General features: G+C 39.2%; 3 protein-coding genes and 2 pseudogenes across 12 annotated transcripts; 4 read left to right on the top strand and 1 right to left on the bottom strand.

The window, feature by feature from the left end:
• The first annotated feature begins 135,890 nt into the window (after positions 1–135,890).
• On the top strand, positions 135,891–141,746 carry PFN2 (profilin 2). 2 transcript variants are annotated; one of them, XM_081026559.1, is made up of 3 exons: positions 135,891–136,135; positions 138,096–138,288; positions 140,388–141,746. In XM_081026559.1, the coding sequence occupies exons 1-3, from the start codon at positions 136,004–136,006 to the stop codon at positions 140,483–140,485; spliced, it is 423 nt and encodes a 140-aa protein (XP_080882685.1). In that variant the 5' UTR covers positions 135,891–136,003; the 3' UTR covers positions 140,486–141,746. The 2 variants fall into 2 exon arrangements, with proteins under 2 accessions (XP_080882685.1, XP_080882684.1); XM_081026558.1 differs by having other exon boundaries at positions 135,901–136,135; positions 140,068–141,746.
• Positions 141,747–143,484: 1,738 nt separating this feature from the next.
• Positions 143,485–268,009, bottom strand: RNF13 (ring finger protein 13). Of its 7 annotated transcripts, none has more exons than XM_081026497.1 (10): positions 267,888–268,009; positions 227,519–227,643; positions 221,960–222,040; positions 204,793–204,918; positions 187,127–187,214; positions 180,482–180,572; positions 170,239–170,344; positions 161,438–161,531; positions 146,209–146,289; positions 143,485–145,934 (listed from the first exon to the last, which is right to left on the bottom strand). In XM_081026497.1, the coding sequence occupies exons 2-10, from the start codon at positions 227,630–227,632 to the stop codon at positions 145,564–145,566; spliced, it is 1,152 nt and encodes a 383-aa protein (XP_080882623.1). In that variant the 5' UTR covers positions 227,633–227,643; positions 267,888–268,009; the 3' UTR covers positions 143,485–145,563. The 7 variants fall into 7 exon arrangements, with proteins under 7 accessions (XP_080882623.1, XP_080882625.1, XP_080882624.1 ...); XM_081026499.1 differs by having other exon boundaries at positions 227,519–227,616; XM_081026498.1 differs by having other exon boundaries at positions 227,519–227,686; positions 267,888–268,008.
• On the top strand, positions 256,781–257,177 carry LOC308508501 (large ribosomal subunit protein uL1-like; annotated as a pseudogene). The gene has a single exon. The product of its transcript is annotated as a large ribosomal subunit protein uL1-like (transcript).
• Positions 268,010–278,159: 10,150 nt separating the features above from the next.
• Positions 278,160–278,518, top strand: LOC308506220 (guanine nucleotide-binding protein G(I)/G(S)/G(O) subunit gamma-5; the record flags this gene model as incomplete). The annotated part of the gene is made up of 1 exon (XM_081069389.1): positions 278,160–278,518. The coding sequence occupies one exon, from the start codon at positions 278,160–278,162 to the stop codon at positions 278,364–278,366; it is 207 nt and encodes a 68-aa protein (XP_080925515.1). The 3' UTR covers positions 278,367–278,518.
• An 8,668-nt stretch (positions 278,519–287,186) lies between these two features.
• Positions 287,187–287,637, top strand: LOC308508310 (large ribosomal subunit protein eL32-like; annotated as a pseudogene). The gene has a single exon. The product of its transcript is annotated as a large ribosomal subunit protein eL32-like (transcript).
• Positions 287,638–288,358: the final 721 nt, after the last annotated feature.

The following is a 288,358-nucleotide window of genomic DNA, read 5'->3' as shown; positions in this document are numbered from 1 at the left end:
TTCAGTCTAACACCCACACCACCTCCCAATTAGATGTCTTCAGCTTAGTCCTCTCTCCTGAACTCCAGCCCCGTGTCCCCAATATATCCCAGCCTGCTCAGCATCTCTACCTTCATGTCCCACAGCACCTTAAACAAACTGGTGCTTTCCCACCCCCTGTATTTCCTTATTTTCCACTGTTCTCTGCCTCAGCAAGTGGTAACCTTCTGCCTGGTGGCTTATACTGGATATAATCTCGGCAAAAGAAACAAAGAAATTAACGGCTGTCTTAGGGTGGTGGTGCTATTATTTAAAAAACATTAATTTAATATTTTTATGATGTTTTGATTATATACATAAGTCAAACAATAATGAAAGAGGAGGGATAAAACCTGATCTCCAGAAAGGATCCAGTATCAGTAATTTGTACTTTAGTGTAGCTGAGAATAAGCAATGATGCTGCTGTGGGGTATTGATGAACCAAAGTAGCAGAGTCAGTGCCAGAGAAACCTAATATCAGTCCCAATTATGTCTAACCTGTAAGGAGCATAGAAATAAATGGATCTAGGCAGTAGAAGGTCTGACAATTACGTTGGTGAACTTGTGGCAACAATCTTGCTAACCAGTTTTCATATCAGAGGGATTATCCATTATGAATTTGTACCAACTGGACAAACAGTTAACCAAGTTTACTATTGGAAGTGCTGAAAAGGCTGCGTGAAAAAGTTAGATGATATGAACTTTTTGCCAACAATTCGTGGCTCTTGCATCACGACAATGCACCAGCTCACACGGCACTGTCTGGGAGGGAGGTTTTAGCCAGTAAACAAATAACTGTATTGGAACACCCTCCCTACTCACCTGATCTGGCCCCCAATGACTTCTTTCTTTATCCAAAGACAAAGGAAATATTGAAAGGAAGACATTTTGATGACATTTTGATCAAGGGTAATACAATGACAGCTCCGATGGCCATTCCAGAAAAAGTTCCAAAATTGCTTTGAAGGGTGGACTAGGCACTGGCATTGGTGCATAGCTTCCCAAAGGAGGTCCTTCAAAGGTGACCATAGTGATATTCAGCAATGAGGTATGTACCACTTTTTCTAGGATGAGTTCACAAACTTAATTGTCAGACCTTACATATATTGTATTCGCCCAGCATATGCCAATTGGGACTAGTCATATTTCAAGTGCTTAATATGGCCAGTGGCTACTGTGTTGGACAGCACAGCTCTGAAATCTTGCATTACCAAAGGGTGGAGACTGGAAGCTGTAAGCTTCAGGTCACATATTGGTCTACCTAAATCACTCAAATGCAAAGCGGGTTGGTTTGCCAATTTGCCAACGAGAATGTCTCCTTTCAGCTGAGAAAACTTTGGGGCTGCTGGACAGAGGCTTTGGGGGCTATTGAATGGAAAGAGACTTTCTGCCAGAAAGACCAACTCCCATTAGCTGTGAGACCTAGGCATTTTCCTTTCCCTAGGTTTCTGGGGTTTTTCCTCACTTCACAAATTAAGACTTTAATTTTCCTGTTTTCCAATGTGTGCTATGCGGCAACTAAGATGTATTTATGAGCCTCAGGAATTTCTGGAATTCAGATGGAATTACATCCATGGTGCGATGATGAGCAAAGCAGAACAGGCTCCATCTGCTCTCTGGGGTAGATGGACCTGAACCCGGTTGCAGCTGATTTCTGCATTCATTGAACAAACATGGATTCAAATAATATATTCCTTTGATCCACAAAACATTAGGCTTCCTGGGATCCCAAATGCATAATCAAGAAGACCTAATTTGTTCTCAGTCTACAGACTGGCTGTTCTGGTTGGTAGTTACCCAATTTTATCTGAGTCTGCTTCATTCCATGAGCCAGAGCTCGTTGCTCCTAAGAGAGACATGGCTGGAGGCAGGAGGGTGAGGCTTGTTCCCACTCTAGACCAGCTGGCTCTTCCTGTTCCAAGTTCTAAGACAATATTAGCATCTTGTGTTGAGCCATTTTCCCTGCTATTCACACATAGGACTGCGAGACATTCACAGAGACTGAAATGCACACAGAAACCCTGGGTGACTTTCAGAAGGTCAGCAAAGCCTTTTTTTTTTTTTTTTTTTTGTCTGCATGAAGGATGGTACCTTGAAATTTTCCAGAACGGGCCAACTCTGAGACAAATGACCTGCTTCTTGTCAAATCGCCAGCTCAGGCCCAGGCTGCCACTGCACCTGGTCCGCCTGACGCCCAGCATTCCTCTCCAACAAGCTGCTCACACTTCTAAAAAGGTGACATTTTAGCAGTCTGTTTATAAAACTGCCAAAGGAACATTTATCATGAGGTGCAAACAAGAGAGGCACTGGAGAGGAATGATTTTCACCATGTTTGTCAGAACCCTGAAACTGGCCTCCCAGGCCTGGTTAATACACCCTGCTACCCTGTGGAGCCCCACAAATATCAGAAGAGCATGTTTGGGCAGATTAGGGGCCCTGGAAGGCAGACACACGCTGAGTGAAAGTGTACGATGGTGAGGCATGTCAGACTCTGCCACAACTGTGTCCAAGGGATTATTTAAAGAATATGCTGAGGGGAAATTTTTCCGATTACAGCAGGAGACAAGAGTCCAAGAGACCAAGGAACTGAGTTAAAATACCCCTGACTGGTTGTAGTTGCCCCTAGCATTATATGAAATTTTACCGGCTGCCCATGCCTGGAAAACAAATAGACACGCTCTGCAACAAGATGGTGATAAATCAATTGTTCTCTAGGAGCAGCTGCCACTGAAGCAGAGACTTGGGAGTAGCATGCAGTTTTCTCTAGTGACTGACCCAGCTTGCTGTCGGCCAGCCTGTTTTTCTGAACGGTTTTGGGGAAATACCAGAATCAGAAGTTAATGTCCTGAATAGAAGCTACTATCAGACATTACTCATTAACTGAGAAAGCCTGAAAATAATCAGAAAGATCTGCCTGCAGCCATGGGTGCCAGACAAATATAGAGTCTAGTGTCTCACGTCTCCAGAGGTCACGGGCCAGGTTGTTCATGACAAGCTTAGGAAACCAGGAAAATAAACTCTGGTAGACCACCTAATCATGTGTTGTACAGTTCAAGCTTAGAAAGGTAGTTACAAGGGGTTCTGAGCACCACAGGATGGCCCAACACTAATCTGAGTCACATGTTAATGGCCAGGTGTGGACTTACCCACCTTACAGCCCTCTGAGCCCCACTGGACTAGACACCATTCAGTTTCTCTCCATCCTTCCTCCATTTCCTCCCTCCTTCCCTCTCTCTCTCTTTTCTATTCTCCCTTTCTGTCTCGTAAAGGGACATGCAGATTTAAGAAGTGGGGACAGAAATGAGAGCCTGACAAATTTCACGGTGTCCTACTAGGAAAGGAGAGAGAAAAACAACTCAGCCCCTAACAATGAAAAGCTACTTGGAGGAGCCCCTTTGTGGCAGGGCAGGAAGTGGGTAAGGGACTGAAGGTAAGTCCCACACTGACGTTATCTTTTTATATGAGTGTTTCTTTCTGAGATTGTGGGCATCTTGAAGACAAAAACTATGCCTTAAAGTACTCTTTTAAAACAATATGTGTTTTTTTCTGATTGTGAAAGAAATACATGCACACCATAGAAAAATTGGTAAACAAGAAGATTTTTTATATAGCTTTTAGAATCATATTTGGAACATAACAGGCACTCAATAAAATTGTGTTGAGAGGGAAGAAGGGAGGAAAAAAGAAGTCAAGCATACGGATAGCTGTGATATCATTCTCCTCATTAAAATGTACATAATTCAGCAGTGGCCACGTGGGGCCCTGAGTCAGGAGGAGATGAAGCCACAGAGCTGTTCCCGAGGGGCTCAGGCTCACAGGTTGCCTGAGGCTCTAGCTGCCTTTGGTCTCAGGAGTTTATCGGGAGGTGTAAAGTAAACTCACCCAATAGAGAGGAACTGAAACTCACCCAATAGAGAGGAACTGATCCTGGAGAAGGGAAGCCTTGGAAACAACTTAAAAATTAGTATGGCAATATTATTTCTATTATAAACAATAGTATATGTATGAGGTCTGACAATTAAGTTCACGAACTTCTTGCACCAATGTTGCTAACATTTTTTGATATCAGAGGGATTATTCATTATGAATTTGAACCAACTGGACAAACAGTTAACCAAGTTTACTATTTGGAAGTGCTGAAAAGGCTGCGTGAAAAAGTTAGACGACCTGAACTTTTCACCAACAATTCATGGCTCTTGTATCACGACAATGCACCAGCTCACACAGCACTGTCTGTGAGGGAGTTTTTAGCCAGGAAACACATCACTATATTGGAACACCCTCCCTACTCACCTGATCTGGCCCCCAGTGACTTCTTTCTTTACCTGAAGCTAAAGGAAATAATGAAAGGAAGACATTTTGATGACATTCAGGACATCAATGGTAATTTAATGACAGCTGTGATGGCCATTCCAGAAAAAGTTCCAAAATTGCTTTGAAGGGTGGACTAGGCACAGGCATCAGTGCATAGCTTCCCAAGGGGAGTACTTCGAAGGTGACATAGTGATATTCAGCAATGAGGTATGTAGCACCTATTCTAGGATGAGTTCATGAGCTTAATTGTCCTACCTCGTATACTAGAGACAAATTGGAAAACAAATGAATCTTCGAAAGTTCCAGCTCTGTTGAATATTTTGGCATGTTCCCCTCAAGCACATTTTCTACATACGGTTTTGTGATTTGTTCTTTTCCATCACTGGGATATAACCCATGTAGTGAATCTAACTAGCTGTGAAAAAGACCTAATGGAAGAGGATATAAAATTCTCAAATGCATTGCACACAGTGTAGGCAAGCATTGTTCTATGCAACCTTTGTGTCAGTAGTAAAATTATGTCTGGGTGTCTCGGGTCGAGATGCAAACTGAACTGTTCACAGTGCATTGTGGTCAAAAGGTTTCAAAAATACTGTAAAATATTTCTTTTCTGCTTGTTCCACTGACCAATTTAATAGAAAAATGGTTATATGCTATTGCATATTAGTGGAAATGTCACTGTTAATTAGTAATGTAACAGGTCATCAAGTGAATGTACTATAATTTACCTAACTCTTCTCCTACTCTTGGGCATTTAGGTGACTTTATTATAAATAATACAGAAATTTAAAAAAAAATGCATAGTTTTTTTTTTTTTACTTTTAAGATTAGATTCCCAAAAGTGAAATGATTATATTAAAGGATATAAACATTTTCATAAGTAGCAGAGATGAAATTTAATAGACTCCAAAACTCAGAAATGTAGTTTGTAAATTACTTTCTGAAACTCAACTAGCCCCCACTTCCCTGTTTCTCCTCGTAAGTTGAAAACTTAATTACACCATTTCAAGGTAAGTTAGTCCCTCTAGTTTAAAATTCCATTTAAACCACATCAATTTAGGATTCTTGTTCCTCCCTGTGGTTCTCCCTGAGTGGCATCTGAGTGCAGGTGAGGTCCCTGGGGAGGTACAATTTGGTCCTCAGATACCCGCTGGCTTTGCTGCCATCCCCTGGGGCATAATTGCTGTCAGCAGCTCTTGGGCATTATTCTGTCCCTGCTGCATTCACTGCCCAACCAGGGTCCACGTGCTCTGTCTCCTCCTTGTCCAACCAGGAAGTCTCTCCCAGTTTCCCCTCTTTATCTGCTCTTCTGTCGCCCTCCCAGGAGCTCAGAAACGTCCCGTGGTTTGCCCTGACCCAGGCAGGACGTGCGGGATGCTATGAAGCTGCCCACAGTTTCATCTGCCTCAACACCTCACAGCCATCACTGTTCTAATGTCCATGCCATAGGCACAGCCTCTGCTGAGAAGTCAATCCATGGTACCTTCTGCACTGGGATCCTTCTAAGTTTGTCTGGGGGGATTTCCATTATCCCAGCTGTCCAGCCACAGAGTGTGCAGCTTGGATCCCCCTTGCCACTCAGATGCAAGAATGCCATCAGCTGGCAGGTCCCACTCTTTGCCTCTTGGGGCTCTTTCTCAGCTTTTGAGCTGAGGCTACACTCTTCCTTCCTAACAGGGCCCAGCCAACAACAGAGCATAGTGGGACTCCTTGCCATTTCTGCCCACCACGGGACTCTTCTAAGGGGCAATCTTTGCTCAAGAGATCCCGTTGGGCTGGCAGAGACTTTGTCCCCTGCTGCCTCATCCTCATCCCAGCCTGTGTGCCTGGTCCTTCCCTTCCGTGTTTTACAGGCACTGCCGGTCCCCAGTCCCCTCCCCCCATGCACTCCTAACTCCATCCTAAGGACCAAACTGACACAAAGCCCCTCCTCCCCAGAATTTTTGGTCCTGGGTCCCTTCCCCTTTCTCAGAAATCAGCAGCAGCTAAACCCTAGTCACTTCCTTCCAATTCTCCCTTCCTTATCACTTGGCATCATCTTCCCTTTCTAGGGGATAGGGTCCCTGTTTGTCCTCCTCCAGGGCCCTCACTTCATGGAGCATCACTTCGTGCTGGTCACGTGCTAGGTACAAAACGTCCTCTCACATGGAATCTGCAGGACCACCATGCCTGTTTTATAGATGCAAAGAGTTAAACTCTAGGTCACTAAAGTACTACATGGATCATTCCTGAAGAGCAAGTGCAAAATGAAGTACAGACAGTTCCCAGCTAGAAGGAAGGGGCTATGATTTTTTCTTTTTGCCTGCATTCACTTACCCACTAGGGGCCATGGGTTTGTAACTTACATGACTGTTGACTGTTATATTAAGAAAAAATTGATTTCTAAAACTTTGCAGAGGCAGGAAAGATCTTGATTGAATATTCCTTCAGGACAGCTTAGAATTTGAAAGGCTTCAGGGAATTGCCAATCATCATCATGACTGTGACAAAAAAGAATCTGGATGATGGGGTTTACAAATGACCTAAAGGAGTTTTGTCTGTGTCTGAGTTAATGAATGAATGAATTATAAGATATAGGGGATTTAATCACAAAGAAAAACACCCTCACGGTGTTCATCTGGCTCAGTATCTACGATTTCTACAACTCTAATGCGAGAATGCTGGAGATGGACTGAGATATGCTAGTATTAAGTGAAATCCCAAGGAATTGATGAAAACTGGCTCTTTTGTGGAGATGACCTATCAGTTTCCTCCGGAGACCAGAGGAAAACAAAGCAGACAGTCATAGGCTGGAAGTTGGAGCTGGCACGCCACAGATGGAGACAGACCTTTAGGAGTCCAAGCTCTGCACACATCAGCTGTTTATGGTCTAAGCAGCACGAAGCTGGTAATGTGCATCTAGGACAGTGCTTCTCAAAGTTCAATGTGCACATACATCAAAGGGCATCTTGTTAAAATGCAGATTCTGATTCAGTAGTTTTGGATTGGACCTGAGACTACGCAAGCTCCTCAGTGACATCATGGAGGCTGCTGGGTTATGGACCACACTTTGGGTCTCAATGACTTAGGAAATGCTCAGAGAGCTCCATGCTTCCTGCCAGAGTCACAGACACCATTTCTGTCATTTATTCTCCCCCATGCTCAGCCCTTTCAAAGATTCTTGTGGGAATTCAATTGCAGCTGGCAATATGCACTTTAGATTTTCTTATTGAGAAAAGTTATCAAGAAGTAAACATAAGCTAATCATTGCCTTCTGTAGCTTTGTTTCTGTTAAGCCACCATTTCTCCCAACCTAAGAAAAATATTTCCTAAGTGAGGGTTGTGTGCCACTAAGATGAATTCGTCTGATGGATAGAAATGGCATTAAATGACCTTGAATCAATAAGGATATTACTCCCTGATTACATCAAGGAGAAAGTCTCTGTTGGGTGCTAGTATGTCTTTGAACACTTGCTTCTTTCCCTTTATTAGGATGTGATTGGTGGCTAACAACAGAAAGCCGACTCACAGTGTTCTCAGTAACTCAAATAGCCTAGAGGGTGGGAGGGAGGACCCCCGGCTGGTCTGTTCAGCTGGCTCTGAGGCCTCTAGTATGCTGGCCTCACTCTTGGGCTGGCAGCTGCTCTTCTGATGGCTGGGCCGGCTCCAGGCCTTGCATTTGTACCCAATCTTGGCCCCAGCCAACATTCAGAGGAAGAGATGTATTCTCTTTCAGGGGCTCCCAAAAGAGAGAAAATCCTTTTTTTCCCCAGAAGCCTCCAGGAAATTTCCCTTTCATATTTCATCAGCACAAATCAGCTCACATGACCTTTTCTGAGCAATCCCGATGGCCAAGAGTAGCTCTAAGCCTTAGGCCCCGGTCCCTACAAGGAGGTTGTGTGCTGGAAGACTCTCCATTCCTTTGTGAAAAAGAGAGAAGTCTTCTGGCTGGATGCCTTTGGTCAAATAACAATGTCTGGCCTGATTTGAATAATATGAGGGGTGTTTGTTTTTGCTTTTTTTTTTTTTCCCTAGTTGCCTTCTTTTGATGCAAATAGTACTGGTTTCCTATTCACCAAACAACAAATTTTGTTTTTAATTATCTACATTTCAATACTAAGATGTAATTTAACTTAGAGGAAAAAATTAAAGAGTAGAATACACTATACATAAAAGAGGCAGAAATTATGCAGGTGATAAGAACATGAGAATTTTGAGAAATATCATTAAGCTATTACTTCCTGGCCAACAAATATTTGGGCCTTCTGGATAAAGAAGATTAGATTTAAGAGACATCATCAGTTGTTCAGTTCCTGTGGTTGTAACCTGATGGGTTCTCAACCCAAGATGTCTTAGTCTGGTTGGGTTTCTGTAACAAAATACCACAGACTGGGTGGCTTATGAACAACAGAAATTTATTTCTCATAGTTCTGGGGGCTGGAAGTCCAAGGTCAGCGTGCCAGCATGGCTGGTCCGCTCTCTCTACCAGGCAGACTCTTGGTGGAAGAGACAAGGGACATCTGTAGAGCCCATTTTATAAAGACATTCATCCCATTCACGGGCGTTCTGCCCTCATGACCCAATCACCTCCCAGAGTCCCTCACCTCCTACTACCATCACACTGGGCACTAGGACTTCAACATATGAATTTGGGGGCGGAGGGACACAAACATTCAGACCACAGCACTGGATTAGAATCACGTGGGAGTTTGGATAAAGCAAGTGCCAAGGCCTCATCTTCTAAAGATTACAAATGGTCTCCCGGGAGGTCTGGGTATCCATTTTTTTAAAAAACATCTCAGGCTACTCTAACGTACAAAAGTGAGAACAAATGCTGAGAACTTCAGACAATCCTTTGAAACTGGAAGTTTAGAGGCACATGGGTTTGGCTCAGCCCCACTGCGAGGCTGTCTCCATCCCAGAATTGTCGTATGTTTGAATCCACTATCAATCCAGTCAAGAAGAACTTAAAGATGTGCGCTGTTCGCCAGGGAGACAAGAGGGCAAGAGCTTTACAGGAGGTGAACACAACACCTTTTGGAAACACTGCTTCTGCAGTAGTGTTCTCTAAATAAACTTTCAGGGATAGTTATAAGTGCAAGAAGCTATTCCTTCAAAATATCAGAATTGTGATGTCTCTAATGTGTGGTTTTGGGGGAAAATGTCTATTAGGGCCTGGAGTATTTGAAAACTATTTTAAAAAATCAATGTCCCTTTTGTAATTATATGCATATTCTTGGTAATATAAAATATCCACCTAAGCGTGTTCGGCTTCAAACAGCAGTGCATCTGTTCCAGATTTTAGCTAAGAGTTTGAAGACGAGCATAGTCACTGAGAGACCAGAGTTATTACGGCTTCAACGTGTAATCATAGTCAAATTCATTTGAAAGGTAATACATGGGTGCTTTTCTGCTGCTATGGCATTTACAAAATTAGGTCCTTCACTCCTCACAGGTCGATAGTGAACTCGATGTAGTTTCTACTCCCACATTCCCTCCCCATGAAATTATACCTGTACCTTTTGTCTCCCTTCTGTGTCATGAGAGTGTTGACAATTTTAATCCAACTACTTTGTAGCATAAATGAATGTTAACAAAGGTGTGTTGTGTTCCTATGTAAGATCTGTTTAAAAATGACTAAAGAAGGCAATGTAGGTGATACAAACTTTAACACTTCATGAAACAGACAAGTCTCCTTTGTAGAACCGCTAAATGGGGAGGAAGGTAGGAAGCTTTATAGATAAAGTATAAAGAACAAGAAAGAGAAAATTAGAAAATATCTGATTGGCTGTGGCCAGCTAGTCAGCCTTGTTTGGAATGACAAGGCCCAGAGCTGGCTTGGGGATTGGCTGACTGCATTTCTGGTCAAGCAGAGCATTTATAGGGACATGAAAGTTACCTACTGTGTTTCCCCGAAAATAAGACCTAGACGGAAAATAAGCCCCAGCATGATTTTTCAGGATGACGTTCCCTGAACATAAGCCCTAATGCGTCTTTTGGAGCAAGAATTAATATAAGACCCAGTCTTATTTTCGGGGAAACACGGTGAGTTTGGGGTTGCTGATGTTGGCAACCCCAGCAGAAGCAGCTCCATCGTGGGCTGAGAAAATTATTTCAACAGAACTAAATGTAAAATGCCAACGAAGGTCCACAACCTGGAAGAAATCCAGGCAAAGGGTTGAATGAAACTTCTGCATCTCTGAAAGAGGTTCCCGTAATGGCCCTGGTGCTGGACCACAAATGAATGATTTGTTGAAGATGGACCATCAGGTGGAAGAGAATGTGTCACCAGTATTTGCTCCACTTTCCATTCCACTCACATTTCTCCTTCAACATTCATTTATTCAATAAATATTTATCAAGCACCCATATGTGCCAAGCTCAAGCACTGAGGTAACAGATGTGGATGCAGAGATTCCCCCTGAGAGGCCCGTCAGGCCAGAAAGCAAGACCTTTATCTCCAACTAGAGAGCCCTTAGGAGAATGAGGCTGCCGTTTGCTTCCAGAAGGACTAAACTTCTATTGGAGACCATAGCAGGCAAGTAAACCTTCAGTTGGCCACTCAGCTCCCAGGTGGCCAGATGGCTCCGTTGGTTGGAGCACAGGCTCTCAACCACAAAGTTGCTAGTTCGACTCCCGCAAGGGATGGTGAGCAGCGCCCTGTGCAACTAGCAATGGCTACTGGACCTAGAGCTGAGCTGCGCCCTCCACAACTAAGATTGAAAGGACAACAACTTGACTTGGAAAAGTCCCGGAAATACACACTGTTCCCCAGTAAATTCCTGTTTCCCTTCCCCAATAAAATCTTTTAAAAAGCAAAAAACAAAAACACCTTCAGCTGGAAGGATCAAAGTCCTGCCGAGGGTGTCAGAGTAATTTCACTCCTGGAGTGCTCTCATGTATCTGGACTGCCTCTGACAGGCAAGATGGTCTCACATTTTGTTTCTTCTCCTTGCCCTCCTGACCACCACCACCCCTCACGCCCTCCCCTGGCCCAGCGTTTGCCTAGCCTCACTGAATCACTGCCTGCACCTGACTGTCGCCCTACCTGGATCTCTATTCCAGGAACCCACATCCTTGGTGTGGTCCTCAAAATTTGTATCTTTATTATAAGCCATTAACATTGAAACTTTATTTAGAGTCCAGAGTGCTAACCATTACACGATGGAACCGAAACTTTAATATTCCCGAATCATATTCGAATGTCACTTTTTCACTTTTACATTCTGCACTGAAATTGAAAGTGTCATTTAAAATTTTTTATTTTAAGAATTAAAAATAATAGGAAAATAACTCACAACTTAGATCAATTGTACTCCTTGAAGCCGTAAGTCCGTGTATGGTCTTATACCATGATACACAACAACACTAGGACAATGAAACTAACAATATGATAGTTGAGCATCAACTATATACCAGAAGGATATATTTATATGTATGAACATGATTTCAAGCTGTAAAGCAAGTCTCTGAGCCTGGCATTATTTGAAGTGCGAAAGCACATAAACAGGATACTTAATTTCAGGAAAAAAATGTGCATTGGCACCTGCTAATGAGACAAGTTGCATTGTGTGTATGTTTTTAATAGACTGTTACTTTATTCCAGTTTTGTTTTTTGACCAGTGTCCATTTAAATGCATGTCTTAACTAACTGTTATTTTATAAAATATGTATTTGCTCCTCACCAAAGACAATGTCCCTTGAAACCCCGCACAGAAAGTGACAGTACTGGTGATTTTATGGTTAGGTTTGTGTGCAGAGAAAATAAAAGGAGAAGGTCGGGCAAAACAAACTATTACCTGTTAAATTATTTTTCCTTTTCTTTTTAATTTAACATTAGAGATTATAGCCCCAAGAAAATGGATTTTGTTTTCCTTCCAACTTAAAAGCACTCTCTCCTAATTGATGTTTCATAGTTACAATGACCACAAGGGACATGCTTTGTTTGCATCCATGTAAACCGCCTTCATTGAAAGGGTTCAATGTCATAGCCCTGGAGGGCAATTCATTTATGTAGTTGCCTTTGGTCAGAATGGTTCCCGGGCACTTTAGAGGAATATTGATCATTCAGCCCACGAAACCATTTGCAGAAAGGCAGATGAAACCACTTGTGTCTTTCATAAAAATCCTTTCAATTATAGTTGAAAGAGTTTTATTTACACCTGCCAGTGCTGCCTTTTATGTCTGTCTTACCTTCTGCACAGTGTGTTTTCACTCCATCGTATCTTTAAATAATGTAGGTCACAATGATTATGGTAAAACTCCTGAGGAAATGCGGACTCCCATGGGAGACCGTTTCAGTGCTTTTTTGAGACAGTCATTCGAGCTGTTCCCAAATACAGCAGGTCCTCGAATAATGTAATTTTGTTGTAACAGGGATGGCATGCTGTAGAAAGTTACTTCTTGTTTATATCAGTTAGCCTACAGTAAAATTGGTTTTGTTATGTGTCATTTCGCTTCAAGTCGCAGACCATACTGACAACTTACGTGACGACTTACTATGTTCCATCTCTCTTTCCTTCCAGACAAGGTAGCATTGTATCCCTGCCCAGTAGAGGTTAGGAGTGGTCATGAGACTGGCTCTGGTGTCGAGATGGATGCGGCAGTCGTGGTGTCACTTCTACACAGAAGGTTTAACAGCCAGTGGGTGTTTTACCACATGCTCTTTTTCTGCTGCCATCGTGACAAGCCATGAGCCACGGAATGGCTTTTCCTTTAGCCTAGGTCACAGACAGAGACAGACAAAAGTGACACAAAGCTCCTACTAATATTTGGTAGATGCCCAGCATAATTATAAACCTTAGCTGTTTTAAACTATCAAGATTTGGGGCTGTTTGTTATAGGAGCATAACCTACACTCTCCTTTTACACCTTTTTTTTTAAGACTCAAGGAGAAACTATCTTATAAGTGTCAATTAAAAGGGACACTTTTTAGGAGTCCTAATAACCAAATGAAAGTATTATCTCTTATCTAAGTGGAGCAAATTGATTAAATTCCTGTATTGCTATAATGATTGACCCAGTTGCTTCTTTCTCTTAGTCATATGTTCATTATTAAGTAGAAGGAGAAATCGTGGGAGCTTTGGGGCCACAAACTGTCATTGCTACTTTCATTTTGAGGTTGTTTTTTTTTTGTAATTCCTCTTTTATTACTAAAGAACATGTGGCCCTGAGTAAGTCATTTCACTTTTCCTTACTATGGAGAACAAAGAAATTAAAGCAGGAAGAAGTTAAAGCAATACCATTCTGTGCTTAACGCATAGTTCACAGAAATCGATAGGGAAAATTAAGGGGAACCCAGCCCTTCTTCTATTATAGTTCCTGAAAAGTGTTATTACAGCTTAAAGAAATTTTGTTACAAGAATATATCTTCTTATGAGAGAGAGGCCTAAAGTGAAAGAAAGAGGATTTTCAAAAAAATTAAAGTATTGAAAATTTGGAGGTTTATTTGTTTGTATTTTTTGTTCTTTTCTTTTTTAAGTGAATGTTTGATTGACGTATAATCTGCATATGAAAAATGCACACGTCCTCAGTGAAGAACTTGGTGAATTTTCTTTCCCAAAGTGAACACCCTTGTAACCTGTACCCAGAAACTCTCCCTGTCACAACCACTGGCACAGGGTTACCACGATCCCTTCCTCCGCTAGGCTGACTTCTAACAGCAGAGATTCATTTTTCTGCTTTTTAACTTCATTTAAGAGTATCGGATATCTGTGCCTTCCCTCTTTAGTTTACAAGTAGGTTCATCCGTGTCTTTGCACCAAGTGGCAGTTTGTTCATTCCCCTTGCTCTGTGGTATTCTACGGTATGAATCATCCGTTCCACTGTGAGGGATGTTTCTAGGTTTGGGCTATTATTAATAGTGGGCATTTTCATTCATGTCTTTTGGCTGATATTATTTCCTTACATTTTCAGGTTTAAGTGTCAGGAGGTAGATATCCTTAGACCTAAGCAAGAGAATTTAGCTCTGTGAAAAAAGGTTGCATTTTGCAGCATCTCTCTAGGGGTGGAAGGGAGCAAGCAGCTCTACAGTCGCAGGCAGGGAGAGAAAGAGAGAGGGAGGGGGAGGAGGGGGAAGGAAGGAAGGGTCAGAGGCTCTGAGGAGCTGCAGGAGTGCTGCTGAGCTCTACCACTGCCAGCAGGAATGCCCTTGTTGTTCAGTTTAATCATTGAACCTCCAGGCAATGACATCTTGTGGAATTCCCTAAGAAATGTTTTCTGGAGCAGCATTGTTGTGTCAAAGTGGGAAGTCAGCACAAAGAATGGTAGATGCTTAGCAGGAAAGTATTTTGTCTAGACTTGCTATTCTAAACTGAAGGAGTCTTGTTGACAAACACAATATGTCAAACACTAAATGAAAATGCATTAAAATTCATAAGGGAGAAGAAGAGTGTGAGCGATTGCCAGTTCACCTGATTCCACTGTTGATAGATATCGAAAGTGACAGCCCTCCTCCCACCAAATCCAATATTGGGTGTGGAATCATTTTAGAAAATTGTAGCTGATACTTAAGCAAGGCTTTTTCTTTCTTCTTTCCTTCCTAAAACCATGTAATTATGAGAGAATAAATAAGAGGCAGCATGCCCATAAGCTTGTCAGGTCAAATATCATATTTGTTCTTACCCTGAAGTTTGGGGGTCTGTTTTGTCCTCCCAGAATGCGGAAGCTTTCTGCTGTCAATCTATCCCATTTCATCCTGAATCTCCATCTCCTGTCTTTCATCGTGTTTTTCTTTATGCATGCTTTGGTGAGCTAACTCACTTGTTACTGGACAAAGGAAAGAAGTTGTCTGGGTGAGTTAATGCAACTCATTGAGCATTTTATGTACATTCTCTCCAATCCTCGCTGCAGTTTTGAGCATTATTATTCGTGTTTTGCAGGAATAATAGGTTAAGACCTGTGGCTTAAAAGATACAAGGCCACTATTGAGACATAAGCTTACTCTTGCCTTCCATCTTTCCACCTGGAGATGTCTCTATGCTGAAACTTATACTCTCAAGAGATTGAACAAATGGTGACTGGTGTCTGAGAGCACTGGTTCATATTGGAAGGCTATTTTGCCCTTTAGAGGATGTTTGACAATGTCTGGAGACAACTAGAGGGAGGGAGACACTACTAAAATCTAGTGGGTAGAGGTCAGGGATGCTGCTAAACACCTTCCAATGCACAGGACAACCCCACAACAATTATCTGGCCCAACATGTCAATAGTGCTGAGATTGAGAAACCTGCCTTATCGAGTGTTTGCATATTATAATGGTGTTTATTAAGCCTAGAAGAGTGATAGATTGCATTGGAAGGGGGCAAGAAGAGATAGTTGAAAATGTATCGAGCCCAAAGATCTGTGTTCTAGTCCCAAGTTTTCTGTTAACTAGCCTCATGACGTTATGGAAATAGATGCTCTAAACCTCAGTTACCCTCTGACTAATACGTCAAACACTAAATGATAATAGTGTCTGTCTTATCTATTTATTTACTAATTCATCACATTTTTATTTATTACCTACTATGTGCCAGGCACTGTGTTAGACACTAATTATGCAACAGGGAACAAAGTAGGCATTGTCCCTGCCTTCAAGTAACTTAGTGGGAAACAGAAATAAGACAAATAGAGTTAAGAGATGCTCTGATAATCCAGAGAAGGGACACATATTCTTTTCCTGAGCAGTTAGAGAAGCAACATTGAAACTGACAATTAAGAAGTTAGGCAGGCAAAGGAGAAGTGAAGAAAGTGGAGGGTACAGTGTCTGCAAACGCCCAGAAGTGAGAAAGAGCATGGGACAATCAAGGGACTGAAAAATGTGCAGTATGATTAGAGTGTAGAATGCAAAGTGAAGACTAAGAGGTGTCCCTTAGAGGGAAACTGAGGTCAGCTCTTGGAGGGGTTGTGGACTCCGCTACAGAATAGAAACTTCTGCCTGGAGCACATCGGAAAAAGGGAAAGGTTTTACAAGCAATGGGTGACCTGATCAGATCTGAGTTTTAGAAAGATCATTCAAGCTGCAGGGTAAAAGAATGGATTCTAATCACCCTAGGAACTGGGAGACTCAGTTCACTGCTGTTGTTCCAGCAAGAGGTCATGGTGTCCTCAACTGGGGTGGAGGCAATGGGGTAGACAGACGTAAATGCACTTAAGAGAAGATCAATCAGATCCTGTTACTAAGGAGTTGACAAGAAATTTGTCTTAGAGCAGCAACGTTTCCAGAATGAGGCAGGACAACCTGTGTTATGTCTAGAAGCTGGAAGTATCTGCAGACACCTCACCAGATTGGGTTCTACTCATACGCAGCGCTTGTGTTTTTGTCTCATTAGTATGAAGACTTTGTGGTATCTGACTGGCAGGGCGTACATCACATGTCTACACTCAAATTGCTAGGGATGTTGGGAAAGTATCTGTGTTCTTCCTGGGAAGAACACCTTCAATGTAGCAATGATGTTTAAGAAAGACAGATAAATACAAGTATGTCCTACAGTACCAATGGAAAGTGATTTGTTCAAGCCTAGAAAGCAAACCTGAAAATACCTTTCAAATTAAAAACTCTTCCTCAATAATCCCACTTCTCAGAGTCTGTTCCACAGAAGTAAAATTACCCACACATAAGAGCACATATGCATAGAGACATTATAGTAGCATTATTCTTTGTGGCAAATATTTGGTAACAAAATGCATGTCTTTTACTTCTCAGTGACTGTCTGAGAGTTACTAAATTTGTGCCCTTAAATATACAGTCAATAAGAAGAACTGAGTTAGACTCAAGTCAGTTGGGACTGGGACTCTCTGAAAGGCTGAGAGGGACATGCTGGGACACCTCAAATAACTCTCTTCATATTTAACACAGATCTTGATTTGTACCATCTCCTAGGGGAAGCAGGGGGAGGGGTTTTACCATTGGCTTGCTCCTCCTTCTTATTCCAGATCGAAATTCCTGCATATTTCTTTCTTAACTGCTGCTTCACTCAGGAATGACATTACCATTGATCATTAGAAAGGTATCAAACTTTAGTGCACCCAGCTTCCTACAGAATTCTCACTCCTGGTCTTTACCCCACCCTACATTACCCTGGGGCCGAGCAGGATCTGTGACTCAACCCTGTCCTGCAGGAAGCCTGGTCCATTCAGAGAAGCACCTGAAACAAATTCCTGGTATGAACAGAAACTCTTCTGACTCTCTGGAAAGTGATCTCTCAGTCTTCTTGGGCTGCTGCTGTGTTTCCCGGAAAATAAGACCTAACCAGAAAATAAGTCCGCATGCTTTTTCAGAATGACATTCCCTGAAAATATGCCCTAATGAGTCTTTTGGAGCAAAACTTAATATAAGACCCGGTCTTATTTTTGGGGAAACACGGTATTAAAAAATACCAAAGTCTGGCTGGATTAAACAACAGACATTTGTTTCTCACAGTTCTGGAGGCTGGAAGTCCAAGACCAAGGTGCTACCTAGTTTCTACCTAGTTCCTGGTGAGGGCTCTCTTCCTGGCCTGCAGACAGCTACCTTCTCACTGTATCATCCTCACATTGTAGAGAGAGGAAACTGATATCTTCCTCTTCTTATAAGGGTAAAAATTCCATCATGGGGTTCCACGCTCATTACCACATATAAACCTAATTACCTCTCAATGGTCCCATCTTCAATTATCATCACATTGGGAATTAGGGCTTCAACATATGAACTTGGGGAAGACACAAACATTCAGGCCATGGCACGATCTCTGAGGCAGTACAGTGCAGGTGTCAAGAACACAGGCTCTGAGATCAGACTCAATCTTGGTTCTGCCACTTACAAGCCATGTGACCTTGGGCAAATTACTTAGCCTTCCTGTGCCCCAGTCCCTCCATGTATAAAATGGCTTAGGAACAATATTTATTTAATAAGGTTATTATGAGAATAAATTAGTTAATACATGTAATGGCTATAGATCAGTGCCTTAGCCATACAAAGAGCTCAATAAATGTGATTATCATCTTAAATTAATCTCTTCTCAAAATATTCAACCTGGTTGAAGTTTCCCAGAAACTTTCTTTCTATCCCAGCCTTTGGTGGAAACTCTGGGTTGAAAAACACAACAAAGCTGTATTTATTACACAAATAATATTATAGCAATGGGGATTCATGAAGGACATGGTTGAAATTCTCTGAGGTGGGTGAGGGAGAGAGGAATTCCAGAAGCTCTCCACAGCCATCCCAGTCGGGGGACGGTAGGGAGGGTGCTGTACCCTGGTACTGTTCTGTACTTGCAGTGTTCCTGAAAATAGAAATTTTCAGAAGCTCTATTTAGCCATTGTAATTTGTGACTTTCTTCAAAGCTAAGTATAGAGCAAAACATAATAATGCAAACTAGCTCACACTGAGCTGAAATGAGTAGTGTTCTCTACCAAATTCTCTTGTGAGCTTTAATAACTTATTTAATTTCTCTGTTATTTTCCAGTACTGTACACCTGTTCCACAAGTACCCATTTTTGTCTTTCCTGAACTGGCTTTTCCTATGCTGGGAAAATGACCAAATTATTTTGTTCCCGTCCTCCTGCCACACCTTTGTGTTTTTTGGGTTTTCAGCTCCCATTCTGGGTTTATAACCAAAGTAGCAGTTGTTGATCACAGCAAGAGGCTATAAATGAGTCAGTACTGAAGATGGAAAGACTTGTCAGAATATTTCATTAAAGGGAAAGCATTTTCAGGACACGGGGAGAAGGAATGAGCAGGACCATACATACTCATTGTACTTGCATAGAAACTAATAGAGCAGACTCCAAAGTAGGGTTAGGTTGGGTCATTTTCTTTGACTCCATGACACACTACTCCCTTTTTGAAAAGTTTAATATTAGCCTCTAACAGAAGGCAGAAAATTTCCCTACATAGGTTGAGGCGTGGACGCTGTATTTAGACTGTAAACACTCAGAAAAAGCAAAATATGAACGCTTAGCATGTCATGAGAACTCAGAAAACATGAATTGAAATCTATAGGCAGAAAGAAAGAGCCATGCTTAGAAAAGACAATGTGTTTTCAGTGGCTACCATAGGGCTACTTTCACAGATTATGTGTAACCATGTCTGTTTCTATATTTGGATCTTTCTACCAAAAAAAATAAAATGTGGACATTTAAAAGTACCAATATAAGAAGCGTGAGGAGCTAAAGTTTAGGCCGACCTGCCTCCTGGCTGGTGTGAGAGGCTCTGGGATACTTTGCGCGAATGTCTGAGAAGCTCTTCGACCCACATTCCCTCCAGACTCGATTGCCTACAGCTCCTTGAGACTCTGTTCTTCAACATCTCTGTACCTTTGTTTTCTCTGCCTGAAGCATCTCTTCCTACAGGTGCACTCTCTGCCCTCAGCCAGGCCCCAGTCAAACAATGCTAAGTCTTCTCCCCACTAGAATTAATCCCTTCCCCCTTTGCATTCCCATGCCTCTCTTACTTATCACACTCCTGCCCATACTTCCTCTAAAATCAGACCCAGAGTAGGGGATTTTGATTGTTTGGAAAGAGATCCCAAGAAGCACTTGAGGGAGTAGGAAGTGAGACCAAGAAAGAAAAAAAGCCAATAATGGTATTTTAATGAGCACGTCACTGCTGTGAGTAACTGGAGTTCAACTCCATTGGAGACTCCCCGAGCTCTAAGTGGCACATGCTCAGTGTCCTGCCGAAGGGCCAAACACTGCCACTCTCATTGGATGTGAGTTGTTGTGGAGATGTTAATTCTCTGACATTTCTGGTCTGCCTTCAACTGCTCAGCTGCTCCAAGGCTAAAGAATGCCTTGCTGTGGACAGACGCTGGGAGCCATCGTCTCTATGGGAACTATCCAGAGTGGCAGGAGCGGGAGGTTGAGGGGATAAGCACTTGACAAGGATTGCTTGCTACAATGACAGTAACGTATGCTCTTCGAAGGTGAGGAATGAACTTCACTCATCTTTATATACCCCAAGTACCCAACACGCAGCCTTGTACCTAGTAGGTGCTTAATCACTATTAAACAAATGAGGTTGATTAATATTTAATATATCTGATGAATCAAAGATATACTAAACAAATATGTATATTAAAATACTATGTGCTAGAGAGTAATCAGACAGGTCTTGTCTCTGACCTGGGGGAGCCTATAGTCTCGCAGAAAAGACTGGCAATGAACAAATAATTACAGTGAGCGTGATGAGCCTGGGGACTTACATCATCAATGTACTTATCACGCATTGGCACCCTCTATCACCCACCGGTACAAAACCCATCATTTGATTTTCAGCAGATTAGATTTTTATCTTCTAAGAAAGAGGGTGGGGGTTATTTTTCCTATAGAGTGTATGGACAAAGAATTACTTTGATGATTTTCTTTTTAATGGGGGTCGGTGTCATTTCATATTCTGGGTTGATGGACTTGGATTTGAAATAGACCTAAAAGGAAATGATAAATGGAAATGTAGAAGCACAACTTGCTGATTCCTTCCCATTTTTTCCTTGAAAAATGATTTGTGAAAAGAGCTAAGTAGATTCTTGATTCATGAAACCAGAGGGAAAAGTATGTTTTCTTGCCTTCCCTGGTAAATAATATTCAGTGAATACTAACAAGAAGCTCAGGAAAAAAAAAAAAAAAAAAAAACACCTCTCTAAAAGTGGGCCTGTCTGTGCTGATTTCAATTTGAGATGAAGAGGCTAAGCAATATAACCAAGAAAACAGTTGACCACAGTACCTTAATTTAGTTTTCTAGAAGTTCAAAAAATAGTGCCTTTGAGGACTTCCAGTTTCCAGAGTGGCTACAAGGAGGTGGTATTTACCCAAACGAACTGAAAACTTGTGTCCACACAAAAACCTGCACACAGATGTTTGTAGTGGCTTTATTCATAATTTCCCAAACTTGGAAGCCACCCCGATGTCCTTCAGTAGGTGATGGATATAAAACTGTGGTACATCCAGACAATGGAATATCGTTCAGTGCTACAATGAAATGAGCTATCAAATCATGAAACAACATGGAGGAACCTTAAACAGCAAGCATGTTGATAGCGGGGAAGGCTGTGCGTGTGTGAGGACAGGGAGTATGTGCACCTTCTGCTCAGTTTTACTGTGAACCTAACATTGCTCTAAAAATAAATTTTATCAATTAAGTAATGATTGAATTGTTAGAAACAGAAACCTGTATTTTGCCAAATTAAAAAGAAATTTGTTTTGAATCGTGGTAAAACTAATTAACTTTAGGTTGACATAATTTGACATGAGAATTCATGGTGCCTTTTTACATTTATATTTAAACTAAATGTAATTCAATAAAGTACTTATTACGGATTCTACTGCCACTCACTTTGACAAGTACTATTGAGAAATATTAATCTTAAAATACATAGTTCAGAGATGCTAGATCATCTTTATTCATGAAATTATGTTCCCAGAAACAGTCTAGATTTCATTTACACAGTTGTGCTTCCCTGCATTTCATTCCCACATTTGTATTCTCTGCCTCCTTCCTGAGCATGGTAAGGGCTCCACATAATGGTACATGATTTGCAATATACATATTGAGCACGGTCCTAAATTGCTTTGGAGTTGAAGTTCAGAGTATCTATTGGTGTGTAATCGTTAAACTATTTATATATTATCCTAAATACAGATAATAACTGTTTTAGCAGTCTTATCTATCAACAAGAGAATTTTATCCACAGGAAGATTAGGCAACTGAATGACCACCTTGTGTCAGACTCCTTGTGCCAGACTCTGAAAGAAGAAGAGAATGCAGCAAATTTGGAGGCCAGCTCTCACCTAATTTCTCCTTAGACTCAGAGAACATTTCAGAGGTAACTACTGATGCCTTCTCCTGCAACTCACCCGAAAGAACACACTTTTTTTAAAGTGCAATCAGCAAGACCTTTGTTCTTGTTTATCTTTTTTTTCTTCCTACGTCTTTCTTTTTTTTCTTTTTTGAAATTTTATTGGGTAACAGTGTGTTTTTCCCAGGACCCATCAGCTCCAAGTCAAGTCGTTGTCCTTCAATCTAGTTGTGGAGGGCGCAGCTCAGCCCCAAGTCCAGTCGCCATTTCCAATCTAGTTTCAAGGGGTGCAGCCCACCATCCCATGTGAAAATTGAACCAGCAACCCTGTTAAGAGCATGAGCTCTAACCAACTGAGCCATATGGCTGCTCACCAGCAGCTCAGTGGCAGCTCAGCTCAAGTTGTCTTCAATCTAGTTATGGAGGGCGCAGCTCACTGGCCCACATGGGAATCAAACCAGCAACCTTGTTAAGAGCACGCGCTCTAACCAATTGAACCAATCTTTGTTTTTAATAAGCATGCATTATGGATGCAATGAAAACTTTTGGGGGCAGGATGTTTGTTTGTTTGTTTGAAAAGCTCTGAATGAGAGAGTTCACTCAGGAATGCTTAACTACTTTTGCTCTATGATCCCCTTTGACAGTCTGGGGAAGCCTATATATGAAGTAGATCTGGAAAAAGACATGCTTGCTATTTGAATAGACTTGTAAGCCTGGGTAACACCCTGCACTGGGTGAGAGCAATGAATGAATGAATGAATGAGCAGACAAAAGAAACTGGTAAAAGAAGCTCATGAAAAGCTTCTGATGGAATACCTGCTGCTTTGTTACAACAAATACCGTTTTAGGTAGTTCTAAATCTTTCTTTTTCATCATATGAGCATTGCAATTGGGACATTTTAAATAGTAAACGTCTCCATTTTCCATACAGCTTGCAGACATACCCAGAAGAGAGGTTAGACTTCACACTGACATTGCTCCCAGTGTGTCCCTCCCCTCTGAGGGCTGTGCAGGACTCCAAGCTGAGCATCATCAAAGGCTAGCCAGGGGCTGAAGGCTTCTGAACATCACAATGACCTGGACCTGGCGTTTGGCAGGGCCCAGGGCAGCTGGGGGCAAGATAGGAATTCACAATGAGGAGTTACTTGTGGCCTGTGTGGGAGATCCTTTCAATTAAGGCTTTTAACATTTTCCACAAGCAACCCCCAGGGATTCAGTCATTGTCATCACCAGCTTTGATGGATGGCAGGCTCACACTCCACTCGCTACAGACACTCAAAACTCAGACACTCTTCCTTCTACAGACAGCGCCCTACGCTCCTGACAGGGACCCAGTCAAGAAGCTTTAAGAAATGTTGGTTTTACTCAGAGAAATGCATAGATGTTGGTTTTACTTAAATACATGCATAAACGCAAACTCCAGCAGAAATTATTCCTGTTGCTTGTTTTTGTCTTGGAGTCGATAAGATGACAAGAACAACGTCCTGTGGTCTCTTCACAGACTGGGCAACAACCCTGTATCAGGAGCAGAGCAGCCCTGATTAAATCTAGTCAAATCGCTTCTCTTCTCTAAGCCCCCTTTCCCTCATCTCTGCAATGGGGGTAAAATACCCATCTGTTAGTTTTCATTCTGATTCAAAGGAGGGACCTAAGGTGTAGTCACTATTATTCCTGGGTCTATTATTCCTGGGTCTATTATTCCTGGGTCTATTATTCCTGGGCCTAAGGTAGGTCTAACTACCTTAGTTATCTGAAGCAGGAGTGAGAGAGGTTATATGATTCAGGCTAGGAACAATCTTTAGTCTAGGATTCAGAAACTGATTAGAAGAGGAAAGCCAGGGGCTAAGGAGCTAAGAAACTAGGGAAAAGCAGACTTACAATTTCTATACTGAGGTGGATCTCCCTTATCAACCCCATACCAGAGGTCTTGTGATAAGAACTCTTCAGAAAGACAAGAGCAAACTCCAGCTGAAGTAGACTGGTGTGGGAATTATTTTTCAACGAGGAATCTCCTTTGTCTCTCAGCTGGTTGGGTAGTTACACTTGGAAGAGAGGGATTCGGAGGAGATGAGTCAATTCTTTAAATTAAAAATTATTTCTGGCCTAACCCTGTTTAATAAGGCCCTCTCCTCTGCCTTTCTCCATGGTTGGCTGGCTGAGCAGATGGTGTTGCTGGAGGTGGGGAGGAAGCAAGATTCAGCTATCATAGAGCTTTCCATCAGGGCAACCCCGGCCTTAGGGAGAGCGTCGCTAACTCACTGCCTTCTTGCTTTGGTTGTCACTATGACTGGAGGGTACCACTTGCATGCATTCAGGGGGTCAGGCCAGGGTGATAGATTGCCTGCAATATGCAGGAAACTCCCCCACACTGAAGGATTTGCCATATCCCCCACAGGTTTTGAGTGGCCCATCAGTTATTCATATCGGTGAAAACTTATTTATAATTATCTGAGCCTAGAACCCAACTCCGTTGTACATAAAAATGCAACGCGTTCTCAAATTGTTTTAATAGGCACTGAACTTTCTAGGCCTCCAGGCACTGTGTAAACTGAGGGAAGAGTGTACTTTCTTTGTTTGGAAATATACCAAGAGTTGGTCTCCATTTTAGAAACTACCTGAAGGCATTCAGTGTATGTGGGGTGATAATTCAACCGACTGAGTCAGTCTGCCTGTGTAAATGCTTCATTTAGGGGGTTTCATCGATGGTGCAAATGTCTGATTACTTCATTGAGGATAATGTAAGGAAAGATTTGTACATTCATGGAAACCTCTACACTACTGATAGCGCACCCCTCTGGGTTACCTGATTCTGATCCAATGGGAGCTGTTCTACAACTCTGTAGCTAACTGATAACAATGCAAAATAATTTTTGTCTGCAGACATCCAAATTCTTTGTGTCTGGAGCAGTTCAATTGATCTCTCTTCCCTCCTGTTGAAGAAACTAGTTTTGTCTACATTTTCATCGTTTCATTATTCCTGATCTGTAAATGTGTCCATTCTTTGGTTTCTCTCTTGAACAGGTTATAACATTTGCTTAGTTCCTCAGTTCTAAGTTAATTAAAAGATATACATGTGTTCATTTTTATATCTGGATGAGAGTCATGATTTTTACCTGTCTGTTTTATCATGTGTTTTTTTCTTATTATCTTTTAACAGTGGCCTTGTCAGGGTATTTGCAAATTGAGATGCGTATCTTACTGAAAACTCCTTTTAGTTCTCACTTTATAACAGGATCTTATATTTATTTTTTTACGTGGAATATATAAATTTCATTTCAGGATAGTAAAAAAGGTATTAAAATATTTGTTATAAAAGGGAGCATGGGGTCTAAAAGTGTTGCAATCACAGATTTTATCAGAAATTCTCTGAACAAGCCCACATATGTAACTGATCAACTAGGTCATTATTTTCCCAGTCAGACACAAAGTTTTAGAGCTCCAAGCTGTTTAAAGCATCCACTAAGCTGTGAACAGTTTTGGGAACCACTTTCCTTCCCTCCAACTCCAACTTGGTTTAAATGGGACAAAGTAGCCATTTATCAGTACCACTGACCCAAATTTCCCCCCAGATCATCAAAAGCCAAGAGTATTTCAGACAGACTGCATTGTCTGGCTATCTTAGGTAATGTCAAAAAAGATAAAATGAAGGCACTTTCCCTAATTCCCCTTTCCTCGATTCATATTTTTCATCCTAAAATGAGACACCCCCCCCCGGGGTATGCATTCCCCACATCACTTCCAATAAATAATGATCCTGATTTTGGAGCCCTGCAGTAAGTCTTAGGCCCAACTATTGTAATACATTCACCTGAGGTCACATTTTAGAATCCAGAAAGGGTGGGGTTTCAGTCTGAAATTTCTTTAAGCTCAGGATGAAACAGTGAAGTGGCTCACCCATCTTGATACCACAAATTTCACCCCTAGCCGCTGGCTGGGAATATCTTTAGCTGACAATGACGAATAAAAGAGAAAAAAGATCCACTCCTGGTTGTTTACTACTCAAATATCTTTATTTCAAGATATTGCTTTTCTTTTTATTAAACATTTATCCCCCAAAAAAGTACAGAAGAGCATGGCAAATAAAAATAAACTTTAGAAAATTTATGAGCCTTGCTTATATATTGCTTTATTTAATGGATAATTCTCACATATATTTTTCCACCTATCAAAAGGAATATGCATAATGAATGAAACTACACGTGGCAGGAAATCGATCAATAAGCTGAAGTTAAAGTGTAGGCAGGATCGCAAATCTCCATGTGGATATCAAGGGGTTTGTTCTTGTTTCAAAACTGATTGACTTCCAGAAACTGAATATGCCTCTCTAAAGAACCAGATAGAAGGAAATCCCAGCAATTTAAACATACACATCTGCATTCTGAGGTCTTCTGGGAATTCATTTTTTTAGGATCATTTACAACGTAGGAGCAAAGCTGAAGCTGGATATGGGGCTGTGCTGGTAAGCAGGAGCTCAAGACCAGGACAGCCTAGATTCAAAATCTGCCACCATCACTCACAAACTCTGATTTCGGGTGAGATACAAAAATTCCCATAGACTCAGTTTCCTCATCTGTAAAATAATAACAGCATACAGTGCTTGCTGTACAATGTTACATATTGTATACATGGTAGAAATGTCTATACATTAGATAATCCATAAAAATTTCTTAGCATTGTGCCTGGGATTATTATAATTATGAAATATTTAAGACTATTTTATTTTATTTTATATTTTATTTTATTTTATTTTATTTTATTTTATTTTTAAGGAGGGCTCAGCTCACAGTAGCCCACGCAGGGCTCAAACTGGCAACGTTGATGCTTCCAGCACCACACTCTAATCGACTGAGCTAACCGGCTACCCAAGACTTGATTTTTTTAATACCATAAATTGGTAAGGGGGGGGGCTGTGTGTGTGAAGAAATATGGGAGGGTATCATTTAGAGATTAATGATTTTAAAAGAAGAGTTACTCCAAAAAAAAAAGATAAGAAAATAAGATAAGTCCTCAGAAAATAATAGAAATGTTTGGTTTTCAACATGAACAAACTTGGTTCTCCCCAGGGCTTTACTATTTTCTTGGCCTAAGTCCCCCATTAAAGACTGTATTGGGGAGGGCTCTGTGCCACATTGGAGAAAAGACAGCTTTCCTGTTGGTTCCATTGGGATTAAGTGCGTGCATAAAATATGACAAACAGAATCTTAGGGCATGAAGATTTTAAATGTCTTCAGTAGTAAGATACTTTCTAATTCCTCAATTTCCTAAGTCATAAAATGAAGAGTGTTAAAGCCAGTGTAATAAGGCAAGAAAAAGAAATAAAAGGCACCTAAATTAAGGAAGAAATAAAATTATCTCTTCACAGATGACATGCTTTTATCTGTATAAAACACTAAAGATTCTCTTTCAAAATGTTAGAACTAATAAGCAAATTTGTCAGAGTTGCAGGATATAAAATCATCATACAAAAATTATTTGTGTTTCTGTATACTCACAACAAACAACTGAAAAAGGAAATAAGGAAACAATTCCATTTACAATAGCACAAAATAATAAAAGACTTAAGAATAAACCTAACCAAGGAAGTGAAAGACTTGTATACTGAAAACTACAAAATACTTCTGAAAAAAAATTAAAGACACAAACAAATGGAAAGGCATATGATGTTTATGAATTGAAAGACTTAATGTTAAGATGTCCATAGTACCCAAAGCAACCTACAGATTCAACCCAATGCCTAGCAAAACCCCAATGGCCTATTTTGCAGAAATTGACAAATTCATCTTAAAATCATATGGAATCTCAAGAAACCCCAAATAGCCAAAACAATTTTGAAAAAGAACAAATTTGAGGGACTCACACTTCCTGATTTTAAAACATATTATGAAGCTGCATTAATCAAAACAGTCTTGTACTGGCATAAAAACAAATAGACTAATGGAATAGAATAGAGAGCTCAGAAATAAACATTTGCATATATGGTCAAATAACATTTGACAAGGGTGCCAAGAGGTGTCGTTTTCTCAATGGAGAAGGATAGTCTCTTCAATAAATAGTGCTGGGAAAACTGAATATCCACATGTAAAAGAATAAAGTTACATCCTTGTACCACATACAAAAATGAACTAAAAATAGATTAAAGGCCAAAATATGAGAAGGCCAAAATATAAAACTCTGAGAAGAAAACATAGGGGAAAATCATCATGACATTGGGTTAGCAATGATTTCTTGGCTATGACATGAAAAGCACAGGAAACAAAAGCAAAAACAGACAAATGGGACTGTGTCAAATTAAAAAAAAAAAAAACTTTTGTGTATCAGAGGACACAATCAACATAGCCAAAAGACAACCTGCAGAATGGGAGGAAATATTTGCAAGTCATATGTCTGATAAGGAGTTAATATCCAGACTATGTAAAGAACTCCTACAGCTCAACAACAAAATATTAGATAACCTGATTTTAAAATATGCAAAAAACTTGAGTAGACATTTCTTCAAAGGTAACATAGGTCAACAAGCATACAGGAAGATGCTCAGCATCATCAATTATCAGAGAAATTGAAATCAAAACCACAATGAGCACCTCACGCCCATTAGGACAGCTGCTATAAAAAAGAAAGAAAGAGAGAAAGTAAGTATTGACGAGGACGTAGAGAAATTGGAACCCTTGTGCACTGTTGGTAAGATTGTAAAATGGTGCAACCACTAGGGAAAACTGTATGGAGGTTTCCAAAAAATTAAATAGAACTATCATGTGAACTAGCAATCCTATTTCTGGGTACATATCCAAAAGAACTGAAAGCGGAGTCTTGAAAAGATATTTGCACACCCATGTTTATGGCAGCATTATTCACAATAGCCAAGAGGTGGAAGCAACCCAAAGATCCATTGACAGATAAATACACACAAAAATGTGGTATATACATACACTGGAATATTATTCCACCTTAAATAGGAAGTAAATCCTGTCACATGCTACAAAATGGATAAACTTTGAGGATATTATGCTAAGTGAAATAAGCCAGTCACAAAAAACACAAATATTACATAATTCCATTTGTATGAAATACCTAAAGCAGTCAAATTCATAGAAATAAAGTAAAATGGTGGTCACTGGAAAGAGTGGGAAAAGAGGAGCTGTTATTTAATGGGTAATAAATTTGCAAGGTGAAAAAGTTCTTGGAGATCGTTTCACAACAATGGGAATATATTTAACACAACTGAACTGTACACTTAAAAAGTTTAAGACGGTATAGCTCATGACTTCTTTTTAACACAATGAAAAAATGAAAAGGCTTAAATGAGATACCTGTGAAGAATTGGGAGGGTGCTTGACATGTAGCAAATGGACAGTAAGTACCTAGCCATTGGTTGGGTTATCAAATGCTAGTTTTTCCCCTACCACCCCCTCCTCAGCCTTTTTCCCACAAACACAGTACATTCTGCCTCCATCTGCACTTGTCTTCTGTCCTGTTCCACACCTATGCTCACACCTTTATACTTTGCATTAAAGGCGGTAAGAGAAATCACAGTTCATGTTTTTATAGTAACTATTTCCTGAAATAAACAGAAAGAAAATCAAATGCTAACTGCCTGAAAATTAAGAATTTAATAGTCAAGTAAATTTAGGAACTGTTTTTCTTGGGAATATTTCAGGGTAGGGTGAGGCACCTGGTTGCCAAGAGCTTGATAGGAAAGTGGTAATAAAAGAGCAATTATAACTACAATAATACAAATATAGCTCTTTATTTAATATTGTTTTGGTTGCAGTCAGAAGAACCCAGCTCTGGCAACTAAGGCAAAAAGATGAATTAATTGATGTCAAAGTATAATTTTTAAAAAGTTAAACATGGCTCCCCTACCCAATGGTATAGTGTATATGTATCAAAGATTTATTTAACTAATTAATGAGGGAAGCAGCGGGATGGTAAAGCTAGTTCAAAGGAGGAGGCATGAGACTGATATACACGTAGTCAGCAAAAGACAGGATGCTGGAATCAAATTCCTAAATTAGATGCAAAACACCAAGGTGGTAACTGATAGCCTCCATGAATATCCATTCCACTGGACAAAAATGATTTGTATTTCTATTAAACAAATATCATATGCAACTTAATTAAGTAGCATCAAACTTTTAGGAACCTGGCCCCTAATCAATAGTCCACTGGGGGCCAAAGTTCCTTCTCTACAGGGTCACATGACCGGTAGAGGCCTATTGGACCATTGTCCAATATGACATTGGAAGGCACGCAGTCATCCATCCTCTTGCCTTATTTCCGAAGGTTTGATCATTTTTCTAAACTGGGAGCCTCAAGTCACTGAATAATTACTACTGACAAGTATTGAACGTGTACCATGGGTCAGGCCTGTGCTAAACGCTTTACAAGCCAAGTCTCACTTAACTCTCACAACAACCCTACAAGGAGGTATTATCATGCCTGCATTTTATGGGTGAGCAATCCGAGGTGTAGAAAGTTACACAATTTCCCCAGGGTTACATCGCTGATCAAGTGGCGAAGCCCACACAGGGCTCTGATTTGTTGGACCAGTCCTAATTCCCAACAGGAGGCTCCAAATGGGCTGCAGACACTCCAGGAGGTGACCCCATCCCAGTAGTTGGAGTGCAGGGGGAAAGAGCAGAACTTTCATCAAGGATGACTTAAAACTCTCATCCTTTATCTTCCCCTTCGTATGTATGTTTTATAATGTATACAAATATATTAGTAGAGTAGTACATAACGACATTTCTGAATGGATATTCTCGTATATATGTGGTAAGGGGACACAATCAAAAAAGTTTGGAACCTTCTGCCATAAAGCCTTTCAGTTCCTCGGAACCATGCTTGACTTGCATTTTCACATTTGCTGCTGGGCATTTCTGATTCACTTCTCTAGCCTCACTCATCTTGTTTTTCAAAACACTTAAGATTCTGGGGTCTTGCTTGGTGGAGGGAGAGCCTCACAGCCCCTTGCAAGTGTGAGGAGTGCAGCATTTCCACATCCAGAGAGAGAGGCAGATGCTTGGAGGCATGCCTCCTTTGCACGTGCTGGGAAGTCCTGGGGAAGGTGAAATCCACTCTGGGTTCCCTTTGTCCCTGGCTCTGGCTTTGTGAGAGTGAAGGGAAGGGAGGTTTGCTGTGAGGTGGAGAGTGGTTCACACATAATTCTCAAGGCTTTTAGAAATCAGGCTGGTGGGCGATGCAGTGATCTGAAGACAAAGGTGAGTAAACTAACAGGTCTTAACCTGAGAGAAGCAAAGGGCAATGAAGGCTGAGCACAGAGCCCACAGGAATTCGGGAAATTGGCTTCTGGAGCAGAGTTACAGCGTTGTCCCCAAAGCCAAACGGAGCTTTTAGAGCAAAGCACTCCAAGTGTGCTACAGTATCAGCATTAGTGGGCATTTTCTGAAATTACTAGTTATACTCAGTTGAATAAATACTCCTAAATGCAATTAAGAATGTATTATACATTAACTTCATGAGTGAACGCAGAAAAATACTCATTATCTTGTCTCTCTCGGAGGTACTCCACACACTTCGAGGCTTTGTGTTCTTGCCACAGTTGTTCCGCCATGCCGCCCAGCTGGGGCTGCCTTTTCAGCTCCCCCACATCCACACACAAATCTCGTCACCCCAACTCCATTCTCCAACTTGGAAGCCTTCACTGAGAAAGCTGGGTAGTGAGGCTGGGAAATGACGCTTCCTGCCTGGTCCCAAACGCACCGCCAAAAGCAGATGTCCTTCAGGGACCTCTGGGTGATGGCTCCACGAGACAGTGTGGCCCCAGAAAAAAGGCAGCAGCCTCAGAAATGGTGTGGTTGGGACTCCTGGCCTCCCAGTGGAGCCCCTCAAACCAATCCTGACCCGTTTCCTTCACAACTGTAAGGTGCTTCCAGAAGGGATCGTGGGTACCAGGCTTCAGAGAAGTTTTGCCATTGGGTTGACAATTAGTTGTGCCAGGTACCGGACTGCTTAGAAGTCCTCTCCCTCTAGGACAGCTGTGAAGAGGGGCTTTTACAGCCTCCTCACTCAGACTGAGGTCCCACATCCGCAGTGAAGCGTCACCTGGAGGCTTGTCGGATATGCAGAACCAGCGCCTGCTGAAGCAGGTTCTGCATCTTACCTGCCCCCACCCCCAGGTGATTTGGCTTTGTCAGTTTGGGCGGCACTGATCTAAAGTCAATTAGCCTGAGATAAAAGCCCAGCTCTACCATTTAAAACAAGTCGCCTCACTTCTCTGAGCCTGAGTTTCTGCATGGAAATGGAATAAAAATGGAATAAAAATGGAATAAAAATGGAAATAAAAATAGGTCCCACCTCACAGTCTGTTGCAAGGAGGAAGTGAGCACCTGTGTGTAAACCATAGCACACAGTAAGTGCTCAGTAAGGGTAATGTGCCATACGCCCCTGCCCCCCAGAAATCCTGCATTGCTACATCTGTTATTAAAGGGCGTCTTTTCTCAGCCTATATGTACAGAAGGCTGATTACTAATACCTGGCCTGGGAGTGACAGGGATAGGCAGCTTTGATACGTCAGTCATGCAGGGCATCATGTGGGGTCTCAGCTCCCGCTCTCCACATAAGAATGCAGGACATGGTGAGGCCAAAAAGGAACACCCACGGAGCCATAGGTAGGGGAGTCATACCACTATAGTCTCGCCGGCGGCTGGGTTGGAGACACAGGAAGCAGGAGCCACACTATCCACAACCTGCCGTCCACTTGTCTCTTCCAACCAACCTCACTTGCTAGTTGCAATCCTCCATGCCAACTGCAATCCGCTCTTGCTAGCTCAGCCACCATCTTCTTGCTAGCCCCCATTCTCTGCTGGCGTAGCCGTGGCAGTTGTATTAGTGCCCAATGGCTCACTGGTTACAGCTGACGGCCAACCAGCCATAGCTGATGGCCATCTGATCACAGTTGATGGCCATTTACTACCCGAGTGAGCACCTTTCCATGTGAGGGCAAGAGCCTGGAAACCGCACTCCTGGCTCTGTCCCCACAACGTCTTAAAGACCACCAGTGGGATTCACTGACTGTTCTTTTGCTAGAAGTGAAGAAAACAAAATTCAGTCTACAGCAAGTCCTACGCTGTGGTACCCAGCCTCCAAGATGGCCCCAATTATCCAAACCTCTTAGACTTCATATACCTGTGTAGGCCCCTCGCACTTGCAAAGGGCTGGCCTGTGTAATGAATAAGACATTGCAGAAATGACAAAATGTGACTTCCAAAGGTAGGTCATAAAAGACATTGCAGATTCTGCTTTGCTTTCTCTTGGATGGCTCACTTTCGGGAAGCCAGCTGCCATATCTTGGGGACACACAAGCAGTCCTAAGGACGGGTCCACATGGCAAGGAATTTGGACTCCTACCTGCAACTATGCAGTGAGTTATCTTGGAAGTGGGTCTGCCTTGCTCAAGCCCCAAATGGCCACAGGCCTGCTGCCACAGGTAGCATTTTAACTACGAAGTTCTGACAATTAAGTTCGTGAACTTATTGCAACAATGTTACTAACTTTTTTTGATATCAGAGGGATTATTCATTATGAATTTGTACCAACTGGACAAACAGTTAACCAAGTTTACTATTTGGAAGTGCTGAAAAGGCTGCATGAAAAAGTTAGACAACCTGAACTTTTTGCCAACAATTCCTGGCTCTTGCATCACGACAATGCACCAGCTCACACAGCACTGTCTGTGGGGGAGGTTTTAGCAAGTAAACAAATAACTGTATTGGAACACCCTCCCTACTTACCTGATCTGGGCCCTAATGACTTCTTTCTTTACCTGAATATAAAGGAAACATTGAGAGGAAGACATTTTGATGACATTCAGGGCATCGAGGTTAATACAATGACAGCTCTGATGGCCATTTCAGAAAAAGGGTTCCAAAATTGCTTTGAAGGGTGGACTAGGCGCTGGCATCGGTGCATAGCTTCCCAAGGGGAGTACTTCAAAGGTGACCATAGTGATATTCAGTAATGAGGTATGTAGCACTTTTTCAGGGATGAGTTTGTGAACTTAATTGTCTGACCTCATACAACCTCATGAGAAGTCCTGAGCCAGAACCACCCAGCTAAGCCATTCATGACCTGCAGAAATTATGTGAGATAGAAAATAGGTATCGTTGTTTTAAGTCACTGCATTTGGGGTAATTTGTTATGCAATAATGGGTAACTAAGAGATACACTATCGTAGCCCAATGTGTGTGTGTGTTTGTATAGATTTTCCCAATAAAATTCTGCTATCTAAGATCAACAGAAAGAAATAAAGAGAAAAGAATAAAATCCCTCACTTTCATTTGATAAAGCATTCCAACAATTCCAGACAAGTATGCAGATCCAAGATAAGAAATGTCAGCAAAGGGCGCACTTCCTCCCAGCCTCCTCTTAGGTCTCTGTAGATGGAATGGATTAACCACTCTATTTCCCAGGAGAAAAAAAAAGAGCCTGAGCATTTCCCTTCCAGAGCTTCTTTATGGCTGCTCACACTCACTTCACTGGGGCAGCAGACTTACCTGAAAGGTGCGTTTGGGAGAAGGAACTGCACGTCCTAGCTACTGGGCCGGAGGAGAGGCTGACTCTGCAACTCCATACTGAGCTTAGAGAAGCAGGTCACTGCAGTGGTGCTGGCCTTCCAAGCTGTGCAATCTTAAATTAGGGGGGTGTTAAGATCCGTGTGCCACATGCTTCAGCTACCGTGTTTCCCTGAAAATAAGACCTAACTGGAAAATAAGCCCTAGCATGATTTTTCAGGATGACATCCCCTGAATATAAGCCCTAATGCGTCTTTTGGGGCAAAACTTAATATGAGATCTGGTCCTATTTTCAGGGAAACACGGTATGTCGTCTAAGCCAGCTTAATCAGCAGCAAAGTATCATTCTGATTTCCATCTGTGTGACTTTGCGTCTACCTCTCAATTGGTTCCAAATTTGGAAGAAGGAGGAAGGGGTATTATTACCCACCCACCCCCCGAATCTCAGTAAGAAGTGTACATTCAACCTAGATACAAGTTATTCTAAATTAATTCTTTATGATCACTCATCCTCAGCCTTTTACCAGTTATCAATTCCCCATGCTGCTACAAATTTGAGAAACCTCTGATACATTGTAATTCCAGTGTCACTCTCTCAATATAATTTCTTGTCTTCAAGATCCAAGTAGTGCATAATAGAGGGAGAACCTAGGTGGTTGAAGAAGCCAGACCATCTCATTCATCATAGTAACAATAATGATACCCACTATGCGCTACTATACTATTTACATAGTTTCTCCTTTGATCTTCCTAATAATTCTATGATATAATTGTCACTTATTCCCATTTTACTGAGGAGGAAACTGAGGCTCAAAGGGATGGCTCATATAGAAGTAGCAGAACATCCTAGGATTTGAACACTTGTCTGGCTGTCTCTGAAGTTTCTGACATACAATATTATATTTTGAACCCTACTTTGGAGCCCAGTCCTTAGTTTAAGACACATTATTTTAGATCTGACCTAAGGGGTTAATTCAATAAGTAGAGTTTCAGAGAAGCATGGAATTTCTGTACAGGTCCTGCCCTCATCCTCCTCCATTTACAGATGAGGAAACTCTCAGAGAGATTAGATCACTTCCCAATAATTCAATGGTAATTTGTAAAAATGGTGGGTAGTCCAAACTGCTTATATGATTACTGAGTTAATTGTGCACAGATTTTATTCCCAGAGGTCTTGATATTTGCCTATCCAATTGTTGAAATATGCCCTGGCCAACCAACTCAAATGTATGGCTTGGGCCCAGGAGAGCCACACAAGTGAATACATAACCAAAAGAAATGGTATCAACTCCATCTCCTGCTCCCTGAAATTGCCTCTGATGGCAGTTTTAAGGGGGAAAGATATTATTCTTTCAAAGACCAACAAAAACACCGGGTTTGTCTCCATCAGGCTTTGGGTTTTCAACTTTTATAGTTTTTTACGGAATGGTATTAACAAGTGAAAAATTTGGTCTCTAGACCGGAAGAGAATTGAGTCACAATAATGTGACAGTTACAGATGTGCAAGAGAGCCAGTTTGCCTCAGATACAAACTCTGACATTTTGAAAGCATTTTGGATTTGATTCACATTGGAAGCTGTTAATTACTGCCACAAAACCAATCTTTCTTAGCCAGAAATAGACTGAGACATTCCATTTCTGACACTTTCGGGAATTTCCTTGCTATTTTACCCGGAACTGTCACTTATTTGGAAAGAAAAACAACTCCCATGTCTTTCTGCTATAAGTGACCCGTTGTCGCTAAGGAAGCATAATCATACACTGTCCCATCCTGCTGGGTCCTGCCCGCACGATGGAGGCCAGTGAGCTCCTCACAAGCCCATCCTCAGCCCACTGGGAGATGAATCAGAAATCATGCAGGGCGCTCTGGATGTTACCTCATTGTTCTGGCACTGTTGCTGTGCTTGTCCCAGTGATCAAACTTCAGCTGGTTCCAGGAGCCTTCCCATCTCCTTCCCCTGGGAGTGATGACCTCCTCTGATGCTCTTCTTCCGAGATCTTTTGGGATGTGGTCTGAAGCAGTGAAAAGAGCACTGACTTCAAAGTCAAATGGCCGTAGATGAGGTTACCAGTTAGCTATGGTTTGTGACCTTGGAGATGTTTCTCTGCCCTCTGACCCTTGACTTCCCCACCAATGAAATGGAGATAAAATATCTAATAGGTAGAGCTGTTCTGAGGACTAAAGCAAATGTTATGTGTCTAACACAACACTTGGCATGTACAGGTGCCCATAAATCAGAGTTCTCACTCCTGCTTACACCTTAGAATTACTGAGGGCAGTTTTTAAAAATACCCATGCTCAGGACCCAGGACCCAGGGATTTGAAACTAACTGTCAATTTTTAAAAGTGCCCCATGTGAACCTAACATACAGCCATGGTCATACACCAATGTCATCAGTGTTTCTCCCTCTCTTCCCTGCCTTTACAGTTCCTACTAGAGATGAAAATTCAATCTTGAATAATCTAGAACCGTTCTGTTCCTAAACTGACTCCATGCCTGACATCTGACTCAGGAAATGCCACCCCAGGTCCAAAAACATTGTAATACATTCCAATTATCCCCTGATACATGTTTACTGTAGCTGTCCATATTCCTTTTGTTATACCAGGCCTTTTAAGAGATTTGTTAAAATATTTAAATCTCAATCTTAATTTATCCCTTTGAGATAAATTATATTATTGTCCCCTTTATACAGAGTAAGAAACTGAGACTCATAAATGTACATTCATTTTTTTCAATAAACATGTATTGCATACCATAACTTTTTCGTGCCAGCCACTGATCTGGGTGATATATCAAAGTGACACCTCTAGGTGAATAAGCTGCTCGAGTCACAAAATTTTAAGTAAGAAAGGGAGCCTGGGCTCAGCTTCAGGCTGTGATTCCACGTGCACTTATTGCCACTCAGCAGAATTGCTCAGCCCAGTATCAGGCACCAGGAGAAGGGGCTCACGTTTAATCACTTCTTCAGCCCTCACCCTCCAGGGGGTGCTACTCGTTCTGCCTGAATGGTGCTCCCGGGAGCTGTGCATACCAGTGGCCCTGCCATTTCTATCACAGCCATTTTACAGATGGGAGAGCCCAAGGCATATAGAGGATCTTAGAGTCGCAAAGCCAATAAGTGCCTCGCGAGACTCAGGCTGTCTTAAAGGCTTCCAAAGGACAAGGAGTCTAGCTTCTGTTAGGCCATGGGCTTATGGCCACATGAAACAACCCCTGAGCAATGTCTGGTGGGGCCCTCCTGAGGGAGTCTGAGCTCTAAGGGCCTAGGGCGGGTAATGAATCTCATAGTTGTGGGTTCCAAGCAGATGACAACCCTCAGCATGTGGTGGCGGTGCGTCTTCATGATTATATTTAGCTTGTATTGCGTCACGTACTCAACCAAACATATTAAAACACAGTGTCTGCATCCAAAGAACTAAATATACAAAAAGACAGAGAGAAAGGGAGATTTGTCAGGAGGAAGAGAGTGAGCCTCTCCTTTCCATGCCGTTTCGGGGTTCTGGTTTGCACTGAGAGCTGATATCAGATACCGAATTAATACTTAGTGATTTTTGTTTTTCTTACGAGTAGGTACAGTAGAAAGACATGCTGTGAGAAACTGAAAATGTGGTTCTCTGTCCACCAATTCCTCGGTCCTTTGGCATACAAGGAGCCAGCAGCCTTGAGCAGGTGGAGACCCAGCCTCATTCAGAAAGTTTGGAATGCTGGTGCATCAGAATGATTCAGAGAGCTTGATGAGACACACGTTGCTGGGCCTTCTTCCCAGAGCTTCTAACTTATTTGCATAACTAACAAGTTCCCAGTGACGCTGTTGTTGGCTGCCTGGGGACCACACATTTAGAACTTGTAGTCTCCAACAATAAGGTAGTTCCACGGATGTTAGAAGGGCCCCAAGTCTAAAATATACTGTTTAGTGACTGAAAAGCAAAGGTGGGGGAAGCAGAGGAAGAGTTCACTACCATTTATGTAGAAAATGAGTTGACATATGCACTTGTAGCTTGTATATGCATAGACTATTTCTGGATGGTTATAAAGAGAATGCGAACAGTTTTTATGGCAGGGGGCTAAGGGCCAGGGGTGCTATGTTGATGTTGATGGTTTTCTGGGTGTCTTCTCAACCCCAACACCACCCCAGATTATTTTTCTTTCTCTGCTCCCTAGAGAGAGTCTGTCCTCCACAGCCTCCATCACCCCATTTCCCTTAATGGTTGACTTCCTCTTGGGTTTGGCCAATGGGAGGCACCTGCAGGAGATCTGAGGAAGGGAAAGGAGAAAGACCAAGAGAGCTCTTCCCCGCTCTTTCCCCACTTTGGTACAGTGTGGGGAACCGCTGCGTCTGTCCACAGCTAGCCTCAGCTCTCAGTGGGCTCCACTCACACCCTTTCCTTCTTCAGCTCTGCGAGTCTCTGGGACGTCCACATCCCTTGACTTCTTTTGGCCCTGCCCGCACCTCTGTAAGGGGCCCCTTCATCAACGTCTCTGAAGTTGAACCTTCTGGAGGTAAATTTTCTTTTCTGCCAGGATCTCGACTAAGGAAGGTGGAAAACTTACTATTTACTGTATATCCTTTTGTATCATGTAAATATTTTGCTATGTACCTGTAATACCTGTTCAAAAATGCATATGTTAAAAAATCAATCCCAGAAATGACAATTCAATGTTGAATAATCTAGATCAGTAAGTTCCAAAGAGAATCACTGGAGAATTGGTCTACTTCAGCACCTAATGTCCCCTCATCTTGTTTGGCTTTAATCCAATGCCAACAAGAAATTATTACTTATCTTCTTATATTCCAGCCCTGCCAGTACAGCTACAGCGAAGCCTCCTGGAGAACAAGAACTATAGCTGATGGTTGCAGTGCACACAACGTCTGGGGAGCCAGGGTATAATGGGGTGGAAAGGAATTTTCAGCTTTGGAGTCACACACACTACATTCAAATCACATCTGTGCCACTTGCTTGCTTGGATTCCATGAGCTTTCTGTCCCTCCTGGGTCCCTTATGGGGACTCATCACATCACGTGAAGGCTTTGTACTATTGGGACCTTGCCTCTTAGGTGCCATGAAGACAAACACTTTTACATTCTTTTTTTTTTTTTTTAAGTGTAAAATGCAGCTTTATTGAAGTGTAATTCACAAACAATAAACTTGCACATGTATAAAGGATAAAAGTTGATAAATTGTGGTATTCATACACCTGTGACCCTATCGCTACAATTAAGGTAATGAACTTGTCTGTCACTCCCAAAAGTTTCCTGATCTTCATTGTGACTGATCCCTACTGCCCGCCGCACAGTTCTCAGCAACTTTTGATCTGCTTTCTGTCACTACAGTTTGTACTTTCTAGAATTTTCTAAAAGTTGAATCATATAGTATATATTCTTTTTTGTCTAGCTTCTTTCGCTTAGCATAATTACTTGGAGATCCATCCATGTGGTGGTCATTGATTTGAGACCTTCTTTCAAATACAGGCATTTAGTGCTATAAATTTCCCTCTAGCAGCATCTCACAGTATTTTTTTGTATTTTATGTTTTGTTCATTTCAAAATACTTTCTAATTTTCCTTTTGATTTTTTCCTTTGGCCCCTGGGTAATTACTGAGGGTATGTTATTAAACTTAAAAATATTTTTGGATTTTCCAGAAATCTTTCTGGTTTTGATTTCTAATTTAATTGTGTGGTGGTCAGAAAAAATATTTTGTATGAATTAAATCCTTTTAAATTTGTTGAGGCTTATTTTGTCACTTGGAAAATATTGTAGTAAATATTGGAACTTTCACATTCTTTCATGAGCCCAAGAAGAAGACCATAAAACTCTTAGCTGTTTTCCTTCCAATATACGTGCACAATACCCTTATCCTATGCCCGAGCCACACCCCTATGGCTGGGGTAGGGATGGCCCTGGGTTCAAGCAGGAGGAAGGGCTTAGACGTAAGGCACTAAGACTTAGAGGACACAAAAATTGTAAATAATGACTCTGAAAGCTGAACATCTACTTAGGAAGAGTGATGGTTTAAAGTGGGAAACTGCCAGATGGTGTGCACTAAGAATGCCCATCTGTGAGCCATATCATGAATTCTAAAATTGATTTGGAGAACATCTCCTGCTGTTTGCCACGGGTGCTAAAATGCCTCCTTATAGCTCTGGGGGTCAGGTATGGGGTAAGACAGGCTGAGGTGCATGTTGCTTAAAAATGATACTATATATTGCCATAATAATATTTATTGCTAACTTTTGCATGTTAATTTTTTTTCTAGATTACAAAATATCTGTGGCACCCAGACGGCCATTTCAGAACTTCCTGCTTCACACACAAGCCTGCCCAGCTGTAGGCAGGGCCATTATCTCCAATGCTGCATCGGGTCCATGCTGATCTTCCCTTGTCCTGGGGGCCCTGACATCTTAGCCTCTTCACCTTCACCTGGGTTCCTGACTAGGGCCTCACGTTCTCTCGCATTCAAGGCCACGTGGCTCCTGCTTCTTCACCTAGACCCTGCAAACCCTCCCTGTCTGATGTCAGGTAACAGGTGTTCTCACATTCCTGAGAGCCGGGCCCTCTGTCTTTGCACCTTCTCCCATGGTGTGTCCGACCCAGAGTTGGGAAGACAGAGGGAGCTTAATAATTTCTGTTCACTGTGCTATTATCAGTGGTCCTCAACCATTACAGTGCATCAGAATCACCTGAGGAACTTTAAAATACACAGATTCTCAGGCCCTACTCCCAGAGACTCTGTTTCCAGTGGTCTGGAATGCAGCCCACCTCTGGGTATTTGTTTAAAAGCTCCCCGGTGATTCTAATATGCAGTTAAGAGCAACAGCCACTGTATTATATGAACCAAGATGACTATCTTAATTCCCTAAGCCACTTCAATTTGTCTTCTGGCTGCCCTTTGTCCATTTTAAGACTTTATATTATATCTTACAAGTTAAATTGCAACCCTCAGCTCCTTTCTGATATAACATACAAGGAATTGTCTTTAAGCAAGTGAAAATTTTCTGCCATTACCTCATTGGGCAGAGAGTCAAGCTGTAAAAAACCAGTTGAGTAATTCCTTTCAAAATGAGAATGTCATTAATCAATGAGCCGTCCTCCACGCACCTGCATGAAGCCCAGTCACCATTCGTGACATTCTACTTTCTTCCCCCAAATAAATCAGACAAAGAGCTAGCAAAGACCACAGGTACTTTTACGTATTGGAGTCACCAATAAGTAATGATAAGAGAATAGGAAAAGGGAGGGAAATAAGGATGACGAATTAATGAGGCAATCATGACAAAATGGTTTAATAGCAAGTATGTGAAAGCGAATTAATGAGGCTTTGATGATATTTACAAGTTGCATTTCCCTTGAGTATCTCAGTGAATTCAATATCTCCTGGAAACTTTTAAGAATATTCTATTTTGAAGACTTTCTGCTAACAAGACAGGAAAAAGAGCCTTAAGGAATATTTTTCTCATTCACCTCTTTTTGGTTTATTGCAGTTTTAATTACTGGTGAAATGAAAGCATGCGGTAAAAAGGAATAAAACCCAACAAGCCATAGAACTCTTAAGCAGACGTGGTGCTTTTAAATGTAAATTTTTGTAAAATGGTTAAAACAAAGAAGAAAAGTTAACTACAAGGAAGTGTACACTACCGTGTTTCTCTGAAAATAAGACCTAACTGGAAATAAGCCTGAGCATGATTTTTCAGGATGAAATCCCCTGAACATAAGCCTTAATGCATCTTTTGGAGCAAAAATTACCATAAGACCCGGTCTTATTTTTGGGAAACACGGTATATTAATGGAATTGTCTCTAAAGCATGTTTTTCAAAAATTTCTGTCAGGCATCAATACGTTTTTAAATATTTTGTCAGATTCATTTTCTTAACAATTGCTTTAAAAAGAGCTCTGTATACCTGTTGAGAACCAAGAGAGTTATTGTATGTTGTTATAAATTGTGGGGCTGCTTTACTAAGGATCTGTTATTTCAACTATTTCTCTGCAGTGCACAGTTAAACTAGATTCTAGAGTACAATAATTGACTTCTGCATCTACCCAATCATTCTTTTCATGAACAAAATTTTCATTATTCATGAATCTTTGGTATTGAATGGCTCGCTATTTTGGAAATCATTTCAGGAAATTGTTTTGATTAAAATTTGCCACTTTTCTTCTACAGAGAAGCCCACTATGTGACACACACTACTCACACGCCATGAGTTTCACACATTTTAATTGCTCCCTCTAAAATAGGAACAGAGACCAAGGATCACCAACATTGAGAAAATGCTACAATATGAAAGAAAGTGACCCAAAAACAAGTACAGATTTCCCCCACTATCCGAAAATAGACAATGACTATGAAACATTTCCTAAGCCAAAATGGCATAAAGTAAAGAAGCAATTACCATTAATTTATATGGAAAATGTTTGAGCTTTCTAAGACCCCCAAAATAACCTAAAAATAGTACCAAATAATACATAAAACCTAAAATAACAGCAACATATAGTAAAAACAGGAATGATGAGATAAATACACAGCCTATATAAAGTAGAAATAATGTATGTACAGAGTAGTTTCATTGACCAACGTGCACTGCCTCTATGACAGCTCACTGCAAAACAGACGTTGCCTTTTTTTTTTAATTGGGGAACAGTGTGTTTTTCCAGGACCCATCAGCTCCAAGTCAAGCCATTGTTTCCACTCTAGTTGTGGAGGGGCAGCTCACTGGCCCATGTGGGAATGGAACAGGGGACCTTAGTGTTACGAGCACTGCGCTCTAACTAGCTGAGCCAACTGGCTGCCCCACTTTTTGCCTTTTTTTGTAAAAGTTAAAATCCTCTTATGATTTCTTTCAGTTAGCGAAAACAGGTGCAGTTGACCCTTGAACAATGTGGGGATTATGGGCGCCAACACCGCATGCAGTCGAAAATCCACATATACTCTTATTAACTTTTGACTGTACAGTTGGCCCTTCACATCGGTGGATTCAACCAACCTCAGATTGAAACAGTATTTTTGATCCACAGTTGGGAATCACCAGTTGGGAATCCGCAATTGGAAATTCAAAACTACTGTTTTTGATCTGCCATTGGTTGAATCCACAGACACAAAACCGACGAATAACAAGCGCCCACCATATTTATTGAAAAAACTCCAAATATAAGAGGACCCGCACATTTCAAACCCATGTTGTTCAAGGGTCAACTGTACTAATGTAATTCTTTCATAAAAGCAAAGTGGTATAAAGCAAACTTTCAAAAAGCAGGGAATACCTGTATACAGACTGAAAGAATGTAAATCATTGAGAGATAATGAAGAAGACAGAAGAAAACACTGAAACATTCATATATTCCGGGAGAAAAGAAAAGCTATTGTATCCATTAAAAAGAAAAAAAAAAAAACCTGGGGAAAAGAATCCAATCAAATAACAAGGAAGAGCTCATAGAAATTAAAAATATAATAGCCAAAATAAAAATTTCAGTAAGGGTGGGATGATAAAGTCAAGGAAATCTACTATAAATGGAAAAAAATGCACACAAATGAGAAATTAAAGAAAAGAAAAGATAAGAAATAAGCCAGGAAGTTCAACAGCCACCAGTAATCCAGAAAAGAAAAACAAAGGGTGCATGGTGGAAGAAGCAGGAAATATACAGAAATTTTCCAGAACCGAAGGGTGTGAGTTTTAGATGGAAAGAGATTGGCCCCAGAAAGTCAATCATAGAGAGGACAGGGGTGGGTGGGGGTGGAGGGAATCCAAATAAAGCAAATCATTTAAACATTCTGGAACACCAGGGATAAGAAGCTTCTGATAATTATTCCTTTGAAGAGCACATTCAGTAGGAGAATAATCAAGATGCCGCCAGCTTTATCTACAATAATGGTGATACTAGAAGACAATGTAGAAATGCCATCAAAATTCTAATAGGCCTCAAAAATTTAACTCTTATCCACCCTTTCTTAGGAAAGTATTGAAGAATATATATACCAGCAAAAATAAGAAATTAACTAAGTAATTTAATCAGTCATTGAATCAAAGAAACAAAGGATCCATCATCAGAGAACAGAGGGAAGTTCTAGATAGAAGACAAAAGGAAGTCCACAGTCAGCATCTGTGGCCAGACTGGAAAAAGTCAGAGATCTCTGTAAGTTTTCCAGAAAAAAAAATTTTTTAAAAAAGGAATTTCCAAAATGATGGTTCCAATTTACATTACCTTTAGTAATGTTTGAGAGTTCCAGCTTCTCCGTATCTTTGTCAATAGTTAATATTATTTTTTTGTTTTTAATTTTGGCCACCGGGTAAGGGTGTACTAGTATCTCATTATGATATTTATTTGCATTTCTTTGGTAACCAGTGATGTTGGGCACCTTTCCATTTGTTTATTGACCATTTGGATATCTTCTTTTTGCCTTCTCGAACTTCTGTCCATTTTTTAAGTGGTGGTTTCTTTTTTAATGGGAATTCTTTTATATATTCTAGATTGAGTTCTCTGTCAGGTCTGCCTTTATACTCTGTTAAAGGTATCTTTTGATGAATAGAAGCTATTTGTCAAGTCCAATTTATAAATATTTTCTTTTATGGTTAGTACTTTTAAATATCTTGTTAATGTTGCTTTCATTCCCAAATTGGGATTATTCCATATATTCTTTTGATAACATTTAAAAATGTTTTTATTTAAATATAGTTGCTATACAATATTATGTTTGTTATGTTAGTTTCAGGTATATAATATAGTGATTCGACATTTTTATACCTTACAATGTGATCACCCCACTAATTCCAGTAATCATCTGTCACCGTGCAAACTTATCACAATATTACTGACTATATTCCCCTTCACCTTTTCCACCCATGCCCCACTCCTTTCCCCTCTGGCAACTATTCCTTTGGTCTCTGTTTCTATGAGTGTATTTTTGGGGTTTTTGTTGTTGTTGTTGTTGCATCATTTGTTTTGTTTGTTTAGATTTCACATAGAGGTGAAACCATATAGTATTTGTCCTTTTCTGTCTGACTTATTTCACTTAGCATAATACCCTCTAGCTTCATCCATGATTTTGCAACTTACCAATATATTGCAAAGCATTTGATATCATAATATTTCTTCAAGAACACTATTTAAAATGGCTCCATTGTGTATATATATATCATTCCTTACGTAACTTGACACTTCACTCTTGTACATTCAGATTGTTTTAGAACATTATTTAAATAAAATTATAAAGTTAATAATTGTATTACAAATTTGAAACCCAAAATTTTTAAATCGAAGTTTGATTAATTCCAAATTTCATTCTCCAGTGAGTATATACGGAGCATCTAATGTTTCTTCAGCATTGCGCTGAATATTCTAGAGGATACAAAGAGAAAACATAAGGTGAGGCCTGTCCCTAAGGAGCTGACATTATGTTTGGCGGCCCAAACTTCACCTGTTAACAATTAAGGAATAATTGATAGCTTAACTGTTAATAACTATACGTGGAATAAGAAGAAGGTCATGGGAAAACAACAGGGAGTGGGCCAGAATAGTTGGCTTCAAGGAAGAAATGGATCTTGAAGCGTCTTCACAAGATGGGGGTGAGCATTCCCCAGTGTGGGGACTACATAGTCAAAGGTAAGGATTCAGGAATAAGCAGCTGTGTCTGAACGACAGAGGAGTCACTCTAGATTGAAAAATGTTGATGGGCTGTGGAAAGTAAGAGTGAGTAAGTAAGATGAAGGTACACTGATGAGTGTTTTGACATGAGGATTCTGGAGTTGATTCCATAGCCAGTAGGTGCACTGAGGCTGGGGGTGAGGACACGGGGTGGATGTGAGGTTGGCAGCTGGAACATCAAACTGCAGTTTCAATAAGCTCCCTCAGGTTAATGGTGAGGTGGGGAGAGTGGAGTCAGACAGACCAATTAAAGTTTATAGGAATAATCCAGGGGCCAGCTGATGTTATCTTAAAACAAAAATTTAAGTCTAATACAATTTTCGAAACAAACAGAAGACTGGATGTTGGTCTCTATAGTCTCTTATTTGATTCTAACCAATACCCTGAGTTACTTTTATAATGACATTTCAAAAAGAAAGAAAGCATCTTCACAATAATTAATGAGAGATCACTGGCAAGTGTTGTCTCTAAAAAACTTCTGTTTTTTATTTTAATCTTCTGTGTTAATGAGCCACCTTTTTAGGCAATACTTATTAAGTCTATGCCTCAACGATAGTTGATTTTTTTCTAAAAAGAAAAACAAAAAACTTCTTATACACAGGAATAGTTATAATTCTGTCACTGCTTAGGAAAAAAAGAATAATAAGATTTATTTAACAGTGCCTTAATGCTTTACTTACATAAAAAAGCATAAGAATATAATGATCTGGGTTCAAATTCTAGCTATGCTGTATTAGAGAAGTCATTCAATTTCTTTAAACCTCAGTTCCTTCCTATGAAATGGGGATAGGAACAATTAGAAAAATACCTATCACATAATATATGTTCACTATTATTATCCTGTGAGATAGGTGTTATTGTTTTTATAGATTCATTAATTAAAATAGTGGTTGCGTAAATATATTGGAAAGAAGACTGTCATTTACTGTAGATGATTATACATAAGGAGTTAAAAGATGTAAGCAGTAAGTAACGAATAACGGGAAGTTTGATCAAAGGCACCCTCTCAGGCAAAGCACCATTGGCTTTGCATCTATTATAACTATAGCGTTATTAATAGTAATAAAGTGCTTGGTTTCTAGAGCGCTTAGAACTTGGAAACAAAGCCAAGTGACATACGTATATATTTATTTAATGGTGGGAGACCTGGCACATTTGGCGACAGGCACGGGGTTCCACTCAGTGGGATGAAATGCATGCTTCGTGCCAGCTTTTTTAGAGGGACTGTTATTCATCACAGCTGTAATGTTCCCTTCAGAGAGCTCCCACCGGAATGGAAAAAGGCGCACTGGCAATTTATATACAAAAGCCAACCCACGTTTGGCTTTGAAAATTCACTGGGAAAACTGTATGCAGTCTGCTAGTTATTCATGGACATGCTCCGGTTTCTGATGGAAGCGCTGTGGTTTCGTCTGTTGTCATCACGGTAAAATTAGAAAGCAGCAAAGAAAAATTAAAGGCCTGGCATGTGGACATCTTCTAGCCGACAAATCATTATGTGTGTAAGTTGTCATGGTTCAGTTGCCATGTAAAAATAGTCATAATTCACACAGCCCTGTGTTTGGAGTGTGCAAACTGGCCTTTTGCGCCCACTGTCACAGCCCTGCCCCCTTCCTTTGGTGAAACTCCATAGTCATTCTCCGCCCTAGGAAGACTCAACCGGCCCTGCAGAGATACTATGGCTCTGGCATGCACTAACACCCTGCATCCCAAAGCAGCCCCATTTCTGTAAACTATACTACAACATCTCCTAACAGCTAATGAAATGGCGTAACTGAAAATATAAATGGGCAAAATGCTTTACAGTTGAATCTGGATTCAAAAGGAATATTGTCTCCAGTTAAACTTGCAGCCAGGATAGTTTTCCACCTCTTAGTTGAATAAGTGCATAATCTAGATAAAAAGATTTCTCCCCAAGGAACCTATTATCTCACCTCTGCAGAGGGGTGACGTGCTATTCTAAAAGCACATTCACATATACCATCGTGTCTGATCTTCACAGTGACAGAGGGAGACAAGGCGAGCATCACAATGCCCATTTTACAGATGTGGACACCAAAAGTCCAGGAAGATGAACTAATTTGCCCCAAATAGCACAACTAGGAGAGGCAGAAGTGGAGCTCAATCCCAGTGCCCAGTAAAACGCACTGCCCAACACTGCATGCCACTTTTCTGAAATATGTTTTGCAAGGGTAATAAGGCTTTGTCTCCTATCATGATGAGTTAAATCTTTAAATAATAAAGAATAAAAATAAGTCATTTCTTTTAGTCCCAGCTAGAAAAGCAAGCCTGATAGGATTGCTTAAGTATAAAATATATAAGAAATGTAATGCTGTCATTTTGTTGGTTGGTTTTTCCCCGTGGGATCAGTCCTGTACTCATCTTAGTTCAATTAACGTTGAACTGAGCAACAACTGTGACAAGCAATGTGCTCGACACTGAAGACAAGCAGGGACAAGTTCCAGCCCTGTCCCGACTATCCTTTGTGGAGACAGACAAGCGAACAGATGATACCTCACCATATTTCAAATGCTGTCATAGGCAGGTCTGCACAGCTGTTTGAAAAGGCCAGAGACGGAGCTGGACGTGTCATTTTCAAGTTGGGTGTGTCCATCTAAATGGTTCAAAGGAAACATCTGAGATTAGTTTTGAAGGATGAATAGAAGTTCTCCAAGCAAAGAAAAAGGGAAAGAAATTCTAGTAATTTTCAGATAAATGGAGATATAAGACAATAAGAAGCAATATCTTTTCTGCTGAGGGATGCAGGAAAGGGGGAGGGGATCATTTTAAGGGGGAATGGCATGTAACCATAATGACAGCTACACTTCACATAGTGCTTGCCATGTGCCAGGCTCTGTTCTAAGCACCTGACATCTACAAACACACTTAATCCTCACAGCCTCCCTGGGAGGTAAGTGTAATTATCGTCCCCAGTTTTGCAAACAGATAACTGAAGCACAAAAATATTAAGCAACTTGGCCAGTATTCCATGGCCTGTGGAATTTCCAGTAGCTTTCAACACTTCCCTGTACTGCCTTTCAAAAGTGTGGGTGCGGGGGAGAGAGAGGAAGGAGAGAGGAGAGGGGGACAGATAGAGAACACAGAGGTTACCAAAGAGAGAAACAAAGATGAGAAAAGTTTTGGAAAACATGTAAATTTTAGAAAAACAATTAGACTAATTGAAGGGCTTTCTTTTGTAAAAGAGGGCTGAGAAGGTGGTATGAAGAAAATGAACCTCCATATTATTAAGGAGCCTGTAAATTAAACTCAAGTAAGACTTTTCTACTGATTAGAAGTAAACCATGTTAGACCCACATCACCCAAGGGGCTTGTCAACCATCCTTAGTGCAGGCTGTGCTCCTCATAAATGTTTTAACCAGTCAGAATCCTGTCGGGTTATTAGGGCCGCGCATGAGAAAGGCCTGTGAGTCTGCTGGAATGTGTAAGCCCTTGGAGTGCAGATGGTCAATAAATATTGATTGACAGCACATCATATTTAGTGCTACGATTAAGATTAGTAAAATTAATTGGAAACACATTTAATAGTTGCTATGATTCATGGCTAATAGGTGAAAATTCAATAAGTAAAGTTTTACACTTTTTCTCTTTTCTTTTTAAGGATTTTAGCGTAGATGAGCTGTCACTAGCTATTAAGAAGTTCAAAGTTAAATTTGCAGTCCATTTCTGGCAACATAGCAAGAACGTTGTAATATGTATTTTAATCACTAATCTTGCCCTCATTTTATCTTATTTTTTTCAGTGCTTATTTCCTCTTCGTATCCACTATTTCTTTTTTAAAAATTTTATTACACTATATGTAGCTTTGAAAATGACCGCAAATTCTTTTGCAGTGAGGTAAGGTAATTAAACACATACATCAACCAGATGCTACTTGAAGACCCCTTGGAGATTTCGTTAAAATTAGTTTACCCCCAATCCAAAGACCTCAAAGAATCCCCATGATATCCACACTCATGTGGGCCACGTCGGTTCAGGCTCATTTATTTATTTTTTTACTCAAGCTTTCAACAAGTATTTATCGACCACCTACTCTATCCTATATTTGTTATATATTTATTATAGGCAATAGCAACACAATGGTGAAAACCTCACGCAGGTCCCTGTCCTGGGTAAACTTATATCCTGTTAGGTGGGAAATAGGCAAACAAACAAACAAGATACTGTGTATGAGAAGATAGCTTCAGATAGTGAAAAGTTTGATGGAGAAAATGAAGCAGCATAGTGTGAGGTCCTGCAATGTAGAAAAGGGACAGCAAATTTCCTCTGGGACGTCAAGAAGTCCTCCCTGAAAGGTTACGTCTGCCTGGGACCTGAATGGCCAGCTTGGTGGCCTGTAGATCTGAGGGAATGGGTCTGAGTGAAGGAAATCACCAGGGTCAAGGCTCCGAGGCTAGGCTGAGCTGGACAAGGTGAAGAAAACGCAGAGAGGGTTAGTGTGGCTGGGGTTAGTTACACTCGAAGAGAAGGGATGGTGATGAGGAATGAGCAGCTGTCAGGGGCCAGGTCACAAAGGGCTTTGTCAAAACCAAAAGAAAGAGATGGCAGTTTTTTCTTTGTGGGGGTCTGAAGTTTTAAAGACCACTGTTTCTGTTTTGTGGAGAGAACACTGGGCAGAAGCAGGAGACTCTGGGAGGGTCTTGCGGTTTTCTAGGGGACAGAGAGTGGCTGCTGGAACAACAACGAGGTGCTAGACACACAGATAGAAATAGGTGGTGGAGGGTTCAGTTTTAGAGATGCTGAGAGACAGGCAACTTCCATCCTCAATCCTCCACCTATTTCCCTCACAAGAAATTCAATTGTACCAGGATTGTAATTATTGGAATTTTACTTAAGATTTGTGGCGTCAGAGGGAGGGGCTTACTTGGGGAACATGTGGGCATCTTCGATAAGGCCCCCTTTGTCTCACTCTGCCCCTCTTCAGGACCCATGGTGCCTCCTGTGACCTCCTCTATATGAAACCTATGATCACCTGTGTATGCAAATCTTCCAACACGTGCCATCCTGTCCCCATTGGCAGTTTCATTGGAGAAGGCAGGTCCCTTTGCTTCAGTGCCAGCTTAAGATCATTGCAAATGTATTAAATCATATGGAAACCGTCCACATTCCATATTAAATACTATTTACATGTGAGTTGACTTGTGGCTGACTAGGTGATACGTTGTTATGGTTTGCAGGCATTTAATTAGACATTTATTTTGTAATTTACTTTTCTGTTGCCTAATCAATTTTTTTCAGGCCTCAACATGGCGTAGGCCATTGCAAAGCTTACGTCCTCTGTGCCCGTGGACCTTCATAATTCAAATGGCTGTGACCGGGTCTGTCTGTGTGGCCCAGGATCACTGGCTTTCTGGTGAATGACACTGTCTCCATGTCACCGCACGTGCACACAGAAGTAATGTCAGTACGGCAGCGTCAGCAGGTTTCCACCACACGGCCCACAGTGTGACTATGTACACATTTCTCGACACTCCCCTCCTGACAAGGCCCCGAGAGTACAGACGGAGCTTCCTGTGCCCTGCCTTCCTCTTACTTGCAGGCTGCCCTCCACTCCATGGACCTCAGACCTCAGATCTTGAGGTCGCAGGAATTCTGGGCCCTGGGTTTTCCACAGCTAACACTGGGGCGATGGCATGGTTTCCGCTGAGGAGCCCGAGGCTAGACACGGGAATGGAGAATGGAGAACAGAACAGTCCAGAGAAAGAGGAGGGAGTCAGGACTCCCACATGTAGGAATCTTGGGGCCAAAATATGGGGACAGAATTCGGAACAGGGGGATAAAGTGGAGGGAGCAGGAGCATAGTGAAGGGCCAAGGTGGGGGAGCTGCTGGGAAACAGGCCCGTACCTGGCAGTCTAGACAAATCATCCACCTCTGCTCCAACAGGTTCTGCAGGTGGTGTCTCAGCAGCCACGCAGGTCACACGGCCCATTCTTCCTGGCAGCATTCCCAGGCTTGTCCTCCCCACCTTCTTTTCCCTTCTCTCGGAGACACAAGGAGCCCTCTGCACATGTGGAGGCTTTTGAAACTGAGACAGCAGGACACGTTAGCTCTGGAGCCAGACTGCTTGGACTCAACTCCTAGCTCTGTGCTGAGTCACCTTTGGATCCTGGGCATAATTCTTAACACGCCAGTGCCTCAGTTTCCTCAGTTTTAAACTGAGATGATAGTTCCTACTTCACTAGGCTGTTGTGAAGTTTCCTGCAAAGTATCTAGCATATGATAAAGACTTCTAAATGCTTAGCTATTATTATTTTAAAGAACTATCAAAGCAAGATCATAAAATTAGGGCATATTTTAATATTTATATTAACAAATTGTAATTTTAATTCAAAAAACACAATAGCGTGTAACTGTGCTGTTCACAGGTAATTACTACAAGAGTTTGTTTTCCTTTAATTAATTCCTGGCAGCCAAGTGGTAATATGGTTCAATCGGGGGACATAAGTTTAGAGTTGAATGAGAAGCATCTGTGTTGTCTATGACTTTATTTATAACCTCATTTGGAAACAATGTCAAAAGTCTAATTTGAGTTCCTTTGTGAATGTTTGTCTCCAGGCCAAATGCTTTTCCTGATCCCTTTCTGACCCCCACTCCCACCCCCATTCATAATTTAAAATGACTAGAGCAAATAAATGTGGGGAGTCGGAATAGCCTCCACATCCTGTCTCTCTGATTTCAAAATTAGATTAACAGGGCTCTAGGCCTTTAATTCTATAATAAGGTGATTTATGTATGCTTACATATACATATATCTCTTGAGATGCAAATGTAGAGGGAGAATAACGCAAGACTAAAACTCATTTGTCCTCTTAACAACTGGAGTCAGACCAGTCTTCGAGGAGATGAAGGCCAGCAGGTCCTGGCAAAGAGAGAACCGCAGGGAGAAAAAGCAAGCTTCCTCTACTTCGGTTTTGTTTCAGCTCATCTTGTGTGTGTGCCCCGTAGAAGCTGTGTGTAAGACCAGCAAGGAATGGATGGTTTTCGACCAAATGGTACTTCCCAGCTACAAACCTGACCCTAAGTTACAGCAGCCGACACTGTCGGAGCCTGAGAGGGATGCAATGACAACACTCTCCGTGGTTTTCCCCTGGAAACACACTAGTGCTGCTCATGAAGGGATTGCGGTTGCTTCCCAGGGAACACTGCTTGCAGAACTTTAAAAGCACGATCCCTGGCAGCTCTCCGGGGAGCTGAGATGAAAGCTTACCTTGAGCAGAGCAGATTGGCTGACCTTTCAAAGGCCCTTTTATCCTTGAGAGTCTATGTTTTTGATGTAGTGTTGAGTATTTTTCAACTTACTATCAAGAGAGTCAGTGAGTATATGAAAAATAAGTTCTGGTTCTTTACTAATTCCCTCATGCGTTTTTTTAAATTTTTTTAAAAAATGGATTAACATTGTAGTTGCTCAATAAATAACAATTCCAACAAGATGAGAAATAAAAATTTTCGACTTTGCAACTCTAGGAGTTCAAAATTCCTATAAGAAACACTGGAGGAAAAAATGCCATTGAAAAAAAGACGGTTATCAGAGGGTAAGGGGGTAGAGGGGTGGAAGATGAGGGTAAAGGAGATCAAATATATGGTGATGGAAGGAGAACTGACTCTGGGTGGTGAACACACAATGGGATTTATAGATGATGTAATACAGAATTGTACACCTGAAATCTATGTAACTTTACTAACAATTGTCACCCCAATAAACTTTAATTTTTTAAAAAAGGGGGCGGGAGATAAATCATTGTTGTTCTGCCCATAGGAACACCGCACATTTTTGTTCAGTGAAGGAGTTATTGAGCAACACAGCTTTCCATGTCTAAATGTTAATTATTTTGGAAAAAATTAAAATCAATGGATAACGATAATAACTTTTAAAAATAGCTGGCATTTATTGAGTGCATTTTATCTCAGTTATCTATCGCTGTGTAACAAACCTCTACCTAATGTAGTGACTTGAAACAATATTTTGTTATCTCTTAGGATTTTATGGGTTGATTGGGCTCACCTGGGTGGCTCTTCTGCTCCACATGCCATCTGCTGGGGCTGGCATGTCCAAGATGGCTGTCTAGAGCCTCAGCTGGGATGGCTGGAACAGCTAGAGTGTGACCAGGTACTTCTGTCTCTGTTCAGGAGGTCTCTCCAATCGGACAGCGTAACGTTTTTATATGATGGCTCAAGGCTCCAAGAACAAGTATCCCAGGAGGATAAACCCCTCTATGCAAACACTTATTAAGACTCGGCTTCCTTAACACTTGCTAGAATACCACTGGCCAAAGCAGTTTATCCAGTCAAGTCCAGAGTCAGTGCGGGAGGGCACCACGTGAAGACGTCAGTCCAGGGAGACGTGGTTCATGTGGAACCACCAGTGGCACAGTCAGCCACACAGCTCTGTGCTGTGCCTGTGTTGGACATTTTACATCGATTTACCGTTTTTAAAAACCAAAACAACCCTATAAGTGGATACTACTTAGAGTCTTCATTCTGAAATGAGAAAACCTAAGCACAAAGAAGTTTATTGCCCAAAGTCACACTGGTAAAAAGTGACAGAGCTGGGATTGAATTCAAGCCAGCTAACCCTAGAGCCTGAACTCACAAGTCTGAAGGCCTGAGCACAAGAATAGGAAATTATCCACTTCTAAAACTAAATAATATCTCAGAAATATTTTGGTAATATTTGATGTAAAGGTTTACACATTCCATAGCATTTATGAGAATTTTGTTCTTCTTTTTTCTAATAGAGATCATACATATGTTGCCTCCTGAAAGAATTGTGAATCAAGAGAGGTTAGAATTTTTCTTCTTTTTATTTATTGAGTCACTCAAAGACTTTATTTCCTCAACTATAAAATGGGAATGATAATAATATCTAACTTGCAGGGCTGTGGTAAGGATTAAAGGAGAGATAAAATATAGTGAGCATAAAGTATCTAGAAAGTTCTTGATACCCATGTATAAATATGCATGCTGGACAGAGCTAACTGTGGTAGGACGTGGGGAGGAGATTTTAGGGGATTCATGAACTCCTACATGAGCTCACTGGAGCATGATTAGAGCAGTGAATTTCCACTGTATGGCTGCCCACATCTGGGAAGCAGGGACCAGAACAAGGTGGGAGAAATTACTGGCCTGGAACATCACCCTAGAACAACAGAAAAACAGACCATGGTCCCTGGCAGACTCAAGACGGGTGTCTGCACAGAACTAGTCTCCTAACCCAACCCACTTGACCAGGTTCTATTATCTGCAAATTGAATCAAACTCTAAGAGTCTTTTAGGACATCCCACAGATTTGGTGAGTCATTTCCTACTCCAGTTAGGATCAATAATCTAGTTCTGGTCACTTTCCAATACAGAAAACTATTTTGACTCTGGTGAAGATATGGAAAAAGAGAGAAAAGAAAAACAATTCATCACGGGTAACTTTCCAAACCTTAGTTTCCATTGTCTGGTTATGCCAGCAGCTGTCTGCCGATTTTGAGGCAATTTACAGCTGGAAGAAACAAGGCTCCACATTTCTTCCTTTGGGGTTTGAATGATGGCCTTTTCCATGATATAATGGTCACAGTTCTGTACATGAGTTACAGCAGCTTTAAATTACAGCCACAGTATTCTGGAAAAAGGGGTAAATCCCTCACTGCCTTCTTTTATCTCCAAAGCAGTTGGGAAGTGGGGAGGAGGCCACTTACCAAAAGGAACAAAATAATGATTGGGGATGTGTTTGTGTCAGAAAAGGCAGCTGGTGGAAGGCTTTGCTGAAATGCCCTCAAATACTAACACATTATTATACAAATTTCTCTTCTGCAGATGCTGGAGGAAGGACAAAGTGAAAGAGAGTGATAGAGGAGGCTGAGAACAGGGCAAACCTTTCTAAAATCTGCTCATGCCACCCGTAGTATTGCTCTCCAATACTCCTCCCAAAGCATAGCTTTCGGTTTATTTAAGGTAATTTTCCATAATTCATTAAATGTGTTCCTCACCATCTCACAGGCCTGAGCAATCCCTGAGTGCAGTGCTTCAATACTGTGCTATGGTTTCTACCTTACTAGCCGTGTGAATACATGGAAGTTATTTCACCTTATGAAGCTCAGTTTTGTCATCTGTGAAATGGACACAATAACACCTACATCGCAGTGTTTTGGGGGTAGCTAAATGAAGTTGTTTGCATCTTCCTTTCTCTTACTTTTCATCCAGTCTCTATCAATTCTGCATCCCATGTGTCTCTGAGATGGATTCTCTTCGCTCCATCATCCTCTGATGCATTGTCTCTCACTTGAATCATGGCAGGAACTTCCAAAAGGTTTCCCTAGTACTTTAGACAGTAGAGAGACCTACTGACCCTCCCCACCTGAGCCCTTTGCTCATTCCCACTGGCTCCAGGGTAATGTTCAAACTCTGCGGCAGAGCACCAAGACGCTGTGACTTGGCCCTGAGCACCTCACCACTCCATGTCCTCTCCCACCTCAATTTTCCATGCACAGGTTCCAACTTAGTGAGATGGTCAGCAGGTGGTGTGGCCTTTGAGAGGGGAACAAAAGCTATTTGTCAGATGGCAGAATTAAGAATCCAAAAGATTCTTGTAACTGTGGTCAAATGAACAGTGGCCAAAGCTGAAGTTATTGATTCAAGTTTTTGTGTAGAATTTGTGTTTGAGCCACATGTCTGTCCTTGGAAGACCATTACCAGCCAAGATTTATTTATTTATTTTTTTTGAACAAATGCATTCCCTTGTATTCTTTCTCCTGCTTAAGAATTTGTCTGTTAATTATAATTTTAAAAAGAAAAGGCAAGCAGTACTCTCGTGCTTTGATTAGAAAATTCCAAGGAATTCTAGTTCTTGGGAAGAGACAGAGGTACTTTGGAGGCGAGAGGAGCCAGCTCTGATGTAGCAGTGTGACTCGGCGATGACACTTCTGGAGTCAATACCCTCTCTCGTCATGTGTTCTTTCAATGATGTTACCAGGGCTTCAATCTTGGTGAGTTTAGGGAAGAAAGAAAATTATTTGAATGGAGGTTTTATATTCTATGCAGAAAAGAATCAGAAGCTAAAGGACAACTTTGAAAACCACACAAGAACAGGAGATTTCTACACTGCAACAAAAAGGAACAAATTACTGATATATGCAAAACTGTGGATGACTCTCAGAAGCATTACACTAAGTGGAAAAAGCCAGACACAAAAGGTTATGTACCACATGACTCCATTTATATGACATTCTGGAAGCGCAAAACTTCAGAGACAGACAGATCAGTGGCTGCAGGGAATGGGGGAGGGGGAATTGACTACAAAGGAGCATGAGGGAATTGGGGGGGGTGGAGCTATTCTGTGTTTTGATTGTGGTTATATAACAAAGCTGTGTCAACACTCTTCTACCTGTATACCTAAAAAGGGTGAATTTTACTGTATACAAATTATACCTTGATAAGCCTCACTTACATACATTCACACACACTCAGGTCCTACTGAACTGGCTGGAGTCAGACGAGATGTCGCTGGGATGTTGGTGGGGTTATTTATTAAGATTCTGTGGTAGATTTTGATTGTAAGAAGAGTTCTACTGCTAAAAACATTTGGAAACCACCGGATGAGATTAATGTGAGTGGGGGTGCAGCTGAGGTTTCTTAAGAGAGCAACACTCTTTGTTGTGTTTGCAGATGTATCTTACTACAAGACAAAAAAAACAGCAGAGGGAAAAAAAGACTATATATATTTATTTTTCCTGAGTAACCCGCGAAGTGTGTTCTCTCCCTAGGATTTAGTTGTAATGAGAACTCTGTGCTCTCAATATTTAAGAGCAAAGGTTTGGAAGCCACCTCTCTTTTCCAGCCTGAACGGGCCAGCTGAAGGGTGCCCCTTGTTTGAGCAGGTGCAAGGCAGCGGGGACTTCAGTCAGCTCAAACTACACCTGATGGCTTTCCTGGCCCCCAGTCAGCCATAGGCGCACAGCAATAAAAGGACTTGGGAAAGTTTTGCAAGCCTGGGAAGCTGACCGAATAAATCATCTGTGACGCTGTGCTTTGATTGCAGATACCAGCCAACCCTCCTGAATTCAGGTTGTGTAACACTTCAAAGGAATGTCCTCTCACAGGCTGGCGTCCCCCTATTACCAGTCCCCACTGTCTGTTACCGTCTTCCCCCCTGAACCTCTCAGTTTCCTGACTGAATCCTGAAGGTGTTACATTTATGAAAACTGTTAGTTTGCTGGCAAATATCGGCACTGAGGGTAGTCCTTGGAAGATGGAATTCCTTCTTCCCAGCCTCTTTACTTCGTATGAGATGTGCAGGTGACTCAGTGCTCTGTTGCCCCTGGAAGCCCAGACCTCCTGTGCCATCCATCCTCTCACGCATGGCTTGGAACGCGCCCTAATCCGACTCCATCTCCACCCTTATTTGGTTCCCTAACCCTGCCCATTCCTCTGTTTATAGTCCTTTCATTCCATTCCCCTCAGTTAACCCCTTTCGTGGTTTAATCTGATTTCTGTTAGGATAGTGACCCTTGCAAATTCCCTGCCACAAATTCTATAAGGACTTCTCAGTGCCCTGAGGATAAAGTCTAAACTCCTTTATGCCTCATTTCCCTGACCTCATCTCTTCCTACCCTCCTCTTGTCCACTAGGTTCCATCCTGTTTAAACTCTTTCCCATGTGGGGCCCTTTGCATTTACTGTTCCCCATCTAGAACGTTCTTTCCCATATGTTTGTGCAGCCGCCTCTTTCTCATCATGGTGTTATGCCAGATGTCACCTCTTCAGAATGGCCTTTCTAGGCTACTTTAAGTAAGTAGCTCTTCTCCCCTAGATCCTCTCCATCCTCTTACCCTACGTTACGTTTTTTAGCCCTTATCACTATCTAAAATTTTATAAATCATATTTGCGATTATGTTTGTTGTCTGTCTCTCCACGCTAATGTAATCTCTGACTTATTTACCCTTATGTAGGTTAAGTGATGCCTGAGGTGAGTGTGGAATGGGAGCAGAGTGATTGGCGTGAGAAGGGGGAGGGTCCAGTCAGAAGCAAAGACCCCACGGAAAGAGAGCTCACGGTGCGTGGCAGACGCCAGGGCACGAACCCTGAACTCTCCTCGCCCCCAACACTCACCAGGACGCCAAGCTCTGCACATTCTACTTCGCCATCTCTTCAACCTGCCCACTTCTCTCCATCTCCCCCACCCTCGTAATGTCTCGCTTCAGTTCCTACCCCAGCTTTGCCATCCTTCTCATATCCCTGCTAACAACGCTTTACTGTCTCCTCACACCCTCAGGACAAATACAGACTCCTGGGCAAGGAGAACATTGAATGAAGCGCCAGTCCCACCATTTACTAACCGTATGACTTCAGTTTTAATTTTGTGCCTGTGTTCCTTGGTTACTTTTTATGTAGAATGAGAAATAATAGTACCAATTAACACGGGGATGGTGAGATCATTACATGAGAATAATACACATAAGCAGACAGCTTGAACTTATATAGTGAACTATAAGATATCAAGCTCTTATAGTGCAAAAATAAAAAGTCCTGGCCAATCCCAGAAGGAGAATTTTCCTCTAGAATGGCATTTCTCTGCCCTCAGCTTTCAAAACATAGATGGGCACCTTATCCAACAGACACAGTGTGTATGAAAAGGCCTTAACTTATTTTAAAATCAGAAGAAAATGAAATAAAATAATCTTTATTATAAAATATGATTATAAATCTTTTTTTTAAGTGGAGGAAAGGCATCATGAATACAAAAACACGTAGGGCCCATGAATGGCATGTGTCTCTGTTTCTCTTATTGTTCTACTATTATTATTCCAATGGATAATTTGACTCAAATTACTATAAGCCAGACACTGTTATACAGAGTGAAATCTGAAGAAGACTGAGGGGGCTCCCTGAACTCGGGTGCTCACCAGGCATAGTACCGGATAATGAATGGGGCAGTGAAGGAAAACACAAAGACATGGAATAATCCAGAGAGAAGTACTGTTTCCTCAAAAAACTAACGATGTGAGTAGATGGGAAGTTCCTAATATATGATCCCAGTATGGTGAACTCTGTGTGTCTGGAGGATGGTGACACAGTATTGTGGCATCGTATAATTTTCCCAGTCAGGAGCCCGAAGCTTAAAAAAAAAAAAATGTTTTTTGTAAATATATAGATGATAAGACATAGAACAGTAGAAGTATGATTTTCCTTCTTGGTGTTTGTATTGTATCATGTCAAAATTAATCTTGATTTTGCTGAAATACCTCATATCTAAGAAAGAAGAATGTTAATGTGTAAAATGTGAAGACATCAATGGGTTTTACAACATGAATATACAGATAAAATTGTGATCACTTGGGCAAACAGGAAAATAGAAGATCATCAGAACATTGTAATAAGTGTTCTATCAACTTCAAGATGGAGCAATAGTTTATCTCTAGGGGATGGAATTGTGAGTGATTTTATCATCTTTCTGCTTATATTTCTATTTGCTTCTGTTTTTACAATGCACATGCAAATTTTCTCTCTAAAAATTAATACAATTTTCCAAACCCACCTATACAAATTACAATGTCACACACTGAGAAATTTCTTTCAAGAAAATAATTAAAGGTACATGATGGGTTTGTGTTTTTTTTTTGAAACTGAAAAATGGAAACAAGCTAAATATTAGTCAATACAAAATTGATTAAATACATTTTAGTCTACCCTTAAATAATTATTAAAAATTATTATTTAGATCTATACTTATTGATGTGGAAACATTCACAATACATTGTTGAATATAATGTACAAAAATGTAGAAAAGAATATATATGACATAATTCCTTTTCAAAAAATTTTAAATGCCCTTTTTAAGTCCAGGATGGATACACCTTAAAATATCAGCAATAATTCTTTTTTTAGTGTTGGAAGTATAGGTACTTAGGTAATCATTACTTCTCTATATCTTTGTTTCTAGCCTTACTTTTTTCAGCTTTATCCTTTCATTATTTTTTTTCTAACTAGAAGAAAACAATCACACTATTTCTACTTTTTAAATTAGAGTTGAAGACGATTGTCAGATGCTCATCAGACAAAAAGTCTTAAGAAACATTTCCCCTGAACAACATGTCTTTCACTGACATCCAATGTGATTTTGAAAGAAGAAACAAACAAATGCTATTGCCACAAGTTTGATATCTCCAAGATTTGCCACATCATTTCCGCCATCAAACCTGCTTCACTTTTTATGACAATTCTTGAGCTCAGAAACTCAGGCACTTGTTTCCCAAACCAATGGGCTGCAATAGCTATAACAGACTCATGGCAAAATGAGGTGATATTTAGGATAGGCTGAGGGAAAAGGTGCACCAGGCAGGAGGAATGTCCTGGACAAAAGCTACTATTTCAGAAAATGCACATTGTCTTTGGAAAACAGGGATGAGCTCTTTAGTGGATGAGTGAAAAATTTGTGAGGGGAATGGTGGAAAATACCATTGGGCCAGATTAGAGGGTCTTAAATATCAGACTGAGGGGTCCTCAGTTTCTCTAGGAGGTGATGGAAACATTGGGTGTTTTGAGCAGCAAAAAGATGAGAGGTAACTGAAATTTTAGATAGAATCATCTGAGGGTTAAAAGCAAAAGATCAGTTTTACTGCTGTTGTTTATAACTGGGATGAGAAGAGTCTGGATTAAGACAGAAGCAGCAAGAGAGGAAAAATGACAAATAAGAGTCCTTCTGTATTTAGTCACGGTTCTCCAGAGAACTGGAATCAATAGAATACACACACACACACATACACGTGTGTGTGTGAGAGAGATTTATTATAAGGAATTGGCTCACACAGTTATGGAAGGTGACAGGTCCCAGGGTCGGCAAACTGTAGACCCAGGAGAGCCAGTGGTGTAAGTTCCAGTCTGAAGGTGAGCAGGATCAAGACCCAGGAAGAGCCAATATTTCAGTTCAAGTCCAAAGGCAGGAAAAGACTGAGGTCCCCAGGTGAAGACAATCAGGCAGGCGGAGTTCCTTCTTATTCCTGGGAGAGTCAGCCTTTCTGTTCTATTCAGGCCTTCAACTGATTGGATGGGGCCCACCACAGTGGGGGGGGGTGCAATCTGCTTTCATTAGCCTACTGATTCAAATGTTAATCTCATCCAGAAGCACCCTGACGGACACACCTAGAATAATGTTTGACCAAATGTCTGGTCACCCTGTGGCCAACTCAAGTTGACACTTAATGATTAACCATCACACTCTCCAAAAGAAACACGTTTTTACTATTTGCATTCAGCATCTCCACAAGCAAGGAATATGCTCGCAAGTTTTTCCCAGCTCCAGGAAGACACACCCCTGACCTCGCAAACACAATCCTGACGCTCTTCCATCCCATAAGGGCAACGGCTGTGAAGTTGACCACTGAGCCATCAGGAAGGTATCAGTGGTGGTCATCACCCAGAGCTACAGGAACGTCTAACCAGACACACCTCAGAACATCCCAGTGACCAGCTGTTATTGTGTTCTCCTCCTAAGGTGAGGAAAACGGAGGCCAGGAACACTTAAATAACTTGCTAAAAGTCTCACAGCTATTAAGCAGCAAAGTCAGGACCAGGGAGGAAAACAAACTCCTGGGCACCCACTATGGATTAGACAATGGGCCAGGTACTCACTATACTTTACTGTGGTGAACTTCCCAGTAACACTAGATGCTATTATTACCCCGATTTTACAGAAGAAGAAACTGACACTTAAAGAGTTGGAAATGTCACCCAAAGTAAGCAAGGAGATTCAGATTGGAACTCATGTCTGTTTGGTGCTGAAGCTCTAAGATGCAGTTCACTGGTTAGGACAAGTTACATGAGAACAAAGGAAAAAGTTAAAGATGACCAAGGGCAATGAGCTAACCCTGCCCAAACGTCAGGAGTGAATGAGCTAAGAAGCTCTGATTCACTCTTTGCTATCTATAAGCATTAGTCCATTCTCCCACTGCTCAGCCCTGCAGTTTAGCCCAAACCTGTCTCCTAACGGTGTCTTCTGCCATCCCACACATAAGCCTGTGTTTAAATGCTCACTGCTGCTAGGAACCACAGAAGGGCTCGACTCATTTGATCACGACAGAGAGGAGCTCAGTGTTAGCAAACTGAAAGCAGAAATCCCAACTGTCAGAGATACACTTTGTACGATGCCTATTCCCTCAAAAGCCAAGCAGCCCCAACTCGCTGGCTGTCTGACTAATGAGGGGATGTTTTTGTGCAGCAGAACTCGGGAGCGTCCAACAATAACAGTAAGGCCATCTCTTTGGAACCACTTTTTTCCTCCCTTACAGGACAAAAGTCTGAATGGAATGTTTTCTGGACAGATTTCACCAGGATCTTAAAATATAATTTCTTCAATGTGGAGTGATCAATGGATGAAGAAAAACAAAAGAAGTGCAAGCTCCCTTGGGAGTTCTGTTCATCCTTTCTGCTGGTTTCATTCTTGTGTCACCTTGCAGGGGAGGGACGAGAAACTAAAAATGAATAGGATTTGTTGGGACCATATCATTCAGGTTGACACTGATATGAGATTTTTTGTTCCATCCCTTACCTACATTTACCTAGTGTCCTGGAGATTCCTTTTATGATCCTAGGGTCTAGCTACCCCCCAAAATTTAAAAATTCCAAAAAACCCACATTTAACACTTATGTGACATAAAAATGAGTCTCATCAACCTCACTGAAAGGTATCCTGTCCCGACGTATAAAGGTTTCCTATTCCCTACACACCAGCCAGATACACATTTGTCTATACTTGCATATAAACGCAACAGAAGTCTCTCTACGACCACCAAGAAAAAATACTTTATTTTCTCCCATTGATTGGGAGCGTCTGTGCTTAGACTAGAGAACACAATGGCATGCTTTTAAGAGAGTGTTGTTATATGTTCACATGCCTCTCTCTCCAGCTGATTTGCCTAGACCCTGAGGGTAACGACCACACCCTGTGCATCTGAGAGCCCTCACGTAGCGTCTCCTCGGTGGTGGGCAGCCAGAGCATAGGTTAGAAATTAGAGCAGGTCCGGGAGAGAGCTAGGATAGAGGCAAGAGAAAGAAGCCAAACGCGGGGGAACCTAAAACCCGAGCCCGGCTGCTTCTGCAGTCCCCGTGACGACGCTGTCTTGGATCTGATTTTACCACCGAGTTCCAGTGGTGCAGGAACAAAGCCCAAAGCAGTGTCAGGTGGCAGGCAAGGCTGCAGCCCTTTGGCAGTTAGTGAACTGGCCAGAGAGAAAGGAGAGAAGGTTCAAAGAAAACAATGAGTCATGCCTGCCGCGCCCTGATAGGCCTTGGAAACAATCTGTGACGTTGCAACAATTTCCAAAAGTCCTCGGCCCTTTGGTTCTGGTGGCACTGATCTGTGACACAGTCTGAGCCCTGGCAGGCTTTGAGAGAGCAGAAAAGACATTTGCCTTCGCATGGTGAATTCCATATTTAAGATGGTTGTCTCAGCTGCTATTTTGGAAACTGTCACAACTGAACTATGAGTGCTTTTTTCTATGATGTTGCTACTTGATAGTTGACACTCTATGTTGTAAGACACTTTTTTTGTTCTTTGTTTCAGGAGGTGATTCATCCAGATATTACTCCGCGTGTGTGGTAATGATTATAAAGCAGAAAAATTGTTTAATTTATATTTAAGCAAAAAGCCAGGGTCACTGATCTTCATTTTGAAGAGTAGCATGCTTGTTGCAAAAACCATGCATTTTATAGAATGCTTAATGGTGAGGGCGGCCCCCAAATTTCAACACCGAAGGGGCTCAGGGTGCTGATTTGTTTGAAAATAGAAGGCTGGAGGCTGCGTTTGCATGGCAACGTTCATAATTATAAGCAGATATCACTTGTCCCTCCCAGAAAGTAAGAGGAGACCGAAGTCCTTCTAACTGCAACCCCCACCTCCCTACCCCTGAACCCTCACTGCTTAGCTTATCATGATCTGTATTCTTTCCCCATTCTTCCCAAGGAAAGTTTTGTTTGCTGTTAGCATTTTATCCTCAAATCAATTTCTCAACTGGTTGTCAATATGTTTATTTCAACCTACAATTTCAATAGCAATGTTATCCTTGAGTTATCCTTGACTCCTCTCTTTGGAATGCACCCTCTCTTCTCCATCCCCCACAGTCACATCCTAAAAGCAGGCCCCATCATCTCTCTCCTAGACTATTGAACAGAAAACTCCCACCTCATTGCGTGAAGGGTCTCTCTTAATGAGTATTTAAGCAAATCACTCCTTCTTCAGCAGAGCTCAGCAGCATCCTATCTGACTTCCTTATGACCCCTTTCTACCATTTTCAGGAAAACAAAAGAGGTTCTTTCTGTTGTTACGCAGGTTAACAATGTAATGGAGGCCTTGCTAAGAAACTGATTAGGGCTAGCTGAAGCATTTTGCAGCTGCCGCAGAGGACTCCTGCTTCCAGGGAGCAATCTCTGCCCAGAAATAAGGACAGTCATTTGGTTCTGTCCAAAACTGAACTTTCTTAGGCTCTTCCCAAGGACAGTTCTACGAGGGAGTGTGGCTTTAGATCAGGGCAGGTCACATATGGCATTCCTTTCCCAGGTAAATAACTTTTCCTTGGCAGCAAAGGCTTGTGAATACTTTTTAGCATTATGAAAGCCTTGAGGAACTAAAATAGAAATAGCCTATCCAATTACCAGCACTATTCAGAAGTTCTTGACTCAAGGACAAGCCTATTAAACAACAAAAGAAAGAAATCCACATGGGCCTAATTGAGCCCAGAACTGCCAGGGTGACGGTTTGTCCTAAAAGGTTACAGTGCACTTAGCTTTGTACTTGGCAGCTGAGGCCTGTGAGGGATGCCTTCTCTTTGGGCCTTGAGATCCATATTGATTGCTCATTAAAGGTGAACAGAGGTGTCGGCAGGTGACGGCAGGTGACATCTTCTGCTGAGGAAGAGACCCATGTTGACCTCAGAACCAGCTAAGCGGCAAAAGGCCCCCCACTCGGGGTCCTTCTGGGACAGGTCAACAGAATGATATGGGGACAAGGTCGACACTGTGAAGTCATGAGACCTAGCTTTTCATCCCTTTCGATAGATATACAGCCTAGTGTGGGAGTTGTCAAACTCTATAGAACCCCCCAGCCAAATCCAGCCCCCAATTGATTTGGTAAAGAGCGTTTTATTGGAAACTGCAGCCGTGCTCATTCATTGATGAGTTGTCTGCGGCTGCGTTTGTACTCAGCAGCAGAGTGGAGTAGCCACCCGGAGACCGTAGTGGCTCAGAGATTAAAACTTTTACTATCAGAGCCTTTAGGGACAGACTTTGTAGACCCTGGGCCTACGGCAAGTGATTTAACCTCAATTTCTTTATCTGCAGAAGGCGGACAATAACACTATTCCGAAAGGCTTTACGGTAATGCTAACAGATGTTGAACAAAAGCAAATAAGTACATTTGGAAAACTCTAGGTTAAATAAAGTTTAACCTTCAGTGTTTCTTTCTTTTTTAAAGATTTGTATTAAAATATAGTTAGCATACAATATTGTATTAGTTTCAGGGGTACACCATAGTTGTTCAACGTTTATATACCTAAAGAAGTGATCACCCAAAATCCAGCAACTGTCTGACACCGTACCATGCTCTCACAATATCACTGACTATATTCCCCGTGCTGTACATTACATCCCCATGACTTATTTGTTTTATACCTGGAAATTTAGATCTCTTATTCTACTTCATCTTTTCCACCCCCTTTTTTAATTTTTCAGTTACAGTTGACATTCAGAATTATTTTATATTAATTTCAGGTGTACAGCATAGTGGTTAGACATTTATATAATTTAAGAAGTGATCCCCCTGACTAGTCTACTACCCACCTGGCACTATATAGTTATTACCATATTATTGACTGTATTCCCTATGTTTATTTTACATCCCCATGACTATTTTTTAACTATTTTTTAACTACCAATTTGTACTTATGAATCCCTTCTCCTTTTTCACCCTGTCCCCTAATCCCTCTCCCATCTATCACCCTGATAAATCTAGTACGCATCTGACACCACACATAGTTATTATAATATTATTGACCATATTTCTTATGCTATACTCTACGTCCCCATATTTCTTTGCTATAGTCTACATGTTACTTTGTGACAATCAATTTATACTTCTTAATCCCTTCCCTTTTTTTGATTGGAACATTTAATCTATTTATACTTAAAGTTATTGTTGATACATATGTAGTTATTGTTATTTTTTATATTAATATTTTTTATCTTCTTCTCTTCTTCTTAAGAAAGCCCTTTTAACATCTATTGTAATACTGGCTTGATGGTAATGAATTCCTTTAGCTTTTTCTTGTCTGGGAAGGTCTTTTTCTCTCCTTCAATTTTCAGTGATAGTCTTGGTGGTAGTCCCTTGTTTTTCGTCACTTTGAATATTTCCTGCCACTCCCTTCTGACCTGCAAAGTTTCTGTTGAGAAATCAGCCAAAAGTCTTATGGGAGCTCCCTTATAAGTTACTAGCTATCTTTTGTTTGCTGCTTTTAGGATTCTCTCTTTGTCTTTAACCTTTGCCATTCTAATGTGTCTTGGTATGGGCCTGTTTGGGCTCATCTTGTTTGGGACTCTCTGTACTCCTTGGGCTTGTACGTCTTTTTCCTTCACCAGGTTAGGGAAATTTTCAGTCGTTGTTTCTTCAAATAAGTTCTTGATCCCTTGCTTCCTCTCTTCTCCTTCTGGTACTCCTCTGATGCGAATGTTGTTACGCTTAATGTTGTCCCAAAGATCCCTTAAACTATTTTTGTTTTGTTTTTTCTTTTTGTTATTTCAATTGAGTTTTTTCTGCTACCTTGTCTTCTAAATTGTTGATTCAGTCCTCTGCTTTATCTAATCTGCTATTGATTCCTTCTAGTATATGCATTTCAGTTATTGTGTTCTTTATTTCTGACTCATTCTTTTTTATGGTTTCTATGTCTTTCTTTATGCTTGTCTCTCTTTGGTGAAATTGTCACTAAGTTCCTTAAGCATTCTTATAACCAGAGTTTTAAACTCTGTCTCTGGTTGGTTTCATTTAGCTCTCTTCCTGGAAGTTTCTCCTGGTCTTTTATTTGAGACATGTTTATTTGTTTCCTTATTCTGGCTGCCTCTCTGTGTTCGCCTCTATGTATTAGGTAGATCTCCTATGTCTCTCAGTCTTTGCTGGGTGGCGTTATGTAGTATGTGTCCTGTGTGGTCCAGTGGCACAGTCTCCTCAATTATTTGTGCATGTGTTCCTGGAGTGTCCCTTGTGTGTATTCTCCTGTTGTGGTTGAGCCTTGATTGCTTTTGGCACTTCAGAAGGTGGAATTGATTCCCAGGTTAACTGACTGTGAGGATTGGCAATGCCCACAATGTATGAGCTGCTGTGTGGGGTATGACCCCTCAAAGGAGACTTTGGCCCTGTGGGCTCTTGTGCCTGTTGAGTCCACCTTTGGGGTGTGCTGCTTGTGGGACTAGCCAGGTGGTCCTCCAATGTGTTCTGAGGCCAGCCTCTGGGTGTGTTGTTTCTGGTGTCTCTTGAGAAGGGCTCCCATGTAGGCTAATTTCAGCCTTGCCTGTGACTGGCCTAGGACTACCTGGTAAAAACCACAAAGCTCTATGTGGTTGGTTGCTGCCTGTGCCAGACCTGGAGGCATGTGGAGGTGGCCATACTGTGAACCAAGGCTGGATGCCACCAGTATTGGGCCTGGGGTAGCTTAGAAAATGCCCTGGGTCCCCTAGGCCTGTTGCCACCTGCCAGGTGGCATGGCTACCTATAAGACTCAGCCACTGAAAGAGCCTCCTTATGTACAGAGGCCAGGCTGGTTGACCCAGTGTTGAGAGTGCCTCTGGCGATGCAACACTAGCTGGGTGAAGTGGGGTCCCAAGGAGTCCAGAGCCATGGCCAGTGGCTTTTACAAGGTTAATGCGTATTCAGTTCTTGTGCCATTGCCTGGCCTGTGACCACTTCGCAAAATGCCCTGAGAATACCATAGCCAACTACTGCTTGCCTCAGGCCCAGAGATCCCCGAGAGCCATGCACGAAAAGTTGCAGCTCAAGTTGTGCCTCACTGCCCACCAACAAAAGCTCCCCAGATAGTCGTGGGCCATCCACTGCTCTAAAAGTTTTCCACAGCTTGTGGGATGGGGCCAGTGCCCAGGAGCCGGGAGTACCCCCAGCGATGTAGTACTATTAGTGCAGGGCAGGGACCTAGCACATCACCACGGAGGTGTGCACATGTGGATTTTACCAAACCAATGTGGTCTCAAATTTCTCCCTTTAGGGGAAGGTTCAACATAGAAAAGATGGCGTCCTCCTGTGGGCTACACATGAAGCAGGCTCCACACAAGGACAATGGCTTCCTCCAGCCCTCGTCCCACAGCCACACAACTCAGTATTTCCTTGCATGTCTCTGGTGCCTCTCAAGTTGCCGCACCTCCACTGTGAGTGTTTGTGAGTGAGTCTGTGTTTAGGCCCTTTAAGAAGGTGTCTGGGTTTCCAGCCACCTTCCCTCTCACTGGGACAGACTCCTCGCTGAATTTCACTGCCAGATGTTGTGGGAACTCCTTTTCCCAGCACAGGACCCCTGGGCTGGGGAGTGTTGGGCTGGGACCCCTCTCTCTTTCAGGGGACCTCTGTCTCTGAGGTGTCCTTTCTGGTGTTCAACCACTATCTGTGGGTTTGGGATCAGCCCATTCCACGTCTCTGCCATTCCTACCAGTCTCGATGTGACCCCTTCTTTATATCCTTAGTTATAGGAGTTCTGTTCAGCTAGTCTTCACATGATTGTTGAGGTTGATTGTTCCATAATTTATTTGTAATTTTGGTGTGATCCTGGGAGGCAGTAGGCATAGCGTTTACTTATATGCCATCTTGGACCTTCTATCCAAGACAAAACAGACCTTAAAACAAAGGCTATAACAAGAGACAAAGAAGGACCCAGTAATCCCACTTCTGGGTATTTATTCAAAGGAACCCAAAACGTTACTTTGAGGGGCATATGTTCATTGCAGCACTGTTTACAATGGCCAAGACATGGAGGCAGCCTGGGTGTCTGTCGATGGAAGAACGGATAAAGAGGAGGTGTAACATATATACAATGGAATATTGCTCAGCCACGGAAGGGAATGGGTTCTTGCCATCTGCAGCAGCATGGATGGACCTGGAGGGTATTGTGCTGAGTGGAGTATATCAGACACAGACAGATGCAATGTGATTTCACTTATATGTGGAAGCTAAAGAATAAAATAAACAAAATAGAAAACTCATAGATACAGAGAACATTTTGATGATTCCCAGATGTGAAGGGGTTTGGAGGTGAAAAGGTGAAGGGATTAAGAAATACAAATGGGGGGTGGCCAGTTAGCTCAGTTGCTTAGGGCATGGTGCTGATAACACTAAGGTTGCCAGTTCAATCCCAACTTGGGCCACTGTGAGCTGTGTCCTCCTTAAAAAAGAAAAAAAGAAAAAATTAAAAAAAGAAAAAAAGAAAAAGAAATGCAAATGGGTTGCTACAAAGTAATCATGGGGATGTAGGTTATAGCATAAGGAATATAGTCAATATTATTGTAGTAACTATGTACGGTGTCAGATGGGTATTAGAATTGTTTGAGTGATAGATGGGAGGGGTCAGGGGCCGGGTGAAGAAGGAGAAGGGATTCAGAAGTACAAATTGGTGCTACAAAATAGTCACAGGGATATAAAGTACAGCATAGAGGATACAGTCAGTAATGTTGTAACAACTATGTGTAGAGCCAGGTGGGTACTAGAATAGTCAGGGGGGTCAGTTCTGAACTTATATAAATATCTCACTACTATACTGTATACCTGAAATTAATATAAAATAATATTGAATGCCAACTGTATTGAAAAATTTTAAAAGGGGGCAGAAAAGTTGAAATGGAATAAGAGGTCCAAATTTCCAGGTATAAAACAAATAAGTCACGGGGATGTACTGTACAGCATGGGGAATATCGTCAATAATGTTGTGATAGTATGGTACGGTGTCCGATGCCTGCTGGACTTATCATGGTGACCACTTCCTTTGGTATATAAATGTTGAATAACTATGGTGTACACCTGAAACTAATATAATATTGTATGTTAGCTATATTTTAATAAAAATCTTTTTTTTAAAAAAGAAAGAATCGAGGCAGAAAGTTATACTTGCCTTGAAAAGAGTGAAAAAAAAAAGTCTCCAGCCCAAAGTGATGTTCAATTATCTCCCAACCTGTTTGTCAATCAACATTTACACAGGTCTCTACATTTACAGGTTGGAGAGCCGAGGGCAGTGAGTAATTAGCAGTCGGAGCAGCAAACAAGACTAAGCTAAGCTATGGGTCCTGTTTTCCATTCTTCTTTAAGTCCTGATTCACCGCCTGAATGAATGAGCCCCATTTCCTTCAGGTCGTGGCCTCCTGCACCCTTGCAGGGCTGAACCCCAAACTTTGCCTCAGGTCCTCCTGGCCCATGAAGACAGTCAACAGCTCTCTGCTCATAGACACTCCATTTCTCCTTTCCTCTCACGAGCCCTCGCAGACACAACAAACAAATCCAAACCTAAACAAATGAGGATTCCAAAGCTCACTTGAACATTCAAAGATCATTGCAATTATAAGTATCTTTGTACTTTCGACTGACTGCTTCATTATTAATGTAAAATTAAAACCTGTTCTGAGCTCTCACAGTCTGGTAAGTGTTCTGTAATTGTATTTACTGATATCACCCTGATATTGAACACTTGGGAACAGATATAATAAATAAAGGATAGTGCAAGTCCTGGATACGATGATTTTTAAGTCAGACAATCCTGGGTTTGAGTGGGGCTTTGCCTCTTGTTTGAGCCACTTAAATTCTCAGAGCCTCAGCTTTTGCATCACTGAAATAAGGATATTTATACCTACCACCCAGGGTAGTTGTGAAGATTAAATGAAGCTATTTGAAAAGGGTCTAACATAACATTTGAAAATACAGCGCGTCCTTAATACATAGTAGCTATTATTATCATGCTACATTAAAGTTGCCACATAACGTAATCATAAGTTCCAGATTCACAGAGCGACTCTTAAAAAGCTTTTGCTTCCTAGTGCAGTCAACGATATTCACGGAGCACCTACACTGTACCCGACACCATTCTAGAAGCAGGACATACAGCAAGGAGCAAGACAGGTGAGGCCCCAGCTCTCCTGCAGTTCACCTGTGAATGGCAGGCAGCCAGCAACAGAAAAGGAAATAGTTAAAGAAAACAACTTCACATATTTATGTGTTGGGAAGAAAATTAAACAGGGTGACACAATAGACCATAACTGGTGAGTTATTAAGGATTATTATGATCTAAAAAGATCATAATTGAGGTGACACCTGACAGAAGAAGGAGCTACAAGAATACATGGGGAGGAAGAGAAAACAGCAGGTCCCAAGTCCTGAAGTGGGACCAAGCCCGGGCTGTCAGGAGAACAGAATGAAGACAACTGTTCGTGCAGTGTGGTGAGGGAGAGGGAGAGAGGAGTGAGATGCCCATGGAGGGCTGGGCAGTCGTTCTGAGTTCTTAGCTCTGCCACCAGCAAGCTATTTCTCTTTGGATAAAGCTCGTAAATTATTTGAGCCTCAGTTTTGCCATCTGGAAAATGGGGAAGTGGATTGACCTAGATATTGTTTAGGTCCTTTCAACTCCATGACTTGAGTAGAATATAGATTGAATGCTGTATTACTCTCTCTGTGATGACAATACTGGAGTCAAATACAACTCTTACAGATTGTCTGTTTTTGTTTGTTTGTAAGTATATTGATCTTTAGGAAAGAGTTACCTATAAAACCAACCAGGCTCCAAGATGTGGAACACTTTATGTCCCTTATCTCAAAGCATCCTTTGAATTAGTTGTGGTCAAAAGATTAGCTGACCACAGATTGTTTTTGGTTCCTGTTAACAAGCCACTAGCAGCTCACAGAACCTAGTTTAAAATTTTTATTTTAATTGTTCTATACTGTGTCTTCTTAACATTTGTTCAAACAACTGAGAAGCATGTATCAAATCACACAACTAGGGTTAGGCAAACATTAAGGCACCTTCTATTTTGTTCAAAAGCATTAAATCAACATGAAGAATCATCCCAAATAGTCTAAATGAATAGCAAATGCTCCTTGTAAATCATTATCTAGAACATTAAAAAAACTTTGACTCTACCAGTCTCTTCTCTAGGGGTTTCATATGCAAATGATCTACCCCCAAGACAAACGTGCATTTAGGAAATAACAAACCATCCACCATTGTCACCAGTGACATTGCTAATTTAAAGTCAGAAGACAATGTGACAACTAAATGATTCCAATTTATCCAGATCAAGAAGTCTGGCACTCATCTTGAGACAGCTCTAGTTTAAACAGATTTTCACCAAAACTATCCTGGTCACATGAGATAGTAATGTTGCTTTCAAAGGCATCTGTTTTTCAATCCCAAGTAACTTCTTTGGTATACTATTTCAGAACTTAAACAACTATCCAAGTTCTTCGTTATTCCTAACCTAAGTCCCTTATATTGCTTTCCAGGTTATTCCTTACAATTCTGCCTGTGTGGTGAAGAGTAAATAAATAACACAAACAAGCAGAACACATAGTACTTACTAATCTAATATCTTGACAGATTATTCATTTAATTCTCACAACACTCCCATGAGATAAGGACTGCTATAACCCCCATTCCACGAGTAGGGACATTAGGTGTATGTTCTATAGAAACTAAACTGAGACAGAGCTGGAACTTGAACCCATGCCACCTGACTCCAGGGTCCACGCTTTCAGCCACTTCACCATTTTACTTCTCTCATAATTAAAATCTCTACCTTTTTTTGCTATTCACAAATTTACCTCTTGTTTGGTTTAAGTGATTAATGAAGAGAAATCAGAAACAGTTTTTCTCTTTCATTATTTAATAAATCAATGTAATCATCTCCTTCTTCCTGAAAATGGAAACCCAAGATCAGTGCTTTATTCCAAAACTTTCAGAAAAGGCCTTTGATTTATTTATGCTGCATCATTAATGGGAAAAAAAAACTTGCGGGGCCAAACGAAGCCGATGTGTCTCCTACTCACCATCTAATTGCTTCAGAAAGTGAGATCAGCCCTGGAATTACAGCCGGAATTCTGCCCATCCACTGTGAGAGCATAAGAGGCCACAGGATTAACTGCTGTAGCTAAGGGTGGCCAAGTGCACTGAAGAACCCAGGAGGTGTAGGAGATGTATTATTCAGGTTTGCATGGAAGCTGGCTGCACTGCATCATTAAATAACTGCTCTGGGCAGAGAAGTGGTAGCTCAAAATCCATCTTTCTATCCACATATATATGCTACCCATACACATGCACACAAACACACACACACACACACACACACACAATTCGTTTTTATTTCCCTTAATGAAAACCACTACAGTAAGTTTCTGTTTAATTTTTTCTTTATCCTCTGGAGTCTCTATCATAAATAGAAAAGAAAAGCCCATTCTTCTAATTGTCTACTTCTCCAGCAAATTCCCAAACCAGAAACATAAAATAAAGAATGTACATCATTTAAATAATAAAATATTATACTTGATATCTATCTATCATCTATCTATCTATCTATCTATCTATCTATCTATCTATCTATCTATCTATCTATCAATCATGGCTATGTGTTTCAGACCACAAACTTAGTGGTATAAAATATATAACTTTATACAGTCTCCTAATAACCAAAGCTAGTGTGTCTTATGTGGAAACAATCTCAGTCAAGGTGGGTTTCTCCCTTCCAACTTGCTGGGGGGAAACCATGTACCCAGGCCTGGAGTTGGAGAGGGTATCTGTTGTGGGTCATTATCCATCCAATGAATGAGACATCTTCATTCCTGTCTGGTCTCCCACTGTCCATGGAGTTCTGCTCTCTGAGGCAATTCGCGGGCTCACAGGCTGCCCAGGGCACAGACGTCTGTGGGGCTACTTGGCCCTGAACCCAGCGCTCCAGCATAGATGAGGGGATTCCAGGGTGCTCTGGTTCTGGTGTCTCCCAGTCGTAGAGCAGTTTGGAGGGGAAGAGGGGGTAAAGATCTCACCACTCTCAGATCCTGGGATTGAGGTTTAAATATGGGGTTATTCAGGAATAAGACACTTTAGAACACTAATCAGACAATGAAGAATTTCTAGTTCCTGTACTAAATGCCATGATTCAGGATGTTTTTCTTGGTATGAAATTGCCTTCAAGCTAGATTCAGACACACTTGGAAAAAAGGCAGGTCTCATGAGATCTTTTTATACAAGCTGTATGTAAAAGGAATTTGGTGTGGGGGGGAAGCAAATCTTAGATTGGATTGGTCACATTTTAAACTTACTGCTACCACTCTAAGGCAAGAATTTATTTCTCTCTAAACATGCAAAGGGAGATATTCCTCCCATAGGTAAAGAGATGGGATATGGCAGTTTTTGATTACCTGTGTGGAAGGTAATCAAACATATTGCCACTATCAAACTCTAAGTAATAAGATTCAGGAAAGCAGTTTAAAAGCAGGAGGGATTACCTGAGAAAGACAATAGGCAGAATCCTGGGGGAAGTGGCCTGGGATAAGAGTTGCCAAATTTAGCAAGTAAAAATGCAGGATGCCCCGTTAAATTTAATTTTCAGATGACTACTAGAAGTAAGTTTCAAATCTTGCATGGGACAACACTACCGAGGTGGAATCATGTGAAGACAAAATATGGCCACTGCATGAGTGCTCAATGGGTATATGGGCTCACCAACCGAAAGAGTAACCAAATGGGCCACTGGGTCCACTTGAGTCTGGGCATTCTAGCCTCAAAAAGTAGCTGAGAACCAAATTCCACCAACAGTAGAACAGGTCCTGGAGGGAACCTAAAAATGCAACTGGCAAATTGAAACAGTGGTACTTACATGAGTGTATGTACCTTGGGATTCATCTCAGCAGCTTGGCACAAAATCCAAGTGAGAGCAAGGTGGGACACAAAAAGGGAAAAGGAGACTGTGTACCCAGATTGCTGAGTCTGCCAGGCCAGTCTGTGGCTTGTCTTTAACTCATTTGCTGCGATGTTCGGATAGATCCGAAGGAATATTTCCATCCACTGACTGCGGCATTCGAGTTTACCCCCTGAGCTCAAAAAACCTTTCCCTCTACTGCAGAGTTCGAGTATATATGCATAAAATAATCAACATATCAACTTTTTATTTTTTGTGGATTTTTTTTTTAAAGTGTGTGTTTTTCTTAGACATTTATTTATTTATTTGTTTATTTAATTAGGGAAGGGGAACAGGACTTTATTGGGGAACAGTGTGTACTTCCAAGGCTTTTTTCCAAGTCAAGTTGTTGTCCTTTCAGTCTTAATTGTGGAGGGTGCAGCTCAGCTCCAGTTGCTGTTTCTAATTGCAGGCAGCACAGCCCACCATCCCTTGCAGGAGTCGAACCGTCAGCCTTGTGGTTGAGAGCCAGCACTCCAACCAGCTGAGCCATCCAGGAGCTCAGCGGCAGCTCAGCTCAAGGTGCCGTGTTCAATCTTAGTTGCAGAGGGTGGAGCCCACCATCCCTGGCGGGACTGGAGGAGTTGAACTGGCAACCTTGTGGTTGAGAGCCCACTGGCCCATGTGGGAATCGAACCGGCAGCCTTCGGAGTTAGGAGCATGGAGCTCTAACTGCCTGAGCCACCGGACCGGCCCCTTTTTTGTGGATTTTTGACACGTTTTGAAAAAAACTGGAAATCAATTAATGCAGTGAAAGGGTTAAGTTATCTTAGGGCATAAAATCTGTGCCTGAGGAGCTCATGTGTTTCTGGGTTTTTTATTTCTTTTCGTCTACTTGGGCTTTCCTCTTATCTCGAACTCAAGTTTATTTTGGAAAATCCTAGCTTTCGTCTCCAAATAATTAATATCTAAGTCTTTAGTCTTGCTCTTCCTCATCAATCCATCCTCTTTGTGACAATCGGGGGCTCTCTCTCTTTTCTTAAAATCAATTTTACTTAGGTATATTTTATGTATAATAAACTTCACCAATTTTGTGTGTACAGTTGCATGCATTTTGAAAATGTATATAGTTACATAACCACTTCCTCTATCAGATTATAGAACATTTTTATCACACCAAAAATTTTCCTTGTGCTCTTTTGCGAGCAATCTCCTCCTCCCATACCTGGACCCTGGCAATCACTAATCTGTTTCCTGTTACTACAGTTTGGCTTTTTCTAAAATTGTATCTAAATTAAATTATATTGTACGTAGCCTTTGGTGTCCAGCTTTTTTCACTTAGCATAATGCTTTTGAGACTGGTCTATGTTGTTAGGTATATCAGTTATTAATTCTTTTATTCAGATATTCCATATATTTTTGTTTGCTTTATACTGTTTCGTGATTTTCTTTACCAATGCAAATGTTATTTTTTATTTCAATTTCTAATTATTTATTGATGGCATATATACAAATAGAACTTATTTTTTCATATTGACATTGAATCTTGCAAAGTTGCTAACTTTTTAGTTGAGTAGACTTTGGAGATACTTTGACATTTTTTATGTAGACAATCATGACATCTATAAATAGAGACAGTTTTATGTTTTCTTTCTAATCTGTATGCATGTTTGTTTTTTTCTTGCCTTGTTATACCAGCTGCAACCTCTACTACAACACTGAATAGAAGTAGTAAGAGGGATTTTCTTGCCCTGTTACTGATCTTAAGAAGAAAGCATTCAGTCTTTCACCATTAAATATGATGGTAGCTGTAGATATGTAGTAGTTATAGTGAATGCTACATGTGTACTTGACAAGAATGTGTATTCTGATGTAAGGTGGAATGTTCTAGAAATGTCAGTTAAGTTAAAAGGACAAAGATTCCTTTCATCAAGGACTTTTCCTTCTATTTTTAGTTTGCTGAGAGTTTGCATTATGACTCTATGCTGATTTTCCAAATGCTTTTGCTACATCTGTTGAAATGATCATGTGCTTTTTCTTTTGTCTTTTAATACGGTGAATTATATTGATCGATTTTCATATGTTGAACCGGCCTTGCATTTTTATGATAAACCCCACTTAGTCACAATGTATTATCTTTTTATATTACTGGATACCATTTGCTAGCATTTTGTTGAAGATATTTGCATCTAGGAATATTCATCTGTAGTTTTCTTGTAATATTTTTGTCTGGTTTTAGTATCAGAATAATATTGGCCTTATAAAATGAGTTTGGAATTATCCCTCACTTTTCTATTTTCTGGAACACATTGTGTAGAATGTCTTATTTCCTCCGTTAAGTTTTGGTAGAATTCAAACGTCTGGGCTTGAAGTAATCTTTATTGAATGGCTTGTAACCATGAATTCAATATCTTTAATAGTTATAGAGCTATTCAAATGATCTATGCCATATTGAATGAGTTCTGGTAGTTTGAGTTTTTCAAGGATGGGGCCCATTTTATGTAAGTTGTCAAATTTATGCATGTGGAATTGTTCATAGCATTTCCTTATTTTCCTTTTTATGTCTGTGGTTTGTAGTGATAACTTCTGTTTTATTATTGATAAGACTTGTCTCTTGTCTCTTTTTCTTCTTTCTCAATCTTGCTGGAGGTTTGTCAGTTTTATTGAGCTTTTTCAAATAACCATTTTTTTTGTTTGTTTTGGTTTCATTGATTTGCTCTTATTTTTCCATTTTAAATTTCATTGATTTCTGCTCTTCTCATAAATATTTTCTTCTTTATGCTTGTTTTGGATTTAATTTGTTCTTATTTTTCTAGTTTCTTAAGGTGAAAACTTAGAGACATTTCTTCTTTCTTAATATGTCTTTAATCCTATAAATATTCCTATAATAGCAATTTTAGTTGATGCATTGTTTTCATTTGCATTCAGTTACAAAAAGTTCTAATTTATCTTGTGATTTCCAATTTGACTCGTGGGTTATTTAGCACTGTGCTGTTTAATTTTCAAATATTTGGGATTTTTTAGATCTATCTTTTTGTTATTCTGTTATTGAGTTTTAGACTAATTAAATTATGTGTTATTCAATTCAATTATAAACAAAGAACTTATTTTGTATGATATTAATATTTTTAAATTTGTTAAGGTTTGTTTCATGGCCCAGAATATTGTCTATATTAGTGAATGTTCCATGTCTAATTGACAAAAATGTGTATTTTGCTGTTGTGTGGAATGGTATATAAATATCAATTAGGTCAAATTTGTTGATATTGTTGTTCAGGCCTTTCATATTATTTATTTTAAAATCTTTATTTCATTTCTTAATTAAAATATAACTTAATACCATAAAATTTACCCTTCCAATGTGTACAATTCAGTGGTTATTAGTATATTCAACAATCATCACTATCTAATCCAGTACATTTTAATCTACCCCAAAAGAAACCCCTTACCTGTAGCAGTATCACTCCCCGTTTGCCCAACCCTCAGCCCCTGGCAACCACTAATGTATTTTCTAGGACTCTGCCTCTAGGACTTTGCCTACTCTGGACATTTCACATAAATGAAATCATACAATACGTGGCCTTTTGTGTTACAACTTCTTTTATTTAGCATAATGTTTTCAAAGTTCATTCATGTTGTAGCAAGTATCAGAACTTTGTTCTTTTTTATGGCCAAATAGTATTCCATTACATGATATATAGTCAATCCTCATTAGTCACTGATTCTGTACTTGCTAAATTTATTTGTTATCCCAAAACCAATACTCACAGAGTTTTTGTGGTCATTTGCAGATATGCACAGACTCAAAAAAAGTTGGTCACCCAATGCACATGTCAAACGAGGCGATGCTCAGCCTTTTTGTTTCAGCTCTCATACTATATACAAGTGTCCTTTTTGCAGTCTCTTTACTGCCTTGTTTAGGGGAGTTTTTTGCATTTTTTTGTGCTTTTTGTTGATGATTTTGCTGTTCAAAGTGGCCTCCCAAGAATAGTGCTGACGTGTTGTCTAATGTTCCTAGTGCTTCTGGCCATGATTCAATGTTAGTGAAGTAAGTGTCTTTAAATAAAGAAGACGACTTTAAACATAACCAAACATCAAACAAGATTATGTATTAACAAAAAAATGTTGTGACTAGAGGCTTACAGGAGCCTAACTTTGCATTTCCTCTAGACATAATTGTTCAATATTAGCTATCTCAGTGTTCATGGTGACTTTATCAACTGTATTACATTTGTTTACCCATTCATCGGTTGGTGGACATTTAAGTTTTTCCACTTTTGGCACCATGAACAATGTCACTATGAATATATATATATATGTATATATATATATATATATATATATATATATATTTTTTTTTAATTGGGGAATTAAATTTTTTTTTAATTGGGGAACAGTGTGTTTTTCCAGGACCCATGAGCTTCATGTCAAGTTGTTATTTTCAATCTACAGCAGCTCACTGGCCCATGTAGGAATCGAACTGGTGACCTTGGTGTTGTGAGCACTGTGCTCTAACCACTTAGCCAACCAGCCGCCACCCCCATGAATATTTATGTGCATGTTTTTGTGTCTCTGTATTCTTTCTGATTTTCTGTCTATGTATTCTGTTGATTACTAAGAGAAATGTTGAAGATTTCAACTGTAATTGTGATTTGTCTATATCTCATTTCAGTTCTATCAGTTTTACTTCATGTATTTTGAAGCTCTGTGTTAGATGCATACACATTTAGGATTGTTATAGCTTCTTGGTAAATTAACCTTTTTATTATAGTAATATGTAATGTCCCTCTTTACTCCTGATAATATTCCTTGTTGTAACTGGATGCCAGACATTGTGAAGTTTACATGCCGGATTTTGTTATATTCCATTAAATAGTGTTGTGTTTTATTCTGGTGCACACATAAGTTACTTGGAATCATTTGAACCCTCTTGAGATTGCTTTCTGTGTATAATCTTTTTGACTTCCACTTTGAGTTTTTGAGGAGACCTGAGGCTGCTGTGGGTAACTAGGAGGACACTGGCTAAGGCAGGAAAGATACAGCACTGACATTTTTTGAGGGTAACAATGTAAGGTGCTATGCCATACCTTAAAGATCTCATTTTATATAATCTTAACAACAACTGTCATTTTGCAGATGAGGAAGCTAAGGCTTGGGGCTCTGTGCCATACAATGGAAGAGGTTCCATTTTGTGGTGAGAACTCAGACCAATTAGAAGCCTGACCCCTATAAGGCAATCACATAGATGTGTGACATGTACTTGTAAATGTCATAGTAAATTACAAACAGGATGATTTTCTTTGAAGAGGTTAACATACTGTCATAGAATAAGTTTTAAAAAGTTAAAAACCTAGCACTTGGATAAATATAAGATGAAAACATGTCAAAGATTTTATTCAAATCATCAGTGAGGAAACTAGTAAAGCTGATGCAAAGAGCATTGGAGGAACTGGGTATTTACAGGCTATAAAAAAATAGAAGAGATTGAGACATTAGATACAAAACTGGTCATAAAACCATTATCTTTGAGGTTATTTTTTGTACCAGACAGAAATCATTTGCATCTCTACCAGACAAGAAAAACCCTACAAGTTAACATGTAATTTCACAAAGTCTGGGACCATTAAGCATTAGTAAAAAAGGAGTCAAATGAAAACATATTCCCATAGACGATTAAATACTCATTGGTGGGTTTGTTAAGCAATGCCCTAATATGATATCAAAAGGCTGTGTGTACTCTCTTAGTCTCATTTCCAACTTTTAATTGATTATTGTTCTTAATAACACACTAGGAAACCTATTGTAAGAGTGTCAAGGCCTTTGAGAAGGGTGGGTCAAAATTTTATGGGTACTGTAGTTTATGTACCATTGGGGTCTCTCTTTTTTAAAAAATGCAAAAATATTTTACTTTTGCAAATCTTACAAAAATGTATGAACATGAGAATACGTGATTTCTATTCCTCCAGGGCCTAATAAGGGCTACGCACAAAAGCGTCCCTGAGATTTAAACTGAATGAAGCTTCATGGGAAATTGACTCCGCCTTTGATCATAGCTTTATTTTAGCATAAAAATAATAAATCAACGTGAGGAAAATAATTTTCTTTTTACTTTAAATCTCAAGTATTCTGTAATCAAGCACCTTCAACTCTGGGCTAAATAATGTAACACCAACCTAAATATGACTTTTTGGGTTACCTATTATTGTGTATCGTGTTAGGCTCATTCAGTTCCTTGATCCAAGTTATTAACATGGGCAATTCAGTTGAAGGACTTCTCAACACCTTGCAAATTTTCTTTAAAATTTCATACCAGGAAACATATGCAGGTATTGAATTTTCCCTGGTTAAGAGACATTAAGCGCTTGTGTGGATAAAATGATTCATTTGTGTTTAGTCCACGAGTGACGGACTTGACGCTTTTGAATGAATGTGAGTTCGTGCCAGATGTTCTTCTATCCCCATTCACTTAAGAGGCTTCTACCATCGCTAGTTCAGTTACTTCCCAGCCCCCACTTCTGCCTTTATCAGACTAGCTCTTCCACCTTTTGGTGGAGACTTGGGGTGGGAAAGGGAGGGTCAGGAAGAGAGAAGGGAGACCAGGGAGAGTATGAGAATGCGAGAGTGGATGTACTGAGCACTCACCACGTGCCAGACACGTTCTAAGGGTTCTGCGTGTATTAACCAACCTGAGGCCGGTGCTACTGCTATTCGTATATTACAAAAGAGGAAACAAAAAGATTAAATAACTTTCCCAGGTAAAGCCAAAACCTACATATTTCCATCCTAGAGCAAAGTCACATTCAAAGAAACACAAAAGATGTTATGTTTTTCCTTGGTAGAACCTTTGAAAAACTTAAGAGTCCTTGAAAAACACAGAGTTTGTATCTACTCTTACTAAAATCCATTGGCCTCTCCTACTCTTTAATTCCCTGTGCATTTGGTTTCATATGGCAAAAATCCAACTGAAACTTTCTCAAGCCAAAGAGATTTTGTTGAGGCTCTTGTAACCAGTAGTGTTTTCCCTTCAGGTATGACTGGATCTGTACCCTTAGTGCTGGTATCAAAGCTGAGTGTATGTAACTCTCTCCACCTCTTGGCTCTGCGTTCCTCTGTGTGGTGGCTTTGTTCTACAAGCAGCTTCTCTCATACTCCTGGGGAAAATTGCCTCTGGCAGAACCAGTCTCCCACACTCTCTACAATAAGAAATCCCAGAGTAGACACCTTCTCTTTTCTAGTATGCATACATCATGTAACAGCGAAGGCCACTGCCCTGAAGAACGGAGACCTCTGATGGGTCATATAGGGCCCTAGAGAGGCGGGAAAGGTCATGGGGGAACTCCATCCTTCCATGACCACATGGAGTATGAGAAGCATAGTGCCCCAAAGGAAGAGGAGAATGCCATTATCTGACAAAAAAGAAAGAAGACCAATCAGAGGAAATCAACAGATGCCGATGACATCCTGAAATGCTCTGCTCTCCCTCCCTCTGCTGACGCAGAACTCCTTCTCGGTCATGCTATTCAGAAACTACCATCTCACAACCGAACAGACCTGCATCAGTCTACCCAGAGCTCTCAAGAGATTACACTTGTGCTTTGCTACTCCCCTATTCCACGGCTTCCTTCTGACTTAGAAGTACACGTCAGTTGTTGATACTTTAATGTGATTGTTTTTGGCTAATGCACTGCCTCCCAGTAATATTTGGATTTAAAGTCTAAGCAAACTATTAAAGCCTTTAGTCCCAGCTTAAATTAATGTTAACATAGACAAACAGAGAGGAAACACTTCTCTGCAACACATGAAAGTCCATGCAAGCCATCGTCACACAGAGCCACACGTGTCAAACCCCTCCACTGATCACACAGCAGATCATCAAGGTAGAAAAATCAGAATCTGACCATAGCCTTTACACAGAATTCCTTCCACGAACAGTCACCAGGTTTCTTTTAGCTCTGAGGCACACGGGCAGCCACTTGTCCTCAGCGGGTTTACTAAGACTCAGAATGATTGTAGCTTCTCTGGTTACACAAACCAAATAGTTGGCCCAACCAGATTTCTTCCGATGCCATCATATCTGAGCAGCCCTCTTAAATATTCTTGCACAATTTCTTTTTCTTTATACCGCCTTTCCCCGTAGTAGCAAAAATATTTTATAACCCCTCACCTTAGATTTTTGACCACTTAATGCCTTTCCATTTATCTGCAAAGTAAATCTTTTGGATGATGGATTTGTCTGCAATAAAGGAGGGAGAATTTATATTGGCAGGTGATGGAGCGGCACCCCTAGGTGCTGCAAACAGCCAGAGTAAATGGAACACGACATTTCTTCCTCGGCACTGGGTGGAGGTGGCTATTATTAAATTGACTAAGACCTCATGCCTGAAGCAGCAAGCAGCTATGAGATCCCACCGTGGGCTGAACTTTGGTTTTTAAATACATTCTGCCCACAGGTGGTCCAATGTTTTCTCCACATTATTTCTTGTCAATAAATGAGACCACCCCTCACCCTCCACTTTTCACCCCCCAATGTTGCAAGTGCCACCTCTACCCTGCAAGCAAAACAAAAGTGTATTTTTAGAGGAAGAAAATCCATTACATGTTCCTTTATTTCTTCTACATTCTTCTAGTTAGATTGGCATTGATTCATGTAGCAAACTTATTCCCCAAGGAAAAGGCTTTGCTAATATAAGAATGCTAAACAATACACACAACACCAGAGTTTATTTTCTTCATTCTGTTGGTGATGTTTGTCCCTGTGGGCTCATAATCAATAAGAGTTTGCTATTTCCTTGCTGGAAAACACTTTGCTATAAAATATTGCCTCCTCTTCCTGTATTCCTTAGAGCAATGTTTCTCTGTCAACCAGTCCCATTGTAGCTGGGGTTCCAGGGACAGCTTAGGCTGTTTCCAGGGAAATTCAGGCAGGTCCAGTTACTGGTGGAACACAGTGGACCAATAAGAGGAGCCCATTTGCAGATCCCTTTGCATGAAGGTCCAACAAGCTAATGAGAGAAGACTGCTTTAAAAAGGAGAATTGGTGTGTGTGTGCGTGCGTGCGTGTGTGTGTGCAAGTGTGAGTGGAGGGTGTGATTCTGAGTACAATGCAGAGTGCGGGGCTCACAGTATTCTCTGATTGGCCTTCCTGTTTCTCCTCCACCCTTAGTTTTCCCCTGTACTCCCTCTCCCCCATGTCTCTGGCTAGACTTGGGGATGTTGAAACACAAAATAAAGGAGGGGTGTTTCAGTAAAACCTCTGGAAGGCACTGAGAGCAGAAAGACATGCTACCTTGTGGCCTGTGTTACCGTGTAACACAAATGGACAGCAGTGTATTTCTCCATTTCACGGGGCAGCCTGGGAGCCCGACATGCCGTCCAGAGCAGCAGAGCCACAGCCCAGCGCTGTCTGGATGGAGAGCTCGAGGGCCATCACAGGGCACGTGTGCACAGCCATGGGGATATGTGATGCTCACACATCCCTCCAGCTGCCATCATCCTGCACCATCTGCGCATAACTTGGTAATGGGAAGGATGTGTAGCTACAACAGCAGTAATTCTGTGAGTAGAGGCTGAGTCAAGAAAAACTAACATTATTATTATTATTTCTGTGACTCTGTTTCCCCCGCTTTTGATGTAGGGAAATGTGAGATTCATAGTTACGATAAAAATGCATTTGTTCAATCGTCTGTGCTTACCCTCACCCCCCCAAAAATTATATATATATATATATATATATATATATATATAATTTTGACTCTGAGTTATTCCATTTTCTAGTTCCTAAATGAGCTGACATTTGGGGTCCGTTCAGTTTTTCACTGGTCCTGTAACATACATTTCCAAGAGGACCTTGGAGGTGTCTAGAGTCAAAGTAGGTCCAGAGATTACAAAATTTGGTTTCAAATAATAAATACACAGTGGGAAAAAGAGAACAGGCTAAATCTTTAGCCAAGCTTCTACTGAATGTCCCCTTTTTAAAACTGCAATTTCAATGCCTGCAATTATATTTGCATTTTTGTTACTAATTACTCCTGCCATTGGTGCAACCAACCGCTTTTGGGTGCAATTACCCCCTCATGGGAGCAATTACATGTGAAAACAGTTCTACACGTGCAGTTGAGGGTGACAAATCAAAATGAGGCTGGGAGGACAATTTGGCTCATCAAGTTATAATTCCAACTTCGAACACGTGCCAGCTATGAGGTGGCAGAACAGCACGGCAGGGTACTAACACCTCGTCTGGGCGCTATGGGCTGCAGCATTCCTTCCACTCTTTACTAATGTATATTTAGAGAACTAGGATCTGGATTTTTTAATTAGAAAAAGAACAACTCTTCTTGGCTACTCATTGGCGTTTTGCTAAAATAGTTTCCAGATACCAAAAGAGCCTTCTAATTAGATAAAGGCAGAGTCTAATGAAATTCTGCATTTTTTTCATGAAGAAAACTGACACATCCACCCCACTGAATTAAAATGTACACACAGACCTCACTCTCCAGCTACTAGACATGCCAGTATAACTGCTTCAGCCTTAGGATTGGGAATGATGGCTCAATGGGCTGACACACGAGGTCTGATTACCAGGAACAGTGGCCACAGTTGGGCCACATATATTTACATAGCATTCTATACAAACCATCTCAGCGATTCCAGGCAGCCCACATAACAGACAATTGTCATATTATACCTTGTTGCCTGATTCAGATTTTAGATTAGAAATGAAAAATAAGAGCGTATCTAGGTCCACCATCAGCCTGTGTTTCTATTTCAGTCAAATTCATACATACACATACACACACACACACACACACACACACACACACACACATACACGTACCCTACTATACCCATAGCTATTTTGTTCATGGAAAACAGTACCACACAGGCAGATTGCCTCAATTTCCTCCTCTGTAAAACAAGGACAGTAATAGACCTGCCTCCTAGCATTGTCATACATGAAACACTCAGAACAGTGCCCAGCACTCCATCCATGTTAACTATTTCTATCGTTACCTATGATATTTTATTGCAGTTATTTATTTTTAGATCTGTCTCCTCTCTGAATTAAGAAAAAGTATCCAAAAACAACATAATCGTAGCCTTTCAAGTCATATTCAAGCATAATCTAACATGCAGGTCTAAGAGGAAAGTAACTTTAACTTATTATTTTCTATTGAGTAGAGGCCAGATTCTGGACAGTTAGATGTTAATTGGTAGAAGATTAATAAACTGCAAATGATTTTTACCCAGTAAAGAGGAAAATGCCAATCAAAAAAATAAAGAAAAAAAGTAAGGTATTTAGGTTCCTGTAAAACATTAACCCACTTTATACTGAAATTTACCATCTTATTCTAGCCTTTCCTTTTTCCACTGACTAAATTTAGCCGTTTTTCCTGTCCTCTTTTGAACCAGTTTTGCCATTTTGTTGATCCCCTCATTAATGAATTAAATACATCATTGACACACACTCCCTATGTATTTTTCTGAGATCACGTTTTTACCTTTTTAAAAAAGTATTCTTTGCACACATACACAAGAGGTATTCTTTACCAGAAGCCCGGCGCCCCTTGTAGACAGTCATCTTTGTGTCTGAATTCCATGTTTCTCAAACTTTAATGTACATACAAACCAGCTGAGGATCCAGTAGGTCCAGGGAGGAGCCTGAAAATTTGGAATTTCTGGCAGATGCTGCTGGTCTTGGTCCTGAGAACAATGCCCAGATTTGGAAAATGCAGGTGCTTAGAAAATGTTGGTATAAACATCCACCTGTGTGAGCAAATGACGTGTCTTACTTCTTATGCTACCTCCCTCCAATACCTCTCCTTTATTTTCACAACTTACCTGCAGTAATACAGAAGTTCTAATTTGGGTGGGGACACAGTTAGGAAACCTTGCTTATCACAACGACTGGTTAAATAAGAAGTTAATGAGAGGGTGAAGGGAGATGGGAAAGGGCTCACCAATAACAGGAAAATACAGTCAGTTAGGATTTCAGCTGTGATTGCTTGTGTCTTGCTCTGACCTCACAAGGCACCACTGTGATGGAGTTGCAGAGTATCCTATATAAGGTCCCGGCTGGGCTGAGGTTTTGTCCGTTGATAGCCCAGGGAGCTGATTCGTGGTGACCTGTTGGACTTGGACCAGTGAGCTCGTGTGTATAGTTAGCGTTGTTACTGCAGTTAGTACAGTTAGCGTTGTTTATTTTTACTTCTTAGCATCGTCAGGAATCCTAGTTAGCACGGTTAGCGTTAGTGTCAGTGTAGTATAGTTTGCATGGTTTGTTAGTGTTGGTTAGTATCAGCATAGTAGAGTTAGCATCATTTATTGGCCTCGTGCTAAGCATAGTGAGCGTTGTTCACGTACTTAGCGCCGTTAGTGCTGGTTGTCAGCATACTCAGCATCGACCCTTAGTATTATCCATCAGTGTAGTCAGGGGGTCGCCATGGCGAATGGCCTTACAGCCACCTCTACCCGTAAGGAGCCCAATATTGACCACTACGAGCTCCTGGACACCATCGGCCAGGGAAGCTTTGGCAAAGTGACGTTGGCCCGGCACATTTGCACCGGGTCAGAGGTGGCTGTGAAAGCCATTGGCTCTCGGGGCTCGTGCGGACAGAGGGAAGTCAATTGTCTGAAGTTATTGAACCATCCTAACATCATAAAACTGTTTGAAGTCATCGAGACGCAGCAGAGACTCCTCGTCGTGATGGAGTACGTGCGCGGAGAGGACCTGCATCACTACCTGAAGGCCCACCACCGCCTGAGTGAGAAGAAGGCCCGCCACATGTTCCGGCAGATGGTCTCTGCCATGCAATACTGCCATCAACGGTACGTGGTACACGGGGACCTGAAACCTACGAATGTTCTGCTAGACGCAGAACTGAATGTGAAAATCACAGGCTTCGGCCACAACAAGAAACGCAGTGGCCTTAAGCCGAGTATGCTCTGGGGCAACTTCTCCTACGTGGCCCCAGAGCGCTTCCTGGGGAAAAACTGTGAGGGCCCCGGAAGCGACGTGTGGAGCCTGGGGGTCATTCTCTACCAAATGACCACAGGGACGCTGCCATTCCCCGGACGATGCTTCTGCCTGCTCGGGCGGGTTCTCAGAGGGCACTTCCATGTGCCCTCTTTCATATCGTACGAGTGCCTGGTGATCTTGCGGCGGTTAATGACCCTCAAGCCCAGCGAGAGACCCACGCTGTGCAACGTGATGGAAGAGCCGTGGCTCAACTGGAAGCAAGAGGAGCAGCTAAGACCATACAGCCAGCCGCCCTGTGAGAACATGGACCCCTGCGTCATGCAGAGGATGATGGAGATGGGGTTTCAGCGAGAGAAGGTAGAGGAGTCACTGAGAAGAAGGACTTATGACAAACTAATGGGCACCTACCTGATCCTCTGCACAAAGAAACCCCAGCCCCAGGTGCGCACCATTAAAGTTAGGCCCTTCCCTGGCTCGGACGTGAGCAGCCCCAGGCCTCCCCAAACCCGCCAGGTTGAGCCGTCCGACCAGGAGGCCCAGCAGCCTCCTGTTAATTCTCCGGCCAGTCTGCAGTCGGGGGACAGCACTGCCACACACAGCCCGGAATCCGGCACCAGCCTTGCCCAAGCCAGCCAGGACTCGAGGCCCAGCTCTCGCCTACCCAGCCTTCCGTCGGTGACCAGGTTTGGCTTATTCATCAAAGAGTCGAGGACCAGCTCAGTGATTAGAGACTTACTCCATGCGGGGCATTGTGATAGTGTGACCCCCAGCAGCACGTCCTCGGTCCAGAGCAAAGACTGTTGGCGGGTGGCTAGGAGGGCCTTCACCCGTGTGTTTAGCCACCTCTGCTGTTGGCCGTCCACCAAGTGGAACCAAGTTAAACCAATTTAATCATTAATGGTGGACGGCCAACGCCGGGGCTCTGTCCCCACACCGGGCCACAGTCAAATACTGTCGAAAGATCAAGCCACTCTCCCTGCATTGATATGCTGCACTCAAAAATGCTGAGTGCCAGGCACACCAGCCACATGGTACGGGACATCGGCCAGAGGCTGGACACACAGAGCTGCGGCTGGGAGCAGTGGGAAAAGTACACGCCGTGTGTGAAGGACTGGGTCCGGCGGACGGTGGAGGAGTGCCAAGTGCCCCAGTGTCATCTGCACCGGATTCAAATCAAGACGGTACCCGGCCTGTCTGTCTGTGGCCTTAGGGAAGCATTGTCCCCAAAATACCTGGGGACCTTGGAGGTCGGCCTGGAGCCCCCTGGGGGACAAGAGGAGAAGCCGCCCTCACGGCAGGTCTGTCTACCCCTCGCCCCCACCTGGGTGAAACTTCACAGACTGGACTGTTGTTCCCGGGGCCCTTCTCCCCACCCTTGCTCTTTTCTTCCATGTGTGAGCGGTGTGGGTGGTTCTTATTAAAGTACCGGGTTCTTCCAGATCTTGTAATAAACTAGTGCTGCAGGAAGAGGTCTCAGACACACTGTTTGGCGCCTCCCTGCACAGAATTGGGGCTGTGCGTCCTCCAGGCTGGGAAGCGGGTAGTGATGGAGGGCTTGCACTTAGTCAGAGCAACTAAAGGAAAATGACTGAAGACAATAATCACGGCAACTCCCAATAGCAACGAGTGTGGTTCCAGAGGAAACAGGCTGTGAGCTGTACCGCACGCAAGGCGGAAAGGCAGAAATTGTGTGTCACCTTCCTACACTACACTCAACCTGACCTAACGTTTTCAGAAGGACCGAGGGGGTCTGTTGGTCCTGTGGCCTGTGGTATTTGGGAGGAAGGGGTCCACAACGGTAAGCAAAGTCCCATGAACCAGCCTGTGAGGGGTGTCAGAGAAGTGGCAGGGGTGTGGGTCCCAAAGCAGCTTAAGGGTCACTGAGGTCACTGAGTGTGCAGCCGAGTCTCCCAACTCTAAGGCAGGAGTCGGGCCTTCCCGAGTCCCCAAAAGGCAGCTTTGACCCGTGAAACAGAGAGGAGCCAGGAGGGCAGGAGGAAGTGGGGTGCTACGTGCATACAGGACAGAGGTGCAGGGTGAAGCTGGGCAAGGGGGGACTTGGCCAGCAGCCTTTTCTTTTAGGACCACCCCAACTGGTGCATTTTGCTGTGCGTCTCCAAACTTAAACATCCCCCAGCTCAGGGCCTGGACGGCAGTCAGCTCCGATGACAGGGCTCTGCTCAGGAGCCTTTCTCCTTCTGAGGGCTCTGGCCCTGGCTGGCCGGCCAAGGGGCTGCCTCTGAGCTCCCTCCTTACCCCCAGCTCAGTGCCACAGCAAGGGCTCTGGGTCTTGGTCAGAAGAGCAGGGGACCCCGAGCAGGGTGGGACACGATCAGCTGCTAGGAGACAAGAGGCCTCTGGCTGTTTGTTCACAGTGGGCTCGCTGTGGGAGGGAGGGAGGGAGAAAGGGAGAGAGAGAGAGAGAGAGAGAGAGAGAGAGAGAGAGAGAGAGAGAGCCTCCCCTCCATGTCAGTAAGGGCGTCCATCAGTGACATGCCAGCAAATCTACTGAAAAATCACACACCAGCCCGTGGTTTCCTGCTGGTTCCTGAATTAAGAATTCCTTAATGCAATTTTCCCTGCTCACTCTTTCATAAAGCATGAACTCAGGATAGGTGTAACAGGCAGTAGGAGGGGACACTCAAAGGTGTGTGGCAGACACCCCCAGGAGGCCGCCAATAACCTTGCCCGCTTCTCTCTCAGAACAACCCCTCACCTGACTTCGAGCTGGGCACGTGGCCGCCCAGCACTACAGAATTCCCAGCCTCTTCCGCCACGAGGCTGGGAGGGGGACCAGGCTCTCCCTGCACCCACGTGGACGTCTACAGTTGAAAGATCGCTATAGTATGGACCTCTGTGTTCCCCAGCTTAGTCAGTACCTGGGACATTTCCAGTAGCCCAGAGCCACCGGTGTCCCTCCTGACAGCGAGCTCTCTCCCCAGGCTGACCGCATACACCGACTCTCGTGACATGTGTATCCTGCCAGCCCTCATAGATTAACTCCCAGGTGGGCACCTCTCAGCTGAGGCATTGAGTTTGCCTGTGTTCCTGCATCCGGATGGATTACGATGCAGGCCCTGTTTGGGGACTGGCTGCCTGGGGGACTCACCCTGCTCCTGGGAGCGGCCGGGGCTCCTGCATTCCCATGGCTGTGTAGTGCTGTGTGCATGGGACACGTCCATCCGTTGTCCTGTCAGACACGCCAGGCCTGTTCTAGCTCGGGCACCGGGAGCACAGGGCCCTGGGCTGTGTCACACGTCGCCTGGCCACTGGTGTTTTACCGAGGAGAGGAACTTCTGAGTCAAAGGGAGCCCTGACCTTTTTATGCTACCTCCCTCCAATACCTCTCCTTTATTTTCACAACTTACCTGCAGTAATACAGAGGTTCTAATTTGGGTAGGGACACAGTTAGGAAACCTTGCTTATCACAACGACTGGTTAAATAAGAAGTTAATGAGAGGGTGAAGGGAGATGGGAAAGGGCTCACCAATAACAGGAAAATACAGTCAGTTAGGATTTCACACTAAGCCACCTATGATGGTCGTGGTGCTCCAATCCCCCCATCTCAGGACTCTCGGCAATAGGGTAACACCAGCCTCATTACCTGACCTCATACCCCAAAAGCCAAGTGGACCCTCTCTTAGGCAATCTTAGGCTTCAGAGAAAAGAATCAAAGCTGGTCTCGCCAACACTATGGGGGCTTCCAGCCTAGGGAGGGGACGAAGTGTTCAGCTCCTACTGTCTTAGGGCGTCCCATCTTCATGTGTCATGTTGTATGTCACAGTTTTAAGAGAGTAGGGCCACTCTCTTAAAAATGTAGAGCTCAAGTCCTTATTCTCACTTAAAACCCAAGGGCATTATGCAAAACACATTTCAGTTTTAGAAGATCAGGTCAGAACCGTCAGAAACTGGCAAACAGTGACTAATGAGTGCACCTAAGTCATGTTACTTCAGTAGGTCATGGAGGAGCCCTGCGCAGAGCCTTCTGGGACCGGGTGTGAGTAAGCTGAGGGCACAGCACCCCCACCACCTGTCCCAGGAGGACAAGGTGGGGGCTTCACCCATTGGGAGCTCCTGGCTTAACAAGACAGTCCCATCATCACAGCAGTACATAAAACCACTGCTGCTGATTAGAAGAAATACTCTTTCTGGCTTTCATTGATTATGCTCTGCATGTTGAGTTCATGTTTCAGAGCAGCCTCCACACATTGTCTCCATTTTCTGGAATATTCGACTCAATAAAATAATCAGGTGCCTCTTCTATGGATTTGGGAAGAATTATGAATGTCACCCCCAGTGGTTCTCAACCCTGGCAGCACATGAGAATTGGGAGCGTGAATAAAAACATGCCTGCGACTGTCAGGGCCTCATCTCCAGAGAGTCTGTTGTAATGAGTCTGGGGTGGGACCTGAACAAAGTGTTTTTAATGTTACACTATATTATTAGGGGAAAAAGCCACGTTTGCTGCACTGCCTTTGAGGTAACTGGGCAGTTGGTGGCTATCAACTCCTTCAACCATTCCAGCAACACTGTGTCTCTAGTCGTTTTAGGAGCATTGCAAATCTTCAAGGACAGTAGTTTTAATTCTCTGTATTTTACAATGTGAATGCATTAAAACTGTTTTTGATGCTGCAAAAGGTCTGCTGTAGATGACCTGTGAAGCCTGTCCTTGAGGTGAGACTTCTCCAAGTATCTGGAAATAAGAGGAATAATATTTCACCTGAGGCTGAAACTAATAAAATCCACACAAAATGGATATAATCACAACCAAGAAATTGTAAACATGTGATGATGAAGTTTTATTTTTTACAAAATACTTTTATTATTGGAATTGTCAAACACTTCTAAAAATAAATTACTTTGAAAAAAGTCACATGCGATAAGAACATAAAGTGTTCCGTTTCTACACCGTCTTTCACTCCCCATCACAGCTTCTCATCCTTTACCAGGAATTGTAGCTTAGAAAGGCTTGGAAAGGAACGAAGGAGAATTCAACCTGAAAGCCGATCAGCATCAGCACCTGTTAACGAAGACACCTTTGTACAACACTCATCCTTATCCAGAAAGTTTCTTCTAGAGACCAGAACAATCGAGAAGGCACAGATGAGCTGAAGGGATGTTCTGAGGAATAAGATTTAACACTATCGACAATGTTATTAAATACCAACAACAATAATCTCAAATCATGCACCAAGCGTGTCCCCCCGCAAATAAGACCTAACCGGAAAATAAGCCCTAGCATAATTTTTCAGGATGACATCCCCTGAACGTAAGCTCTATTGCGTCTTTTGGAGCAAAACTTAATATAAGACCCAGTCTTATTTTCAGGGAAACACGGTATTAGGAAAGGCTGGGGGAAGGAAGAGGAAAGAGCAGAAAAGCTAAACCACAGAAAACAAATGTAAACAAGCAATGACAGATGAGTAGTGGCTGCCGTGTGTTGGTACTGTGCCAGGTACTTTATTTGTGCTATTTTACACAATCCTCAAAAGAGCCCAGGGACATGGGGTCACGATCTACCTCTCTCAGAGAAAGGTCTGTGTTCTGCAGTGGCGGCTGAATCAGGATCTTGCCCCACTCATCCAATTTTAGATCGTTTCCAATGTTGATGTCAGCGAGGGGAGGGCATACCAGGTGCCTGAGGCTGAATGCTACAGGGGAGAGGGAGGGGACCCTGAATACCTCTAAAAGAGTAGTGCCCCAAGAAGGAGACTGAGCTCCCTAAAGGAGTCCAGGGAAAACTGACAGACCAGGAAGACCCACATTGGACTGTGAGTGAGCAAAAAGCAAACTTTCACCCATTCAGTCATTTATTCAACAACCACATATAAGTTTACCGTACTTTGCCGTGTATAATGCGTACCATGTTTTTGGCCCAAACTTTCAGGGGGAAAAATCTTTCATTTCAATTTTTTTAATTCAAATTTTTATTTGTTTACATTTAGGTACTTGGTTTTTGTATTATAAAGGAATTTTAGTATTTATTTTTTAACATATTATGGTACAAGAAATTTTATGTCCCAGTAACAAATTTACGATATTTACACATCATAGGCCAAGAACTCGTCATCATTGCAAGTTCGTGGTAAGTTCAAGAAAACCGATTATCGTATTCCAGGGTATTATTTTGAATACGGATATTGTTATTGATTTCTAGAGTTATACTTTTAACTCATAAGCATAAATAAAAGAATTAAAAACATTTATATAGATATGGAATTAGTATTACCCATGTATAATGCACATCCTTATTTTTCCCTCACAAATTAGGGCAAAAGAGTGCGCATTATACACAGCAAAATACGGTACTATGTATGCTAGGCACTGGTCTAAGGCCTTCTAAATATAACTCATTTAATACACAAAGCAACATTATAAGGCATGTACTAATATTATCCCCATTTTACAGATGAGGAAACTGACACACAAAGACATTAAATAACTTCCCAACAGCACAAATATTGTTATAAACCACAGATTAGAAGTTTTATTTATTACAGCAATGAGGTTACCCTAAGTAATACAGGGTCACTATGTTGATATTTTCTATTCAGACTTATAGGACTAATTTTGTCAAGAAGTTTACAAAGTACATGATAGTGACTTCAAAGACATTGGAAATAAGGTTCAAAAGACGTCTCATACTTTGGTGTGGCTTAGTTCAAAACATTTATGACAAGGATGAGTTTAGCAGAGGGGAATAATAGATTGACCAGTAATGATCTTTTTGAAGGAATCGATACAATTTTATCTACAAAATCTCTTGGAAAATTCACTGTCTTTCAAATAAAATGATTACGTTCATCACTCAGATCCTGGTGCCTGTGTGTTCTCATATGTTAAGCAAAAGATGGGGACTAAAGAGGTTGGCAGTATATTCCAGCATCAACAGAAAGCATCAGCATTGAACTTCTCCATGTTGAAGCCATCTCAACATGCAGAAATTTAACTTAAACTAAGAGTAATTGTTTTTCATGAACAGTTCACAGACTCAAGACCAAATCTACGCCCCCGACCCCAGTCTGAACTCTGAGCCTGGAGCAGAAGGCATGAAGAGTCTGTGTGAGAATGAGGGCATATTTATAGTTACTGGCTAATATAAAAGGATGGTAACTACACTTTAATTTTGCTATCATTTTTTTAAAAATCATACACACTGTATGATTCTACAATAAATAAAGCAATACATGAAATATTTTCCTTGGATGCAAGGATGCAGGACTGCTACGTCCTATTTCTAAGAGAAAACATATCAGATCAACAGAGACAATTTGACTTCCTGTCCCTTCCATAATTTTCTGCCGCCTTTTATTCTCTGTTTTTAGTTCCTCCTCAGTAGAGCCTCTGGCTCTCTAATTTTGTAGTTTCATCATTTGACATTGAAGTCACCTTTCCTTTTGACAGGCCCTACTGCTTTATATTTTCCCTTTTCTGACTCTGCAGAGATAAAAATCTCACTTCTAAATGAAAATTGAGACTCAGATACAAAGTATATCTGGGAATTAGCCTAATTGTCAAGGAAAAAAGGAAATGTTTGAATAAGCCAGATAAATTACTCCAGTTCAAACGCAACTTTAAATCTGGCACAATTATTATCTTTTTTCAAACTCATAACTGAATCCAAATCACTACTTTTTGAAGGTTTTGTGAAATTTAATCAAGCATTGCAGTTGGGTATGTGAATGGTGATATTTACGAGAATCGATTGAAATGACCGCCTCTGTCACTGGTTTCAACCTAAACCAAACTGGAAGAACTTTGGGTGTAACTAGAAACTAAAACCCAAGCAGGAAATTTCACAGTTCTGCTTCAGGTCGGGCTAAAGCAATTAATAGCCCCAACTGCTATTAATTTTGTCAAACAGAGTTAGTAGTCTCTAAAACTAAACATTTGAGAATTTGATTTTATCCTTCAGGTAAGTAGGTTCTTATTTATGCCACAAACTAGTTAGATACCAAATCTTCTAATCTCTCTCTTTCTCTCTCCCTCTCTCTCTTCCTCCCTTCCTCTTTTCCTCTCTCCTCCCAGGTCCTCTCCTCTTCCCTCTTCTCTTCCCTCTTCTCTTCTGTGTGTATTTTTTTAATTGGGGAAGGACACCCTCCAAGCCTCAGCTTTCTTACAATTTCTCCCTTAAGGGATCCAATCCATTCTCATGAATTCAACTCCCTGTCTCGGTCTATGATTTCTACTTCCTGTCTAGTTCTTTCCTCTCATCTAAATTCACGATTTACAGGACACATTCATATGGATGTTGTATCTTTTCTCTGAAAGAGCTATATCAATTATTTTTCCCATTGAGAGGTGGAGCCTATTCCTTCACCCCTGTCGTGCGGGGTGTCCGGCGGGGCGGCCTGCGGGGTCTCTGCTCCCGCTCCCCACATAAGAACGCAGGACATGGCTAGGCCAAAAAGGAATACCCACGGAGCCATAGATAGGGGAGTCAAACCAATATATTCTCGCTGGCGGCTGGGCTGGAGACACAGGAAGCAGGATCTACATAATCTGCCTAATAGCAGTCCGCGCTTGCCAGCCACCATCTTCTTGCTAGCCCCCATTTTTTCTGCTAGCGTAGCCACAACCGTTCGTTATATTAGTGGCCAATGGCTTACGGGTTACAGCTGACGGCCAACTAGCCACAGCTGCTGGCCACAGCTGTGGCCACAGTTGATGGCCATTTACTACCCGAGCCAGCACCTTTCTATTGTGAGGCCGAGAGCCTAGAAACTGTTTTTTGGGGCTTTGTCCCCACAACCCCCTTGAATCTGGGGCGGTGGGGGGACTGTGACTTCTTTGACTAACGGAATATAGTGGATGTGACACAGTGATATTTCTAAGACTGGATTATAAGAAGCCATGCAACTTCCACCAGTGTCTCTTGAAACGCTCGTTCTGGAGGAAACCAGTCTCCGTGAATGAGTACAACTACCCCAAGACTACCATGATTTAAGGAAACCCCAGCTAGCAACAGGGAAAAGCCAAAGGGAGAGAGAGATGCCCAGCCAGTCTCCTAAGGGCCCACATATCACAGTCCAAGCACCAGACACACAAAAAAACTGTAACATAACTACAGCTGCAGCTGCCATCCCCATGAGAAATCCCAAGTGAGAATCACTCAGTTGTGTTTATCAAGACTGCAGAATGGTAAGAGATACTAATAAATGGTTGCTTACACTATAAAGTTCAGGGTGGTTTGTTATGCAGTCATAAAATAACTGGAAGAGATATCGAATGTTCATTCAATCACTGGCTCTTTCATTCATTTAACGACCGTTTACAGGACACCTATTATACGTGCAGCAACTTGTAAGGCACTAGGAATAAGAAATGAACATGGCAGGCCGCAATTCTTGCTTCCATAGAGATTTGGGGAAGAGGAACAGGACTTTATTGGGGAACAGTGTGTACTTCCGAGATTTTTCCAAGTCAAGTTGTTGTCCTTTCAATCCTAGTTGTGGAGGACGCAGCTCAGCTCCAGGTCCAGTTGTCATTGTTAGTTGCGGGGGGTGGAACCCATCCCTTGCAGGAGTCGAACCAGCAACCTTGTAGTTGAGAGCCCGCGCTCCAACCAACCAAGACATCTGGCCACCCGGGAGCTGAGCAGCAGCCCATTGACTTCATTCTAGTTGTGGAGAGCGCAGCTCGCTGGCCCATATGGGAATCGAACCATCAGCCTTGTTGCCCAGAGCTCGTGCTGTAACCAACTGAGCCACCTGTCCACCCCATGACAATCTTTAGAAAGAAAGACATTGAACAAAAAAGGATCAACCATTTCAGACTTCAAATACTACCTCCCCTACTCTCATGCTCAGCTGGTGTCTGTTCTCATTTTTCATCACGATATCAGAAATAATCACGGGGAGCTCCTTCCCGGACCTAACATGTGAACTCCTAACCTACCAGCATCTATGTGGAATTCGCCACCTTCTCTCTTGTTTCTTTGGATAAGTGTCCCTGGACGTCACCCCACCCACTTGAGATCCATCTCTGTCACAATGACTTCTCCATCACTTCATCAGAAAGCAAACAAGCTGCAGATGATCTCAACAGGCTCTTGGCTTAAAAATCCCATCTTTAGGCTGCTGGCCCAGGAATCCGTATCTCCAGCCTTGATCCCGTCCCAGAACCACAGACCATTACATATCGAGCTACCTGCTTGGGCCCTCAGGTTAGTATGTTAATAGACATCTGAAATTTAACATGATCCAACAGAACTCTAGATGTTTGGCTGCTGCCTATCCCCTCCCACATCCTTCCCTGTCTCAGTAAATGACTTCCTCACCATCCCATTACTAGAATCAACAAGTTATCCTTGATTCCTCTTTCTCTCACTCCCACATCCAATCCAGCAGGCAGCCCTATTGACTCCACCTCCAAAACCGATCCACTCCTTTTAGCTTCAGTATTTCCATCCTGCTGCAAGCCACCATCCTCTCTCACCAGATTGCTGAAATTTCAAGCCTCCTCATTTCTACTCTTGTCCCTCCTCCATCCATTTTCCTTAGAGCACCCACAGTATCTCTCAGATATATGAATTGTATCATGTGACTCCTCCATCTAATAGCTTACTCATGGCTGCCATTGCACTTAGAAAGCTTGTATCCTCGTTTCTAAACGTTATGTCCTTGTTGCCATGATTTGGCCACTCAGACTTTATTTCACCTAACTCTCACCTTTACCACCACATTCTAGCCATGAGGTCTTCTTTCACTCCTGCGACAGGCCAAGTTCATTCCCACCTCTGGGCCTTTGCCCCAGCGGTTGCCCTGGTCTTGGCTTGGATGACTCTTGCTATTCAGCCTTTAGCTCCAATGTTTCTTTCTCAGACTACCCAACCTAGCATGACAGAGTTCTCTGCGTAGCACAGATCACTCTCTTACATCGTTCCTGTGCATATATTTTTAAACTTATCTGTCCTCCATCTGTCTTCCGTAATAGTGTCTTGCTCACTGCTGCCTCCTTAGCACAGTGCCTGGCCCATAGTAGGTGCTCAATAAATATTTGTCAGCCAACTAAATGAAACAATCACCAGTGCAATAAGAATTGTGAAGAAGAGTGTCAAGTGCGATGGGAGCAAATAATTAATGGACTAACCTAGTTTCAGAGGTGTGTGAGGGGAACCATTTCCTTGAGGAGGTAGCAATTAAGCAAAGATCAAAGGATAAAAAGGAGAAAGCCAGAAAATCAAGGAGTGGGGAGGAGAGCAGAAGGGCATGCAGGAAAACCCCCAGGTCAGAAAATGCCTGGCGCCTTTGGGATCTGAGAGAAGTTCTCAGGGAAGGAGCCTGGCAGGTTCAGCCAGGGACAGACCCTGAGAAGAAAGCAGACCCTGGGAGGAGTCTTGAGTATACAGGCCACTCATTTTCATATTCCCTAGACCTTGCTCACCTTTTTGCCAATTTGGATTGTACCTTTTCGGATTCATGAATGTGCCTTTTCCAGAGCTCCTACATTCTACCACAAGGTCTTGGAACCCTGAGGACACTTCTGCTTCCTCTCGGCTGAAACTCTATGGGCCCTGGGAGTCACTGTCTACCGTGTTTCCCAGAAAATAAGACCCAGCCGGCAATCAACTCTAATGCATCTTTTGGAGCAAGAATCAATATAAGACCCATTATTATATTATATTATTATATTATATTCCATTATATTATATTAATATTATGTTATGTTATATTATATTATAATTATAAAACGAGGTCTTATAGTCAAATAAGACAGGGTCTTATATTAATTTTTGCTCCAAAGGACGCATTAGAGCTGATGGGCTGGCTAGGTCTTACTTTTGGGGAAACATGGTAGTTGATCACTTCTCTCAAGTCTCTCTCTTATCTGCCCTGTGATCCCCGTTCCCACCACCCATGTGCTACAGAGGAGCACCTCTGCCTCATGCCGATGCTTAGGCCTTTGTCTCAGAACTCTGACATCTGCTTGTCTGACCCCCTGGCTCCCACCCTCCCCTGATGCTCTTTACCACACACACACACACACACACACACACCTACACACACACACACCAGTCCTGCCGGCCTGTGGCCCCACACTAAATCTTCCTGGGAAGTGGCCTTCATCACAGCACTTCTACAACCGAAGACTTGAGTGGCTTCTTAGTTCCAACAACATCCTCTCTACACCTCATCACCAGGTTCCACACGTCCTTTCTAACCTGATTTCCCAGCACTCCTTCTGAAGGGTGCTACTTCATCAGGCTGTAAAGACACCAAAATCATTCCCTCCCACGTTTTCACACTTGGGCCAGAATGGTTTCCTTTCTCCTCTCAACGACTTGAGTCCTCCTTCTTCATGAAACATCTGCCCATCACTCAGTTTAAGAGCTCAGAGTCTGGAACAAGATTGCACAGTTCCCCCCTTCACCTGCGGTGGGAGCGTGGGCAAGTCACTTAGCCTCTCTATACTTTGTTTTCCTCATGCGCAAAATGGGAACGAGGATAGTACCCAAGTCATAGGGCTCTTTGAGGGTTAGGTGAGTTAATATACGTACAGTACTTAGGACAGTGCCTACCTAGTACATTGAAAGCCCTAGGAGGTGTTTAGCACTGTTGTTGTTATGACTCCATCTTTTCTGTTCTAAACTCATAAAGCTTGTAGGATAGTCCATACCATAAATGTAATGCTTGCTTTTATTTCAAATTGTATTTGTCCCTATTGTTTCCTGAGACCCCCAGTTGGATCCCCATTTCCCTGAAGATGGAGGAACAACAAAGATTGTGTTTTGTACTAGCAGCCCGAGGAAGGCTGCAGTGAGGCAGACAGGATCCTGACCCGCGAGTTGCAGAGTTGCTCATGGGCTAGTGGAAAGAGACCAGCTTGCAGCCGTCATTCAATACCATGGGGTACAGGAGTGTGATAACAAGACAGGCCCGGCTTGTGGAAGCACCAAGGACTGGCTTTCTGGAAGCGAGGCTGCCTGAGCTGCAGCCTGAAAGAAGAGCAGGATCAAGGTATTATTCTATACCTTTCTATACTGTAGGGGGTGGCGGGACGCTTAGCCATTCACTGGACTCCTCCTCCTACGGCGACATTCAATGGAAGCACTAGCTTGACTTCAAAAAGGCAAGGAAAAAATGTTTAAACTCTCCGGAAGTGTTTAAAACAGGCCTAAAGCAAGATACACTGCATGACTCTCTGCAAATTATCCTAAAATCCCTCCTCAGTTATCCATGCCATCTCCACAGCAGCCACTCAGACATGTCTCCTGGCTCCCTGCCCCGCTCTCCTCTCAAACTCTCCTCCTGAACTCCTCCAGGCTTGGCTACTTCCCTCCCTCCTCACTTGTGCTCAGCTCTTCACTAAGAAGACACCTTTGCCTTTTCTAGGCCTCTTTCAATTCATCTTTTATTCTCAGCAGCAACACAAAGCCAGGCTCCAAGGCCTCCTTAGAAAGGAAGGAGGAGACTGTAAATGTATTATTCTATACCTTTCCTCTTACCCCATCACATATTCTCCCGAGCGAAAGCTTTGCAGATCAACTTCCAAACTCACAACCCACCCAGCATACTTCTCCCAACCCTTCTCTCCCATTTCGTTGAGCCAGGTTCTCCTCTGATGTCCCCAAGGGGTGTAGGTGGGAGTGGAGGGTGCAGAGCCTGCCTGTGAAGGCTCCCCTTTGGCCTGTGAAGACTGGGTCCTTCAGAGTTTCTTCTAGAACAATGACTTTTGAACTTTTTTTGAGATTTATTGTAAGAAGTACATTTTACATGGCAGCCAATTACACACATGACTGAAATAAAAGCTTGATAAAACATTACTTAACCTTCACTCTCTAATGGTAATAACCATAATCGTTTAGCGACATACACCAAAGTATTGACAGATGAAATGATATGAGGTCTGGAACTTGCATGAAAATAATTGACAGAGGGCTGGGCTATCGATGAAACAAGATTGACCGGGAGTTGATAATTGTTAAAACTGGGTCACAGGCTCATTATACTATTCTTTCTAATACTTTATATATTTAATGTCTTCCATAATAAAACATTTAAAACAAAACGAAAATATTGGTCATGCCCCACTAAATTGATTTTATAATCCACTAATAGGCCAAGAACCACAGTTTGTAAAATACTGTGTAGAAAATCTAGGAGTTTGGAAACTAGATGGCAGGGAAACACATCAACATCTAAATTTAACCTAATACACATGCTCCCCCACCCCCCAAAACAAGTTCTAGTTCCTCGTCCAGCATTGGGAGGTGGGATGCTGGCTGAGTTCTGTTTCCCTCAGGCAACAGGTGCTTATCAGATGTCCCTCTTTGCCCAAACCAATCTACAAAGCAGTTCTGTCCACCGACCAAGATTCAGGTCAGTCTGTCCTAAACTAAGATCTCCTAGATAATCAGAGGACTTGTGTCTGAGGCCGCAGCAATCGTGCCTGTGATTAGTCCAGTCATATTGGCAGCAAATTAGGGGACACTGTGACCAAAGCCCTGCAGAGACTCTGAGAAGGCCCAGGACGGGGCACAAAAACCTGCTCGTTCCTCCTCCACAGCCAGTTGGGCACACCTCCAGCTTCGCAGGTGCATTGTGGTCCCTCCCTAGTGGCCTCTGAGGATCTCTGTGGTCACTCCATCCTCTTCTTCCCTTGTGATTAGTGTACTGACGTGAGAGTCCAGGCAGCCCTTTGGTTTGTGAAGGTTGTTCAGTGTCTTTGTCACAAGCTGCTCTGAAGCCGCTTTGACGCTCCTTCTCTAAGCTCTCATCACCCTGGGCCCAGGGCATGTGGCAGCCACTCCTTGTGTCTGAAAGCACATGTGGACCAATTCTTTGTTCTCGTTAGGAAGCAGCTGTGAACTCCGCATAGAAACCTCACTTCAGTACAAAACCTTTCATAGCTGAAGCGATTCCGCCATAAAAAACCAGAGGTTTCTAGGTTTTGAGCTCACAGCACTGACCCTGCACACCCACACTCCTCCCGTCAGAAGCCACTCATCTCCACCCCTCAGCGCTCTCCTCTCCCATCCCGCCCACGTTTCTGCAGTTTCTGACCACCAAAAAGCCCCACTCGTGGTTTCCGAAGTCCTGTCACTCAAACCACCGCAGCAGCCGAGCTCCCCGTGGTGCCAGATGCTATTATAACAATATCTGTAAGAATAAAAAACTAATGTGGGGGGGCTGGGAAAACGCACCAATAAGGCATTTAAAACAGCCAAGGCAGCCCTGTATGGTATGTGTTTCAAAACAAGGAGGTGATTTTCACACCCAATCTAGATGAGGCAGTGAACTGTACCAGAAATATTGCCAGTCGTGTTCGACAGTCGATCCTCTGGGAAAGCTTCACGGGTTATATTTGATGTTAAGTTATCAGCCACTTGGGCCTGGCTGCCATTGTAGAGGTCACTACCCTTATGAAATACGGCGAGCTCCAGGTTGTAGGAGTAGGGGTGGTGCCTATTGCCTGTAACGTGGAAGGTGTGGCCCCAGGTCCTATCTAGACCAGGTGGCTGGATCACTTGATCTGAGGCTGACCCTGCCAGCCCGGCTCTCCTGGGTGGCACTGACTGGGCAGTGACCGGTCTGCCTCAGGAGGGCCCTGGCTGTGTGGCTCTGACCATGTACCTGCAGGGGCCCATTGACCGGTTAGATCTGCTGAGTGGGACGGGCATGCGACCCAGCATCCTCATTTCTGGAAAACATCGGCCAAAAATTTAAGCCCAATCCTACAAATCCCAAACAGGTACACAGAAAAAGAGGCTCCTACATACACGATTGAGTTATTCTGAGTTTATTTAAACAAGAGTGGAGAAACATAGAGACTGCGTCCTGGAAGAACTTACGAGACATTGCCTTTCTCACAAAGCGGACTACAAAAAGCTTGCTCTCATCCTTCCAGGGGTAACCTGCTTCACCATGTTGGCAATCCACCATGGTGGGACCACAGTGAGCCCTCTTATTTGATTTATTGTGACCCCCTATGGGAACCTATTCCCTTACCTGTCATTGAGCTGCCACCACCAGCTCCCTTGGAGACACCCCACTTGCAGAACCCTCAGGGAGCACCAGTTCCTCCAGTTGCCTAAGAGAAGAAGCACTCATCTGCCCATGGTGACTGTGGGGACAGAGCCCCAGAGAGTAGTTTCCAGGCTCTCGGCCTCATGTGAAGAGGTGCTGGCTCAGATAGTGGATGGCTGTCAGCTGTGGCTGGTTGGCCATCAGCTGTAGCCATTAAGCCATTGGTCACTGATATAACTGCCGTGGCTATGGAGGAGAGTCGAGGAGAGTTGGTCGGTTGGCAGCAAAGCGGACAGCAGGTCGCACGTCGTGTAAACCCAGCCTCCAGTGAGACCATCGTGGTGTGACTCCCCTACTTATGGCTCCGTGGGTGTTCCTGTTTGGCCTCACCATGTCCTGCGTTCTTATGTGGGGAGCGGGAGCAGAGACCCCGCCGGATGCCCCGCACGACAGTGATTCAGGATTAAGACTCCGCACCGTGGTCCAAAAAGTAAATTAATTAAATTAATTAATTAATTAAAAACCATTCACTCAGCAAGCTGCTTCCACAAGCTGTGACATGGCTGCTACTGTTGCTCATAAATGAACATTAGTCCAGCCTTGCTGGGGTCAGGTACAGAGCTCTAGGTTCTCTAGCCCCAGAGGCAGGGGTGGTGGTGGTCTGGTCTGGGACCAGGTTATGGTCCAGGCCCTCGGCTTCAGACATCCCTGCTGTCCGCATCTTCCATCACGCAGTGGACACCTGCCCAGTGGCGCTGCCCGCTGTCCCCACAGAGTGGATGAGCAGCTCTCCGTGGGCATAGGGATCCTCTGTACTGTGTATACTACTCACACTACCCATCCTGATGTCCACATCTGACTTCTTTTCTTGTCTGGAATGGATTCACATTCATTCCAGACAAGAAACTGTGTCCATGGAGGCGCAGGTTTAAAAATCTGCATCCAGCCTGTAAGCAGATGAGGGAGCAGACCCTCTCAACCCGAAGCAGTCTCTGGAGGCCCTTTCTCAGTGCACCAAGCCTTGGGTCAGACATCCCCCCAAAGATTGGCTCCACGGATCCAGAATGGCTTCCACCTTTTCCTAGGATTCTGAGGTGCCGCTCCACAGAGAGAGGCTGCTGCATTGAGTCCACACCATCTACTTTGCACCCTGAGTCCATCTATAGACACTCTTGGCGAAGGTGCCCTTGAAGCTCAGTTTGGGGGAATATTTAATTCAGTGGCTTGCTGGGACCTCAGGGCCAACGTCCAGGATACCTACTCCCTGTTTTGCTGGGTTGACCACATAGAGTGGCTAAGCCAAAAGAGTAAGGCTCAGAGAATGTAACGTAAGTTTCTCCTTTTCCTTTGCAGCTCATTTCAGAGAGTTGAGGACCTAAGGGCTACATTGTGACTTTTGAGGGCCCTAGGAATTTTATCTTCGTGGACCTCTTCCTCCATAAAAATATTAAAATGTACAATTTACTGTTGTATTTCTATAAAGAACAAATATGTTAGCATTATATATTAAAACATTTTTATACCTGAAACCTATCTAACTTTACTAACCATGGTCACTCCAATAAACTTTAATTAAAAAAATTTTTTTTTCTTCAACCTAAGAGTTATTAATTTTCTTCTGGTTTTAAAAGAAAGTAAATGTTTTTATGGACCCATAAAAATATTGTGGGTCCTAGTTGATCAAGTACCTGGAGATAGGTGGGTAGATTAAGGGCAAGAACATAATATTCAGGAGACAGAGATTTTCAGAAAATCCTTCACTGCGTTTTCTTCCATCTGTCCACAATGCCTCCAGCTTCCAGATCTCAGCCTGTGATGACTGCTGAATCTCCAATTCACTTAGAAGAGTGGAAGAGCATATGTGAAAGGAAGTGTCGTTTCCCACTCATGAGTCACCACAATACTGTAGTAAGAGAGGATTTCAGTTTCTAATTTTAACAGAAAATTTATTTAAGCATGCTAACAAAAATATATCAAGAATAAATTTTGTCCTTTACTGTAAGCATCACTGCAGATGTCCTAGCATTAGTCATGAGAAAGACCATTTTAAAAGATGTTTACAAAGCTACCTTCAGAATCTTGGGCTTTGTTATCATAATATTTTTCAGCTGTTGATTAATTGAGTATCCAGTCTTATGATCCACTGAGTCACAAATAGAAAGACATAAGATTGGCAACGGCTTCTACAATATTTCACATTTGTCATTTTCAGAATTTATCACTAAGAGACAACTTTCCATAATTTCCTTTGTCAGTGTAGTTCTAATTCATTTTTCCCTACCTTTTTCTACAGGTTTATGGATAGTCAGAACCTAAGATGGAATCCTGAAATTTCCTATTCTTTAACTTAACAGAGATGCCAGGCAGTACATTTAGCAGTGTGTATGTCCTCCAACAAGGATGGAGCGTTATAAAACTAGAGAGCTTGAGAATGGCTCTTCATATTCTTAAAACTAAGTGAACTGAATTATTGTTGGGGAGGAAAAAGTAATTTTCTCTCTACCCTTCCAGGTTCTTGGCTGAGACCCCCTATGATAAAAAGATTAACAGAAGAAAAACAAATTTAACTACCTATGTATGGGAACCCCACAAAGTATGAGACTCAAAGGTAGACAGGTGATTTAAGCTTATACACCATCCTGAGCTAAGGAATGGAACAAGGGCCTAGGACTTCAAAGGGGAGGAAGGCAATTCATAGGAAGGTGAGAGGAGCAAATGTTTGGCAAACAAATATTTGCCCTGCCAAGCAGGTGTCATTCAGATGAAAAAGTTATCACAGGTAATAGCTCTCTTCCTGCTACAGGCCCCCTTTCTAAATTCTTTTAGGCATTTAAGGGGGAGGTAAAAAGCTTTTGCTGAGTCAGCTAGGTCTCGATTGCTTTCAGCTCAATAATCCACATGCCAAACTGGCACATTATGGTGTGGCTTATTCAGCACTCCCTATTATTTTAGCAAAAAGAGGCGAACTACAACCTGTGAGCCAAATCCAGACCACCAGCTGTTTTCACGTAACCCGTGAGATAAAAATGCTTTTTTATACTTTTATATGACTGAAAAAATACCGAAGGAAGAGGAGAAGGAGAAGGATGAGAACGAGAAGAAGAAGGAGAGAATATTTAGTGACATGGGAAAATTGTGTTAAATTCAAATTCCAGTGTCCATAAATAAAGTTTAATTGGCTCATAACCATGCCAATTCATTTACAGATGATCTGTGGTTGCTTTCATGTTAAAGGGTAGAGTTGAGTTGCTGTTTTTGAACTTTTATTTATTTTAAGTGTGTTTTTCCAGGACCCAAGTTGTTTCAATCTAGTTGTGGAGGGCGCAGCTCACAGTGGCCCATGTAGGGATCGAACCGGCAACCTTGTCATTCAGAGCACCGCGCTCTAACCAACTGAGCTAACAGGCTACCCCAGAGTTGAGTATTTTTGGCCATATGTCCCACAAAGCCTAAAATTTTTACTATCTGGCTCTTTACAGAAAATGTTTGTTGACCCTTGTCTTAGAGCATAAGAATTCCTACACAAGATCAGAGCCACAAAGTTTTTTCTCGTAGTCACATTACAGGAACTCTTATTCATGAATAATATTTCTGGTCAACCTCTGTTGACCTCTTACTGTGTGTTGGACCCCATGTTAGGTGCTTTAATCCATTATGTGATTTAATCCTCACAACAACCCAGTGAGTAGACAATGTCATGACCTCCATTTTATACATGAGAAATATGAAGTTCAAGGAGATTAATTGATTTGCCTAAAGTCACTCCTAGCAAACGTTCTAACTGGGACTGAAACTCAAGATCATCTAACGCCAAAGTTCATACCTACCAACTATGGTGTCATTGATCCTCATTCCCCAAGCTTTTCTTGGTAGTAAAAGTTTGCATAAAACTTACTAACCACTGTGCAAGTTAAGGCTTCCCTTTATTTGTCCTAAGGTGCACTTTTTCTAACTTCACAAGGTTGCTCTGGATCTGGTAAGCTTGTTCTTGGTAATCCAACCATAGCCTTTTCCATTGTAGCTATCTGAGTCCCATCTGCCTCTAAGCCTTTTTGGGGAGAAAGGGGTAGTCGCTGAACTCTGCATAAGTCAGTCTCCTCTATTCTTCTTCAAGCCTGCTGTGGTTTTGTTTTGTTTTGTTTTGTTTTGTTTTGTTTTGTTTTGTTTCTCTAAATGCAATGGCAAATTTATTTATCAATGCAATTTCTCTAAATGCGATGATATTTCCAGGCTCAATAAACTGGAAGGACAGCGTTTATTTTCATTGCCCATGTCCTTCTTAATGATTCTTAGCATTTCATTGTTATTTTGTTTCATCTTCTTGGGGCCACAGAAGCAAAACAGAGCAATGTTTTCAGCTTGTACTGACTCTTGAATCACATTCCTGGATCATTATTTGCTAAAAGCTAAGGGTCCTATTACATTGCTCACTTAGTTTTCTTGGAATAGTTTGATTATCGTTTTCCTGTATAGTTCAAATATTTTGTTCTTATTCTAAAGGGAGAGTCACAGCACACGTAGTGTGTGTGTTTGTGTGTGTGTGTGTGTGTGTGATTGCATTAAGGAGGGCTGCCCAGTGAGGTGGAAGGCCTACTTTCCTTTACGGGCACTGGAGCTTCCAAACATTTCCCCGTGAATACCAGACATGATCTAATCTCTGAATTGGAAGGCAGCAGACTGTTCTCATGACTCATGACTCTAGATACATCTTTTAACAATCAAGGCTTCACTTCACAGGGATGGAGTATCTCTCACTTGAGCAATCTGGATAAAGCAGATCCTTTTCAAAGGCTCCCATTTATTCCAAAGACTAGAAACAACATTTTGACTTAGATATATTTTATTCCTGTCTTCTTAAATGTATTTTCCAAAACGTATTTCTTCCAGGTTTCTAGGTAAATTTTCATGTAAGCATTTTTTCAACTGCCTCAGCATAATTGCCAGCTGGTAGAAGGGGGTCGACCCTGACACAGCTCCTGACAGGGCATTTCTAGATTCTCTGTGGTCATCAATTTCACAGGCTGTGTGATCTGAGATGATGTCATTCATCAAGCTGGACAAGAAAGTCTTGTAAGTCCTGCCTAGCAATTTATCTCCAGAATGAAAGATTCTTTCTGTACCTTCATGCAACTTTTTCAAAGTGGGCTTAAATTTTTTTTATTAAATACTTCTCAATGCTTATTCTGTCTCATCATCTAGTTCCGTATCTACTAACTTCTCTCTCTGTTGTTGGAAAACCCAACAAAAATTTCATCCATCCTCACTGTTCACCACATTTCCTAGCCTGTATTTGTTTTTGCATTTTCTTTTGTTTTGTGTTTTAGAAAACCAAGACTACATAAAATCAAAGTCAAGGAAGTGCTTTTGTGATAAGCACCCCCAAGCGTGTGGTATCCTTGTCCACTGTACTCAGCAGCCTTCCTCACAAGGTCAGCATGACAATGTCCTGAGCTCTCCCAGGTTCCCAACACCTGAGGGCATCTGATAAAGAAGAGAAGTCCCCTTCTGGCCCCGTGTAATAAACACAAATTGTGAAAAACTAATAATTAGGACGGTGCCTTAGGATTTATTTCTATTGTAATAAATGAGCATAATAAATGCATGTGTGAAGATAAACAAAATACAAACAGAATACATTTATTTGCTTATCAAGTATATTGTTTCACTCAGAACAAAGACCTAAAATAAATGTGTAATAAAAAAACCCACATATAATCCAATGTTCTCTTGAAAATAAAGTGTATATCCCATAAATTACACAGTATGTACAGCTTTGTGTCTACAGCTCTTTGCAATGTGTGCAGGGACGTACAGAAGATAATAAAGAATACGTAGGCCAAATACATTTACAGTATTTTGATTCCATGTGGAGATAGTTGAATTGAACTCACAAAATACATATATAATGTGACTCCACTATATCTAATTTCCTCTGAGTAATAATAATAATAATAGTAGTAGTAGTAGTAGTAGTAGTAGCAGCAGCAGTAGTAGTAGTAGTAGTAGTAGTAGTAGTAATAAAAGATGGCCATTGGTAGACACCAAAGTCCCTGATATGATGCAGGCCTGTTCAGTTCTCCTTCCATGTTGTAGGTTCAACCTTCACAAAGGCCAAAATGATGCCCACAAAGTTGAAAGGTAAACTACTTTAAGCATAATATTTCAAATGTCTCAAGATAATAACCAACACAAACTATAGGTATCTCTAATCCCTTTATTTTCTTGCTCTCCATGTGATTTTCTAAGATTGGCCAGCCCTCTCACTTAGTCATCTTCACATCTCATCCATGGTCTGAGATAGGACTGAGCACAGACCTGGAGAAGCAGCTTTCTTTGACATTTCTTCCTGTAGCCTTTCCTACCCGTCAGGACAAGAGTTTAACTAATGTGGGAATTATTAATTCATATTTCTTACTCTTTATTAGATAAGACAGAAGGATGAAAATTATGATCAGGTAGTTATGCTTATCATTCACATATAAAAGGCACCTGGATTACATTAGCTAATATACACAATTAAAACCTGGACTTGCTGAGGACCATCCCACACTGTTCTCAGGTGGCCAGAATTCCACAAAAAGGGAATGCTTTACCCAGCTTTTTAGAACTAATACCATTTTATCAATAAAATATATACTGGCAACCAATTTATTCAAACTTGGTGTTGATATTGTGTCACAGAACCAGCCAACAACTTCAGAGGAGGCTCCAAAAGCATTTCTTGACAATCAAAGTTTGGTGACAGTGGATAAAGGTGACCTTGAGGCCAGATTCAACCTAAAGCACATAGAGCTCACTGGGAAGCCAAACTGAAAAGAGGCTTTCATTTCTGATTTTATTAATTTGGATCCTCTCTCTTTTTCTTGATGAGTCTGGCTAAAGGTTTGTCTATTTTGTTTATCTTTTCAAAAAACCAGTTCTTGGTTTCGTTAATCTTTTGTATTTTTTTTTTTTTGGTCTCTATTTCATTTTTGTCTACTCTGATCTTTATTATTTCCTTCCTTTTACTCCCTTTAGGCTTATTTTACTGTTCTTTTTCCAGTTCCCTTAGGTGTAAAGAGAGGTTGTTGATTTGAGATTTTTCTTGTTTCTTTAGGTGGCCTGCATTGCTATGAATTTCCCTCTTAGAACTGCTTTTGCTATACACCTGAAGCTGAAGTTGAATAATATGGAATGTCAATTATTATATAATATACACACACACACATATATATGTATATATATATGTATATATAGCCAAAAATTGTATGTACATTTTAAGAAAGAAAAAAAACTGTATTAAAATTATAATATTTTAATATATGCTAATAACAAAAGATGAATACGAGTCACATTTGACTTCTGCAATTACAAGAGGTGCTCAAAGTGGTTACCATCAGGGTAATTTTAATACAGTTTTTCCTCTCTTAAAATGTATATACATATTTTTGGCACTGTGTGTGTGTGTGTGTGTATAAAATGTATATATGTCACAGGATGTGGAGTACAGCATAGGGAATATAGTCAATGGAATTGCAACAGATATATGCAATGTCAGAGAGGTAATAGATTGGGGGGTTTATCACTTTGTGAGGAGTGTAAATGTACAACTATTACATTGTTTTGTACACCTGAAACTCATTTAAAAATGGAAAAAAAGAAAAGAAAAGAGGTTTGCTATTCCTGGGCTCAAATGGGTCCTGCAGGAGATAGCCTGATATTGGACTAAAGCTTGGTGAAAGTAGGAGTAACCAGCCATATTTGAATCTTGAGACAGGGTGAAAAAACCACTCACCTGGACAAGCTGAAAAAGACAAATTAATACTTTTAGCCATGTTAAAAATAATTGAATAATGTGAGTCTCTAATCTCATAATGACTTATACTGAATAAAATTATCTGGAACTGGGAAATAATAGTATGTGGCCTTGAGCTTTCTGTGCATGCAGAATGTGCAATGAGATGTCTGTGAGACACAAGAAAGGATGAAAGATTATGAATCCAAGGGTTGCATCTTTTAGAGGAGACCTTCCTGACCCTTTTAAGAATCACAGAATGTAGGCTATCACTAGAGAGGCCACCCTGGATGGGGTGTTTTGTAACATATAAGGAATTCAAGTAAGCAGAGATAATCTTACATTAACAGAGCAGTTTGCAGATAGCTCTTGAAACAAAGGATTTCTACAATCAATGTTGGCATATGTTTTAACTCATATCTGTTTTAAAAAATTCTCAACCACAAAATACCACAATAAAAAAGATAGAAAGAAGAAGGTTAAAATGCAACCCTGTGTTTTGTCATGTAGTCATTCTGGTTTCTACAAACAATTGGATAAGAAACAATTTGAAAATTACCAATGCTTCTTACACATTTTCAAAATTTCTATTTCTTATTAAAAGTTTTGGTTTTCATATTCTCATTTATTCCCTAGATCAACCTCATTATTGATAATGTTATTGTATGCAGACAAGAAAATATCATCACAAATATGGAACATTTGTACCTAAAAACCAGGTCTGAATGATCATATTTTTATATACTATGTTCATCAAAATGTACAATCATATGTCTGCTCATATAATCTGCTCAGTTTGGGAAAGACAAATGTTTTTGTCATCTTGCAGCAACCCTTTTTTTCCTAGTTGAAATCTTATTTTTAAAACATCTAATACATAACATATTTCACACAATCTGTTGATTGTTCAGTGGAGCACTTTGAGGGCAAACTCAATGTGCAGACCTGAGCGTTCTATAACAAAATAAAAATTAGTTATTTTCTCTAAAAAATAACTTCAATCAAAAAATTAACTTGCCACTTTAACATCAGAAATTGACTCAGCGATATGGTTTTTCCGATTTTTCTTTAGCAAAATCCTTTCCAATATTAATATTGCTAATACATCTATCAGTGGCTTATTTGGATAATGTCTTCATAAAATGCAGTTTAGAGTTCTGTTCCTGGTAATGGCAGACAAGCTTATATCAGACTACAGATAACAATTACAAACTTTAGACAAAATATTTTAAAACTACTATTATAAAGTACAAGAGAGCAATCAAACTCTAGCAGAAATGGAAGAGAATAAGGAAGGATGAGATTCACATAGACACAGTTTTGGCCCTGAAAGCATGTACCCCAGTTTGAACTATAATTCAAATGAAAAACTGGAATTTGGTTGGCTTGAAATGTCAAAGGATGAAATTCAGGCTGCTAAAACACTTGGAAATTAAGAGAAGAAGTCCCAGAAAAGAGGGAGACTCAGAAGGGAGCCCTAAAATCTGTGGATAAGCTCCTCTTAAATCCTTGGCTGACTTCTGAATTGTAGATGTGTCAGAGAGACTTCAAGGAATCAGTGAAAAGTAACAGATAGAAGGCCATAGAGCGAAGCAGATACTTCATTAGCTGCAGAGCATAGGGAGAATGAATTTAAAATTTTGAGTCCTGCAAAATTAGAATGGCTTGGTACATACCTCATACTTTCCATTGACATTCCAGAATAGTCATATTTTAGAAGAAAAATTACTGTGTCAGGACTGAGGGATGTGCCCTAGGAATAAGGGCACTACTGAAACAGACCTGGCCTCACAAGTATTAAGCAAAGTCTACAGAAATTCAAGGGGATCAGTCAATAATTAAACTGGTGGCTACAAGAAAAATCAATACTACTCAGAGGAAGATAACGCAATCCACAGTCTCTATAATTTATCAATCATAATGCCCACTATGCAGCTTTCAAATGACTAGATAATCTGTATCAGTACGAGACTAATCAGGGGACAGAAGCCATACAGTAATTTGAACACAAAATGTTTAATATAAAGAATTATTAAATGATGATAGAGGAGAAATTATAAGGTGGTAAAGAGACCTCTAAAAGGGGGTTGTAAAAAGAACTACTTTGAGGCTGAGAGAGTACTCAAGGAAGAACAAAGTTGGAAGGGGGTTGCCTTCCCAAGACTTCTTCTCATCAGAGAAGGTGTAGTTGTAGTGAAATGGATGGCAGAGAAATACACCGGGTTCCTCAGTCCAGAGCTTGTCCACAGCACAAGGCAGCAAGAAACAATCTTCCAGTGCACAGATGAGCCAAGACTGGCAAGTGGGTACACAGAGGGAGTCAGGGTGTTCAGAGCCTGCTTGCTGGCAGAGGGATGCAGCCTGGAGTGTGCAGTGTCCATGTTTGGAGGATCTTAGAAAACAATTCTCTGGGGTGCAGGCAAGCCAAGGCAGAGTCAGAGCACCACTGCCAGCACAAGTTCTGTAGTGGTGTCTGAATCAGGAAGACAAAAGGAAAGAATTCTCTGGGATGTAGGCAAATGAGGCTGGGGGCAGCTGCACAAAGGTAACTGGGGACACCTTGTCCACATCAGGAAGGCTGCAGTGTGAAGGTCACCAGGCCTGAGATAGGACTGACAGCTCACACACTTGAGGCAGTGCTCCACTGGATACCCCTCATTTCCCCCCACACACATACTGATGGACACGCAGCAGGAGTAAATGAAAATAATGAAGTGTATCAAAAACCCGAAGGGACGTACCCTTCCTCCTGCAATGTGTTTCCAGCCTCCTCTACTAATAATAAAACTTAACATCAGGCTCACTGTATAGAAGAAATGCTTAAAGAGTCAATCCATTTTTACAGAGCAGGTACTAAAGGGTGAATTTGGAATTAAGAGGCAATACATTGATACCACGCACACTTGCAAAGAAACAAGAAAATGTTATTTGAAGCCAAGAGGAAAAGCCTTTGGTCTAAATCAACCCAGGCAGACAAGGACTTTGCAGCAGCTATTATAAATGTGTTCGAGGATGTAAAGTAAAAGATGTCATAATGATTCAATAGATGAGAAATGCCAGCAAAGAAATAGACATTATTTTTTAAAAAGTAATGGAAATTCTAGATCTGGAAATGAAATATCAGAAATACAAGTTACTTAATAGCATATTAAAGAGGAGAAGAAAGGATCGATAAACTTCAAGACAGATCAATATAAAGTATCAAACCTAAAGATCACAGAAAAAAAAAGATTGAAAAAATAAACAGAACCTCAGTTGCTTATAGGAAAATATCAAGGTGTCTAACATATGGTAGTTGGAGTATCAGAAAGAGAGATAGAAAATGGGGAATAAAAAATATATTTAAAGAAATAATGGTGAAAAACATCAACATAGATCCAACAGTCTCAGCAAACTCCAAGCAGATAGATACAAGGAAAACCACACCTAGCAAAGTTACAATCAAACTACTAAAAACTGAAGACAGAAAATCTTGAAATCAGCTACAAAAAAAAAATACATTGCATACACAAGAAAACACAAATGACAGATGACTTCTCACCAGAGGGGAAAAACAGAAGCCAGAAGACAATGCTAACAAGTGGTTATAACGGATGGAGGAGGAAAGCAAGCTTTCAAAGACTTTGGTCTCCAGACTGGCCGCAATAGCTTCCCTTGAGAGCCTGTCAGAAATGCACCATCTTGGGCCCACTTGAATCAGAATTAACTAAGTCCCCAACTGATTCTTACACAAATTAAAATTTGAGAAGCATTGTTGAAGAATACTTCCACTTTCTGTGCTTTCCCCTGGAGTTTATTTTGAAAATATCATATTAATAATATTGAGATTTGGGTAATATTATGCCTTTTTAGAGTGACACATTTTTCTCTGAAGATGCAACTTTAAAATTTTGCTGTATGCATGATCTTATTATATCCTGGGGACAACTTTTTCTAATCAAAATCACTTGTAGTTTTATAATGCAAATCACTGTGAGAGGAATCAACAAGCAGGTTTTATAGTATATGTCACTGGCATTTCTCAATTTCATAACATGAGGGTTGCATGTTTTTTAAAAATCATCTCTGAATCACTAGAACTCAGAATTTCATCAATTTTCACAGTTCACCCTTGCTCACTCTGAAGATGAGAAATGAAAGCTGAAAACAGGTCCCTGATTCATGCTGCTTCTGTTCTAACAAAATCACAACTCACTGACTTTTAAAATAGAATGTTTCAAAACTAAATATTTTATTTGGATGTATCTGAAGAGCTAAAATATTTCTATTGAAATTCTCTGTGAGAAAACATTCTAGATATAAAACATCTGTTTTTGGTCATTTCAGTTAAAGACTAATATTTGCACAGGGCAGGGAGGCCCGTGGTGATATCGTGTTATTCTAAGTACAGTATTTCCATGATGTAGTATTCCTGAAGGATTAGGTAAAAGTATTCACCCCGTTAACATAGTTCAAACATTCTCAACATATTTGGAAATATGTACGAGGTTTGACAATTAAGCTCACAAACTTGTTGCAACGATGTTGGTAACCTTTTTTTGATACCAGAGGGATTATTCGTTATGAATTTGTACCAACTGGATAGTTAACCAAGTTTACTATTTGGAAGTGCTGAAAAGGCTCTGTGAAAAAGTTAGACGATCTGAACTTTTCATCAATTCCTGGCTCCTGCATCACGACAATGTACCAGCTCACACGGCACTGTCTGTGAGGGAGTTTTTAGCCAGTAAACAAACAACTGTATTGAAACACCCTCCCTACTCACCTGATCTGGCCCCCAATGACTTCTTTCTTTACCTGAAGACAAAGGAAATATTGAAAGGAAGACATTTTGATGACATTCAGGACATCAAAGGTAATACGAAGACAGCTCTGATGGCCATTCCAGAAAAAGAGTTCCAACATTGCTTTGAAGGGTGGACTAGGCGCTGGTGTCGGTGCATAGCTTCCCAAGGGGAGTACTTCGAAGGTGACCATAGTGATAGTCAGCAATGAGGTACATAGCACGTTTTGTAGGATGGATTTGTGAACTTAATTATCCGATCTCGTATGTCTGCAAATATACAAAACTTGCTTTCTCACTTCCTCTTTCTCTTTCTTTTTGGGGATAGAGGATGGAGAGCATGCGAGTGGGGTTGCACACAACTGTGGAAACACCCTAGGCACTCAATATCAGAGGTGAACTGCTGGGAATAGTCAAGGGAGGAGGGAGTAGCAGCCTTGTTATTTCCAAGCAGGGGTGATTACCACCAGTGGGTTTTCATAGGATCCCCTGGCCCAGAGTAAAGATGACCAAGGGCCCCACCTTTTGCAGAATGAGGGGTCTGAAAGTTACACCCGCCAATCTAACTTTCCTTGTATGGAGCTCAAGAACTTGTGATCAAACCTTTAAGCTTTCAACCCTAACTGCACAATTAGAATCACGTGGGGAGCTTTTAAAGTTACTGATGCCCAAGTTTCACCCCAGACATTCTGATTAATTGTTCTGAGCTGTGACCTGGCCACTGAGATGCTTTAAGGTGGCCCTGGTGACCTATGTGCAGTCAGGGCGTCTCTGTGACACAACCCTTAGGACTCACTCCCTCTCCTTTCCTCAAGACACGCCCCCTGTCCCCCACCCTATTCCAGGTCCTCTGATCTTTCAATCCCTTCTCTCCCTCCCCAGAATTGCCACCTCAGCAATTTTCTGAGGCTGAGTCCTTCTGCCTCCAGTGAATACGCCCTCAAGCAGTATCCTGGGTTTTAGAACCTGTTAGGGGCTGAATTGTGCTTCTCCAACATTCATATGTTGAAGTCATAACATCCAGTACCTCAGAATGTGGCTGTATTTGGAGACAGGACCTTTAAAGAGGTAATTAAAGTTAAATGAGTTCATATGGGTGGAACTAGATCCAATGTGGTGAATTTATAAAAAGAGGCAATTAGGCCACAGATAGGCATAGAGGGAAACCCACATGAGACAGCAGAAGAATGTCATCTACAAGCCAAGCAGAGAGGCCCTCAGAAGAAACCAACCCCGCTGACACCTTTATCTCGGACTTCTGGCCTCCAGAACTGTGAGGAAACAAGTGTTTGTTGTGTTAGGCCCCCAGTCTGTGGTACGGGTTATGGCAGCTAGAGCTGACACAGAAACCTTCCCAGTACACAGGGTGCCCCCTCAGCAGGCATGGGCCTCCTCTCCTCAGAAGGTGATTCTGCTGGGCCTGTGGATTCATCTTTAACATCTGAGAGGGCTTTTTGAACAGAAAGGAACACCCACAGTGATATGAGCTTTGCTTAATGCTCAGTGGATTGAGCCCTTTGGTATTAATCTAAAACTTGATTAAATTCCCTTAATTTAAACTGAAATTGCAAACCCAAAATGGTTTACTCTCTTAAACACGTCAACACCTTACACAGCAGATAAAATGCACTAATGTGATAAAATTTATTACAACATTTAACTTTAAACTATTTCTAAATATCATCTGTTCAATTTATTTTTTAAAGTCGTGTTATACCTCCCTAGGCCTGTGGATGAACTTATTTTGACATCTTCTAATGTTTCAGTAATATTAGTTTAATACCTTCAAGGTCACAATTCTTACCAGGCTGTAAAACTCACTGAGGTTCTAGACTTTTAAAAACTTCTTGGTTGGGGCACAAAATTCAGGGTTGTTTTCTCCCCAGGTGATTTAAATCCAAGACAATAGTTACAAGGCTGAGCCTCCTTTTCTTGTAAAACTTAGTTGTTAGTTTACTTAGTTATTAGGTTATTCCTTTTTCTAGATTTCAGTTTGTCACCAGAACGTGATGTTTGCCTCTGAAAATAATATATTTTAAGTCTCACTTGGCTAAGATTATGTAATGCATTTCCGTATATTGGGACAGACTGATCTGGTCTATTAGGATTATAAGCAACATATGTATCTTTAGTGGTATTTTATTACCATTAGTGGAACCACTGGGATTTCATTCCCTAGGAGTTGACTCCATGTGCTTGGCAACCCTCTGCAGGATATTTAGGAAATTTATCACCTTGGAATACACCACCAAGCCCTCTTTTTATTTGGCTATTGTGGGTGACCCCTGGTACTGATTAACTGTTGGGCCCCTTTCCATCTCATTATTCTATATTCTACACTTTCTGTTAACTCATTAATTTGAAACTCATTTCCCTTCATAGACTCCACTTGTTTCAATTAACCTTAATGTTACATTTTCATGCTGAAATCATCACATCGTGACCAGTACCCGAACTTGAGTCACATGGAAAGTATCTACTCATTAGTTAACCTTGGAAGTGCCTTGTTCAAAGGTTCCAACCACTCCTGGGCTTCTTCCCTTCTCACTCCAGTGATGGGAGGCAGGGAGAAGGGCAGTCTCAGCCACACAGGATGGGATCCCTTGTGATGAGCAGATGAACAGAAAGAGAAAGGATGGCGTCTCGTCCCCCTTGGCTGATTTAAAATGCCTCCAGAGAGACTAAAAGCAAATAGAAGAAGTCAGGTGGTACTTGATGACCCAAGCTGAGCTGTTCTGGGGGCTCATGCAACAAAGCATAGCCCAGAATTGGGAGGAAGGCTCCCCTTGGCCATGGTAATGATGAGGATGATGACAGCCTTTCATTACGTATTTACTTGTGCCAACTCTGTGCTCCTACTTTATATACATATGTATATATATATGTGTGTGTGTGTATATATATGTATATATATATATATATACATATAAATATATAAAATCTCATTTAATAGTCCTCAAATAATCTTTTAAGCTACTATCTTTATTGTATAGATCAGGAAACTACAGCTTGGTGAGACTAGGTAATATCCAACAAGTAGTAGGCAGGGATTTGATCTAACTGCTAAATTTTTAACTTAAACTTTGTCATTGAAGTAAAATACACATATTGAAAAGTGTTATCATAAGCCTACGATTGATGAATTATTGCACAGTGACTAACCTGTTATAAATAACCACTATACGTCAGGGAAATAGAATACCACCAGCATCCCAGAAGCTTTCCTCACGGCCCCTCTTGCTCACTAGCCAGTCTTCCCCAAAGCTTAGCCACTACTGTGACTTCTAACACCATAGATTAGTTTCGCCTATTTTTTAACTTTATATATAAAGCAAGTCACATAGTATGTACTCTTTTGCGCTTCGATTTTTTATTAAACGTTATGTTGAGCTTTTTTACCTAATGTTGTATTGAGCAATATTTAATTTATTACCATAACTGTTTAGTATTCCATGGTGTGATATAACACAATGTATTTATTCTACCATTGATGGGCATTTAGACTGTTATAAAAATGCTGCTATGGACACTCTTGTGAAGGTCTTTTGGTGCAATAATATGAACATGCTTTTGTTGGATGTATATCTGTGGATGGAATGGACACATCCAAGGATATGGGCATGTTCAGCTTTAGGAGCTATCACGTGCACCACATCGTATCAGCGAGTACATAATAATAACACGACTTATTATTGGTGATATTAACCTTGACCAGTTTCTAAGGTCATGTCTGCCATTTTCCTCTACTGTGAAGTCCCTATTTTTTCCTTTCCATACTCTGTTCAGCAGAAGTGAGTCACTAAGCCTAGCCCACACTCAAGGAATGGGAAATTAAGCTCTGTCTCCTGAAGGAAGGAGTAGGAACAACTTTATAGCCTTAAAACCACCACAGGAATTAATAAATATTTGAGGGGACATACTTTGAGGCTATGCTAATACTTTGTTTTTCCTAAAAGTTACATCCACTAATTTTAGCATTCATCAATGGATCTTGCTTGCAGTAGTTATTATTGTGGTGTTTTAATGGTGATTTCCCATTTTCTTCATTCTTCGTATATGGAAGATTTGTCCATTTGTTTATTTATAGCAGTGTGGAGGCATGAATATTTTATTTGGGGGATTATAATCCAATATTATTGATATCATTATTTATTTTGTTGCTCAAATTGTTCCAACTTTGGCCATTGGGAGCCCTTTTAATCAGTTCTTATGTGCGTTTGACATACTTCATCCTTTTTTTGTTTTTTAATTTTAGCACTTCTTTTTTTCTTCTTAAACAGCTTTATTGATGTATAATTTATATGCCACAAAACGATCCTGTTTTAAGTTTATTTGCATGTTCCCCTTTAGGAGATTTTGTGCTCATCACACCCTATTGGGGTACATACTATTAGTATGACTTTTAATATATTTACAGAGTTGTGCAACCATTAGGGCCATTTAATTTTCAAATATTTCTATCATCCCCAAAAGAAACCTCATGCCCAATTGCAATACTTCCCCGTTCCTACACTCAGGTCTAGGCAACCACTAATATACTCTTTTGTCTCTATAGATTTGTCTTTTCTGAATACTTCCTTACTTTCTGGCACTGTAGGGTGCTCTAGGCTCATATTGTATTTTCCCAGCCCTAGCACTACAAACAATCATATCTTCAAGGAGCACTGGTTCTGTTTGCTGGAGAATGGTATTTTGAAACCAAGATCTGGGAGCTAAGTGTAGTTGTTGCTATCTGAGTGTTATGGCTTCCAGATTCTCTCAGTGGGCAGAGGTAGGAAATACAAGTATGTATTCTAACCCATGTATACACACATACCTGTAATTCTGTTTTTTGTTTACATATTAATATAAATGTAAGTTCATGCTGATACCTGTGACTCTAATCTATTACCACAGGGTTCTTTCTAGCCTTTCCCCCTTGCTTATTTGTAATTTCTTTCTCTGACAGTGAAAAATCAATATATTGAAAATACAATATCTTTTCTTATGCAGTTTTGATGTACATATATGTTGGAGTGATAGGTACCTTCAGAAAGATGTGTCCATGTTCTAACCAGTGGAAGCTGTGAAAATAACCTTATTTGAAAAAGGGTCTTTGCAGATATGATTAAGTTAAAGATTTCAAAATCCTTATCCTGGATTATCTGGGTGGTCCCTAATCCAATGATAAGTGTCCTTAGAAGAGACACACAGAGGAGAGACACAGAGAGGAGAGGAGATGGCCCTGGGAAGAATGGGGAGGGTGCTGCCGGTGGCGGTCGTGTTAATGTTCTTCAAATATCAAGTGACAGTTTAAAAAATCTATATTTTAATATTCACCTTAAAATTGCTTTTAAACACAACCTGTTGTGGTTTGAGTTACTCTTTTAGTTTTCTAATCATCATTATGTTTGTGGACTCACAAACAATTTTCCCTGGAAGTCAAATCTGAGCTTTATGAGAGGAAAACAAAAACAATGACAAAAAACTTAAAGTCTAATACTTTTAAAGACTATCTACTTAATTTAATTAAATTCATTGCTTGCCCTTCTGGAACTGAAATAAAAAAAAATTTAGATGTGTTATCTCTTTGGGGGAGTGTTCTGATGGAGTGCCTGCATTTCTCTCATATATCAGATAACCAGTGTTTTCACAGGCATTGTGCCCTTCCCCTTGGAATTCTACAACAAACATCTCTCATACTTAAGTGTAACTTTCCTGGAATGAAATGCTCCACATGGGATTCCAGAATCCTCTTTCACATCTGGTAAGTCAGAGAAAATGAGTCAAAACTCATAGGACATTATTGATCAGCTAGGAAGATACTTAGGAAGGTATATGAAATCCTTGCAGCTTCTAGGGCATGATTTAATGTATTATTTGACTGTGATGCAACAAAATCGAGGGACAATTTTCCATAATACAGCCAATCCAGTCATTCCTACAGGGGTGAAATAAATGCAAAGCATTTCCTCAAGTGCTTTCCTCATTTTGGAAAAACAACACTGAGTAAACCAGAATGCTTAGGGACCTGAGGTGGGTAGGAAAATGGATGTTCTGGTTAGTACAAGGTTTGGTTGCACTTAACAGAAGCTGATTATAGTAGCTTAACCAAAAAAGGACTTTATTTATTCAAAGTAACGAGAGTCTGGGGTAGGCAGTGCAAGGCTGGTGAAGCCATTTGAAAAAGTAGGTCCCTTCTTCCGTCCTGTTCTATCATCCTTAGCACAGTCACAAATGGCAGCTCCATTTCAATGATGCATCATTACCACCTGGACCAGGCCGGACAGGTTAAAGGCAGAAAGCTTATGCCTGCTGAGCTGTCTTTTTTTAAAAGCTCAGGTAATAAGTAGGTTTCCATGAAATAACTTCTGTTTCAGCTCATTGGCCAATGGATTAGATGATCACCCTAGCTGGCCTCCCATTTTGGGAGACATTTTAAATTGGATTTGTTACCCCTTCCCCCAAGCAAATTTATGATGGTTAGCCAGGAAGACCAGCAGTGTCCAACACATTTGATAAATTGCCATACTTTATATTTTAACTCTTACGGTTAGACATTTTTCCAAAAACACATGTGTCCATTTCCTTGCTTTTGAAAGTTCACCACCATACAAATCATAACTAAATTTTCTTTTGATTATTGTTTCTCAACTTATTGGATTTTTCAATAAGAATGGACAACTTATGATCGATGGACGACTGCATAGTCATTACAAGTAACAAATGTATGGCAAAAGATTTGCACAAGTACTTCACAAAAAAGTGACTAACAAATATATGACAAAGGTGTGCACCTTTGTTATTGGGAATATGCAAATTAAAGCATAAGAAACGACTGTTATATACCCAGCAAAAATGTTTAAAATTAAACAGAGAAATAATACCACATGTTTGTGAGGATGTGAAGTAACTGAAAGTGTCATTCGTTGCTGGTGCCAGGGTAAAATGGTAGACTCTCTTTGGAATGTTATTTGGAAGGATCTCTCAAACCTGGACCTACGAGCTAGCAATCCCACTCCTAGGTATATGCTTACCTCTGCTCACCAAAATACATGCATGAACGTGTCTATATTCATAATTGCAAAAACCTAGAAACTAACTATGCACCAACAGTAGACCAGATAATACATTTATGGTAGGGAATACTGTACAGCAATGAGAAGAAGCAAACTACAGTTACATGCAACAATTTGAATGACTCTCACAAACACAGTCAAGCAAAAGAACCCAGATACAATCATAAGAAAAGTCCTACTGTGTGACTCCATTGGCATAAAGTTCAAAAATAGACAAAATTATCCAACGACTTTTAAGAAAAGTAGTTCAAATTCTGAGAAGGGACTGGTGACTTAAAATGGGCAAGAAGAGGTCACCTCCTCTTCTTATCTCCTACAGGGGTGAATATCTCCTGATATTGTCCTGTTTCTTGGTCTGGATGCTGGTGAACTGATAAATTCACTTTGTGAAAATCAATCAAAGCATATACGAGTACTTATGATTGGTTCACTTTTCTATATGTATGCTATTCTGCAGTAGAAAGAAAAAGTTAAAATTGCATACTGCTGTTATAATGTAGGTGTCCCATATTTTGTCTAAGGCCAGTTCTACCCAACTGTGCTTTGGATCCCAAGATTTTATGTTTTTACTGTTCCAGAGCCCTGAGATAGTGTTTATCTCCACTCGTGGCACCCCATCAGCATTTAATCATGGTCGAGATTCTCCAACTAAAACCACCACCACCACCACCACCCACCCCCTCCTTTACCCATATGTTTCCTATGGCTATTATTCTCTATTCTTGCCTTATTCTATCAATATTCTTGAATGAAGAAAGCCTCAGCTCCCACCTTCCATTTTTTCCTTTATCCATTGCAATTTGGGTTTATCCCCACCATTCATCTAAATCTCTGCCAAATTTCTAAAATAGCCTCTCTATTGCTCATCCAATGAATACCTTCAGTCCTCCTCTTATTTGGCTTCTCAGCATTAATTGCTCCTCTTGACCATTCCTACCATTTAGTAAAGCTCTCATCCTTGGGCATTTATGATCTACTGGCTCCTGATTTCCCACCTACCTTCTCTGACCACTCATTCTGTTTTCATTATGAACTGCATTTCTTCTACTCATTTTTGAAATGTTACCTCCAGTCCAGATGTCGCTTCAGAACTAGAGCTGTAGGTCTAACTGCCATGCAACATCTTCACTTCGATGTCTCACAAGTACTGAAAAGTCAGCGAAGCTTAACATCTCCCCGCTTAATGCTGTTCATCTTTCCATACTTCTTATCTCAGTAAATAGCACCAATACTACCCAAGCCTGAAACCCATGTTCAATTCATAATTCTGAATGAAACACAGAAGATGCAAGATTGTGGGTACAGCATCCGCTTCTGGCATCATGGTGGACTAGATATTGTGAGGGAATCATTCTGCTGCAAAACAACTAGACTGGATCGAAATATTTTTTTGATGTTTTGCTTAGCTCTCAGAAATTAGAAAAATCTTCAAAGACTCCTCTTTTCACCAAATAAAGAGAAATAAATCTTTTGCAGAAACTACAGCAGGGGTCTGTATGCAAGCTGAAGTGGGTTTGAGTGCAAATGCCAATAGTAGCCCTATCTGAAGAGGTGAATCAGATACTCCTACATTTTGGGGACACCTTCGAAAGGGTTAAGGTGGCCCCAGGTTGCTAGCACTCCTGAGCACATAGCAGAAACAGATGTAATTCATCTTCGAAGGAAAGTGTCCTCAATTTAAGCCATTTGAATTCCCACATATTACGATTAAGGAAATATGAATTCACAATCTAAGATCACCAAGTTCATAAGGAAGTAAGCCGCCATCGGCGAGAGAGATAAAAAATAACTCAACTTGTTTAGACATTGGGATTGTCAGATACAATGTATAGAACAACTAGGTAAGAAATGTTTATTCCAGATCCCCCCTAATAAACTGAGTATGGAAATAAAGTGAATCACTGTCTTTTTGCTGATGGAGAGTCTTCCCTTTGTTTGTAAAACATGTAACACTGAGAAGCACCATAAATCAAAGCACAATAAAATGACATATGTCTGTAAAAAAAAAAGTATAGAACCACAAAAGTGGGTAAGAAATAAGGGACTATCAGGAATAATGAGAAAGATCTGCATAACAATAAAAAGGCACTTTGAAAATTTTTTTAAAATAGATTTTTAGAAATAAAAAAAGAAAAATTCAATGTAGGGGTTTAACACAGTTGAAAAGTGAACTGGAAACTTTGGCTGAAGAAATTACACAGAATGCAACACAGAGAGGTAAGAAGATAGAAAATATGAAAGAAACTAAGAGATATGGTGAACAGAAGAGGAAAAGGAAATACTTATTCTGAACCCTAAAAGAAGACAGTGGAGAGAACTGAGGAAAAGAAATAATTGAAGAGATAATGATTAAAAAATTTCCAGAAATGATCACAGATATAAATCTAATTTTCAAGTAGAGTAAAATAAACCTAGGTATAGGTAAAACATAGTGAAACTATAGAACAAGAAAGACAAAAAGATTCCATCAGTAGCCAGAGAAAAAGAACAGATCATCCGTAAAGGAGCAACAGCAATGATGAGAAACAAAATGAATGAAATAATATCTTCAAAGTCTTGCTATGTGGACCCACTCTATTTTTTTTTAAGAATGAAAGCAATATAAAGCATTTTCAGACAAACAAAAGTACAGAACTTACCACCAAGAGACCTCCACTAAAATAACTTCTGAAGATTTTCTTTAGGAAAAAGAAAAGGGTCATAGAACGATAGACTGAGGTATGAGAAGGAATGAGTAAATAAAATACCAAATGTATATGTATGACTATATACACTATGTATAAACAAACATCTGTGTAAAATAATAGTATGGAGAGGGGTGACCAGATGTAAAGTGTTCTAAGATCTTTGGATTATCTGAAAAGAGGGTTTAAGATATTTAATTTAAAGCTTTGTTCTATTACATATATATGGTAAAATTTCATGGGTAACACTAAAAGAATAGAAATTGAACATACAAATTTCACCCGAATGAAAAATTAAAAGCTAGACTGCCTGTTAATTGAAGAGCAAAAATTCAGCTACGTGAAGTTTACAACAGACATCTGAAATTTAAGAACAGGGAGGAGATCCAAGATGGTGGAATAGATAAACACTGTGTTTCTTGCCTCATCCCATAAACACATCAAAATTACAACTGAATTATAGAACAATCAACCTGGAGAATCATCTGAAGTTTAGCTGAACAGAAGTTTTATAAATAAGGATATAAAGAAGAAGCCACATGGAAACTGGTAGGAGGGCTGCAGAGGTGAAACAGGCTGACCTCAAACCTCCATGTGGTGGATGAAAATTGGGAGGGATAGCTCGGCCACAGAGGTTCCCCATGGAGGAGCAAAGGACCCCAGGGCCCACACTAGGCTCCCCAGCCTGGAGTACTGATGCCGAGAGAGGAGCCCCCATAATATCTGGCTGTGAAAAACAGTGGGGATTCTGACCATTTGGGTGGGACAGAGGGCTGCAGGAAACCTAGACATCCTCTTATTTTTTTTTTTTTTTGAATTGACATCATGAGGAAGAATATTTGATGGTCCTAGTAATTTTTTTTTTAATTAAATTTATTGGGGTGACAATTGTTAGTAAATTTACATAGATTTCAGGTGTACAATTCTGTATTGCATTGTCTATAAATCCCATTGTGTGTTCACCACCCAGGGTCAGTTCTCCTTCCTTCACCATATCTTTGATCCCCTTTACCCTCATCACCCACCCCCCACCCCCCTTACCCTCTGGTAACCACTTAATTATTGACAGACATCCTCTTAAAGGACCTGTGCAGGCTCACTGGCACTCACCTTGAGCTCCAGTGGAGGAATGGTGACTCTGGGGGTGTTGAAGACATATAGGGAGAGACCGAGTTGGGTAACTTCAGGGTGAGGAGTGGAGGGAGAGTCCCCATTTTCCCTGTGTAAGGGCCTTCTTCTGGGCAGCCAGCAGGCAGGCGCCATCTTTCCTGTGTTGAGCCTGCCCTCCCACAGGCCAAGTCTGAATCTGATTGGCCTGGTGAGCTCCACTGCTCCACCCTGCTGACTCACTAAGACCTGTCCTAACCCAATCTGCATACTATAGGAGGCTCTATCAGTGGCTGAAATTTACAGGAGCCGGCAGGTGGCAGCAGGCCTCAGAGTGTCCTGGCTTTTTGCAGAGCTGCCCCAGACCCGGTACTGGTAGCAATCATCCTTGTTTCACAGCGTGGTCTCTCCCACGCACCTCCAGGTACAGCACAGGCAGCGACCAACCATGGATCGCTTCGCAGCTCCTACCAGGTAATCCCTGGGCAGCCACAGGCAAAGGCTCACCTGGGCCTGCACAAGAGCCCCTCCCAAGAGGCCTCAGAAGCAACATACTTAGAGGTTAGTTTCAGACCCCACAGAGCACCACCCAATTAGCCCCACAAGTGGCACACAAAGGGCAGTCTCAACAGGCACCAAAGCCCACTGGGACAAATCCCACTGCATCGGATAAGCCTTCCCACAGAGCAGTGTATGTGGTGTCGGGACAGAGTCCCAGAGAGCAGTTTCCAGGCTCTCAGCCTTGAGTGGGGAGGTATTGGCTCGGGTAGTGAATGACCATCAACTGTGATTGGTTGGCCATCACCTGTAACTGGTTAGCCAATTGGCTACTGATGTAACTGCCAGGACTGCATTGATTGGTTGGTTGGTTGGCAGGCAGAAAAAGTGAATGGCGGACTGCAGATCGTGTGGATCCTCCTGCGTGTGTCTCCCCTGGCCAGTGAGAATATAGTGATATGACTCCCCCATCTATGGCTCCATTGGTGTTCCTTTGTGGCCTCACCATGTCCTGCGTTATGTGGGGAGTGGGAGCTGAGACCCCGAATGACGCCCTGCATGACAGTGGCCAAACCCCACAGCCAGTCAGCTGGGGGGCAAACGCCACTTACTGACATACCAATAGCAATCAAGGCTCAAATATCATAGGAGGACATGGAAAATCCACAGAAGAGACACTCCTGAAGCACCTGGAACAAGTGACCAGGGAGACGGTGCCAGGGCCCCACAGGGCCCCTACTACATAAGGCCACAGGCCAAGACTGGGAGACACAGCAGATCTACTTAATACATAGAAACAAATACAGAGAGGCAGATAAAACAAAGAAACAAAGAAATATGTCCCAAATGGAAGAACAGGAGAAAACTCCAGAAAAAGAACTAAACGAAATGAAGGCAAGTAACCTATCAGAGATAGAGTTCAAAACACTGGTTATAAGGATACTCAAGGAACTTAGTGAGAATTTCAACAAAGAGATAATAAGCATTAAAAAAGGACATAGAAACCATTGAAAAGAACCAGGCAGAGTGAAGAATATAGTAACTAAAATGAAGAATGCAATAGAATCACCAGCAGACTAGATGAAGCAGAGAATCAAATCAGTGATTTGGAAGACAAGGTAGTAGAAAACACTCAATTGAAACAACAAAAAGAAAAAATCCAAAAAAAAATGAGAGTTTAGGAGACCTCGGAGACAATATCAAGCATAACAACATTCGCATCATAGGGTACCAGAGGAGAAGAGAGAAAGCAAGGCATTGAGAATCTAGTGGAAGAAATAATGACTGAAAACTTTCCTAACCTGGCAAAGGAAATAGATATACAAGCCCAAGAAGGGCAGAGAGCCCCCCAAAATATGAACCCAAACAGGCCCAACCAAGACACATTATAATTAGAATGACAAAGGTTAAAGACAAAGAGAGAATCCTAAAAGCAGCAAGAGAAAAGCAGTTAGTTACCTACAAGGGAGATCCCATAAGACTGTCAGCTGATTTCTCAACAGAAACTTTGCAGGCCAGAAGGGATTGGCACAAAATATTCAAAGTGATGAAAAACAAGGATCTACAACCAAAGGTACTCTACCCAGCAAGGCTATCATTTAAAATTGAAGGAGAGACAAAGAGCTTCCCAGATAAGAAAAAGCTAAAGGAGTTTATCACCACCAAACCAGTATTACAACGAATGTTAGAGGGACTTCTTTAAGATGGGAAAAAAAAGAAGATCAAAAATATGAATAAGGGCCGGCCCAGTGGCTCAGGCAGTTAGAGATCCATGCTCCTAACTCTGAAGTCTGCTGGTTCGAGTCCCACATGGGCCAGTGGGCTCTCAACCACAAGGTTGCCAGTTCAATTCCTCGAGTCCCGCAAGGGATGGTGGGCAGCGCGCCCTGCAACTAAGATTGAACACGGCACCTTGAGCTGAGCTGCCACTGAGCTCCCGGATGGCTCAGTTGGTTGGAGCGCATCCTCTTAACCACAAAGTTGCCAGTTCAATTCCTCGAGTCCCCCAAGGGATAGTGGGCTGCGCCCCCTGCAACTAGCAACAGCGACTGGACCTGGAGCTGAGCTGCGCCCTCCACAGCTAAGACTGAAAGGACAACAACTTGAAGCTGAACGGCACCCTCCACAACTAAGATTGAAGGGACAACAATTTGACTTGGAAAAAAATCCTGGAAGTACACACTGTTCCCCAATAAAGTCCTGTTCCCCTTCCCCAATAAAAAAAAGAAAAGAAAAAAGAATGATGCTTGCCGAAACAGGTAAGCTCAATGTAATCATGAAGGAACACCCACGAGAAACCCAAAACTGAGGGCATTCTATAAAAAAACAAAAAATGCATAAAATGGCAATAACTACCTATATATCAAGAATTGCTTTCAATGTAAGTGGATTAAATGCTCCAATGAAAAAACATAGGAGGGCTAAATGAATAAGAAAACAAAACCCTCACATATGCTGCCTACAAGAGACTTACTTCATATCAAAAGACACACACAGACTGAAAGCAAAAGGATGGGAAAAGTTATCCTGGTATTTTTCCAAAACCCAAAATGGTATTTCGAGGGGACATACGCATCCGTATGTTCATTGCAGCATTGTTTACAATGGCCAAGATGTGGAGGCAGCCTGGGTGTCTGTCGATGGAAGAATGGATAAAGAAGAGGCGGTACATACATACAATGGAATGTTGCTCGGCCAGGGAAGGGAATGGGTTCTTAACCATCTGCAGCATAGTGGTTGGACCTGGAGGGTATTGTGCTGAGTGGAGTATGTCAGATGGAGAAAGACACATGCAATGTTATTTCGCTTATATGTGGAATCTGAAGAACAAAATTAACAAACAAAATGGGAACAGACTCATAGATGCAGAGAACATTGTGATGGTTGCCAGATGGAGCTTGTGGTGATGCATGAAAAAGGGCAAGGGATTAAGAAGTACAAATTGGTTGTTGCATAGTAATCAGGGGGATGTAGGGTATACCGTAAGGATTATAGGCAATAATATTGGGATAACTATGTATGGTGTCAGATGGGGACTGGATTTATTGGGGTGATAGATGGGAGGGGTTTGGGAGCAGGGTGAAAAAAGTGAAGGGACTAAGTATAAATTGGTTATGAAATAATCGTAGGGATGTAAAGCATAAGGAATACAGACAATAATATGGTAACAACTATGTATAGTGCCAGGTGGATACTAGACTACCAGTAGTCAGTGGGATCCCTTCTTAAATTATATAAATGTCTAAACATATGCTATTCACGTGAAATTAACATAAAATAATATTGAATGCCAACTGTAACTGAAAACTTAAAAAGGGGGTAAGGTGAAGGGCAATAAGAGGTTCAAATCCAGGTATAAAATATAAGTCACAGGGATGTAATGTACAGCACGGGGAATATACTCAATAATATTGTGATAGCGTGGTACGGTGTCAGATGGTTGCTGGATTTATCATGGTGATCACCTCTTTAGGTATATAAATGTTGAATAACTATGGTGTACACCTGAAGCTTATATAATACTGTATGCTAACTATATTTTTAACAAAAATCTTAAAAAAATAAAATTAAGAACAGGGAAGAATGGCAGGGAGAGAAAGGAGGAGGAGGGATAGGAGAGGAAGGAGAGAGAAAAGGGAGAGGGAGAAAAGATACAGCTGATAAATATCAATAAAAAGAGAGCTGGCATAGTTACCTTAATTTCTGACAAATAGATTATAAGACAAAAAGCAGGTGATAAAGAGGGCCACTACGTAAAGGTTAAAATCATCAGAAAGAAAATAAAACGATTTTAACTTGTATGTACCTAATGACAAAATCTCAAATTATAAAAAGCAAAAATTCAGTTTCAGGGTAAAATGGACCAGAATTGTAGGTGGTACTTGTCCTTCAGTGTAAAAACCATCAACAATGAGTGAATACATCCAAAGATCATATTTGTATTGCTTGTGGGATTAAGGGGAAAATTTATCCATTTCATTTCTAAACTTTCTTGATGTGACAATTACCTCTACAATCAAAACACTTTTTTCAAAAAATAAAGAATGGAGGTGAAAAATTTAGGTAATTGAGGGCTTACGGTGGGCTTAGTTAATTATGGTGCTACTATATTTATGAGGATTGTATTCAATGGTTTAGTTTCTACACCAATGTTTATCCGTTTGAATACATTTTAATAACTACAACTTCTTGTTTCTTTGTATTTTGCTAAAATGTCAAATGATTTATTCTTGGGACTTAAATGGCTCAAGCATCCTTGGCTGATACATTAAAGAATCTGATTTACCACAGTTTGTGTTTTCCCAGATAAAAAAAAATTTGAAAAGAATGCATAATAATGCACTCCAAATTTAAATATGCTATTACTGATTGTTAAAAGCTAAATCATTCTGGACATCTGTATCTGCTTCTGCACAGACATCGCTATTATCACTGTAGAGATCAGTTACCCTTAAAAAAGTAAGAAAGATACAAACTGGTAATTCTTTTTCTCATATTGATATTCCCTTGGACTTAATTTATACTGCTATTCCTTAAACTCAGTGTTTTCTACCTCTACTTATACTTTTTGAAACATCTTGTGGTAAGCAGTAATTATATAAAATAGGAACAGATCTTTGTATACAAATAGAAAACAAAGCAGCATGCTAGGAAGCTGGTTCTAAAGAAAATCAGCACAGGATTTTTATCATACTATTGAAAACAGAGATTCTCTTTGAACATATCATCTAAAAATCTAAACTGTAAAACCTAGTTAATCAATACACAGAATATATTTTTCATAGTTGTTTAAATTTCACCATATGCAGTTCTAGGAAATAACACTATGTTGGAAAAGTAAAACCATAATTGTAAAATATATCGTTACATTTTGAAAAATATAGAAAAATGACAGAAATTCTAAACTCTTATGTCTTACCCAACAGATGTATTTTAGAATCTTTTGAGATTTGAATATCCAGAATATTCAGTTAGTCTAATCTTTTTTCTGTTTAAAGACAATAAAAGAATAATAATGAAATGTAGTTATTTCCACCTCTTTGATATTACAAGTCCAAAAATGAAATCTTAAAAACTTCAGAATTAATAAATAAAACTCGATTTCAATATACTTCTTTAAACTGTCAGTATTTTATTATTTCTTTCTTCTCATTATCTGTTTACTGTTCAAATTAATTGAATTATAGTATGCATACCAAAAGCACAAATCATAATTGTACAGCTTGATGAATTCTCACAAAGTGACCATATCCATGTTATCAGCACACTGTAACATTAACTTTTAAGGAGACAATCTGCTAAAATTAAAGCATGAAAACCATTAATAACCACTACAAAAAGGCGGTGTAGTAAAGAACAAGTGTAACTAAACCAGGTAAGAGGCACACTTGCAAAATGTAAACAATTTTTTGCACACATTTTATTCTGCATAGGTATTCCAAATCATCTGATCATTGGCATAAAGTGCTAATCTGATAGGTTTCTGACTTGGGGCTTTCTACTGTGCTTTCCCCCACCTCTTGGCAGTAGACGTACATTTCAAACACACAGCAGAAAAAAATATAAAACTTGTGAACCAATTAGATTGCTTAGCAACGTTTTTGTCTTCTTTCCTGAGCTACCTCCGTGTAATCCTCCTGTCACCAACTGTGACTTTACACGGCAACTGAAAAGTTGAAAAATCAGTTTTTCGACGTTTTAAATGCTTTCGTTTCCTTCGATTGGCAGATCATCTTTGTTCACTTAAAATTGAAATTGTTGTAGGACGTCCCCTAATGCCTTGTCTAGTCATAGCGCTCAGAGGTTACTACGGATGATGCGAGATTCACAGGGACGCTACCCATCGTTTACTTTGTAAATACAAGCCATTTTCAGATCTGGGTGCCGAAATTATTTTACTCTTCAAGAGCAGAAATATTACTATGTTCATTCAGTGAACCTTTTCTTAGATTTTTTTTTATTTTTTTGTATTTTCAGCGATTGCTTCAACCCACCAATAACTTTCCCAGTTAACACAAAATAGTTTGCATAGGTCGCTATTTGTTCGGAATTTACGAGCAATTTCGCCACACGTGATTAGCAACATTAAGGGGCGAGGCGTGCTTCCGATCAAAGAATGCACAGAGCGAGAGGCCCCTGGTACCCAAACGAGGCAACAATGAAACGTCCGCAAAACTCGGAAACCTTCCCAGGAGCCCCCAACGCCGGCTCTGATTTCAGGACGCCGGGGCGCGCCCGGCGGCTGCCTTTATGGCCGAGGGACAGAGGGGTCCAGGGCAGAGGGTCCCCGTGGGGACGTCGGGACGAGCGTGGGCGACTCGATCCCCAGCCACCCCCGCCACCAACAGGAGTAAACGCTCCGCATCCCGTCACCAGGGCAACGCTGCAATCCGACACCCAGGCTCGGGATTCCGCATCCCGAGCCACGCACAAGAGGCGCCGCGCAGGCCGGCCGCGGGGACAGGCGCCGCCGTCCCGGGGGGCCTCCTGCGCTGGGGGGACGTCGGCCCGCCGGCCCGGGTCCGAGGCTCCGCACCGCCCCGCAGCCGCCCGGCCGCGCCGGGGCCGCCTTCCCGCACGTGGCGGCCGCGCCGCCGGCGCCGTATCCCTCCGCGCCCCCGCCTCGCTCTCCGCTGCCTTCCCGGGACCCTCCGAGCCGGCAGCGCGGAAGGATCGCACGCACGCGCGCGTACGCTCCGCCGTGAGCGCGGGCAACGGGCAGCGCCGCGCCGAGGGGCCGCCGCCGCCGCCGCCAGCTCCGCCGCCCCGCCGCTCCCGCCGCTGGGTCGGCAGCCCCGTGGCCGCGGGCGGGCGGCAGCCGGGCCGGGCGCCCCCACCGCTCCCGCCGCGCCGCCGGCTCGCGTCCCCCCGCGCAGCCCCGCGGGCAGGGGGGCGGTCGGTGCCTGCGCAGAGCCGCCTCCTCCCGCCCCCGCCCCGCCCCCCGCGCCGCCGCCGCCGCCGCCGCGCCTGCTGCTCCTCGCCGTCCCCGCTGCAGTGCGAAGGGCTCGAAGATGGCCGGGTGGCAGAGCTACGTGGATAACCTGATGTGCGATGGCTGCTGCCAGGAGGCCGCCATTGTCGGCTACTGCGACGCCAAATACGTGTGGGCGGCCACGGCCGGGGGCGTCTTCCAGAGCATTACGGTGAGGACCGGCCGGGCGCGGGCCCGGGGCGCGGAGGCCGGCGGGCAGGTGTGCGGAGGCCGGCGCCGAGGATGCGGGCGGGGAGGCCGAGGCCGGGGACGCCCCCCGGCCGGGGCTGCGCTGACAGGCGGGGCGGCGGCCGGCTCCCGCGTTCCCGGTGCGGGTCCGGGCGAGGCTGGGGCGGCGAGCACGCGGCGGCCGGGGCGGGGGCGGGGGCGGGGGCCGCCTGCTTGCCCTCGGGCGTCCCCCCGGCACCGGCGAGCCCGGGGTCGCTGCGCACGTCCCGGGGGGAGCGGGGCCTGAGAGCCGGGCCGGGCGCGCGGGCTGTGGGCGGCGGCGGCGGCGGCCGGGCCTCGGGGGCTTGGGGGACACGTACGCCCCCGGCGTAGGCGGATTCGTGAATCTCCGCTGGAGCTCTGCCTCCATCGGATTTTTTTTTTAATTCTCCAAGATGGCGAACTGCCATTGATTTCTGTCCTCCTATGGAGATTCATCGATATACCGTTATCCCCAATGACGCAACATAGCGCCCCCAAAGGGGGTGCTTTTCTGGGGCTGTCGGCAGTGTGCGGGGCCCCGGGGGCGCCTGAGCGCTCCGAGCCTCTTGGAGCCCCTTGAAGAGGGGGCTCTGTAGCGGCGGTAGAAGGAGCTAATGCAGGTCTGAGCTCCACGGTGCCTGCTTCTGTGACCGGATGGCTTCGACTGGGTGGCCACACGTGGAGGATAATTGTCACTAAGCCTCCAGGGCTGCCTGATTGTTTTGCTTCTTTCTGCACAAGGCTCTTTCTAAAATTGTGACACTTGTATCCCATATAGGGCCAGTCTCTTTAATTTTTTAGTCTCATGCTCCCTTCCCATCAGACGCTAGAATCAGGCCCCCTGTCAGGGTGCTACCAATTAGTCCTGTACTGCGGGCCGTGGTTGGGGATGTCACTGGGTAGAACTGAGCCCTCGCAGCGCGCGCTTGAAGGCCCCCCCAACCGCAGTGGACTCCAGCCCTCCCCGGGAACTGGTGTCTGGTGACCAACTTTCTGCTCTGCGGTCCTCCCGTCTTTGTGTGTGAGTTCCCGCTGTCTGGCCGGGGAGGTTGCGGGAGTGAGCTTGGAAATGGCTGGGGCCTGCTATGACTCTGCAGTTCTGATGGGGGCGACGCCTTCCTTCTTATTCATGGAATGTTAGCATGCACGTTTGCTCCTTTCCGGTTCTGGTGGCTACCTCAGTTTCTTTCCAAACCCCCGTCCATTTTCCCTGTTCCTTTACCATTGCCTACTGCAGTGCTACAGACAGAATCCTCTTTTCATTTGCCCAGAAGGAAAACTGATTACTGAGGTGGGAGGGGAAGGTAAGTGGGAGAGATGAAGGAGTAGTGGCTACAAAAATAGGAGGGAAATATGAATTCGAGAATGCGCTGAGGTCTGGAGTTTGAAGTTCAGACTGTGGGGGAGGGGAGATGTCAAGCCATTCGAAGCAGAGTAGAAGTGAACAGACCGGCTAAGCATGGGCTTTATTTCGGGAGACTTTCAAGCAAGTTTAAATTTGATGCAACGTGACTGACTGTAATGTAACTGAATATGATAGACAGGCTGAAAGTTTATAGGTGAATCTTTACCATTACATAAGTACTTCAGGTGCCACCTGACTTGGTACAGTTTATAAATAAGTTTGTAGTTTATCTAGTGTCAGCTACCAGCTGTTCATAGATTCTTTTCATAGACTAGTCTTTAATTAGTAGACTACAGTGCTAACTGAAATCTAATTAATATAAAACATGTAATCATGTAGGATTAAGTAATTCTTTAAAAGACTGAAACTTGATTTTACGTTAGTGAAATGTGGATGTCTGGTACTGGTAGTACAAACTTGGCACACAGTCTTTCCTGTTATATCAAGGCCTGAAAGGAATTAACTATAACTTCATGTTTTTTCCCCCTTTTCTTTTTTTCTTTTGGGGGGGGGACAGCCAGTAGAAATAGATATGATTGTAGGAAAAGACCGAGAAGGTTTCTTTACCAACGGTTTGACTCTTGGCGCAAAGAAGTGCTCAGTGATCAGAGATAGCCTATACGTCGATGGGGACTGCACAATGGACATCCGGACAAAGAGTCAAGGTGGGGAGCCAACATACAACGTTGCTGTGGGCAGAGCTGGTAGAGGTAAGCAAGGTACTTTTTTGGTTCAAAGTTGCATGCTACATTACAACTCATTAAGCGGTTTCTTTAACATTCGGAATAAAAGTGTTAGTCCATAATGGCGATTAAGGTGGTTTTCGTGAACTGCCCAGCACTGAAGTGAGGTACTGCGTTAGAGTTACTGCATACACAGCCTAGTCTCTGAGATCCTGATGTTATTCTAAAGATACGACTTTATTCATATCAACTCTCCAGTTTCAGCTTTAGTAAACTGAAAACCTAAATTTGTTTCTTAAAGTGCTTGCCTCATCAAATGATAATCTTACGGTGTAACCAGATTGTTAAATTGTTCACATTGTTTGGTTACTTTAGTCCTTTTGAGTCTGATTTTTGGATCTCATCTTTTTCTTTCTTGCTTACGTTTCGATCATTCATTGCTCAGCATAAAATAAGGAAAAATTAACATTGGCTCCTTTTTCTGTTGGAAACATTGCTAGGGAATAGAGAAATAATTAGAACTAGGGTTTTGGAGTAAGTTGTCCTTTTACTAAAATATTCTCAAAGACTGAGTGTGTTTGTGATCTAGATTTGAAAAATAGGAAATTCTATTTCATTTGATCCAGAAATTCTGGTGTTTCCTGACTGTTGTCAACATTGCAGAAATTCTTACCACACTAAATAAGTCTCACTACTTCTTTGAACTTTCAAAATTGAGGTTTATTATGACATCTAATTAATTTACAAATATATTTAAATGTGTTAACCTGTATAAATATTTTGTAAATAAAGAGGGCTTGTATAGTCTCATATAGCAGACTTGGCTTATCTAATAAGACCAAATCTACCACGTGAAGAACTTGAAGCTACTCTGAGCTGTAATTTACTTTAATGGTCCTACCAACTCCCTGTGACAGTTTTAAAGGTTCCTCTTATTCTGATGTGAGTTGATGTGTATGAATATTTCTCTGTAGGAAAATAGGTGACTGAAATAATAGATTAATCTCTTTGAATATTAGCTGAGCTCAGGTAAATGTTAAAAAGCATCAACCATGTGACAAAACCAGAATGAGATTTTCATACCATATAGCACTGCTGACATCTAGTGGCGGTGAATATAAAATCTGACATACACATGTATTTTGGGCATAGACCTTTGAACTGCATCACAGAAGAACCTGTTGTTGGAAATAGAAAATCTATTTCAGGATTTTAGATTCAATTTAAAACAAAGCTAGAACAGTGAGGATACCAGTAAGTAAGCACAAGCCTTTTAATTTGGCCTTTTTTCAATAGCACTGAAAATGCTCCTAGAATTTGGCCTTGGTTTTCCTCCGGAAGTTAATAGACACGTTTAGCCTCACAAGTAAGACTTAATACTTAATCAAGCTTGTTAAATTGGAATGATTTTGTAAATAATAATCACCTAAGTTTTATCACTAAGTTTTATTTAAGTTTATATTTTGGGAGACAGTCTAATTAATATGTATTTGTCATACTAACCAGAAATTCTTTTGCCCTAGAAGATAAATGAGTACACTTATTTTTTCTCCTAGCTAAAGATATTTTTACACAGAGCTGCAGCTGCATTGATTGGACTTCCAAGATGCAATTAATAGTTATAATGGTTTTAGCATATAACTAGTTTGAAAGTTCTCATTTTGGAGACCTAGTTGATTTCAGTGCTTGACAGTTCATGGAAACTGACTTAATGTTAACTTATTAATTGGGGTTCTGTCTGCTAAAACTTATGTGACTTTCTTGATTAACACTTCTTTTGAAACACTTTTCTTCTTTCTCTTTCAGTCTTGGTCTTTGTAATGGGAAAAGAAGGGGTCCATGGAGGCGGATTGAATAAGAAGGCATACTCAATGGCAAAATACTTGAGAGACTCTGGGTTCTAGCTGCTAGGCAGACTGTTAAGTATTAGGGGAAAATTGCTCTTAAACTTTCCTAGCTGTAAGCTTGAGTCTTAATTCTGGAAATTTTATTAGCAATGCAGGGTGATGGGGTATGAACCTGTGTCTCCTTTGTATCCCTCTGTTGGTGGGGAAAGGTCTTTCTTTCTGCCCTCCCCCCCTTAAATAATTCTGTTCACTTTTGTTTTGTTTCCTTGTGTACTCCAGCATTGGTTATAGTGATGGGAAAGGAGGGTGTCCACGGAGGCACACTTAACAAGAAAGCATATGAACTCGCTTTATACCTGAGGCGGTCTGACGTGTAAGCAGCCTCTCCCCATCTACCTAGCAACTGTCTTCATCACCACCCCAATATGGGCACAGTGCTACCAGACTATATGGTGGCTACTTTTTCTTCACCTATTTTCTAATGTCATGATTCCTGTTTGCCCTGTAGATCATTTGTATGTTAACCACTGTATGTAATCAACCCTTATCTGGCAACATAATTGCAGCACAATAATGATTTGCATGATACCTTGAAATTTGGGGGGAGGGGGCATGCCAAGTTGGGCATCACTTTGTCTTAGCAATTAATGGGATATTGATTACTAAAATAAGTTACTATTAAGCAAGGTGCCAGTTGTACAATCTCTAATTTGATCAATGTTTTTTCAGCACTTTGAGCATTTACTTAGCTCATTTAGTCTTCCTTTTGTAGCGCATGGTTGGGAGGTAGTGCATGCATCTTTCTTCACCTCTTTTCTCACCCCCCTCCCTTCGCACATAAGGTATTTGGTTTGCTTCCATCTTATTTTATGCAGTGCCTGGTTTATTTAACCAATTAATTAATCCCTTTTGTTGACGAGCTATTGAGAGCTGCAGTAGTTTGCTTTTAGTATTGTTGTTGCACTTGAGTAGACAAACCTTTTTTCATAGTGTCTACAGGACATACAAAGAGTGCAACCGCAAAACAAGAGCAAAAGGCACTTCCTCCCATGACCTTACGGTGACCATACTGATCGAACCCCAGGGACATTCCATCACTGCAATAGCTCAGATTTTTGTTCCTGTCTTTTCCTTTGCACACCAGCTCTACTCTTTAGTAAAATTGTAAAAGGCTGCCATTATGGACATTAGGTATCCCAACGTAACCATCTGGAGTGTGTCCAGTTTGTTCTTCATAGGACCAATTTTTATTTGCAGCTTGAGTTTTTATATGAAGTTGCATTATTGTGGACTTGGCTGTCTTGTGATGAATTTTTTTTCATATGTATTCTGTGCCATACTATTGTTAAAATGAACTGTTGCTATTGTGAGATGGATTTTAACTGACCTATAAAAGGTTTCTTTCGAATGGCACTACTTTAGGGACATTCTAGTATTTGCTTCTATTGTTTGGGCCTTGTGGATAATGTACAGGTTTAAAAACAAATCTTGTTGCTGATTTGTCCATTTCTTTCCCTGCACTTTGTTACATCTGGGATACAGTCTAACTCATCTGATTTAATATGCATTTAAAAAAATGCCATAACTATTAAACACCTTGTTTACAGACAGATGAAATAAATTTATTCCAACCAAATATTCTAGACTCCTGTTGTTTATATAAATTGTTGGCTTACTGTTATAGTTGATTTTTGACATAATGGGAATATACAGAACAGGCCAACTCTGCTGCAAGCATAAAATCTTTTAAAAAATAGAGTTGATGGCCTATTCCGTTTCCTGTAGTGTTTATTATAAATAAAATGAGTGCCTGGGAATGCCTTTATAATGGGTTTTGATCTTTTAAAAATGGCTTTTAGTCATCTCAGTCTCATCTTCAGGTTTGAATGGAAAATTGCTGTATCCTAAAAATTAAATATTTTTCTCTTTTTGCTGGTCTCTAAATGTGAAGTCCAGTGAACAGTAAGGGCCTCAGTACCAAAAAGGGTTTCTGCATTGTGGGTTCTTCTGTGCTGAAATGGCATATGACTTCTCTAGATTTGGAGGCTGTGTTGGCAGGCTGAAGTCAGCCAGCTGGGACTCTCGTATAATCTTATACATTCCTTAGGCAGCATATAAGATAATTGGGGTGTTCTTACAGTTACTGGCTTTGGAGTGACATACTAACAATGGCTATTATGTAAGTCAAGTTTAGTCCCAGAGGTCGTAAGTTCCCTGAGATGTATTGAAATTTAGTAAATATATTAGTTTAATATTAAATTAAATCATTACCAGGAACTATGGAGCAGAAGCTCAGAGCAGGGGTGCTCAGAAGTTGGTGGGTCTAAGTAAAACTGGGGAGCTGGTTATAATGCAAATTCTGGGCTCTAGAGTTCCATCCTGGAAATGGTGATTCCATCAGCCCCAGAAGCTCCTTTAGAAACAATTGCCAGGTCATTCGGATTCACTTTAGCGGCCTGTATGCTACTGTTTGAAAAACAGTGGATTGGAGAATGGGAATTAATCTCTGTCTTACTTAAAACATACTGTGCATAAACAAATTTTTTTCTTTGAGAGTGTTGTCAGGCAGTAGTTCTGAATTTGATTGTACGTACAGAGATGTACAAGTACGGAAAATAGGGATTTCGGGCTACTTTGGTAGTTGGGCATACTGTAGAAATCGTAAAACAACAAAAACCTCAACTTCTTGACCTGTTAAGATCCTTTTTAGGAACACAAGGTTGGTCAAATGAAAATTTGGTGGTTGGGTTGCGATGATTTGAGATTTTATGGTAATATCCATTAATATTTATTCACACTTCAGTTGTAAAGAACTATTAGGGTAAGTAGAAAGCAGCAAATAGAACTGTGAAACCCTTAAGGAGGTGAGGGGATGTGTCGGGGATGAGAATAGGTGAGCAGAAGAAGGTAGAGGACAATGTATCACTAAAATAGTAAACAATGAAACTAGTCATTGGCCCTCTTGTCCTCAATTTCATTAGAAAAACACTGATGCGAATATATGCATATATCTTTGTACTTAGTTCTAGGAATTTAACCTAAGGAAATGGAGTTATACAAATTAACACACCTGAACATCCCTCACACCGCATTATTTAACAGTAACTGATCTAAAAAAAACTACATTTACCTTTCAAGGCTATGGGTTGCATTAATGATTGTCCAGAGAATGAAATAGTCATTGAAGAATGACATGAGAAAATGCTCACCAATGAATGTTAAATAGTGGGATATAAGCATGTTACATACAGTGGAATAGAGTATGTAATATTACATGTATTTTAGGTATGTGTTTCTAAAAGCAAAATATCAAGATAAATGTATTTCTGGGGTAAGTTTCCAGGTGACGATATTTTTACAATAAAAAAACTTAAATTATGAAGGTATTTAATAGATACTGGATTTTATTTAACGTCCTGTTTAAGAGGTTGTATACTTACACCACCAAAACAGACAACTTGGAGTATTACAACTAATAACAATCCCAGACAGTACTATTTAAGACACTTCATTAATTTTTCAACTCAAAGTAACAATTTGAAGTTTACAAAAAAAAAAAAAAAACTTTTGCCTCAGAAAAATTCCTAACTTAGATTTAAAGGAACCAGATCCTTGATCTGAATTGTGGATTAAGAACTGAGGGACCATCTAATACACGTACATTACAGTGACTTTTAACTTTTCCCTTTTCTTAAAAAAGAATTGTTTTAGGTACTGTTTTTATTATTTAATAATTGTTAAAGCTATTATTGTGTATTTATGTGCCAGGCACTGAGTTCAGTGTTTTATCCTCACACCCTACCTTGGTTTAAATGAAATTATACAAATGACTAAACAGGTTTAGAAAGGCGAGGGCCATACACGTATGTCAAATTCCAAAGCTTTACTAACTACAATAAATGTTCTGTTTCTCAGGCCTGTGTTTTATTTTTGAAATGGGAGTAGGGGAGGGCGATAAAAATGAGGTGGTATCAGACAGTAGATACTGAATTTAAACTTTTATTTTCCTAAGTGGACATATCTTTTTTTGTTGTCGATTATAAGAATTTTCCTAAAAAGCAATTCAGAAAGTGAAATTCCCCCTATCAGTGTTACATTTCTTTTAAAATGTATTTTTGTCTTATTACAACAAAAAGCTCCTGTATATTCTCCATATGCTTTTGTTCACTAACAATTTCCCATGTCAATGCAGATACCTCTAGATACCTCTACTGTAGGATGTACTGGGATTACACCGGCACCATAGTGTACACTATTGTTCAAATGACTGGCTGCAATTGGAACTTTTTGGGGAATTACCTAATTGCTTGTGAGCAGTTACATTGTATAAAATTCTAAGGTGATACGTGTTTAATCTGACCTGTTACCTTAATCATTATACCTTTACAGCACTGTGCATCTAAAGATAAGGCTAATATGGTAATCCTACAGTACAACAAATATTTGCCAGTTCTTAAAGTGGAAAATGTGTTTATTAACATTCAAACTCCCTTCATACAAGGCCATATAAAAATTCTTAGCATTTTGATTATACATAAATCTACATTTTCTACATAGTTACAATGATGTATGTATAATATAGTTTAGCTTTTCATAATACATTAACTATATTATTCTATTAAACATAAGCAATTTTCAAATCCAATAGTTGAACAATTTCCTCTGTACACAGTTTAGCAGGGCTAATTAGCATAAGATACTCTTTATTAAGAGGTATATGATCTGTGTATTAACAGTTGCTGAAGTTTGGTGTTTTGTACAGCATTTACTTTTTCCTTTGATCACAACACAACCCTTAAGGATACTGACATTCGGTAAGTTCAGAGACATTAGTTGATGAATCAAATTCATACATAACACTATAGTATTAAAACCCTTAAAACCTGAAATTTGCACTAGTACTGACTGTTCCTATCAAGACAAGGCTACTTGGGAATAGAAAGGGAAAAAGCTTTGAGTTTCTCTGTGGTGCCGACAGGAGGAAAAGTGCTCAGTTCCCCTGTGGCCTCTCACTGACATGGCAGTCTGGGGTGAAACCAGAACACACATTCCAGCTCAACAACTGGAGGTAACTATGGAGGCGGAAGTCCGCTTGGCTCATGCGAGGGGCCGCCGCACTGACGTGTGTAACACCCCAATGGGCATCCTCTGATCTCGGTCTTAACTGCAAGCTATGCTGAAGATTTTATTTTAATGTGTTGGCTATGTTTCATTCCGAAATAAGCCGATCTGACGCTTGAGTTACAGTCCCAGTCTATTATTAGGTATTAGTGCAATGAAGTACACTCCTGTAGATCAATACCAGATCAGAAACACCTGTTTCAGTTATCTGCTTAAACTGTAGAATACTAAAAAATAAGTTATTTCTACACAAATCTCTGAAGGGAGCAAAAAAGTCAAGTTATATACCTAAATAAACATTTTATAGGGAAGTCACCCCACCGCCCTCTGAAGGTCAAACGGTGTTTGCTACGTTGTGAGCCCGTTCAGCGTCCGCATCCGCCTGCAGCTGGACCACCACCCTGCGCTCGCCGGTGGCGTTTTCCACGTCGCTGCTGTCAGTGTCCTCATTGTCGTCGTCCTCATAGTCTGAAGACTCGGTCAGGTTCTGGTGTGAGTGGGACTCCGCCAAAGCCCCAAATGACGCGGTGCTGGCAGAGGCCAGAGGTCTAAGCAACGGGGTGTGTTCGGACACTTCGTTTTCCTCTTGACTACTGTCCGTTTCAGAGTCTGAGTCCCCTTGAGAAGAAACAACTTTCTGCTTGCAGACAGGACAGGTTTTCTTGGTTTTCGTTAACCAGGGGTCTACACACTTGCAGTGATAAGCTGTTGAAGCAAAAGTACACAACTTGAGGTGGTACAGGTGGCTGAGAACGTTAATCTCCTGCCATGTTTATTCATGTTCTGATCTACATGCATCATGTAGGGATGAGAAGAAAACTAAATTTTCATAAATACACCTCCCTCCTTCAATGAGACTATTAATTAGTACAGGGCCTGGCTTATGGTGTGCTAATAACTATTTTCTGTCTCCCCTTCTCACACTGAACTTAAATACAAACTGACTATGTCAATTCCAAGCAAATGTAATTCATCATACCATGGGAACAGGGAAGGATTCTGAGCTTATCGCCATCTTCATATTCATCCAAACAAATGGCACATACATCATATTCATCGCCTATGACAGAAGACAGTAAATAAAATTCATTATAAAGAGAAGTATTCTTAACTTTTCCAACTTTTCCAATTAGGTCTTCTTCAGTCAGTGAGTTTAAATGCCTTTTGATTGTCTTTAAACGATAGCTTTTGTTTGTTTTCGGTCAGATCAGGGACCTACCTGCTTCAAGTTCAACTTCAGGAACCTGAAGTTTAAATTAACCTTTTACCTAAAATAAATAAAAAGTGGATGCCAAAATTGTTTACCTTGATTGCCTTTGCAAAAGATTTTTATAAAAATAATCATAATTTCTTAAGTGTTTTATTTAACTCTTCAAATACTAGTTTTGAAATATTTTATGCAAAAGACAAGTTTTCACTAGATTTCTTAAAGGCTCTGGATCATTTTTAAAATAAAAATGGAAACATGTTAGAACATAAATTTTTAAAACCATATTAGTGATAAAAACACATTTAGAATGAGACATTGCACTTCAAATTTCTGTTCCAACATTTGCCAGTTCTGTGGTGCCTGCCTGGCAAGTTACTTCTGACCTCCAGCTCTTTAGTCTGAAAAGATTCTACCTACCGCGCAGGGCTGTGAGGATGAACTGGGGTGATGTGAGCAAAGGGCCAGGCACGCAGGTATTCACTAATGGCTGTTTATTAATCATAATCACTGCCCTTTTAATTTCTTATTGAACTTACCACCTTTAAATCACGGAAGTTTACTAAATCATAGCTCTTTCCGGAATTAAGTGTAGTTACAAGTTTTTTAAGGAACTGGCCGTCTTACATCATATGGCACATCGAGTCTTTTTGAGTCACTACTGGCTTTTTATGTAGTGGCAGTGACCATTGGGGCCACTTTCAATTCAGTGTTTTTCATTAAATGAATATGTCAGGTAAAAACTTGCAAAAATCTCAGGGAGTAAACCACAGTTAAATTCATTGCCCAACCCACACAGGTAACAACCTTGGGAGGCATGTCAGAAAGTAAGCCAGTGTCTGGAGAGAGGCTGGATGAACATGACACACAATGGAATGATATGACCGTTCTATTGAAACAGTCTTCAACATCCTTTAATCATTTAAAATAGCACATTTAGGAGGAGTCCTAAATAGAAAGCTTAATGAAAATTACTAATTTTTGTTCAGTATCTTGAATTTGGTTACTGTGGTATCCATCACCTATCACATATGTTCTATAACAAAAACAAGGTTCTGTGTTAGAACCTCATGTGGAATTTGGTGAGACTGATTATACCCATCTCAAACTACTAAAGAGACTAAAGGACTACAATATACCTGTAATTACTGTAATTATACAGCTGATCCATTTACGTGGGCTTTGAGGATGGTTTTAATATATTAAGCAATTCAATCATGACTGATTTCTCATACAAATCAAACTTTCAGTCTTACAACTCTGTGACGATGTCCATTAAAAACAGATACAGTTACAATAACTGAACAGGAACAGACTGATCCAAGGTGTGCCTGCCAAAACTCTAAGCCTCATTCTGTTAAGGTGGGCAGGTTCTCCTGCATTATCCAGGGGGGGCCCAATGTAATCACAGAGTCCCTTAAAAGTACAGGATGGAGGCAAAAGTCAGAGGGAGACGTGACTATGGATGAATGGCCAAGGAGACGCAATGTTACTTGCGGATGGAGGGGAGGAGTGTCAAACCAAAGAATCTGGTGGCCTCTAGCAGCAGGAAATGGCAAGGAAACAGATTCTCCTGTAGAGTCCCCAGAAAAGGATGCAGCAGCCCTGCCAGCATCTTGATTTTTAGCCCAGTGAGACCTGTGTGGGACTTCTAACCTACAGAACAGTAAGATAATAAATCTGTTTTGTTTTAAGCCACTAAGTTTGTGGTCCTTTGCTACCACATCAACAGGAAATAAATACAGGTAATATGTGGGTTAGCCTTAAATGTATGGAATTGCTACTTCAGAGTCACTGAGCTTTCCTCTCAATCCTTTGAATTTTTCCAAGTGATGGATTTATATTGATTTCCTTTATTTTCTTGCCAGAGCACTTACTCTAATGGTGACAGGTCAAGATTTAAATGTGTAGTTTGTGATCATGGACCAGACTGGAGCCCGGTGCTCTGTAGAGAATCAACCCCCACGGCCTTGGACTTGTGATGAAATCGTAAAGCACATGTTAGAATGTCTGGGGTTCTCATCCTGATCATTTTATTACCTGTGTGACCTTGTGCAAGACACTCAGCATCTCTGTTTCAGTAGTCTCAAAGAAAAGCAAACATTAACATCTATTTTAGGATTGTTGTGGATTAAAAGGAATGATGCACGTGACACTTTACATAGTGTTTGGTGCACACAGCGCCTCTTAACCTGCCCCTGAGGAAACTGGCCGAACAGGCCCGATGCCTTAGGGAGGGTTCACTGAAGGCTGTGGCTACGAGGCTGCGCCCCAGCCCCCATGCGCTTCTGTCCCATCAGATGAGATGACAAAGAACTAGCGGCAGTGGGCACTGAACCTGTTGGTTGTACTCAGAGTGATTGTGTCATTTCATTAAATATTCATAGCCCTTGAACTGTGACTGTAAAAGACGTCTGGTTTTATTTGCAAGCCAGGTTGGCTGTATTAGGAACGCTCAATAAAAGCTAGTTGCTCCTGACCCAGCTCCAGCCAAAATTTGATTCAATGAGGGTATGGGTGCGAAATCTTAAAAACATGGACAAACATATCTTAATAAAAAGCAAAAATGAAAGCCGAATCTAATTTTTGTCCCATTGAAAAATACCTGAAACTAAAAATAGTAGAAAATGCACCATGTACCATGACCACTTGGAAACTTAGTCAGTGGATTCATATTCAAGACCACGGCTGTTGAGTGGATTTATATTTACTTTTACCTTAAATTTAAGGCATTTATTTCTTTATGATGTACAACTTTAGCAGATCAAACACACTCTATCAGGGCCTCTGCACTTGCTATTCCTCCGCCTGCAAAGTTCTCCCCTCCCCTCCCCCAACTGTCTATTTTCCCACTTCATTTAGACCTCAGTTCCAAGTGCCCCCTCAGAGAGGTCTTCCCATCTTATCTAAAATAGCATCCCATCCCTTCCTCCATCACTCATCCCACTTATTGCTTTGTGACTTTATTTCTTTACTTATTTGTCTGGTTGTCTCCACAAAGGCAGTTTTTGTTTTTCTGTTATGTTTATTGCTGTTTCCCTGAGACCTAGAACAGTGCCTGACACATAGTAAAAGTACTCCGTCAGTATTTACTGAAGGAATGTGAATAACAACACAAGTTAGTCCCAGGAAATCCTGATTTCGGCCTCCAACTGCTAAGTGGAGGACCTAATCACATAAAGCTAAATATTTTTATGTAACATAGACAAATTCTAGATATCTATAACTGACGGAGTAAGACTGACCTCAGATTTTACCATCTTAATTCAATATTGAATGTGCCAGCCAACTCTCAAGACAACAAGAAAATATGCAACAAAGTACTATAAGGAATATAATGTTTGCACAGAGGAAATAGTAAATACTGTGTCTACTGATAATCAGAAGATAGAAAGATGTGCTCATTGTACCAGGAGATACTGGACAAGAGTTCTTAGAGAGGGACTAGGGTCAGGCCTTCAAGATAAAAGGGATTTAGGAAAACTAAGGAGAAAAAGGCACTACTGGAAGAGTAAACAGTTAAAAGCATTGCAGAGAAGAAATGAACACGGTAATGTCAAAGTTATGCAAGATTAGAAATAAGGAGTAGTGGAAAGTGAGGTTGGATGAGTATGGGGGAGCCGAATTATAAAAAGCTCTGAATACCAAGATGAGGGCTGATGGGATCTCTTAGGCAGGAAAGGCCACGCAGGGAATGATGGATTGACATGTGAAAACACATCTTACAAATTCTTCACCAATGTGCTGGGGGGCCCTGGGCCTAAGACGCAGAAGCGAACCGGAGACAGGAAGACAGGCCTGCTTGGCGCTCCCAATTCCAGTAATAAACTGATGCAGGCTCGCACGACACAGTGACAGTAAGAATGGACAGAAATGATCAGATCCAATCATCATTTTGAAAACTCATTAGATTTGGGGACTAGACATAGGTAATAAGAGAGAGGGGGCAAATCAAAGAACTGTAGGACAACTAAAACAGGGTGCATCCTATTCACGATAGGAATACCAGAAAGAGAAGAAAGAGAACAGAAGCACTATTTGAAGCAATAATGACTGAGAATGTCCCCATGTTAATGTAAGACAGCAAAACAGAGGTCCAGAAAAATCATAGAACACCAAGCAGGATAATGCCGAAACGCACCTAGGCACACCATGTTCAAACTGCAAAAAACTGAAAACAAAAAAATAATCTTGAAAGAACCCAGAGTTAAAAAACATCATACCTATACAGGACAAAGATAAGAATAACATTCAGTTCTCTTCAGAAACCATGCAAGCAAGAAGAGAGTGGAGTGAAATATTTAGTGTTAAGGGGAATGAAAACCACCAACACAGAAATCTGTCCTCTTCACTTCAAAAGTGAAGGAGAGGAGTGGTATAAGCAAGATGGCAGAACAGGAAGCCTAGGTCCACCTTCCGCCATGGAGACACAGACTTAACAATAACAAACAGATTAAATGCCTCTGTCAGAAACCCAAACAAACAGTTAAAAGGTCCTTGCACCCCAGGCAAGGGTGACACCAACAGCATAAAAGCCCAGGAAGAACATTCATAACATTGTCCACTCTCTCGCACCAGAGCCTCTCCCCCCTGGCGGGCACCTTTGGGAAGAAACCCCCAAGTCCTGCCTTCTACCTGGGGAGGGAAAGATGCAGAATGTACGCCTTGATATATCCAAGTATTTACAAGAATGACGCCAGACTGGGGGTCTGAGAGCAAAGAGGATGAACCATGCACAAGAATCTGCAGTACGACAGACACACACTGGGTAGAGCGCTCCGGTATCACAATTTACTACAGCACAGAGAGGCTGCAAAATCACACACAGACATCGGGGGAAGCTCCTGAATAGAAACAGGGAAACCTCTTCAAGTAGATTACATGCACAAGCACAAGCGGACGCATATCCGGAATGTGTCGAGTGGAGCAAGTCCTACATGTTTGAAACCAGACTGCAAAGTCTGGAGAGGCGAATGATTCTTGAAATGCCAAAATTCCGATAAGAAAAGAATACAAGATATAGACAGAAACAGAACCATGGCACTTTAAGTAAATTAAATCTCCAGAAACCAAATCTAAAGAAATGAAAATGTATGAATTGCCAAAAAATTAAAAAGTACTGCCAATAAATTTATCCAAAGAGGCAAAAGACCTGTACTCTGAAAACAATAAGACATTAAAAAAATTGAAGAGGATACACATAAAGAGAAGAATATACTGTGTTCATGGATTGGAAGGATTGATATTGTTAAAATGTCCTTACTACCTGAAGCAATCTACAGATCGACTGCAATTCTTATTAAATACCAATGGCATTCTTCTCAGGACTAGCACGAACCCTAAAATTTATATGGAACCACAAAAAACCATGATTAGCCAAAGAAAACTTGAGGAAGAACAAAGTCAGAGGTATCATACTCCCAGATTTCAAACTGTATTACAAAACTACAATAATCAGAACAGTGTGGTACCGGTATAAAAACAGGTAAGTAGAAGAATAGAGCCCAGAAATAAATTCTTGCTTATATGGCCAATTAATCTACAACTAAAGAGCCAAGAATGTACAATGGGGTAAAGATAGTCCCTCCAATAAATGGTGTTGAGAAAATTGGACAGATACATGCAAAAAGGTGAAACTGGACCAATTTCTTACACCATATACAAAAATTAACTCAAAATGGATTCAAGAATGGAAACCATAAAACTCCTAGAAGAAAATGCAGGCAGTAAACTCTGTGACATCACTCTTAGCAATATCTTTCTGAATGCTGTCTTTTGCTCTGTATAATGATTACTCTTTTTGCCCAAATTTGTGAGGGAAAAATAAGGATGACCATTATACATGGGTAGTACAAATTCCGTATCTACATAAATGTTTTTAATTCTTTTATTTATGCTTCTGAGTTAAAAGTGTAGCTCTAGAAATCAGTAACAATATACACATGCAAAATAATACCCTGGAATACAATAATCAATTTTGTTGAACTTACGACAAACTTGCAGCGATGAAGAGTTCTTGGCCTTCTATGACGTGTAAATATCATAAATTTGTTACCAGTACATAAAATTTCTTGTACCTTGTATCTATTCTTGTGCTTTGTAATTATGTTACATAAAATTTCTTGTATGATAACATGTCAAAAAATAAGTGCTAAAATTCCTTTATAATACTAAAAAACAAGTACCTAAATGTAAACAAATAAAAATTTAAATTAAAAAATTAAAATGAAAAAAAAATAAAAAAATAAAAAAATTTAAAAATTAAAATGAAAGATTCTTTTCCCTGAAAGTTTGGGCCAAAAACGTGGGTGTGCATTATACATTGGAGCACATTATACACAGAAAATATGGTATGTCTCCTTGAGCAAGGATAACATAAGGAAAAAAAAATAAACAAATGGGACTACATGAAATAAAAAAGTAGTAGGGACTACTACTTCACAGTGCAAAAAACAGAATGAGAGATGTTCACAAATGATACATCCAATAAGGGGTTAATATCCAAAATGTATATGCAACTCATACAACTTAACAACAAAAAAAAACAATCCAATTAAAGAAATGGGTAGTGGACCTGAATAGACATTTCTCCAAAGAGGACATAAGGATGGCTAACTGACATGAAAAGGTGCTCAAAATTACTAATTATCAGGGAAATGCAAATTAAAACAACAAGCTATCACCTTACATCTGTCAGAATAGCTTTCATCAAAAAATCAACAAATAACAAGTACTGGCAAGGATGTGGGGAAAAGAGAACCTTTGTACGCTGTTGGTGGGAATACAAATATAATATAAATTGGTACAGCCACTATGGAAAACAGTATGGATATTCCTCAAAAATTGAAAACTAGAGCTGCCATATGGTCCAGCAATTCCACTTCCGGGTATTCATCAGAAGAAAACAAAAACACTAATTTGAAAAGATATATGCACTCCTATGTTCACTGCAGCATTATTAGTAATAGCCAAGATATGGAAGCAACCTAGATGTCCATAAATAGATGAATGGATAAAGACGTGGCGTGTGTGTGTGTATACAGAGGGTGCCAAGAAAATGTATACATATTTTAAGAAAGGAAAACTGTATTAAAATTGTAATATTCAATATATACTGATAACAAAAGATGAATACAAGTCTCATTTGACTTATGCCATTACAAGAGGTGCTCAAAGTGGTTACCATCAGCGTCCAGACACTTCTGATTTTGACAAAGTACTGCTTGAGCAATGCTGACCCAAGTGTCCACTTGTATACATTTTTTTGGCACCGCCGGTATATTTGAAGTACCAAATGAGAATAACTGCCAAAGAAGAATATTATATCCAGTAAAAAAATTTCTTCCACAAAGAAAATATTGAAAGAATATACACAAAGGCAAATGAGAAGGAAATCAAAACGTGTCACTACAAAAAAGATCAAGAAAACACAAAGGAAGACAGCAAGAGGAGAAAAAAGAAACAAAAAGGCTACAAGACAGAAAATGATTAAAAACATGGCAATAGTAAGTCCTTCCCTAGTAGTAATTACTTTAAATGTAAATGGATTAAATGAACCAATTAAAAGACACAGATTGGCTGACTGAACAAAAAAAAAAAAAAAAAAACAAGATCCAACTATATGCTGTTTACAAGAGATTTATTTTAGATCTAAGTACACATGTAGGGTAGAAATGAAAGGCTGGAAAAAGATATCCCATGCCAATGGGAGCCTAAAGTGAGCATGGGTGGCCACATATATATCAGACAAAATAGAGTTTAAGATAAATTCTTTTCACAGGAGACTAAGATGTTATATAATAATAAAACATCAGTTCACCAGGAAGCTGTAACAATTATGAATATATACACAACCTAACATTAGAGCACCCAATATATGGAGCAAACATTGACAGACTAAAGCCAGAAATAGAGACAGCAGCACAACAGTAGTAGGAAATTTCAAAACCCCAGTATCAGATATGGTAGAACAACCACACAGAAGTTAAGTAAGGACACAAGAGATGTGAACAACATAGGCCAATTGTACCAAACACATATACAGAACCCTCCACCTAACAATAGCAAAATATACATTCATCTCAAGAGCACATGGAACATTCTATTCTCCAAGGTAAACCACATATTAGGCCACAAAACAAATATTAACAAATTTAAAATTAAATCCACAAATAATGGATAATATATTCTTAAATGACTGATGGTTCAGAAAAAAAATCACAAGGAAATTTAGAAAATATCTGGAGACAAACAAAAATGAAAACATAGCAAACTTGTGAGATACAGCAAAAGAAGAAAGATCTCAAATCAATAATTTAACCTAATACCTCAAGGAACTAGAAAAGGAAGAAGAAACTAAGCCCAAAGTTAGTGGAAGGAGGAAAATATGAAAGATTAGAGCAGAAATAAATGAAATAGAGCATAAAAAATGGGAAAATATCAATGAAACCAAAAGTTGGTTCACTGAAAAGATCAACAGTATTGACAAACCACTAGCTAGAATAATTAAGAAAAAGAGAAGACTCATAGCTACAATTATACATGAAAGAGGAGATATTACAACTGATGTCACAAAAATAAAGAGGATTAAGAGACTTCTCTACGAACAATTATATATGCCAACAAATTAAATAACTGAGAAAATATGGATAAATTCCTAGAATTGTAAAACCTACCAAGACTGAATCATGAAGAAGTAAAAAATCTGAACAGACCTATAATTAGTGAAGAGATTGAAGTAGTAATCAAAAACCTCCCAATAAAGAAAAACCCAGGACCAGATAGCTTACCTGATAAATTCTACCAAATATTTAAAAAAGAATTAACACCAATCCATCTCAATCTCTTCCAAAAAAGCAAAGAGGAGGAAATACTCACAAACCCATTTTATGGGGCCATCATTACCATGATACCAAAACCAGACAAAGATAGAAGAAAACTAGAAACCATGATAAGTAAGGATATAGTTTAACTCAACAGCAACAGCAATCAACTGGGTATAATTTCATCCAATCAGAAGCAGAATACAGGAAGTTCTCACTGAACATTGATAGATGCAGGAACTTTTAAGTGAAATGACATATAACGAAACCAGTTTTACCATAGGCTAATAGATATAAATAAAATATAAGTTCCTAAGGTATTTCATCAACACTAATGAAACAGCATTGAAACAAATGACATTATTCGAGGAAATGCTATATATATTTTTTCAAGTTCACATGGAACATTCACAAAGATAGATCTGAGCCATAAGGCACATCTGAACAAATTTAAAAGAAATGATACAATATCTGCTCTCAGACCACAATGTTGAAACTAAAAATCAATATCAAAAAGAGGGCTGGAAAATCCCCAAATACTTAGAGATTTAACAACACACTTCTAAATAACACATGGATCAAAGGAGAAACCTCAAAAGAAATTTTAAACTATTTTAACTAAATGAAAACAAACCTTATCAAAATTTGTGGAATGCAATGAAAGCAATGCTTAGGGGGGAATTTATAGCAATGGATGTGTGTGTGTGTGTGTGTGTGTGTGTGTGTGTGTGTGTGTGTGTGTAAAGAAGAGTCATTAATCCTTAGGAAAATAGAAAATGAAGAGCAAATTAAACCCAAAAACATCACAAGAAATAAAAATTAAAAAAGAAATCAATGACAACAGGAAATCAACAGAGAAAAATCAATGAAACAAAAAGCTGGTTCTTGAGATTTCTGGTCAAGATGGTGGAGTAGGTAAAAAAGGTGCTTGCTTCTTCTCACGACCACATTAAAATTACAACTAAACTATGGAACAACCATCATTGAGAAACGCCTGAAGTCCGCTGAACAGAAACACTACAACTAAGCATACACAGAAGAAGCCACCTCAGGACTGATAAGAGGCAAAGATATGGAATGAGCCAGTCCCACACCAACGTGTGGCAGTTAAAAATCTGGAGGGATATTTCAGCTGTGGAGGACCCCCAGAGAAGTGAGGGGTCCCCGTGCCAGGAAGAGAAGTCTCGAGAACTTCCAGCTGTGAAAACCAGCAGAGATTGTGGCTGAGTGAGATGGAAGGCTTCTAGAGTCCCAGGCACTCCTCTTAAAGGGCCTGTGCACAGGTTCACTCGCTGCTAGACTCACTTGCTCTGAGGTCCAGCGGTGGGCCAGCAGCTTGAAAGATGCTAGGACAACAGGGAGGAAGTGAATTGTCTGGCTTCAAGTGAGGGCTGGAGGGGCAGCTTGCTCCCAGACAGAAGTGCTGCCAGGAGCCATCGTTCCTTTGTTGAGCCCTCCCTCACCCTGCCTGCGCGTGCAGGTGGGCACCACATCTTAGTCTCCACCAACCTGGCTAACACCGTCCGCTCTGCCCCGGTGTGTCCCTGAGACCCTCCCCCACCTGACTTGAAGACCCACCCAAGACACTTCCAGTGAGTTTTCCATACAGATGGCCTGTCTTGGCTCATGCTGAGCACTTCTTTAAAATCTCTCAAAGGTTCACATGCACCACACGTCTTGCTGAGCAGCCCCCAGACAAGCACTAGTGGCAGCCACCCTGTTCACAGCTTGTCCTCTAGAGGCACCTCCAAGCCCAGCGTGGGTGGCTGCCATCTGTAGATTGCTTTGTGGCTCATGACAGGTGGCCCAAGGCAGGGTACAGGCTGTGGTTGAACTTGGCCTGAAACAGAGCTTTTGCCAAGAGGCCCTAGCACCAATACACCTAATGGCCAGCTTTAGACCACACCAGAGCACCACACAAGCACCTCCACAAAAAGACACACCCAAAGCGCAGACTGGGCAGAGACCAGAGTCCCACTAAAGCAAATCCTGCTCCATAGGGTCAGCCCCTGCACAACAGTTCCTCCACTACAGTCACGGCCAGTACTCACAACCAATCAGCCTAAAGGTCAATCCTTCCCACTAACATGCAAACAGCACCCAAGGGTCAACTACAACGGGAGGGCACACAACCCACACAAGGGACACACTTGGAGCACCTGGTTCAGGTGACCAGGGACACTGCACACACTGGAATCCACAGGAAACCTACTCACTTCATAGCAAAAGAAATACAGACTAAAAGTAAAGGAATGGAAAGAAACTATTTCATGAAAATGGAACTTAAAAATAAAGCTGGGGTAGCAACACTTATACAAGACAAAACAGACTTTAAAACAAAGACTATAACAAGAGACAAGGAAGCCAGCCATTCCACTGCTGGGTATCTACCCAAAGAAACCCAAAACACGACTTTGGAGAGACACATGCATCCATATGTTCACGGCAGCACTGTTTACAATGCGGAGGCAGCCGGGGTGTCCATCAATGGATGAATGGATAAAGAGGTGGTACATACTAATATATACAGTGGGATATTACTTGGCCATAAAAAAGAATGAAATCTTGCCATTTGCAACAACATGGATGGACCTAAAGGGTACTGTACTGAATTGTGAGTCAGACAAAGACAAATGCCACTATGATTTTACTTATATGTGGAATATAAAGAACAGAACAAACAAACAAATGAAACAGAAACAGATTCATAGCTACAGAGAACATTTTGACAATTGCCAGCTTTGAAAAGGGAGGGGATTAAGAAGTTCAAACTGGTAGTTACAAAACAGTCATGGGGATGTAAAGTATAGCATCAAGAATATGTAGTCAATAATATTATAATAACTATGTATGGTGTCAGATGAGTGCTAGATTTATTGGGGTGATCATTTTATAAATTATATAAATGTCTAATCACTGTGTTGTACACCTGAAATTAATAAAATGTACTTCAACTGTAATTGAAAAAAAATCATTTTAAAAAAATGGTGGTTCCTTGAAAAGACCAGTAATATCTATACCTCTAGTCAGGCTAAAAGAAAACAAATTACCAATATCAGAAATGAAAAAGGGGTCATCACTACTGATTCCATGTATATTAAAAGGACAATAAAGAAATAACATGAACAATTGTATGCCTACAAATTTGATAACAGATGAAGTGGACCAATTCCATGAAAGATAAAATCTAACAAAACTCACACAAGGAGAAACTCATACCAATTCTTTACAACCTGTTCTAGAAAACAGAAGTGGAGGGAATACTTCTAATTCACGCCCTAATACAAAAACCAGACAAAACATTACAGGGAAGGAAAAGTACTGACTAATATTTCTCATGAACATAGATAAATCCTCAATAGAATTTTAGTAAATTGAATCCAACAGTGTATATTAAAATTATACACCATGAGCAGAGATTCAAGGCAATCCCAGTCCGAATACCAGAATTTCTTTTCTTTTTTGGATATTGACAAACTGATTCAAAAGTTTATATGGAAAGGCAAAAGACCAGAATAGCCAATACAATATTGAAGATGAATAAGAAAGTTGAAGGACTGACACTACCCTACTTCAAAACTTACAAAAGGCTACAATAATCAAGACAGTATGGAATTGCTGAAAGAACAGACAGACAAATAAATGGGACAAAATAGAAAGCCAAGAAAATAGATCCACACAAATACAGTCAACTGCTCCTTGACAGCAGAGCAAGAGAGAAACGACAGTCTTTTTAACAAATGGTGCCACAACAGGTGGAAATGCCAAAAAATGAATCTTTATAAAAGAGAGCATAATATCAGCAGAATAAAGGGCACCGTGAAAATCACATAGCTAACATCCTACTCAATGGTGAAAGACTGAAAGCTTTTAGGAACAAAACAAAGGTGCAAACTTTTACCACTGCTATTTAACGTTGTACTGGAGGTTCTACCCAGAGCAGCTGGACAAGAAAAAGAAATAAAAGCAACCCAAACTATGTTTATTCAGATGACATGATCCTACACATAGAAAATCTCAAAGAACCTACAAGAAAGCTGCTAGAACTAATAAATTCAGCCAAGCTGCAGGTTACAAGATCCACATATAAAAATCAGTTGGGATTCTCTAGACACCAGCAATGAACAATTCAAAAAGGAAATTAAGAAATCAATTCCATTTGCAGTAGCATCTAAAAAAACACAACCTAGGAAAACATCTAACAAAAAAGGCGAAAGATTTGTACACTGAAAACTATAAGACATTGATGAAAGAAATTAAAGAAGACCTAAATAAATGGAAAGACATTCCATGTTCATGGATTGGAAGACTTACTATTGTTAAGATGTCAATATTTCCATAAGCAGTCTGCAAATTCATCATAATCACTATTAAAATTCTAATAGCCTTTTTTTTTTTTTTTTTACAGAAATGGAGAATTTGATCCTCAAATTCAAATGGAATTGCAAAGGATTCTGAATAGCCAAAAAATCTTGCGGAAAGAAGAACAAAATTGGAGGACTCACACTTCCTAATTTTAAAATGTACTGCAAATCTAGAGTAATCAAAAGTGAGTGGTACTGGCACTCATAAGCAGACATACAGACCACTAGAACAGATGTGAGTCTAAAACTAAACCCATACATCTATGGCCAATAGTTTTCACAAGGGTAAAAGATAATTCAATAATAGTCTCTTTAACAAATGATGCTGGGACAACTGCATTTCCACATGCAAAAGAATAAAGCTGGAGCCTTACCTCACACTAGTTATAAAAATTAACTCAAAACTGATTAAAGACCTAGTGTGAGCTAAAACTATAAAACTCTTAGAAGAAAAATAAAGGTAAATCTTCATTTCCTAGGACTTGGCAATGTATTCTTAATTATGACACAAAAAGCATTAACAAAAAAAAGAACAGAGAAATTGGACTGCATCTTTATTAAAAACTTTTGTGCTTCAAGGGCATTGACTAGGATGTGGAGATATAAGATCCCCTGTGCATTCCTGCTGGAAATGTAAAATAATGCAGTGGCTGTGGAAGGCAGTATGGCAGTTTTTAAAAAATTAAACATAGGGTTACCATGGGACCCAGTCATACCATTCTTGGGTATGTACTCAAAAGAACTGTATCCAAGAACTCAAACATACACTTTTACACCAATTTTCATTGCAGCATTATTCACAGTAACCAAAAGGTAGAAGCCACCCAAGTGTCCATCAGCAGATAAATGGATAAACAGAAAGTGGCAAAAACCTAGGATGGAATTCTATCCAGCCATAAAAAGCAATGAAATTCTGAAACATGTTACAACATGGATAACCCATGAAAACATAATGCTAAGTAAATACCTAGAACAGGCAAATTCTTAATGACAGAAAAGGTAGATTAGAGGTAAGTTACCAGAGACTGGCGGGAGGCGGGAACAGGAAGTTATTGTTTAAGGGATACAGAGTTTCTAGAGTGATGAAAAAGTCTTAGAAATAGATAGTGGTAATGTTGCAAAAACATTTTGAATGTAATTAATACTACTGAGTTAAAATGGTTAAAATGACAAATTTTATGTTACATACATACTTTACCAGAATAAAAAGAAATATTTAAAAAAAAAATCTGGACACAGACCTTACACCATTCCCAAAAAATAACTAACAATGAATTATACACCTAAACATAGAAGGCAAACTATAAAACTTCTAGAAGATAACACAGATAATCTAGGTGACCTTGGGTTTGACAAGGAGTTTTTAGGCACACAACCAAAAGAACGATCCATGAAAGGAAAAACTAGTAAGAGGGACTTCATTAAAATTAAAAACTTCTGCTCTTAGACATTGCTAGACAATAAAAAGAAAAGCCCCACTGCTGTACAGTGGGAGAGAGTCGGAAGGTCAGTGGGAACAGGCTACCCTGGCACAGAGAAGTACTTAATCTACTGATGCTTAAAACTGCGGCATATGGTGATAATAAAAAGCATTTCGGTCAGTTTCATTACTGTTTGTAAATTCTCTGCAGCCCACGTGCCCTGCCTGCCTTCAGGAGGCTGTGCCGCAGTAAAGCGCACGTCCCGCACGCACTCAGTCATTACCGTTAGGCACAGCGCATGGCAAGAACTCAACAGGTAGAATGAAGAGCATGGTCCCCAGGTATTATTTAATAAACAAAGGTGATTATTTAAAAACTAAAAGTATTCGCTTACCTTTTTTGAATTTATGTACAGGGAGTTTCTTAAGTTGATCTTTACGAAGTCTATTTCTTCTAGCTCTATGTCTATCTTGGACAAATTTTGTGATCTAAAAGTAAAAGGGAAAAAAGGAATCATATTAAACATGCAAACAGAAAATGGCCATTAAAATCACAAATATCTTTTAAGTTTCTGGATAGCTGCTGCAAATCAATTCAATTTACTTAAATCCTAATGGCAATATTATTAAAGTATTAAACTGCACTTACGATTAATTTTCCCCATTAAATTATTCCCGTGTTTCCCTGAAAATAAGACCTAGCTGGACAACCAGCTATAATGCATATTTTGGATCAAAAATTAATTATGAGAACAGGTCTTATTTTACTGTAAAACTGGGTCTTACATAATAACATAACATAACATAACATTATACCAGGTCTTATATTAATTTTGGGGCCAAAAGACGCATTAGAGTTGATTGTCTGGCTAGGTCTTATTTTCGGAGAAACACGGTCTTTGAATTTTTATTCATTGACCTAAATTATCTTTAATTTACTCTGACAGAAATATTATAAATAACATACAACTGTTTGCAAAAGTACAAATGGTAAGCTATAGGTTCTAAGACTCCACTGGTTTCAAGAAGATAGAGAGGGTTGAAATTCCTGTAAGTTGTAAACTAAAAAAATTTTCAACATACACTTATTAGTCACTGCACTTTCAGTTCCAACAACAAACTACAGAACACATCTACCACAAATGTTTTCAACTATAAATTACTATGCTTGCAAGAATAAAAAGGAAGCCCACAAAGCCAGAACCAAATGCCAAAAGCAACATCTATAAAAGAAAATCTTGACAAATGTTAAGGATTTCTATCCTCAAATGACACTGTTAAGCAATAAATGACAAGTCACAGTTACAAATACTTGTAAACTGCATATCTGGTAAGGGATTTGTATCCGTAATAGAAAAAGAATTCAAAACTCAATAATAAGAAAACACTTAACCCAATACAAAAAAATGGGCAAAATATTTGAATAAACATTTCACCATAGAAGATATACGGATGGCAAATAAACATTTGAAGAGATGCTTAACAAATTAGTTCATAGTAAAACAAAAGTTCAAACTACAAATACCACTATACACTTGTTAGAATGACTAAAATTAAAAAGACTGACTATACCAAGTATTGTCAAGGAAATGGAGAAACTGGTACTCTGATACAATAATGGTAGGATTGTAAAATGGTACCACCACATTGAAAAACAGTTGAGTGGTTTCTTATAAATTTAAACATACATTTACCATATGACCCCATCATCCCACTCCTACATATATTTACCCAATAGAAATGAATGCATATATCCATATAACAACTTGTACACAAACGTCCATGCCCAAATGTACATGTCAGCTTTATTTGTAATAGCCAAAAACTAGATACAACCCAAATGTCCATCAACATATAAATGGATAAATAAAACTGTGGTATATTCATATAATGGAATATAACTCAGCTATAAAAAGAAATGAACATGCAACAACATGGATGGACCTAATGGGTATTACGTTAAGTGAAATAAGTCAGACTGAGAGAGACAAATATAATTTAAACAACAAAATAAATAAAAAACAAAACAGAAAAAGATTCACAGAGAAAAAAAACTCATGGTTACCAGATGGGGCAGGGGGTAAAGGGTGTGTGTGAAAAAGGTGAAGGGATTAAGAAGTACAAATTGGTAGTTACAAAATAGTCACAGGGATATAAAGTACAATAGAGGAACTATAGTCAATAATAATGTAATAACTATGTATAGTGCCAGGTGGGTACTAGACTTACCAGGGGGTATCACTTCATAAATATATGTCTAACTGCTACGCTGTACACCTGAAACTAACATAAAATAATACTGAATGTCAACTATAATTGAAAAAAGAGAATAGAGTAATACCTATTTTTAAATTCAATTTAAAAAGTGAAAAATGAGGCCACTTTGTTGTTTTCATTTACCTAACTTCACTTACAAGTGAGAATCACTGTGTTTTGGGTTTCCTTTTTACTGTATTTTGATCATTGATTCTATTTCCCTGACATACATTAACTACCTGTGCTCTTTTGCATTTGGCTATCAAGGTTTCAATGTTCTTATTTACTTATATGACCTCTTTATCTAATAAATATATAGAGCATTTTTCTCTCATAAAAAGAGAAATAATCAATGTATTCAATGACATATATGAATCTCACAATAATTATTCTGAGAGAAAGAAGACACAAGTACTAATTTATGATTCTGTGTATAATATATAAAGTTGTAGAAATGCAATAGTGACCACAAGCAGATCTGCGGCTGCCTAGGGATAAAGTTGAGTGGGACATGAAGGGAAATTGGAAGGGGTTAGAAAGAGGTATTACCAAGGGCGATGAGGAAACTTTTTGAGCTGATCGATATTTTGTTGATTATGGTGGTGGTTTCACAGATACATATGTCAAAACTTGCCGAATTATACAATTTAAGTATATGCAGTTTATTATATGCTAATCACACATCAATAAATGTTTTTAAATAAATTATCAGTGACCAGTAAAACACCATGTAAGCTTTCACACCAGTGGGAGAGAGACAGAGAGAGAATGAGAATACATAAAAGTTGAGTAACCCAAATTTGCACAGAAGAAAAAAAAAACAGAATTAACAATAATGTAAACAATAGAAATTAGTCCAAATATATGTGTAATCATAAAAATGTAAATGGATTAAATTCACCATTTTAAAAGAGTGTATTATATTGGATAAAGAAAAATTTCAACCATATGCTATTTATAAGACACAGATTAAAATTTAATAACATATTAAGACAAATATAAGGTAAAAAATTAAGTAACAAAGATACTATGTCAATACTAAGCAAAAGAAAAGATAGTGTATCAAGTAAAATGTAATTTAAGACAAAAATCATCATTAGGAGATAGTCATGACAATGATAAAAAGGACATTTCACCTAGAAAATGACAAAATTAGGAGAGAAGTATACAAACGCACAAGCTCAGTAATTTATAGTTCAAGCAGACAAAAAATTTAAAGACTATAGACGTATGCTGTCTAATAGGGTGGCCACCCGGTACATGTGGCCCTGAGCATTTGAAGTGTGACTAGTCTCAACTGAGATTTGCTATGAAGGTATAAAACACACACCAGATTGCAGATTTAGTACAAAAAGAACGTAAAAATATTTTATAATTATTTATACTCATTGAATGTTGAAATACATTTTAGATTTATTAGGTTAAATATAGTATTTAAATTAATCTCGCCTGTTTTTTATACCTTTTTAAATTTGGCTAGTTGAAAATTTTAAATTATAATAAAAGTGACTCACAATATTGTTTTATTGCCTAGCACTGCTTTAGAAAATAGAAGAGTGCAAAAAACTATAGACAATTGTGATGAATGCACAATTCTGTGAACATACAAAAAAACCATCAAACTGTACACTTAAAATGAGTCAATTTTATGTTATGTGGATATTTCAATAAAGCTATTTTAAACATAGTAAAAAAAAAAAGACTATGGGGAGGCTGGTTAGCTTAGTTGGTTAGAGCGCAGTGCTCTTAACTCAAGGTTGCTGGTTCGATACCTGCATGGGCCACTGTGTCCTGTGCCCTCCACAATTAGATTGAAACAACTACTTGACTTGGAGCTGATGGGTCCTAGAAAAATACACTTAAATATATAAAACATTAAAAAAAAAGACTAGACAAATGTACAAACTCAAACAGATGGACATATGTGGAACTTTGAAAGCCACAATTCTTTTTACACATGATTTATAACATATAACCAAAAAGCAAGTTATTTGTAAATAACCAAATAATCCATAAAACACAATTTTTTCTAACAATGCAATTGAATTAGAAATCAATAGGAAAAAAGATACGGAAAAAATACATACTTTGAACATTTAAAACTTTTAAAGTAGTCAACAAGTCACAGAAGAAATCACAATGGATTTTGAGTTTTTGAGGAGCCCTTATAAAAAGCATGCCTCTTTGCCACATGTATTCTAATGAACTTGAGAAATAAGAAGATGAAGTGGCAGATGGAGGCAAGTGGAGTACCTAATTCAGTGGAGAAAGAAATAGAAGCTTTTACTGAACCACAGACTTAGAGTGCCTGACTTCCCCAGATCAGACAAAGACAAGTCTGGAATGAAGTTGGCCTTCCCTTCACCCTCCCCCAGAATTGGAGAACCAGTTCTGGAAGAGCGGAAGGCAGGTTGGTCCTGAGAAAGAGGTGGAGCTTAGTCAAGCACACCGTAATTTATTCTTCCCAAATGTACCACACCAGTAAGATACTTCACCTGCCCTAAGACCAAATGAGTGAAAGGGGAGTGAAGGGCAAGGAGTTACAGTAACTGAGTTCCCCCTTCACATGTGTGGAGACGTCAAGAGTGGTAAAGAAACATATATAAAACAATTTAAAAAATTTTAACTTAAACTAAATAAAAATACTCCTTATCAAAATGTATGAGTTATAGCTAAAGTGACTGTTAAAGAGAAATTTATAACCTAAATGTATATTACTAGAAAGAAAACAAATTAATAAGCTTTCAGCTGAACAAGCTAGAAAAATGAAAAGCAATATATCCAAACAAAAGTAGAAGAAAAGAAATAATGATGCTAACAGCAGAAATTCATGAAATAGATAAAAACAAAAGTGAAGATTTAGAATATCAATTCCACTGGAATGTAAGCTGCTTGACATCAGGGATTTTTTACCTATTTTGTTAATGATGAAACTTCAGACCCTAGAGCAGTGCCTAGTTCATCCCAGGTGCAGAAGAAATACTTGTTGAATGAAAGGAGGAAAAACCCTCAAAGTCTACTTCTTTGAAAGGCAAAAACAGTTCAACTTCTGACAACACTGTGCAAGGCACAGATGGATATGAATAAAGAGCACTAATTCCACAGATATAGTAAAATTCTCTTTACATTGTTATATAAGTATGTAAATATTATAAATCACTTTATGCCACTATATTTGAAAACAGACACTTTCTTAGAAATACAAGTTAATTTTAAAAAGTAGACAACCATCTGAATGTCCACGTAACTGTAACAAAGGTCGGTAGATCTACAGGATTTTAAAGGCAACCTTCACCAAAAAGTCAAGTAACAGATAATTCCAATTTTGTAAAAAAGCTATTTTAGAAAATAGAAACTAAGGAAAAGCTTCAGTTTTTATGGGGCTAGTTTTATCCTGTCTACTTATTTGTATGTTATTTAAAATATAGTAAAATACAAACAACAGAATTTACTGTCTTTAAGTGTACAGTTCTGTGGCATTAAGTACTTTCCAATTGTTGTGCTATGATCACCACCATCTATCCATAAAACTCTTTTCATCTTGCATAACTGAAACTCTGTACCTGTTAAACAATAATTCCCCATTCTCCCTTCCGTACAGCCCCTGAGGGACTATCATTCTACTTTCTGTTTCTGAATCTAACTACGCTAGGTACCACATATAAATAGAATCATACAGTCACTTGTCCTTTTGTGACTGGCTTATTCACTTAGCAGAACGTCCTCAAGTTTCATCCACGTTATAGTATGTGTCAGAACTTCCTTTTTAAGGCTGAATAATATCCCATTGTATGTGTGTACCACATTTTGTTTATCGACTCATCCATCAATGGACAACTGGGTTGCTTCCACCTTTGGCTATAGCAAATAGTGCTGCTATGAACACAGTTTCGACACCCTACTTTCAATTCTTTGAGGTATATATGTATATACTCAGAAGTTGAATTGCTAGATCATATGGTAATTTATGTTTAAATTTTTTAAGAATTGTAAAAGTAGCTGTTCCATTTAACATCCTACCAACAGTGCTCTAGTTCTGATGTCAAGATTATTCTTGCTCGATAAAATTAAAACCCTTCTCTTACCTGCACATTCAGATTTCTAAAATTTTATTTAGGATTGTTGCATTTATATCCAAGTGTGTAAAACTGACTGACCCATATTAGAAACCCGAATAATCCAAAATGCAAAGATAAAATTGATACATCATAATCAAATCATTTATCCCCAAAATACAAATTTATAAAACATATTAATGTAGTCCAACATAGGAATAGAGTAAAAGAGAGAAAAAACAATGACTGTTACAACAGATAGAAGACATAATTCAGCACTCATTCATTATTTAAAAAAAAAAAGCAAATAAAATTTTGGTTTCTTTATTTCTAATCCTTATACTGCTTTTTTTACAAATATAATCTATATTTTTTTGAAAATCTAATACAATGCAAATAGAAGGTACAACAATAGGCATCCTTTTTTCATTCCTGAATTTCAAGGAATTTCTAGTAATTCACCATTTAATGATGTTTAAATTTTTAGTCAATAATCTTTATTAGCTTAAGGGTATTTACTTCTATTCCCAGTCTGCCAGGAGTATTTTTTGTTTGTTTGTTGTTCCAACTTTCTATACACCCTTGCTTCTACACTGAAAACCCAAGAGAATCAACTAATTCAAATTATGAGAATAGGAGAATTCAGCAAGTTTATAGATATAAAATTAATACATAAAAATCAATAATGTCCAAATCATGACTGCTAAGTAAAACTCTTCAATAAAAGAAACCAGGGTTCTTTGGAGAAATGTCTGACACTAGGGCTGGGGGCAAGAAAACTATAAGATGAGCCTGAAGCTTCTTATGGGACCAGACACTAAAGAAGCACTTAACACAAAAGGATGAATCCAATTAAACGGACATAGGAGCAAGCCTAACAGTTCCATATGGCCAAAGCTCAAACAATTTAAACAAGAAAAATAATGTAGTACTGGATTATAACCCAAAGTATAAACATACATGAGTACCTATTAATACAAACAAATGATTGAATAAATAAATGCCAAGAAGAGATCAATCTTTCCTACAAAAGGATCCGTATATTCTAAATAATGTATGTAGCTACTCACTCCCACTCCCAGGACGTAGAGCTTAATTCCTGCCCCTCTCCATCTTTAGGGTGGGCTACACATAGTATCGCACTCCCAAAGGAAGAACAGAATAGAGAACGAGAAAAACCTGGCAAACATTAGCTTAGCCAAGGAGGAAGGTTAACATCATTATGATGTTATGCAGATATAATGTACCCCGACATGACATGACGAAAAGGGCATTTCACCTCTCCTATTCTTTTAATCCTGTAACCCAGTCTAATCACAAGAAAAACATCAGACTGAGGGACGTTCTACAGGATACCTGACCAGGATTCCTTAAGACTGTCAAGGTCATGAAAAATAAGAAGAGACTGAGAAACTGTCATAGATCAGAGGAGACTGGGAAGACGGGATAACCAAATACAGCGGGGTACCCTGGACTGGGTTCATTAATGGACAAATGGTGAAATCTGTACAAAGTCAGGGGTTTAGTTACTGATAATGTACCAATGTCAGCGTCTTAGTTTTCACAAATGGACCCTGGTCATTTACAATGTTAACAATGGGGAAGCTACATGAGAAATGTACAGGAACTCTCTTCTTTGTGATTTTTCTGTAAATTGTAATTTTTTTATTCCAAAATTAAAATTTGTAGAAAGAAATCAGTAATGTTCTCATAGCCTAGTGATAGCCAACTAGAAAATGTAATTTCAAAAAAGTCTAACAAAAGACATGTAAAATGTTTACAGGAAAAAAAATTATTAAACTGATAGATATGAAAGACCTAAGTAAATGAAAAGAAATACCATAGCATCATACGAAGACTGAACATTTCAAAGATTTGGCATTTAATTTTTAATAAAAATTTTAATAAACTCTTTGGATGTTAATATAAATATTCTTTATGAAAAACAAAAGTTAGTGAGAATTGTGGGATTGTTTTACATCTTTGCAAATCTCTTAGTATCTATCTTAATGGAATACAGAAGGATTCTCATATCTGCTTCTGCCTTCAATTTGTTTTGATAGCGCCTAGGAACCGCCACTATAAACCCCGAGAGAACGACAGTGACTAAGGCACATAATATCTTGGTATTATTATGAAAATAATTTTGACCTCGCAGACCTGCCTAGAGGCCTGGGACCATACTGTGGTAATCAGTGTTTTGTCCCCTTAACCTCAAGCCCTCATACTATCTTTTATTTACATTTTAATAGGAAAATTTTCAAACATAGAGAAGAGTGGAAGTAATTTTATAATAAATACCCATATATCCACTACCTAGATTCTACAATTAACATTTTACTACTATACTGCTTTTCATCACATATCTATCCACCCCTCTACCTTGCCCATCAATCTTTTTTCATTTTAATTATTTACAAAGTTCCAGGTATCAGTATCCGTCTCCCAAAACACTTCAGCATGTATGTCATTACTTGCTGTATGTCATTACATACTTGCATGTATGTCATTACATACATACTTTAGTATTTTTTAAAAATTCTTTCTTTTTAGGTAAAATTTACATGCAATGAAATGCACAAAACTTAAATATACAATTTGGTGATTCAGGCATTAGTAACAACCCAAACCTCTCTCAAGATATAGAACATAACTGGAACCCCAGAAAGTTCCCTCCTACGCTGCTCAGTAAATGCTGGCCCCCAAGAAGCCATCACTGGTCTGATTTTTTTCTTCTTTACACAGATTATCTTTGTCTCTTCCAGAACCAGCTCTACAAATGGACTCATACAATATGTACTTCTATGTAAGGCTTTTCTCATTCAATACACTGTTTTTTAGAGCCATCATACTATTTTTTAAAGTATTTAAATTAATTTACCTACCATGAAAATGACTATCAAGATGAGACAGATGCCAACTATGATAAGGAAGGGGATTAGGTAGTATTCCAGAGGGAGGCTAAATTCTGGAACTAAGATAAGGTGGCCCCTGGAAGAAAACAAAAATTAGTAAATGAGAAATATTAAGAGTTGCCAAATTATGATGCTAATCAAAATTAAAGAAGATATTTTTTAAAAAAGCATTTAGACATTACAATTCAATCCACTAGACACATCTCATTTTCTAACATGATTGCTAACAACTTAAGGGATGATTTTTCCATCTTTATTTAAGTCTATTTTACGTTTTTGCCAAAATAACTTGCCTATATAATTAAAAGAAGCTTTCAGACTGGGTAGTGGAAATCAGCCAATCAATACTTACAATGTCCATCCTGGAAACCTGTTATTTACTTAATTTAGCAACCTGGGCAAAGTATGCATACTTTTACATGCAAAATCAGCATTAAGAAATGCCAATACCTTGGGTAGTATGTGAACAAGAACCTCCACCACAACCAAATTACTGTTCACCAGCCCCTCCTTCAACGCTGGAGGCATCACTGAGGAAAATATGCTCCCTCCTCCCTATATGCTTTACATGAACTCTTTGTACCAGACACAATGACGCAGCCTCTGGACTGTACATTATCTGTGAGATATGGAATGGAAAACTGGTAATTCACAGTTGTAGCTTCCTCTCCAGTCTCCATCTTCTCCATTACTTAACTGGAAAAAAAAAAACCTACAAAAATATGTATGTTGTCAGGGGAGGGGTAGAGAATGCTTCCTGCCTCGTTTCCCTTTGTTATTAACCATGCTATTGTAACTGTGGTATTACTATTATAAATACTGACAGGGACTCATGAAATGAAACTGGGATCAGAATAGGCATGCTATTTGTGTTGTGTGAGCAAATTTTACACGGCAGCAAAATCCTGCATAGAAAACATCCTAAGTCTATGGAAGGTTCTGTATATTGGTCAGTAATATGACTGATTTTTCCATCGTACGACTAAGCTACATGACTCACACGGTACCAGCGACACTAGTCTGCTACCCACTGCTGGGTGGTATTTTAGGTAGCAAAGCCAGGTACTTCAGAACACAGGATTAAATGTAAAACAAAAATTCTCAATTTTATAGAAGAAAATAAAAATTGGTTGACTCCCTTCCCATATAGAGATGCTTAGGACACCACAGTACATGAAAGCAAATGACTTCTACTCCAAAGCGATTTTTAAGTCTTCATGCTATTATTTATTATTGCACATCCAAGAAACTCTATCAAGCTTCTCCAGAAACAAAACCAAAATACGTACCAGGAATTTTTCCCCAATAATTTAAATATCCTCCAAAACGGCTAAGATTGCTAGAATAAAAGTAGCTTTTTACTTCAATCACTTTCCAACAGAATAAGGGACGATAAACATGCATTTTTGTATCTTTACACAAAATACTAAAGTGATACATCACCAGTGTAAAAAGAGAAAAGCAGGGCCTGGGCTGCTCTATTTAATACCAGAGATGGCATGAGGCCAGCTCTGCAAATACTGTCACTGCTCTTGGCACAAAGCCTCCGAAACGGCCCCACGCCAGCGCTGAGAGACGTAACGGTAAGGGTGGGCCACTGTATGTGGCAGCCTTTCCTTGAGGCGCTGGCCCTCGGCAGCCTCCCCCCACCAACCTGCTGTCCGTTAAGGCTGGTGGGGGTTCAGAAACCAGACGACTGCATATCCGAAATTCAACCCAATGTAGCACCTAAATATCTCAGGAACAGCAGAACTCACATGTCTTATATTGTTTTTCTTCTCCTTTGATGTTAATGACTTCCTAAGGCACATTTGGCCTGAATGAGATAAACAAATAAACACCGTTCTAGGAGACACGTCCCAGGCTTGCTCAGAAATGAATGGAACGGCTTGGTGAGAGAAGCTAAAAGAACAAAGCAGGAAGACTCAGTGAGCTAGAATTAAGAGACTTTATTGGAAACTTCCTGTGTGTGTAACCACAGCAATGGAATCAATTTCAGAGTTTTCTAGTAAGCATGTTAAGATTCAGAGGCCTAGGTTCTAAATCCAATGTTCTGTATGTCCTATTAATGCTTGCTTGTTATTTCTCAAGCCATTTTAGTTTACGGTCGAGATGTATTATGAGGACTTTTAAAGAGTCTACTATTAAGACGGTTTTTAGCACATTAAATCAAAAGCCAAATGTGTTCAATATACTGCTGCATCTTAACCAAACTGCTAATCATGACAGGGTGACAGTGATGACGCGGGGTGAGAACTACAGCAGACCACCTGGCCTCAAGCTGTGTTTCCATTCCCTCTGTCCAGGCTCCCACAGCTGAGGATGCAGATTCATCCCGGTCCTAATCCCACATCAATCTGTATTTGAAAAAGGAGCTACTTAAACAGCCTTAGTATCTTACACACGCCCTCCATGTCTACCCTCCATACCGTACAGTCCATGAGCTCTGCAGCTAAGATTTGATAACTGAAGTAGAGACCTAGGCAACCCAGGATATAGTGTCTTACTCTCCTTCCCATGAGTTCCCAGGCTAATTTCAAACCAGGTGTCTAGGCCTAAACTTTGTAACAGTAACCCGTCTAATTTCCCAATCCCTCTGTTGACACAGGAGATCTTGCCTTGGTGTCTGTTTTGATATCCAACCCCCACCATCTGGATCAAAGAGCTGTAGCCAAACTACCGAGAATATACACCATGTACGAAAGCCCTCCTTCCCATAAACCAACCTTCCAGGCAGTGACTGGTAATGAGCCCACCTGCTGGATGCCTCACTGTTTCTGGGGACCACTTGCCTGAATCTGCCCCCTTCAGAACAAAGCTCAAAGCTACCTCACCAAACATTCTACGTCGCCTACCAGACAGGCCCATTTGCTCGGTCCTGTGTCCCCATTTGCGGCACACCCTGTTTTGCTGCCAGCACAGTGCCCTGTCTTGCTGAGGAGTCCTGAGGTGGCACAACAGCAGTTTAAGCTCCCCAGCAGTTACTGGTGCCTCGATGCAGCCACTGTGCCTGGTGCTAGGGACAAAATATGAATAATTAGAGTCCTTAATGTGAGAGAGAAGATGGAGAGTGTAGAGTTGAAAGGAACTTCAAGGATTCTTTGTTCTAGCTCCTCATTTTCAAAAGAGAAAATAGGTCCCTGAAGATTAAACGACCCCTTACAGGCAACAGCCCAGCAATATCTCCAGTGCACCTCGCTGTTCATAATGATCAAAAACAATCCTCCCCTCTGCCTACAATTGTCAAAAGCTGTATGTCATCCAATATGTTATCTTTCCTACTAAAAAGTGAAATGCTTGTAGAGTTCAATTTTTAAAAAGGCCAAAATGAGAAAAGACACCAAAGAGTTTACAAAAGTGTTCTCTCTGAATAAAGAAATGCTAATTTAACCAATGAGTTTTCTTCTTATCAGAGTGGTAAGTAATCAAAAAGACATTATATATATATATAATTGGCAAGAGTAGAGAAAAAACATTGGCTTTCCCAATATGTTGGTGGAAATATAAATGATTCACACTTTTTGGAGGGCAATATGATAATTGTTTACTGAAGTTTAAAACTGTTCTACTCCCGCAATTCCAGTTGCAAGTGCTTTTTGATAAAGAAACATTTGTACAACCGCATATGATGTGTGATCAAGGATATTGTTATAGCACTCTCTGAAGGAGACAAAAATTGGGAGAAGGAAGTAAGAGCTCACATTTATGAAACATTTAATATGTACCAGGTAGTCCTTAGGGATTGGATTAAGGTGTTTAATCCTCACAGCAATGCTGCATTATTTTTAAAGATGAGGGAGACTAAGGCCCAGATATGATCATTTTTTGTTGACGGTCACACACCTAAGAACTGATGGAAGCCAGGATTAGAATCCACACAAGTCTGATTCCAGAGCCCATGCTTATAACCAGTGGCTTTCCTGGTTATGTAAATGAAGGTATAGGTAAACAATGGACTATTATACTATCTTTTGAACAGTAGTTAAAAGAATGAACAGCAGTTAAAAAGAATTAAGTACAATAAGACAGAAATTGATGGATACTTTAATATGATAAAAAAAACAGAGGAAAGAAGAAGCTTTCTCACCAAAGTGAGGAACAAGACAAAGACGCCTACTGTCTCCATTACTATTTAACATGGTGTTGAAGGTACTGGCCAGTATGGCTAAATAAGAAAAACAAATTCGATGCATAAGGATTAGAAAGGAAAAGATAAAACTATTCCTATTGGCAACGGAAATATTACCAACAGTAAAAGAGAATTTAGTCAAACTGTAGGTTATAAAATCAGTATATGAAAATAAACTTTCATAATTTACAAATAAAATCCAGTTAACAGATATAATAAAAGCATCAATCCCATTTACAATAGCAAAGAATAAAATATCTAGTCATAAATAAACACAAGCAATGTTTTATCTCACATAGGCTTTAGACTAAAAATATGCCTCCTGAGTACATAAAAGAATTGAACAAATGGAAGGGCATACCATGTTCTCAGATAAGGACATTTAACATTCTAAAAATGTCAATTCTTCCTAATTTATAAATATAATGTAATTCCAATAAAAATAAAATCAGGTTTTTCTGGAGCCAGACAAGTTGCTTATTAAATTCCTTTGGAAGAAGAAATTAGAACACTTATACATTACTGGTGGGAATATAAAATTGTACAGGCACTCTTTCTGGAAAGCAGTCTGGCAGTTCCTCAAAAAGCTAAACACAGAGTTACCATATAAACCTACAATTCCATTCTAAGTATAAACCTAAGAGAAATGAAAACATATGTACACACAAAACTTGGAACACAAATGTTCGTAGCAGCATTATTCATAATAGCCAAAATGTGGAAAGAAGCTAAATATCCATTGGCTGGTGAATGGATAATCAAAATGTGGTATGTTGTCCATACAGAAAAAAAAAAAAAAAAAAAAGGAAAAGAATAAAGCTACAACATGGCTGAATCTTGAAAACATTATGCAAAGTGAAAAAAATCCAATCAGAAAAGACCATATATTGTATGATTCCATTTATGTGCAATGATCAGAAAAGATAAACCCATAAAGATGAAAAGTAGATTTGTAGTTGCCTGGCGCTGGCTTGGGGGAAGAGGAAGTGGGGAAGAGCGGAAGTGGGGAATAGCAGATGACCGCAAATATATACATGGTTTCTTTTTGAGGTGTTGGAAAAATTATGTGATGATGGCTGTACAACTCTGTAAATATATCTATATCACTGAATTGCATATTTTAGATAAGTAAATTTTATAGTATGTGAAATATAGCTCAATAAAGTTGTAAAATTTTTTTGAAAGAACAAACAAGCAAGAGTAGCTTTGAAAAAACTAAAAAAGAGGAGTGGGAGTGGGGGAACCAGCCCTATCCGATACTAATGCATATTATAAAACCCTGTAATGAAAACCAGTGTGGTATTAGCAGACATGAGATAAAGAATAGGAAATTCAGTTATGTGTGGAAATATGGCAGCATCTCAAATAGAGTAAAGCGATGAATATTTCAAGGAGTAGTGTCTGAATAACTCGATGGTTATTTGGAAAAAGATACAATGAGATATTTCCCCAAGCCATATAAAAGATAAATACAAATGAGCCATAGATTTAATATTAAAAATGAAAACATACAAGTGTAAATGTGGATAAATTCCTTTGTAACTGAGAAGTGGAAACTCCTAAGCAGCTCAAAGGAAAACATTAATACATTTGACTATACTAAAACAGCAACAGGTAAGTAAAATTAAAGTAACAAGTTCTGAAAAAGTACTTGTAATATATCACAAACAAATGGTTAACATACCTAAACAATAAAGAACTTCTAAAATAGAGAAAATTACAAACAAGGTAGTAATAAGAAAAATGGGCTAAAGATAAACTGTTCATAGAAAATGACATGCAAATAGCTCTTATGCATTAGATGCTCAAATTTGCTCAGAATAACAAAAACACATTAAAACTACAAGAGGATACCATTTCTCACCTATCTGATCAGTAAAAATGAGAAAATCTGACAACATACCTGGTTGATGAGACTTTGGGAAAAGAGATACTTTCATATACTGTTGACATAGCCTATGAATGGGAATTTGGCAATATCTAGCAAAAATACATATACATTTAAACTCTGACCAAGCAATCACACTTCTAGGAATCTATTCCAAAGGTATAGTAGCAAAAACACAAAAAGACTTCTACATAAGGTTATTCACTATAGCACTATTTACAACAGCAAAAGGCTGTGAATAATTCCAACGTTCAGTAATAGGGGACTGGCTGATTGAACTGTGGCCCATGTACAAAATGGAGTTCTATGCAGGAGGTAAAAAGTAATAAAAACTATCAATCTACTCATATTGTGTGATCTCCAGGATATACTGTTAAGAAAAAAAAAGACACCTCAAAGGAACAAGACAAAAAAATAAACAAAAACTCATAGACATAGACAACAGTTTTTTGGTTATCAGAGGGTAAGGGGGGAGGTGGGTGGTAGAAGAGGGTAAATGGGGTCAAATATATGTTGATGGAAGGACAACTGACTCTGGGTGGTGAACACACAATGTGATATATAGATGATATATTATAGAATTGCACACTTGAAACCTATGTAACTTTACTAATTATTGTCACCCAATAAACTTTAATTTTAAAAAAAGATGGGGAATAATATTTAGTATTGAGAACAGAAGTTGGCAGAGAAGAGATAGGTATTTGCTTATAACTTTTTTTAAAATAAAGAATAAACTAAAACTTTTAAAAATTGTTACTTATAAGGTGAGAATGGCACAGGAGGGACAAGGTGGATAATACTTAAATAGAAGCTGAACTTGTCTGTATATGCATTGTTTTGTTGATTTTGACTTTAAGTTTATATATAATTATAAAAGTCACACGGGAGTAAAAAGTAACCCCCAAAATCGAAACGTAAAACGTATCATCAAACAGACTTGTGTTTCCAGTTGACAGATTCAGCACATGCAAAAATTATTTCACATCTTTAAAACATGATTTAGTATGATATGTCTTAAGCAGAGAAAGAACTGTTTTTTAAAAGTGTTCATAGTAGTGTTGGTATTGTTCTTCTGAGTCTGTGTAATTTAAAAATAAATAAATAATTATATTCGTGTCTTCAAGCGCAGAAAAATAAAATACAGATGTAAGATCAACAGAGTAAAGTAAAAATCCTATAGCCCTGAATTTAAATTGGAAATAACAGTATGCACACTCATGATTTATTGTATCTTTAAAAACATACATATTTCGCAGGTCTGTCCACTGAAAAGCCCTAGAAATAATGACAAAGCCAGGAGCAATGATCATCCCTGGTTTCTAAATACCATATCCAATTAAAAGGAACCAGAGCTCCTTGAAGAAATGACGTTCCGGGTTCGGGGGAGGAAAAGAACAAGATAGGCCTGGAACATCTTGTCATAAAAAAGGAGCAATCAAAAGCTCCTAAGATTCCTATCAAAAGAAACCAGGATTAACTTGAAGAAGTCTGAAATGGTACAATGTGAACACCAATAAAGACAATAACTGCAACAACTGAAGCATATTAAATAGGCTTTAACTCATGACTTTGCTATGATACTTTAAATACACACATTAAATCATCTTTGGAGATACTAGTGATCCAAATCATTTTGAAAAACAGTAAAGAAATGGAAAGAATCAAGTGTTTACCCTGTTTTTCCTAAACAGACTGTACATCAACATAATCAAATAACTGATACGGTGCAAGTTTTCTTTATAGAAGGATTTTAGCTAATAAATGAAGAAGGAATTATAAAATTAAATTACTTGTAAATCCTAAAGAACTAATGGATCTAGGCAATGATTATCAATGAATGCTAACATCACGAAGAGAGAAACAAATATTGTGCCTCCCAGCCCCCAAATAACACTTGAATTGGAACAAACCTCGAGATCTAATTAGCAATTTACAGGGAAAATAAGTAACAAAGGAATATTCTAGACAATACCCCAAAGACTCAATCGAAAAGTCCAGACTGTGGTAAAATTTACAGGACAGATTAAAACTTAAGACATAAAAACCATTTCAATGTATGCACATTTGGAATACTTAAAAAAAAAAAAACAAGGATTTCAGACAGTTGGGAAAATCTGACCACTGCAATGTTTTGATATTCAATTAATGTTTACTTTTTTCAAGAAAAGGTATAATAAGAATAATGTGGTTATATTTTACATAATCTTATTTTCTAGTGATATATTCTAAGATATTTACATTAAAATGATGGGCTATCTGGGACTTGCTTCAAACTAATCATGGTGTGGGGAAGAAAGGGAGGTGAGATAGGGCTAGAGGGTAGACAGTCCAAACAAAACTGGCCATGAGTTGATAATTTTGAAACTGAATAAGATTCATTACACTCATCTCTCTGGTTTTAAGTATGTTTGAAAGTTTCCATAACAAAAAGAATAAATTAATGAGTGGGTAGGTAGGTAGGTAAGTAGGTAGGCAGGCAGGCAGGCAGGCAGGCCGGCCATCAGATGTATGAGGCAGATTTGTATGTAGAGGTCTACATTCCCTTATGCCTAATTTTGAAACCTAAAAAGCTTTTAAAATAATGCTTGCAATTCATTTCACAGTCAATTTAAACTGAACTGACATAACATACTCATACATTCATTGCAGATATATATAATTTGTTTGATTATGAGAAGCTCCCTCAAATCCTATTTGGAATGTTAATTAACTTTTAAAAATCTGAAAAATTTTCAAATCCACAATACATCTGTCCCCAAAGCTGGGATAAGGAAATTTGTGGACTTGTACTAACATGGAAAGGGTGTAAATATTAAGTAAATAAAGCATATTACAAAACACTATGTATTTTATGGTTCTATTTTATGAGCACATTATCATTAATTAATGTGAGTATTCAAATATGGGGAAAACATTAAAAACTTTCTTAAAACAGTAGCTGTTGTTATAGAAGAGCATTATAGAAGATTTCATTTAAATGCTTTATATTTCTGAATTGTTCCATATTTTACCAGCATGTTATGTATTACTTTTTAATTAAAAGTGTACGATTTTACAATTAAAAACAAGAGTATTTAAAATACATATTAAAATATACAGAATTTTTCTAAATGAGGGAACAATACTGAGGTAATAGCAAATATGATTTCTACCCCCTCTATCAACTACGCAAACATGGCTGACAAAATAGCGTCTTGACTACTTTTAATACAACATCCAAAATTATGTCCCCTAACTTAAAGATGTGCTAAGCATATAATATATGAGTGGTATTTTAAATATCAAAACTGAATAGGGAAAATGGCAAAAACAGGAAACAGAAAACCTTTCCCTCTTTTTATGCATTTTAAACTCAAATATTCATGGATTTATTCCCCCTAAACAATTAGAATTAAATTTCATTGTGCCAGTTTCCTCTTTCAGCAAATGTAGATAACAAGAGATTATAATAACCTCTAGAGTAGAGTGTTGTTGTGAGAATTAAATGGATAACAAATGTAAAAGTCTTGGTTTCATGGGTGCCTGGCATTTGCTAAATACTCAATAAACGTTACTGCTTTTATTATTGTTTTTATTGTTCTTCTTCGTCGAAAGCCTGTTCCTGCTCCCTACGTTTTGGGAATCTGTTTCACGGAAGAAGCTCTGAAGTATTGCTTGCAGTGTTTTATATATTAGATGAGAGAGCTGTGCCTTAAGTTGGTATCAGTCTATATATTACCTTGATAATGAGATTCTGGAGAGAAATTCCATATAGAAGTTTTCATTCCAAATCACTCTTTTTAAACTTGCAAACAAACTTTTTGTCTCTAAAAGCAGTCACTTAACACACTGTGTTTTGGATTTATAAAATAACAAATTTCTTTTTAATAAAATACCAATGTTTTAATGAAGTGTCACATACATATATATCACATTGTTTCTAAATACCAATAGTTTGATTAAACTATAAAAGAAAAAGTTGTATCTTTTTAGTAACATTGGTGCCTTAAGCTCTTTAGCAGGAATACACTTTTAATGCGCAATCATACACAGAGGAAATAGTACAATATAGTAAATCTTAAAATCATAATGACTTAAGAGATAAATCAGCACAACAGAGTTCATTCTAAAACAGAACTTTGATTACAACTAATATCTAATTGTAACCTACTATAAAGAAAATTTTAGTCTACATGATTATTTCCATTACTTACCCTTTTTCATATGTGAATTCATCTTTCAGGGAATTAGCTGATGATTCACCAATAAAGACAGACGGTATGTCAATTTTCTTTAGCACATCAACTGTATAAAACAATAATGAAATTATTCAAAAAAGCCTATACTTTATGTACAATCAACATAAAAAGCACCCTCATTTTCAGCTATGAATTAATTTAACAGATTTGGCTTTAGAGAAAGACTTTTTTGTTGTATTTCTCACAATAACTGTTCTAAATTGATGGCTTTCAGTAGTTAAATAATGTTTCAGTCTCCAGTATGGCTACTCATATTTGCATATATCATCTCCCCCCATTTTCATAATCTTCTGACTAAAGTGAGGATATCATAAGTCAAAGAAGTTATGTTACCTCCAATAATCATTAAGCCAGTAGTAGTTAGCAACCCCAAAATTTCTCCTCGAGTTTATCAGAATATCTTCATATAAGAGCAAAACATTCATTTTACAAAGGGTATATAATTTCAAGTTTTGATTATCAAGTAAATTAAATTTTAAACTATGTCGTAGAGTAACATCTCTTAGCAAGACAGAAAATATCTTTTTTAAATAAATGATTATATCAATACCTCTGCAGCTATTAAAAATGATGAAACGGATCTTTACTGATATGACAGATTATCTGAAGTGTATATTGAGTGGAAAAAAAGCTTACTTTTTTTTCATTACTATATGATCCCATTGATATAAAAATAAATTTTTTATTGATCCCATTGATATAAAAGTAGTTGTTAAATATTCCTTTACTAGCCATTTTGATTCCTGCCCTTCTGGAAGTAAAAAAAAAATGTACTCTACAAAGGATACCAAGATTTTAAAACACTACAAATTGTCTTTATAAGATTAAAGAAATACACATCAGTGGTTGCTGATGTGGGGCAGTAGTTGACTATAAAGGGGCAGGAGGAAATTTTGGGGGTGGGTATAGAACATTCTGTATCTTGATTGTGGAGGTGGTTACATAATTATATGTATTTGTTGAAACTTATAGAATTACTTATTCAAATAAAATCTTTGTCTTTGGATGGGAAGGATTATGATTGTTCTGTTTTCTTCTTGTATGCCCTTTTAAATAAATATTGAATATGCATTTTTCTCTTCATAATAGCAACAAACACAACTGGAAACAATTACAATCAACTTGAATTCATAGTTTATGATTTTCAGATTTATAGTCCTCAAAGGGGCTGAGAAACATTATATTTATAATGACAGCTAATATTCTACATAGATACATTACTATAATATCTCAATAGTCCCTTGAGATTGGGTAATTATTCTTAATATTTCCATTTGATTTATTCCTCTATAGACACAATTAACTATCAGAAAAGGAAGAAGAGAAAGAAATTTAAAGTTTTCTTTCTACACTTAATTCCTAAATGAAAAAGTGAAAAAGCTTTTTGTACATACCCATTCTCAGGAGAGGTCTAAGCCAAAGAATGCAAGAAAAGACCACTTTACAACAGTCTGAAAAATGACACCACACATCTAAAGCTTTCCAGAGTGAAAGGGCTGAATGGCAAGTGAGAAAGGGCACAGGCTAGGAAAGCTGGGTAAATTTCTACTTCCTCCTAAGCCTGGAGTTCATGGTAAAGTTTTGTGTTTTGACTGGTATCTTAAGAAACTTGACTCTTACCTATATTACAAAACCAAAACCAAATGTCAAAAAAAAAAAAAAGAAAGGAAGAAAAAACAAACCAAAAAAAAAAACCCTCTGTAAAAATTACCTATTACTCACTCAGGAAGAGAAAAATGATCCTCATGTTGCGATAGAAAAAGTAGCCTCATTTTCAATGTGAGTTAATTTAACAGATTTGGCTTAAGAGAAAGACTGTTTTTTGTTATACTTTTCACAATAACTTTGTTCTAAATTTCTTTTAAAAATGCATATTCATTATTTATTCAAAAGGGGAGGGGCTATATAAGAAGACAACAGAATAATCATAATCTTTCCCATCCAAAGACAAAGGTTTCATTTGAATAAATAGTTCTGTAAGTTTCAACAAATACATGTAATTATGTAACCAATATACAGAATGTTCTATCACTCACCCCCCCAAAATTTCCTCCTGCCCCTTTATAGTCAACTACTGCCCCACCTCAGCAAACGCTGACGTGTATTTCTTTAATCTTATAAAGACAAGCTTTAACGTTTTAAAATCTTGGTATCCTTTGTAGAGTACATTTTTTTTACTTCCAGATGGTTTTGTTTTATGCAAATATAATCAATCATTCATTCCCACTCATATTCTCTCCCCCTCTACACACACACACACACACACACATACACACACACACACAAATCATATAAGTCCCAGAAGGGCAGGAACCAAAATGGCTAGTAAAGGAACATTTAACAACTACTTTTATATCAATGGGATCAATAAAAAATTTATTTTTATATCAATGGGATCACATAGTAATGAAAAAAAAGCTTTTTTTCCACTCAATATACACTTCAGATAATCTGCCATATCAGTAAAGAACCATCTCCTCATTTTTAATAGCTGCAGAGGTATTGATATAATCATTTATTTAAAAAAGATATTTTCTGTCTTGCTAAGAGATGTTACTCTACGACATAGTTTAAAATTTAATTTACTTGATAATTAAAACTTGAAATTATATACCCTTTGTAAAATGAATGTTTTACTCTTTCATGAAAATATTCTGATAAACTCGAGGAGAAATTTTGGGGTTGCTAACTACTGGCTTATGATTATTGGAGGTAACATAACTTCTTTGACTTATGATATCCTCACTTTAGTCAGAAGATTATGAAAAACGGGGGAAATGATATATGCAAATGAGTAGCCATACTGGAGACTCTGAAATATTATTTAACTACTGAAAACAAAAACCAAACATGTTCTAGTTCACAAAAGACTTTAAAAACACTAAATTTTGAGATCCAAGATGGTGGAGTAGGTAAACATTGTGCTTGCTTCCTTTGGTGACCATATTAAAATTACAACTAAATTATTGCACTATCAACCTGGAGAACTATCTGATGTCTAGTGGAACAGAAATTTTATAGTTAAGGATATAAAGAAGAAGCCACATCAAGAGTGGTAGGAGAGATGGAGACACAGAACGGGCTGGCCCTGAACCTCCGTGTAGCAGGTGAAAATTGGGAGAGATACCTCAGCCATAGGTTTCCCCCTGAGGAGGGAGGGACCCCAGCCCCACACCAGGCTCCCTAGTACTCTTACTGGAGTACTTGTTCTAGGAAGAGACACCCCTACAATATCTGGCTGTGAAAAATGGTGGCGATTCCAACTGTCTGGGTGGGATGGAAGGCTGCGAGAAACCCAGACACCCTCTTAAACTGCACATGCACAGACTCACTCACTCACAGATACTCACCCTGGGCACCAGTGAAGGCAGTGACTCAGGGGGCTTCAGAGACATATGGGAAAAGACTGAGTTGTGTGGCTTTAGAGCAAGGAGCAAAGGGACAGTTGCCATTTTCCCTGTGTGGGATACTACTACAAGGCAGGCAGGCGCCATCTTTCCTGGGTTGAACCCTCCCCTACACAGCCAAATTTGAATCTGCATTGGCTTGGTGGTCCGCTCACTCCACCTTCATGACTCCCTGAGGCCCCGCCCCACCCAACTTGCCCAACACCAGAAGCACTTTCTCTGTGAGCAGCCAGCTCCGCCAGCACTGCATTCTTTCTTGTACAACTATCAGGGGTCCGTGGGCCCTAGGTGGGTGGCAGCTGGTGTTGGTGTGCTCTGAGACTTTTACTGAGTCACTCCAGGCTCAGCATTGGCACCAAACCAGAATCTACATTAACCTGGTGAACACCACTTGTCCCACCCTGGTAACTCCGAGACCCTGCATCACTCAACTCACATACCACACTAGGCTTTATCAGCAGACGAGCCTTACAGGACCTGCCAGGTGGCAGCAGGACTCACGGTGTCTTGGCTTTTTGCAGAGTTACACTAAGCCTGGTACTAGTGGCAACAGTCCTCAGTTCTCAGTGTGGTCATTCCCATGTGCCTCTAGGTTTAGTACAGGGAGCAACCCGCTGCGGATCGTTTTGTAGCTCCTACCAGGTGGTCTTCAGCCTGTCACAGACAGTGGGTGACCAGTGCCTGAACCAGAGCTCCTCCCAAGAGGCCCCAGAACCAACATACCTGGAGGTTGGCTTCAGACCACAGCAGACCACCACCAAATTAGCCCCACAAGTGGCACACAGAAAGGGTGGTCTCAGCAGGCACTGGAGCCCACCGGGGCTAATCCTGCTCCATGGGGTAAGCCCCAGCACAGCAGCCAGTAAGCTGTGAACGTGGCCAAATCCCACAGCCAATCAGCCTGAGGGTCAATCCCACCCATTCATGTGCCAATAGCAATCATAGCTCAACTATAACAGGAGGGCACATACAACCCACACAAGGGACACTCCTGGAGCACCCAGCACAGGTAACCAGGGAGACTGTACCAAGGTCCCCCAGGACACCTACTACGTAAGGCCACCTGGCCAAGACTGGGAGATGTAGCACATCTACCTAGAAACAAACACAGAGAGGCAGCCAAAAAGAGGAAACAAAGAAATACATCCCAAACGAAAGAACAGGAGAAAACTCCAGAGAAATAACTCAACGAAAAGGAGGCAAACAAACTACCAGATACAACGTTCAAAACAATGGCTATAAGGATGTTCAAGGAACTTCGTGAGAACTTCAACAAAGAGATAGCAAGCATAAAACAGGACACAGAAACCATGAAAAGAACTAGTCAGAAGTGAAGAATACAGTAACTAAAACATTAAATTTGAAATACCTGTTAGGCCATCAAGTGGAGATATCAAACAGGCAATGGGATGTAGGAATCTGGGGAGGTCGGGACTGGCCAATTAAATTACAATTTGTCTATGATATCATGATAATACTGTGTGGCAGTGTATACTTGTCTCATGTACCTGCTCTTATGATCTTCATAGTCTTGTCAGACCAGACAAAAATTAAAATTATTCACACTTTTACAGGTGAAAACAAAGGGCCTAAAAAGGTTAAATATCTTTCCCAAGGGCACAGATGAATTCATCTATCAAATAGCCTGTAATAAACCCACATTTCCTGGTTCTGAAGTTGTTTTCCCCATCACATTCTGCTGCCTCCTAAAGAAGACAAATGTTATTGGCTCCCTAAGTCAACCCATCCTATGTCCTAGCTGAAACAAAAGCAGACACGTTCCTTGTATGAAATGTTGGCAGCAAGGGGCTTTAAAACTTCCTTTTGTTCCCAGAGTTTAGGACCTCTGCTCTTAGAGAAGAACGTGTGCAGTTCCTGTGGGTATGGACTAAGCCTGGAAAAGAGGAACACCTACATGCCTTTTTTAATAATCAATCCATGTTTTCCTCTTCTCTACCAGCAACAGCAGAGATGAAAAATGATACAGATCTTTACATTTCTCTTTGGAAATATGGAATGTTCACACACATATGCAAGGATGGAGCAAAATATCACAGTAATCCAAGCAATTACATCAAGAACCAAAATTCTGAGCAATCTCTGATATGTACAATTGAGTTGGAACATTTTCATGGCAATAGGATTATATGGTTAGGTGCTACGGTTAATATTTAGCACGTTTTCTTAGGAACTGATATGATTATCACAAGAAGATTTTATAAACAGACATAGGAGTTAAAGAGAACTAACACTTCCAGCTTGCAAAATTTTTATAGGGAAAAAACATGACAAAAGCGTAAATAGTTCACAAATACTAAAGTTTGTGCAACCCAAAACCCTTGAGAAGGTCTTGAGGGTAGCTAACCCCTGGGCTCAGCCTTCAGCAAAACACACAAAGTTTAAGTAACTTGCTCAAAGTTATATAGCTAATACAAGTGGGAGTTTGAATTTGTATTCCGGCCTATTTCTAAAGTGTGTATACTTTCCATTTTGCCAGTAATGTATACAGGTGACAATAGTTACTGACTTGAGGCATATCATGTAGGATAATCAATTTTTTTAAGGGAGATAGTTAAAGGAGAAGAAAAATATGTTAAATCTGCAATTCCAACATTACTAGTTTATTTGGTAAGTAAAATCCCTTCATCAACTCATCTAATTTCCAAGCAGTGGTTGTCAAACTTTTGTGAAATGCTAGAACCTCTTAAGGGTACTTAGGCATTTTACAATTATGATGGTTTAACCAGCTAGAACATTAAAATATAAAGAAATTAACAAGCATGTGGCTTTGAAATTCCACAAGAATACTGTAGCTATTTTGTATATCCTCATATCCTAAAATTTAATCTTGTGAACATTTAACTAAATCACAAAAATTCTTCTATGGCATCCTGAACTCCATATGTTTATCTCTATTTAAAGCTTTGGTTTTCACCAAAATATCAATACATCTAAAATGAAACATATAGACAAAAAAACAAACAAAAAAAATTGCTAACTGTTCAAATAAGAAGTCAATTCTACTCCTATTGTGAATAAAGTTGTCCCAAGGAGGTTAAAATTTGGGAATATCTTTCCAACAAAGAAGTAATTTTGCTTTTTAAACAGAACACGAGAGAAGAGAAATCCTGCTAAGCTTTAGTTCGAAAAGATCTGTCAAACAGGAGAGAAGAGAAGTGATACCTGTACTTACTGTCGTTGGATCCCATGCTAATGAGGTCATCAGAATCAACATTGTGAACTATGGCTGCTTTGTATCCTGCTCTCTGCGCATTCAAAACCTGTAGGACAGGAAACGGTCTTGATATGAGGAAGTAAGTGCTCTGTCATAAAGACCCTCAACTTCAACAAACATAAATCAACAAGTCTATACCACACATCTAGGACTAGATTATATATATGGAAGAACAGATCTCCTGTGTTCTTCAAACATAAATAGATGTCTTACAATTGATTATCATGGACTTCTTTAGACATCTCTTGATTTCTTTCAGAGCATTAAGTGAAATGAGAAACAAATAAAGGCAGGGATATACAGCTGCCTAGCTCTAAAGAGACAGAGAATTGATGTGATCAAGCTCGAGTCTTCAGACTTGGGAACTCAAACCTACCTCCACTACTTATTAGTGGGATAATTTGCGCAAATTACTTTTCTTCCTTATTTCTCAGTTTCTCCAATTTTAAAATGAGACTGACAAAATATTTTTCTCATATGTAAAAAATGGTTTAAAATGCTTTATACCATGCCTAACGTGTACAAATGAGTCAAATAAAAGCTTTTTTTTTTTATTAGCTTCATCATCAACCATGTTCTTTAAAATTCCTTTCTAAAGCTTTGAAAGGATTAAAAATATCTCCGGCCTAAAGCTGATCACTTTGGTTCTACCTAGCTATTTAACCTTTCCTGAAGCTAGTCTACACAATAGTAACCTTTGTATTACAAGAGTATGGCTAGATATGTGACAGAATTTCCTTACGTGAGGAATCTAAAAATAAGCAAACATGTTACCACACCTCACTTTAAAAATAACAATCCGTTTTAAATAATAAACCCAGACCTAAGCTACTTGTTATATAACCTTTGGACCACCGGGGAAAACAAAGGATCAGATCATTATTTGCATATTGGTTAAATAAAGTGAAAATTGGGTAGGATACATATACATACATATATAATACATATGCACACGCAGTTTTGAATACTTAACATGTAAGAAACTTGAAATGTATCACCTTATGATCACTACATAGTGAATGCTAGGAAAAAGAAATGAGGCTTATATGTTCAATCCCAATCAGGGAAGTTGGCTTTGCATAGAGTAAAATTCTTTTACATTACCCTTGATTTCTCTAAAACTATTCCACAAATGCAAGTTGGGTTTCTCAAAGGGACAATAATGTGGATCAGAATAATTTTATTCTGTCACTTAAAAAAACTGAACTGTCAGAGAGAAGAGTGCCTAAAAGAATTAATATTTTGTTTATTTCTACAGCCTCTATAGCATCTATCAAACAGCCTGACACAATAGTAGACACTCATTAAATATTAGCTGAATGAATAAATATATAAGATGTGCTTAAGTTAATAGCTCACATTATAATATTACAAACACAAGAGAGAAAATTAGGCAGAGATTTTTAAAGAACTAATTAAAATAGGATAAATAGTTGGCCAACACAGGACCAACTGCTGTAATGTTAGGAATAACAGCAAGATAATCAACCAGCCAACAAACCTGTTGTAAGCAATGTTTTGCAGTCATGCAAGAAGAGGACAATACTGCAGAACGTAAATTAACTGTGTTTTGTCAATGTGCACATTTTTATTTTTAGGTGGATTTTGTTATCCAACTAAAACTGAGAAAATGCCAGCCGCACAGCCCCTTCCCCATATACACGTGTATTACTGCTTTTCAAGGGGAGAAGGGAAATCTTTCTAAAAGGATATTATAATTTCTAAACCTTATTTCTTACTTATATATTAATCTATTACATAGCCATACAGACGTCACTTAGCTTTTATGTAAACAAAAGTATAGTTGGTTGGGGTTGCTATTAGTTTATCTGATGCTTTAGTGACTATTTTAACTGTTTCAAAAAGCTAACTGAGGAGAAATGTTTCTTTCACACACCCAAAAACAACTGTTCCCAGAGATATAATTTAATAAATATAAAATTGATTATCAAAAGCTGTTCTCTGCTAAAGTAAAACAAGTTTATGTTTCTTTTTAAAGCCAACTAATGCATAATCATTGGTAAGAAGGAACAAAGTAAACATCAATTTTACAGGAGGCTTTCTGACCCCCAAATTGTTAAGAACCACCAATATAAATTAATGGATTTACAACAATCTACTATGTATGTAATTAAATCTGGCCATTCAATTCTTAACACAACACCAAGCAACTGAGGAGAAATGTTTCTTTCACACATTCAAAATGCCATTGTTTCCATAAATACAAAATAAAATTATATCAGTATCAAAAGCTGTTCTCTGCTAAAAAATTAAAATTCCTAAAATAGAGAACTTAGAAAACACTGATATAGAAAGAAATTGTGTAAGCACAAGTGTGAATTCCAAAAAAATAGAAACATGCTTTCAAAAAAATAACAAGTCTTTCACAAGGCTTTTGTTGTTTTTATTGGTTTCTAAAATAATGAAATTAAATCAAGAAATACGTTAACATATGGACCAACAGACGTATGAATACAAACAAGGAAAATATATCCATGTTTATGAACTATAAACCTCATGTGTCAGTCAAACTAAATTACATTTTTAACTAAGCAGCAGCTGGTACGTTTAAGAACACATGAGGCAGAAATAAAACCTAAATCATTCAGTAAGCATGTGAAAGGTTTCACATTCATAAAATGCAACCTCAAACACATGATGCCGGATAGAAGCAAAGAACTCAAAAGATTCTTGAATAAAAAGCATGCACAGTGAACAAATCTGAATTCTAAAGCCAACAAAACTGAAAAAGCCTTCTGAATCATATTGCCAAACTGCCTTTATAAAGAGACTGATCAGAGATATCAGCTCAGATTGTGGTAAAGGCACTCCATGTTTTACATATTTTACATCTAATCAACAAATTAACTGCAACTAAATAATGTAGACCACGTGGCAGGCACCTAACCAAGAATTTTCAAGAAATACGGGACTGCTGTTTATTATCATCCAGAGCTCATCCGTCAGAAGGCAGCAGACCGCTAACAGAAGAGCTTTCAATAAAACAAGTCCTAAAAGGAACTCTGGAAATGACACAACAGCACATCTTACTTCCAGACTGGACAAACTCTGAATACGAACACAAATAAGACAGGCTTGATTACGCAGTCAAGATGATCATAAGTAGAGATCTTTTAAGGAACATGTAGGCATGAGGAGTTGGGGGGAAACTGTTGATAGAATATATTTAACAAGGCTCCAGACCAAAGGCTATGAGAATAAAAAAAGCCATTATGTGCTAAAGATTTATATACATGTATATTATCTCTAAAAACTAACACAACTCTACAATGTAGATATTCTTTTCTACATTTTAGAAATGAGGACAGATGGGTAAATGAAATTGCCCTAAGGTTACGCTTAGGTTAGGCAGAGCTGAGATTTGAACACAACTTTATTTGATTAGGTAGAAAAGCATGGGGTCTCTTAATGAATTAGGATGAGAAACAGGATTACTAACCTTATTTAACATTTTACAAATGTCTGGGAAGAGAAATTGAAATGAAAAAACATCCAGACAAAAAAACATTAAAATCTTGTGGGCAAAACAAAACCTAGTTAGTCGTCGTCGTCCCCGCTTTATCTGCTATTTCACTTTACAGTTTTAATTACCTGTGCTCAACCATAGTCAGGAAATATTAAACGGAAAATTCCAGAAACAATTCATAGTTTGAAACTGTGTGCCATTCTGAGTAGCGTGATAAAATCTCCCGAATCCCGCTCCATCCCACCAGGACCTGTTGGTCCAGCACATCCAGGCTATATACACTACCCACCCATTAGTAGCCATCTGGGCTACCAGATCAGTTATCCAAGAGAGAGACCACATTCACATCATTTCTATCACAGTATATTGTTATAATTATTCTACTTTATTATTGTTGCTGTCGATCTCTTAAATGTGCGTAATTTATAAACCAAAGCTTATCATAGGTATGTATAGGAAAAAAGTGTGTGTGTGTAGGGTTCGGTACAACCCATGGTTTCAGACATCCACTGGGGCCTTGGAATGTATCCCGTGAAGATAACTGGGGACTACCGTACACAAAACAGAGTATAAGCAAGAAGGAAAATGCTAAAATATTGTTGTAGAGGTTACAGAAACTTCCCAGAGAAAAGGCTGTGGACTAAAATACCTATGGCAGATTTTATGGGACCAATTATAATTCAACGGAGAGAAAATTTGGGTTAACAGTGGAAAGAGTTGGGGGAAATTTCTCATATGGGTGTTAGAGAGAAAGAACAAGACAAAAGGCAAAATCTAGCAAGCATATTCAAAACAAAACAAACAAGAAAACACAAAGAGCGACCTTAGTAAATAAGTCTATTACCAAAAGGAAGAACAGGAGAGGAGCTAAAAATATAGAAACTTGGAACTAGATTTTTTTGTATTTAAATTCTGACTCTTCATATACAAACCGTTTATAGGCAAGTAACTTAACTTCTGTAAAATGAGCATTATTAATATACCAACTTAAAGAGTTGTTCCGAGAATTAAATGACTTATCTAAAGCACTTAAAATAGCGCTTTGGCAGTGCCTGGCACATATTAAATAAGGGCTAGTTATTATTGTCATTGTTACTGGTTTGTGCTGCTGCTATTGGAAAATCAGAAGTGAGGAGAGGTAGGAAAAAGAGACAGACTGTGCAGAATGTTGAAGGCCATCCAGAAAAGCAGATGTGGGGGTCTCCTCTGTGGACGGTTCCCAGTAGGCACTTGACATCACTAAAGCAATGTTTTAGAACAATCTGGTAATGCTTGGATTGATACGGAGAAGATTCGGAAGCTGTTACGACAAAGCAGGATGATGGCAATATGTGAAAAAACACCCTCTTTTATTCTTCTCCACAACCAATTTTTGAACCTAAGGAACTTGGGAAATATGTTTATCCAAAAATGGGAAAGCTGAGAAACAGAGCTTACTTTAAGAAGGAAGAAAAAGGGAATGGCTTTGAGCACACTAAATTTAAGAGGTAACAAGGTTTCTATACATAGATTTCCTAGGTAGGACTTGAGATAAAAATTTAGAGATTTTCAGCAAATTAAATCATTTATTCATTCAACACATAGCTGAAAAAAATATAGCCACCTGGTTGTTGACAATGAACTTCTAATAAATCATAAACCATTCATATTTTTTTATATTTCCTATAGTCTTCAATTCCTTTAACATCTATATGTGAACTAAGTTAAGTGTACTTTGTTTTTCCCTCTGGGCAGCGACACTACAAATAAGCAGACCTGTGTATATTTCTGGGTTATATGCCTGCAAGAATGGTAAAGTGCAACAGAGGTGACTCTGCTGGAAAAGAACCTTGAAAAGAACCCAATTTTGTATCAGACAGCAGGCTGGATGCTCATGTAAAATGAGACACACTTGGAACATGAACGTTTTTTATTCGAAATGCATTTCAAGTCCTAAAGCCTTTCACTGAATTAGTGTTGCTTTTCCCTTGCATGAAGAACAACTGCAACGTTTGAACAACAGTGAAAAGGTAACCTCAGAACCAGGATTGGCTCAGACTGACAGGTGATGCTTATACTCGCAGCTCCTGCAGATGCCCCTTGTTTCTGAGAATGTTTGTCTTCAGGTGATGGACACAAGATGTTTGATTCAGAATAGAAGTTATCTTAAATATATTCTCTTCTAATTTTAATGGCAATACAACCTTAAATTTAGTTCTTATTTCAACATTTTTATTAGAAGTCAGGTATTATAATTGGGAAGCTAAAAGAATAGACTGAAATGTCAGGTATTATAATTGGGAAGCTAAAAGAATAGACTGAAATGTCAGGTTGTGAGTAATCCATATAGAATAAAAATATATGTGACAGAGAGGAAAATTTCAGTGACAAGCTACAATTTTATTTACTAAAGCAAGTAAAGTAATAGGAATAGAAATAGAGGAAGACGTAATCAATTGTTAGGGAGATTCAACTATTCTGACTTAGGAAAAAATGTTTCATGATTTTTTTAATGTCTGAGTAATATTCTGTTGTATATACTCATATGTACCACTTCTTCCTTATCCATTCATCTGTTAATGGACACTTTTAGGTTGCTTCCATTTCTTTGCTATTTTAAATAATGATGTAATGAAACATATAGATGTAAACATCCTTTTGAACTAGTGTTTTGAATTTCTTCAGATAAATACCCAGAAATGGAATTACTGGGTCCTTCTTTGTCTCGTTAGAGCCTTGGTTTTAAAGTCTATTTTGTCAGCTTTTTTTGTTGTTGTTTTCTCACTTTCATGAAATTAATTATTCCATTCCTTTACTTTCAGTCTGTGTGTCTCTATCTGAAGTGATTCTCTTGTACGCAGCATACGTAAGGGTCTTGTTTCCTCATCCATTCAGCCACCCTATGTCTTTTGATTGTAGTATTTAATCCACTTACATCTAAGGTAACTGTTGATAAGATACACAGTTACTGCCATTTTATTATTCATATATTTTTTAATCTTTTTTTTCTTCTTAAAAAAGTCCCTTTAACATTTCTTGTAGTACTGGTTTGGTGGTGCTGAACTCCTTTAGCTTATTCTTGTCTGGGAAACTCTTTCTCTGTTCTTTGATTCTTAACAATAGCTTTGCTGGGTAGAGTAATCTTGGTTGTATTAATAGATGCTTGCTTTTCATCACTTTAAATATTTTCTGCCAGTCCTTTCTGGCCTGCAAAGTTTCTGTTGAGAAATCAGCTGACTGTCTTATTGGGGCTCCCTTACAGGTAACTAACTGCTCTGTAAGGGAGCCCCGATAAGACAGTAACTAACTGCTTTGATTTTTTTCTTGCTGCTTTTAAGATTCTCTCTGTCTTTAACATTTTGCTAATATCTTTGGCATTTTAATTATGATGTTTCTTGGAGTGGGTGTCTTTGGGTTCATCTTGTTTGGGACTCTCTGAGCTTCTGGACTTGTATGTCTATTTCCTTCGCCAGGTTAAGGAAGTTTTCTGTCATTATTTCTTCAAATATGTTTTCAATTCCTTGCTCTCTCTCTTCATTTTCTAATATCTTTATAATGTTAGTACACTTGATACAGTGTCCCAGAGGCCCCCGAAACTATCCTTATTCTTTTGGATTCTTTGTGCTGTTCTCATCAGATGTTTTCTGCTATCTTATCTTCCAAATTGTTAATTCAGTCCTCTGCTTCATCTAATCTATTGTTGATTCCCTTTAATGTTTTCATTTTAGTTATTGTAGTCTTCATTTCTAAATGCTTCTTTTTTATGTTTTCTATCTCCATTTTTATGTTTTCTGTCTCTTTGTTGGAAGTTCTCCCAGAGATCACTGAACATCCTTTTAACAAGTGTTTTGAACTCTGCATCTAGTAGCTTGCTTGTCTCCATTTGTTTAGCCTTTTTTTCTGGAGCTTTGTTCTATTATTTCATTTGGAACATATTTATTTGTTTCCTCATTTTGGCTTATTCTTTGTGTTTGTTTCTAAGTGTTAGGTAGAGGTGCTATGTCTCTCATTCTTGGTAAAATGGTCTTATGTAGTAGGTGCCCTGTGGGTTCCAATGGCACAGTTTCCCTGGTCACCTGAGCCAAGTGCTCCAGGTGTGTGCCTTGTGTGGGTTGTGTGTGCCCTCCTCCTTTAGTTGAGACTTGACTGCTGTTGCCAGCGACTGACCCTCAGTCTAAATGACTGAAATCTGATCATGACTACAGTGGAGGAGCTGTTGTACAGAGGTTGACCTTAAGGAGCAGGGTCCGCTTTATCAGGGCTCTGGTGCCTGTCGACTCTGGCCTTTGGGTGTGTCATCTTTGGAGGCAGCCGAATGGTGCTCCAGCTTGGTCCTAAGCTGGCCACTGGGCATGCTGGCCCCAGGACTTCCTGGAAGGGGTCCTGCCACAGGCCAAGTTCAATTGCAGCCTGTGCATTGCCAGGGGCAAACTGGAATGCGCCAGCAAGCAATCCACATGTGGCTGCCACCCTCACTGGGCTACGTGTCTGGGAGAGGTCAAGACTCAAACTGAGGCTGGCTGCCACCAATGCTGAGGTTGGAGCTGCTCAGCAAGTGGTACAAGTCTCACCAAAGCCGATGCTGCTTGTTTGAGGTTTGTGAACCTTTGAGAAATTTTAGGCAAGCCCATAGCATGAGAAAAGAAGCCACTGGAAAAGGCACTGGAAGAGGCTTGAGTGGGACTGCAAGTTGGGTTGGGTGAGGCCTCAGGGAAACGCCAGGGCAGGATGACCGGTGTTAGCCAGGTTGATGGAGACTCAGATATGGCACCTGCCTGCTTCTACACATGGGAGGAGGAAGGGCTCAACAAAGAACAATGGCTTCTGTCAGCATTTCTATTTGGGAGAAAGCTACCCGTCCAGCCCTCACGCTATAGCCAGACAATTCAGTTTCTCCCGGTGTATCCCTGGTACCTTTCAAGCTGCTGCTCAGCACTGGAGTTCAGAACCAGTGAGTCTGTGCATGGGCCCTTTAAGAGGACTTCCTAGAACTCCAGCCATCCTCTCACTCGGCCACAAGCTCTGCTGGTTTTCACAACCAGAAGTTATGGGGACTTCTCTTCCTGGCACTGGAACCCTGGGCTGAGGAGTCTGGTGTGGAGCTGGGACCCCTTGATCTTCAGGGGGACCTCCACAGCCAAGCGAGCCCTCCTGATTTTTAACTACCACATGCGGGCATTAGACCAGGACCTCTGCCCCTCCTACCAGTCTCGATATTGCTTCTTCTGTATATCTTTAGTTATAGGACTTCTGTTCAGGTGATTCTCAATGATGGTTGTTCTGTAATTTTGACGTGGTCCTGGGAGGGGGACAGCATAGCATTTACCTATTCCACCATCTTGACCAGAGACCAAGTAAAGGCTGCTCTTATTCAACTTACCTTTAAAAACAAGCCTCAAAAGAACCAAGCTCATCAGCAAGTAACTTAGAGCAAAACAAAATAAATGTTCTTTAAAGAAAGACAACAAAGCCCAGTCACTCAACAACATAATGTAAGGGTCAGCATCCAAGCAAAAATTACTAGACATGTAAAAGAAGCAGGAAAATGTGATCTATAACCATGAAAAAAATCAGTCAAAAGAATAACAGGCCCAGAAATGACAGGGATATGGAATTAGCAGATAAGCACTTTAGAACACTTATTACAGATAATAATTTATTACAATTATGTATTTATTTACAATATATTTTAAATAACATTTATTTTACGTATTTGTTTACAATATATTTTGAATATATTCAATACAATATATTACAATATATTTTGAATATATTGTAAATATATTTAAAACAAATACAATTATGTATTTATGTAAATAAATACAATTATGTATTTATTTACAATATATTTTAAATAACATATTTTAAATATATGTTATATAAAAATTACAAATTATGGTCAAGGATCTTAAAGAAAATGTGAACATAACATGAGAGAGATGGATCTACACACACACACACAGACACACACACACACACACACACACAAGCATATATTTTGAAAGACCCAAATGAAATGTCTAGAAAAGAAATATTCTATATCTAAATGAAAAGTTCAGTGGATGGGCTTAACAGAAGAGAGTGTAGAAGAAAAGATCAGTGAATCTGAAGACATAGCAATAAAAATTATCTAAACTGAAACACAAGTAGAAAGGTGGAAGAAAAAGGTTCAAGAACTGTTGCAGATCAAAGGAGACATGACAACTGATTCAATATGCGATCCATGATTGGATCCCGAAACAGTTAAAAACAAAACAGTTACACAGAATATTTTGAAGACAATTAGGAAAGGTAAACATGTGCTCTACATTATTAGAGAGAATATACTAGTGAAAAATATATTACATATATACACACTGATATCCTATACTATTTATAGTATTTATCAATATTAAATATCCTAAATATGATCACTGTATTTTGAAGACATATAGAAGAATGAAGCTGTGGGAAAAAGAAAATCATAAGACATAAAAGATGGGGCTATTTTAAAATAGTTTAAGACAAAACACTTGAGAATTACTAACAATGGTAACTTCAACAGGATACCTCTGTTTTCATCTTTGTTATGTAAACCACAAGTTTTTGTCTTGAGGGCAATATATTTTTAATACTCATATGGGTCTTTTGACAACCTGATACATTTTAATCAAGCCAACATCACATAATTATCTTTAAATAGAATAATTTTCAACTGCCATGGTTCATTAATCACATAACATAAATGTGAACTAATCGCACCATTTCTCAAAAAGATAAAAGCAAAATCCTGCTTCAGTTAAAGATAAATGAAAATCACAATACTAGAAAACTAAATTTGTGATGATTTAGAAAGTATTACCCTAAAAATTAACAAAAGATAATTTTTTCATGCTTTTTGGTAGAAACATTAATTATCAGAAAACTAAGCCTATTGTCACCTTGAAAAACAGAGATCTCATAAAATAACATTTAAAGCATTGTGAATGCCGAACTTTATGTTACTTAAGGAAAGGAACTATCTTGTTTATTTGCATATATCTCAAGCCTAGAAGAATCTCTTACATAAATACCTGTTTAGTCAAACTAAATCACAACTAAGGTAACTGTCTATTCAGCCCTACCCAGAAAGATATACCACAAAAATAAAACGTCCTTAGTTCTTTTTTTAAAAAATGCCAAAAATTTTACTTCGGTCATTGTGGATAAAAATTTTACTGAAATACTTTGCACTTTCCCCGCTTTCTCAAGTAAAAGGCACCAAATGTAATTTGACCTTTTCCAGTGACTTGGGGATCATGAATGTGCCTCACCAGACCTTACGTGGTTTTTCTCCTTAATGTTACGTGTCAAATATCACTTCCTCTCTCTCTGTGCTTACTACTAGCAGACCACTAAATAGTGTCATTCCACCTTCGCTCCATCCTTAGTAAACAGAGAAGTAAACTTAAGAATTCTAATCTTTGAAAAAATTAAGTATATAAAAGTTCCAAGAAAAATTGTGAGGAAAAGTATATGGTTTTAAAGCTGAAGCTTTGTGACACTTATTATGGAGGTATAAAGGTATGTTTCCTTTTCTTATTTTGGGTTATGTTCTGAGTGTATTGACCTTTTAACAAATGGCATTTACAACTGTGTATGTTTATTGAGACTTAGAGATAAGTTGAGTTTGTTTCATTAGAAAAATTTTTGATAGGGCTGGTAAAATCTGTTTATATGCAAAGCCATAGTTAGTTGTTTCAAATATAGCTGAAAACAGAAGCCAGAATCCCTGGAACTTTAAAAATTAATTAAGACATTATGTTACGTTCCAGTGGCAGCATTTAAAAGTCAATCTTTGGTACATGGGAAAGTAATTTGTAAATACGAGGGTAGTGAAAATTGTGGGCAGTAAAATAACTTAGTGGACCTGAGTGAACTATTTTTTTAAGTAAAAAGAAAATCTGTAAGTAGTATAAGAAAGTACTGCTTCATGAAACTTGATTATAGGCTGCGTTGTATATGTGCTAGGGCATGAGTAAAAATAAATTTCTTACTGTGGGTTGCAGTCAAAAGAGTTTGAAACCCACTCATATAGTGAGTCCTTAATGTTCTGTAGGTTGTCTGCAATCAGAAGAGATTTGTGCTTTTCCACTCCCTGTAACAAGAATATTCTGCAACACACCATCACAAAATCAAAGTCATTAGCTCATAGGTCTTTGAAGGTGGCTGTTCCCAAAGTTTTAATACTGCATTGGCACATGATTTGTACAAAAGATTAAAACTAAAAGTAATCCTTTTTATTCTCAGTAACATCAAGAAAACCCAAATAAAACTTTATCTGCAGCTATTTCGGATGCTTATTATAATCTGAAGTAAAGATGCTTTAAAAAAAAAAAAACTTTTACTTTGCAATGAACTGTACCAGTTAAAATAAACTACATGAGTTAAAAGCAGCCAAAATACTTAATTTTCAGAATTGCAATTTAATGTTAACAAAGGTATCCATATAATATCCTCTAGCTACCCACGTATATTTAAGTGCATATTAAAATGAAGGACCTGATCTGAGTTCTTATTCTTTGGATACTAACAGGATTCATATCCAATCAAATCTCAATTATTTCTCATCCTAACACAGCAGACCCCCCATTTGAACCCATTTAGCACTGTAACTAAGGCTTGTTGGAAGAACCTTATGTGCAACTTAAGGATATCTCTCTGAACTTGCTATCAGCCCACTACGAATTTCCAAGTGATGACAGGGACTATACTGCACTTGAAAAATAACTGATGGAGGAATTACAATGAGAATTTTGGTGCTCAGTGCCACCCAGTGACAGATCTCTGATGATACTCCTCCCTTTACTGCCCTTTAATTTTGGTGTTCTAGGCACTGTACTAAAAGCTCAGTACACTGCAGAAAACATAAGCTCTGCTCTAAAGCAGTTGAAATGAGAAAAGATACACCCATGAGTTTTCTAGGCTAGAATCAAGAGAGGGAAAGAAAATAATACAACGGAGCAAAAAGAAAGAATTTACAGTAAAGAAACAGGAAACACACTGTACTGCTGGGGTTTGCTCTGGCCTTAGCAAATAACCTTTCCCATCACAAGCTTTTTCAAACACAAGACAGAAAATGGAGGCCTGAGAGAGAATAATGAAAGGTAAGGAAATCCTAGTAATCCTAGTAAGGAAAACAGAAGACTATTTTGTAAGATAACAAAATTTTGCAAAAACAAAATTATTTATTTTTATGACCTCATCACCCAAATAATCCCCAGAAAAGGTTATGGTAACTTTTTAAAATTCTCATAAAACATTTGAACCTAGAGAAAAATGTTTGTGGGACAAATAAATTATCTAGATTTAGAAATACCCAAGAGCATTAAGTGAAATGAACATGAAGCCAATAGAAGGTTCCAATAATATTGTTTATTCCCTAATCTAGTTAAATTTAATCGTAAGCCCTTACAGTTTTGCACATTAGTTCACGCAGCAAAAATTTATTAATCAGCTACCAAGTACCATAAAATGTATTAGGCACTAGAACTACAGAATCGAAAACATTATCTTTTCTTTCACAGAGACTGACATGGGATTAAATAAGTACTACTAGGTTGGTGCAAAAGCAATTGCAGTTTTTGCCATTTTTTTAACCCTTTAAACCACAATTACTTTTGTACCAACCTAATATATGAAAGAAATGATCTATTCTGCCTTGGAGAAAAATCAGGAAAGGTTTCAGATAGGAGATGATAGTTCATCTTAGACCTAAAACACAGTCAGATTCCCAAGACAGACAAGAGGGAGGATGTTACAGGTGAAGGACATGAGAGAAACCAAGACAGAGAGAGAGACCGCTCAGCACATGTAGGGACCTGTACATTCCTGCAGGGTAAGGTTGACAGAGGACAGGCAAAGTACAGATGTGACTTGAGAGGCAGAAGTCAGGTAAGGCAGGGACTTGTATCCCAACTAAATTTTGTAAAAGTCAAGTGCCAACAGAAAATGAGTACCAACATCTTCCTTATATCTGCAATCCAAACGTAACTCCATCCATTCCACCCCCAAAAAAAGAGTAGAGGAAATAATATCTAAGTCTTTTCAGCCTCTTGATAACTGGCCTATATGACTGTGAAGCCACATTTTTCAAAAATAATTACCGTGTTTCCCCGAAAATAAGACCTCGCTGGACCATCATCTCTAATGCGTCTTTTGGAGCAAAAATTAATATAAGACCCGGTCTTACTAAAACATAACATAACATAACATAACATAACATAACATAACATAACATAACATAACATATTTTGCTATATAATATATTTTGCTATAATATAATATTTTGCTGTAATATAATATTTTGCTATAATATAATACCAGGTCTTACATTAATTTTTGCTTCAAAAGACACATTAGAGCTGATTGTCCAGATAGGTCTTATTTTCAGGGAAACACGGTATTAGAGCATAAGATGATAATAAAATTCAGCAAAAGTACATGCATTGTACCATTTCTGTTTACTAAGCTTCCTTAGAGTTCAGTTAAAATAAATTGACTATTTGAAGATATTGTTAACTTAGTATTAAAACTACATGGTGGAAATATCTTGGACTGTAATGACAATGGAACAGATTTCTGATAACTAATCTAATTTGGTCATAAACACAGGCATTTTTGTACAGTGCTGAAAAAATAATCTTTTAAGTGATTATTTTAATATGTTTGAAAGAAGACATTTTCACGAATTTTTTTAAAATGTCCTATTTCCCACTGGGATGCCAACACAAGTCCGAGAACTCTTGGCCTCAGAATGCTAAAAAGTCATTTTCAATTAAAAGATTTAACATAGCCTTAATTTATTTACCAAAGAGCCAGCAATGTGTTTTAACTTCACTCACCAAAAGCTAATATTTCCAAACAATTATAGTTTGTCACAGTAAAGAACAGCACTGTACAAAGACGTTTTGCTTTTTCTCTACAGAGCTGTATTTTTCAGAGGACACAGTTTTTGTCAGTGTGAGTAAAAAGTGATTGTTTTCAGAACAACAGCTAGCATGTAATCAACAGTTCTTCTTACTGGCCTTCTGGACGTTCCACATATCCAAATACTGCTTTCCGAATATGTGTTTTCCTGCATCTCTTCAGGGCAAGATATGTTAAAAAGCTCAAATGTGCCTCTCCCAATAGAGGATTACAAAATTAAAACAGAGCTCTCTTTATTTCAGAATGCTACAAACAATTCAGTTTCCTACTCTCCAAAAATTATTAATTGCATGTCTGCCATCTTATTTGGCTTGCTCTCAGTCACAAAATACTTGGGATAGTTTTTATATAGAAAATCTGCCGTTTTCTTTATTATAGCACACAATTTTCACTTCCTCATTTACTTTTACAGAAGAAATAAGAGATATCCAGGTTTCTTTAACTACACTACAATAGTCATCTTCCAAAAAAATCTAGAGTTTACAAAAAGTAAAACCCTGAAATACCCACCACCCACCATTAATCATCTAAAGTATCTTGTTAAAATTTTATTTCTTCTTTCTTTTCTTTTGTGCTGTCTACAATGGAAAGGGTTCCTTTCTCCAAGGAAAGCTTTATAGGACAGAGCCAAATCTCATTTGTCTGAGATAATTTGTCACTTCAGGTAGGAAGCCTGGCAAAAAATAACCCTGCAACTACTATCAGAGGCAGCATTCTATACGGTACAGAAGTAAGCTTTTCTCAGTACTCGGTCCCAGTTCGCTATCTCAGGAATAAGGAAAGGAGTCATTTTCCCAACTATTTTCTTAAGTGGCTACATTCACACAAAATTATAAATATATATGAATGAACCACTACTTATTACCTACAAAGAGCTATTTATTTGCAATTCAGGAAAGAAGTACTATACATACATTGTAAATGATTAGGTTCCATAACATACCTAATACAAAACTGTATATAAACATCAATTTGGATGCCCAGAAAATACAGGCATAGATTTCTGATCTGAAGATTATAGTTAATAAAGCTAATAGCCCATCTACCACCAGTAACCACTAACCACCCTCAGAAAGGAAATTCTCTCTGGGACAAGATTCCAGTTGTTCTTCCAGTAACCATGAGGAATTACATTTACCAATTCACACTACTTTGGTAGGTAATCCATAATTCTTATACTTGTGTATTTGTGAAACTTGTATTTTATATATTATACATTGACATGCCTTAAACTTTCCTTTATAAGATAAATCAGAAATTTTACACATCAACTGACACAATGTGAATTATCAGTCAATAATTTAGTTTCTGAAAGGTCAAGGAAATAGTGAATTTTATGTGCCAACTGGACTGAGCTAAGAAATGCCCAGAGAGCTGGTATAACATTATTTGGGGGTGGTATGTATAAGGGGGTTTCTGGAAGAGATTGGCATTTGATTCAGTAGACTGAATAAATAAAATCAGCCCTCACCAATGAGAGAGGGCATTGTCCAATTCACTCAGGGCCCAAGACTAACAAGCATAGCTATTCATTCATTCCTGAAATGTGTTTTCGTTTCATGTGACAGTATTTTCCTAAATTTTGCAGTGAAACCTCCCATTGCCACCTAAAAAAGAAAGTTATAAAACAGTTTTTAAGAAGCTTTAAAGGTATTCTGGTTTCCAGTTACCAAAGACTGAATTGAGCCAAAAATTACATAGCATAATAGTGCAATAAACCTTGGAATCAGCAAATTTAGTTTATTTTTAATTTCTCAGAGGCAAGAAATTAATGAAATTATTACAATAATATTTCATTTTGTTGGAACAATCTGTAATTATTATAGCTTAGTTCTGGATCAAATCTTACAATCATTTAAATTCAAACTATTATAAACATATCTCTGAAGAGCAGGAAATATACATTTGACTTCAAGTTCTAATTTAAAGGCAATTGAGAGTTTAGATTTGTAATTAATATACAACAGTAACAATACCTACCGTGTTTCCCCGAAAATAAGACCAAGCCGGACAATCAGCTCTAATGCGTCTTTTGGAGCAAAAATTAATATAAGACCTGGTCTTATTTTAACATAAGATCGGGTGTTACATAATAATGATATGATCTGATATGATACTGGGCCTTATATTAATTTTTCTCCAAAAGATGCATTAGAGCTGATTGTCCCGGCTTGGTCTTATTTTCGGGGAAACACAGTATAATTTACAAAGTGCTCTACATTTCAAACCACTTTACAGTTATTATTTTATTTCTTTAATAACTTCACAGTGGAGGTGTCATTTCTTTTATGAAATGAAAGGATTAGAGAGAAAATTTCGGCACAGTAGGAGTCAGGGCAGCCTCTCCTACCAAGCAGACAAATTATCTAAGATCAGGCTATGGGAAGCCATGAAATAATATCCCATGTCTACTCTCTCAGATACATGCAAGAAATTACATGACACCCAGGGCTGAGGTAATAAACTAAAAGAAACATCAAGGCTTATTTTATACAGGCCACAATGTGGCTCTCTTCTGCCACTGCCAATCCAAAAACAGATTTGTAAAGACAGTATTAAAAGTATCAAAAAACCACACCTTTACAACAGCACTGATTATAGTGAGGTCCTATGGCCAAAACTGCGCTTCACTGTCTGAAATGCCAGCTTAAGGCACGCCAGGGAGACAGCTTTACACAGGTGACAGGCTCAGCATATTACAATAGAGAAATCCCAATGTCAAGAGAGATACAGACAGAGGTGTAGCGCTGAACTGGGAGGGTGGAGGCATAAAACTAAAGGTTAACGTTTCCATTCCCGGGTCAGATCAAGCAAGATGCCACCATTCAAACCACAGTTCATAGATGCCCAACAGCCACCTGGAAATTCTTAGAACTACTAGTAACTGTTCAGAACCTAGTCAATTTGCTTGGTGTCGATCTCACTAACACTGTGGGTCATGACACTGAAGGTATCTTCCCCTTCGTACTGGCTGCAAAAAGCTGAGAATACATTTCATAGCAAATGATTAAGACTGAAGTAAACCTGCTCCTCTATTTGTTTTGCTTTCACCATCTCCTAGTTTCTTTTTGACTTCAGTCCTTTCCTTTTTTAATCTGAATGAATTGTGTAAACTTTCTTAAATCCTTTCTGAAACAAGGGAGTATTTAAGTTAACAAACAGTAACTAACTTAACAAACAGTAACAAAAAAATTTAAAAAGCAAACATTACCTTTATATCAAAATTACAATCAAGTCTTCTAATTAACACGATGAAAGTCCCAGATGAATTGTCTTTTAGTGGTGGGGGCACTATCGGTTCACAGGCATTCTCTGGTTTTGAGTTAATCAAGAAACCCTGAAAAAGAATCGGCAATCAGTTTTTTCCTCTATTAAAACCCCCAAATCAGTTATTGTATAAACATCTATTGAACCTATTTCATGTGCTTTGCTTGATGCTAGGTGAATTATCTGACAACTCAACAGTTCCTACCCTCCAACCGCTCACCATCCCGGAACTTCTAAGGTTTATTTTTAATTTCATAAATTTCAGTATTTGGTTTCATAAGCATGTAGTTTTTCAAAGTAAGTTCTGTTTTTACTATTCAAGTTTTTGGGAAAAAAATCACACATCCGCCCATCACCCCAAAGACAACCACTATTAGCAATCTGGTATATTTTCCAACAATGATTGACATTTCTAAACCAAGCAAATACTTTTTTTAAATTAACTGTTAAATTTCTTTTATGTTATCAAACTGAAAATGCACAGAATTTCTAGGAATTTATTCTATAGAAACACTAGCCTGAATAAATAAAGGTATATGTAAAAGATGTCCCCTGATACATTGTTTTTAATAGCAAAAACTTCAAACCATACACAGCAATAAGGCAGCCATTTAAAAAAGGATAGTATATTTATACAATAGAAAAATGCAATCATTGAAAAGGAGGAGGTAAGCCTATATGCACTAAATTGAAACAGTGTCCACAAGATAATTATTAATTTGAGAAGAAAACAGCAAGTTGCTTTCCCAGAAATATAGGATGTTTTGACATCAGAAAATGTATTAATATAAAGTGTTATATTAATAGATTAAAACTCAAATGACTATCTCAACAGATGGAGAACACTGAATAAACACAAAAAAAGATGATCAAATTCATTAAATTCATTTATAAGAATAAATGAGCAATTAAAGCTATGACACAGTACCTTAACAACAGTCTATATGGTCTATTGGTTACACCAACCACCTATTGCCACAGGATACGGCAATTTCTCCTGCCTGGAGTTGCATTGCTTAGTTTGTGACAGGGAATGCTTGTGCATATGTATCAGGAATAAAACGCAGCATACCTTCATTTATTCTTAAAATAGTTCCCCTTCTTGATTCCACAAAGCATTTGGTTTTTACTTTGCAGGGAAACAGAACTGTGGTTATCATTCCAACAACAAATATTTACTTCACTCATGTTAAATTTACACACTGCTGCCTTTTCTGCACACACATATTTTGTTTTAATGCCAAATCACAAAGTACAGCTCTTTTCAATACACTTATAACAGCAATTAAATTCAACCTAGTACTAACAAGGCATATAACTCAACTGAAGTGCAGACAGGAAGAGCGAGGGCCATTTCCCATTTCCTGGTGATGACAGCTCCACCATGACTGCCACCTGGTGGACAGCAATTGAAAGACACATCCCAATTTCAGAGACATTAAAACATGGGGTAATAAAATGCGTCTTAGAATCAATATATTTGTGGTATGTACAGACAGAAAAAAGAGTCTACAAGTGGAACTTTAAAAAGGTTTTGCTTTTTAATCATTTCTGTAGTTGAATGTGTTATGACAAGCGTGTATTTTTAAACTTAAAATTTATAAAAATCAAATACACATTAAGCTAAAAGCCCAAAAACCAAATCTTTCTGCATAATGGAAATTGACTGTAGCCTTTTAAAAAATAGGTCTTACATTATTAAATATAATCTTTCCTGTGGACTATGCTAAAAAAAAGAATAACTTGCTCAAATAGCTTACTAATTCGTCTTCCCTCCGATGTGAGTCACTGACACCTCAGTGCACATTTACTTTGTTTCATGCACAGTCTGTGAGGTAGCATAATGGGCTTGGCCCATTTGTTTTGCAGAAGTCTGGTCCCTTAAATAGGTGCTGCCTTAAAGCCATCACCTTCCAGGGCTAATCTTCTTATGGAAAGGACGCTTGCTCTGCACTCAGGAATCCTGGTCTCTAGCTTCTGACCGGGGCACTTGGGGCCAGGATGGAGGCAGCCCAAGAAAACGACCAGTGCCCAGCAGACTCAGAAACCGGATGCCCACCTGTCTTCTCTTTGCTGTGATTCCCTGGTGGTTAAACAAGGATGCTGAACAATAACAGTGCATGCAGACTAGCACCTCAATTATCATCAAATGGATAATACAGTAAGTTTACAGTATATAAATGTTGGTTTTTAAAAGCTTTTATGACTATACATAAAGCAAAGTGCACAAAATATAATTCTTCAGCCTGATGAGTTCTCACCAACTGCACACACCTGTATCAGGAAACAGCATTAACTGCACTCCGGAAGTCCCCTCCCCCATCACTATCGGAACCTCCAACAGCTTCGATGACTTTCTGCCTAATCTTACACCTGACACAAACAGAACCATACAGGGTAGCACATGCTCTTTCAGACTTCTCAGTACTGTATCTCACATTCAACCCTACTGTTGAGCAACCCTATTGTTGAGATGTACTTGGTAGATCTTTCATTTTAATTTCCATGCAGTATTACATTATATGAATATGCCAAAATTCATTCTACAGTTGATGAGCATTTGGGTAATTTCTAAGAAGGGGCTATTACGAACAGTGCTACTATAAATATTCTAGTACAAGAAGGAACACATGTGTAAGTCTATTAAGTATGTACACTGAAGTAGAACCATAGGATATCAAGCTGGACCATAGGGTATAAAGCTTTAGTACATACCGCCAGTTTTCTAGTGGTTTGGGTTGCTACTTTTTAAGTAGAATATTCAAATAATCTAAACATAAAAATCTTGCTAAATACAATTTTGTTTTAATGCTTCAGAAGATATTCAGTATTGCAATGTTTCAGGGTATATGTTAGGAAAAATTATTCTTGTTGATAAATTATATTGGTTAATAAAGTCATAAAGAGATATATAATTGAATAAAGTGGTTTTGCTTAAATGATTGTTTCAGGCTAAAAAGAGCCTCAGACTTTCCTTCCCTTCAGCTTGCACTGGATGGCAAACTATATAATGAGCAAAATAAAGCAGAGTATTTGCAATGATAATGTCTATGAAAATGCTGAAAACAAGGCAGCCATGCATCTTTCCCAATGTAAGAGTATAAAAGTAAAGGCAGGAAGATGGGGGAAGATGTGGTAAGTTGTTTTGTTAGTGAATCCCTGAAGCTATGAATTAGTAATTAGCAACTGCAGTGACAGCAAGCAGTCACCACGTGCTGAGCCATGGCACTCAGCACAGGGCCAAGCACTTGCCCTTTAAATGTCCTCATTCATTGCAAACACGTTTGCAATGACCCTATGAGATAACTACCATTCTTATCATCCCTGTTTTAAAGATGAGGAATCTGAGTCTCAATGGGTTCACACAGCAGGCGTGCAATCCCAGGGAGTCAGACTCCACAGCCTGTGTTCTCAACCACAGTGCGACACTGCCTCCAAAGACGGACTAGTGAAGAACCAATGGCAACAAGAGGAGGCATGAACATTTACAACAATGAACACACAAAAATGTTAGACTAAGAAGCAATTAAGGGGGCCAGCCCGGTGGCTCAGGCGGTTACAGCTCCATGCTCCTAACTCCGAAGGCTGCTGGATCGATTCCCACATGGGCCAGTGGGCTCTCAACCACAAGGTTGCCGGTTCAACTCCCCCAAGGGATGGTGGGCAGCGCCCCCTGCAACTAAAATTGAACACGGAACCTTAAGCTGAGCTGCCTCCCGGATGGCTCACTTGGTTGGAGTGCGTCCTCTCAACCACAAGGTTGCCGGCTTCGACTCCCGCAAGGGATGGTGGGCTGCACCCCCTGCAACTAGCAACGGCAATTGGACCTGGAGCTGAACTGCGCCCTCCACAGCTAAGACTGAAAGGACAACTTGAAGCTAAACGGCACCCTCCACAACTAAGATGGAAAGGACAACAACTTGACTTGGGAAAACGTCACTGTTCCCCAATAAAGTCCTGTTCCCCTTCCCCAATGAAAATCTTTAAAAAAAAAAAAAAAGAAGCAATTAAGGCCGATTCCAAAATTGATTCAAATACTTCAAAATGATGATGATGTCGACTGTTCGGCCCCCATTTTTACACTCCAACATAGTCCAAAAAGAGTTATACTGATCAATCAGACTCTATCAACTAATGTTTTCCTAATGTGAGACAGATGAATTTATTTATATCAACAATTTCTTAGAATGTTAAAAATATCCACTGCCCTTCTCTCTAATTCTTTATTAGATCATTCTTCCAAAATCTACCAGTAACTTTCACATACAGAGAACATACACTTTTTCACAAATAGTTATAGATTACTCTCCTCTTATGCAGTAAAACATACTTTAACTATTATTCATATCATATTCAGTTCCTTTAACACTATGTTCTGAATACATTTGTCTCATTTCATGAGGGCTCTGTTTAAACACTAGGAAGATAAGACTGAGTCCCTACTCAAGTAATTATTATCTGAAAAGAACTAACAGATCCAATAAGATAAAACAAGGTATAAACAACATGTAGTATAACTGCATAGAACAGAGCAAATCATTCATTCTAACTATGGGAGGCAGTAACAGAAGAAGTGGTGTTTGACTTGGTTCTTAAACTTGACTGTTTTTCAGTCGGGTGCCAAAAAGTGAACATACTCCTATAAATGACCTGACCAATATAACGGATAGGAACCATCACTCTTTAACCTGACCTAGACATTATACTTCCACTGATGCACTGTAAAACCACATTAGGTTTCTGGCCAACACATCACAGCTGTTTCAACAACTTTTTGACATGTTACTAAGCTATATTTCTACGCTTTTCAGTACCTATCTTTTAAGACTCAAAGGCAAAACATTAGTATATTAACCATTCCAAGCTTAACGCCATCTGCAAATCTGATGGCCATATCTTCCATGTCTTTCTACATATCATTGAGGAAAGCACTGAATAAGATAGAAATGTGAGGGTTATAGTCTAATTACAAGTTAAGCCCTTAACTGGATTAAAAGAAAAGGTTTTCAAAAGCCTCATAAATTAAATATTACATTTGTAGCATTATTCAGAGTAGTAACTGAATATCTTTCACCTCAAAGTTACATCTCACCTTGTATACTCTGTTAGAATTCTCCCCAATAACCTCTTTTGGTTGTATATTTTATCAATGAGTTAGATTTTAGACTTTAATAAAACCTGACTAAAAGACATCATGAAAATACAATAAGCCCATTAAAAACTGAAAACATTAAAATACTTAAAAGTGATCACTAAGTCATCAATAATATTGTTTAGACCAACTATATAATTTTTAAAACAAGAACTTATTTCTAAAATGTTCAAAAAGCATTAGAAACAAAATTTGGATAATATTAATATTCTAAAACTGTCAAAGCTTTAATAAAAAAAGTCCCAGACTATTAGACTTATTTATTCATTACACTGAGATTAAAAACAAACAGGAAAAGGAAAGAAAAAAGCCGAAAGATTTATGCAATGCTGATATATAGCTCTAACACCATCCATCTCAATAATTTCCTCAATGATAATTTTTGAGTGATTTGTTTTTAAAAAGAATTTGATAATTAGCATTTATCAGTTATCTACTGGATGCTAGGTTGAAAGACTTCCCGGCTATGATGAAGTAATAGGGGCTAGATTTAATCTCTTGCTTTAAATAACTAGAAAACCAAACAAAAGATATGAAATATCAGCTTTCAAACAATGGATAACAGCACAGGACAGTAATTCTTGAGAAGAGGGAAGCAAATAAGACCAGCGCTTACAAATACCTCAGTTCACTCCCTGGAGAGATTCCCAGCCCCAGAAAAGGGCAGCGGAACCCCACAGAGTCTGGTGGTCTCAACGAGTTGAAGAGTTCAGAGTTTGGAGAGGCCAAGGCAGCTAAGTTCTGTGGGGCACAACACTGGGGAGGAAGGGCTGCAAAGAGAGAGGGCTCCAGACGTTTGTAGAGGTGTCCACTCAAGACCCTGGCTGAGCAGTAATCTGCATGCGTGCGGGGAGCTACCAAAACTCAGAAGGAACCATCAGAAAGGTTGTCAAGAGACAACCTCTGGAGCGCACACAGGGCTGGAACAGTTCATGTTCCCATCGGCCAGAGCGGAAAAACTTTCTAACAGAAAGCACCAAATAGAGAACTCAGAAGACTACCGCTCAGAGTGGGCCAAATTTGCCCAAAACACTTGAAGCACATGAAAATAGAAACACAAGTTACCAAAATTTGTGGGACACAGCTCAAACAGTACCTAGAGAGAAATTTATAGCACTATATACCTATATTAGAAAGGAGGAACAGTTTCATATCAATGATTTCAACATTCATCTAAAGAAACTAGAAAAAAACAAGAGCAAATTAAACTCAAAATGAAAGAAGGAAACAATAAATAAAGCCACTATCCTCATGCTGGTCCTTGGATATGTATTATTATAGACAAGTAGACACTCCTAATGATTGTGTAAAAGTCTGCAATGTGGTTTACAGACAACTGGTATTTCAAGTTATTCGCTGTTGTTGACGTTAAGTATCATGACTAAACTGAAGTCCTAGGATACACAGATTGCTTTATACTCACAACTGAGAATCACAAAGGCATTATCATCCCTGTTCTAGAGTAGAAACTTCAGCTTCGAAGAAGATAACGTACCTACCTTGTTTCCCCCAAAATAAGACCTAGCCGGACAATCAACTCAAATGTGTCTTTTGGAGCAAAAATTAATGTTAAGACCCGGTCTTATTTTACTATAAGACCGGGTGTGACGTGATGTGACGTGACGTCATGTGATACAATAGGATGTGATACGATACGATACAATAAAATACAGGTTCTTATATTAAGTTTTGCTCCAAAAGACATGTTAGAGTTGATTGTTCAGCGAGGTCTTTTTTCGGGGAAACAGGGTAAGAACACTCAGCTGCTAAAGGAAGGTACAGTGAGTCAAACCCAGAGCTGTCTCAAATGATGCTTCTTTTCTCCAAAACAGTCTTTCAAAATTTAACATAAACATGAAAAGAAAATAATTTCAGTGAGATTAATGAAACTAAAGATTATTCTTTAATACTGTATTTACATTATGATGATGATATTTGCACTAAACAAATATACTTGGAAAAGAAAACAGCTCAAACTACTTAAAGAGGGAATTACACGGTGTCAAGAAGGGAACTGGTAGCATCAAACCAAAGCTAGTTCTATATACACAGAACCAATCAGTAAAACTTTTACCTGATGTCAATACTTTTATTCTAACTAACAGATAGCAATACAATTATTTAAGAAAAGATTCCTTGTTTAATACAAGGATTCATTTTCAGATTTAATAATTACAAAGCAAATTCTCAGCATCTACTGTATCATTACATATGCCAAACGTTCCAAGTAAAATATGTTCCACTTGGGTGAGGAAAGGTTAGGAAATAGTGGTGAAGCCAAAAATGTATACTGATTGAAGAAGTTATGAATAATCATAGGCAGTTGTGGTTCAACTTATGCTCCCCTTGATGCCAAGTAAATGTTAACAGTTTTGCATCTCTGCTCTACATGAGGTACTCAATATAAAAAATACTCCTAAATGAGACATATGAAACAAGATGAGCTAGTCACCGAGGTGTGAAGGTTAGCACAAAGGGGTTGGTATATCTCCAATCTACTTCCTATTATCAGCCAGCAAAATAAATCCTGAAGTTGGAGGCTAAGCAGAAACTAGATGGGATGTCACCCTAAAATTAGCAAAGGTCCGGTTACCGGGTTCTTAAACATGGCTTTTCATGCCTACAACAGAACACATGAGACAGCAAACTTCAATATATTTATGGACATTTTAGTCATTTCCTACTTCATAATTTATTCCCAACAAGTCAACCTGAAGCATCAACTGCAGTTTTAATTTTTCATTTTACTGATATACTCACTCACTGAATATGTACTGAATCCCTACAAGCCAGGCACTGCCAGAGATAAATATTCTGCCTTCAAGAGATGTACGTCCTACGCCAGACGCTGCACTACAACAGAAATGAGTAAGATAAAGTACCTGCTGCTCGCAGGCACCTCTGCTGTAATATTACCCTTCCTGGTTTTACATTTATCACATTTTCAACTTATAAATACTGAATACAGCTCTTGCATCTACTCATATTGCTAAAACTGTTCATACAGGATTGAAAGAAATACTCCCAGAATATTGTGATCATTTTGAATGCACTACTTCCCCAGGATTTGATATAGTTGGTAATCCCTCAAATTTTATAAGCTAAATCATATAAAGAAGTCTCAAGTTAGAAATCCTCTTAATATTGAAACAGGACCTCTATGAAAGAGAATAGGGAAGAAGATCCTAATTATCAAAGAGGTTATTTCAAAGGACTAGGAGAATCTATTCATTTGAAACAACTGCTAGGTTAAACCAAGAATGATAGTCATTAGGTTGATGAGAAATTTATGCTAAAGGAAGAGCTGAGGTAAGAAAATCAAAAGTTTGTAACACTGGAGCCACAACCCATGCCCCGACCCCATTAGCTCAGTAAGATGGAAGCTCCACTCTGGACTGTAGCGGCAAAGATGACAGGGTTCCTTCTCTCCTCAGCTCCTGAGTAAGGAACATGGTACCGTGTTTCCATGAAGATAAGACCTAGCCGGACCACCAGCTCTAATGCATCTTTTGGAGCAACAATTAATATAAGACCCGGTATTATTTTAACATAAGACCAGATATAATATCACATCACATCACATCATCACATCACAATAATATAATACAATATTAGACTGGGTATAATACTGGGTCTTATATTAATTTTCGCTCCAAAAGACGCATTAGAGCTGATGGTCCGACTAGGTCTTATTTTCAGGTAAACACGGCATCTCAGCAGGAGAGGAAGGTCACCGCCCTTTCCCATCCTCTCCAGTTCCAAACTGCAAAGGCTAATGAATGTGGCAAAGTACCCAAGAACACAGACACTGGAGCCCAGATCACCCTGACCCGAGCTCACTTGCAGGGCAGAGGAGTCCTGCTGGAAGAGGCAAAAGAACACCGGCGGTGACCACTCCTAATCAGCACACTGCACACAAAGCAGGTGTCACAGAAAAATGAAAACATATTTTTATGCTAGGGCAATCATCCAGTAGACAGATATTAATAATGAAAAAACAAACACAGAAAACAGTAAGTGCACAGGCAGTTTCCTAAATTAGAAAGAAAATGAGTGAGGCTGATGCATTTTGGATGAAGACAATTCCAGAAAAATGGCTCAGAAAGTTTGTCCTCTGGGAGAGGCAATGCATGCGAACAAAGACCTCCAAAGCGCTTCCTAAAGAACTGACTTTATTTGAAACAGAGTGAGGGAAAGTTCAAACCTAAGGAAGGACCTTTAAAAAGCAATGAAGAAACAGAAAGGGAAATTGGGAAATGTCTTGAGACAAATGTAAGTGAAAACCACATACCAAAACCAGGGATACAGCAAAAGCAGGGGCAAGAAAGAAATTCATAGCTGTGCATACTCACATTGGAAAAGAAGAACTACTGCAAATCAACAATCTTTACACTTTAAGGAACAAGAATAAGAACAACAAACTAAACTCAAAGTAATAATTATTAGAGCAGAGGTAAGTAAAATAGCAATTAGAAAAAACTAGAGAAAATGAATGAAAACTAGAGTGGATTCTCCACAAAGATCAAAAAAATTGACAAACCATTAGCTTGGTTGACTAAGAGAACTCAGATCACTAAAATCACAAAGAGGTAACATTACTAGCTATTTTACAGAAATAAAAAAGATTTACAAGAGTGTGCTATAAACACTAACAGAGTAAAAACTAGATAACCTAGGTGAAGTGGAAAAATAACTGGAAACACACAAACTACCAAGACTGAGTCATGAAGAAATAAAAAAATTTGACGACCTATAACTAGTAAGGAGATTGAATCAATAATCAAAAACCTCCCAAGAAAAACCTAGGACTAGACAGTTTTACTGGTGAAGTCTACCAAACATTTAAAGAAGAATTAACACTAATCTTTCCCAAACTCTTCCAAAGAATTGAAGAGAAAGAAACACTTCCTGACACATTGTGTGATGGCAGCATTACCCTGATACCACAAGACACCACAAGAGAGGAAAACTACATACTGATATCCCTTATAAATATTAAACCTCTCCTCCCCCCCAAAAAAAACCTACTAGCAAACCTTCAAAAGCAAATTATACACCACAACCAAATGGGACTTATTCCTGAAATGCAAGAATGGTTCAATACATTTCTCTAAGAAGGACATACAGAAGGCAAGAAGACATATGAAGAAATGCTCAACCTCACTAACCATCAGAGAAATGCAAATAAAAACCACAATGAGATACCACCTCACTCCAGTCAAAATGGCTATTATCAATAAATCAACAAACAACAAATGCTGGCGCGGATGTGGAGAAAAGGGAACGCTAGTGCACTGTTGGTGGGACTGCAGATTAGTGCAGCCACTATGGAAAACAGTATGGAGGTATCTCAGGAATCTGAAAATGGAACTACCCTATGATCCAGTAATTCCACTCCTAGGCATCTACCCGGAGAAATCCAAAACTCCAATTCAAAAATCTGTATGCACTCCTATGTTTATTGCAGCACTTTACACAATAGCCAAGATATGGAAACAACCGAAATGCCCATCGGTAGATGACTGGATTAAGAAGCTGTGGTACATTTATACAATGGAGTATTACGCAGCCATAAAGAAGAAAGAAATCTTATCATTTGCAGCAACATGGATGGATCTAGAGAACATTATGTTAAGTGAAATAAGTCAGAAAGAGAAAGACAAGTACCATATGATCTCACTTATATATGGAATCTAAAGAAAAGACTATGTGAATGAACTAATCAGAGACAGTTTTGGGGACGCAGAGAAAAAACCGAGAGTGGTTAAATGGGTGTGTGGGAGGGGGTTGGGGATAAGGGGAAAGGTGAAGGGATTTGGAAGCAGCTGGTAACCACAAGATGGCCTCAGGGTTTTTTTGAAAATTAATTTGGGGAAGGTATTCTATAATGTTGTAAAGATTTTGTTGGGTATCCGATGGACATGCGTCCTATTTGGGAGACCACCTCAGGGATACTGTGGATACCTGATCATGGCATTGTACATCAGAAGCTAAACATTAATGAATGCCAACTATAATTTTATATATATAATGTGATGGTTCAGTGTGAGGTCGGAGGGATAGTGGATGGGGGGAGGGGGATATAAATGATGAACGTCTAAGTATTACCTTGTTTTGTACACCTGAAACTAATAAATAAATTAATTAATAAAAAAAAAAAAAAAAAAAAAAAGAATGGTTCAATAGATGAAAGTTAATCAATGTAATACACCACATTAACAGAGTATAGTGGGAAAAAATACATAATTATTTCGATTCATATAGAAAAAGAATTTGACAAAATTCAACACTACTTAATGATAAAAACTCCCAACAAACTAAAAAACACAAACAGAAAACCCAGAAAGAAACTAACTCACCATAATAAAGACCATATATAAAAAAACCCACATCTACTATCATACTCTGTAATGAAAGACTGAAAGCTTTTCTTCCAAGATAAGGAACAAGACAACTGTTACTTCTATTCATCATAGTACTGGAAATCCTAGCCAGAGCAAGTAGGTAAGAAGAAGAAATAAAAGGCATCTAAATTACAAAGGCAGAAGTAAAATTATCTTTTTGCACACAAATAAATGGATAGCCATTCCATGTTCACGGATTGACAGACTTAATATTACTAAGATGTCAGTACTGCCCAAAGCAATCTATAGATTCAATGCAATCTCTATCAAAAGGCTAACAAAGTGTTTTGCAGAAATAAAAAAATCCATCTTGAAACTTACATGGACTCTCAAAAGACCCCAAATAGTCAAAACAATAATTAATAAAGAACAAACTCAGAAGTCTCATACATCCTGATTTCAAAATTTTTCTAAAAAGGTACAGTAATCAAAACAGTACAGTGCTGACATAAAGACGGATACATAAATACCAATGGAACAGAGCTCAGAAAGAAACACTGAAACATATAGTCAAATGATTTTGACAAGGATTCCAAGACAATTCAACAGGGAAGGACAGTCCTTTCAACAAATGGTACTGGGAAAACTGGATATCCACTCACAAAAGAATGAAGTTGATCCTTATCTTACAGCGCATAAAAAAATTACCTCAAAATGGATCAAACCTAAACAAAAGAGCTAATATATAAAACTTAGACCAAAACATAGGGGGGAGCTTCATGACATTTGATTTGGCAATGATTTCCTGACATTAAAAGCAAAGGCAACAGAAGAAAAATAGGGAAGTTGTATTTCATCAAAATTAAAAACTTCTGCGCATCAAAGTACAAAATCCATGAAGTGAGGGAAAATATTTTTCAATCATACATCTGGTAATAAATTGTTATCTGGAATATACAAAGAGCTCCTACAACTCAACAACCACAAAACAAGCAACCTGCTTTAAAAATGCACACAGGACCTGGATAATCATTTCTCCAAAAAAGACAAACAATGGCCAATATGCACATGAAAAGATGCTCAGCATCACTAATCATTAGGGAAATGCAAATCAACACAACGAGGTATCACCTCATAGCCATTAGGATGACTACAATCAAACAAACAGAAAATAATGAGTGAGCAAGAATATGGAGTAACTGGAACTCTGTGCATTGCTGGTGGGAACTTAAAATGGAGTAGCCATTGTGGAAAATCAGTACAACGATGCCTCAAAAAATTAAATATAGAATTATCACATGGTCTAGTAATTATACTTCTGGTGAAATACTCAAAAGAAGTGACAGCAAGAACTTGAAGAGATATTTGTACACATTATTCATAGCAGCATTATCCACAATAGCCAAAAGGTGGAAGCAACTGAAGTACCCACCCACAATGAGTGGATAAACAAAATGCGGTGTATACATACAATGGAATATCAGCCTTAAAAGCAAAGAAATCTGATGTATGTTACAACATGGATGAACCCTGAAGATATGTGAACTGAAACAAGCCTAACACAAAAGGACTCTGATTCCACTTACATGAGATACTTAAACTAATCACAGGCATAGAGACAGAAAGTAGAATGGTGGTTGCCAATGGACAAGAAGAAAGGGTAAGTAGGGACTTATTGTTTAGTACAAAGTTTCAGCTTGAGAAAATCAAACAGTTCTGCTGATGGATAGTGGATGGTCACACAACAATATGAATATGGACTTCAGACCGAGATGTTGATAAAGTAGGCCCCTGAAGTTCCCTCTTCTCATGAACACAGAGAATATACAGCTACAGGTAGAGCAATTTGCTCTGAGAGAAATCCAGAAACTTGATGAGTGACTTCTACACATAGAGCAACTGAGAAAATACTGACATTGTAAAAGGTAGGAAAGGCCACAAATTCTACCCCAGTTCAATTCCATACAATCAAGAGGGAACCCCTAACTCCCAGCTTCTCCCTGAGAAGCAAAGGGTTGGCGCCACACATCTCGCACTCCAACTTTTAAGGCTTCTACCCGAGGGCTAGCCCCCCAAATCACCTAGCTCTGAAAGTCAACAGGGCTTGCGTCATGAGTCCCACAGGACGACAGCAGACAAAGAACCAGTTCTTATCAGACACGAGAGCGCCCCCCCACAGCTATCACCTAGGATTCAGTACAGAGGGAACAGGCAGAACACCCATCTCCCAGTCTTTTCCTGGAAGGGGTTTTGACTTTAGACTTGACAAACAAGCTACTGTCTGAGGGTCCAACTTCTAAATCAGCACGTATCTAGGTGCTGACTTTGATTACGCCTGGAAGCCAAAGAGCTGGTGGGCACTTCAATTCTCTCTCTGCTTGCTATCCAATAAAATCAAGCTTCCAGTTTAGCCATTAAAGGAGTGTGTGTATACCTCTAACACCCCAATTGTGTTATGGCTGTCCTACGAAGGACACGCCGAATACCTCGTTCTGACAGCCAATGGGGCTCAGCATTCACGAGTCCCACCGACCATCTTAAACAAAGAAGCAGTTTGTAACAGGTGTGGGAGCACTCACCCCAGCTATTACCCCCCAGGGCTCAACACAGAGGATGTAAGCAAAACAGGCTCCCAAATTACCTAAACAAAGAAATGATTCTACTTGGGAACATGAGCACTTCCAGTGGCTGTTCCCTCTGGCTCAGCACAGAGGGAGTAACCAAAACACCCAATTCCCAGTTTCTCCCTGATAGGAGCTGGACGACATATATATAATGTCTTGACCTTTCCAGTTGCTGCCAGAAAGTCAAGCTTCCAATTAGTACGCATCAAAGATCTGTATTAAAGTAAGGAAATGCACCAGTTGGTAACTCAAATTCATAGGAACAAATGAAGAGAACCAGAAATGATAAACAAAAAGATTAATATAACAACATTATAAATATATAATTATTATCCTTTCTTCTCTCAGATTCATTAATAAATACAAAATTATATAAAGTAATAATTAAAACAATGTATCATTGGGTTTGTAACATATAGATGTAATATACATATAAAAACAATATAAAGGAGGAAGAAAAATATAGCTATATAAGAATAATGTTTCTATATTTTTTTCTATATTTACTGGAATTGAACTAGAAACATCTGAAGTAGATTCTGACAATTAAAGATACATATGGAAAGCCCTAGCAACCACTAAGATAAGAATGCAAAAAAATCTAGTGGAAAAAAAACCAATAATGAATTAAAATAATACACTAGAAAATATTCTCTTAATGCAAAAGAAGGCAGTAGAAGAGGAACAAAATATAGACATGAAATACATAAAGTAAAATGGCAAATGTAAATCCAACAATGTCAATAATAATGTTAATGTGAATGGATTAAACAATTCAATCAAAATAGAGATTATCAAAATGGATTTTAAAAATGAAGCTCTAACTCTACACTGTCTACAGGAAACATATATATTAATAGATAGAAACACAAATAGTATGAAAGTATAAGGATGAAAAGATAACGAGAACAGCCACAGTAAGAAAGCTGGAGTGGCTAGACTAATATCAAACATAATAGATTTTAAAACAAAAAAAAGAGATAAATAGGAACATTTTGTAATGACAAAAGGGTCTATTCATCAGAAAGATATAACTATTATAAACAATTATGTACCAAACAACAGAGTTCCATATTACATGAAGTAAAAAAGCTGATAGAATTGAAAGTGAAAACAGACAATTCGACAATAATAGTTGGAGACCTCAGTAATAGATAGAACCCTCAATAATGGATAGAACTTGTCAGAAGAGCAACAAGAGAAGACCTGAACAATACTATAAGCCAACTAGACCTAACAGACATCTATAGAACCATTCAACAACATCAGAGTATATATTGTTCTCAAGTGTACATGGAACATTTCCCACAATAGGCCATACATGAGACCATAAAACAATACTCAGTAACTTTAAAAGTACTGAATTATTCAAAGTATATTCTATGACCACAATGAAGTAAACTTAGAAACCAATAACAAAGATTTTGGGAAACTCACAAATATGTGGAAATTAAACAACACATTCTTAAATAACCAATAAATCAAAGAACTCACAAGGGAAATTACAAAATACTTTAAAATGAATAAAAACAGAAACTAATGGAATGCAGCTAAAGCAATGCTTAGAGAGAAATGTATACTTATAAATACCTATATTAAAAAAGAAGAAAAAAGTCAATTCAACAACCTAACCTTCCACTTTAAAATACTTGAAAAAGAAGAGCAAACTAAATCTAAAGCAAGTAGAAGGAAGAAAATAACAAAGACTAGAGTGGAAACTAATCAAACAGAAAAATGAAGAAAATCAACAAAACCAAAGTTGGTTCTTTGAAACAAAAAAACAAAATTGACAAATCTTTAGCTGGATTGACCAAGCGAAAAAGAAGACTCAAATTAATAAAATCAGCAATGCATGAAGGGGGGACATGATGACTAGCATCCTTACAGAAATAAAAATAATTATAAGGGAGTACTATGAACAAATGTTTGCCAACAAACTGGGTAATCAAGATGTAATGGACTGAAACTGATGCCAGAAGAAACAGAAAATCTAAACAGACTTGAAACAACTAAAGAGATTGGATTAATAATCAACAAACTATCACAAAGAATGGCCAGGCCCCAACGCTTCACTGGTATGTTTCAGGAAACATTTAACACACATGTTCTACAAAATCTTACCAAGAAATAGAAGAAGAGGGAACACTTCCCAATTCATTCTATGAGGCCAGCATTACCACAACATCAAAACTAGACAAAGACCGTGCAAGAAAACTACAGACCAGTATCCTTTATGAATATAGAAGTAAAAATCTTCAAAGCAAATACTAGCAAATTGAATCCAGCAACATATAAAAAGGATTACATACCTTATCAAGTGGGACTTATCCCAGAAATGCAAGGTTGATTCATCAACCATAAATCATTTAATGTAATACACCACATTTTAAACATGAGGTCCATAAACAAAGCAATTCTATACTTGGAAATGTATCTTATGCAAATAGACAAGTACACCAGAATGAAGAACTGGACAACCTAAATATCCGCTATGAAAAATTAAACCAATGTTCAAAAATCCATAGTATTTTATGATATTGCAAAATCATGTAGCCATTGCACATTAAAATGCACCTCCTTCCCTATTAGCATAAAAAGATTTTCTAGATATACAATTAAGTGAAAAGGGTAGGTAACCAAGTGGTATGTTTCCATTAGTGTGAAATATAGATTCATTACACACATAAAAATTTACATAAATATGTATATGCACACATAACTATAAACACAAATGACACATAGCCTAGAAAACAGGTCTGAAATATCATATATACCGAAATGTTAACAGAGGCTAGTTCAGAATAATACAATCATAGGTGATTTTCTTTCTTCTTCATACCTTTTTAATAGTCTGAACCCTTTACAAATGAATATGTATGGGTTTTATGACAAGAAATAGTAAGAAATATTTTCATTTTTTAAACAGAGAGCAATAAAATTACCTTAATACTAAACACCTTGTGCCTTTATCATATATTACTATTTTCTTACCTTTAAACCTTCAGCTGGAAGTCTATAACCAAATCTTGCTGGAAGATCATCAAATGTCTGAGACGCATTTTCAAAATTATACTAAATACAAAATTAAAAAAACAATCAAGTCACAAACAATTTACATATACCATTAAAAACAAAATTTATTAAATTATTTGAGTTGTCATTTCCACAATTCTAATTTACTATCACAGCTATCACAATGAAATGAAATCAATTTTGTAAATGCACATCCACTAAAATAGCAAGGAATATACAATTCACTACACATAGAACTACTTACATTGGATTCTGATTTCATACAATAATCGTTAAACAGCAGCAATAATTCTGTAACACTAAACCACCTATCGTTTTCTGAGTTTTTTCCACAATTGAGTCCCTAGCAAGAAATTTTCTAGACAGATTATTTCTCAGCAAGAATTCCCTTTTATTTTCTTTATATCATTAGGGTCTGATTGAATAGACAAGATTTACAGGATTTCTGGCTCTAGCTATGAAAAATGCCTTCTTCCCCAGAGCAAGAAAGAGCATCAAATCATACTTTTAAATCATTGTCATTTTTTAAATAATCTAAACATTTTTATCTAGGGCTGAACAATGACAGGGCTAAATTAAATGAAACACATACATGTAGAGAGCTGAAGGCATTTGAATTATTTTAACAACTTTCCCCTTCTTATGCTACAATATTTATCAGTTCTCTACCTAAACAGAACAAAACAAGCATTCTCTGTGCTATCAGAAGATAACAGTAATAATTGTGAAGTGGTCTTGCTGTATTGTTTAAGAATGTTCAATCTGCTATTTAGAAAATAAGAGAAACAAATATAGATGAAACTAAGCAAAGATAGTAAACAAATAACTTTTGAAACAGGTAAAATTGGTGTGATGTGTTAGAAGTTAAGAGAGTTGCCATAAACTGCAGGCAAAAAATAGAACACATTTGTTTTGAATATAGATAAAAAGGATGGAACAAAGCCAGGAGTTATCATTGTACAAATAGCAAAATTTGGAAGGATCAAGCAAATCTTAAATATTCACAGAGCATGGAATAGGTTTCACATCCAGACTGACGGCTAAGTCATCCTAAATCCAACCCTTCTTGGTGATCCCCACTCGAGCCTCATGTGTCATCTGCCAAAGACATTCAGATAAACAGCTATGCAGAACAGAAAGTTACAGCTGTGTTCAGATGTAAATACCTCACACCTTTCCAATACAACAGACAAACGTGGGCTCCAAACATCTTCCATCTGTCAAGTTCCTTTGCTCACCCTCAACTCAGGTCCTGGTAACCAAACTGTCAACAGGGAAAGCTGAGCAGCATAGAGAGACGGGACAAACTGATAACAGTAACAAACTAACAACAGTAACCCAGGATCTGGGGAGTAGCATGGTTCTTGCATTCCACTAGCACCCTGTCCCAAGCGTCTTAACATATGGGTCTTTCACCTGTTTCTCACTGCACATTTGTAATTAATGCAATAAACTGTGTGACTCAACCATCTGAATTTAGTCAGTGAACCTATGCATTCTGTTACCTCTGGAATAATCAGTCTGGTAGCATACTTGGAGGCCAGCACTGCTTCTGGGTAATTTCCTACTGTAACACTAACTCAGATTTGCAGAGCACTCTATGATTACAAAGTGCTTTTATATATCCATTTTCACATGTATCATTTAATCTCTTAATTAAAACACCTTTCTTCAATTGATTTAATGCAATTATCATCAGCTTTGTGTTGAACTTGAGAAAGTCATTTAACATCTCCACGGCCAAAGAAACTACTGTAAAATAAATTGACCTAGATCAATATAGACAGACCAAAGAAAAACACAAATGTGTGCAGGCAGTACTCTTTTTTAAAAGGTACTTTTAAAATCTGGAAATGGAAAATGTACAACTGTAGTAAATTATTCTTATATAATTTCCTGTTACTGAGGAGTTTCACACTTTTTTGGCTAGGAGTTCAGAAATAAAATATCTAGCTTGAAGTACAGTATTTGTACCCCTAGGACTTGGAATCAGTTTTGTTATTGAGTGAGACCCACTTTGAAATTGCTTTGTCTTTGCAAAATAAGGATTGTCTCACACTGCCTCTTACAACAACGTTTAAAACAAAAAATGTTCCCATCATGAACAAGAGAAATGGAAACATCTTTAGCACAGAGGTGCTTTATTTTTTTAGTATGAGAGGGGAGGGGTGGGAAGGGGGCGTGCCTACTGCTCATGAAATTGAAGCATGCTCACTGTTAAAATTTTTGAAGTAGAAAATAAAGTCACTCCTCTCTGGAATCCCATCCTCAGTGATTACCATGTATTAACAGCTTTAAGGCACTTATTTTGAAAAAAAGTCTTTTCCTTAACCAATTCTCCTCTTTTACGGCAGCCTTAACAGAAGGTTTAATTTAACTTAAAAAGTAACAATTATTGGGCATTTATGACACCATGTTAAATCCCTGACAGGTATTCTCTTATTTAATTCTTACAGCAATCATATAAAGTCAGCCACTATTATCATCATCCTCATTTGATTTTAGAGAGACCACAGATGTTGAAAATGACTTGCTCTAGTGTCTGAGGGCAGCAGGACTCTCCCCCAGGCAGTCTGGGCCCAGCGCTGGCTCTAACCCCATGACCCTATACTGTCTCTCATACAGTCTCATTCTCAGAGGAAGTAAAGTGAGATTTAAGAAATGTTATGTCATTTGCCCAAGGTCATGCAGCTACGAATGCAACTCAGAGTATAACTCCATTGCTAGAGCTCGTAACTACCATGCTACCTAATCCAATCCATTCACACCCACTGGATACTTCGCTCCCACTCTGCCCACTGACCCTCACAACCACCTACCAGACAAAGACTTCTCTCTGACAAATCCTCAAAACAAATACCCAAAACAGACTGGGAATAAACAAAAATTGGATTATTTGACTCTGAGACTACAAAATGGAAGATAAAGATGGACACTGCTTCTCAATAACATCATGGCACAGATCAAAGCTAAGTGTGTAGCTTATGGGCCTCAGAATATGCAACACTGATCTTATTTCTAAAGTGTAATGCCCCCGACAATTCTAAAGCTCCAGGTTTCCAGATATAAACCTACATAATTAATAATGTCACACTTCCTTTTGGGTCAAAGGAAAAGAGAAATGATGAGATAAGAGATGAAAAGAGAATGAACTGCTAACAGAAACAACAATAAAGTACCAAGGAATGAATGCTATTAAAACATAGCAGGAAGGAACTAAACCTCCAATGAAAAGCTATTATATTAATCAGTTCAAACATGTACTGAATTCCTACTGTGTAACTCTCACTAGGCGCCAGACACATAGCATTGAGTTACACAGCCCTGCCTTCCTCAGGATCTTAGGGGCTTACTGACTAGTTGGCAACACCTACCATGTTTCCCCAAAATTAAGACCTAACCGGAAAATAAGCGCTAGCAGATTTTTCAGAGTGACATCCCCTGAACAGAAGCCCTAATGCGTCTTTTGGAGCAAAACTTAATATAAGACCGGCTCAGTTTCGGGGAAACACAGTACAGTAGCATCTCCCACGGCCTCTTAGAACTCTCCAACTGGTTGGACGAATACTGTTGCCAGGAAAGTAACGGTCAAATGGGAGAATTCAACTGCCAAAAATAAAATCATCTGGCAAACAAATAGCAGGACTAAAACTGACTTTATCTTTTCAAAGGCAGCACCCTAATGCCTGTCCAAAATGGAACTAGAATCAATCCTACAGCAACTTTTAAATCTGTATTACTGCAAACTCAGATTTCGGGGATGCCCGTATTCAATGAAAAGGAAGAGCTACGATTTTCTGCCTCTCGACTCCCTTCCTTTGAATGACTGTTACCACATGCAGTTCTCCAGCAGGGTAGTTCCCCTTCTGACCAGCTACAGGCCTGCACAACTCAGCCCCCCCCCCACCTGGGCACTGCCGCCAGCCTCTGTCCCAGCGTCAGCACAGAGACCAGAAGGAGCAGCTCCCCTGCTGAGGGTTCCTTCACTAGGTAACATCAAGGTGCACCCCACACTCACCTGCCCGAAGCACAGGGAACACTGCTGGCAAGGACTGAGTTTTCTTCTCTACCTAGGACTGTGTTTTGTCTCTTAAAAAACTACATCTTGGGCCATCTCTTGCAGTGCTCAAGGGAGTGACTGCAGGAGGAGGAGAATGATAATTATAATGAAGATAAAAAGATAACAAAACAGTGACTATGTGTCAGATACGGTTCCAAGCAGTTTACCCCATTTAATTATCACTCCCACACTCCAGCTTATAAATGAAGAAACTGAGGCACTTCCAGCGGCTAAGTTCCACTTACAGGCATTTAATGCATCGCTTAGCTGAACCACAGAAAAACAATCCCCTTCAGGTAAATAAGGAAAGACAAGGTACGTAGATGTTAGAAATGACAGAGGAAGGAGGGAAGGAGAGAGGGAAGGAGAAAATGGCAGAAGTCAAAGGAGAAATGGCAGACAAGAGTTTCACTCCTTCATCAGTCCATATATCTTCTACCTGGTTTTAAAAGTCATCCCAAGAATATCCCAAGGACTTTAGGGACCAATTTAGAGGAGAGATTTGAATAGCAACAGACTCTTAGTTCTACTTCCATTCCAACTCAGAAAGATTCAGAGGACTGTAGAAAAGAATCTAATCGACCTGTTCCCTACTAAAGAGTGTGACAGAGGGTGAGAAATCTCAGGGATTAGAGCTGCTATGCCTTCAAAAGCTAGGGTATAAAAATCAGCCTGGTTCTAGACCCTTCCACAAGTGCCACAGAATGCAGAAACACAGCGGAAAACCACATCAAGCTTTGGTCAGCAACAATTCTGGCCCTTCTATTTCTCACCTAATGTCATTAAGCAAATCACTTGTACCCAGACAGTAAAAAGAAGAAATCCTTAGCCGAGTACCTGGAGGACGGATATGCATGGGTACACACAGGAACACACACCACACACAGTCAATTCTCTTTCTAGTTTCACAGAAATGACAACTAGGAAACACACACACTTCCCAGTTTAGAGGACAGTAAGACAGTAGCCCAGAAAGGACAGACACCTAAGGTTCTGAATAGCAATCTTCTCTAAAATCTTTTCTAGCCGCCATCAAAGAGAAGACCATTGTGCTTCTCTTCTGACCATTCACGTTAACCTGAGGCTGAAAGTTTCTACGGACATCTTGTGTATTTTTAAAATATCATGATCAAAGTCATTGTAGATATACTAATTAGCAAGAAAATCAGTAAGAGTCTACATAATGCACAGCGTGCAGGTCTGAGTGTGTGCATGAGCCCGCGCCAGTGTACGCACACACTCTCAAAAGCAACAACATGTATTAGGCACTTACTGTACATTACATCTAATCCCCAATATTAAGCAATAAAAAGATGAGTAAGGTCTCCTCTCTTTCAAGTAACGACTAGGTGTGTGCGCCTGTGTTTGTAGGGAAACATAAGAGCCCATCACTTAGGACTTCTTAAAGGTTTTCTTTAAGGATCTTTTTAGATAGGAATACATTTTACTGTACTTACTGCTAAAATGTCCGCTTCTACGGGCAGCAGGTTCAGGAAGGCGAAGAGCTGGACGGTGAGGATGGTGTAGACCTGTGTCGCCGACAGCATCAGCATCCCTATGGAGAGCAGCATGGCGTGGTCACCTGGGAGGCAGGCAGGGGCTAAGTCAGCTGTGGTGCTTTGTCCCTGATGGCAAGTCATTTGATACATTAGTTCCTGATGTCCAAAAATAGCTATAAACATGTGATAACACTAAAATGAAACCTATTTCAAAAGCATAAGAACTTACAGAGACTTGGACATTTGGGTAAACACCCAAGGTTAGTCAATATCTGTGTAACACGCGGGGACCAAGTTCTGTGTTTTAACCACAAACATCCTCCCACAGTCCTCTGTTTACAGTATCCCTTGTCTACTAATTCAGTTATGGGAGAAACTAGATTTCAATCAAACTAATGATTTAAAGACTCACAAGCATCTTTGCTTTAAAATTTTTTTCACTTTAAAGAGCTTTTATAATTCTTCAAATGTAATTTAGAAATTTACATGTAAATGCACTTATTTTTTCTTGAATATTGTACCCATATTAGAGAATGTAAAAAAATAATGGCCACTTACTATAAAGTAAGACTTTTGCCTTTCCCTCCTGACAACACATCCCTATCTACACCCCAATGGCAATAGTGCAGCTACTTCTTCCAGGCTCGTCCAATTCTCTGCATGAGTCCCTATCTTACAGCAAAAAGATCCCATGGAAGGACTAAATGTTAACCAAGTATCAAAATTCTCATTGGTAAGCCTCAACTAACTATAGAACATACTTTTTAAAAGGTGAGACCAAAGTTTGCAAAGACAAGGGCCTTTATAGAGAATTCTCTCATTAAATGCCACTGACTCATATAACACCAGTTGTGACAGTGATTACTGTGGGTAAGCTCTAGGTGTGGAGACTACATTTAGACTCAAACTCGGACTCTTTGACATGCACCGAAAGAGAAATACCTCTGAACAGTTACTGAACTACCATCTTACAAACCCATTAATATAAGAGATGAAATAAAGGTGAGAACACGTTGAATAAACAGATTTGTCCCACAGAGACAGGAAGTAGATGAGTGGTTGCCTGGGGCTGGGGGTAAGAATTAAGGGAGGGGGAATGACTGCTCATGAACGTGGGGTTTGTTCCAGGGTGATAAAAATATTCCAAAAATCAGACTGTGATGGTGGTTGCACAAGTCTATAAGCCTACTAAAAATCACTGCACTGTTCACTTTAAACGCAAAATTTTATGGTGTGTGAATTGTATCTCAATAAACCTGCTTGAAAAATATGTTTGTTAATAGTGGTTTCTTAGGTAAAACACATTTTGCAATATACTTCTGCAGAAAAGAGCTAACAGAGCAGGCCTAAGGCTGCTATCCTTAGACAGGTGTCCCTGCAGGGTTGGCCCTTTCGCGGCCATCCGAGAACTTAGATTTCTGAAGGGCTCCCCACCATTCCCTGATAAGAACAGCTCATTGTGCCTAAACACTGAGAACAATGCAGTTTATGTTGAACGTGGACTTTCTTTCTGAGGGTCTAAAATTTGGGGACACGCTAGGCAGAAAAAACCCCAGTGTAAACCGCAAGCACAGAATTTCTAACAAGCTTCCCTGGTAGACGGTTCTCCAGTGTTGTCCTAACCCAGTGCTGAGGAATTAAGCATATCCTGCGTGACTCCACTGGGGAAGGATGCTTAGAAGTTTATAGCTGGTTTCCTCTGGACTTTACCCCATGCGCCTTTTCCTCTTTGCTGATTTTGCTTTGTATCTTTTCACTGTAATAAGTCCATATTCATGAGCACAACCATATTCTGAGTCCCGTAAATCATCCTAGTGAAGCACTGAACCTGGGGGTGGTCCATTTAGACAATTTCTGGCCAAAAATTATACCATAAAAACATACAATCCTTACGAAATAAGGCATAGTTGCTACTAACATTTGCTAGGAAAAATAAATATTCAGTGTGTTGACCACTGACCTGTTCAACAAACTTAATCTGAGTAAGAACTATGACTTCACTGTAATGTTCTGGAAATGCCAGCAAACTTTGGGGATTGGGGAGGGAGAGAGAGTTTAGAGGGCAAATAACTCTAAGAATAGGAATAATAATAACCACAACTGATCACTAACTAAATGCCAGCCATGTTCTAAGCATGATATTGAGTTAAACTCATTTAATCCTAACAACTCCCTATCAGGTAGGTGTCATTTCACAGCTGGGGAAAACAGGCACTGTTAAGTATTAATAACTGGCCCAGGGTCAAACAATGAATAACAGTTAACACGAGGAGACCCAGGCATTCGAACCCAGGCAGTCTGCCTCCAAAGTCTACACTCTAAAGCTGAACTAAAAATAGCAGTGATAAATAAAACTCAGAAATTGTACCCAAGGCATAGAGAGATTTAAGAATCATCAATAAATAAGTGATCTTAATATAAAAAGTGATCTTAATATAAAAATAAAAATTAAAAAGAGAAGAGGGCTAGAGAAAACTCTGAGTAATATCTAAATTTAAGGGGAGGCAGAGAAAAGACATTGATTTCACAAAAGTCAAGAAAGAAAAGAACTTTGAGATGAATGTAGGGGGAAGAACAGCAGTTAGTCAACAGAAGTAAATGCTGGAGAAGAGGCAAAAAGGTTGAAATTTTTCACATTTCAAGTCTATCCAACCTAAACAATTTTATTTCCCTGTACTCTAACAGGTACCCTTGCTCCGATCCACTCACTACTTCCAAGAATGCACCCCGCTTCGGCCCACTCTACAGCTTCATTCACATGTTATCTAGAAACAAAAGACACTCTCCTCTACCTTCAAAGGGAAACTGAGGGGAAAACTAAGAATCCTATGAAATTATATGCAAAATCTTATGTCTGTATAAATATATGCGGTTTCTGTGAAAGAGGCCCATGGATGTTAACACATTCTCAAGAAAAAGCACAAAAGGTTCTGTTGTTGTTATTATTAATTTTCCCTTCTTCAAGGAGTCTTCTGGAGAGAAAGGTTAACAAGCTTAAGTCCTTGATACTTTCTCCTAGCACTTAGACTAGTGGGTAAAAATAAATATAGACTGTCAACTATGTTACTAGGCAACATTACTTATTATAAAAAGGACTCCCTAATTGGTGAAATGCATTAAAACTGGAAAGACTATAAGTTAACTGTAAAAGCTTATAGCAAAAACAAAAACAATCTCTGTTCCTCGAGCATGACCCTTGAGGCAACCTGGAAGCTACTCACGGACTGTTACAAGCAGTGGTTCCTTTCATATATGAGATTTTGGTGTGCTGACGTACCACAGCCCACATACCAGATCTTGTCTGTTACAACCCAGATACTCCTTGCTGAGTATAAGTGCTGCACCTGGATGAATGGAAGGTTCTCAGTGAAGATACAGCTTATGTCGCTATACTGTGCTCTGAGTCTCCACCGTCCCACAGAGCCAGTGAACCTGGGGTCAGATTGTGACCAATCAGTTACTGAGACTGTGAAAGTCACCCAGAGCCGCTGTCACGTGGAGTGGCTGTTGGACCCTTCTTCCCTATTACAATTCTTGTCAGCCTCTCATCCTTGAATTTATTGAAATGTTGCAGCCTCTATAATAGAATACAATAAATTGTTTGTTGTAACTCTAATAACCCCCAAATAGAACACACTCATCAGGACATTTCTTTAGAACTATGTTTGGAAACAGAGAACACACAGAAAAATCTTCTAATAATATATTGCTAACTACAAATATCCACATCTTTTCCTCCCTCCTTTTCCGGTTCCCTCTCCCTCTCCCCCTCCCCCTCCCCCTCCCCTTCCCCCTCTCCCTCTCTCACCAAAGACAGAACATGAGCCTATCTTCATTCTGAGTGTGCCTAAAATGGTATAAGAAGATTACACTGCTTCAAGGGAAGTATACAGTAGAGAATATGCAAGAAATCCTTGAGAAGTACCAAGCGGGTTTCTAGAGATGTTTCCATCACCACCATCTCTGATTACATCCAATTTTCTCTACTATTTGACAGAATTCTACCAATTATTAACAGACATTTTATCTGAAATTAGCTTCTTGACTCTATCTAAAAGGATCCCCACCTGGGAAATTCTCATACTTTCTGTTCGGTCTGTATCACTTAAGATGTATTCTTGCCAAAATTGTTTAACTTCATTCTAATAAGCCTTTAGCTTTAACTTCAAGTTTATAGGAAGTACATGGAATAGAAAAAAATAAGCCATCAGACAAGGTGCTTCTTGAGGGCACTGCACCAATATCTATAAAATTAAATGGAGTAAAGAAAACCTGTAGAGAGATGGAATGGGAGAAGAACATGAGACTGTTATACATTAAAGAGATAAACATTAAATCCAAATGCAAAACACAAGGTGCAAACAAACCAACAAAAATACAATTTAGGAACAAGAGGGACAATGTGAATATATTCTAGATGTTAGACACATTTTTAAAATAATTGTTAATTTTCTTAGGTATGATTGTAACCACAGAACCAGCCCAAACTGGCTTTATCCTGTTCCTAACAAGACACTGAGTTGTTTTTCAGGGACAACAGAACAAAACCATTAGTTATGCAACCGCAGCATGTGCAGGAGAGAACTCTGACCTCCAATAACACCTGGAACCAAAGTTTCACCCCCAACGCCCCCCGCCCCCCCCCACACACACACACAGAACCGAAGAGCTGAGACTTGACAGGAAATCTATCATCAGAATCCGTTTAAAAGTGAAGGGCCGGCGTCCCCCGTGTCCCAGTGCTGAAGCTCCCCAGCTGGAACCTGCCCTGCCAGCGCTTCCGCATACCAGCCGTCCTCTCATCACTTAAACTCCACCCCAGACTCTGGATTGAGGAGACAGAGTTGAGCCTTGCCTCCTATCTCCTTGCCAGTCAACTTCACAATAAAAGCTTGCTTTCTTTTCTCAATTTGAGAAAATACATGGGGCCATAGTATTGCCTTCCATGCGCGTTGGCAGCAAGCCCTCGCTCGGTAACATGATCACAGTTTTGCGCTCAGATGAGAAAGTCCTTACTTTTGGAGATGCCTAGTCAGTACTTAGCAATGAGATGTCATGATATCTGTAATTTACTTTAAAATACTCCAGCCAAAAACAAACCAAAAAAATTAAACCGAAGACTAATAAATGTTAAATCTTGGTGAAGATTATATTGAGATTCATTATACTATTCTACTTTTCTATATTTTTGATCTTTGTATAAAAGCTTTTTATAATGCAGTGCAAAGAAATCATTTTAAATTTTCAGTGATCTTTTTGGAAGGCCTCATTTTCTTATTGTGGTATAGAATATATAAAATTTCACATTTTAAATATTTTTAAGTATAAATTTTAGTGACATGAAGTGCATTCACATTATTGTGCAACCATCACCACCATCCATCTCCAGAACTTTTTCATCTCCCCAAATTGAAATGCTACCCATTAAACACTAATTCCCAATTCCCCTCTCCTCCTAGCCGCAGGCAATCACTACTCTACTGTCTCTATAAATCTGACTACTCTAGGTACCTCACATCATATAACTGGAAGCACTTTTTGTCCATTTATTTCTGGCTTATTTCACTTAGCACAAGGTCTTCCACGTTTTTCCATGTTGTAGCACATATCAGAATTTCCTTCTTTTTTTAAGGATGAATAATATTCTATTACATATATACACCACATTTTGTTTATCCATTCATTCACTGATGGACACTTCAGTTGCTTGCAGGTGTTGGCTATTGTGAATAATGCTGCTATGAACATAGGTATACAAATATCTGATTCCCTGCTTTCACTTCTTTGGTATACAACAAGAAGTGGAATTATTGAATCATATGGGAATTCTATTTTTTAAGGAATTGCCATACTGATTTCCACAACAACTCCACCATTTTACATTCCCATCAGCAATGCACAAAGGTTCCATTTCTTCACATCCTCACCAACACTTAGTATTCTATTTGTTTGATAACAGTCATCCTAATGGGTATAAAGTGGTATCTCATTGTGGCTTTGATTCGAATTTCCCTAATGATTAGTGATGCTGACTATCATTTCATATGCTTATTAGGCATTTGTATATCTTCATTGGAGAAACGATTATTCAAGTCCTCCTCCCATTTTTAATTGGGTTGTTGTTGAGACGTAAAAGTCCTATATATATCCTGTATATTTTTTCCTTATCAGATATATAATTGAAAAACATTTTCTTCTATTCCATGGATTGTCTTTTTATTTTGTATAATGTCTTTTGATGCACAAGTTTTTAATTTTAATGAAGTCCAAATCATCTACTTTTTTCTTTTGTTGCCTGACTTTTAATATTTAACATCTCATTGCCAAATCCAATGTCATGAAGGTTTTTCCCTATGTTTTCATCTAAGAGTTTCATATATTGCCCTATGTTTAGGTCTTTCATCCACTTTGAATTAATTTTTATTTATGGTATATAACAAGAGTCCAATTTCATTCTTTTGTTTGTGGATACCAACTTTTCATAAAACTTTGATGAAATACCTGTCCTTTCCCCATTAAATGTTCTTGGCACCCTTGTCAAAAATCATTTGACTATATACGTGAGAATTTATTTATGGGTTCTCCATTCTATGCAACTGGACTATATGTCTGTCTCTATGCCAGTACCATACTGTTTTGATTACTGTAGCTTTGTAGTGGGTTTTGAAATCAGGAAATATGAGACCTCCAACTTTGTTCTCCTTTGTCAATATTGTTTTGGCTAGTTGCAGTGTCCCTTGAGATTTCATATGAATTTTAAGATGAATTTTTCTATTTCAGGAAAAAATGTCATTGGGAGTTTGACAGGGATTACACTGAATCTACAGATTGATTTAGATAACACTGTTATCTTCACAATATTAAGTTTATCAATCCATGAACATGGGATGTCTATCTGTTGCCACGCAGCAGACAACCCGTCTGTCTCCTCGTATCTGCCCCTAAAGAAAGGAGACTCTGTGAGAAGGATCCTTTCAGGGACTTTGCTTCACCTTTGTGCTTATACCTTATGTTTCCCCATTTGGCCCCAAAAAGATGGCTGGCTAGTCAATGATGGGTAAGATTCCCCAAGGGAATCTTGGGGGGGACAACCCAAGCCAGACACAGCTGCATGGAGACCATCCGGGGAACTCGTGGGGTCAACAGAGGTGGGCACAGCCCTTCACTTCCCCCCTCCCCCCCCCCCCCCCCCCCCGCTAAGGAGAGCTCTGCCTCTGTGGCTGCATTCCTTCCCACAAACCTGCAGGGGGAGTGACTCAATGATGTGCTCTCCATCTATTCATATGCATAAAGGTTTTGTCCCTTGGGGAAGTACTTATCCTGGCACTTATCCTGGTACTTATCCTGCAGGCAAGGGTGATTGGCTTAAATCAGTTTCCTATTATAATGTATGGGACTCACAGATCTTCAGATTGACAAGCTTTACTTCTTTTACTTCCACATCTAACTATTAAAAGCCATGCGTTGGCCCGATTCGAGGCTCAGTCCTTGAAGCTACAGGTCTCTTGGCCCCGCTTGCACTGTACTCTTGTCTATTGTCTTTCTTAACCTTGTGCCAGCTTTCTCGCTTCCCACTGCTCTTGTCGTGCTGGACGCAACGTCATCCATTTATTTGTGTCTAATTTCTTTTAGCAACACTTTATTTTCAGGGTATAAGTCTTTTGCCACCCTTGGTACATTTACTCCTAAGTATTTTATTCTTTTTGATGCTACTATAAATGAAATTATTAACTTCCTTTTTGGGATTGGTAACTTAGTATTTAGAATGCAACTGATTTTTGCATGCTGATTATGTATCCTAGAACTTTACTAAATTCATTTATTAGTTCTAATGTTTTTTATTAGAATCTTTATGGTTTTATACGTATAAGAAGACCATGTTGTCTGTAAAGAGACATAATTTTACTTCTTGCTGTCCAATTTGGATGGCAAATTGGAAAGGAAGAAGTAAATGTACTGTAATGAATAGAAGTGATGAAGACAAGATAAGGCATCCTTGTCTTCCTGATCTTAAAGGAAAAGCTTTCAGTCTTTCATCGCTGATTATGATGTTAAGTGTGTATTTTTCACATATGGCCTTTATTATGAGGTAATTTCCTTTTACTTTTCACTTGTAGTGTGTTTTTTTATCATGAAAGGGTACTGAATTATTTCTAATGCTTTTGCCTGCACAGAGATAGTCAGATGTTTCTTCCTTTCATGCTATTAATTCAGCTGGTATATTCACTGATTATTTTCATATGTTGAACCATCCTTGCATTCTAAGAATCAGTCTGTCTTGGTTACAGTGCTTTTGAATTTGATTTGCTAGTACTTGCAGAGAATTTTTGCATCAACATTAAAAAGAAATACAGGCATACCTCAAAGAGGTTACAGTTTTGGTCCCAGACCACTGTATAAAGTGAATATTACAATAAAGCAAGTCACATGAATTGTTTTGGTTTCCCAGTGAATATAAAAGCTATGTTTACATTATACTGTAGTCTATTAAGTGTGCAATAGCATACATCTAAAAAATAAGTAAATACCTTAATTTAAAAATAATTTATTGCTAAAACATACTAATCACCATCTGAGACTTCAGCAAGTTGTAATATTTTTGCTGAGGGAGCATCTTGCTTTGATGTTGATGAAAACACAGTATCTGCTAAGCGTAATAAAGCGAAATACAATAAAATGAGGTATGCCTGCATTGGTCTGTAGTTTTCTTGTAGTGTCTTTGTCTGGTTTTGGTATCAGGGTAACACTGGCCTTGTAAAATGAGCTTGGAAGTGTTCCTTCCTCTTCAACTTTTTGGAAGGGTTTAAGAAGGATTGGTGTTAATTGTTCTTTAAGTGTTTGGTAAACTTCAACAATGAAGCCATCTGGTCCTAGGTTTTTCTTTCTTAGGAGGTTTCAGGTTACTGATTCAATCTCCTTACTAGTCATAGGTCTACTCATATTTTCTATTTATTCATGATTCAGTTTTGGTAAGATGTGTGTTCCTCAGAATTTAGCCATTTCATCTAGATTATCCAATTTTTTGCTCTACAATTGTTCATAGCATTCATGATCCTTTCTATTTCTGTAAAATCAGTGGTAATGCTTCTCCTTTCATGTCTAATTTTAGTTGAGTCTTCTTTTTCTTAGTAAATCTAGCTAAAGGTTTATTAATTTTGATCTTTTCCAAAAAAAAAAAACAACTCTTGATTTTATTAATTTTTCTCTTGGCCTCATTTTTGAGAACTTGAGCACGCTGGCTAGCACATGTGATTATCTGTATGCCAGTTACTCATCTGATGATGATCTGGTAATGGCAAAATTTAAAAACTTCCCCAAACATCACAGTAAATCCTAACCTCACATTTAAATCTGTGACAATACCATATAAATCATCTATACAAAATTACATTCTAAAACTTCATTTTACAAATGGGATGCATTTAGTGTTTAAGACCAACGTTACTTTCAGGAAATTCCTTAACAAATAACTATTAATTCTGAAGATGACTCACATCTCATTAACTAGTACTGCGCCAAATAATACTCATTAAACAGCTAATCATCTCCATTAGAAAGCCTCTGAATACAATCATATTCCATTGGTTCTCAAGCTACATTCCTGCGCATCACTGGCGTTTCAAAAACTGGTCCAAAACATTCCACTGCTAACATAATGGTAATCTCTCCTATTTTGCATAAATATTAAATGGATAGTAATTTCAATGTTTTTCTCCATAAATGTATACTAAAATATACACCAAAAGAATATATACTGTAGCTATCACTAACAGAAAAAAACAAGTAAACAGCTAGTTAACTATTTTAGTGTAATTTGTAATAGCCAAATCACATTGTATTAGGTTGTTCTTACAAATGTGCTGATGGTCACGTATGTATATTACATATATATGGTACTATAACGTTTCCTCCAAAATAGTGTTCTCAATTCATACAAATAAATATATCAATAACTTTATAGTGTTCCTTTTTTAAAAAGCATCATGACTTCCAAAAGTTCTAACAACTGAAAACTACTAACATATATTAAATTCCCATAAAGCACATTTTTTTAAAGCTTTTAATGAAGTGGTTGAAAGCTTGTCATGAACAAAAGTGTTACATCAGAAAAAACAAGGCTTAACTTTTAAAACAATAATAAGATGCCCCATAGTTCTTTGCAAGGAAACCAAAGGTTACCCAGCTAATTTCTCTAACATGAAGCCATCCAAACTAAAAGTAGGCCTCATCTAAGATTTTTAACTATTATCATCAACCAAAGCCAATTTTTTTTCAGATTCTAAGACAATTGCTTCACAATTTGTTTTTTCCAAAAACGAAACAAAATGATCAAATTTTTAATTTTCAAAGGTTAGCAAACAGGTTTCTCCAAAATATAAATTCTTTCCAACCTCATACAAACTGTTCCCAACGTTTTGTGTGTACTCAAATTGACTTTTTCCCCCAACAGAAACAGTATTTGGCTATTTCCCAAAAGATATCAACCATAATAGAATCAAGGATATTTATACTGTTAAGTGACAGAACTCATGTCCTGTTCTTCCTTAAAATACACTTCCCTTATCCTTATACAGACATAGGCAATGAGTTGTCCTTTTTTGATACTGAACATTCTTGAGCATTATGCATAAAATTGTGGTACGTGAATAGTAAATTGTGGCACATGAATATAATGTACTTCTCTACAACAATGAAAATGAGTAACAGCGACATGAACAACACAGATGAATATCACAAGAATAACCCTGAGCGAAAGAAGTCACAAACATCATATTCCTCTCATAGGAAGTTCTTTAAAAGTCAAAACAGATATTACATAGAGATTCACCTTTAAGAGGTGAAAACAAAGAAAAATGAGGAACTAATCATAAAAATCAAGATAGTAGATACCTGAATGGTAATAAAGGAGTGTGATCAGGGAAAAGGTGCCTCTGGGATGCCAGCAATATTCTACATCTACACCTGGACTGTGGTGAAATGGGAGTTTGCATTATAATTATTCTTTAAACCATACACAAATGTTTTATGGACTCTCCTGTATCTATGCTATCTAACCATTTTTTAAAAGAAAAAAATAAGAATAAAGCAGTCTGCCATTCAAAACAAAAGTTTTGTTTTGTTTTTCTGACTACATGGAAATATTATGAAAGCTGGCAAGCAGAAGCCTGCCAAGATCACAAACACACAATGACAGTCAACAAATAAGGAACTATTAAAAACCAGACTCGGATTCAACCCGAGTTACAGCTTCTCAGTCAATGGACAAGAGATGGGATCTGGTAATCTGTACTATGCATATGATTAACATGTACTTCCTGTTAAAATGTTTTAGCCCAGTATATGTTTTAGCCCAGTATACTACATATCACCTAGGGGCTTGTGATAAAAATAACCGTTCTCAGGCCCCGCCACTGGAGGTTCAGACAGAAAATCTATAATTTTGCTTTTTCAAAAAAAAAGTCACTGAGTAAATCCTTATGATCAAGCTCTATTTGGAAAATACTGTTCTTAACCATAGATTAGCATATAGTACACCAAGTCATTATTCGTGAACTTAAGTTAAAAAGGGGTGGTACAGAGAGTGAAACTAGAAAAAGAAAAAAAGGGAGAAAAATAGGAATGCTAACAAAAAGACACTTCATAATTCTCTCAAATACCACTGCTGTCGCCAATCCCAGCAATATGCTACTCAGCAAACAAGAAAAACACAAATGACAATAAAATTGCTTTCACGGATATCAGAATTGTAAGCACCATTTAGGGAAACATGCAGGAAATTTTGGTTTTCTAAGTTATCAAAAATGTCATGCCCAGTGTACTTCACAGTATCAATCTCCTGAACCAGAATTTTCTGTTTTTTTATGATGCTTCACACATATGTCACCATCCTCACTACAGACAAATCAGTACAGAACTTAATTTTGTGCCTGGCACTGTTAAGTACATGACATGAATGTTTTTCCATATAACCCTCAAAACAACCTTGTCGAGTAAACAAAAACAATGCAGCTTCATTATCATTCCAGTTTCCCTATTTTAGAGGACTCCTTTTCTATGTGAAGTATACTAGAGACTAACTGGCTGAATAAGTGAACCAATTCCCTTACCTATTATCCCCACACCCATCTCTTCCTTCTTTAATTCTGAACATGCATGATTCTGAACAAAAAGCTGAGCATGCCCAATGACCCACACACACTGTTTGGGTACTATTTGGCCTCTTATGTTAACAGAGGAGGGTTATGGGGCACCAGATCAAATGGTTACAAAAATCGTTTCTTTAAAATATTACCCCAGAGCTCTGTTCCTGGCCTTCTTTTCTATACACCACATTCTCCCTTGACAAATGTCTGCGACCTGCCTGCATACCTACCATGCTTCATGCCTCTTAAACTCCTCTACACTTTTTATTTATCATAATAGTCATTACTGTCTATCATGCTATAATTTGCTTAAATGTTATGTTTATCAGTTAGTGTCCATCTCTGCTGCAAGAATATAAACTCCTCCAAGATAGGAATCTTTGTATTAGGGGTATATTACAAAGTGTCTAAAGAGTGTCCGGCACATATTAGGTGCTTAATATTTCTAGAATGAAGGCACATGTGGCCACTCTTAATATTACCACAGAGCCTCTGAAATGTGCCCACCTCTTAACTACGGTTTAAAAAAAATTTAAGACCTTAACGTTAAAAGTATTTTACGTATACATTAAAAACATGCATAAATACTATGAACCAAAACAATTTTTAACACATGTAAACTCTAGGTGAGACTCCATGTGGTTTTTATTTTTCATTTATCTGCATGTTTCACTATAAAAAATTAAAACTTTCTAAAGTCTATTTCATTTTATATAACATATACAAAAAAAGCCTAAAAGAAAATACACAGAAATTTTAACAGAAATCTGTTTTGCTTGTTCAAGTTTTCTAAGTGTGCACTGCTTTTATACCAAAAAAAAATTTTAATGAGCAAGCAACAAGGTTTTACAATTCACAAGTATATTCACAATTTGGAGAAGAAGTAATGATTGATTCTGAAATGAAATATGCAATCAAAAGAGTGAAAAAGGGCAGATCTTGAGCTGAAAGTTAACAAATCCAAACTGTCATTTTCTCTTTTTTTTTTTTTTTCATAAATTTATTTATTTATTAGTTTCAGGTGTACAAAACAAGGTAATACTTAGACGTTCATCATCCATATCCCTCACACTGTGAACCCCCCTCCCCCCATCCACCATCCCTCTGACCCCACACCGAACCATCACATTATATATATAAAATTATAGTTGGCATTCATTAATGTCCAGCCTCTGGTGTCCAATGCCATGATCAGGTATCCACAGCATCCCTGAGGTGGTCTCCCAAACAGGACGCATGCCCATCGGATACCCAACAAAATCTCCACAACATTATAGAATACCTTCCCCAAATTATTTTTTAAAAAAACAACAACAACAAAAACAAAAACAAAAACAAAAACAAACAAACAAAAAAAAAACCCCGAGGCCATCTTGTGGTCACCAGCTGCCTCCAAATCCCTTCACCTTTCCCCTTATCCCCAACCCCCTCCCACACACCCATCTAACCACTCTCGGTTTTTTCTCCGCGTCCCCAAAACTGTCTCTGATTAGTTCATTCGCATAGTCTTTTCTTTAGATTCCATATATAAGTGAGATCATATGGTACTTGTCTTTCTCTTTCTGACTTATTTCACTTAACATAATGTTCTCTAGATCCATCCATGTTGCTGCAAATGATAAGATTTCTTTCTTCTTTATGGCTGCGTAATACTCCATTGTATAAATGTACCACAGCTTCTTAATCCAGTCATCTACCGATGGGCATTTCGGTTGTTTCCATATCTTGGCTATTGTGTAAACTGTCATTTTCTCTTTTAAAGCACTCAATTATACTCAAAAGATTCCTTCTCACAACCTAGTCCTTAGTTATTATTGCTATAAACGTCAAAGGTAGCAGCCATTTGGGCTCTAAGGCATGTGCATCAGTTGGCAACAGTCATGCACCACTTGATGAAGGAGATATGTTCTGAAAAATGTGATGGTAGGTGATTTCGTTGCTGTGAGAACATCACAGAGTGTATTTACACAAACCTAAATGGTACCGTGTTTCGCTGAAAATAAGATCTAGCTGGACAATTAGCTCTAATGCGTCTTCTGGAGCAAAAATTCATAAGACGTGGAGTTATATTACATTACACTATTATATATAGTCTTATATATATATAAGACATATATATATATAAGACATATATATATAAGTCTTATATATAGTAAAACATATATAGTCTTATATATAGTAAAATAAGACCAGATCTTATATTAATTTTTGCTCCAAAAGACGCATTAGAGCTGACTGTCCGGCTAGGTCTTATCTTCGGGGAAACACGGTATACGTAGCCTACCACACACTTGGGCTATATGGTACAGTCTACCACACATATTCTACAAACCTGTGCAGCACAAAACTGTACTGAACACTGTAAGCAACTGTAACATAATGGTATGTATTTGTACATCTAAACATATCTAAATATAGAAAAGGTACAGTATAAGAGATTAAAATGGCACAGCTGTATAGGACACTTCCCATAAAAGGAGCTTGCAGGACTGGAAGTCACTCTGGGTGAGTCAGTCAGTTTTCCATAGTTGCTGTACCAGTTTACATCCCCATCAACAGTGTATAAGGGTTCCTTTTTCTCCACTTCTCCAACACTTGTTTATTACTTGTCTTGTTGATAACAGCCATTCTTACTGGTGTGAATTGGTATCTCATTGTGGTTTTGATTTGCATTTCCCTAACACCTAATGAAGCTGATCGTCTTTTCTTATATCTTTTGGCCATTTGTATGTCTGTTCAGGTTCTCTGCCTGAACCTGTAATTTTTTAATTGGATAATTTCTTTTATTGTTGTTGAGTTGTACGAGTTTTTTATGTATTTTGGATATTAGCCCCTTATTGGAAGTGTTGTTTGCAAATATCTTCTCCCATTCAGTTGAGTGCCTCTTTCTTTTCCTGATAGTTTCTTTTGCTGTGCAGAAGCTTTTTAGTTTGATATAGTCCCATTCATTTACTTTTGCTTTTACTTCGCTTGCCTTTGAAGTCAAATTCATAAAATCCTCTTTGAACCTAAGGTCCGTAAGTTTAGTGTGTACGCGTTCTTCTATGCTGTTTATTGTTTTAGGTCTTATATTTAGACTTTTGATCCATTTTGAGTTAATTTTGGTGTATGGTGACAGCAGTCTAGTTTCTTTTGCATGTGCATTTCCAATTGTCCCAGCACCATTTATTGAAGGCACTTTCTTTTCTCCGTTGAATGCTGTTGGCTCCTTTGTCAAAAATTATTTGCTCATATATATATGGATTTATTTCTAGGTTCTCAATTCTGTTCCATCGATCTGTGTGTGTTTATCTGCCAATATGACGCTGTTTGATTGTTATCGCTGTGTAGTATAATTTGAAGTCAGGAAGTGTGATATCTCTGATCTTGTTCTTTTTTCTTAAGATTGCTTGGGCTATTCAGCGTCTTTTCTGATTCCATACAAATCTGATAATTTTTTGTTCTATTTCCTTAACTAATGCCACTGAGATTTTGATGGGGATTATATTAAAACTGTATATTGCTTTGGATAATATGGCCATTTTAACTATGTTGATTCTTTCAATCCATGAATATGGAATATCTTTCCATTTCTTTGTGTCTTCTGCAATTTCTAATAATAAAGCTGGACAATCAGTTTTCAGTGCATAGATCCTTCACATCCTTTGTTAAGTTTACGCCTCAGTATTTTATTCTTTTAGTTGCAATTTCAAAAGGAATTGTTTTCATTTCTTTTTCTAAAATTTCTTTGTTAGTACATAGGACATAATGAATTTTTGTACACTACCTTTGCATCCTGCAACTTTACTGTACTTGTTTATTGTTTCTAATAGTTTTTGGTGGGATCTTTAGGGTTTTCCATGTAAAGAATCATGTCATCTGCAGAAAGTGACAATTTGACTTCTTCATTCTCAATTTGGGTACCTTTTATTTCTTTCTATTGCCTGATTGCTCTGGCAAGGACTTCCAATATTATTTTGAATAACAGTGGTGAGAGTGGGCATCTTTGCGCTGTTCCTGATCTTAGAGGAAAAGCTTTCAGGTTTTCACCATTAAGGTTGATATTAGCTGAGGTTTTATCATATATAGCCTTTATTAAGTACTTTCCTTCTATACTCATTTTATTAAGCTATATAATCATAAGAGAACATTGTGTCTTGTCAAATACTCTTTCTGCATCTACTGATATGGTCATGATTTTTATCCTTTATTTTATGTGGTGTATGACACTGATCAATTTACATATGTTGAACCATCCTTGTGCTCCTGGAATGAACACCACTTGGTTGTGATGTATAATCTTTTTAACGTATTGTTGTATTCAATTTGTTAGTATTTTATTTAGGATTTTTGTATCTGTATTCACCAGAGATACTGGTCTGTAGTTTTCTTGTGTTGTATCTACAATGTTTTGGTATCAGGGTAATGTTGGCCTCATAAAATGAGTAAGGAAGTATTGTCTCTTCTTTAACTTTTTGAAATAGTTCGAGAAAGACAGGTATTAAATCATCTTTGAATGGTAGAATTCACTAGTAAAGCCACGTGGTCCTAGACTTTTGCTTTTTGAGAGGTTTCTGATGATTGATTCAATTTCCTTGCTGTTTATCAGTCTATTTAGGTTTGCTAGTTCATTGTGACTCAGTCTAGGAAGGTTGTATATTTCTAAGAACTTGTCCATTCTTCTAGGTTATTAAATTTGGTGGCATAAAGTCTTTCATAGTATTCTTGTATGATCTTTTGTATTTCTGTGGTATCGGTCGTAACTTCTTTCATTTCTGATTTTGTTTATTTGAGTTTTTTCTCTTTTCTCTTCAGTGAATTTATTGTCAATTCTATTAATCTTTACAAAGAACCAGCTCTTTGTTGTATTAATTCTTTCAATTGTCTTTCTGTTCTCTATTTCATTTAATTCTGCTCTAATTTTTATTTCCTACCTTCTGCTGACTTTGGGCTTCATTTGTTCTTTTTCTAGTTCTTTAAGATGTAATGCTAGGTTATTTATTTGGCATTTTTTTTGTTTCTTGAGATAGGCCTGTAATGATACAAACTTCCTGCTTTGGCTGCATCCCAAAAATTTTTATAAATTGTGTTTTCATTTTCATTTATTTTTATGTAGCTTTGATTTCTCCTTTGATTTCGTCTTTGACCCAGTCATTCTTTAGTAGCAAGTTGTTTAATCTCTACATATGTGTGCCTTTTCCCACTTTGTTTTTGCAGTTGATCTCCAATTTCAAAGCCTTAGTCGGAGAATATACTTCATATGATTTTAACCTTCTTGAATTTGTTGAGGTTAGTTTTGTGTCCCAACCTATGGTCTATCCTCGAGACTGTTCCACGTGCACTAGAAAAGAATGTAGTCTGATGTTCAAGGATGAAAGGCTCTGTAAATGTAGATTATGTCCACTTGGTCTAAGACGTCACTTAAGGCTGCTAGTTCCTTATTGATTTTCTGCTTGGATGATCTATCCATAGCTGTCAATGGTGTATTTTAGGTCCTCAACTATAATTGTGTTTTTGTCAATTTCTACCTTTAGTTCTGTTAGTAGTTGCTTTATATATTTTGGTGCTCCCTCACTGGGAGCACATATATTGATGAGTGTTATGTCTTCTTGACACATTGTCCATTTTATCTTATGAAATGTCCACCATTGTCTCATTACCTTTTTTATTTTTAAGTCTATTTCGTCAGATATAAGTATGGTTATAACTGTGTTTTTTTCTGGATTCCATTTGCTTGGAGTATCATTTTCCATCCTTTCATTTTGAGTCTATATTTGTCCTTGTAACTGAGATGTGTCTATTAACGGCAGCATATGGTTGGGTTTAATTTTTTGATCCAATCTGTTACTCTGTGCCTTTTTATTGGTGAGTTCAGTCCATTTACATTTAGGGTGACTGATATATAAGGATTTCCTATAGCAATTTTATCTTTTGTTTTCTGGTAGCTCAGTGTCTCCATTGTTTCTTTGCCTTTGTTTCTGAGTTATTTTAGTTTGGTGGTATTGTAGAATTTTTTTCCTCTGTTTCCTCTTTTTTTATGTTATGAGTCTCAGTTCTTTTTTAGAATGGTTACCATTAAGTGTACATAAAAGACAGTTTCATACAAACAGTAGTCCTTTATCTCAGCATGCATCTTATCTCCATTCCCTTTTGCAAATTCAGGCATTTAGCTTCTCTTCTTTAATGCTTTTGTTGTCACAAATTATCCCTACTTATGTTGTTAATTCATTTCTGAGTTACAGTAGCAAACTGTCCTCTTCTTTTTCTTTTTTTATGCCTTTATATACTTTAACCTCTACATTATATTTAGGTGTATAGTGCCCTATTCTGAGTAGGGTTTGCCATTTCCTGCTTGTTTGTCTGTTAGTCATCTTACTCATAGTTTTGCATCCTTCTTTTTGTTTTAGGTAGAATAACCCCCTTCACAGTATTGCCTATAATGCGGGCCTTGTGGTTCAAAAGTCCCTCAGCTTCTGTATCTGGAAAGGTCTTTATTACTCCTTCATAGCTAAAGGATAACTTTGCTGAACATATTGTTCTTCGCTGGTAGTTTCTCTCTTTCAAAAGTTTAAATATTTGATTCCACTCCCCCTAGCTTGTAGAGTTTCTGCTGAAAACTCTGATAATAATCTAATGGGCTTTCCTTTATAGGTTACTGTCTTCTTTTCCCTGGCTGCCTTGAAAATTCTTTGTCATTAACTTTTGACAGTTTCAGTAAAACGCGCCTTGGAGAAGGCTTTTCTTTATTGAGATAATTAGGAGTTCTGTTTGCTTCTTGGATTTGAGGACCCAGTTCTTTCCATAGGTTTGGGATGTTCTCTTCAACTATATTTGTTTGAATAGGCTCTCTGCTCCTTTCTACTTCTCTTGTTCTGGTACACTCATTATTCTTGCATTGCTCTTTCTGATGGAATCACATACCGTGTTTCCCTGAAAATAAGACCTAGTTGGATAATCAGTTCTAATGCATCTTTTGGAGCAAAAATTAATATAAGATTCAGTCTTATTTTAATATAAGACCAGGTCTTATATAATGATATATGATATGATATCATGATATGGGATATGGGATGGGGTATGGGGTGTGGGATGGGGTGTGGGGTGTGGGATGGGGTGTGGGGTGTGGGATGGGGTGTGGGATGGGGTATGGGGTGTGGGATGGGGTATGGGGTGTGGGATGGGGTATGGGGTGTGGGATGGGGTATGGGGTGTGGGATGGGGTATGGGGTGTGGGATGGGGTATGGGGTGTGGGATGGGGTATGGGGTGTGGGATGGGGTATGGGGTAGGGGATGGGGGATGGGCTGGGGTATGGGGTATGGGCTGGGGTATGGGGTATGGGCTGGGGTATGGGGTATGGGCTGGGGTATGGGGTATGGGATGGGGTATGGGGTATGGGATGGGGTATGGGATGGGGTATGGGGTATGGGATGGGGTATGGGGTATGGGATGGGGTATGGGGTATGGGATGGGGTATGGGATGGGGTATGGGATGGGGGATGGGGTATGGGATGGGGTATGGGATGGGGGATGGGGTATGGGATGGGGTATGGGGTATGGGATGGGGTATGGGGTATGGGATGGGGTATGGGGTATGGGATGGGGTATGGGGTATGGGATGGGGTATGGGGTATGGGATGGGGTATGGGGTATGGGATGGGGTATGGGGTATGGGATGGGGTATGGGGTATGGGATGGGGTATGGGGTATGGGATGGGGTATGGGGTATGGGGTATGGGATGGGGGATGGGGGATGGGGTATGGGATGGGGTATGGGGTATGGGATGGGATATGGGGTATGGGATGGGATATGGGGTATGGGATGGGATATGGGATATGGGATGGGATATGGGATATGGGATGGGATATGGGATATGGGATGGGATATGGGATATGGGATGAGATATAGGATATTGGATGGGATGGGATGGGATGGGATGGGATGGGATGGGATGGGATGGGATGGGATATACCAGGTCTTATATTAATTTTTGCTCCAAAACATGCCTTAGAGCTGATTCTCCAGCTAGGTCTAAAACATGCATTAGAGCTGATTATCCATCTAGGTCTTATTTTCGGGGAAACACGGTAATTCTTGTAGAGTTCTTACATTTCTTTTAACTCTCAAATCTCTCTTCTTCCATCTAAGTTATTTCCAGATTTCTATCTTCAATATCACTAATTCATTCTTCCAACTTGTCAGCTCTATTTCCTAAGCTCACTATTTCATTCTTCATCTCTTTTATTGAGTTCTTCAGCTCCAGATTTTTATTTGGTTCTTTTTTAAAATGTCAATCTCTTTGGTGTTCATTTTGTTCATTAATTTTATTTCTGAGTTCATTAAATTGCCTATTTGATTTTCCTTGCAACTCACTAAGTTTTTTTCAGAACTGCAATCTTGAATTCTCTGTCATTTAAATCATGTATTTCCATTTCTTTAAGCTTATTTTCTGGAGATTTTTTTCATTCTCTGAGCTGCCTTATCACCTTGGTGGTTCAGTGCAACTGACAGATTATTTCTCCTCCTAGGCATTTATGGGAATGAGTTCTGCAGCAGGTTTATATGAAGAAGTCTTTCTTTTGTTTTCCAGTAGGTAACGCTTGAGCATTTTATTTCCTCTTGCACTATTCCAGATTCTCGCAGTGGAAGATTCCCTGGGGAGGTAGGCATCTCCTCTGTGACCAGACTGCCTTGGTCTCAAGGTACCACCCCCGTAGGAGAATTTGGTGGGTAATGAGGTTCTGAGCCCCTGAAATACCTGTGTTGCCCCTCCAGACAGACACAGTGCTGTGCTGCCTGAACTGTCTCTCGTGCCCCTGCTGGGATCAGCTGTGAAGGATCGGGATGGGGTGGGCTGGGAGAGTCTGCTGGTGTGTTTATGGCTTTGTTCTGCTCTGAGTAATGGTGACTACCTGACCATAGTTGCTTCACCCCTGTATGTGCTCCCTTGTCCTGGGATTAGCCACAGTATGTGTCTGCCACTCAGGAACTTTCTCTCCAGTTCCCAGTGCTGTAAATAATCTGCTCTTTAACCCGCCATTCACTGCTACAGTTTTTTTTCTGGGGCCTGCTGTTAGCTCTCCTGGGAGAGTGCAGGGAGGCAAGCTCTAGGAGGGAGGCAGCCAGGCTCTGTGGCCTTGTTTTCTGCCTGGCAGTGAGGGCTGTTAGACCACAGCTGTGGCACTTCTGTATTCAGTCTCTGCCCCAATCGCTGAGTTCAGCCATATTATACGCTGATCACTCAAACAGGAATGCTCCAGGCCACAGAAAGTGCATCTGCAGCCTCAATCCTCCCCTTTCCTGGGACCCACAGTGAGCTCCAGGCTGCATCCACAGCAGCTGTCTCTGCTCTTTTCCCTTCCCTCCTCCTATTTGCCCTGATTCACCCACCTTCAGATGTTTCGATGTGCAGATCTCTCAGACCTGTTTGTGTGTTGTGAAGGGAGTCTTCTGAATTATAGCTGTTCAATTTGTGGTGACTTCAAGGGGAAACCCCTCATGCAGCCATGTTTCTCAGCTCAACTCTTCTATAATAAGACTTAGCTTAAGACACAAACACATTACACAATCATACAAAAATATCCTTTCTTTATATCTTATTCTATAAGCTTTTTTCTATTTTAAAATCTTTTTTAATGTTTTAAACATTTTTGTTAAAAACTAAGACACACACACACACACACACACACACACACACACTAGCCTATGCCTACACAGGGTCAGGATCATTAATATCACTGTCTCCCACCTCCACATCCTGTCCCACTGGAAGGTCTTCAGGGGCAATAACATGCATGGAGTTGCCATCTCCTATGGTAACAATGTCTTCTTCTGGAATGCCTCCTGAAGCACCTGCCTGAAGCTTTTCTTGAGGAGGTGTCACTCTTTTTTAGAAATATATCCCTGGTGATTTGCTTGAAGCAGATAATGCCCCATGAACATTACTCTCTGTTTATGACAACCTTTTGGTGTTGGGGGTCCATGTTTTCTTACTTTTTAAGGGACCTGAGTGGAGAACAAGAACCATCACTAATTTTCCACTTTTGTAGTCCTTAATCACTTCTAATTTCATTTCCAGGTCAATCAGTCAACATGGCTTCTTACTCGCAACATTAGCAGTGTATTTTATATGCTTAACGGATACTATGAGATTAAATAAAGCACAAGATAAAATGCTGCCACCAAGAGATGGGGTAAACAGGAGATGTCTGAGGCTGCTACCAGCATAACATAACATACTGTTTTACAGCAAACTTGTTTTTATAAGTAGAAAGAGTACACTCTAAAACAATTTTAAAAATAGTATAATAAATACATAAACCAGTAACATAGTCGTTATCAATTATTAATTATTAATATCAATTGGTAGCCATAATTATCAAACATTCTGTACACAGTTTTACGTGCTATACTACTGACACCATAGTGGAGCTGTTGACACAAGCATCACCACAAACGCATGAGTAATGCGACATACTACAACATCACTAGGCAACAGAAATTTTTCAGCTCCATTGTAATCTTACGGAACTACTGTCATATATGTGGTCTGTCATTGACCAAAACATCTTTATGCAGTACGTGACTATACATCACAACCAATCACAGATGACAGCTTGGGGAACTGTGATGCCATGGATTACTAGCATTCCTTGTCCACTGGCTAGGAGATCAGTCAGCACTGTGCTCAGGCCCAAAGGCATGACCTAACTAATACCAACACCTCAAACACCTAGAACCCCTCTAGGCACCAAATCAGTAAGAGTTCAATCAACAGACAGAAACTACACAGTAAATTAAACAGAGAGTGTTTGACATAAATAATTGTTAAATTATGATAGGATACCGTGTTTCCCCGTAAATAAGACCTAGCCAGACAATCAGCTCTAATGCATCTTTTGGAGCAAAAATTAATATAAGACCTGGTCCTATTTTATTGTAATATAAGACGAGATCTAATATAATGTAATGTAATGTAATGTAACATAATAATATAATGTAAGACCCAGTCTTATGTATAACCGGGTCTTACATAAGACCGGGTCTTATATTAATTTTTGCTCCAGAAGATACATTAGAGTTGACTGTCCGGCTAGGTCTTATTTTCAGGGAAACACAGTAGTAACTATAAAGACATAACAGGATAGTAAGGGTCAGGAAAGAGGGATGCCAAAGGGTCATGAGGAAACTCTGGGAGTGATGGTTATGGCCATTAACTTCATTACGGTGATGGTTTCACAGTTATAACTCAAATATCTAAATATCGCAAAGCTTTGCAAACACACACGTTAAATACGTACTTTAATATATGTCAATTATAAGTCAATAAAGCTGTTTTTAATTTGGTAAAGAAAAATAATAAACTATGATGAAAAAAAAATAACCTGAGGAAAAATACCCAAAAGGGATAAACCTAGAAAAAGGGTCCCCTGGAAGGCTGGGGTTTCTGATTGGTGGAGGTATGGGTGAAGCATACGAGATAACAAAGAATCTCACTGGGTTGTCCAAAAGCAGAGCTGGTGCAATTTTACCAGGCAAGTAGAAAACAATCCTCTGGAGTACAGGCAAGGGGAGGCTGGTGGGCAGTCAGGACACTGCTGCAGGTACAATGCCTGCAATGCACAATATCCATGTCAAGAGAACTGCAGGGAACTATTCCCCTGCAGTTCTATTCCCCTGCAGGGGTGTAGGCAAGCCAAGGCAGGCAAGCAGGCACGCAGACGTAATCCAGACACTGCAGGCATGAGGCTAAGGTGGGCAGCGTCCATTTCAGAAGGCCTATGGCAAGGTGGTCACCAGTCTACACTGGGGCTACAAGATCACTGAAGCCCCGTGTTTTCTAGGTCCATGGCTGAGGCAGAGAACCACCAGATATCCCCTCCCACATGTACTGCTGACAGACCACGCAGCGGGAGCAAGGAAAAAGAAAACAGCTCATGGGAACTAAGAAGGAAAAAACTCCTTCTTCTCGTAAGTTCCCTCTAGAACTTTCCCCCTCTAATATCTGATATGCGTAACATGCCTCTTGGTAAAGGAAAAATCCTTAAGAGTCCAGTACATTATGCAGAACAGGTATTGAAGGGTGAACTTGGAGCAGAAAGAAAATTAATTGATAACTGACAGTTATTTTTTTTTAACAGTATTTAAATAAGGCAGTGCTTTTCTCACTTAACAACAGGGAAAAGAGGTAAGTGAATAATATTTGGCCATTACTGTGTTATCAAGATCCAATATCTCAAAAAGGCGCCCACTGTCTCTTTGAAGTATCATTTATTTTTAAGTCACACTAATTTCTTATTTTAGTCTTGGATATTATCCATGTGTGTTTTAAAATAAAAATGTTTTAAATTGTACAATAATTGATTGTTATGTATATTAGCTTCTAGAGGCTGCCCACATTCTTTGGCTTGTGACCCCTTTCTCCATCTTCAAAGCCAGTGATGGCGGGTGGATTCTTTTTCACATCACATTATTCCAAACTCCTCTTCTGCCTCTTCCTTCTACTTTTAAGGACACTTATTAAACTGGGCCTACCAGATAATCCAGAATAATCTTCTTACCCAAAAGTCCTTAACCACTTGCAAAGTTCCTTTTGCCACATTAGGTAACATAGTCACAGGTTCCAGGTATTAAAATATGGACATCTTTTCAGGGAAACGGGGGTCATTATTCTGTCTACTATAGTAAGTATCCCATTTCTCATCAAAATTTCAATTCATTCATTTATACGGTATCGATTGCTGTTTTATTCAATGTTTTATAATATAGTAGTTATTATTTGGATGCCCAATTGTTCCCAGTTTGGCCAGAGGAGGCCCATTCAAAAGGCCCCTGTGTGTTTTTGACAAGTTCCCATCATTCTGAAACACTTATTGTTTTCCGGCACAAGATTTTCCAGTCCCATCCTGTACTTTTTCCGGACCCAGCCCTGAAATGAGCCATTTCTCCAAGGAAAATATCCTTGTTTGTAGGAATCTTACACTCAAGTATTTGGTGAATATAGAGCATCAGGTCAACTTACTATCAAATGATTAAGGTGTGCATGGGGGGAAGGTCTCTGGACTGATCTTACAACTTTTCTGGTACTTTGTGATTCCATCAAAATAAAAAACATTATTTTATTTTAATAATAGAATGTCTTCCAAAATTCAAAATAAATTAGTTGGGGCTTGTCTAAACATTACTAGTGGAGATAACTGAAAATTTACCAGCTATAAAAATCACTGTGATTTCTCTCAGAACCTGACAAACTGAATTTAGTTTTTCAAGTGTAATGGCAAAGACTATAATGAGAACTGTAATATAAGAGATCAAAGGTCTAATCCTGGCTCCATCATTTACTGACTAAAGTTAATGCCACTGTAATTAGCCTCTAATCTTCAGACATTATTCATTATGTTGATATCTAAAAAGGTTTATGACTTTTCTTCTAATACTAAAAATAAAGCTCATTGGAAGGTATAGATGAAATATTGATTACCCATAATGTTAACATTTACAGGTAACATGAGTATTTGTCCTCGTGTGTTATATAGTTTGTTCTCATAGGTTCTAATTAACCTTGCTCTCCCAGCCTCACTTTCAGCTCTCCTTCTGCACTGCCACCAGATGACCTATAATGGCCCCCCTCACCTACCATACAAGGCACAAAGGCAACAGCTTGTAGTATACTTCTTAACTAGCTGTCAGAATTTCTTGAAGTCTAATCTCATATCCTATGTCATTCATTTCACTCACAGTGCTTCTCATTCTCTGATCCAACCACGAGTGAGTCTTCATCCCATGCATATTTTATCTCATTTGTACCACACTGTATTATGATTTGCATGCTTTACTTAAAGCTGTATCATTTTCCCTTGTTATTAAAACTCTTCATAAGCATTCTGTTAACAGCTGCTTAACGTTACATTATATGGCTAAATCACGTCTTTGTCTATTCCCCTACTGTTCAATATTAAATTGAACCCAACTACAAATTCCGTAATAAATAACAAATAATTCTATGATAAATATAAATCTCCACATCTCTCATTATTTTCTTAGGATTGATTCTTAGATGTGAAATCACAATGCCAAAGAAACATTTTTAAACTTTATACACATTGCCAAAATGCTGTCTAGAAAATATGTTCCTCTTTGTGTTTCCATATAAATGTGCATTTCATTGCATTGATTATCCTTTTCTCATCATTGTTGGTGTTAGGTGAAGTTACAAATGATAAAACCAGCTAATGTTTCTTGAATGCTTACTATACTCTGGCAAAGTACTGAACATGCATTACTTCCTTTAATCCTCACAACACTATTAACAGAGGTAGGTTCTACTATTTTTCCACAAAGATAGGAAACTGAGAGTTACATTAATAACATATAATAGTGCCTGTATCAAGTCCTTATATCAAGCACTTTATAAATATCCGCTCTTATTTTTTAAGTAACTTGCCCAATGACACCTCTTAAATAGTCGATCCAGGATTCAAATACCGGTCTGTGTCATGAAATGCCAGCCTTTCTAGGGTATTCAGTTATTGTATAAATTTGCATTTCTTTAATTACTGATTGAAATTGTTCACATGTCTATTCATAATGAAATTTTAAGGCTAAATTTAAAAACTTCTTTCAAGGAAAACTAAGAAAAGTAAACTAAAGTATATTAATGATAATTTATATATTCAAATCCTCTTCCATTCCAATCTTATTTTTATCATCCATGGATCTCTAAACCAGATTTGGAGATAAATATGGTTTATCTCTAAGGCTTTCACTGTAACATCAGAATTAAGTCAGTAATAATAATAACGTTTAAAATGAATTATTATATTCATACTTTTCTCTAAGCTTAAAGAAAATAAAATGTTATATCTTCTATTTTAATAGCCAAGTACATGTAATATGTTACCTGGAATACAATAGCGTAAGTATAATTAAATAATCATTTAACACCATGCTAAAAGGACACCCCATATTATTCACATCCATAATAATCACACATCATCGAAATCAAGATTCTTTAGTGTTTCACTTTCTTATTTACCTAGACTGCTAAAAGCAATTAATGCTATACACAAAAACCAGTTGTTTCTATACATCAGCAATGAACAATCCAAAAATGAAACTTAAAAAACAATTATATTTACGTTTAGGTATCCAAAACAAAATACCCAGGAATAAATTGAATCATGGATGTCCAAGACGGTGGCAGCAGGAGGCTGTTGAGCTCACCGCCACCGTGAGCACACTGAAATACACGCGTAGAGAGAGCAATTACTCCTCTGGGACAACTGAAGTACGAATGAACTGTTTCTCGACAACCGAGAGAAGGTAACAGAGAAGGCTGGGAAACTGGGGCGTTCTCAGTGAGCTGCGGGAACTCTCCAGACTGAGGATGCCGGTGAATACCACTGTTTACATCCCGCTCCACTTCCACAGGGCGAGGGGAAGCTCTGTGAGGGTGCTCTGCCGACCTGCAAGGTCACCACAGGGCATTCCCCGCCACTGCAAACAAAAGGAGCAAGAAGACGCAACAGGGCGTCACCACACCCCGGCCTCCATGCCCACAGGCACTCCAGCCAAGCAAGCCAGTGCCCCAGGGACATAGGCCACTGCCCAGCTTCACCCAAACTATCAGAACTACCCAGCACATACAACACAACCCACACAGGTCACTTCTACACAAGATCGCTCTCTATAAAACAAACAAGAGAGACGGTATAAAGAAGGCGGGGAGGGGAGCGCGGGAGCTCTCCGAGAACAGCAGGGATTGCTGGGCATACAGGTGCCAGTGAGAACCATGACCTATGTCCCCCTCCACCCCCACAGGGGAGGCGGGAACTTTACCCAGGTGCTCTGGCCCACCTGCAAGGGCCCAGCAGAGCAGTCCTGGAGACATTGCCAAGCCAGTTATGGCCCTAAACAAAGGGAGCAACAGGATCAACAGAGCTCTATCCATGTACCTGGCCTCCCGCCCAGGCCACTCCAACCCCAGGCAGCAGAGGCACCTTCAGCTCCAACTCCCTGCCAAATGCACCCAGCACACTCAGCCCACACCAAGGCCACTTCCACACAAGGCCATTGTTTTCAAGACTGGGAGAGAGAGCTATTTTGTTTTACTCACATAAAATAAAATGTTCTAAAATGTTCCATATAAGTAAACATGGAAAGTTAAAAAAAAATGAAAACAGAATATCTTTTAAATGAGGAAACAAGAAACATCCCCAGGAAAAACCCTAAGGAAGCAGAAATATAAAGAATTCAAAGAAATAGTCATACAGAATTGTACACCTGAAATCTATGTAATTTCCCTAACAATTGTCACTCCAATAAATTAAAAAAAGAAAAGAAAAAAAAAAGAAATAGTCATAAGAATGCTCACCAAACTTGAGAGTGGAATAGAGAAACTTTGGGACAATTTCAACAGTTAGAAAGTACAATAAAGAACCAAGCAGAGCTGAATACAATAACTGCAATAAAAAATACATTAGCTCATCAGATTAGCTAATAAAGAAGAAGACTAGTCTGGAAGACAAATTTTCGCAGACTAGTAAAAATCAACCAATCAGAACAGCAAAAAAGAATTTCAAAAACATGAGAATAGATTAAGGGATTTCTGGGATAACATCAAACATACAAATATTCACATTATAGACCCTAAAGGAGAAGAAAGAGTGAAAGGAACAGAAACTTTATTTAAAGAAATAATGACTGAAAACATTTCTAACCTGGGACAGAAAACAGACATCCAGGTCCATGAAGCATCCAAACAAGGCGAACCCAACAAGACCCACACCATTTGTAATTCAAATGGCAAAAGTTAAAGAACAATCTTACTTCTTTTCTGGGTTTTGCGGCACAAGGCCTCGTGAGCGGCAAAGTCTCCCGTGATCCCTTCCACAAGGCAGTGTGGAAGTCCTGCATGAAAACCAGTGCAAAGCACCAGTTTTTGGAGACAATGGAGCTGCAGATCAGCGTGAAGAACTAGGAAGGACAGATGCTTCTCAGGCACCACCAGGCTTAGATTCACTCTCCACCCCCAGTTTTCCGTCTATGTTCTGGGGACCAGCAGCACTGTGATGAGGCTAAGGCCGTATATATTCCCCACATGGACATCGAGGCCCTGAAAAAACTCAACAAGAATGAGAAGCCGGTCAAGAAGCTGGCCAAGAAGTGTGATGCCTTTTTGGCTTCAGAGTCTCCGATCAAGCAGATCCCACGCATTCCGGTCCCAGGCCTGAATAAGGCCGGCAAGTTCCCTTCCTTGCTGACCCACAATGAGAACATGGTGGCCAAAGCCGATGAAATGAAATCCGTAGTCAAGTCCCAGAAGAAGGCCCCATGTCTGGCAGCGGCAGCTGCCACATGAAGATGATAAATGATGAGCTTGTGTACAACATCTACTTAGCTCTCAATATCCTGTGTCATTGCTCGAAAAGAACTGGCAGAATGTCCAGGCTTTATACAACCAGAGTACGAGGGGCAAGCCCCAATGCTTGTACTAACACACAGCTTAATAAACCATGCTGCTACCATGAAAACAACAATCTTGAAAGAAGAGGAAAACAAACAATTCTATACAAAGGATGCCCCATAAGGCTATAAGCTGATTTTTCAGCCACAACTTTACAGGCCAGAAGGGAATGGCAGGACATCTGTAAAGTGCTGAAGGAAAGAAACCTACAACTTAGAATAATTTACTCAGCAAGGTTATTATTCAAAATTGAAGGATAAAGAGTTTCCCAAACAAGCAAAAACTATTAAACCATTAAACCAGCTTTATAAGAAATGTTAAAGGAACTTCTTTAAGCAGAAAAGTAAAGGCCACAACCAGAAGTAAGAAAATATGAGAAAGAAAAAATAAATACAACGAATCAGACATTTTGAAAGATATAACAAAAGTTAAAAGGAAAAAGTACCAAACTCAACTCAAAGTACAATAAGTAATTAGGAGATACAGAACACTAAAAGAGGTAAAATAAGGCATCAAAAATATAAAATGTAGAGGGGGGGAGTAAAAATGTAGTCCTTTTAGAATATATTCTAACTTAAATACCTATCAGCTTAAAATAGACTGCTATAATTACAGAATGATATACATAAACCACATGGTAACCACAACCCAAAAACCTACAAGAGATGTACAAAGAATAAAGAGAAAGGAACCCAAACAAAACACTAAAGAAAACCAGCAAACCACAAGGGAAGAGAACAAGAGAAGAAAAGAAATGAGGAGAACTATAAAAACAACCAAAAAGAAATTAATAAAATGGCACCAAATACACACTTACCAATAATTACTTTAGATGTAAATGGATTAAATGCTCCAATAAAAAGACATAGGGTGACTGACTGGAATAAAAACATGGCCCATCTATATGCCACTTACAAGAGACCCACTTCAAATTGAAAAACACATACATGCCGAAAGTGAAGGGATGGGAAAAGATATTCCATGAAAACAGAAACAAAAAGAAAGCAAGGGCAGCAATACTCACACAAAATAAACATTTAAAAAAATGTAAAAAAAAAAAGAAGAACATTACATAATTAGAAAAGGGTCAATCCAAGAAGAGGATAGAACAATCATAAATATCAATGCAACCAACATAGGAGCACGTAAATATATAAAGCAAATATTAATCAGCATAAAAGAAGAAATCCATAATAATACAATAATAGAATAGGTTTGTTTTTTTAATTAAAGTTCATTGGGGTGACAATTGTTAGTAAAGTTACATAGATTTCAGGTGTACAATTCTGTAATACATCATCTATATATCACATTGTGTGTTCCCCACCCAGAGTCAGTTCTCTTTCCATCACCATACATTTGATAGAATGGGTTTTAATATCCCACTCACACCAGTGAATAGATCATCCAGACAGAAAATTAATAAGGAAATAATGGCCATAAATGGCACATTAGATGAGATTTACTTAATAAATATTTATAGAATATTTCATCCAAAAACTGCAGAATACACATTTTTTTTCAGTACACACGAAACATTCTCCAGAATAGGTTACAGAAGAGGCCACAATATGAACCTCAATAAATTCAAGAAGACTGAAACTATATCAAGAATCTTTCCTGACTACAATGGAATGAAACTAGAAGTCAACTGCAGGAAGAAAACTGGGGGTGGGAGTGGGGGGGATAATGTGTGTGTGTGTGTGTGTGTGTGTGTACACTAAACAACATGTTACTGAACAACCAATAGATCAAAGAGGAAATCAAACAAAATCAAAAACTACCTTCAGACAAATATGAAAACACAATTTCAAAACATCTAGGATGCAGCAAAAGCAGTTCTAAGAGGAAAGTTTATAGCTACATGGGCCTGCCTCAAAAAGCAAGAAAAATCCCAAATAAACAATCTAACTCTACTCCTAACTGAATTAGAAAAATAAGGACAACAAAAAAACAATAACAACAAAGAAACAAGGAAATAATTAAGATCAGAGCAGAAATAAACTAAATAGAAATTTTAAAAAACAATAGAAAAGATCAATGAAACTAAGAGCTGGTTCTTTGAAAATAAACAAAATTGACAAACCTTTAGCAAGCTCATCAAGAAAAAAGGAGCCCAAATAAAATCATAAATGAAATAGAAGTTACAACCAACACCACACAAATATAAAGAATCGTTAACACTACAATTATATGCCAAAAAATTTGACCATCTAGAAGAAATGAATAAACTTCTAGAAGCATATAATCTTCCAACACTGAACCAAGAAAAACTGAAAATCTAAATATACCAATTACGACCAATAAAATAAAAGCAGTAATCAAAAATTCCCAACAAATAAAAAAGTCCTGGACCACATGGCTTCATAGGTGAATTCTACCAAACATCTAAAGAAAAATTAATACCTATCCTCCTTAAACTATTTCAAAATGAAGGAATGCTTCCAAACTCATTTTATTAAGTCATCATTACCCTAATACCAAAACCAAAGACATTACCAAAATAAATAAATAAATAAAATTACAGGCCAATATCCTTGATGAACATAGATGCAAAAAATCTCAACAAAACATTAACAAACTGGACTCAATAACACATTAAAAGAATTATACACCACGACCAAGTGAGACTTACCCCAGGATTGCAAGGATAATTCAAACATCCATAAAATCAACATGATATATCACATTAACAAAATAAAGAATACAAACCATAGAATCATCTCAATAGATGCAGAAAAAGCATTTGACAAAATTCAACCTTCTTTTATGATACTCTCAACAAAGGGGGTATAGAAGAAACATACCTCAGCATAAAAAAAGCTATAATTGACAAATCCACAGCAGATGTAATACTCAATGCTGAAAAGCTGAAAGGTTTTCCTTCGAGATCAGGAACAAGACAAGGTTGCCCACTATCACCACTTCAGTTCAACATAGTATTGTAAGTCCTCACCACAGCGATCAGACAAGAAAGAGAAATAAAAGAGATCCAAATCAGAAGAAAAGAAGTAAAACTTTCATTATTTGTAGACATGATACTATGCATAGAAAACTCTAAAGACTCCACCAAAAACTATTATACCTAATAAATGAATTCAGTAAAGTGGCAGGACACAAAAATCAATATAAAGAAATCTCTTGTGTTTCTATACATCAATAATGGATAATCAAAAGGAGAAATTAAGAGAACAATTCCATCAAAAAGTATAAAATACCTAGGAAAAATTTAACCAAGTGGTGAAAGACCTGTATTCTGAAAACTTATACAACACTAAAAAAAGGAATTGAAGAGGATACAAATAAATGGAAAAACAAACCATCTTCTGGACTGAAAGGAGTAATATTGTTAAAATGTCTTTACTACCTAATGCAATATACAGAATCAATGCAATTCCTAATAAAATAACAAGGGCATTATTCTCAGAACTAGAACAACTTACCCTAAAATTTACATGGAACCACAAAAGACCCCAAATAGTTAAAAGAAACCTTGAGAAAGAACAAAATGGGAGGTATCACACTCCCAGATTTAAAATTTTACTACAAAGCTACAATAATCAAAACAGTTATCATAATGGCATAAAAACAGATATATAGAATGATGGAACAGAATAGAGAAGCCAAAAATAAATCCTCACTTATGTGGTCAATTAACAAAGAAAACAAGGATATACAATAGGATAAAGACAGTCTCTTCAATAAGTGATGTTGGCAAAACTAAACAGACACAAGCAAAAAAATGAAATTGGACCAATTTCTTACACCACATAAAAAAATAAACTAAAAATGGATTAAAGGCTTTTATGTAAGACCTGAAACCATAAGAGTCCTACAAGAACATATTAGCAGTAAATTCTTTGACATCAGTCTTAGCAATATCTTTTTGGATATGTCTCCTTGGGCAAGGGGCAACAAAAGAAAAAAATAAACAAATGGGACTACATCAAATTAAGAAGTTTTGCACAGCAAAAGAAACCATCAACAAAACAAACCTAAATGGGAGAAGAGATTCACCAACGACATCAGATAAGGGGTTAGAAGAAAACACAGCGGTAAATCTTCATGACTTTGGATTCAACAATGGATTCTTAGACATGTGACACCACAAGCATGAGCAACAAAAATAAACTGGGCTTCATCAAAATGTAAAACTTTTATGCATCAAAAGGCATTATTAAGAAAATGAAAAGACAACACACAGAATGGGAGAAAATATTTGCAAATCATGTATCTGATATGGGTCTACAATCCAGAATATATAAAAACACAACCCCACAAGGCAAACAAGCCAATTTAAAAATGTGCAAAGAACTGGAATAGACATTTCTCCAAAGACGACATACGAGTACAAATGACCAACAAGCACATGAAAAGATGCTCAACATCATTAGTGAATGCCAAAACAAAACCACAGTGAGATACCACTTTATACCCATAATGATGGCAATAATATTAATTTTTTTAAAAAAACAGAACAGTGTTGGTGACAACAATGCAGAGAAGCTGGAACCCTCGTACATTGCCAGTGGGAACATAAAATGATTCGATCACTGTGGAAAACAGTCTGGCGAGTCCTCAAACAGCTAAATATAGGATTACCATATGATCCAGCAACTGTACACCTTGTATATATATCCAAAAGAAATGAAAATCAGGCACGCAAACAAATTTTTGTACCTGAATCACAGAAACCATAGTCACACTAACCAAAGAGTGGAAAAAACACAGACGAGATGATAAAGTGTGGTGAATACTATACAATAAAATGACAACAGTAAAAAGGAAAGTACTGGTACATATAACAATACAGCGTGCAACAGATGGAAGAAAACAGTATGCTAAGTGAAAAAAGCAGATACAAAAGGTCACAAGTTGTTTGACTCCATTTGTATGAGACTTCCAGAATAAATATCAGATGCCCAGGAAATCCGTACAAAACAAAAGCGAACTGGTGGTTGCCAGGGGCTGGAGGCAGCAGGTAATGGGGAGAACCGCTTTAATGGGTACAGGGCGTTCTTTTGGAATGATAAAAATGTTTGGAACTAGATAATACAGGACTATATGAGTTGAAGTAAATATAAAAATGCCTTAACATGTTACTCCCTGCATAAAATTCCTTAGCAGATTAAATGACTTTCAGAATAAAGTTCAGAACTAAACTGTGACTTAGCACAGCAAGTTCTTCATACACTGGCTCTGCCTATGACTCCAGCTTCGCCTCTTGCCATTCCTTCTCAGTCTTCTCTAACCGTGTGAACATTTTCCTCTCCCAGACTCTCATTATGTGCCTTCTCTGTGCCACCACAATATAACTACTCAGTACCTAGCACAACAATCAAAGGCTGTTGTAAATTAAAGTATGGAAGTATGAATAACTATCAAGATCCACTATTAGAGTGTAAAATACTAGGGTTTATTTTTCTTAATAACAAAAGAGAAAACTACATATTATCCTATACTTTGCTTTATTTTTCTAAAACTACAATGCAGTCTTATTAGTAAATAACATCAAATAGATAACATTAATTTTGTAAGCATCTTTTTTAAACATCTAGTTCATTAACTAAAAGTATAAATTTACTGATTATTATTCAATGGAAGCTCATGATCAGATCTATTTTATCTATATTAGTAAAGTGAAACATTACTGCAACAGACATTTTGTAAAAAATCTTAAAAACAGACTTTTTAAACTGGAAAATACCAACTACCTCTTTTTACAAATGAGGAAGTGAACTGAGAGGTCAAGGTAATTATGCAAAGTCACCCAGCTAATTAGTGGGCGTGTAGGGTAACACCCAGATTCCCTCAAAGTTAATGCTTTCAGCTACATTATAACCTTATTTCCATTTCAACATCACCAGCAAGCCAGACAATGCAATTCACAGCACCCTTTTCTTTTTCCCTACCTTCAATCTAGTGAGTACATGGGTCCTTAATACTTGCTACATTAAACTGATTTCTTTTAGATCTGGCCTCCACCTTAACACAACCTCCTTCTCCCCATCATAAACTTTTAATGAGTACCTATATTTGCTGAGTATTCACTACATGAAAGTCATTCCATTGGAAAGAAAAGGAAATGGGGAGACACACATGAGTAAGAATGGCATAGTCCCTTCCTGCAAAGTGCTCTACAAAATTAGGTACAATCTGGCATAGTACTCTTATTACCACCATCTATTTAATATTGTGATTTTACAAGAAAATCTGATTACTTGCCATTATTAAAATATATCTTATAAAAAAATATATATATCTTATTTCTCCCACTAGAAGACAAGCTCTATGAAGTCAAGGATTTTTGTCTCTAGTTCACTGATGTACTCTGAGTACCTAGAACAGTTCCTGACATAGAGGATACTTAATAAATATTTATCGAGTGAATGCATGCTATAGAAAAACCCATAAGTAGTAGAATCCAAGTAATATTTCCAACAATGGTGTGACAACATATAAACCTTTCCTTGTCCTACTGCTTGTCCTAATGTTCAATTTTTTATTTGATTTGGCCAGTTACTCTGACCTTGCATTACAAAGAACTAAAACATAGTTCAGAGACGAATAAATTATATGGTTTAATATCAGACCCCACCCAAATGCACCAAACCCTAGAAAATCTGCCAAAAGAGGAAACCTACAGGCCCTTCTACTACTTAGACCTGAGTTGTTTTTCAAGTGTAAAGAGTCTCCAGATGTTTTTCTTTCTTTCGTACAACAGGCCCGAATTGGTATTACCATCATAGTTTTACAGAATGAGAAAACTGAAGCCAGAGAATGGGTGGCACAGGAATTCATTCACAGAATCTCTATTCTCCCTCTCCCCAATACCATTTCCTCTTATCCTTTGAGGTTCTTCTCCCAGTCTTAGCTATGAGTAGAATACAATCTCTCTTACGTTCCCTTTGTTGTGGCCCCATAACAAGCACAAAGCCTCTCTGATTTTAAAGATTTTGCTGTCAGTCAATTGAGGGTAACAAAGGGGATGACAAAAATAACAAATCTGGAGATGCTACAACAATTCAAAATTCAACCATGTGTATAAATGCCTAGCACTATATAAAAATCACAGCATCTTTCCAACTTCTTAGTGAACCTCCAATTTACTTGCCCTCTTTTGAAATAATAAATGGGAGCCTTACTAGGATTCCAAAAGTTGTCCTCCCCACTACGTCTCCTCTTGTCCTCCCAGGATATAAAATATGTCACAGGGAAAATGGTGGGTACTTGTCCATCAAGTGAGAAACGCGCATTCCTGAGCATCTTCGGGAGTCACATCACTCAGTGAAACTCTGACCTCCAGGGGGACAACTACTGCTTTACACCATTTCCTCAAAATGTAAGCAATCTGTCTCTTCCCTTTTTATGGAATACACAAAGCTCCCAGTTCCCATTTCACGTTTCCAAATATCTAAACAACTCCTCAGCTCCAAAACTAAAATTCCTACCATAAATTCTCCTCCTAAATCCCCTTCCATCAAACGCTGTTCTTCATCATAATATCCTTAACAGCATCATTATCCGCCCAAAACATTTGTCTGAAGCCCACTCCCAATGTCAGTGTCAACGTGTCTCAGATCTACACCCTTCACTACAATCCTGCCATCATCCTTCTCGCCTGAACTACTGTAATTACACTCCATGGTATTCCCACCTCCCGGCTTCCACTCCTTCACTGGACTTCTGTTCCAGTTTAATGTCCATAAAGAGGGGTTCTTTCCAACTAAGAATCATGTACAAAATCCTTATCTGGCATTTAAGGATCTCCATAATCTGTATCCACATATCCTTACCAGCCTGTTCCTTAAACATACAATCCTGGCAAATGTCCTGCTTTCCTACCGCTGTACCTTTGTGGGGTAGTGTTCTTATGCGGAACTAGCTTTATTCTCTCATCCTCCTCCAACTGCTAACTATACTTTGAATGACCACATCCTCAATGAAAGCAAAACAGCTGAGGCATATAGTTACTGAACAGATTCAGAATCTGTCTAGTGCTTTATAAATTGTCCTAATGCCCACAAAAACATAATGGCTTAATATTCTATTTCTGAGGAAGGACTTGAGGAAACTGGGGGCCAAAGGAGCTTATGCAAAGTCATTCAAACATGCAAGTAAAGAATTCAAAATAATGCCATAGCATTCTGTCTGTTTTAATACGACATGACACAAGACAGAAGGCTTTATAGTCAGAATGCCTAGTTGTAAAATCCGGTTACTCCCTTAACAATCCGTGGGAACTCAGCAAGTTACATATTTGTGATGCTTTCTTTCGTCCGCCAGCTATTAGAAGGGGATAATGGTACTACTATCTACCACACTGACAAAGTGAGAATTACATGAGATAATATAAAGTGCTTAGAATTGTATTTGGCCCACGGTAAACCATCAATGGTAGCTATTATTACTGTTGGTGCTATTGATATGCTATGATATGTAAACTCTGATAATACCAATTATATGTTCTCATTGTTCCTTAATCAACTCTTGTGTAATGTAAAAGCTTTGCAAAAGTTTAATACTGTATTTTATATGCTAAATAAATATTTGCAGACTATATGAATTTTTAAACAATGATTAACCACCATGTTTTATTAAAAGAAATTCACTTGCCTATTAATTTTGTTTCATCTTTTGAGAAAACTAACACTGCTTACCAACTTTCTTCCCTTTTCTGTCATGTGAAACTACCATATGCAATGCCATATGGTAGTACTAATACGTCAAATGGTGCAAAACACTATTTTGAGTCAAACCCATTTTGCCTCCTGCTAAATGTTATTAATTCCCAGATTTTAAAATGTCCAAAATCATACTTTTTATTAAAACACCAACCATTTTTAGGTCATACCAACATGAAGTATACCACGATATTTGACCAACCCATTTCATTTTGTACATATCTATGGCAAGAAGTATAAAACATAAAATGTGTTCCTATCCAATTGAACTCAAAGGCATAAACCTGTCAGACCCTTAGTCCTGCTCTTACTTCGCTAAAATTCGTGCCTAAAAAACTTCTATAAATACGTTATTTTGGAATACAGAAGAATACCAACGGAAGGGCGCTGGATGCTAGCAACAGTTTAGGCCCCTCCAAAATACTTGACAGAAATGAGTTTTAAACAAGGATAGATAAGAATTGACTCCAAACCCTTCTGGTATTAAATCTCACAAACCAAGATTCTGTCCATATGGTTTACTATAAGACATGGAGACATCAAGCTGGCTGGCTTCAAATAAAGGCAGAGGTGAGAACTACATTAATAAAACCGTTGTCTTTCCTGACACAGAAATAACTGGGCTGCTATCCGATCATTTAAAAAAAATTTGAAGCTTAACTATATAACAAACATTTTATTTCAATTAATTCCTACAATTCTTCCTTTATTTACAGATAATACCACCGAATTAGTAAGTGGCAGAGCTGAAGGCTGCACCCAGCCAGACTCCCAAATCTGGGATCCAGTGTTGTGCCATAATCCACAATAACATGGTGTACATTTACACCTCCCTCTTCACATGCACATTGTTTCATAAAACTGAAACACAAGCCTCATGAAATATTTACTCTTACTCCATAGGATGTACTTTTCTTTTCTTTCATTCTAATGTTAATGTCCATCCACTAAATTGATTCTGTAATACATTAACACGTTCCCACGTCCCTGCACTAGAGCACTGCACTACGCTTAAATTCTTTTTTATTGCTAGCCCAGCCCAGTTTTGTGACTCTAAAGTGGAGCTAATCTTTAAAAATTGTCCTTAAATAGATTAAACGCTTCAAAGAATCGATGTTTCTCTACTAGAACTCTTTGGCACACCCCCACCTCGTTTATATTGTTATCAAAACCTGCAGATGTTCTCCTTGGAGAACAACAGATCCTTGTTGAAAGCAACGCATTCGTTTTCACTGCTCCCGCAGCATCACTACAAGTCGGGCAGCTTTGGGGCAACCACTGAGGACGGGAGGGGCTGCCTACGGCGCTGACACAGAGAATGAAACGATAGTTTCGGGAATTTACTATCGCCAAATCAGGACAAGGCAGAGGAATTCACCCAAAGCTGGCAGAGGTCACTCAATGGCTACCACCCAAGTTGTGCGACTTCTGGGATCGCTGGGGTCAGTGTCTGCCCACTGCCCGTCCGGAGGGTCGAGTGCTTCCATCAGTGCGGGTCCACTCAACCCGCGTTCCGACCGGGCTGCTGACTCGAAGAGGGCAGGGACGTGCCCCCTGTCCCAGCACTCAGTCCCACCTTCGCGCCGGGTTCCCCGGGAGGCGGGGGAGGGGCGGGAGGAGGGGGCAGACTAGAAAGAAAGGAGTGACAGCCCTCTTTTTCTCCAGGACTGAAGTCTCCGCCACTACAGTCCGGCAGTTTCGCCCCGGAACTTGCGGCCAGTACCCGACCAAGAGCAGATCTGCTACACATCCTCCCAGGTCCCTGCCACCTCGGCAGGGGAATGTGATAAACCAACTTTAGCTACGTACAAAGTCACGGGACGGGAATATGGGTGAACCCGGCCTTCCCAGAGCAGGGCTGTTTTTTTATTTTTTTTTTTTAACCTTCTGAGAAACGCCAGGTTTCCTCCGCGCGCAGCCTGGGGACGAGTAGCAAAAAGACCTAAAGCGGCGGGGCCGCCTCGGAGCTCCAGGGCCGGCGAGGGGGTGTGTTCTCCCCGCCAGGCCCCGCGAAGACAAGCCGCCGCCCGGCCGCTGAGAGTCCGAGATGTTCTTACCTGGAAGCCTGACCCCGCAACATAAACAGGGTCGCCGGCTGCGTCGCTGCGGGAGGAGTCCCTACCCCGACTCCATGACTGAAGATCCGCACCTACCCCCACAACCCAGAGTCGGAGCGGGGACAACACCGAAATGAGGCGGAAGTCCCGCCCCGCGCGCCTCATTGGCCCGCACCCGAAAGCTGAAGAAAGCCATTGGGCTACAGAGCTGCTTGTTAGGGTTCCTTCCCACTCTCACGCCAGGTCTCTCTGCCTGCTAGCGCTGGGCTCGGAGGAATGCCCAGTTTGCAGAGTCGCGTTCTTGGCCGCGTGACCGATCTTCCCTGGAGGGAAGGGCAGGGTGGGGCAGACTTCTGGAGCGCAGCTGAAGGATCTGCTTCTGGCGGGGGAAGAACAGGTTGGCCAAGAGTATTGGCTGTGAGCGCTATGTGCCCCCAGGAGTGGAGGCCGTGGGGTCAGGAGGAGACCAGATCTAGTGACCAGGACCACCCGGCCTGGTCCGCTCTGGCTGTTGAGCCCTAGCAGCCCCAGACCCAGCTGGCGGGTTGCCCCTGGGCGGGCCTGACTCTGGTACCAGCGCGTATCTCCCTGCACCACACTCAGCCGACCCGCTGAAGAGGCGAGGACGGACGACGCCTCACTGCCTCTGCACGGTATCCAGGCTGAGTTCGGGATGGATGGGACCGAGGTCAACGCCTTAGAGACCGGGTCGTGTTGTTAGGGGTGCGAGCAGCCCGAGGGCCGAACGCGAGTCCTCCCACCTCTGGCTGGAATCCGTGCTGACGTCAGCACTCTGTGCCTGACACTGGCCATCCAGAGATTCAGCAAAAGCTAAACCATGTGATTAAGCCCTAGGACAGCCTTTTAAAACTTTGCCTCCTTTTGATGAACCAAAAAATCTATTCCCCCTACTGCCCTTCTGATAAACCTTCCCTGCCTCAGGTGTTGCAACGTCTAACCAAGCTACTCTGAAATTTAAATTGCCAGGATTGGACCATCCACTCTGCTAGCCACTTTAAGAGGCAATGGGTTTAGTGCAAAGAATGCAGAGTCCTGAATTGGAATGCCAGGAGACCTAGATTCTGGTCCTGCTTCTGCTTCAAAATAAGACGACTTTAAAGGCCTTTACAGGTTTCTATCCTTCAACCTCAGCTTTTAAACAAAGGAGGGGCGAGAAAGGACTATAACATAGAACCCCTGTAGAATACCGTTGGATTTAACTTATAACCGTGATTGCTCTGAGGAGACCTGAGTGGCTGGAACACAGGAATGGGAGAAAGACTCTGTCTCTATTGTGTATCCTTTGTACCTTTGAATTTTGAACCTTGTGAATATTACCTACTCAAAATTTAAATACAAAAATTTTTAAATCAAATTACAATAAAATAACAAAGGCCATCAAAAGTGTTTTCTTCTGTGATTATATATTCCATACATTTTTAAATTTCACCAGTTGTTTAAACATTCAACACTTATTACATAGTCATGTCTTTAAGATAGTCATAAATAAAAGTCAGAATTGGGAATATCAACTATGAAGGCTAGTGGAATTAGTGTAAACATAGTTACAATATCTATAAGCACTTCATCAAATTCTCAAATTGGTTATATATTCAGAGATTTCTTGCATGACATTGAAAAAAGTAAAAAATAATAATGTTCACATATTACAGGTTAAAAAAGAACAAAGAACTTTGTTTATTCTGTAAATAAAAGCACCTTGAGTACAGAACATTTTAATCCAACTATTCTGATCTTCAGATCACAATTGGTATTAGAGGCAGACTAATTGTGCTACATCCTGCAGAAGCATTTATTCTCTCCTCTGTGTTGAATGAAGGCAGATGGGAAGAACATAGATTGGAAAAACATACTAAAGTTTTCAAAGTAGATGGTAAGGTTGGGAGATAATTATGATTTTCAAGAACATAGGGGTTAACCATGGCACATGCTACTAATAGCCACTAATTTATCTTTATAAAAACAAAAGAAAATGAGCATTTAGGACTTTGCATTTGACAGGTGTTTTTTTTTAATCCTCCTAAAAGTACAAATAAACAGAATATAACATTGTAGAATTTCCTACCTCCAAAATATTTTAAGACAGCAATAACAACTAAAAAAACAAGATACCCAATTAGTTAATTGTCCAAAATGGTCTAGTAGTTCTCCCTAGAATATGAAAAGAATGCCAGCAATCTCTTTAAGCACTGAGCTCAACCAAAGACATCAAAATTTTGTCTCTAGGCAGTATTATATTTAGAATCTTGTTTTAAAAAAAAGGTAAATTTAGAATCAGAGAAAAAGCTATTTTTATTTTGAAAAGAATAAAATTATTCCTGTGATAAAAGAAGGAAAAGAATCTATAAAGAATCCACAGGGACCCATACATGTGGATGATAAAAGGATTCTATGAAAGGTAACTTCCTAGAGTGATCTGGTCATAAATTCCTAACTGGACTGGTCATGATGAGTAGTCACCCCCCAGGCACACAGCTTCTTTGGTGACAGGATTTTAAGCCAGACCTGTCTATTATTCTTGTGCATCTAGGTTAACATACCTTTGAAATTCCAGTAATAATACCTCTTGAAGGGCACATAATCTTGTAACTATTCTGTAATCCCATCCCCCCCTTGCTTTTTGCCACCTCATATAATTTTCCTTACTTCCCTTCTTAATTTCAAATGTATAAAAGAAACTGCAAAAGTATTATTCTCGAAAGCATTTGAGATCTTGGTTCCCAGCAGTTGTCTTCAGTTTAGCTCAAATAAACTCCTAAAATTCTCTACAGGTTTTGACATTTCTTACATCAACACATGCGTGGAGTACGCACATTTGAAAAAGTTACCAAACAGAACTTTTAAAAACTTTTAGGGAATTTTTGGCCAAAGATTAGGGGAAAAAAAACTCCCATTTCTTTACCAAGTTCTAAGCTAATGAATAAGTTTACATATTTTGTAAGATAGTACGTGAAAGGTTCAAAACACAAAAAGGCAGGTATCAATAAAAAGGATTTTTCAAAAAAGGTTTTTTCTCAAGGAATTGAGAAACTTCAGAATAGCTAACTGACACACATTTTCAACCTTTCTTTTCTGATTTGGGGCATTGTGAGGCAGTCTACTTTCTAACTAAGGTATTACCAAATATGCATGCAAAAATTCATAACTCAAAAGCATGGATCTATACAGTCATGCTAGGAAACAAATTGGCATTATCTGGAAAGGCTGAAAAAAAAATATTTTCTATGACACAGCAATTTCAAACAAGGGAACACAACCTAAAGAAACATAAAATAAATTCACATTGAGGTACATTATAGTGAAATTTAAAGATGATCAAAGAAAAACAAAAGTACTTACGTAAGCAGAAAGAAAAATAAAATAGTATACTATAAAGGAATAGAGACTAACTCCTCAATAACAACAAAAGAGACTAAAAGTCAATGAAAACATCTTCAAATGCTAAAATAAAATAATTACAATTAGATAATAAAATTTTTAAAAAACATTTTATAGAATCAAAAGGGAACGCTATTGAACTAATTCCATGAAAGTAGTATACTCTTGATACCAAAACTGAACAGATAGTACAAGTAAGAAAAATTATAGGCCAATCTCATTTTGAATGAATACACAAAAATCCCAAATAAAACACTGATAAACTAAAACTGGCAAAGCTTTAAAAAAAATGACCAGTGTTTATTCCTTAAATGTAAGATAATATTATGAAGTGTATTAATATGATTCACCACATTTATGCATTAAAAGTGAAAAGCTATTAGATTGTCTCAATGCAAAGAGCACCAAAAAACGTACAATTTTTGGATACACATTTTAAGAAAGGAAAAAACTGTATTAAAATGAGACTGATGGTAACCACTTTGAGCACCTCTTATAATTACAAAAGTCAATCGTGACTTTGTATTCATCTTTTGTTATTGGTATATACTGAATATTACAATTTTAATATAGTTTTTTCTTTCTTCAAATGTGTATACATTTTTTGGGCACCCTTTGTATATGCAGAAAAAGCATTTGAGGATTTAAGGAAGGATGTATATTGTACAAGATTTTCCGAGAAACCTCTCTGAAAAGCTGACATAAGCTGAGACTTAAAGAATGAGGATTCCTAAGTTGTGAGCCACAGAAGCCAACTCTGGCAAATTTAGGTAAAAGGAAAAGGTAATTTATTTGAAGGATATGGGAATACTCACAGCATTAAAAGGATGCTTAAAGTATAGTCTTTGAAAGAACAATAACCAGTAGCTCTAATTTTCCCACAGAATCAACATTCTCATCCCAGCAGTACCACTCCATTTTTATCACTCTGCTCACAGTTCAAATTCCAAGGACAGAGACTTCCACTGGCTTACCTTATGACACATGTTCATCTCTTGATAAAAGTGCCTTAAATAACTGTTCCATCAGATCATATACCATTGGATGTTGAAATTGGGATGATGTTATTTAAAAAGATAGAACAGATGCTGAGTAAGGTCACTCAGAAAGAATTGAACAACCTGGACTTCCAGTCGCAATGGTGGAGTAGCTTAACTCTGAGATCACCTCCTCCCACTAGCTTACCTTGTGACACATGCTCATCTCTTGATCAGAGTGCCTTAAATAACTGTCCAATCAGATCATACACCATTGGATGTTGAAATTGGGATGATGTTACCAAAAGAAGATAGAAAAAATACCAAGTAAGAACACCCAGACAAAAAGGAAAAAATTGAGAGTTGTTAGATGGGCGGGGGGGGGGGGGATAAGGGGAAAGGTGAAGGGATTAGGAAACAGTCGGTAACCACAAATGGCCTCAGGGTTTTTGAAAATTAATTTGGGGAACGTAATCATTAATGTTGTAAAGATTTTGTTGGGTATCCGATGGACATGTGTCCTATTTGGGAGACCACCTCAGGGAAGGTGTAGATGCTTGATCATGGCATTGTACACCAGAAGCTAAACAATAATGAATGCCAACTATAATTTTATATATATAATGTGATGGCTCGGTGCGAGGTCGGAGGGATAGTGGATGGGGGGAGGGGTTCACAGTGTGAAGGATATAAATGATGAACGTCTAAGTATTACCTTGTCTTGTACACCTGAAACTAATAAATTATTAAACAAAGAAAAAAAGAAAAAAAAAAGAACACCCAGAAAAATGGAACAACATAGATTTCTGGTCAAGATGATGAAGTAGGTTAACCCTGAGATTGCTTCTTCCCATGATCACATCAAAATTATGGTTAAATTACAGAACAACAACTGAGAACCACCTGAAGACTAACTATAACAGAATTCCTACAACTAAGCATATAAAGAAGAAGCCATGTTGAGACTGGAAGGACCGGCAAAGATGTAGACTGTGTATGTCCTACACCCACGGTATGGCAATTAAGAAATTGGAGGGATATTTCAGCTGTGGCAGCCCCTCTGAGGAGCGAGGGGTCCCAACGCCACTCTGGGCTCCCTAGCCTGGAGCACCAGTGCCAGGAATAGGAGCCCCCATAACATCTAGCTGTGAAAACGAGCAGAGATCATGTCCCAGAGAGACAAAGGGCTTCTAAAGACCAAGGCACTGATCTTAAAGGGCTTTCCCACAAACTCACTTGCTCACAAACTCATTCGCTTTAAGCTCCAGTGCAGGGGCAGCAGCTCAAAAAGCACCAGAGACATATGGGGAGGAACTAAACTGACTAACTTCAGGGCAAGGGCTAGAGGGGCTATGGTCAGGGCAGCTATCTCCAGCAGTTACCATTATTCTTTTATTGAGCTCCTTTCCCCCAACCCTGCTGGTTCCAAATCTATGCTTCTATTAAACTGGGTAAAATATTTTGCCCCACCCTGGTAATTCCCTGAGACACCACCCCATGCAACTTGCCTGCCCAACCTGAGCCTCTTCCAGGGGTTCTTCCACAGGGGCAGCCTACTTGCATTGCTGCATACACACTCAAAGGACTGCAAACCCCAAGCCAGTGGTGGCTGTCCTAGGTTTGCACTGCAGACTCTCTCAAAGGTCCACCAATGTCACACAAGTGGTGGCTGCCCTTGGCATGTACTACACACTCTCTCAAAAGATGACAAACCCCACATAAGCAGTGGCAGCCTCCTGCCAAGTGGTCCTAAGACCAGCATAAGATGCAACTCATCTCAACTTACGTTGTAATTCCCATCAGATAGCCCCAAACGTGACAGCAGTGGCCAGTCTTGGTATATAACATAGCTCCCATTAAGCAGTCATAAGCCCAGCACAAGTGGTGGCTGACTTCAGCTCACAACACAGTGCCCACCAAAAGATCCGAAACCCAACACAGCTTCAGATCACAGCCTAGCCTACAACTTTAGCATAAGATACAACCAACCACAGATCATATTATACCTTGTTTCCTCGAAAATAAGACCTAACCAGAAAATGAGCCCTGGCATGATTTTTCAGGATGATATCCCCTCAACATAAGCCCTAATGCGTCTTTTGGAGCATACCTTAATATAAGACTCTGTCTTATTTTCAGGGAAACATGGTAGCTCCTACCAAACAGACCCATGCCCTGCACAAGCAGCAGGTAAACTTGGTTTAAATCAGGGCCACTTCCAAGAGTCTCGAGACCCAACACACCCAGTGGCCAGTTTGAAACTGACCAGAGCTCCACCAACCCACACAAAGGAAGAGTGGACTTGGCTGGCTCCAGAATCCTGTTAAAGCTACTTCCTCTCTGTGGGGTGAGCCCCCACACAACAGCTCATGTGCTGTAATCGTGGGCAGCCCCCATAGCCAGTCAGCCTGAGGGTCAACCCCAACCGTTGATGTGCCAGTAGCAATCAAGGCCCAACTAGAATAGGAGGACACACACAACCCACACAAGGGACATGCCTTGAGCACCCAGTTCAGGCAACCAGAGAGACTACACCACGGCCCCACAGGACACCTTCTACATAAGGTCACTATGTCGAGATGTAGCAGATCTACCTAATACATAGAAACAAATACAGGGAGTGAACCCAAATGAGGAGACAAAGAAACATGTCCCAAATGAAATAACAAGACAAAATCTCAGAAAAAGAACTAAATGAAATGGAGACAAGCAATCTACCAGATGCAGAGTTCAAAACACTGGTTATAAGGATGCTCAAGAACCTTGGGAGCAAAATATAAGAACTCAATGAGAAACTCAACAAAGAGAAAGAAAACATGACAAAGGATAGAAAACATAAATAAGAACCAACTGAAGAAAACAACAACTGAAGACTAGATTAGAGGCAATCAAGAGCAGATTAGATGAAGCAGGGAATCAAACCAGCAATCTGGCAGAGAAAGTAGCAGAATACATCCAATCAGAACAGCAACAACAAAAAATATTTTAAAAATTGAAGACAGTTTAAGGGAAATTTTGGACAACATCAAGCAAATCAACATTCATATCATAGGGTCCCCAGAAAGAGATGAGAGAAGGGATTAAAAACCTATTTGAAGAAATAATGACTGAAAATTTCTCTAACCTGGTGAAGGAAACAGATATAGAGGTCCAGGTAGCACAGAGAGTCCCAAATAAGCTGAATCCAAAGAGTCCCACACCAAGACATATCACAATTAAAATGCCAAAACTTAAAGGAAAAGACAGAAGCTTAAAAATAGCAAGAGAGAAGCAGTTAGTCACGTACAAGGGAGTTCTCATAAGACTGTCAGCTGATTTTTCAATAGACACTTTGCAGGCCAGAGGAGAACAGCAAGAAATATTCAAAGGATGAAAGACAAAGATCTACAACCAATATTATTACTCTACTCAGCAACGTTGTCATTATTTAGAATCGAAGGAAAAAGAGTTTCCTAGACAAGAAAAAGCTAAAGGAGTATATTACCACCAAATAACTAGCACAAGAAATCTTAAAGGAACTTCTTTAAAAAGAAAAGATCTAAAACAGGAATAAGATAATATAGGAAAGAAAAACATCTCACCGACAAAGGCAAACAATTAGTAAAAGCAGTGGATCAATCAATTATGGATCTAGTATATAGGTCAGAAGAAAAAAGTAGAAAGATCATGTGTAATTACAACAATTAAATAATGGATACACACACACACAAAAAAGAAGTAATAATGACAAAAACATAAACATGGAGGGGGTGAGTAAAAATTGTGTGCTCACCACCTAAAGTCTAGTTTCCCTTTGTCACCGTATATTTAATCTTCTTTACGCTTTTCATCCTCCCCTCATCCCCCCCCCCCCACTGGTAACCTTCATATTGTTGTCTGGATCTATGAGTTTGTTTGCTTGTTTATTTGTTTTGTTTGTTAATTTGTTGCTTTCTGTTTTATATCTCACACAAGTAAAATCACCTGGTTCTTGTTCTTTTCTGTCTGACTTATTTCACTTAGCATAATACTCTCAAAATCCAACCATGTTGTCACAAATGGCAGTATTTTCTCCTTTGTTATGGCTAAATATTATTCCATTGTGTATATGTACCATATCATTTTTATCCAATCATCCACCAAAGGACATTAAGTTCTTTCCATGTTTCTACTTGGCTACTGTGAATAATGCTGCAATGAACATGGGATACATATATCTTTACAAATAAATGTTTTTAAAATTGGGGGGTAAATACCCAGAAGAGGGATTACTGAGTCATATGGTAGCTCTAAAATTGATTTTGGAATATGCTCTAACTGAAGCGACCATCATCTTAAAATAGACCACTATAACTATAGTTTGGTATATATGAACCACATGGTAACCTCAAAACAAAAATCTATAAGAGATATACAATAAACAAAGAGAAAGGAATCTGAACATAATACTATAGAAAGTCATGAACATACAAGAGAAGAGAACAACAGAATAAGAATGGAACAGAGAAGAACTACAAACACAATCAGTAAATGACAATAACTACATATCTATAAATAATTGCATAAATGAAAATGCACTAAATGTTCCAATCAAAACAGAGGGTGGCTGAGTGAAAAAGAAAACAAGAACCATACATAAGTTGCTGAAAAGAGACTTACCTCAGATCAAAAGACACAGACAGAAAATAAAGAGACGAAAAAAGATTTTTCATGCAAATGGAAATGAAAAGAAAGTGGGGGGTATCAGTACTTATGTCAGACAAAATAGACTTTAAAACAAAATGCTGTAACAAAAAAACAAAAAAGGGCGTTTTATAATGATAAAGGGTTGAGTCAACAAGAGGACATAATTCTTATAAACATCTATGTACCCAACATAGGAACATCAAAATATATAATATAAAGCAAATATTGACAGTCATAAAGGGAGAAATTGCAAGTAACACAATAATAATAGAGGACCTTAAAACCCAATTGACTTCAGTAGGTAGATCATTCAGACAGAAAATCAACAAGGAAAAAGGGGCCTCAAATTACACATCAGATCAGAAAGACTTAAGATAACTTTTGGAACATTACACCCCAAATTAGCAGAATTTACATTGTTGTCAAGGGCACTAGGAACATTTTCCAAGATATACCACATGCTAAGGCACAAAACAAATCTCAATAAATTTAAGAAGATTGAAATCACACCAAGTGTCTTCTCTGACCACAGTGCTATGAAAAGTGGAAATCAATTACAAGAAGAAAACCGAAAAACTCACAAATATATGGAGGCTGAATAACATGTTACTAAATAGAAAGCAGGCCAAAAATGAGATCAAGGAAGATATCAAAAGATACTTTCAGACAAATGAAAATGAAAACACAATGACCCAAAATCTGTGGGATGCAGTGAAAGCAGTCCTAAGAGGGAAATTCATAGCAATGCAGACTTACCTAACAAAACAAGAAAAAGCTCAAATCAACAGTCTATCTTTGCACCTAAGGGAACTGGATAAAGAACAGCAAAATAAGCCTAAAGAGAGTACAAGGAAGGAAATAATAAAGATCAGTGCAGAAAAAAATGAAATAGAGACAAAAAAAAAAAATACAAAAGAGCAATGAAACCAACAGCTGGTTTTTGGAAAAAATAAACAAAATAAAAAAACCTTTAGCCAGACTCATCAAGAGAAAGAGAAAGAGGACCCAAATTAATAAAATCAGAAATGAAAGAGGAGAAGTGATAGCAGATACCGCAGAAATACAAAAAAATTTAAGAAAATACCACAAGCAACTATATGACAACAAATTAGACAATCTGGGAGACTAAGTTCCGAGCCCCGCCCCTCGCCTCGCTGTCCTGCCGCCAGGCCCCGCGGACCCAGGACCCACCTACCACAACGGACTAAGCTGCCAGGCTCTCGCGTGCGCCATGTCTGGTTCCTCCAGCGTCACCGCTATGAAGAAAGTGGTTCAACAGCTGCGGCTGAAAGCCGGGCTCAACCGCGTGAAGGTTTCCCAGGCAGCTGCAGATTTGAAACAATTCTGTCTGCAGAATGCTCAACATGACCCCCTGCTGACTGGAGTATCTTCAAGTACAAATCCCTTCAGACCCCAGAAAGTCTGTTCCTTTTTGTAGTGAAACTAATCTTTGGAGGTTTTCTAAACCACTTTTCATGAACCAGTGAATATTCACCGGAGAGCTAAGTCTGATGCCTGTACAAAAGGCTTCTGCCTATAACATGTGCCATACTATATACAAACTTCTGCTTTTGTCAGTCCTTAACATCTACCTCTCTGAATTTTCATGAATTTCTATTTCATAAGGGAAATTATTTTATATACACTGGTAGCAGCATACAATAAAATACTTAGTATTAAGTGGAAAAAAAAATTAGACAATCTGGAAGAAATTGATAAATTTCTAGAAACATACAATCTTCCAAGACTGAATCAAGAAAAAACAGAAAATCTGAACAGGCTGATTACTACTAATGAAATCGAATCAGTAATTAGCAAGCTCCCAACAAACAAAAGTCCTGGACCAGATGGATTCACAGGTGAATTGTACCAAATAGTCAAAATAAACAAACAAACAAAAACAAGCAAACACCTATTCTCCTGAAACTATTCCAAAAAATCCAGAAAGAGGGAAGCCTCCCAAGCTCATTTTACGGGGCCACTATTACTCTGATCCCAAAACCAGACAAAGATATTACAAAAAAAGAAAACTATAGGCCAATATCCCTAATGAACATAGATGCAAATATATATATATATATATATTAGGAAACCGAATTCAGCAATACATTAAAAACATCATACACCACGATCAAGGGGATTCATACCTGGTATGCAAGGTTGGTTCAATATCTGCAAATCAACGTAATACACCACATTAACAACATAAAAAACAAAAATCATATGGTCATATCAACAGATGCAGAAAGAACATTTGACAAAATCGAACATCTTTTTATGATAAAAACTCTTAGCAAAGTGGGAATAGAGAGATCACATGTCAACATAATAGAGGCCATATACAATAAACCCACAGTTAACATCAGGAACAAGACAAGGATGCCCACTTTCACCACTTTTATTCAACACAGTACTGGAAGTACTAGCCACAGAAATCACGCAAGAAAAAGAAATAAAAGGCATTCAAATTGGAAAGGAGGAAGTAAAATTGTCATTATATGCAAATGATATGATACTATATATAGAAAACCCCAAAGACTCCACACAAAAACTATTAGAACTGATAACTGAATTTAGTAAAGTAGCAGGATACAAAATTAATATTCAGAAATCAGTTGCATTTGTGTACACCAATAATAAATTATCAGAAGGAGAAATCAGGAAAACAATTTCATTTACAATTGCTTTAAAAACAATAAAATACTTAGGATTAAATCTAACCAAAGAAGTAAAAGACCTGTACTTAGAAAATTATAAGATACTGAAGAGAGAAATTAAAGAAGAAACAAATAACTGGAAACACATGCTATGCTTATGGATAGGGAGAATTAATATAGTCACAATGTCAATACTACCTAAGGCAATATACAGATTCAACGCAATTCATATAAAATTACCAATGACATTTTTCACAGAAATAGAACATATAATCTTAAAATTTATATGGAAACATAAAAAACCCTAAAAGACACAGCAATCTTGAGAAATAAGAACAAAGTGGGAGGTATCACGCTACCTGACATCAACTCATACTACAAGTCTATAGTAATCAAAACAGCATGGTATTGGTATAAAAACAGACACATAGATCAATGAAACAGAATAGAAAGCCCAGAAATAAAATCATTTAATCTACAACAATGGAAGCAAGAATTTATATTGGAGTAAAGACAGTTCAATAAATGGTGCTCGGAAAACTGGACAGATACATGCAAAAAAATGAAGCTGGACCCCCTACTTATGCCGTATACAAGAATAAATTCAAAATAGATTAAAGACTTAAAAGTAAGGTCTGAAACCATAAAACTGTTAGAACAAAATATAGGAAGTAAATTTGCAGACATTACCATGAGTAATATTTTTACTGATATATCCCCTCGGGCAAGGGAAGTAAAAGAAAAAATAAACATAAAATTTCATCAAATTAAAAAGTTTTTTCACAGCAAAGGAAACCATCAATAAAACAAAAAGGCATGCTACTGAATGGGAGAAGATATTTGTCAATGATACATCTGACAAGAGGTTAATATCCAAAATTTATAAAGCACTCAACTCAACACCAAAAAAAAGCAAACAACCCAATTAAAAAATAAGCAGAGGACATGAAGAGCTATTTCTCTAAAGGGGACATACAGATGGCCAACAGACATATGAAAAGAATGCTGAATCTCACTGATTATTAGAGAAGTGCAAATAAAAACCACAATGAGATACCACCTCACTCTGGTCAGAATGGTTATCATCAATAAATCAACAAACAATAAGTGCTGGCTAGGATGTGGAGAGAAGGGAACCCTGGTTCATTGTTGGTGGGATTGCAGATTGGTGCAGCCACTATGGAAATCAATATGGCGGTATCTCAAAAAACTGGAAATGAAAGGGCCAGCCTGATGGATCAGGCGATTAGAGCTCCATGCTCCTAACTCCGAAGGCTGCCGGTTCGATTCCCACATGGCCCAGTGGGCTCTCAACCCCAAGGCTGTCAGTTCAACTCCTCAAGTCCCGCAAGGGATGGTGGGCTCCACCCCCTACAACTAAGATTGAACACAGCACCTTGAGCTGAGCTGCCTCCCGGATGGCTCAGTTGGTTGGAACGCATCCTCTCAACCACAAGGCTGCCAGTTCGATTCCTTGACTCCCGCAAGGGATGGTGGGCTGTGCTCCCTGCAACTAGCAATGGCAACTGGACCTGGAGCTGAGCCACGCCCTCCTCAACTAAGACTGAAAGGACAACAACTTGAAGCTGAACGGCACCCTCCACAACTAAGATTGAAAGGACAACAACTTGACTTGGAAAAAAAAGTCCTGGAAGTACACACTGTTCCCCAGTAAAGTCCTGTAAAAACAAAAACAAAAAACAAAAATAAAACTGGAAATGGAACTACCTTATGACCCAGCAATTCCACTCTTAGGTATCTATCCAGAGAAATCCAAAGCACTAATTCAAAAAAATATATGCATCCCTATGTTTATTGCAGGGCTATTCCCAATGACCAAGACATGGAAATAACCGAAATGCCCATCGGTAGACGACCAGATTAAGAAACTGTGGTACATTTATACAATGAAGTATTACTTGACCATAAAGAAGAATGAAATCTTACCGCTTGCAACAATATAGATGGACCTAGAGAACATTATGCTAAGTGAAATAAGTCAGACAAAGACAAATACTATATGATCTCATTTATATGTGGAATCTAAAGAACTGAATAAATAAGCAAACTAAGCAGAAATAGTCTCAGGGATATAGAGGAAAAACTGAGGGTTGCTAGGTGGGAGGGAGGTGGGGATGAGGGTGACAGAGAGGGGAATAGAAAGCACAAATTGGTAACTACAAGATTGCCACGGGGAGAGGCAGCCGGGTGGCTCAGTTGGTTAGAGCCAGTGCTCATAACACCAAGGTTGCCAGTTTGATTCCCATGTGGGCCAGTGAGCTGTGCCCTCTACAACTAGACTGAAAAACAATGAATTGACTTGGAGCTGGTCCTGGAAAGAAAGACAGGTTGGGGGAATATAATTAATAAAGATTTGGTAGGGTATCTGATGGACACTTGTCTTGTTAGAGAGTCTACTTCATGGACAGTGTAGATGTCTAACCACTGCAGTGTACATACATCTGACGCTGATTACTGAATGTCAACTATAATTATATATATATATATATATATAATATGTATATAATATCTACATATATATATATACAATATATATATGTAGTCACAGGATGTGGAGTACAGCATAGGGAATAGAGTCAACAGTATTGTAACAGCTATAGACAGTGTCAGAGAGGTAACAGATTGGGAGAGGGGAGTTATGAGGGGTGATGACACTTTGTGAGGAGTGATCTAACATTGTTTTCTACACCTGAAACTAATTAAAAAATTTAAAGTCATACAAAACTAAAAAAAAAAAAAAACTAACAAAAAAAACAAAAACAAGAACCAAACCAATACTTGAAACCCCATCCTTTCTTTTCTTTCCCTCCCGTTAAACTGAAAGCCTTCCCTTGGATGCGTTTCTCCACCTCCCAAGCTAGGATCTGTCCTTGCTTTCCAACTCACAGCACTTTTCACACCGCGGGGAACATCTGGCTTCATTATCTACCTTCCCATAGGACCAAACCTGCGGTTACCTCATCATATCCAGGTGCACCTAGTGGAGCTCAGAAAGCTCTGCAGGAACCTGTAGGCGATGGGAGGGATTTCTCCGGAAGGCTCCGCCCAGCGTGCTCGGTCCCAGGCCCCAGGACCAACCAGCCTGCAGGGGCGGGGCCACAGCCCCAGGCGGGGCCTGAGAGCCTGAGAGGTTTGACCGCTTAAGGACGGCACCGGATGGCCAGGCGTCTGACCTCAGGCTTCCTGGCCTTCCTTCCATGGCTTCTGGAAGATTAGAGCTGAGATTTAACGCAAAGACAAGTTCTGAGGAGGGTTTCCGGACTCCCAGGTAACGTCCCCGACTGTCCTGCTTGTAGGAAGGATCCTTCCCTCCAACCGCCATTTCCACCCAACCCAACTGCCCGGCCTCGTGCTCTCTCAGCCCCCAGTCCCCGCGCGAGGCCACGCCGCCCCAGAAGATGCTCAGACGTGGGTGCGGTGCTGCGCCCACCTGCCCCTTCACAGCGGGCACCTCACGGGGACTCCCCCAGGGCGACGACAGTAATAAATACAGTGACAACATTGACAGCCGTGAAGGCTTCACTTTGCACGGGCTGCCTGGCCTTGCACAAATAAACTACGTCTCAGATCTCATCGATTGTGTAAGGAGACGCTAATGCGGACTAATAGCATAATGTCCTGAGAACTGGAAGGAACAAGTGAAAAGCATGAAATAGAGTTGAGAGCCGAGGTCAACGAGGGGGCTGGGGCCTTGATGCAGTTAGCGCATGCGCCTCGCCAGCCCCCGGAGCCGTGGACCTGCCTGCACAGGCCAGAGGGACAGTGGCTGACATGTCAGGTGTCCCTGGTCCGCACACTAAATTAAGAAGTCGTCATCTCTGATTCTCTGCAGGACCAGTGACCCAAAGAAGGATGTTCACAGTCCTTTGGTGGTTGTTTTCAGAGGATCCTACGTGAGCTCTATCTCCCCTGGGACACATCAGTGAATCTAGTAGGAGTGGTTCCTGGGAACCCCAGGTAAAGCCATGAAGGCATTAGTGTCAGCGGACAGAGAGGGTAGAGGCAGAGCCCTTGTCACGCCCTGCAAGATCCAGGACAGCAGCACGTGAGCCTCCCCAGCTGACCGGCTTTCTACAGGTAAGAAAATCTCAGATAACTGCCTTGGATGCAGGTATTGCTAGGTTCCTGCAATTATCGAGGAACTACTGTGTGCAGCGGTTCTGTGTGAATAAGGGACTGTCACCATGTTTATCTTAGAAAAACCTGAAAGAGAATCCTTGTTGTGACTGTTTCTCCTGTTAGAAAATATCATTTAGTGAATCTGAAAGACGGAAAAATAAGACGAACACTCAAGACAATTACCGTTAACTTTTGGATGCATCTCCTTCCATATTTTGCTATGCCCATATTTACATTGCTTAAATGAAATGTACTTTAAAAGAAAAGCACTCACCATCATAAATATTTTGTCATAAACTTTCATTAACAACATTTTTAATGATGACATCCTAGAAGTGGTAGCATATTACATTCTGCTTTTGTTGAATTTAGGACGATTTCTAATTTTTTGAAATTTCAATATTTTGCTTCCCATGTTTGTTCATGATTATAGTTGCTCATAAACTGTTCTGTGCTAAACAGCACAAAGCATTTCCTAGATATCTGCTTATTTCAGGATCCTGTCGTGGGCTGAATGCTTTCCTCTTTCTTCAGTCCTCCTTAAATGAGTTACCCCCTCAGGTGGTTAGCTATTTAAGGGCTTGTCCTGAGTTTCAAGCCGACAAAACCAAGTGCTTGCTAAACAACCTCAACAAATTAACCCATTATCTTCCCTGCCCTCAACCTTCTCTTCCTTTTATCATCCCAGTATCAGTTAGTAGCACCTGAACACCAGAGCCATTCTGTACTCCTCCCTCTTCATTTCCTGCATAACCTTCATCTTCTCCATGAGATGGACAAATATGCTGGGCAGAGCAATCTTAAAGTTCTCACAGTCCACTACGTCCCCCCAAAATAGATTGTAACATCTCTAAGATCTGGAGGTGTATTTTTTAAATTAATTTTTTAATTATATTAAATAATATATATTCACATTATCTGAGTCAAAATTAAAACATTCCCATTAAGATTAAATATCCCAGACATATGGATGACTAACAGACATATGAAAAGATGTTCAATTACTGATCATCAGGGAAATGCAAATTGAAACCACGATGACATATCACCTCATACCTGTTATAATGGCTATTATCAAAAATAACAACAAATAAGTGTTGGCAACAATGTGGAGAAAAGGGAACCCTTGTGAAATGTTGATGGGAATGTGAATTGGGGCATCCACTACGGACCACAGTATGGAGATTCTGCTAGAAGTTAAAAATAGAACTACACTACGACCCCGCAGTTCTACTTCTGGGTATTTATCCTTAGAAAATACGAACACTAATTCAAAAATAAATATGCAGCATTGCTGCATTATTTACAATAGCTACCTTGTTTCCCCGAAAATAAGACCTAGCCGGACAATCAGCTCTAATGCATCTTTTGGAGCAAAAATTAATATAGGACCTGGTGTTATGTTATGTTATGTTATGTTATGTTATGTTATATTATATTATATTATAATGGGCCTGGTCTTATATTAAAATAAGACAGCATCTTTTATTAATTTTTGCTCCAAAAATTAATTATTTTCTGGGAAACATGGTAAGATAGGAAGGCAACCTAAGTGTCCATTGATACATAAATAGATAAAGAAGACGTGGTACATATATATGATGGAATATTACTCACCCCTAAAATAAAATGAAATCTTTCCATTTGTGACATCATGGATGGACCTAGAGGGTATTACACTAAGTAAAATAAGTCAGACAGAGAAAGACAAACACAACATGACATCACATAAACAAACAAAATAAACAAACAGAAACAGAAACAAACTCAGTTAGAGAAAATAAATGTTGGTTGCCAGATGGGAGGGGGTTGAGGGTAGGGTGGGTGAAAAAGGTGAAAGGGATTAAGAAGTACAAATTGTCCATTATAAAACTAGTCATGTAAGGTACAGCGTAGCAAATATAGTCAGTGATATTGTAATAACTATGAATGGTGTCAGATGGGTACTAGACTTATCAGGGTGATCACTTCCTGAGGTATATAAATGTCTAATCACTATGTTATACAAATGAAGCTAATATAATACTCTATGTCAACTGTAATTGAAAAATTAAAACAATTACAAAATAAATATAAAAATAAAGCCTCCCACTGATCACGCCTTCCTAGGAGGTAAACATTATGATCAGTATACCTGTTTGGGATACATTCTGTGCTGTGCATTGACCTGGAATATATATAGTTCTTTTATTGATTTTACATAAAACGGCATCATGTTGTGCACATTGTCTGCAGCATGTTTCTTGTATTCCACAGATATCCTGCCAACGTACCTACAGCAGCACATATAGACGCCTCTGATCCCTTTTAACCGCTGTGTGGTATTTCTTTAAATGGATAGTCAGCACGCTCAGATGGCTGCATGTCTGTGTCCTACTTTTCATTATTACAGACAATGCTGCTGTGAACACCTTTCTACATGCCTCTCTGTGCATAGTTTCAAGTGCTTCTCTAGAGTATGTGCTGAGAAATGGATCACACTCTTGTGGGTCAGACAATCCACATTTTTAAAAGCATGTATTTACTTATGTAAAACATTCAATAAATACATTTTGTGAATAGGAAGTAAATGCGTATGGTGAAAAAAATCACTGAAAAGTTGTGAAGCAAAAGGTAGTGTCTTTTAGTCTGGGCCAGTTCCTCAGTTGTTGATTGATTTTCATAAGTGTTAAATAGTATTGTTAGGTCAGCTGCGGGCATGGTCAGAGCGGCCGGGAGCCAAGTCATACCCCTCTGCCAAATTAGACCCCTCCCCAGGAGCCAAGTCATTCCCCTTTGCTAAATTAGACCTCTCCTCGCCTGACAGAGACTGGGGCCCCTGGGTTTCCCAGAAAAGGCAGCAGACCGCTGGTGTGATAAGCAACTCTGGACACAGCCGCTGGCGCCCGATCTGCTGCTGGAGGAGCCTGCTCATCTGCCACCTCATTCAGCTAACCCCGCCCTCCCCCAAAATCGCATATTTGCCTCCCTCCCTCTACCCTGGGCACGACTTCGCCGCCCCTGTCAGCGGACTGGTGAACCACGCCTTGGAGCGCAGAATAAAGCACTCACTTTTCTCAACCCTCCTGACTAGACTCCTTATCTCGCAGTAAGCTAGCTATTTGTGGTATATCTTTAAATTAGGGTTTGTTTGTCGTTTCCTCATGCTTAGTTTTAGGTCATATGTCTTTGGTAGGATTAGCACACAAGTGAGCTGACTTTTTATTTTATCCTGCATGATTCTCATTAAGCCCATTGTTAATGATGTTCAATTTAAGCATTTGATTAAGGTGTTGTCTGCCCGACCTTTATACTGTAAAGTTTTCTTTTTTTCCTTGTTTTTCTTTTTCTTTTTTTTCAGACAGTCCACATTTTTAAAAGCATGTATTTACTTATGTAAAACATTCAATGAATAAACTTTTTGAATAGGATATAAAGGCACATGGTAAAAAAAAAATCATTGAAAAGTTGTGTAGCTCTTCCTCTGTGCTGCCTACGGAGGTGGCATTCTACTTCTACTCAATATCATGGCTGCCTACAGACCAGTCATGAAGCCCAAGATCATCAAAAAGAGGACCTAGAAGTTTATCCGGTACCAGTCAGACCGATATGTCAAATTTAAGCGTAACTGGCAGAAACCCAGAGGCATTGACAACAGGGTGCGCAGAAGATTCAAGGGCCAAATCTTGATGCCCAACATTGGTTATGGGAGTAACAAGAAAACAAAGCACATGCTGCCAAGTGGCTTTTGGAAGTTCCTGGTCCACAGCGTCAAGGAGCTTGAAATTCTGCTGATGTGCAACAAATCTCACTGTGCTGAGATTGTTCAGAACGTCTCCTCAAAGAACTGCAAAGCCATTGTGGAACAAGCACCCCAGTTGGTCATCAGTCAGCAATCCCAAAGCCCAGCTGCGCAGTGAAGAAAATGAATAGACAGCTTGTGTGCAAATTGTGTTTTAATACAATTCTTTACAAAAAAAAGTTGTGTAGCAAAAAGTAGTGTCTTTTAGTCTGGACCAGTTCCTCAGTTGATTCTTGATTTTCCTAAGTGTTAAATAGTATAAACTAGCTATTTTGTGGTGTGTCTTTAAATCTGGGTTTGTTTGACAAACTCATGTTTAGTTTTAGGTTATATGTCTTTGGTAGGATTAGCACACAAGTGAGGCTTGCTTTTTATTTCATCCTGCATGATTCTCATGAACCCCAGTACTCAATTTAAGCATTTGATTAAGGTGTTGTCTGCCAGAGCTTTATACTGTAAAGTTCTCTTTTTTCTTTGTTACTACTATTTTGTATAGTGGTACTTTGAGACTATATGTATATATTTTTTCATTCATTCATTCATTTATATTCAGATGAGCACATGGTTTTCTATTTTACTTTGTTAATTGGTTTTCTATTTTACTTTGTCTATTTACTTTTGTTAAATGTTCATATTGTCACAGGTTTAGACAGTGGGAGTCACTTTAAATAGGCTTCTGGGTCCTTTTGACATGTCTCCATCATTTTTTTTTAACATTTTCTTTCTTTCTCATGCAACACATGTGAGGACCATCTTGTATTTTCCCTGCACCTGTCTTAGAATCAACACTCTCTGGGGCACTAAGGTTCCTTTAGCAAATACTGCTTTCTGATAATGCATTGTAATGGGCCT

This window comes from Rhinolophus hipposideros, assembly GCF_964194185.1.
Source record: "Rhinolophus hipposideros genome assembly, chromosome: 2".
Classification (NCBI taxonomy): Eukaryota; Metazoa; Chordata; class Mammalia; order Chiroptera; family Rhinolophidae; genus Rhinolophus; species Rhinolophus hipposideros.
The sequence above is the reverse complement of the archived record's forward strand: the minus strand, read 5'-3'. Positions and strand labels throughout refer to the sequence as shown.

Excerpts from the sequence above, each read along its gene's own strand:
- PFN2 (XM_081026559.1), top strand. The coding sequence starts at position 136,004 with ATGGCCGGGTGGCAGAGCTACGTGGATAACCTGATGTGCGATGGCTGC. Across the intron at positions 136,136-138,095 it reads GCGTCTTCCAGAGCATTACG|CCAGTAGAAATAGATATGAT; the intron begins GTGAGGACCGGC and ends GGGGGGGGACAG. Across the intron at positions 138,289-140,387 it reads TGTGGGCAGAGCTGGTAGAG|CATTGGTTATAGTGATGGGA; the intron begins GTAAGCAAGGTA and ends TGTGTACTCCAG.
- RNF13 (XM_081026497.1), bottom strand. The coding sequence starts at position 227,632 with ATGCTGCTCTCCATAGGGATGCTGATGCTGTCGGCGACACAGGTCTAC. Across the intron at positions 180,573-187,126 it reads TAGCATGGGATCCAACGACA|TTGATGTGCTAAAGAAAATT; the intron begins GTAAGTACAGGT and ends TGTTTTATACAG. Across the intron at positions 161,532-170,238 it reads TCTTGATAGTCATTTTCATG|ATCACAAAATTTGTCCAAGA; the intron begins GTAGGTAAATTA and ends TTTTACTTTTAG.